This window comes from Chamaea fasciata, unplaced genomic scaffold (genome assembly GCF_029207755.1).
Source record: "Chamaea fasciata isolate MVZ Bird 193981 ecotype frontalis unplaced genomic scaffold, bChaFas1.0.hap1 SCAF_1, whole genome shotgun sequence".
Lineage (NCBI taxonomy): Eukaryota > Metazoa > Chordata > Aves > Passeriformes > Sylviidae > Chamaea > Chamaea fasciata.
In genome coordinates, this window is record NW_027094086.1 from 5,423,921 (window position 1) to 5,712,278 (window position 288,358).

The 288,358-nt window shown below is 41.9% G+C and overlaps 2 protein-coding genes, 1 long non-coding RNA gene and 1 other non-coding gene across 4 annotated transcripts; 2 read left to right on the forward strand and 2 right to left on the reverse strand.

Moving 5' to 3' along the window:
• Positions 1-12,745: 12,745 nt before the first annotated feature.
• TRNAA-AGC (transfer RNA alanine (anticodon AGC)) lies at positions 12,746-12,818 on the reverse strand. Its single transcript has one exon. It is a non-coding gene; the product is annotated as a tRNA-Ala (tRNA).
• A 14,925-nt stretch (positions 12,819-27,743) lies between these two features.
• COL22A1 (collagen type XXII alpha 1 chain) lies at positions 27,744-229,523 on the forward strand. The gene is made up of 65 exons (XM_066203455.1): positions 27,744-27,840; positions 30,090-30,140; positions 32,041-32,607; positions 65,685-65,759; positions 83,419-83,530; positions 90,468-90,591; positions 93,348-93,623; positions 94,657-94,737; positions 95,348-95,461; positions 95,912-95,956; positions 100,108-100,161; positions 100,932-100,967; positions 115,923-115,976; positions 117,537-117,590; positions 118,884-118,937; positions 123,353-123,406; positions 125,536-125,580; positions 130,006-130,059; positions 131,293-131,346; positions 140,856-140,891; positions 142,242-142,271; positions 143,169-143,222; positions 144,129-144,182; positions 151,799-151,852; positions 160,378-160,431; positions 160,793-160,846; positions 161,862-161,915; positions 163,085-163,138; positions 163,534-163,569; positions 165,822-165,884; positions 166,958-167,011; positions 168,239-168,280; positions 170,186-170,218; positions 173,657-173,710; positions 174,190-174,243; positions 175,470-175,523; positions 177,622-177,675; positions 179,191-179,244; positions 180,911-181,015; positions 181,686-181,730; positions 183,968-184,045; positions 186,810-186,845; positions 187,753-187,806; positions 196,584-196,628; positions 197,060-197,107; positions 198,973-199,086; positions 199,280-199,333; positions 201,474-201,527; positions 202,353-202,406; positions 203,924-203,977; positions 205,286-205,339; positions 206,132-206,185; positions 207,229-207,282; positions 207,858-207,902; positions 208,827-208,880; positions 209,906-209,959; positions 211,726-211,779; positions 214,189-214,260; positions 216,290-216,325; positions 217,186-217,230; positions 217,515-217,694; positions 224,687-224,753; positions 226,440-226,622; positions 226,973-227,050; positions 228,012-229,523. The coding sequence occupies exons 1-65, from the start codon at positions 27,744-27,746 to the stop codon at positions 228,197-228,199; spliced, it is 4,902 nt and encodes a 1,633-aa protein (XP_066059552.1). The 3' UTR covers positions 228,200-229,523.
• A 6,020-nt stretch (positions 229,524-235,543) lies between these two features.
• LOC136300816 (uncharacterized) lies at positions 235,544-236,398 on the forward strand. Its single transcript, XM_066203466.1, has one exon. The coding sequence runs from the start codon at positions 235,544-235,546 to the stop codon at positions 236,396-236,398; it is 855 nt and encodes a 284-aa protein (XP_066059563.1).
• Positions 236,399-253,265: 16,867 nt separating this feature from the next.
• LOC136301230 (uncharacterized) lies at positions 253,266-259,091 on the reverse strand. The gene is made up of 2 exons (XR_010723816.1): positions 258,599-259,091; positions 253,266-253,809 (listed from the first exon to the last, which is right to left on the reverse strand). It is a non-coding gene; the product is annotated as an uncharacterized lncRNA (long non-coding RNA).
• Positions 259,092-288,358: the final 29,267 nt, after the last annotated feature.

Genomic DNA, 288,358 nt, shown 5'->3' on the forward strand with positions numbered 1-288,358 from the left:
AAATACTGGGTTGGAAAGTGAAGCAGCCTGAGGAAAATTTATGCAAAAAAGCTAGCATAAAAAACATAGCACTCTATTATGGGAAAAGATTTGCTTTGCTGCTTTAGTCTGGAGCTGAGCAAACCACTGCTCTCCTTTTTCTTTTTATAGAAATATTAAGGTTAAAAAAGACCTCTAAAACTGAGTCAAACCATTAACTCAGCATCACCAGATGCACCACTAAACCATGTCCATAAGCACCATGGGTCCTGTGAACACTCCCAGGAATGGTGATTCCACCATGTCCTTGGCAGCCTGTTCCAATGCCTGCTCACCCTTTTGATGCCATTTATGAGGGCTGGAATGGGATCAGTTGGAGGCAGAGGATTCCTTCTCAGATTTAGAGATGCATATGCAGCATTAAATATGTAATCTGTTTTTCGTAGACCAAAGATTCTAGCCAATTCTGATGGCAGAGATATGAATAAACCATGCATCCACCCCAAAATCTGGGCAAAGGTCAGCAAGGCTGTGAGCCCTCAAGAAACCACTTACCTTCCTGCACTCATGGATATTTTCTTTCATGCCTCTGAACAGATTGTCTAATAACCTGTGCCTAAAATGCAATCCTGTCAAGAATTTTTAAACAGCCACACAATGAACACGAACCTCAAGTCCTGATTCAGTAAATACAGCAAAGTGCTTTGGTGACTCAGGCTCTAACTTGTATTGAGGCAGAGATCCCTGCAGGAAACCTGAAAGGGAAAAGTAAAGGTGATGATCTTTTGACATCCACTTAGAAGTTGAAGAATGTGTTCTGTCCAAGAAATGGAGGAAAAGAGAGATTAACCAGTCTCTTAAGAAATGCAAAGAATGGCCATGACTAGGTGTTAATAACATACAAAAGGTAACAAAATTACACTTTGTCTCACTGGCAGTAGCAGGGATGAAGCTGGGCTGAGTGAAAATAACATGTCACTAGCAAGATGGGTTAGAGAAGACATTGGAGATTTGCGTTTCCAACTACTTGACGGGGGTAGAAATCCGCTCCATATAAGCACATTTCAACTAAATATATGTATAATATTGAATGCATTTCCCAGAAAATTCTGAAGTTTAGCGAACTGAATTTGGTCAACGATTTCTCTTTGTAAAGCAGAAAACTTTGTGGACAGGTATCTGCACTGCTCCTTCAGCTTGAGGGTGAGCTGCCACACAACAGAAAGAACTTTCTGTATCTGTTGCTACCACGTAGTAGACAGACAAAAAACCCCATCAAACCTGCTGTCTGCCACCAAAGCTGGGTGGGTTTTCATGGATCTGAGCAGCCACAAACCTGCTGACACCTAAGGCCTCAGGCCTGCTCTGGGAAATTTCAGCAGACACAGAAACGTCTTTATAACCTGGTCCAGATCCTGACCCACTGATCTGCTCTAGATGCGACTGTGTTTATAATAGAATCAGAACAGTTTGGGTTGGAAGGCACCTTAAAGATCATCCAGTTCCTGCCCCCTGCCATGAGCAAGGACATCTTCCCCTGTCCCATATTGCTCCAAGCCCCATCCACCCTGGCCTTGAACACGTCCAGGGATGGGGCATCCATCATTTTCTGGGCAACCTGAGAAAAGATGTTTACAGTCATGCTAAAAAAACTTCGTGGGCACCGATGACATGCTCTGTGTGTCCCTTGGGCATGATTTGGGAGCTTGGGTTTGGGGCAGACATCATTTCAGCTGTGAAAGGCTTCTGCCAGGGCAGAAGCTGTGGGTGACAGCAGAGGGGACCGGGGATGTGTCTGGAGGAGGGGTGAAGGAAGAGTGGCTCCAGCTCGCAAGTCAGAGGTGAAATTCAAGCAAAAATATCCCAGCTGAGGGCTTTTTATTTAGACACTGAGCTCAGGGAGGAGGCAAAAGCAGAAACCACCTGTTTGCTAAGACAGAACGGGCGTTTCCTCCCCACATGGCGGGGACTCGGCTCCCCCGATTCTCTACCCTTCGGGGCGCACATTTCCCTGCCCCTGGGGCCGGGACCCCCAGTCCCCTTCCCCCGAGCCTCTCCCTCATCGCTCACACCTCCCATCCCAGTGTCCACCAGCCCACACCGCCGGGCCGGTCAGTCCCGGGCACAACCCCGGCTCCCCCCGCCCCGGCCCGCAGCCCTCCCCGCCCACCGCTTCCCCTCCCCTCGCTCCTTAAACCCGAGCCCGCCCTGCCCGGCCCCTCTCCGGCCCCTCTCCGGCATCGCCGCCGGCCCGGCCCGGCCCGGCTCCGAGCCCCCTGCTGCCCTCCGCTCCATCCTCTTCCCCTTCTCTTCTCCTCCTCTTCTACTCCCCGTCCCGCAGGGGTGGATGCAGCGTTTTGCCAATCCCCATCACTGACATGTCCCTGTGAGCGCAGGGGGGCTCGGGGCAGTGTGTCTGTCTGTGCGTGTCCGTGTGTCTGTCTGTGCGCTCCTGCCCTGCCCGCCCTTCAGCACCCCATCCCCGCCAGGCTGACAGCTCCGCAGGGCGCACCCGCGTCAGGAGCCGGACTCCAGGTACCACCTCGGGTGGGCCGTGTCTGTGCAGGTAAGAGGACATGGCTGGGTTTGCAAACCTGGCACCCGGGTCACTGCAACTGAACACGACCTCTGCTATGTCTTTTTGTTTTCATCTTTCCCCCTGGCAGGGAGGACTATCAAATTCTGAGGACTAATTTTTTTTAATTTTTTTTTTTTTTAACTGTGCAAACGTGGAGGAACAGGGTCTGTCTTTTACAAAAGAATTAATAGGAGGAAGTGTGTTCCATTATTCTTAAGCTGAATTTATTTATTTCTCATTTAGTTAACAAAGTTTTCAGACCAGAGTCTGCTAGGTGTGTTGGTCACCTGAATCAGGTCTGGTGAGCCCTCAAATTGGGATTAGCAGATGCAGAAGACTTCACTGCAGGTGGTAGAGCAGTGGCTGAGGGATGTGTAATGCCTTCATTGAGGAAAGCCATTGACAGGAGGTTGACAGATGTCAAGATTACACTATAATCACTGTTTTCAGAGTTGGTTCTCCTAACATAAATACCTTAGGAGTTTGATGACCTTACACATTCTTGTATTCTGTCTTTGTGTTGGTGCAGTTTCTATCAGTGTGTGGGAATACATTGCTGTGTTAACAAGATGTTTTCTCCGCATTTATTATGAATGTGCTGTGTGTCACCTTCTGGCTGTAGCCTCTAAGCCTTCCTCTAAAGTGCCCAATTCATCAATTCTTTCACTTCTGAGTTTTTACATAGCTTGAGTTCTTAAAAAGTGTAGTGACTGTTGACACTTCACAGCATTAGTATGCATGTGGTGCTGTGCCTGTTTGCATGTATTTTGATTAAAACCTTAAAATAACACAGCCCATCTGTGCAGTGTGGACACTAATGGGATCATTCTCAGGAAGATACACCTTCAAAAAGTATCTGTGTTACCATGTGCTCAATTAGCAACCAGAATTACTTTAGGTGCATGCCTGAATCTCCTTTTTCTCTTTGACAAATGACTGTTTAGACATCTGTTTTGGGGGAGTTTGTATAGATACTAATTGATAAAATAATAGGGAGAGGTGTTGCCAAATAGGTCAGGCAGGCAATTGCAAGGTTTATTCCACTTCAAAAGCTATATGACTTTTTTTTTCTTTTTCTTAAAGAGTAAGCATTTAGTAGTTTTAGCTAAATTCTCAATCTTACCAACTATCATACATATTTTCCATTAAGATGCTGCTATTTTGAATATACAAATACTATTGTTGGGACAGCTGGGATAGTGTCCTGAGTAACTTCCAGTTAGACATATCAAATACATGAAGATAGATTTTTTTATCAATGAAGTGTTTATAGAATATTACTGCAAGAGAAACTCCTGAGTAAGTGCTGTAGATTCACTGTGCATCCTCAATAAGTGTGTTGTGTTCTATTGCCTCGAGTAAGAGCAGAGTTGGATGTTTTGGCATCCTTTCTGGTGAAATGGAGAAGAGTCCAATTCTGAGCTTAGGAATGGGCAGCCCACCAACTGATGAATGTCGTCTGGTTTTGTGGAGAATTACTCCGAGTAACTTGCAGAAAGGCAGTCCTCAACACATTGCAGAGCAAAGGGAGGAAACCAGGTCTTTTGACTTTTAAAACCGCAGATGACAGTGCCTCTCTTTCCTAGGGTCAGTCTGGGGCCAAATCTTGTTCGTTTTAATAGAAAATAATATTCTCCCTGTTTTGAGTAATTGTCTCTTGAATTTGAGTGAGACCTGTGCCATGAATGAGTCTTTGGGTTGGAATAGCACATCTGATGGAGGACTCATTGCAGGGGAAGTATCTATCTGACTCATGTTACTCTGACTCATGTTACTATGGTGGAAGGAAACCTTCCCAATGGGGACCTAACAGAGGAAGAATGGGCTGGAAGGATTAGTTCATTTTTTTAGTCTGCAGGAAGCTCATAGACCCAGACAATGTGTGGGTGAGCATGTCTATAGCACCTATACATATACGTAAGTATTTCCTTACTTTTCCTTGCATTTCATACATTTTTAAGGCAAACATCTTTGCTACATGCCAGAGCTAGCTTTTAATTCTGGAGATTATGATACTGAAAATAATAGGACTAAAAGAACGCTTTTGTTTCCCGCATGTGATAACTTTTTTGCTGAAATATATTCCTGAGATTTGTTCCATAATTATCTTGGTTTCAAAGGATATTTCAATTTGTCATACTGTAATGCTTTCTTCTAAAACTTGTTTTGATTAATCATTGCTGGGTGATCACAATTTCTCCTGTTTAAAGACTGTTCTTGAATTCTTCACATTTTCTCACAATGAGGAGCAAAACCTTTAAGAAAAAAACTTACACTATATCAACGTCTTGTCTGTACCACCACACCTGAATGATACAGATGGGACTGGGCTATTTCAGGTCTTCAGGCAATGCCAAATTCCCTAGCCATTCTTACTTTAATTGAACTTTTAATTTGCATGAACTTTAATTATGTATTGTCTCCTATGACACTGAAATATCTCCTTCCAGGCTTCCCAACCCTATTTTCCATTGCAAGGAAATGTGGTGGTGAATTTTTGTCTCTAAAACTGCCTCTTCAGAGAAGACTGATTCCTGCATGTCTTTCCATGGCCAAGTGAGTCTAAAAACAGGAATGTTGAGTCCTTACTGGGTGCTGATCACTTTGTATTAGGCACTACCAACTGTTGCAAAGGTGTTTTGGAGTTTGAGAACTCAAGTTTGGGGAGTCAGGAAAGGGGGAGTCAGCATCTATAGAAACCACTGAACTGTAACTGAGGAATGAGGAACTTCTTTTTTTTTTTACAGCAGGAAAAAAAGCAGGAAAATGAACATATTGGAAATTGGTCCTCATTGGACACAAACTTATTCTGGCAATTTTCTTCATCATGTGCTTCATTTTATTTAGTGTTTTCCTAAAGGCTTCTTCCCGTTGCTGCTGGAAGTTTAGTAATCCCCTTCAGTGGAAATCACATCAGCCTTCTGGAGCTGGCAGGAGCAAAGGCTGGCTGAGATGTCCCAGCTCCGTGGGTGGAGCCAAGCAGAGGAATGTCTTCTGCAGAAAGAAACTTCTGCAGAGATCTCCTGTTGTGCTTTTGGGAGACTTGCAGGTCTAAAGTCTTGAAATGATCTGCTCAGACACTCAAGACTTGCATTCTCCTTTGCAACGAAGTAGGAAAACTTATAAGTCAATAATCATAACTTTTATTTTACAGTTTTTGATTTCAATTTTTGTTTAAAATATACTGCTAGGTTTTGGGGTTTTTTTCAGTGGAGAGGAGATCTTTGTTCTGATGTTCTTCACTTATGAATATCATCAGGGATCAGTAAATTACAGGTGAAGTCAAGGATTTTTGCCTTAAAATTGCAGCCCACAGACGTGTAGTCAGGGACCATGGGTTGAGGATGTTCCACTGGCAGCCTTAGGCAAGTCATGAATCTGTGAACAGTCAGTTCTTCCAGCTTTGAATAAGAGAGAATATTAGAAGTAAGTTTTACATGAATTGTGACCTTAACTTCCTAAAAACAGTCCAAACAAATCAGAAGGTTTATATAATTTCAAAGCATCCTGATTTCTTATTAGTTGAATAATATATTCTCTAACAATTGTCAAGATTTCTTGAATTTGAGTGGTGAAGAAAACCTAGATGGAACTGATTTTTGAGAAGCATAGAATCAGAGAATTATCGAACTGTTTAGTTTGGGAAAGACCCCTAGGACCATCCAGCCATTAACCCAGCACTGTCATGTCTACCACTAAACCCTGTCCCAAAGTGCCATGTGCATTTTAAACACCTGCAGGGATGGTGACTCCACAGCTTCCCTGGGCAGCCTCTTTCAATGCTTGACAACCCTTTCAGTGAAGAAATCCTTCATAATCTCCAATCTAAACCTCCCCTGGTGTGACTTGAGCCCATTTCCTCTTGTCCAATCCCTTTCACCTGGGAGAAGAAACCAGCCTCCCCACAGGTCTTCTATTCAGAGATAATAATGGATCTCCAAGACCCCTATAGCCCTCGTTTTCTGTCTCAGGACTTTTCTTTTATGTGATCTCCTTTGCCCTTGCTGGTGCAGGCAGCCATGGGGGTTGTGATCAGCAATTACAAACCCTGAGCTGGAAATCACAGCAGAGGAGCTGGGGGCAAAGGGTGGGGGGAGAATGCCCTGTTTTCTTCTTCCTGCTCTACTCCTCATGTCCTGCTCCACTAACTGGGCTGAAAAAATTTATCATGTGAATGTGAGCCACAAAAAAGGAGGGATAGCTCTGCTTGTGGAACAAGTTGCTCATTCCTCTCTAGTGTGAATATGTGGGTGGGAATGGGCTGATAATATTTATTTTTCAGCATCACTAAAAGGTCAACTGAATAGCTCCTACTTCACCTAGGAAAGAAAAAGTGTGCACACACTATTAATGCCCTGAGAAAACTGCTTCAGTATTGGCAGTAGGTGGAACTGGTGTTATATGCTTAGAGCTTTAATCAGAAATGGGGAAAAAAAAAAAGAAACCACCCTTCTCTGTAATAACCAATTTTGATGGACAACAGATATGTTGTTTGGTGGACAATTAATTTCACCAATCAGGTGATGCAAGTAGTGAGATATCTTTTGATTCCTTGTGCTGCTAGCTGCAAGCTAAAAAAAAAAGTTTGTTTAGGAGGTCAAAGTGGGCTGAGTTGCTGTTCTTTATTACATTGAGGTTTTCATGGAAAATACCTGCTATTTCTGTGAACACTAACAAGGATGTTAGATTTAGAAGGCTTATTTCTGTAAAGAAGAATGGATTCTCTCTAAAAACTTCCCATTTCTTTCCCAGTAAAGAGTGGGCAGGTACCTGTGAGCTCTGGCTCTCACTTGCAAACTCTTAGTCTACAAAAAAAAGCCAAGCAACCTGTCCTGGGAGCCCACTGAGGAGTCACAAATCCCACTCCAGGGTGTGTGGGGCTGCAGAGCTGGCCAAAAAGTGCCAAACCTGGACCTGATCTGATCACGTATCACAAAGCTTCTCCAAGCTGTGTTAGCCTTGATTATTCATTAGGAATGAATGAAGCTGAGTTATGGGTCATGTTTTGCAAGTGCTGTCAGTCCTGATTATGCAGTGGTGTGGATTTCCTCTGCTCAGGGAGTGCTGTTATCACAGAGCTCATCTACTATGCAGTAGATGTAAGTTATCCTCTCCAGCTCATCAGAATCTATTTACTTTGCATCGATTCAGTTCCTTAGAAATTAATCTTTGATTCTTTGCAGAACAGAAGGATCCCTTGAGTTTGGTTTTAGCAATTTGATTTGATTATTGTTATGTCCTGAATATTGATTTTTAAGTGATTTTTATAAGAGATGTCAAAACTGCCATATTTCACTTTACATTTGAGGGCAAGTTTAAACCACTGACAGAATTAAGTATTTTTGGACTAACAGTCTTTTTTCTAAGTTTAGCCAACATTTGGTTGTGATTTGACTATTTATTGCCCAAATGCAATTTTTTCAGTGCTTAACCATGTTGAAGTATGTGGCCATTGTCAGCACCCAGGTATTTCCTTCCAGAGCAACCCAGTTAACATTGATTACCATGGGAAGAATTATTCTGCATATTGGTTGCAAAGATTTTCTTTGAGCTGTAAAATTTAGAGGTACTGCGGGATTTCTGTTGGCTCCATGTTTAGTGTAAAACTAATTACCTCTTATATGACAGAATTACACTGATTCCAATTTCACCAGCAGATAAAGGCTACAAATAATCTGCATGGACTGTCTTGGTTGCCAATGTAGTTCTCAGTAATGAAACAACAGCTGGTACCTATTTTACAGCACTTGTACTGGGCATTCCTGAAAACCTTTATCCATTTCAGTGGCAGGACTGGTTTTCTTCGCAGTAAGTTAAATACTATAATGAATCTACAAGGAAAGGAACACATGGTTTTCAGTCCATTGTAATGCTTCATAAAAAAATGTTTTTCAGTGCTTATCTTTGCAAAATATACCAGAAAATGGGCAGCAGACCCCACTGAATAGGTCTGGACAGGGTAGTCAGGCACAGGTATTAAATTTTGACTGGGAAATTAATTTAGCACTTGCCAAGAGGCAGCAAGGCACAGCTCTTCTGTAGCACCTGAAATTCTTCTGTTCCTGCGTGAGCACTGACAAAGCTCAGATCTGCCTCATTTCCATGATCTTCAGCAGAACAGCCCAGGGTGCTCAGCCTGAACATGGGACCTGGTGGTGTAGCTCTGCAATGGACAGTGACTTCACATTCCTACAGCAAGAAGAAGGAAAAAAAAACCTTTCATTTTGTAAAAGACAGTCCTCTAACATAGATAATAAATCTGTTCAGCTTCCCTGGGAGGCTGGAGCAGGAGTGAGCTGCTGATTCCCAACAGATGGGTTGACAATCCTTGTTCAAGTGTGTTACTTCATAAACTACCTTGAGTTGTTTCAAGAAAATTTCCCTTGTCCTGCTTTGCTGTTTAGTTATGATACCACCTCTAGAGTGTTTCTGAGAGTGGTTTTTATGTTTTCTGGAGGCTTTTCTTAATTATATGGATAAGTACTTTTATGACTGATTCCTGAAATTAAATCAGTTTACAACTGGGCATATATTATTTTTTTTCTTTGCCATCCCTTGGGTTTATTACTGAGTACATTTTCTGTTCAGTTTGTACTCAGGCTATTTGTATATATTAGACTACTTTTTTCTTCTTTTAAATTCACTGTTCTGCCTTTATTTATTTTTATTGCTGCCTTTGATTTTTTTTCTCGTTTTCAGTAGATATTTCTATTGCCATATTTTCTTCACTTAGCATCCTTTTCACTTCCCTTAGCAGCTGTTCCCAGACTATGGGCCATGACCCCAGGCAGGCTGTGGCTGCTACGAGTGGGCTACAAAATTAAGTTGCTAATTTTGGATGTGGTTACACGGGGAAGTCAAAGAGCTATTGGTTTCCTTCAGCACTTTTCTGAGCTAAGATTGATAACATGTAGGAAAACAGATAAAGCATCAAGTACCCTTTTACCAGATTCCATTGCTATGATAAACAACTTAAACCTATTTACTCTTGCTTCGATTTTTCCTCATTTCCATGTCTATGGTTCTGCTCCCTGTGTCTCTCCCAGAGAGTGTTTTTTGAAGGCAATAACCTCTAAGGCAGGTCCTGCCCAGCCAAAGAAGCCACAGAAGGTGCACTGAGTTTTGGAGAGTTCTGGGAAGTCTGTCCCCCTAGCTGAAAGAGTTGCTGGCAGTTTTGTAGGTCTTCAGGATTCAGAAGGAAAAAAAAAACAAACCCAAACAAACAAAAAACCAAAACCAACAACAGCAAAAACCCCCAAAACCCCATCAAACAGAAAACCCCAAACAAACAAATAAACACAAACTCACAAACCCAAAACAGAACAGATCAAGAAAAATCTCACCAGAAATAAGCAGGAATAATTCCGGTTTGACCAGTGTCAGTTTTTTCCTTAGCTCTATGCCTTTGTACTTCTCCTCATTAATGACTTGCAAATGCATCATACTATGGGCTCAACTCCCTTAAATAATTGCAATGGCCCATGGCATGGATAGGCATAACATGGGACAAAAGACTGTGCCATTGGCTTGTGTGGCATTTAACCTCTCTTGAGTCTGTCTGCGTCAAGTAGAGAGGCTGAGTGTGTGTGGAGATGGGCCTGTCCTGCCGAAGATGTCATGCTGGCTCATCTCACCTAGTTTTAGATGTCTGTTGTTGATCCTCACTTTAGGCCAGACACTCCTTCCTGCCTTAAAAATGGTGGAAAAAAAATGAAGTTTTTCAGGGTAATTCGTCTGACCTGTTTGAAATAAATTACTCCCCAGAAGTGTCTGTTTGTCTTTATGGATTATAGAGGGCTGGCAGGTGGTTTACTCAGATATGGACAACTACACTGTAAATCTCTATATCTGGTCAGATGAAACCTCATAATTTCAATAAGGCACAGCAGAGTTTTGGCAGGACTGGTTCCCCACAGCAGCCTGGAGTGTCCGTGGCTGTTGACCCAGTGGCATCTCTGTCAATAAATTGAAAAGTTTTGTATTGATTAAAAAAGCAGTTTGGGTGAGCAGGAGGGTCTGGAATAGCTGTAGAGGGGTGATATGTATTTCATCCCAGGTGTCAGGTTTAGGATCTTTCAGGATATGTGTGATGTGACAGTGATTTCATATAGCTGATTGTCAAACACATGTAAAGATGATAGAGGGAGCATAAGGCTGTTGGAGGGCACGTTATCTTTAAAAACCTCTCCTCTCTCTCATCCAGGGCCCATGGAAGAGGAGGGATTACACTGGTTTTGGGGAATACCCACAATAGCCTTTGTGTTGATTTAGTGCGACTTTAAGACAATTCTGACACAAAGCCAGTGTCTCTCCTGCATTGACACCCAAATAATTGCTGGAACATGGCAGGCAACAATTTCCTGTGACATGGACACTTGCATAAATGATCATTTCACTTATTCCCGTTACAAATAGGACAAGGTTTATTAATTCTGATTTGTCATTAAGAAGCTCCACAGAGCATGGATTTTTTTCTTTTGTCAGTCCTATGCTGTCTGCAAAAACTTGGCCTTTATCTACTCCAGTGTCTCAATTAAAAATTGGCTTTTATCTATGGAGTCTCTCAATTAAATAGCAGTGTTATGAATACTCTTGATTCATGCCTAGGTGGGGGGATCTGTGCCATTGTGCAAACAGCTTTTCTGCCTCATTACCAGCTCTTCTTGTTTGGCTAACTTGTTTGCCCGATCAGATGATAAGTTCTAATCCCTTCTCTGTTCTGTGACATGATGCTGATTTGGTTGGCTGCAAAGCTCATAGGAGAGTTTTTCTCCTTCAATACCATCAGGAAGAATGGAAGATTTGAGGAGGCTATTAGCCCCTTTGCACCTTTAGTGCTGTAGGCTCATGGGATTAGTGAAATCCTGTCTATTACAAGGTAAATCTTTCCACACGAGGATCAGGTCTGGTTAACAGGGCACCCTTTGCTCCTGTCCCATCTGAGATAATGTGGGACAGGAAGGCCTTGCTTTTGGTGCAAGACTTGGACAGCTGAACTGAGCTTAATTCTGGTTCTCTCACTGTAATTTTATAAAAAATAAGCCATAGAAATCACAGAATGGTTTGGGTGGAGGGAACCTCAAAGATCATCTTGTTCCCACCCCCTGCCATGGTCAAGGACAGCTTCCACTAGTCCAGGTTGCTCCAAATCCCATCCAGCCCATCCTTGTACAATTCCAGGGATGGGGCATCCTCAATTTCTCCATCTGAAATCCACCCAAGTCCCCATTCCTATCTCAAAAACTGGCATTTTAGAGGTGACAGGTGGAGCGTCCAGTTATAACCCTATTTGTCTCATGACCTGCCTGCATTTTTTACTCATTGCCTAACTTTCCTTTCTTAATGAAAAACTCCATCTTGGTAGCCTCTCACATTGCTTGTGAGATGAGACAATGGTAAGAGCAGCACCCAGACTCCTGAGCAACAGACAAGTGACTGAGAGGGTCTTGTAGGTTTTACACCAAGTCCCTGCTGTCCTGCAGGGTCTTAAAGAGGGTCAGTGATCAGCATTTCATGCTTCTGGAATTGCTGCTGTTTCAATTATGTTGCCTGCAGTCAAAAGCAGTCTTCTTCCCAAAAATTTGAATTATTATTGGGTTAATAATCATCTAAACCACCTAATTCACATCTAAACACCATTTTCACAAGTGCTAGGACTTGTGAAATCTTTTCTTTTTTCGGGAGATGGTTCTTTTTAGCTTATGATTTATCAAAAAAGACAAGCTCTTGGCCTTTTTGGAGAAGTCAAACTGAATCACAAAACACTCTGAATTTCATCCCCTGGAACACAAAACCCCAGAAAGTAAAAAGAATGGGAGTTAAAAGCTAAAAATTTCAGAAGGAGCTTGTAAAGTGTTAGATACCAGGGGCAAAATTTCAAAAGTTTGTGATACTATTTTCTAGGAGAAAGGAGAAATACGATACCCATTTCTTATTAAATGAAAAAAAAAATTAGTCTGATACCTGAAGGAGAGTAAAAACTGCCATCTTCTATCAGTGGTCACAGAATATCTGGACTGGAAGGGACCCACAAGGATCATCGAGTCCAGCTCTTGAGTGAATGGCCCATACAGGAATCAAACCCACAACCTTGGTGTTGTCAGCACCAAGCCCTGGCCAGCTGAGCTCATCTCAGAATAATTTCAGATGCTGCCACGTGGTTTATAATGAAATAAATTCTGAAAACACTGGAGAATGCGGGCGTCGATCCCGCTGCCTCTCGCATGCTAAGCGAGCGCTCTACCATTTGAGCTAATTCCCCATCAGTGGTGCCACCCCAGTGAAAATTTTAGGATGAAGCACTGAAAGTACAGCTCCCTTTGGTGACCATGCACAAAACATGGCAGGCATGTCTAGTTCAGTCCCTGCTTCTGTGCTGCAGGGTCCCAAATGTCAAACTTTTAATGAGAAAACTTGTTGATGAAAATAAGTAGTTTTCTCTGTGAGTAGGTGTTCAGGGATTACTCAGGGATTACTTTATATTCAACTCTGTATTTAAGGCTCAAAAATTCTTTTGCTAAGGTCCTTCATTTTACCACTTGAATTTGGGGAAAGGTGTCTGACCTTGCTCACACTGATGCTTTATTAGGTAGTAGAAATCAGGGTTTGTTTTAAACAAGCAGAATGGGAACAAGTGATTAAAAAAAAAAAAAAAAGGTAATATTTCCCATGGGTTTAATGCTTTCTGGGAATAAATCCATAAAGCCTAAGAAAAATTCTGTCACTAGCAATTAATTTCTGTGATTTAAGGTTTCATCAGTGTCTTTGATGTTATACAGACTTAAGTGGAAAATGACTCCAAATTTATTGATGCTCTTATTGTGTTGTCTGTTTTTAGGGACAGGTTCTGTCATTCCAATAAAAAATTATGGAGTACTTTAATCTGCTAAGAGGTGTGCTGAGAGACCAGTGGGATTGCCTGAACATTAATCCTTCTGTGAGCTGTGCTACTAAATCAGCAGAGCCAGCAAAGACTACATCACATATCTCAGGGTGTGATATATAAAAAGTTATTCTCTGTGTTGGATTCCACTGATGTGCTGAATTCAGATGGAATACTTGAACTATTAAAAAGGCATAATTTTAAAAGTCATAACTTTTACAATGCATATCTTTTTAATGCTTTCAATAATTGTCAAAACACGTAGATTTTAAATTATGACTTGTTTTTTAAAAATTGTATATGACTATATTGTGAAAGAATAATGCCCTCAGACTGCTCTCTGTGGCAAACCAGGTGATCTGAAACATTGCTGGCCATATCCTTCCTAGGCAACTTCATCAGGAAATACTTGAAATCACAGACTAGAAGCCACTGACCTGCAAGTGCCAAGCAGCAATCTGAATTAAATGGGTGTCTGCAAAAACCAGTGAATCCCCCAGTCCACGAGTGCTGATACTGGGACCAGGGCAGGCTCTGGTGGATCTGCCAGCAGAGGAAAGGGGTGTTAGCAGTGCCCATGTGTTCCCCCGGGCCAGCCAGGAGCTGAGGGCAGCAATCATGGGAGGAACCATGGCTGGGGTAGCCCTTCCTTACCATCCTTCTCTTCTGCATTTGTGGTGGCTCTGAGGCTACTTTGGTCCCTGGGAGGGGTAGAGAAGTTCCCAAGTTCTGCCCACATCCTGCCAGTCCCTGCCTGTTTACTTGCAGGGCTGGAGCCTGCAGGAAAAGCATTCCTAAAGGCAATCCTCTGCTGCAGGACAGAGCTCAGGAATAAGGTAGGTCTTAACGTGTCTCAGAGACACATGGAGGGAAAAATACTTTTCCTGCCTCTCATTCTTTTCCTAAAATCAAGAACAGGATGATAAAAATCCATTCCTAGATTAAATTTCTGAATTTCCCCTAGAAATACTCCCTTTGCTGTGAGATTCACACTATGCAAAGGCAATGCTTCTATTTATAACCTGTGGCTGAAGAGAAGTCTCTCATTAGAACCATCTTAGAGTAACTGTTGAATGGATTTCAGTGCTTTGGTAGCATTTATTGTAAGAGCTTATCCTCTGCAGAATGGTTGGTCAGCCTCAGCATCAGGGTCTGTGTGGCTTTATTCCTACTTTGCACTTGTGTATGTCCCTTGGAGTTTGGGTTTGTTTTTTTTATTATTATTTTCTGTAGTTGTTGGTCTTGTTTTCATTTTTTCTTTTTGATTTACATTAATAGAGTTGCAGCTGCACATCAGGATGGAGCCAGGCTCTGAGATATGAGAGATTTGCCACGACAAAAAAGTAATTGGTTCCTGCAATTTGGAATCTGATGAAACTGAAGTGTGTTAAGGTTGAATACTTAGCCTGTTCTTGCATGATCTTTCCAATAACTCATGTTCCTTTGAAGTCACTTCATTGTCCTGACTTTCTTGGGTTTGAATTGTTGCCATGAAACTGAGTCCTCCTGGTGTAATTCATAGGCAGGAATCATAAAGCTGACACTCTTGCACGTTGGTATGTGGGGAAAAAAATCTTTTTACCCCTAGGATGTTATTAGGAACAAGATGACAACTTGTGAATATTTTCCAGGTATCATAATGCTTTAATATATTGGAATGTTGAATAACATCAGTGATAACATCACAGCAATGTGTGTCATAGTGTTTCTGTTGCCCTGAATTGCAACTCTGTTCTAGCCTATGGTGAACATCAGAAGTTTTAATGCTGAAACTTTTATTTTAGATTTTAATACTAATTATGTCTTTTAATGTCTTTAAATATTTATGTCTTTTAATACTTTGAACCTTACAAGGACTTTACTTATAAAGTACACAAAAACAGGGAAAACTGTGGTCTTACGGATATCCGGTGGCATACTTAAACTGAATACTTTAGAAAAGTAAGAGACTGGCTTTTATGGAAAGCATCCCAAAGCAAATCCTATGGAAAAAATCTCTGTGAAGGACTTATTTGTGTATTTCATTTTCCTCAGAGGGAAATAAAACTCTGCCTTCTCAAAGAGGAGGCCAAACGTGAGCAGATAGTGCTGTTTTCTCTCAGACTTGAGAGGCAAAGCTATGGTTCATGTGGATGGGAGTACCTGAGAGAAGAGTTAAGCCCACACCAGTCTACTGCTCAGACGGTTGATTACAATACAGGGAACCAGCAGTGCTCTTATTTGTCTCCCCTGGACATTTCAAAGGTATTTCAACAGATAAATGTCAAACCTGGCTGTTGTTCTGTATTGTGCCTGTCGTACAGAGAAGACTGTGCCATGGAAAGGCATCATTTATGTGAGGTGAATTAAGTACAGTGGCTCTTCAAAGCTTTCATACCTCGTGTAATGTTGAAGTTTTGTAACTTTACAGCACTTGCTGGCGAGTAAGTACAGCAAGACCAAAATTCCCATGCAGCAAACCAAAGAATACCAGAGTGGTTTAGGTTGGAAGTGACCTTCAAGATCCTCTGTTTCCAATCCCCTGCCATAGACAGGGACATCTTCCACTAGACCAAGTTGCTCACAGCACCATCCAAGCTGGAACCCTTCCAGTGATGGGGCAGCCACAGCTTCTCTGGGAAAACCTGTGCCAGGGCCTCTTCCTAATATCTGGTCTAAACCTACCCTCCTTCGGCTTAAAGCCATACTCCCTTGTCCTGTCATTGCATGCCTTTGTAAAAATTTATCTCTCCAGGCCTCACAAATTAGGGTTCTTATAGATTATTTTCTTTCCCACCCCCTTTATAGTGTTTTGGGGCATACACCAGTTATTGCGCACAGTGTAATTCTCTTGGATGTCTGATTTGCCTGAGAGATGTAAGTATTTGTGCTGGCATGGCATTTCACTGGAAATGAAAGCCACAGTTCAGCAGTTTAGATTTAAGCCTGCTGAATTTTTGAAAGAAAATTCCTTCCCTGAATTTGGGAGTAACCCCAGCAACCCACATGCCGTGCATGCCAAGTGGAAGTGGGGGTGTGGAGGCTGAATGGGGAGCAGAAGTGCATCAAAAAGCCTGGAAGTTGGATGTGTAGATAATGGCTGAAAAATGCACTTTTTTACATAGCTTCAAAAAGTGTTTCCCAGTAAAAAATACGGTGAATGCAGTTGCTATAGCTACCAGCAAGGTTTTGTGCAGAACTTCTTGAGGTATTTGCTATGTAGTTGTACGAAAGTTTTTCTCAGTTTGAGGATTCAGTATCACCTTGTATTTGGTTTTCTCTCCATTTAACCAGGCACTGTTAAGCACCAGCTGTGTTTTCAGTTTCTGTACAAAGCAGAAGAAGGCAAGTAGCTTGAAATTTTTTTATTTTCTTTTTCTCTTTATTGTGCAAGTGAAACATTGTTGATGTAGCTGAGCTAATGTGTTATTTAATTTCTTACTTATTTCTCTGTTTGGGATTATTTTTAGGCCAAAAAAGAGCTAATAGCATTGTGGGCTTTCACGTTTACCTTAATACAGAAAAAAATAAAATTCTTTCATGATTAACCACCAGTCCTGGAAGTCAGTGAAAAGGTTTCAGATTAAAGCATGACACTGCAAACAGTAGAGGAATGCATTCATTTTAGTGATCAAGTACATCAGGTGATGGTAGCTGAGCACTCAACAGTTTTCTAGCCCTAGCGAGAGAAAGTTTTGTCTCATAAATCAAAACTGATAGTTCCATAGATCAGGAAAAGTGCTACAACTTTGAACAAGGTATAGATGATGTACTGGGATTGTTAAGAATAATTTTGGACTTACGTTGGCTGGGAGGTTAGACTGCACATTATTGTCTCTTTCAGCTGTACTGATCTGTAAATAAGTGTTCTTCTCTGAATACATTGACATGAATATGACAAACTTTCACACATCAAATTAGATCTCATGTATCTATGGAAAACAAGCTATAACACCTGTTTTATCTCTTAAAGAACAGGCTGTCAGAATTGCTAACAAAGACAAAACAGCAAAACAAGCACAATCACATCCTTTTCTTTTTAATTTCTTTTATTTGTCAACAGATAGATTAAAACAGTTACTCTTCAGGCAGCAACTGGGTTGGAAATATTTGCTTATCTGAATATGATGCCAATTCATGTGCATGTCTGCCCATGGCAATATATTAGTACTTTGGTATTTTCTATGGCATCAAAAGGAAAAGAAAGCAAAGTACCTTCTTGCTGCTGAGTGGAGCAAGAAATGTAGTGCCAAAACAGATGTAGAAAGGCCAAAGTGCTCAGGGCCTTTTTGTAACTTTCATTTTTTTGGTGTGGGCTCCTGAGCCTCCCTGCAGGCATTTGGGTCAGTTGAGCCTCAGGGCTGGCTTCATCCAATCCAATTCATGGACAGAGAAAACTCAGAGTGAAGTTTAACCCTTTAGGCAATCCAGGAGTGTCTCATAGTTTTGGTTCCCATATTTGTTGTAGTTCACACAGAAACTAAAGTCTGAACAGAATGTTCTTAAGCTCTCCCTGTGGAAACTAGTGTTAAAGTTCAAAAAGACATTGCTTTTCCTAGCTCTATTTTGGTTCTTCTTCCCAAACTTGATTTTCTTGGACAATTTCATCATTCAGGAAGGGGGATCTGTTTAGAAGTCAGGTGCTTCTTCTGTTCCCCATTATGCAAAGACTTTGCACTCAAATCTATTCATCCTCATCTTCTGAACTTTATCGATAAAGTTTCCTACCATTACCTTTACCATCGTTAGCTGCTGCTGCTTCTGGCTGAATTTCTTATGTCACCTTGACCAGACAGGAGTCTTCTGAAATATTGGTATCTGTTGGGAGACCAATATCTAAATCTTTGCTCTTTGTCTAAGCTTCTTTTATTTTGTCTGGAGAAAATCAGCCCTTCTTGTGAGTTATTAATTTATTTTACTCTTCCTCGTGAGAAAGAGATAAAATCAATCTGGGTATGGATTTTTTCTTTCTTTTTTTCTTTTTTTTTTTTTTTTCTCTCTATGAACTTGAAAGGAGCTTAAGTATAAAACCACATAAAGTGTTAGTTAGACACCTACAGCCTAAACTCAAATGAGATAAATCCCAGCCAGAGCTCTGCTATGTCTTAAGAAAAAGAGTGTAGTGTGAGATTATTTGAAACTAAGCTTTACAGTCCAGGAAAGCACAGATTTAAATTGTTTTAAGTTCTAGCACTGCTGTCTAAGTAGGTATCTCTTTTCCCTTTCTACAGCTTTTCCATATTCTTTCTCCTCCACTAAATTTTCTAATTTTGCATTTGTTATTATTTTCCTGAAAACACTGTATGTCCTTACTCAGTTCAAAATATCCTCTCCCCAGCTATCAAATAAAATCTGAGTAAAACTGCCTGTCCCATGCTGATGGTGGCCACAGTGGTGGGCAGAGATGGCTGAGACATCAAAGTTCTAACTTGTCTTCACTCAAAACTGTGCTGCACTGAGGCCATGCTTCTTATTTCTCTCACTTAATAGGAGTCTGTGTTGATGGTGGAGACATTCCCAATGCAGAACTTTGTGGTCAGAGGAGATGATTCTTCCTGCCTCCTCTTGGCCCAGCTCCTTTCATAAGGAAGAGAAACCTTTCAGGTCAAAGCCAAAAAAGAGACTGGAGGCAGTCACTTCCAAGATTTCCAGTCTTAAATTCTCCATGCAACCTCCTCACTCTGCAGATACCTAAGCTGGGTAATGTGTCTAACCTTAGGGTTCTGCTGTTGGGGCTTCCAAAATATGCCTCTGCCTTAAATGATTTGAGTTACACAATTATGAGAAATTAAGTGGCAATCCTACATCAGTTCCAGTACCAACTTTTGTTTCGCATCAGTTCTCAAAATACTTTGTTGCAATGTCAGCTAACTGTGAATTGCTTTCTACCCTGGAGCCCTGCTGCAACAAGGAGGTAAGACTGGCCTGTTTCTAGAGTGCCTGGTGAGAAGGGGTACCCTGCAAGCTGCCTATATCTGTTCAATTGTCCTTTTTCACTCTGGTGTTCTAAAAGAGAAAGGGCCATGCTTGTTCTCAGTGAAGGAAAGCATGGACATTCTCAGCTTGGGTGGGTTTCAGGCAGTGGATACACAATGGGAGTGCTGGATGGAGAGGGTAAGGTTCAGAACTGAGGATGCAACCCTGCTGTCTGTACCACCACAGGTAATGACAGATACCTCTTATTTTCATGGCCTTTATTCATGGCTCCTTCACTTTTGCTGGTGTGTTGGTATCCACAGTAGAGTTCTGGGTTTCATTACAAAGGTCAAGACCATGCAAATTTAGACCACAGAAAGGCTCTGCAGTACTAAATCTCTTAATCAATCCACTTGTTGTTTCTGAACAAACTTTCATTATGTTAGATATCCATCATCTTTTTGGAACACATGGAGGAGGAACTCACTCACGTGGTTCAAGAAGGAGGCATTCACGTTCCTGTATTTGGGAAATTTTCTGTCATTTGGATAGCTCAGCAGAAATGTTGGGAAGTGGTAGGTGAGTGTGTGGTACATCTCCAATTAGCATGGCCCTGTTAATAACCCTGAGAGTGACAGACAATGGGTATGAGCTCATTTCTGGAGTTTGTAGAGATTTCTGGTTATTCAGGCCATTATCATAAGGCGTAGAGCAAGGAATGCAGAACAATTCTTCCTTGCCCCAGTTAAGGGTTCTGGGAAATGCGTTCACCAGGCTCTTCTTTGTTAGAAAGTATGTTGCCTATTTTCCAAATAGATTTAGGCTGTTACCCCATCCCCATTCCTTGCTCCAGCTCTGCTCACTAACTATTCAAAGCCATGACATATGGGTCTTTTTACTGACATAATCCTCGACTGTTCTAAAAAAGAAAATATTAAATTTCATTCCAAGAGCTGTAAGAACTTCCATGAGGATATAAAAAGCAGGAAATTGGCCCTGTAAGAGTGGAGTACTCTCATATTGAATAGCCTTCAGGGGCTCAGTGTTAAAGGCTTCTTCCTAATAGCTAATGTAGGTTGGAACAGTTCGACCTCTGCTTGAGAGGAAATGGGATTTGTAAGACTTTGCCAGTACAGGTTTACAGGGCTTAGGCTAAAGAACTGGTGTTCTGTGACCCTGTACAAAATCAACATGCTCCATACATACTACACTAAGGAGAGTCTGTACATGCAGTACTGAGGAAAAATCTCAGGATTTTCCACTCCATCAAAAACTGTTCCTACCATAATTTTTCTGGACACCATTTTGATCTTTGTCTTGCTTGTATCACTCTTCTTTAATCTAGACACCCTGTGGACGGATGTGGAGGTTAATTTAAATGTATGAAGTTCTTGGAATAATGTTATTTATTACCCCAAACAGACAGTGTACCTTGTATTATCTTCAGGTGATGGATTTTCCATTTCCAGGATGTCTGCGTGGTGCAAACCCTTCTTCAGCAACAACATGAGAGACCTTTCAGCATTGTGCTAAGTTTAAAAGAAGAAGACAAAAAAGTATAGGCAAAGTTTTCTAACTTGGCTTTGTGCAATACAGTCATTATTACGGTGGGTGACCTGTGCACCTACTACTTGGTTATGTAGTTTGGAGTGTGTTTTCCCCCAAGAGAATTCCTAGACTTTTATGTATCTAATAGTATTATTGTGGTAATATCCACAAGATTCAAATAAATTTGCACCCCAAAAAATGAGCCACTGCTGAGGCAGAATATGAACCAGCGTGTTTTGTAATTGACTTGCAATCTGTGTGAATTAAATACTTGAGAATCTTTTGGGGGTCGAAGTGGATAGTGCAAATGAGATTATGACAAGTCAACTGACCTTTGAGTATCCTGTTCTGTTGCTAGTTCACTGGTCCATGCTAAAGAGGTCCAGGCTAAAACTTTGCAGAGGAAAGTAAGTAACAATTAGGGGAAAAAATTGGTTCAAATATAATGCATTCCTGAGAGGCTGCTTTACTATAAAAATAATAACAAAAAAAAAAAAAGGCATCCAGAAGTATTGAACCAATGCTTCAGTTTCAAGTTCAAGATAATCTTCCTGACTTTGCCAGTGAGTAAATAAACATGGTGAGAGAAGTTGTCAGTGTAAGTGCTACAAGTGCTGATGCCTGGTTCTTGGGCAAACTTTGTTTTCAGGCATTGTTTTCCCAGATCAGATATACAAGCTTCCCCTTATCAGCCTCCCCTTATCAGCTTTTCTAATCCTTTCGACCTCACATATACTCTGAGACACTTCCCATGGGTCTTTGCCTTGATAACTATTTCAGTCAGGCTTACCAAGATGCTTGAGCAACTGTTTTATACAAAACCAACCTTTTAGATGTAGAACTTCTTTTTAACTTCAAACTCCTTGTTAGCTGTAGTGAGAAGGGGTCACCCTTTATGGACTTGTCTGGTCCATAAACACATGCATTCATAGGGTGCAGTGGAGATTTTCCTGACAGTCTGGTCAATGATGCCAAAGCCAAAGATAGAGTCTGTCACACAGATTTTGATTGCAGGTTACCTTGGGGTTTTCTTAAACAATCAGTAGAAAGATTTCTAAGTTTGATATGCAGGAGTACAATTTAAATCTGGAGTTACTTCCTCTGGGCAAAACACTGAAAGGTTATACTTGGGGATATTGCCTCAAGGTTTCAGCCTGCAGACACTGAGTGGCTGCAGCAGGCAAAAATACACTGCAAAGTCCTCTTCTAGCAGTGAGGGTGTTTTAGAATAGCAGCGATTTGGCAGACAACCAGTAAGGGCTTCTTTTAAAGCATCTGTGGTAAATGCATTTATGAGGGGTCAATTTGTGGAATGCATGATCCAAGCATAGGTTAAGGAGTCAAGAGTAGCTGAATTCTAATTTTGCCCTTCTCTCAGGGTTCCTTGTGTGTGCACGTGCAGCACCACAGAGGTTAAAGGAACATTTCTCAGGCTGCAAATTAGGAAATGCTCATGTTGAGTTAATCTTTGGAGTGTGCTTCATGGCCCTCTGGGACTCTTGGTTACTCTCCTTTTTAGGATATTTTTTTTTCCACCCAACTCTTCTTTTGTTCCATCTCCTGGACAGGTACCTGTCACTTAGGGAACAGCTATGTAATATTTTCCCCCTCCTAAATTATCAGTATGTACTTTATTTCTCGCACAATCAAACACTTCCAATTGCAGCAATATTAATCATTCATGGGCCTGGGCAGTACCAGCACCAAGTACTTCAGGGCAGTAATAGAGTTCAGCTAAGGCAAACAAATTGATGGGATGGAATGGTCTGCTGATCTTTCCCACCACCCTATTTCATCTCCCATAAAGCTGACAGATTGCTTTGGCTCACAGTCATGTTAACCATCACTCTGCATCTGACCAGTTTTTTAGGAGTTGGGATAGAAGCTGCTCCTAAAATATGATGTAGCCCAGAGAAGCTGTGAATCCCCCATGCCTGGAAATGTTCAAGGCCAGGCTGGATGGGGATCTGAGCATCCTGGTCTAGTGGAAGATGTCCCTGCCCATGGTAGGGGTTGGAATGAGATCATCTTGAAGATCCCTTCCAACCCAAACAATTCCGTGATTCTGTCATTGCAAATGAAGAGAAGAAATGTCCCACCCCCTGCAGCCTCACCAGCACTTAGAGAAGAAATTGAAGAGATCTCCTTTGCTAGCAGGATGCATGAATGGCTTCATCCAACACACTGTGGGTCTGCTGACAGTCTCCTCCTTGATTTCAGCCAACATTTGCTCAAACGTAGTTGAGCAAAATCCCTCAGGAATAGCTCTGGTGTTAGCAGAGAATTTTCTGCTCTATTATTCACATGGGTTTTTAAACAATGCCCACTGAAATCAATGTCCCTCTTTTCATTAACTACAGTTGGCTTTGGATTAGGCCTGGGAAGATGCACGTCTTCCAGAAATGCCATTGGATGATTTCTTTAAAAATCATTGAACAAAGATATACGACCGCATGGGATGATCAGCAGGGAAGAAAGTCCCATCTCTCTTTTATACAGTTGGCTTCCTGCTCATATCAGCAATAATTTAGATAATTAAATTGCTTAGTTCAGTAGTTGGAAGAGGCACAATCAACAAGCTGACTCTACTAAGATGTCAGATGTATTAGTGTGCTGAGTTTTATACTTGTTTTTCTTTTTTGTGTGTGTGTGAAAAGCTGTATAATTGGACACTGTCTTTTTCACCCCCGGCTAACCTCTGCTTCAGAGGAGCATACCAAAGACATTTAAAATCACATTATGAATGCCAGCATAGTTACAACATTTATATGGCATATGGTGATGTTCAGTGGCAGCAGACGAATGGATGAAATCAAGCACAATAATAGAATCAGCCCCCTTGAATTTAACAGTAAGACAAACAGTTCAGTGGTATAATTTAGTAAAATGCTAGTAAGAGCTTGAATATTTTAATGAGGAATCCAAAGTACATAACTGGGCATACTTTTAACATTCAACTTTGATTCAGTGGTCTTTGTGCTGTCCCTGTAGGGTCTCGGAACTTTTGCTTGCATGAAGTAGAAAAAGTTTTACTAAATTAGACTCCGGAAATGCTCATCTTACTGTGACTCTGGGTTTATTTTGTTTTGTTTTATGAATATTTGTGGCTGATTCACTCCTCTGAAGAATGAAGGAGATCACAGAAAGTGTTCTGTGTTATTCCATCTCTAACTCACGTGGATTTTGCTGTTTGTGGCATCTCTCAAACCAGGACAGATGAGCAGTGTCTGAAGAGGCTGAGATGGGGTATATCTAGAGCCAGTGCAAATTGCTTCTCCTAGAAGTGCTGTGAAGTTTTTTCTCTGCCACGTTCTCTGTGTCTGCCCCCCTCTGTGTCTTTTCCTTTCATTTCTACAAGATGCCACTCCTAAACAAACAATTTTGCTCCTCATTTTCCAGAGAATGTGTTTTTCATCCTTGTTTTCTGAATCACAGTGTTGAGATGAGAACTCTGAGTTCTCCTTTGGCTCTTTTTTTTTTTTCTCATTGATGTTTTTTGCCCTGCATTCCCCAAAGAGTATTTACTTATTATTCAAAACTAGAGAGACCTTACCATGGATTCTAACTGACCCTAAGCTCTACACTAACCCCCTAAAAAAGCCATTCTGAAGCTGAAAGTTATATAGAACTCATGCCTGTCTTTTGTATATTGTTTGTTCAGCTGTGAGATGGTATGAATAGCTTTATGCTGTGCTTGTATTTTGAGTGTAGAGGGCTCACTCTAACATTCACCAACTTCTCATCCAGGATGCCATTCCCACATCATGTTTGCATGTAGCCAGAAGTATTCACCTTTTTTTTTTTTTCCCATTAAACTATTAAAAACGGAGCCTCAGACACAGAGTCCACAGTTCAGTAATAAACTTGGACATGATAGGATTTGTCAGTTCTTTTTGCAATATCCCTTAATGCATCACAAGGGAATCCCAAAGTGATGTTTGTGAAATAAAAAGAAAATGGGAGGTATTTTTAAATGATGTACGTTGACTTAGGCTCCTTTGAGCAAAATTATTCCCACATGATAGGCTGAACTAAAAATAATAGTAATAAAAAAAAAAAAATCCATGTAGGCCATTTGGAAATAGGGTTAAATAAAGAGAATTTCTTAGTCTTAGTCTGAAACCTAAACTGTCCCAATTTTGGCTCTTTTTTGACCATTTCTCCTGGAAAGGGAAATAAATAGTGATCAGCTGCTGGTCTCAGTCTCAAAGTGGCTGACTGAGGTGGGAAAGAAACAAGTGTGGAAAACACATCACTAAAAATATTTATTTCCAACCTTTCTTCTAACACCTCTGAAGACTTTTTTGCCATGACATGAGTCCTGTTGATGTGAATGGGGCAATTTTCTGTCACTGGTATATTTGTACATAAAGTAGTTGCAAGTTAAGAGACTTGGTTCAATTCTTTGTACTATAAAAGTAGATAAAATGATGTATTTTGGCCTGAATGCAAGAATAATATTTAACCATAAATGTATATTAAAGCCACCACAAGTTACGATTATAGATTTTAAGCAGATGTTCTGATTTGATTTGTGGTTTTTTTTTGTTGTTGTTGTTTTTGTTTTGGGTTTTTTTTGGCACTATTTTTAGCCTAAATGGCTGTTCTGAGACACCTTGCAGCATTCAAAATGCAGAAATGAGTTCTTGAAGTGTTTTGGAGAGGAGGGGAGATGAATGAGGCCTTAGAAGCAGAGCTCTCAGTCCCGGCCATGGATGAAGTCCTTCTGCTGGGGTAGAATCCCATGTGTACCGAGTGAACCCCATCCACCAAGCTGCATCAGCTGCTTACAGAACCAGGGTTGTTCTGCTGACTGACACCAGCTGGTGCTCTGCTCCTTTTATCCTGGCCTCATGTAGGTTAGCAGCTGCCCAAGACTGTTTTTAAGAATGTATTTATAAAACTTCACAGCCGTGCAAGCCCAGACACAGAGAAAGGACGTTTTGAGCTCGGCACTGGAAGTACAGGATATTGCTTGGCAGATCTGATTTCCCAGCTCTTGATGATACCATGAACCTGCTGTCCCATCACTTGTACCCAAAAACAGTGTTTCCTAAAAAAATCCAGGGGAGCAGGAACCTTGGGCTGAAGGCTCCTACAGATATTTTAAGTAATGCCTGTCCTGATCCCTCTGCAGGCGGCTGCCTGATTGGTATTTCAATAACACACTTATTTAGAAGGAAATTCTGACTTCTGTAGGGCACAGTGGTATTTTCATGCCTTTTTTACCCTGCAGCCTTTTCTAGCTGGCTCAAATCTGAAGACCTCACTATCTGGTAGGGACATCGTCTGGCTGAGGTGTAAACTACAGCACCTGACTGTGTTCTGTGTATTTAGGGTTGGTACATTAATAAATGTGATTTTTTTATATATTTAATTTAAAATATTTCTTGTATTTATGTTCCACTGCTGGCAGATACTTCCAAATTTTATTTGCAGTGAAGGGTTTATTTTATGTATTGCTTTTCTCCTTGTTTGCATGTGATATGGACTTCTGAAAATAGGCTGGTTTTTATCTTTTGGAAAGAGCCTGTATTTTTTTTGTGGGGATAAGGATTTATAGTGACATCTTGACAGCTTCATAAGGTTTTTCCCCTTTTTAATTTCCTAAACCAGCACAACATGCTGAGATACGTGGTGGAGATAGGCCCAACATCTGACTGATCAAAACAGGTTTTGAACAAATGCTGACGCCACCATTCTTCCTGTCTGTGATTCCCACAGAACCTTATTGCTTTGAAAAGAAATACTCTAGAATAAATAATTGACCCTGCAGCAGTGAGCTACATCAGACAGTGTCCCCTTCGTGACTTCTACAGTGAGAAGCAGACATGCATGTTAAAAACTGAGAACTTTCTCAAGAAAATGGGCAAAGAAATCATTAGAATTCGTAAAGAGGAAAAGAAGGAATCAGGAGATGGGAAAAAGTTTTTGAAAATAATGCCTCAGACAGTGAGAGCTGCAGCGTGGAAGCTGGTTTCTACCTTCTGGGTGTACAAACAGTAGATCAAACTGCAATGATTTTATGATATTAAAAAAAATAATAAAACAATAGCAATAACAGATTTCTTTTTAAAAGTGTTGATCTACTGTTAGAAAACACAGCTTAACTTCTAACAGCCCAGTCACTTTTCCTGGCTTCTTACAATACCTTCTGACTTCAGTGACTTTCAGTTGACTTCAGTGAAGTCAACTCAAACCAAAGGCCTTATATTGAAGATAACCCATAGCTTTTGCACATCTTTAAGTTAAATAGTGGAAAGACAGGCTTTGAAACTGCTGAGTTTACTCCTATAAAAAAAGGACTGGTGGCAACAAATATATACACGAAAACAGTGGTGTATTTTTAGCATTTGTAGTTTTTGGGGCTCCAGAGCTGAAAGCATTGATGGGTGAAGTGGCAATGGGTTGTGTGTGTGATTTGTAGTGGTTTGTATCTGGGCTCTGCGTTGTGTATCTCCTAATGATGAATGCGTGGGAGGGCCAGGTCAGGAATGGTTTCCACTCCAGTGCGCTGATTGTGTAGTTGGCAGTGGGCTCAATTAAAGTATAATAATCTGGTAATCTCTCTCCTGTTTCCATTCAGCTGCTTCACAGTGAATAGAGCCAGTGAACGAGTATAGCTTTTGAAAAGTAGGTGAACTCCTGCCTCTTTGTCTGAGCAGTTTATGTCTAGTCAAGTAAAATGACAGGCAGAAGAGGCGACTCTCCTAAACGTTGCTCTCATGACTTGCATCATTACTGCCATTTGTGTTGCTGTGAGATAACACTTGCTCTTTATTTCCCTTTCTAGGCTGCGGGTTGGATTTCTAGCAAGCTTCACACCACGGAGAAAAGACGAGCTGATGTGAGAAAGGAGATATGGATATGTCCATGATGCGAAGATGCCGTGTGCCCCATCTCTTGGTTCTTCTCACGTTCATGGTCAGCGGGGAGAGAACAGAGGCACAAAGAGCAGGTATGTATTCAGTTTACTGCCTCGTGCCCTGGAGCTGCTGGGGCTCTCCCATGGCTGGGGAGCCATCACTTCTAGGAGGAAATCTATAAATAACCCAAGACATTTACTGCTGGAAATACATAAAACAGACCTTAGGGATGGAGAAAGCTCAGGGGTGAAGGCTGTGATTTACCTGGGGTCTTTTGTCCTGTTGCAGGCTAAGAAAGTTTAGCTCAGCTACCCCTAGCAAGAGGAGCAGCTCACCACAGTTTGCTCTGGATGTGCTCCATTTACCCCACACTGGTATGGAGATCACTGCTTCCATTGCCTCCTGTGGGTGTCAGATGAGACCTGGTGTATCTTCTGCCTGGCTGTGACTTTCCTTTGAGCTAAACAGGGCCAGGGCACTGTTCACACCCTCCCTTGATTCAAGATATTTGAAGGATGTGTTGATGGGGTGCTTAGGGACATGGTTTAGTGATGGACTTAATGTTGGGCTAATGCTTGAACTTCATGATCTTAAAGTTCTTTTCCAACCTAAGTGACTCTAGAGTTCTATGTTTCTCTACTGTCTCTGGCACAGCTTTTGGCCGGGGCTCATGAGCACTCTGCCCCAAATGTCACTGAGTGCAGTAGAGGATGGTGCAGCTGAGGAACTGTTCTTATAGGGATCTTTGACAAGGACACGTTGGTTTTTGTGTGGCAGCAAGAAGAGTCTTCTGACATCATTGTCACACCTCAAATTAAAAATGGTTGTAGACCCACACAGTTTTTTTATAAGAGTCCAATGCCATTTTGAGATGGAGGTTTTCTGTCTCTTTTTCTAGGAAAGCTGCTATTCTGTAAGCTTGGGTAATTTATAAGAAAGAAAAAGCTTTTGGCTTAAGGAATAGCTGCTTTACAGCTTTCTTATGTGATGTCTCTATGTTTTTTTGGGTGAAGTTTACCAGGAATAAATACTTAGTAACCAAACAAAGTGAAATCTCACTTTTTTTTTTTTCTGCTTCTGGACCTGTCTCAGGCAGAATATAGTGAAACCATTTATATGTTCATTCTGTGCTTACTTTAAATAATTTTGGGCTTATGGCTTGCTTGTGAACTATTTTTAAAAGAAATATTGCAAAACAGTTGGTTCAGTGTCTGAGTAGATGAACACAACTCCTTGAATCATGCTCCCAGAGAGAATTTCTGCAATTACAAAACTGAAATTTTGATTACTGTGAGTTATCTTGCATATTCCCTTAACATGAACTGAATTGTTTCTGCCAGTAAAAAGTACTGTTATGGCATTCTTGGAAAACAATAATTTTTGTCCAGCACTGGACATTAGAGTGCTAAAAATGCAGATTAACATTTACTAAAAGCATTTCTGCAGCATTTCATCTCACTGCCACCAGGTCTGTAAGCAAAAAATCACCAATGCCAAAAAAAAAATCATCCTGAAAAATCATGTTTTTCCTCCCTGCAGTACAGCCTTGAATAGGCATCAATTTTTAAACCTTAACTCCCCCTTGTTTTAAGGCTCATTGCCCTTGAACACAGACAAGGTTCATTCTGTCTGTTCTGTTTGTTTTGAAATAGCTGTTGTCTCACCTGCTGAGAGTCATTAAAATAAGTAACTAGAAGATCTGTACTGTGTGGGTTTTGGTCTCTAGTTAGTCTCACCTAATTAACATTCTTTCAGCCAGAATAGATTAATATAATAATGAATTTAGGAAGGAGGTGAGGTGGGGAAGTGTAAGCTTCTTTCTTCCCTTTTACTGTTAATCTTCTGTATTCTCCAAAAATCAAGCAGAACCGCCCTTGAGAGTCCAGCTGATATACACAGATCCAATGTAACTTGCATGCCATAATATAAAATTATACAAACCATCATCTCCACTCTCAGATTGCCTCTGAGAGGGTTTTCCCAGACAGACTTTTCTTGCTCTGGAGTTAAAGAGAAGCACTCCCTGACTCACAAAATGCCATCACAGAACACAGTCCCGCATGCAGGTTTTGGCTGGGATACAGTTAATTTTCCTCACAGTAGCTGCTCTGGGACTGTGCTTTGGATTTGTGCTGGAAGCAGTGTTGATGACACACGGATGTTTTTGTTACTGCTGAGCAGGGCTCACACTGAGCCAAGGCCTTTTTTATTTCTCCTCACACCAGCCAGGAGGCTGGGGTAGCGCAAGAAATTGGGAGGAGACAAAGTCGGGACATCTGCCCCCAAATGACCAAAGGGATATCCCAAACCATGTAGTGTCATGCTCAGAAGTAAAACTGTGGGGGGACACTTGGCTGGAGACTCCTGCTTGGGGACTGTGAGTCAGTCAGTGGTGAGCAATTGTTTTCATTTGCATAACTCCTCTTTCTTGGGTTATATTTATATCTCTTTGTTATTTTGCTTTTCATTACAACTTCTTGTTTATTTTATTTTGCTTTATTTTCTTTTAATTTATTTTATTTTATTATTAAACTTTCTTCTCTCAACCCATGAGTTTTCCCCCTTTCACCTTTCCAGTCCTCTTCCCCCCAGTTCTGCTGAGGGCAGTGAGTGAGGGGCTGTGTGGTGCTTAGTTGCCAGCTGGGATTAAACCACAACAACAGGTTGTTTCCAAAGAGATCCCATATGGATGGGCTGATCCCAATGTGATCCCAGTCCCCAATCCCATGTGCAGAGGTTGTTCCCACAGGCCCTGCAGCACCTGGGATGTACTGCGATGTGCTCTGCTGCAGAAGTCAACACAGCAGCAGCTCATTTCCCATCTCCTGCCATACTCCAGGTGTACATTCAGTCACTCTCATGGTCATCATGCAATGCTTTGAGCACTGACCTACTCTTTTATAATGCTTTCACTCTTTTCTGAAGGTAAATCCTCTCTGTGAAGCTGAGCTACCCACTCCCTCCTTTCCAGTGCCATGGGCTGTTCTGGAATTCTTCCATTCTGGGCAGGGTCACAACCCTGGGATGAGCAAAAGAGCCAGAGCTAATTTGTGTAGAAGTCTGAGTATGGGAGAGGACTTTGTGATCTTCCTGTAGGTTCAAATGTGGGAATTCAGTAGGAAATATGTAAATTTACCCCTGGTTCAAACATGCAGTTGTACTTTTTGAGACAACATGAGACAAGAATTGCTGGAGAAGCAATGGTTGGCAGCTGTGACCAAACTGACTTTGTAGAGCAGCTTTCAGTCTTAAAACTCGTAATTTATTAAGGATTATAGTCTGTAATACTGGTTTAAATAAATATAAGTGTATATACACACACATTTTGTCCAGTTGGGGCATTATGTTGATAAATCTTGGGCATCAGTGGCACTTTTATGGATCTACTAATCTACTGCTTCGTGACTTGCGTGTCCAGAAACAGCTAAAATACATCTGAGAGATCTACTTCTTTTTTTTTTTTTTTTTTTGTTTTTTTTTTTTTGTTTTTTTTTTGTTTTTTTTTTGGCAAGTGTCTGACAAATATACAGCCAGTCTGGATTGATATAAAGCAAGCAAGTTGCAATTAAAATAGCTTTGTGTTTTGGATTATACAGGCCTCACATTGCAAATATCATGGTTGGAGGCAAAGGGATGGTTGTGGGGATGAGTGAACTTTTCCCTTACAAGGTAGCTGTCCTTTGTTGTTGAGGAACACATTCCAAATTCAGTAAGTTATCCTTTAGTCAATAGTCAGTGGCAGAAAGCCCCAAAATTGAAATAATCTTGTTATAGACCTGCTACATCAACATATCATGCTGGGCAAAGGAACTGCTTCTAGCTAAGCATAAATGAATCGTAACATTAATGCAAGAGGGGTCACGAAAGCTTCATTACTCAGGGTGAGGATTGGCACAGGCAAGGTCAGGAAAAGATTTTTTATCTGTCCAGGTCATTTCGGAGCACTTCCTGAGCAAAGGCACTGCAATGAAGTCAGACAAAAATATCTTCATGTAAATGCAGGTAGTGTAGCTGAAGGATTGAGCAGAGGTAGTTAGAAGAAAAGGAAGGGAAAGGGTTTGCATTTCAAAGCAAAGTCTGTGCTGCTCTGTAGATATCCTGAAGCTGATGAGGTGAATCACAGGGAAGAAGAGCTGGGAATCTGCTCTTCCTCTGCAAGCCTATCTTGCTGGTTTGCTGGGTTTGCTGCCTCCTCCAAATTGCTCACTGGGGAGCTCTGTCAGGGAACATTTGGTAATGCCTGGTCCTCTGCATTCATCTCCCCTTAACAGTGTTCTCTGCCCCTCTTGCAGGTTGCAAGAGTGTTCACTACGACCTTGTCTTCCTCTTGGACGCCTCCTCCAGCGTGGGAAAAGAAGATTTTGAGAAAGTTCGTCAGTGGGTGTCTAATTTGGTGGAAACCTTTGAGATTGGCCCGGACAAAACCCGTGTGGGTGTGGTGAGATACAGTGATCGTCCAACCACAGAGTTCAACCTGGGGAAGTACAAAACCCGTGAGGAAATCAAAGAGGCTGCTCGAAAGATTCAGTATTATGGGGGTAACACAAACACTGGAGATGCTCTCAGGTACATCACCACCTACAGTTTTTCCAAAGAAGCTGGTGGGAGACTTAGTGATCGAACTGTTAAAAAAGTGGCCATCCTTTTGACTGATGGAAGGAGCCAGGATTTTGTCTTGGATCCAGCCACTGCAGCCCATCAGGCTGGGATTAGGATTTTTGCTGTGGGTGTTGGAGAAGCCTTAAAAGAGGAACTTGATGAGATTGCTTCAGAGCCCAAGTCTGCTCACGTGTTTCATGTCTCTGATTACAACGCCATCGATAAAATTCGGGGGAAGCTAAGGAGGCGTCTCTGTGAGAGTAAGTAGGCTTCTCTTTCTGCAGAATTAGAATAGGTTCAGTTAGCATATAGATGTGAAAAGCTGTGATTGTTTTCTTTCATGCTTATATTTGTTTATTTTCATATCATCTACTCAGTTCCACTCTGTAAGAGATCACTGCTCAAGGCCAGGTTAGGTGGAACTTTGAGCAACCTGATCAAGTGGAGTATTGCTCATGGCAGGGATTTGGAATTAGGTTGTCTTTAAGGTCCCTTCCAAACCAAACTATTCTCTGATGTTATGACTCTCTGATTTTACTACAGGAGATGTGATGGGTTTTTCTGGCAAGTCAGTATTAACTATAGGTCAGCTTCCAGAGTAAATCATGAATTCCCTTTTGGTTCTGATATGGTTTAATTACTTTATAATAACTTGGACTACTGAATATGAGTAGTGATGTCTTATTTATACCCAGATTTTGGTTTACTTTGTGTAGGATCCTTTCCCCCCTTATTTTCTGGCATTGTACTGTGAAGAGAATGCTCTGGGTGCTGCTGGGAATGATCCTTAAGGAAGCAAAAGGATGTTTGTGCTTTTCTTCCTTTCAGCATCTCAACTTTACTGACAGCTGGTGTTCTCTAGTGCTCTGGCTGCCAACAGAATAAGCATTAGTGATGTTTTGAATGACTTTTAATGGAGAAAAGTGTGCGGGCTTTGCACTGCATAAATGACCCTGATTTTCCAGCTCCTTGGTGAAGAGGATGGGAATGCCATTATGGCTGGTATCTCCCAGCACTTTAACAGGAGCAGCAATCACAACAGCGTGTTCTCCTTCCACCACTGATAAATCACTCTCTTGTTCTTAGTGACTGTGTGAAAGCTGCCTGGTTTTGCTGCTTTTTGCAGTGTGTGTTGTGATTACTGTGAACATGCCTCGAAGCTGATGTTGTGAAAATCTGTTACTGCTTTCTGTGACCTCCCTTTGTAAGAAAACGTCTCTGGGCTATGTAGGGTCTGTAAAGAGTGACAAGTTCAAGCAGGCAGAGTCTAGTTGACATTACCCGGCAATATCAAGATGTTACTGCTTTTTTAGCCTAAACATAAATGGGTAATGGATGGTGTAATCCCCATACAAATGGAAGTCATGGGGAAGAATGACTGTAAGCTATGCAGACTGAAGGAGCTTGGTTTTTTTCTGTGAAAATCTTATGTAATCAGACACACAACTGGGCTCTAGCAGAACATGGTAAACCCTTCTGATTGTCACACTTGACCAACTCAAACAACTTCCTGTTGTAGCTGCTGAACACCAAAAATGTTATTTTCCTTTGCAATTCTGTTATTTTCCTTTTCCAAAGCAGGTGTTTACTCTGCTTTGTACCTGGGTCATCATTTGTTGCCTTCTCAAAATAATCTTTTACCTTCCTCTCAGAGTATAATGCCATCTGTCTGTGGCTTTTTAACCCATCCTGTGTCCACATGGATGAGCAGGACACTTCTCATTTGATTGCAAAGGATCACTGGGAACATCCTTCATCCCGAATTTGATGACAGCCACTCTCCAAGGTGTTTGCTTCTACCTGCACTGGAGAGCTCAGTGAGAAATGGGGGCTGTGGTCAGTTCATCACACATCTCTGCTGCTCCTTCCTCCTAGGGAGGAGGACTCCTCACACACTTTCTCTGCTCTGGCAGGATCTTCTCCCTCCATGTGTCCATGGGTCCTGCCAGGAGTTTTCTCCAGCATGGGCTGGGTCAGGCATCCACCTGCTCTGGTGTGGGGTCCTCCCCAGGCTGCAAGTGGATCTCTGCTCCCCCATGGACCCCCATGGGATACAGGAACACAGCTGCCTCTCCCTGGGCTGTGCAGGGGCTGCAGGGGAACCTCTGGCCCCTGGAGCCTCCTGAGCTTCCTTCGGTACTGGTGTCTGCAGGGCTATTCCTCTCTCATAGTCTCAATTTTCACCTCTCACTGCAATTTCTCCTGCATGGTAACTTTTCGCCCTTAAATACACAATCCCAGAGCCTTCCCTAAATTTTTCCTTCCTACATTTAAAACAAAGAAAGTGCTCTTTGGAAGAATCAGTGTTATCATACTTAATTTATTGCTTAGCATGCAGAAAGCTTTTAAGAGGCATGATGTTTAGATCAGGTCTAAAAAACCATGAAAATCTTGCTGAAACAGAGGATGAGGTAATGAGACCACCTCCAGCAGAAATACTCTGGTAGAGATCAGTTAATTTTTTGGTTACCTGCATGTGTGACGTAGAACTGTTTTGAGGGGTGAGAGAATGGAGATGGAGAACAGGACCAAGTGATTTCTTGTGCATGTACCAATTTTAAATTCCATGTTAATGCAGTAGGAACAGGAAAGGAGTTCACTGTGATGGCAAGGCCTTCTACATGTTTAAAGATCAAACTTTTAACAGCTGTTGCAGTTAACTTTCAGTGGTTTTAATGACAACTCTGCATAAAACACGAACATACACACCATGGGGTGGGTGGAAAATGTGATCAGGGCACATGCCAAGCTGCTGTTTATTTTGTGCACATTCTGAGACAAAACCATATATTGGCACAGCCAGGCTCTGGTTTTCATAGACATAATCCCACGTAAGCTCCAGGGAGACACATGAATCAAAGGGTGGAAATGGGAGGAAGTTTTTTTTGTACTGACCTCTGATGAGTCCTGCTGTCCTGGTGCTGCTACTGAAATGTGAAGGGTCGTGAAGTGTTGCAAATGATGGATTTCATGCCAGCAGCTGTTCACAATCGCTTGTCTCAGGTCTCCCTGGACATCTGGCCTAGACTCTGTCATTCCATCTTGCTATATTTGACTGAATTTATTGCTAAGAAGATGTCATTGAGTGCATTAATAGCATTTTAGCTCTCATTTGATCTTGTGGCAGTGCGCATAGCATAATCAAAAAATAGCATGTCTGCTCAGTATGACATTGTGGCAGGGGGAGATATTTTTGCCACACATCTCCATTACATTCTAGACTATAGTTGGCTGCAAGAATGGGTGATGCTTTCACAGGAAAGCAGGAGAGATACATTCTGCTAAAAGTTCCAGAGATGCTACATGCTTCCTATATACAGTTCCTGCTTATATGTTGTAGGAATAACAACAGGCAGCTATGGAATATTTAAAAATATACTAGACTGAAGGACTGTCATCACTTGAAGCTCAGATACTTTGCAAACAGAAGGAGATGAGGCTGAATTGTTTCAATAATGGGTTCGTACCAATGATTTGTCATTGATTTCAGGTGATTTAGTGAGGTCTGTGATATCAAAATAGGTCACATGTTCAGATGATTCGCAACATTTATATTTCTATTTTTACACATCTTTGTTGACTTTGGGTAGTGTATGAAGTGCATAAAATATAAGGCATATGCTACCACTATTCTGTTACTCATGATGAAGGGCTTCCAGCCTTCAAAGCACATCCATCAAAAGGATAGTCTGAAAGCTTCAGAAATGTCTTTTTTTTGAGGCTGCCTTTGCCCAGGTTCATGATATGTTCACAGAAGAACAGCAAGCTGTTTCTTCTTGGCCTTTAGTGTTAAAAATACCTCATTCACAGAGACCATGACAAAGGGTAGGCACCAGAATTGCCATATCTTGACTGACACTTCCTATAGCAAACTTATCAGTACAGTAAAATCTCACAAAAATACTGAAATATTGGAACATATCAACACCTAAGGGTATATTCCACATTTTGCTGCTTAAGAAGATGTCCAGATTGAGTGCAAGTACTACAAATTTGACCATCACTTGAAAATCTAGTGACTTTCAGATGGCTTTGGAAGTCTGTTAAATGCTCAGCAGACAACTGCTGCTTTTTAAAAAGCTGCAGCTGGGCAGTGACCCAGCTGATGTCACCTCTGATATGTCCTGCTGCTTCTTGATGCTGCACTCCCACAGCTGTCGTGGTGCCTTTCTCAAGCTCTGTAACATCTCCATCTTCCAGCAATCACTCATGTTACAGACGACAGGATCACTCATCCTTTCATCACCACATTTGGTGGCTAATTGCAGTTTCCTGTGAAGGCATGAAAGGTCTGTGACAGAATTTCCAATTGATTTATCCTTTACTTGAAATTAAAGAAAAAAAAAGAATTTTCATGGATGTGAGGAGACAAAATGTTTGTTTAGGGGTGATCTTCTGCAATTTAGTTGAAGGACTGTCTGGTATCTTTTGGCTCTGGGAAGCACAGCGAAGATATTCAGATATTCTTTTTCTCTTACAGAACTTTTTATTTACAAATCAAATGTCTGAAATGTTCAGCTCTAATTTTGCACTTGGTCCAGTCATCACCAGCTTAGAGAGAAATGGTTCCACAGCTGGTGTCTGGCAGGCAGCTTTGAACTCTGAGAATGAGCCGTGGCTGCTGGCTGTCCCTCAGTTTCTCCACAGATCATGCAGAAGTGACTGTTTTCCCAGATCATAACTACAGCTCTGTTCTGGCACTGTGTAATCTCCACATCATTTAAATGTTGCATGTCCAAAGAAGGGCATCAAAGCTGGTGAAGGGTCTTTATCATGACTCCTTTGAGTGGTGGCTGAGGGAGCTGGGAGTGTTTAGCCTGGAGGAAGGCAGGCTGCATTGGAATCTTATCACTCTCTACAACTCCCTGAAAGGATGATGCCTTAAGTTTTTGGCTTTTATATTTTTCAGATCCTGTACTGCATTAATGTGTAACTCTGAACTCCATGTGGAGTGTTAGCAGGCTCTTCTCACATTTTGGTCAGACAAAACAATCCTTCCAGGCCTGAGATCCAAGGATATCCTGGGCCCCAGAAAGGGAATTGGGACAAAGAGCAAATTGGGGAAATACGACTTCATTACCTGAAGCTTTAATTGGACAATCAACCCCTGATATGCAAATAGACCAAACTTTTATTTTTCTGAAAAACTTATGACCACTGTCCATCTTGGGTGTAGCCTCTGCCAGGCTCTTGTACTGCCCAAGATGTTCCTATTGAAGGCCTTTAATAAATTCCTACTTTATTTTCTAACTCTGTCCAGCCTCTGTTCTGGGCAGACATTCCAAGGCATCAGAGCCAGGTGGGGATTTGTCTCATATCTTGGGTAACAAGGAACAGGACAAGAAGAAATGGCCTCAAGTTTCACCCGGGGAGGTTTAGATTGGATATTAAGAAAAATGTCTTCACTGAAAGGATTGTCAAGCAGTGGAAGAGGCTCTCCAGGGAAGTGGTGGAGTCACCATCCCTGGAGGTATTTAAAAGATGTGCAGATGTAACACTTGGGGACGTGGTTTAGTGGTGGGCCTGGCTGTGCTGGGTTAATGGTTGGACTTGAAGTTCTTAAGGGCTTTTTTCCAGCCTAAGCAATTCCATTGTTCCAAATAAATTCTTAGTTTGCTTGGTGCTCTGAAATGAATAGGTTTGTTCTGAGATTTGCAACAGTGCTGTTTTATGACCAGCCCCACTTCTAGAAAAGAAAATCTTATCTTCCTAACTTCCTTCTCCCATCTGCCACCACATGCATTTATGTGGCCCCACCGTGAACTACAGCAGAAAGACAACAAATATTTTTGTTTCCTTTCCCAGATTAGTTTTTACTCAGATTTATTTCACCATGCTGTCCCAGGGGAGTAACTGGCATAAGGTGAGAGCAGCTAACTAGGAGCAGAAGACCTGGATTGTGTCCTTTGGTGCAGTGCTAGCTCAAATCAGCTGAACTTCAGAAAACTGAGGAAAATCCTTCATGTGCTCCTAGTGCAGACCTGAGCCTGTGATCTGGTGTGCTCTGGTTTATGCATAAAGTGGATTGCTAGGTGGGTTTTTCCCGTTCAAACTCCACTTCTCGGATTCAGTACAACTTGCTTGCCTTGAATAAACGGCGTGCTTAACAAAAATATCCTAGTGCAGATGGATCTCTTCAGGATCCTATCCCATTTTCCTTAAACAGGCTTTCCAGTACACATAATTGTTGCTGTTCTACTACTGCCTCAGCTCCTGTTGGTTGAGGGAGGGATGGCAGAGTTCTCCCTCCTCAGACATGCTGTGTCTGGCTGGGAGCATCTTGCTGGGAGTTGTTGGTGGGAGGGATGAGCAAGCTTGCCACCACCTTCACTTAGACACAGACTGTCTGTCAGTGCCTCCAGGCAGCACTTTGATATTTCTGTGCACCCGGGTAGTTTTTCTCCTCCAGAACGGATGTTAGCTCTGTTAGAGTTTCAGAGAGTGATTTATTGATTTATTTTCATTCCCTCGTATGTTGGAAAAAGCAATGTCTTAGACATTGCCTTCAGGTGATGAGGATATTTCAGCACCTGTGGCCTGATTTCTTCTTTTGCTGAGGGAAAAAAGATATGAATCCAAAAGTCATCCAAACTCCAGAGTTTTAGAAATAAGTCTGTGACAGAAAATGGTTTTACTTCTTTGATGCAGTTTGTGAGAAAAAGAGTCTGTTCCAAACCTGCAGCTTCATACAGACCACTGGGAATATTAATATGGGACTCTGAAGATAGGAATATAATAAAATGAGATCAATTAAACCTTTTGCGCTTGCCTTTCTTATCTCTAGCTTCTTTCTTTAGCAGTTACAGACAAATAGTAGCATCACAAACCACAGGCAATCACTTTATGTAAAGCAATGAATCTCTGAACTGCCAAAAACATCTTGTCTGAAGTCACAAAATCTGGCTGGATGATAACATCTCCCCTAGATTTTAATAGGTTTTCTTGCATTTCAGACAAGAAAGCTCTCTGGACAATGTTTGATGTAAAGTAAAAATAATTGTAAAGGCAAAGACTCAGATGAAAGTAACTCCCAGATTTAGAAAGAAATATTGAGACAATCAGGAAAAGCGTGGTTCTCTGAGCCTTATGAAAAAGTAATGTGCTGTTTGGAGAAAAAGAAAAGGGGGGGGAACTGTGGTGACTATGGAAGCCATTTCTAAATAATGTAGAAGTGAAGGAGAAATACAGAAATAGGAGCAGGCAAAAAGCTGGAGCATACTCTTATGCACTGGAAGTAGCTTGTTTTTCAACCCTGTCTGCAGTCCATATTGATTTTGCAGGAGCTGTGGATGCTCAGCACTTTCAATATTCAGCTGTGGAGCCCAATACTTCTCTGGCTGCAATCAGAAGGAGGCTTTCTGTCTGCTCCAGTGGAGTCCAAATCATGGGGTAGAAGAGACAACTCATCCTTGGCACAGCACTGTCTCTCTTGGTGTTTGCTGTCTGATGGACTGCTGAGGAATGCTCAGCAGGAAGAATAAGATTCTTCTCATTCTGAAGATGGCCAGATGCTCAGCAGGAGACTAGGGCAAGGCACTGAAAAACCTCTGGGGCTTTAAGTTTAGTTGCAGGTTTTCTGTCCAAGAAAAACAAAGCAATGAGGAGAAAACGCTTGGCATGTGGCCTTCACGAATCTAAAATACTTTTAATTTCAGCAGATTTGTACAGTCAGGCCTTTCTTCCTCCTTCATTTACAACCCCTGAACTGATCTCAAACTGAAGAACATCAGCTACTTAAAGTCTTAGTGTTCTAGGCCTGCTTTGTGGTTAATTTTTATGCTTCATGTGACTATCCACATCAAAATCTTATGTTAAATCCCAGCACAATCTATAAATGGAATAGACCATTGCCTGCTGTGGTTAGGTGCACCTGCAAATTAAAGATTTCCTCTGCTCTCCCTCTGTTTTGGCATGTAGTTGTTTTAAGGATAAGGAAAGTTTGGGGAGGTGCTATGGATATTTATTCCCAGTTCTCCTAATAGACCTGGTAGAATTTAGAGAAAATGATAGAAAAGGTTGAATCTGTATCAGAGCATGCAAAACCCATGCAATATATTAAAGGTCCCATCATAAGATATTATACTTCTAAAACCCAGTGGGCTTCCTGAAACCCCCAGATTCTTATAAAATGAGTATTTCTGTAAACCCACTATAGCAATGGTAAGCTTGTTCTCTCGGGGCTGGTGATTTTTGTTGCTTGTTTTTGTTTTTGCACATGGCTCCATAAATTCCAGCCTCAAAGCCCTGTGAGGAGTAACTGCAATGAGAGCTGCAGATTCTGTGATTCAGCCTGATGAGGGAGTTTGGAGGTCCTGGATTTCATAGAAGGATGCAGTGGTTGCTGGTCACGGGCTGCCTCTGACACCTGGGAAAAGGTTTGGCACAAACACTCAGCTTTCTCTTCAAATAGATTAACCAGAAAATTTGTGACCTTTCATGGTATTGAATTAAGTGCATCACCTGATAATTGAACTGATTTTGGAAACGATTGCACAGGCAGAATGGAAGTATAAGACCAAACCTGTGTTCAGAGCTAGATAAGCTGTCACATTAACACCTGGAACAAAATGGGCAGCACCACCTATTTTTAAGATCTGGGATGAAACCATTGCTTCCAGTTCTGTGTTCAGCTGAGCTGTCTTTAGAAGCCTGAGTTATTTATTTCTGTGATCAGAGCAAAACTGGGCATTTATGTTTTAATGGCTTATTTTGAAGCTGTAGGTAGAACATAAAATCATAGAATAGCCTGGATTGGAAGGGATCATCTCATTCCAACCCCCTTGTCATGGACAAGGACACCTCCCACCAGACCAAGTTGCTCAGAACCCCATCCAACCTGGTCTTGAACACTTCCAGGGGTGGGGCATCTGGTTGAACAGATCTGTGATATCTGTAAACCTTGCATGGTCTCTCTGCAGCAGAGATATTCATGTTATTACTAGAGTTCAAACTCAAGTGATACAATGATTTCCTTTCTTATCCCTTGGTAATATGAAGTGGTGTGTCCTTTCTCCTATGGAAGTTTGTAAATGCTGCTGAATTTCAAATTTTTTTTTCCTTTAAATAAACTAAGCCAACAAACGGAATTGAATTCTAATGTACCAGTCTGTTAAGAATATTTCTTCCTCAGTGCCACACACATGCAGTGTGGTTTAATTGGTGGGCTATTTTTGGTAGTAAATTGTAGGGTTAGTGATTCAATCCCATCAAGTTCCCTACAAGTTACACCCAAATACCAAATTCCTTTTCAAATCAGTAAGCTTGTTTATGATGCAAAACAAAAGCAGTGGGAATACACTGACACCTTGGAGAACTGCTTTTTGATAAATTACTAATTCTTTAAATTGCAATTAAGAAATTGTTGCAAGCTCTGCTGTATTTATGTACTTAAAAATGGTGGAGAATAGTTCTAAGGTCTTGTAAAATGCTTTTTGGCATGCTGTGTATTTTGGGAACTGTGAGTTCTGCTACTAATCCTGGCCAGATGTAGGGAAAGTATCTTTCAAGTGAGGTAGCTCAATTGGGTAAGATGATTTTTGTCACTTGCTGTCCTTGTCTGTTGAACTGCAGGTCCATGGGACGTCAGGTTCCTAAACTCCACTCATTTTCTTGTGGATTAATAGTCAACATTCAGTGTCAGTTTGGCTATAACTTCATCTGTACTCTAGAAAACGAAGGATTTTTTTATATAAAATGCACATATATGTGTATATATTTGGGTACGGGCATAAGACATATGTTTGTTTCTATATATATAAACTCTGAAAAATAAATCTGTGTCCTTTCAGCCTTAAGTATCAGTCTCTTTTTACAGTGAGGTAGATAAAGCTACAACATTTTAAAACTCTAGAGAGGATGAAATACAGGACATTTTTACTGCAAAGTGATTACACACAATCAACTCAATCCACCACCTCTGAGTGAGACTTCATTTAGCTACACTGCCATAGGAATCACTGTGCTTTGTTCCTCCAGGATTTTACAGCAAGGTGGATAGCACATATTAGTTCTATCTATATATTCATTCTACATCTACTGTAAAAATCTCTCTGATTTGGCACTGAAGAGTCAACACCTCTGTCAGAGGCTGCCGTACTAATGTGACACAGGTGGGATGGTGCAGCAGAATTTTAGTCACCTGTGCTAAATCTTTGTGGAAAATTACTCTAATAGCTTAGACCAAAGAATGTTTCTGAGCTGAAGATTGATGTTGGATCAGAACTGAAAGCCATAAATAGAATTAAACAATTTCGTATTTTTATATTCAGGTACCTTCAGTAGGATTCATATCATTTAACTGCAGTAGCCTGAAAGCTATTTGTCCATGCTCTTTTGAAAGTCAGTGGAAAGGAGTAGACATCTCAAGAGAATGTTTCATCCTTTTTGAGGATGACTGTTTGAGGCAGGTGACGTGATTCAACCTCTGAGTGCCTCTCTCTTTTCATTCACTTTTGAGAGAGGTTATATAACTTTCTCATTGGATTCTTTGCTTTGACAGCCAACAGCAAAAGAGTTGAACTTTTCCCTGCTACATTCTGGGAATACAATAATACTTGTTTCCTTATGCCAGTAAATTCAGTCTGCTGGAATTTATATTACTGATGGATATTCAGGCCAGCGTCGTTGCAGGCTGAAGTGGATGTGCTGCATTTCTCACCCAGCTCCCTGATGCTGCAGGGTTTGTGCAGTTGAAGGAGACAATGTCAGTTTAGAGAGCTGTTATTGCCATATGTTTAGGGTCAAACATTGTACTGCCAAATTTATTTAGTCCCTAAGGAACTGCTGTGAGGAGAATGGTTTCCTCTCCCTTATCATTTGCTTCTGCCTAAATCTTGTGATAAATTGGTCCTTGAAGTTAACTGTTGGGATATTACCTGCTGAAGTCTTTTGACTCATTTATAGCAAGGAGATAATGCTTTAAAAAACAAATAATGGCTGCAATACAATTAAGAGTAACAGAAACAGCTTTTTTAATTACTATTATTGAAAGATAATCTTTGTTGCTAATAGCTTTTTTGTTGTTGCTGTTAATTGAAGCGTGAATCTACTTGTGCTTGATGATCTTTCCAGTTCTCACTGCAACAATGTCAGACCCCAAACCAAACTTTACTGGAACCGAAATGGGAAAGATGCCAGCTCAGACCAGCTTGAATGTAAACCAAACTCATGTTGCTGGTGCATCCTGATTGTCTTCCCATAGAGAGGATCCTCACTTGGAGGATCTGGTGAACAAACCCAGTGGAAGAACTGCTGTGGTAAATTCATCCTGCTAAGAATGGGATTGGAAAGCTGACTTTAAGCCAGTGGAATTCTGAGTATTGGTTAAGGTAATTAAACAATCTTTCGTATCTGATAGAAAAAAAAAACAGAAATGGCTTTAAATTGAAAGAGATTAAATTTAGATTAGATAGTAGGAAGAAAGACCTTGAGGGTGGTCAGGCACTGGAACAGGTTCCAGTGGAAAAGGACTTTGGTGTAGCAGAAGTCCATGGCAGGTTTGGAACTGAATGATCATTTAGGTCCCTTCCAAACCAAAGCATTCTATGACTCTATGATTTATTCAAATATTCATTGAATTCACTCTGGGTGCCTTTTACAGAAGTGTCAATGTGAATGGCACCTCTGCAGTAGAGTGCTGGTTTTGGCTGGGATGGAGTTCATTTTTTTCACAGTGGCTGGTATGGAGATGTATTTTAGATTTCTACTGAACACAGTAGATATGTTTTTGTTATTGTTGAGCAGGGCTTGTCTGATGGAACACAGCATGCCTCGTCTCAAGTATTTTGACTTGTATATAAACATAACACACATAAGAAGGATCATGTTAGAGAAGGGATGTGCTCAGGACTAACAATCCCTCGGGAACTGAAATGATCCAGACCAGCCTTTGAGTCGCAGATGCCTGAAACTCCATCTCAACGCTGTCTGATGCGGCACAGTGCACAGATCAGCCACTTTGGAAAGGTCACTTAAGTGTCTAGACCAGGAAACTGGATATCCATTTTTCTTTCAGTTCCTGACACCATATTTCCCTATATATTTTGGCATTATCCAGCCCCAAAATTTTTGCAAGAGGGCAGATGTTGGCTATAATGTTCCCTCCCTAGTCGAGCTTATTGGCAGCCTGCAATCACCAATCCCACTCCAGAGAAATAACCCCACTTCTACACCTGTGGCTCCATTGGAGCTCATGGCTGTAATGAAAAGGGCAAAAGAGTATAAAAATAGAAGGAAATCATCATTATCCTTGCTTGTAATGAATAAGACATGAGTCTTAGTTGAATTGTGAGTGTATAATATGAAATAAAACAAAATGTACTGGAAAATTTACTGTGTTAGTTTATTCAGAGATGTATCTGCTAACTATTCCTCCAAGCTATCGGAGCTCTGTGCTGGAATAGTGAGTCATGCATGTTGATTTTTAACAAAGTTGTTTAAGGACAAGTGTAACATTTGCAGAACTGCAAATCTTTCAAAAATTCAACATCATTTACATTGGCTGTTCTAATTTCTATTAGCAAGCACAGAAGCAGATGCCTGTCTAATTTACCTGCCTGATAAACTGTTCTTTGTAGTGACCTTGATAATATCCTGAAGAATTAATTTCCTGGGCTAATATTATATTTATAATTTATTTACCACCAGCTGAGTATTTACGTGCTCACAGCTTTACAAGCTGTAAGACGCTGTGACTTCACACAATGTTAGATGGTACACAGGAATCTATTTAATGTATGACTGGCTCAGAATCATTTTTATCACCTATAATTAGGAGTTTATCCCGGTGGGTGGGATTTTTTTTTTCCATAGTAAATCCTTTCTCATACTATTATTTAGTTAAAAATACTATCCTGTGTGCTTGCTGACAGCACAAGAAAACAGAATAGGAACTCTAAATAAATGGAATTAGTGGATGGGTTGCTACACCCTCCCACCACATTCATCTCTCCAAGCTATTTTTGAGTTGATTATAAGTAATTTGGCTTTGGAGGTCGATATTTTTATTTGTTCTAGGGGGCCTGTAATAGAAGTGTCTTTGCTTTTACTTTGATTTCCGTGGGCACATGCCTTGACCATAAAATGTTAGGTGCTATTGAAGTGTTGAAAAATATCTCTTAGTCTCGCAGGGTCAAGAAAATTCTCCCGTGTTCAGATCCTAGAGAAGGTTGTTTCATTTTTTTTTTTTTTTTATTTAGGTTCTTTAGTTTACCTTATAAGTAAAGCATTAGTTTCTATTTTGGAGCATAGAGTGGTTTCACTCCTCTGTGTTTATGCTCAGCAATATCTCACTGCTAATTATTTTCCATGAACTAGTACTGTGCAAGATAATAAATGTTTAATTAACCAAACATCTGAGAAAGTATTAGACTGACTTGTACACAACTTTGTACAGCTATTTGTATACATTCTGAGTTATTTCTAGTGAATCCAGTGGTTTTCTTAAGCTCAAGCACTAGAAGACTTTAGAAATCAACCTTGGCTGAACAGATTTACGCATGGTGCAAATCCCTTCCTTGTGGGGCACTCTGAAGATTTTCCCTGGGAGGTTTGATGCACTCACGTATACTAAAGACGCTCATTGGGGGATAGAGATGCAACCTCTTAGTCCTAAAAGAACTCCTGTCCTACCAGCAAGGAAGGTAGGTGAAACAAATGCAGAAATTCTTAGGAGAATGGTTCCTCACTGCTGGCTGTATGGGGAGGTTTTACCTATGGGGCAGGAGTGGGGTTGGGGTTGTCCCTACACCTTCTCAGTGTGCTCAGCACAGCCCAGCTCTCAGGATGGACCTGGTCTGGCTCTGTGGGTTTCTGGATGGTGTTCCTGCTCCTGTGTGTTCCACTGCTCCCTGACAGGCACCTCCAGTGTGGTGCCAGGCTTAGGCTATGTTGATGCAGTTCAGGAATAGTGCAGGAGCACTTGAGGTTGTAATTGTGCGAGGCTGACCCTTTCATCTTCTGTTCTTTCCTTTTTTCTTCTCAATAATTGTCTCCCCTTCACCACAAAATGCACAGGAGAAGAACAGATTTTCAGGAAAAGTGTTTCCTACCCGTAACTCTGTGGTGGAGTGAGAGGGAGAAATGCCAAGGAGGGCAAGTAAATTGATGTCAGTGAGTTCATAGTCACAGAGGTTGTTTTGGCAGTGTTTTCTCTTCCCCCCCCCCCCCGCCCCATTATAGAATAAGTTTACAAGTAATCTGCTATCACCAGAAAACAGGGGACTGAAGGCACCAAGGGCCCTCTCCTCTCCATCTGCTTTATCCCAGGGGCTTGTGGCTTTTCTCCTATGGTTGGATGTGGGTTCAAAGTGAGCAGGGGATGAAGTATTGATCAAGTCACTAAGAGGAAGGGGCTGCCAGCTCATCTTATTGTGGATTTTTGGTGAAGAATGGTCACTGATGAGGGACTGCATGACTCCCATGGAGTCAAGCATCCCCCACAATCTGTCCTTTAAATAAGCCTCTTTTGGAGTACAGGCATTCTTTATTTTTTTCTCTTCTGGACTCAGTTCTTTTTATAGCATCCACTTTTTTTTAATGTATGTATATGCACACACATCCATGTATATAACTGGAAGTGAATGGAGTGATTTTCTCTCAGTGAACACAAATAAAATCTAAGGAATGGAAACCACAGGGGTGGATAAACATGCTATTTATTCTGGGTGGATCTGTGGTCCCACAGGGGGAGGTGAGTGTCTTAATTTCAGAATAGTACAGACTGAGTTTTCATTAAATCAGTAGATGTTTAATTATATAATTTTGAATGGGAAAGTAGAGAGTGTAGACATATATCTGCAATGAATCTATAATTATATAGTAATTTCTGTAGTTTTGTTAGGTTTTTGGTGGTTTCAGTTTTGGTTTTTTTGACACGTTGGTGATTTTCCTAGGGTTGGTGGGACCCATGCAAAAGCAACTGAAGCCAGTTTCTCTATAGAAAGCATCGCCTGTGTGTTTTCCTGATCTTGGGCTGAGCTTTTCATTTCACTTTTGTGTGGAATTCCAGGCTGGATGCTAAGAGATTCTCCCTGCACTTCTCGGTTTGTAGGTGAGGAGGAGCTGTTGGTAGGGTGATAGCATGAAGAAATAGTTAATGTTGATTTTCACCAAGGAAAACAACACTGTCCTTACTGTGACTCCCCTGTGAGTCTGCCAAGCAGCATTTAACCGTCCCTACTGGATTCACTCATTCTGCTATGGCAGCTCTTTTTAATGAAGGTGGAGCATAAAATGATGAATTCCAGCTATGGGAGGTGGATCCTCTCTTGGTTTAAATGGGACAGCTCAGGGAGTGGTTCTAGTAAGGTACGCCATAATAACATTGTCTCAAAAGCAATTACATTTAGAAGTTTATTACAGAAATTTTGAATGGGTTGGAAGGAACACCAAAGATCATCTATTTCCAGCTTCCTGCCATGAACAAGGATACCTTTCACTGGATCTGGTTGCTTAGAGCTCCATTCAGCCTGGCCTTGAACTATGACAGGGATGGGGCTTCTAAAACCTCTCTGGTCAGCCCATCCCAGTGCTTCACCACCTCTTGAGTAAAAAACACTTTTTCTAATGTTTAACCTAAACCTACTGCCTTTCACTTGGAAGCCATTCCCCCTTGTTCTGTCACTCCAGGTTCTTATAAAAAGTCTCTCTCCATCTCTGAGGTCTTGAAAGGCTGCAATCAGGTCACCCAAAAGCCCTTCTCTTTACCTCCTGAATAATCCAAATTCTGTCCACCTTTCTGCATAGCAGAGATGTTACATCTCTCTAATCAACTTGGCGGCTTTCCTCTGGACTTTCTCCCACAGGCTGATGTCCTACCTACACGTGTAAAGAAGTTAATGCAAATAATAGATTGGATGTACAGGTGCAGCTTTATTTTTGTCTGGGCAGATACTGTGCGATGGAAGCTTGGGCTTGGTCAGTATTTGTGCAAGATGTCAAGAGAACCATGACACTGAATCTTATATTTAAATTACTCTTTTATTTGGACTAGTACATAACCTTGCTCTGACTAAGAAAATTAATGCCATATTAAATTCTGGCAGTTGGTAATGATCAAAACTCCCAAAACACCCGTGGAAGAATATATAAGAAGATAACGACCATCAGTACTCATCTTGCCTTTGGAGAAGTATGGAAACATGGAAATATAGGGCACATCATCAGTGTTAAAATTTGTTGCATTGATTGTCTGAATCCCTTCAGCAAGACAAAAGTGGAAACTAGAAGCTGCTTCTTCAGGGGCATGTAAGATTCATTTTTTTTTTAACTGAGCATAGTTAATGCCTGAAAGAAGATCACCTGTGGGGCTCGTAGAGTGTGCTTGGGCTTCTTTAAAATGCAGGCTGATGCCCATTGAACACATGAGGTCTTGTTCATGTTGGCCTCCAACTGCTGGCTTTAACAGCATTTTCTTCTGAGAAAGGAAAGATTCTTTTTCAAAAGAGCAGATATTGCATTGGAATATGAGATGTCTGATGTCATGTGCAAGAGGCCTTGACGCTGGTCATACTTTTCTGTAGCTGTAAAATTTATGAGTCTGGCAGAGAGGTGGAAAAAAAGCTTTGTTGAGAAATCACCAATATATTTTTCTTGTGATTTCTTCCAGCAGAAAATCCACCAGAACCTCTCTATTAGACTCTGAGCTTTCAGATCTTGGAGGAGGGATATTTTAATCTCTAAGTATCTACATATATAGGAATGTTTGCAGCATCTTGGTCCTGGCATGGGTGGAAGATGGGAAGAAAAATAAAATGGAAAATGTGGCCTTTGATTAGAAGGCAAACTATGCTCTAATGGAGGTGATTAGAGACAAACTGTAGACTTTGTTTGGCCATAAGGCAATAGAGTGATTTTCTTGTGTGATGGCCTGGAAGGCTGCCAAGCTGTTTCTCAGTAACTAATCCTCAGTCAGTTATGGGCACAGAAAACAACACCACATATCCAGCACTTTGCAGGGAAAGGGGTCAGGCACTGATGGTGGTGATCACTGCAGGGAGCAAGTTTTCAATTTCCCAGCAGGAGCACCAGGTCTGTATCACTCTCCCCAACCCATCTGCTTCCCAGAGAGGCAGTGGGGGAACAATTCAAGAGAAGCTGCCTTTGGATCATTATAAAGACAGTCAGTTCTTTGAGAAGCTAATGATGTGATGGCTAGTGAATGACTAGGAAAAAATATCCAAGATGGATCAAGCCTAAATATTAAAGGACTCAGGGTTTTCTTGCCTTACTTCTTATCTCAGAAGAAAATTCCCTCTTTCTGTAACACTGTATAAAAGCATGTCCTGCCCAAAAAATGCACCCATGTGGGCCTTTGTAAGATGGAGTTACTGCCATCTGGAAGGCATTCTGGCCACGACAGCCACCACTATAAGCTTAAGGCAACATCCTGTGAAGCTGAAACTACCAGTTTTAGAGTGACCACTGGTACATTCTCAGCATGAACTTGTGTCCTTTGTGTTCCACTGTTATCATGAAATCACAGAATTATTCAAGTGAGAAAAGACCTCTGAGATCATTGAGTTCAACTCAACCTATCACTGCCATGGCCACCCAAAAACCTTGTCCCTCAGTGCCACATCTACACACCTTTTGTGTGCTTCCAGAGAATGTTTCCACAATTTCCCTGGGCAGCCTGTTCCAATACCTGACCACCCTTTCAGTGAAGAAATTGTTCCTAATATCCAGTCTGTGGTGCAACTTGAGGCCATTTCCTCTTGTCCTTCTTTTCTTGTTACTTGGGAGAAGAGACCTACCCCCACCTGGCTACAACCTCCTTTCAGGAAGTTATAGAGAGTGGTAAGATCCATCTGAGCCTCCTTTTCTCCAGGCTGAACACCCCCAGCTCCTTCAGCTGTTTTTTATAAAATTGTGCTCCAAACCCTTCCCAGCTTTGTTGTCCTTCTCTGGACATGCTCCAGCAACTCTGTAACCAATACTTGAGTAAGTAACCCAGCCAAATATCTGCTGGTTCTGGATATCTCCAGGTGAGCTCTGGGGTGATGGGAATCCCTTTGAATACCCCAGCTATCTCTGTGGATGCTTGTGCTGAGCAGCAGTGATGGAGGGCCTGACTCTTCATGTGCACACACAGTGCAGCCAGGAGAAATGCCACCCAGAGGGATGTCCTGTGACAGCACAGACCCTTGGAAGCCACACCACTGCCAGTAAAAGTCCTGGGCCCTGGCACTGTCCCACCACAGCCTATGGGACACTTGGTGGGATGGGTTCACTCTCTGCTAATGAGCTCTTTCCAAACAATGACCTGACATGGTTCAGGGAATAGCAGACTCTCAGGCCAGGAGCCTTTCCCTAATGGGCAATGGGAATGTGGCATCCCAATTTTGGGTGGATGGGAATAGGGAGAGCAGTTTGGCTCTGCCTTCCTGCCCTCCTGGCCAAAGAATGAGTTTGGTTTGTATAGAAATATGGAAGTTCTGAGCATTGTAAAGCAGACAGGATGTTTGAATGTGGACGCATTGGTCCATACTACACTATTTTTTGGTGGGTGGCAGTTTCCTCAGCTAGTCATAAATGCTGCTGACATTTTTTGCGTAGTGGCACAGCTATCAGGTTTCTAAGTAGCTCTTAGGCAAATCACATTCTTCACGGTGGTTTTTTTTTTTTTTTTCCTATGTGAATTTGAGGTTTGGTACAGTGACCTGTGAAATCTCATCTGAGATGTTGCTGGGATGAGAAGCTCAGTGAAATAAAGAAGGTCTGACCTGATAGTCAAAGCCAAGAATGTGATCACAGAGTCAGAGAATCGCTGAATTGGTTGGGTTGGAGGGGAAATTATAAAATCATCCAGTTCTAACCCCGTGCTGGGGCTAGAGACACCTTTGACTCGATCAGGTTGCTCAAAGCTTCATCCCACCTGGCCTTGAACACTTCTGGGGTGGGCAGCCACAGGTTTTCTGGGAGATGTGTACTAATGCCTCATCACCTTTATAATAAAGAATTTCTTCCTAATCCTCATATCTAATCTAAATCTAGTCTTTTCAGTTTGAAGCCATTTCCCCTTGACCTGTCACTACCTGCTCCTGTAAAGAGTTCTTTTCCAGATTTCTTGTATTATATACGAAGGTTTCTCACTGCTTACCAAGCCAAGGCTGCCCTTGACATCTCCACATGGAGAACTTGATGCAGCTGCCTTTCCTGTTTTCTGCTTTTACTTCTGTGTGATTTATCTAGAATTATTTCTGCTCACCTGAATGGCTTCACATCCCCAGACTGAGTTTTGGGGGCTCGAGCTGTAACAGGACACATTTGTTTGATAGCAGGCCTTGGTCATTAGAGATAGAGCTGACTTTGAAGTGTCCTGTGCTGTGCTTTTAGCTTTGTTTCTTTGTGATCAGCAACAGCAGCAAATGGGTGTACACAAAACAAAACACCCAGCTACATTCCTCACTCATTTGCATTGATCTAAATCCAGATTAATTTCACTTTAATGAATGAGCAACTAAGCAAGAGAGTTTGCCTATAACCATACTTTGTACTAATTAGTATTTTTCTTACCAGTGCCTGCAGAAAAGCCAATCTGTTTTGTATTCTGAGCTGAAAAACACCCTCCATGGTAATTTTCATCACCAGCGTGTATGTCATTCCTCTGGGCATCCACTGCCTCTTAGAAAAACCTGTTGCAGGGCAAAATAATTTCACCAAGCTTCTGGTGCTCAGCAAGCGTGGGGCACGGAGGGCTGGACATGGTCTGTGCCATGAGGACTTTCCTGGAATTCACGCTGTCCCCCATTTGCTCATAGCTGGGTTTGGTGATAGCTGCTTTCCGTGCAGAATAGATCAGCTTTTGTGGCATCCCAGCACAGAGCAGCGTGAGTGGCAGCTGTGCTCGGCGGCCAGGGGAGCTCTGCCTTTGTTGGAGGGGTGGGCACTTGCTCCCAGTTATTCAGAGCCTCAATTAGAGGAGGCAAACTGTGGTTATTAGTTGTGCTCACTGGGGCAGAGCACAATGAGGTCGGCTCAGTGTGCAAGGGAACCCCCTGGATGGCTTGGGCAGCCTAGGCCTCCAAAAGACCCAGGGGGAAATGGGGAGGGGAAAAGGACAAAGCTTTGGGTGCTGGTACCAGGCAGGGACACTTGGGCTAAAAGTGTCAAAGGCAGCCCTGCTCTCTGGAGGGGATGTGGGCGAGGCGTGGGAATGGTGCCGGTGCCAGCAGATCTTGGCAGTGGGGCCTTTGTTCACCGACAGTATTTGCTGAGCTGATGGATCCCATTTCCACTGCCCCGGAGAAGAGAGTGGCAAGGGGCCAACTGGTCCACACTGGGACTTGTGCTGTGTGTTTTAGAGTTATTAAAAGGTTCTTTTAAGAAATGGATTAACTTCCTCTGCTCTGTTTTTCCATCTTCTGCTTTCCCCTCTCATGTGTGTTCTGCTTAATTTTTTGTAATGAACTTGCAGTCTTTTGCCACTTCAGGCTTTTGGCCACTCTAGCTAATGGCAATTATACAGAATATTTATAATCTTATCAGAAAGTGCTAATGAAAAGCTTTAATGTGTCTAGCCATTTTCTTGCAGCAGACTTCACTGTTGCTTCCTTCACACAGAAAGTCCCAGCCCAGCATGTGCCCCGGCACAGTTCTGCAAGCACAAACTCTTTCTCCCATGATCCTCACCTAGAAACAATTTCTTCTTCAGGTCAGCACCTAAAATATCCACTCCCAAAGCCAGTACCTCGGCAAGCCAGGTCAGAGAAACTTGCACAAGCCTTCACCACTTTCACTTAAGGCTCAAGTCTCTCTTTAAGAGGGGAGAAATCCCACCTGCAAAAGGCAGCTGGGAACTTCCTTAGGATTGCCATTCCTATGATAACATTAGCTCCTCTTCCAATTCTCCCTCTGCATGGATAACATATGTCTGCAAGTCAAACGTTGCTGAATAGGTGACTTCCCCAGGAAGTAAAGCTGAAATCTTGTTTTTCCCTCTTCCTTGAGGGACAGAAGCTGTGATCCAGGCAAAATAACAGCTCGGAATGCTCAGTAGTTGCACAGATGTCTAACTCCTCTGTAGCATGCACCCACACCTTCTCCATTGCTTCTGGAGGCAGCTGGGAATGACCCTGCAGGGTTGATTTTCTCTAGTCTTCCCTGATAACACCAAAGCTGGTTGCCCTGTCCTTTACTGGGTGTTTGTGAGTCCACCTGGCTGTTCTCTCTCTGTGTGCAGAGACACATGGAAATCCCAGTCAAGTTCTGTCCCTGCTTTTATTTTGCTTTGTGCCCAATACACTCTCTTATAAAGTCTAGGAAAGAACAGCTAAAGAGCTCCAGGAATTACTTAAGGCATCAACTACACAGGTTATAATCTACCTTTCTGCCCATGCAGAAAAGGGGAGGATTACCTAAGAAAACAGGCCGGTTATTAGGAAAATATTCTTCACTGAAAGACTGTTTAAGCATTGGAACAGACTGCCCAGGGAAGTGGTGGAGTCACCATCCCTGGAAATGTTCAAAAAATGAGTGGACTTTGTGATATGGTTTAATGGACATGGATAAAATGTTGGAGTCAATGATCTTGGAGTTCTTTTCCAATCTTAATGATTCTGTGATTCAGTTCTTCTACAGGACAGGGTAAAAAAACATTAAAGAAGTAGAGTCTGGCTGATTCTCAGTGCCTGTGTGGCTCTTAGGTGCAATGAGAACATCTTCACTGTAGCAGTGTAGAAAGGTGAAATTCCCAAAGTGGCTGTGCTGTTCCTAGTGGATCCCTATGCCAAGTGATGCAGACTGAGGATGCTGAACTGGCTGTGAAATTCCACTTCCCATCTATGTAGCCCCACCCAATGCAGCAATTCCCAGCAAATCCTCTGCAAAAGCATCACTTAGGGAGGGGAAAAAAAGTCCAAGAGGAAAGAAATGAATTGGTATTTGACCTAAATTTGAAAGGCAGGATTCAGAGGTCCTTGGAAAAATTTAGGGATGTGTAAATAAAAAAAATTTAAAAACTCCAAACCTGTTGGATGTGATTTAAAATGTGAAGTCACCCTGCAAAAATACCTTGTGGGGATCAGTTTTACTACAGAAAACTTGCTGAACTGCTGCTGAGGCATTTGATACAATACAGAAAATCTCCTTTCCTGAGGCCACATGAGGTTTTCTGAAACCCCTTTCCATCTCAGCCAGGAGAGGAGCATGCCCAATGAGCACAATGCTGAATGTTGTCCTTCAGGACTCATCAGAAGCTCTCGAGCTAACACACTGTACTTCTGCCTGCAATATTTTATTTTATTTCAGATTTAAATGTCAAGTCCAAATCTCTCATTCCTAACTGACAGCAGGTAAAATTATCCACCTCCCACACCATATACCCCTAGGTGCATGGCCTAGAAGACGTTGTGATTTGTAGGAAAAGAAGCCTCTCAGAATTGATTTGGGACCTCTTAATGAAATGCCTGTCATAGGGAAAATGCTAATTCATCAAGATCAAAACTTCTGGGCAAAAACAATTTATATGAATTTTTGATCATGGAGAAGGATTGCAAAAAAATCTTTGAAGCTATTAAAATTATTTATTTTGAACTTGGGGGTTTTTGTGGAGAAATTTTGGTTTTGGTTCAAAATATCAATTACTTCTTATGTTTTAAAAAAATCAATGCAAATCATGTTACTTTTGGAGAATCGGTGTGCTCAGTTCTCTGGAGAGGGACAATGGGGACAGGTACTGCTGGGCTGACTTTGTAGGTCCTCTGGAAACATAGATTCTCTCATGCTGGGATGTACCTTTTGTGGCTGTACAGCTGAAAGTTTTACAGCATTAACTCATCCTGGCATGTCTGTGGGGAGGTTTGGGTTGTGCTGCTGGCAGACTAGCACAGCAATAGCATAATTTGGTTCCAGGTATGTGAGTAAGAGAGCACAGGTGTATTGCACAGTGTGGCAGCCTTGTATTAATCCAGAGGGCTTAATTATTATTTTTTTTTTTTCCTAGCACAGAGAAGCTTTTAGTTGGGACTGAAGATCTCAGTACTCAGGGGTGGCAGGGCTATAGATGCCAATTGATACCCTTGTGCTTTCCCCCTCTTGACTCCTTTCTTTTTTGTGCTCTGGTTTGATTGTTTCCCTTTTACCTTCTTGCACAGATGTCTTGTCTGCAATATCTTCTTAGACCTCCTTAAAAATGAGTGGTTGACATTTTTGAGCAGGGAAAACTCTGTCGGGGGAAAGAAAGGGGAAATCAGCATTTGAACCATATGCACCAGGCTTGAGTAACAGAGCCCAGGTTGTGCCTGCTTTTATTTATTGCTCACACAGCCTTATTTTCCAGGCTCCACTTGTCACATCCTTTGTTTAGCAGAGTGTGGAGGGGGCAGATGCCATGAAACCCACTTCTGGTTAAGTTGCTTTTCTTTCAGCTGCTTTTAAGCTTCTGAAGAGAGATTGCTGAAGTGCCCATGGAAAGGAAGCACCCAGATCTCTTGTAAAGCTCCTTAGAAAGTTTGGCCTGGTTACATGTTTGGAACTGGCAGGTGAATGAACCTGTTTGGATAAAATTAATATAGGACTGAAGTTATCTTTCAAAATTTAAGTCAGAAGTGAACCCAGTTCTTTCAACCTGGCCATTTTTAGGTGTGTCTGGAAGCTAAAAACCCAGATAATCTCCTAAAGGTCTTTAAATCTCTTAAGACCTTTACAGATACCAATGGTCTGTTTAAACCCTTTGGAGATAAAGAAGTGAGCACTGGGCTTGCTTCTGCCATCCTTCACTCACTTTGAGTAATGTATTTTTCCTGCTGGACTCTGTAGCACCCTGGAAGGCAGAGATAGAGCTCTGAGAGCCAGCAGCTTGTGGTGGCACCCAGTCTTGGACAAACCCTTTTTCCCACAAGATCAGTCATGCTCAATCTGTTTCCATTGGTGTCCCCAAGGTTTAACCCCATGCAGATTATCAGATGGATGTCTTGCTCTCAAATGATGTCTTCTGAAGAGCGATATCACCACAGAAGTGTCCCATTGCTTTCTCCGGCTGGTCTAGGGGCTGGCACATGTCTGCCACTACCTCCTGCCTCTGTGTGGCCAGTTCCATGCCCTACCCAGGAAAGGCCAAATTCAGAAGGATGTGGACAGCAGCCAGGCAAACTTGCTGAGGCATATCCATAAAGTAGCATCCTTCAGTCAGGATGTTTTTTAAGCTGGTTTCTTCTAAGAGGAAACTAAAGTCACTTCTTAAACCCTCTCCATTTTGCAAAGGTGATGTTATAATTCTGTCCAAAACAAAACCGAACTCTTAGCTACAGTCATGTTTTGTATTTATAGAGAAATTTCTTTGCTTTCCTCTTATGATATATTTATACTGCTGCTGGTCAAAGTCCCAAAGCCACAGTTACAGTAGACCTCAAAAATACCCACATGGAAGAAGATACTGTTCAATTTGCAGTTGTATAATTATGCCAGAAGAGTAATGGCAGTCAGAGTCCCTCTTAAACTCATCCTTGAGCTATATTTCTCTCTTGGAAGTTATTTGAGAACACCTAGTGTATATTTATTGATCAGCTGAAAAGCCATGAGCTTTGAAACAAGTTGCTTCTAATTAATTCACTTTTGGAACTACTCTGAGGAAACAGAACGCCTTACCTGCATTTCTCATTATTATTCTGGACAAGTAATTGCTTTTACAGAAATTTAACAAATAAAATAACATTTGTGGTCTGCCCAGGATTCGCTTTTTTAAAAAATCAATTATAAACTATGAGTTGGCATGTCAGCTTTCTGGCAGTGCTCAGATGAGGAGACTCCACGCTCTTGTCTCCGTGCTGTGGCACATGGGAGGATAATGGACAGACTGTCTTGTCCCTGCAGCCAGCAGTGGAAACTGATGGCTTCAGCAGATCTGTAGCTGCCCCGCTCCATTGGGCTCATCTGGGGAATGTGCCTTTGGTGAAGTGAGATTGATGGGGTTCTATAGCAGAAATACTGTATTGTTCCTATTCAGTGAGAACCAACCTACCGGAGCTTCACACTGAGTTTATTTTTAAGCATCCCAGTCGTTTCAATTACAGGACTAACACAGAATTGCTATTTAAAAACCAAATAAAAAACCCCACCTCTCCTGTGTTGATAGCATTTTACAACATTTGAGTCCATCCTAAAATCAGCCATTGCTGTAAGAGATGCTGCATTTTTTTGCTGCTGCTGCTACCAGCTCCCTGTTGTGAAATTTGCTGCTGGCAGAATTTTGCTTCCATATTACTTGTTTAATAGCACAGGAAAAAAAATAAGAGAGATCTGCTAGTGTTAGTGAAATGCTTCTCCTGTTTCTACAACCAACATTTACATGTGTGGTACTAATCTTTATAAGTTTTTAAAGGAGTGTAAAGCACAGATGTTTTAGCTTGGGTCTTCTTACACATCATAGAAATCTTATTGTTCATTACACAAGTGGATATTGGAACTGATCCATGTCCAATGGTGCAAAATCCAAGAATGTAAAAACTTTATTTTCTAAAATTTAATGAATGAGAAGGGGAGAGAGAATGATGGAGTTTTTTATGCTTGGCAGTTCTGTGCCTGTGAGATGGTGAGCAGGTGAGACAACCTACCTGGAATGGTTTCTGTTCCATCCACAGACTACTCATTCCCATCTGCACCCCTAGAGGGGCCCTATTTGCTGATCTCTTCTTTCTGCACTCTTGGGATCCTCACTTTGGCAGGTGGGGTGGCTTTGTCTCCTCACAGCCAGGTGAGCAGTACCTTTGATCTTTGCTCGTTCCTTGACACATTGGAGGATTAGGATCTATCAAGGAGTTAAAAAAATTAGAAACATACAATGCTTTCTGTTAGTATTTATTCATCTGGGACACAAGGTCAAGCAGGAAACTTTTTTAGCCTTGCAGCACCCTGTTCTCTCCAGCCTCTGAGGTACAGGCAGCAAACACCTCAAATTGTGCCAAAGAGCCCAGCAGCTGCATCAGGAGGGAATGCTCCATCTGTGCCAATAGAGCAGACACTGGGGAAGGGCTTGTTGCTGTGGCCGCTGGCTCCTGGAGGATGTGCTCCAGCTCAACTCCGTGCTGTCATCCTGTTAAATATTTTACAGGTCATCAGTGTAAAGACATGCTCATGGCAATTTATCTGCTAAGGCAGTGGTTGGCCACTCAGGAGAAAGCCTGTAGCTCAATCGAATCAAGGACCCTTAGCATGTTAAAGCTTCACCTCTTTTCCAAAATGAGAGGAGGAGGTGGACTTGTGGCCCAGAGCAGCAATGAACTCCTGGCCTGGATGGAGAGCAGCTGCTAATTGCTTTCCTCCAAACCTTGTGCTGTTTGCCGACAAGCTCCTTGGCACAGAGTCTCTGTGTTTGTTTAGGGGCAGACACAAGCAAATTAGCTTGGAAGTGCCAAGGCCTGATGCTATTTTCATAGTTCCCAGAGTGCCACTTATTCCCTGTGGGAGCATGTGCAAATTAATTCTGTATGCTGCTCACTTAAACGGTGCTAATTGCATCAGTCCTCTTGACAATATACTTCTGCTGCCAGTCATACTACGAGTTTCTTGCATTTGTGTGGGTGCACTAGAGAGGGAGAGGTTCTCTGAGCATCCTGCAGTGCAGGTATCCTTTGGAAAGATGAGTCCTCACCACGATGCAGGAACTTCTCTAGAAAATTTTAAAGGGCATCTGAAGCTGAGCTAAGGATTAGATTATGGGATCAGCCTAGAGATGAGGCTGATGGGCTGTAAAGGATTCCCTGTGCTGGTGGAGGTGTGTAGTTGTCACTTTTTGTGTGCTGTTGGGGTGGGAGTACCTGTTGTGGCATTGTCTCTTTTGGACTCAAGATCCAGAGCACAGGACAGAGAGGAATGAAAAATGGAAAAGGCAATTGATAGTAACAAAAGGAGAAGAGAGAGATACTTGGATCCAGGGTGAGAGGATGGTATAAATGCACAGTGCAGCCTGCCACATTGTGGGGAAAACAGTACTTTTCATATCTCTCTGATGTGAAGCTCCAGTGCAAGTGAGGCAGAACGAGAAGAAAAGTGTAGGAGAAGAATTTAACCTTTTTTTTTAAAAAAATTACTTTTTCACCTTCAAAGGACTTCAAATGTTTGCAAATGACAGAAGTCCCTGCATTCCTGCTGTTCCTATTTAAACAGGATACAGTATTTCTTGGCTGTGCATGAGGCCCCTTCCTACTTTCCCATTTGCACTGAATGAATTTAAGGATTGGTAGTCTGTGACCATAAAATCAATTAGCATTGTTGCTCAAGAGGGTCCTTTTGATCTGTATTAGAGAACTCTTAGCAAAGGACGATATTTATGGGATGTATCTAAACTAGTAACTGTAAATGTGGCCAGAAGCATTCCTGGGCAGTGGAATTCACTCATCTGCCCTGGGGTCTGGCACATTTTGCCCCAGGCAAGCTGACACTCCACTGGCACATTTCTGGGGCCCACATGGGTACTTCCAACGTGTTTGTGGTCAGCAGCCCCCTCGTTTTGAGGCTAAGACCATTTGCTAGCATAGATATGGGCTTGAACATGCCTTGGCCTCAGTGCCCAGGAATGCACCCAACCATGCTTGTTTTAATTGGATGGATGTTACTCTGGTGCCTTTGATAGATGTCTAATTTGGAAACTGTGTGTTCCTAGATTTCCCCTAGAAACAATGGGAAGAGGGTAGCTTTTTCAGGGCTACATCAGGGCACCTAAATTTGGTTTCTGCTCTGAATTCCTCTTTGAAGGAGCCCTGTTTCTCCATTCTATAGAAAGAGCCTTTCAAAGAAGTGTCCTCTTGCCTGGAACTTTAAATGTGTGTTGCATGAAAGCTCTCTGGAGTATAATACCCTGCAGTAATTTTGCTTACTCTCTATGTGGAACACACCATCTGCTGAGCAGTGGCAGCACTGAATGGATGGTCACACAGGGATTCACTTTTTCTGGCTACTGTGCTGGAAAAGGGAAGGGAGCCCTGTGGACACAGACACCCAGAGTCCCACTGAAGTCACTTGGGACTTTCTCAGCAGACAGGGGAGTCTGGGGAGCAATTTAGCTGGGAGCTGGTACATTTTCAGAATAATGCTTTAGTGGAAAAATGTGACAGCTTTATGAGGAGTAGGGTGGGCTGTGGCTATGTTTTCTCCACCTGAAAGCTGTGCTGTGGTGAGGGTTTGCTATTCCCTTTTTATTTCATCATAAGCATTTATGATCTCTACAAGAGAGCTGGAGAGGGATTTTTGGCAAAGGTTTGTGGTGATAGAAAAAGGGTAATGGTTCTAAATTGGAAGAGGGCAGATTTATGTTGATATCATGAAGAAATTCTTCACTCTGAGAGTGGTGAGGTACTGGAACGTGTTTGCTAGAGAAGTTGTGGATGCTGAATCCCTGGAAGTGTTAAAGGCCAGGTTGGATGGGGTCCTGAGAAACTTGGTCTAGTGAAAGGTGTCCCTGCCCATGGCAGAGGGACTGGAAAGAGAGGATCTTTAAGGTCCCTTCCAGCCCAAGGCACTCCATGATGCTCTGATTCTATCACTGTAGTGACAGAGAGCAAATGTGGAAACCTCATCCAGCATCAATGTAGGCATTATCTGAAAGAAAAAAGACAGAATTGACCTTGGCTTCAGCAGCCACAAACAGGTGATTTTCCTGGCACTGATGGACTTCAAACTCCATGGTGTGAAGTTTCAGTGTGATTTCAGAAAGGAAAGGAGAGTTGCACAAGGCATTAAACTGCAAAGTGGAATCCTATAATTGCTGTGATGCTCTGTTGTACCTACACCTTGCTACAAATTATAATGTTAGTATAGACACTATTGCAGTATCATTACACTGTCAGAGCCACCTGCCACTGTAGCTGAAAAAAGTGCCACATTTTTTCCTTATAAATTTGTTTCTATGGTGGGTGGCACTTTGTGGAGTGGTTCATTTGCAGGGAAAGAATATCTGACAACAAACATTTGCCAAAAAATATTCAGTTAATACAGGCAGAGAGTGTAGGTATTCTTCCAAAAGAAGCATTTTTAAAAGGGGGGGGGGGGGAAACCCCTTCGATTTGGAGGTTTTAAAATGGTCTATGTGCAATGTTTTATAAAAGAAAAGAAAAGAACAAATAAAGGTAGTACTATATATAGGAGTCATCAACTGACTGCAGGGAATTAAATGTGCTGGAGGAACTGCTGCACAGAGAACCGCCTGCGTAATTAAAGAACAGAGCTAATGGGCTCTGAGAAAGCTCCTCTGAGAAGCCACTTTCATGAAATATTCTTGACTTTAAGAAAAAATTTTCTCAGAGGCCCCTTCCCCTTTAAGTGCAATCTTCAATGGGAAAATGATTTCAATGTAGAAGAAATTTGCAATACTATCTACATAAGAACATGAAACCCACCCACCCCTTAACCCAAATTCGTCTTTCTTACCAGGCTGTCTGGTATAAAGTTTTGGCAGACAACTTTTAGGGAAGCCTGCATTTGCTCTGCATTGCTTCATTCATGGATAGGATTACAAGGGGCTAAACTTCAATGTCAGGGAGTGAGACAACTCAAATATTTGGGTTGGGAGTATCACATCTTTTGAGAGAAACTAGCGAGTTTCCCTTGTGGGAATGGAATAATGATGGAGATTCAGAGTGTCTGAATCTCTGCCAAGGCACTGGGTGCTGCTGAGATTCTGGAATCCTGAAATTCTCAGTCTGGAAAGAAATTAAAAAAAAAAAAAAAAGAAACATGGTAATAAATAATGTTTGCTTTAACCTTCTTGTGTTTCTATTCTCACCTCTCTACTTTATTCTTGTGGAACTTGACAGCTACACATGTTCAGCATTCATTATACACAAGTCCCCAGAGAAGCCCTTGGCAGCTGAGGGCTTGCTTATCCTTGAAAGAATTAAAATAAAAATTAAGAAACTGTTTCAGCAGAGTCCTATGGACACAAGGATGGAAATCGGGCAACGAGGATTTGTGTTTGTCACTTTACAGGGAAAGTTTCCCTATAGAAAGCCCTAAGGGGCAGCAGAATCACACCACTCCTGGCCAGGAATTGTTATATCAGACACAATACTGCCCCTTTCCCTTTCCCTTTCCCTTTCCCTTTCCCTTTCCCTTTCCCTTTCCTTTCCTTTCCCTTTCCTTTCCCTTCCTTCCTTCCTTCCTTCCTTCCTTCCTTCCTTCCTTCCTTCCTTCCTTCCTTCCTTCCTTCCTTCCTTCCTTCCTTCCTTCCTTCCTTCCTTCCTTCCTTCCTTCCTTCCTTCCTTCCTTCCTTCCTTCCTTCCTTCCTTCCTTCCTTCCTTCCTTCCTTCCTTCCTTCCTTCCTTCCCCTCCTCCCCCCACCTGCTTTTCTCTCCACTCTTTTCTCATTCTCTTTTATTTTCCCCTTTGTTTTCTATCCCATTTCCTTGAATTTGTTTTGAAATAGCTTGGAGGCTAAGAGACTCAAACAATGAGATCACTCTCCTTTTCCAAATTTGCAGCCCTATTGTTACATTTTAATGACAATAGGTTATTTAATGTTATTTTAGTGCTAGTGAATGTTCCTGAGCCAACACTTTCTTCTGACATATCTCTTTGCAGAGCATGTACTCTGTAGGACATATTGTTTCTTGCTTTTAAAATTTTTGAGAGCTTTGAGATTTTTTTTCATAGGGAAGGTTCTAAAAAATGATATATAAAAGTGAGGCTTGAGTCCCTCCTCATCAAACAGATCTCAGTGTGATCTGCTTATAGAATAAACCTGCAGTTAAATTACTTTCAGAAATGCTTCCTTCAACAAGAAGCTCCTACAAACCAAGGACACAGGCGGTTCCTGGGCTGCCAGTGCACATCTCCCGTCCAGTCTTTCACCCACTTGCACCCCCAAGTCCTTCTGGGCAGGACTGCTCTCAGTCCCTTCATTCTCCAGCCTGGATGGGTACCAGGGGCTGCCCCAGCCCAAGTGCAGCACCCGCACCTGGCCTTGTTAAACCTGAGGAGATTTCCATGAGCCACCTCTCGAGCTTGTCCAGGTCCCTCTGGATGGCCCCATCCTTCAGGGGTGGCAACAGCATCACTCAGCTTGGTGTCATCTGCTAATTTACATACATAGAGCTTCCTAGTCCCTCTAATTATGGGCCTTTGAAATGATAATGTAAGCCTATTAGAAATTGAAAAATGGTCTATAGAGTTATAGAGCAATTTTCCTGATCTCACTCACAAAAAAGTAATATTTGATGTTGAAGCCAGTGAATAAAGTATTACAGAATACAAATTATTATGTATCCCTATTCAAGAATTTTAATTTTATGAGAAAGAGTTCATCTCTAACAAAACTAATTTTCTTCTATAGAGTTACAGTTTGGTTGATATGGTAACTACCTTGATGAAGTACATTTGTTCTTTAATAAAGTACATTTTTTCTTAGGCATTGTTACTATGTATTGAATTGCATTTGCATTAAAAAGTAGCACTCTGGATTAAAAGCTGACTGATCTCATGTAGCAGGTGTCAGTGGAAAGTCATCATTCCTGGTGCAACTCTAAAGGGATATTTAGCATTCTGGTGCTATTAAAAATTTCCATGAACCACATGGATATAAATGCAAAATCTTTGCTGATAAAAATTTTGGATAAAGCAAGTGATTGACAAAATATTATATAAGGTTGCAGACAAGAAAGAAGTTTTAAACAATACATGTTTAAAGGCAACTGCAAGCAGAGGATGTAACAAGGAACAGAGGCTGAAAGCTCAGGTTAGTCAACTGTACATTCTCTTCTGTAAATCAGTAAAAATTTACAAATTAGCAGAGCCTTAGCTGCAGTGCAGATTTTGTTACTGTCTGCCATTTTCAGTGGGTGCTCATTGCTGCAAATCCTCTGAGCATCACAAGTGTTAGCTCAGAGTTTTGCCTGGCAGTAGCAGAAAAAATGGGCATAAATGCTCTTTGACACCAAAATGTTCACCTGTGTCAGGGCTTTCATGGAAAGGCTCCAACAGAAGGAGGACAGCTTTTGTCTTGCCTTCCCAACTGTGCAGCCCTGAGTGTGGCAATGAGACCTGGTGGCTCCTTGGGACTGATGGATGTGCTGTCAGTCCAGCACTCTGCTCCTTTGGACACACAGAGCTGTGCTAATAACAGGGATGGGAAAGCACCAACCTCATTTGAGCCTCAGTGGATTATTTTGTGGCTGGAAAGGGATCATTGCAATTAACTTCTTTCCCTTGCTAGCTATTTATGCTTATTCCTCGGCTGCAGGCAGTTGGGGAGGAGCCAAGAGGAGCACAGGATATTTGTAAAAGAAAGGCAAAAGTGAGGCCACAGTTCTTGAAGAGGTAATGAAAGACTGTCTCCATCACTATTTGCCCATGTGAAAGGTCCCTTCCACACTTTTTGAAAGCCCCTTTTAATTAGTGGAATGTGCTATAGGGTCTTCCTGGAACTTTCCCTTCTCCAGGCTGAACAACCCCAGCTCTCTCAGCCTGTTTTACAGTAGAGGTGCTCCAGGCCTCAGATCATCTTTATGGCCCTCCTCTGGACATGCTCTAATGATTCTAATATGATACATATAATGATACATATTTATTATTGTTATTATTATTATTATTGTTACTCTTGTTTTTGTTATTGTTATAATTATAACATTGAACATATACAGACCCAATATCTCTACCAGTTCTTCTCATTAAACTGATCCCTTGAGCTACCTGTCCCCATTGTTTACAAGTGTGCAATAACCTATTGATCAGGGAAAAGAAAGCATAAATAAAGTTATTTCAGAGGTTGGGCAGGAAAGGGTTGGATACGTAGACAGTTCTCTGTGGAAAAGCATTTCTCTGCAATTGTGTTGACACTAATTGGGAGGATGAAAAACGGCTGACAAAGGTTGGGTATTTTCATGACTTTTTAAAACCTGTGTGTAAGGGTGAATACTCTTCAAAGTTTGAGTTATTTAACTCCAACTTCTGCCCGAACAAACTCAGGGAGGTTTTCCAGAGTAGGAGCTGTCCTTTCTGAAAAGTTTGGGCAGCACCCCAATGTCAACTGGCCTTTCAGAACTTCCTTTCCAGCCAAGCTGAGAGTGGAAGCACATTCTGTATTTTCTTAACGGGTTTTTTTTTGTGACTTTCATGCACATTTACAGACAGGAGAAAGATACAAACCCAGAGTGTTGTCCCAACTGATGGAAAGGCTCAGTTCATCTATTCTGTCTTCCTGTCTGGTCAGGCAGAAAAAGGTGTCTTAAAACCAGACATAGTGCACTGGGGTCTCTTGTCCATTGTGAAGTTAGGCTACAGGGGAGAGGAAGGGTACTTAGGATGTGCAGAGCCTGGACAAAACCCAGAAGATCAGCTTTTGTTAGTTCTGCAGCTTCCAAAATGATGTGTTTCCTTGGGATAATTGCGTACTGGTTCTTTTGCTTTTCAGATGTCCTGTGCCCAAATGTCCACGTGGAAGGAGACCGGTTCAAACACACCAATGGGGGCACTGATGAGATTCCAGGTAAACAGACACATTTTTCTGCTGTACCTCTGGGAACTGAAATAGTATAACTGTACATTTCTTGTGTGATGCTCTGATTCATTACACCATTCCTAGATGGAATTTTCTTATTCCAACACATGTTCAGTGGTGAAGAAGTGTATTAGAAACTGTCAGGCTCCAAATGAATTTTCTGTTGACAGCCAACACCAAATTAATCACAAACCTTCTTTTGATTTGGCATCAAATTAAAAAGCCAGTGGAGCTTAGTGGAGTAGCTAGAGGAGTGCAATAAGTCTTGGAGATCACTTTTTTCTTACCACTGCACATTTAGTGAGTTTTAATGTCCATTTATTTGATCTGTGATTGTTGTGGAAATCCAAGCACAGTGGTAATTACCACTGGAGAAAGGTTTATGTGTGCATTTGTATAAATAAAAGATTTTCTGAACCACTGGTGAGAGATCAAGGGGAAATTCAGTCTGGTCAGATCTCTGCTTTTCTGTGAGGTCTGATATATCTTTTCAGCCAGCTGAAGGACCTAATGTCAGATATTTGCTTGGACTGTGTCTCTTTTCTAGCCTCCCAAGACTGCTTGAGCAGTTGGCAGAGAAATGATGCCCTTCAACGTTGAGTTGGGAATAACTGTGACTGACCTAAGGACACAACTCACTGCAGTGGGATGCTGAAGGTTCTTCTACAGCTTGATTATGAGTAGAAAGGCTCAGTGTTTGACAGCTTTGCTACTCACTCAGTGTTTTTTCATTGGTGGATTTTTCACTGTCTGCACAAAATATCAGCTCCAACTGTGCTGTCTGTGGGAAGCTTATTTTGGCTGCAGTCTGATTACATCTGAGCCTGTGATAATGTTGGGTGGGAACATCATTTGTGATCATTAGACCAAAGAAGATTATCCCCAAACACCTATTTTGAACTGCTGTCTGTTGCTGGGTCTTGCATTAACCTGTCCTGAAAGTCCTCCTGTCTCTGGGCTGGGCAAACTTGAGAGTACCTCAGCCCTACTGATTCTGAATGAACATATCTGCAGTGGAAGCTGCTGCTCAAAATGAGTAGGACCTGTGCCCCTTCCCAGATGATCACCTTCTATGTGATTCTTTCCAGAAGAATAGAGCTACAACTGGATTCCTATTTCCAGTTCATGTTATCTGAATTTTGCTTCAAGGCTAACTGGTAGACTCTATGCTTTTATTTGACTTCTAAAAAAAGCTTTTGTTGAACAATGTCCAGGACAGGAATCCCAATTCAGATCTGGCAATAAAGTTTTGGGTAGAGTTAGATGTACATGCCTATATGCAGTAATATTTATATATATGTATATATAGAGAGAGACTTCGGCTCTTCTGTAGTATTTTTGAGGTATTTTTCCTTATATCTCCAAGTCCCACTTCCCTCCTAGGAAAGAAGTCAATATTCAGCATGTAAAAATAAAAGATGACTTTTCTCTCTTAGATCTGTATGTTAGTTCAGGTTGGAAGGGTCCTGTGGAAATCATCTAGTCCAACCTCCCACTCAAAATAGGGTCTCCTTCGAAATTGGGCCCATTTTAAAGTTAGATCAGATGTCTCAGGACCTTGTATAATTGAGTTTACAGTTTCTCCAAAGATGGATACTGCACAGATCCTCTGGGCAACTGTTCCAGTTTGGTCAGTATCACAGGGATTTTTTTTTTTTCCACTATGTTAGGGAATTCTGCAGCAGAAAAATAATTTTTTGCAGCATCTGGTCAGACTGATCATTCAGAGCTGTCATTTACTTGACCTAAGGGATATCTGTTCACTGTAAATGTTTACCATTGCATTCAGTGTCTTAACAACAGATTAGTTAAAATATTTAATTAAAAGTGACAACTTCCGTCCCTCACCAACAATACAGAGGATTGTAGAAGGCTCCTGATTGCTCCAATATGGTGGAAAAATTATTTATTTCTCATTTTATGATAAGGTGATGAGGAAAATGTGTGCTTCCTTCCTGGATAAAATGGAACAGATAGTCTGGGTCTGCAAAAGATTGTTGTGGTGCTGGAGATGGATCATATAAAACCAAAGTGCTGTTCCGCTCCTTATGTGCTCCTTACTTACTCCACAGCATTTTCTGAAGGCTCTGGGCCCCTGGGTGTGATTCCAACAGAAAAAAAACATTGCCTTCTTCCAGCTAAACTGGAATATTTCAGTTGGCCCACTGTGCTGTACTTCCCATTCCAAAAGGATGTGTTGTGTTGAAAGGCTTTTGTGTTCCACCCCAAAGGGGTCTGCACTTCAGCTTTGAGGCACAGCCTGTGTCCTGCTCCCTCTCAGTTATGAGGGATGTTCAGCTCTGGAATGTCTGTGGGTAACAGCTCTGAGGTGTTGCAGCAGCTCTCTTGTTAGAGGATAGAAATGGGCTGAGACAGAGACTTCCTGTTTATCACAGCATGAAAAGTGTCCCAATTTATTCCTCTTTACAGCTCGGTCATCCTGACTCCAACTATTCAAGGACCCCGGCTGCAACAAGCTTCTACTGTAGGTTTCCTTTGCAGCCTGTGACTGGGGGTTATTTACTAAACTATAACTGCAGGTATTAGTTTTCAGACTCTGACTGCAGGCTTTTACCTGGCTAGACTGCGACTGCATGTTCCAACAACAGACTGTAACTGCAGACCCAGACTGACCTCACAGCAGTAATTCTCTCTTCCCAGGATCCTTCTTCTTTTTGAGCCTCTTGTTCCCTCTTCCTCAAGGTTCCTCCTCCTTTGTGATTAACCTTACCACCTAATCCACTCCCTTTTATCACACTTGTCTTTATTGGATATATCTGTGACTCATCAGGGCAAGGCTGTATTGGGTAATTAACACAGCTGTTACTTATCAGGGTGAGGTCACCTGTGTTCCCTTCTCCTGCACTGATGGAGAGTCTGTTCCTCTGCCACCCAGCTCCTCATGTGTACAAGGATTTCAACACCTGTGCCTTGTGCTCCACTAGGAACTGGAGTTGATCCTTGCCCAACAGGCTCTTAACACTGAATCTTGGAGCTATATCTTGCATGAACTCATTTGTAGATGGACACAAAGCACAGTCTCATGGAGGAGAAGTTGGAGAAAATTTCATTTTGAGGAGAGCAAAAACAGTATTTGAAATCTTAGATTTAACACCTTTTCCTCTCTCAGAGAGGGACAAGACCTCAGAACTGAGGGTCAGGGTGGCAATAATTTGTCTGAGGATTTTTTAATTTTCTTTTCTTATATTTTTATTGGGTGAAATGCAGCAACAGAAGGCACAGACAATTGTTTCACACAAGCCATCACCAATTCCAGCCCTTTCTTGCCTACCCTACCTGCACACAAGTTATATCATGACCTGCTACATTTAGCTCTGTGTTTAAATTTAAGTGGATGAACTGAATCACTCTGTATCAGCAGAAGTAAAAATAGAAGATAAAACATAAAATGAGCTATAAAAGGAGGAACTCTTTGTGATAAAGGGAAACAGTGGTGTGGCTGAGGTGGAAGATTCATGGGATTTTGTTTAGTCAGAGGCTGTGAACAGGCGTGAGGGTAGTGAAAGTGGCTCCATGCAGAATCAAATAACTTCATCAAAAAAACCCATTGTGATCTGGAGGAGAGCCAATGCTCTAAACTGGTATTTTCCTTTTAAAAGACAGATAATTTCTTTTCTTTAGACAAACAGGATTAAGTAAATCTCATCTATCTGCTTTTGTTGAGTGCTGCTTTGAAAGTCATTGCTAAAGTGAGAAAGGGTAGAGATTAATAAATGTAAAGTGAGCCAGAAACTGCCTGGCAGGGAGACAATAATGGAGTTTCTAGGAAAAGGAGAAAGAAGGTAGAGTATATGCCATGATGAAGTCCCTCAGGGTCTAGTTTTAGGTGTAATCTCCCCTGTGAGTTTCCACTCTATGGATTGGAATCAATGGCTCCAAAATGCAGAGATTTTTTTCCAACTAACTGGGTCAGTTTAAAAGGCCTGTTTTGGTACGTAAGGATCAATATCAGGACTAAAATCTATAAATTCCTCCTGTAGGAACTGATGGGGTCTTAGCACAGGTTTGTACATCACAGTCCTGTAGAGCTGGGGAAAAATCAAAGGTTATTACTGGACTAGGTAGAGAAGGAGAGAATTCCTGAGGCTGGGCAGGGCTTTTGGTTACTGCTCATCTAGAAAAGTTTGCTCAGACCTCCTTAGCTCAGGAAATATGGATTCAGCCTTGAGGAGCTCTCTCTGTGTTCAGGAGCCAGATAGAAGCAATTAAAATCCTGGGTTTGGTTAATCTTGCAATGTGCAGGTGGAAAGGGGAGATAATACTGCTCTCTGTTAATAGATCAGGAGAACAGCAGGAGGGAGATAGGGGAACCACTCAAGCTCAAGGAGAAAGGCAGCAATAGGAAATGACTATCAGCTGTTTGAGACATACATTCAAGACATCAGAAGAAGACTTGAAGCTGTCAGAGATATGAAGCACTGGGACAAGAGGTGAAGTAGCACTAATGGAGACAAACAAACAGTGATGGATAGTCCTGAGTCCTCTCAGAGCAGAGGTTTGTACTCTATGACCCTCCGGTCTCAAAGCATTTAAATAAGAAATCTCCAGGTGTAGCATTCAGGAACGGCTGCTAAAGTGAAATAGGGTTCATCAGCAAAAATATATAGGCAGCTTTACTACTGATAAACTTTTGTCAGTGAAATAAAGCAGCATCTGCCTAACATGTGAATTCAGAAGGTAACACTGAATATGCTGCTGAATGCATTAGAAATCAACAGGGAATTTTGAAAGAAAGCAAGGAATCTACTTAGAATATCACTTTATCTTCCAGGAAGTCTGATATTTTAAACTAACTCTTAATAATGGTTTAAACAAAGTCCTAAGAGCATTATTGTAAGTACTGTGTTTCGGTTGGGTTTTTAAAAGAGAAATAAAGACAAAAGAGGATTTAACTCAACTGCCCTAAAATACTCAGTAACCCCTCAATATATATATAATACTCAAACACCCCTCTCCCCCCTTATTGTATTTAATACCGCTTATTATGCTGAATTGTCTTTTTCATTCCATTAGCATTTAAGAAAGGGACATGACCAAGCAGGAAAACACAATGATAATATTTTTGCATCCTGCAGATGTGACCTTTGTCTATTTTTAGGAGCCATAATATTGCATCAAAGCTACATATGAGTGTTATTTAAAACGAATTATACTTCTTGAGGTTTTAAGACTTCACATTTGAATTGTTTGTATTTTAGACTAGACCTGCTGGACATGGGATTTGGTTGCAGAAATCTGGATGATCCCTAGAATTAAGAATGAGCTGAGCTCTAGTCTTGGACATTACCAGAGGAGATAATACTCCTCAAGAGATACTGGCTGCTGCTTTCAGGGGACTCTGCCATGGAAGTAAAGAAAGGCCTGAAATGATTTCCACATGGTGCTAAGAAAAATAAACCCTGGGGAAGGACAATTCCAACCAGCACATGGCATCAAACATCCCACAGTGGATGGTGTTAATGGAGCAAGGGAGGAACATGAAAGCCCTGACTTGAACTCCTAAGGTTGTGTGTGTGAACAACAGCAGAAATTGCATTATGGGTTGTACCACAGACTGACCTCAGCCTCCAACTCTCTTCCCTGTCTCCAAAACGTCCATGTGAAAATGACCAAAATTCTAAAACATTTATGACCTGTAGGTTTTTCTGTAACTCTATAAAGGGTGTTTGGGCATTTTACAATGAAGGCACTGGTTGTAAAACTAGTCCCCTACAATTACAGACTGCAGTGGCTGTGTTTAGCTGTCAGTGTGTCTCCAGTTCCTGTGGTTTGCAGCACAGGGTTCACATTCCAGAGATGCCAGTGACTCTCTAGCTAATTACGATATCCCTGGGATTATTTATATTTGCCCACTAAAGCAGGTGGTAGCATGAGAAAACTGGAGTGCCCAGGCTGCTGGACCTGTAGAACAAGAGCATTCAACCAATGTCCTCCCGGGGAAAAAAGTGTATTTGTGGTACCTGTGTGACAGGCATTGTGCCCTCCCTTTGCACTTGGCAGTCTCCTTGGGATGCCCACGAGAGGCCAGTGAGTAGTCCATGAACAGCTGCAGAGATTTGTGAGGGATTTGCCTTGGGTCAGTAGATGCCCATGCCCAGCAGAGACTGGCTGTGTGCAGTGCTGGTGGATCTGGCTGTTCGTGCAGACACCACCACTCTCCTCTCCATCCTCGGGGTTATGCACACACAGGCAGGACTGGAAGCAGCTGTGGCATTTGTGAGAGATGGGGCAGAAGGATTAAGCTTTGCTGTGCCATGGCACAGTCACTTTGCTCTCGTGTTTTTCAGTGGCCCATCACTAGGCAGTGATAATGGGATAGGGCTCAGGGCTTCTTATTTCCTCCTCCCCCCCATTTTCTCTAGGAAGTCCCCCAGAAAATATGAAACTGGTCTGAGCTGAATTTGAAACTGAGTTCCTGACATACAGACATCTGGCAATAGCAGCTGTAACTCCTGAGAAGCGAACAGGGAAAGGAACAGTTGACTGGTAACTGTAGTCACAGGAGTTCTGTGAGTCTCCTGTGAGCTGGAGAAAATGGCTGGACTTGTGCTGTGAGGTGGATTTGTCCTCTGGGCTGGTAGATGAGATACCTGCAGTGCACATGACCTTATTGAGGTCCTGTTGCCTCATTTTTTTGGAGTCTATGTATAAGTCTTATGAAGAGAAGCTGAGGGGCCTGAGAGTGTTTAACCTGGAGAAAAGGAGGCTCAGGAGGGACGTTATTACTCTTCACATCTCCCAAAGAGGAAGGTGTGGTAAGCTGGGGCTCAGTCTCTCATGCCAGGTAACCAGTGACCAGAGGAAATGGCCTCAAGTTGTGCCAAGGGAAGATTTGTTTGAATATTAGGGAAAATATCTTCACTGATAGGATGATCAAGCATTGGAGCAGGCTATCCAGGGAACTGGTAGAATCACCATCCCTGGAAGGATTCTGAAGACATGTAGATGTGGCATTTGGGGACAGGGCTTGGTGATGAACCTGGCAGGGTTAGGTTAATGGTTGGACTCAATCTTAGAGATCTTTTCAACCTTAATAATTCTATGATTCTACCATTCTACTGTGCAATAGTTAATCTCAACACTATAGCCTAGATCCCTGCATTTAAAAGGTCTTTGAAGTTTTTCAGAGGTTGACAAATGGTTCACTTGTGTTCAAAGGCATTTTAATATCCAGTAACTCTAAAAAAACACAACAGGCCAAGCAGGCCAATAATTATCAATAAATCATCTATGACTTCTAAGCATAGCCACTGCAGTCCTGTGGGCTGGCCCAGTGTCCAGACCCACCACTCATCCAACATGAAGACATTGATTTCTTTAGGGCTTGTGTGCCAAGGAATTTCCCTTCTACAGAGAACTAAAGAATGGGCGAGTGAAAATGTACAGACACCCCAGCAGGGAGTAGGGAGTCACCAAAATGTGCATTGGGATTAGGAGCCTGGAAATACTAGAGCATCCTCTAAAGTGTGCACAACCAGGCTGACAACAACAGAGCTGGGGTGAGTTCTCAGAATTAGAAAAAAAACATGTTTTAAATTAATCTCTTTTTTTAATATGGTCAGAGACATAGCTGTTACACAAAGCCATGGATCTCAATGGATTCCTGACTCAGTGAATGACCTGACAACATCAGGTCTGTGCTGGAGCAGTTAGCCTGGCTGAGCTTCTCAAAAATGTCAGGAAATATGGAAAAGGAAAGCTGAATTTACCTTAAAATGTGCTTCTGCAGGGAGTAAACTGGTAACAGCAGAGCAGTCCCTGTGGAAGCCTTTCTCTGGTCTGAGTCCCAGCAGTGACAAATTCTGACATCTGGATTCACAAAGAAGGTTTAAAAAGCCTTAATCATACACATGAAAGTGATTCTTTGACTGGTACTATTTGCTTTCTCTCAGAAGTTAAACAATCCAGGTAGTTTTCTTATTCCAGTGCATTTGAGATTGATGAGAAGGAAACAAATTCAGTTTTGACAGTTCATAGCCCAAGAAGCAACCAATCCTTTGGCTATAAAAAGACTAATAGGTTGTCTAACTGTGATATACTTTCAGATATTTCTCAGTCCAAATATTTTAGATTAATTCTCCTTCAGAAACCATCCCATGGATTTTTCATCAGTGCAAGCTTTCTGGTTGTTGTGGACTCATGAGGGGAAGAAGGCATACGTATAATCTTAACAAAATACTCCTAATTCTTGGAGTTAAATTAGTCTGTTTGATGAGAATTCTCTCTGATGACCGCTGTGGCCAGGTTTTGGGATACTGGTAGGTCTAATCTGTTTTGTACTGGTCACCTGGCATAAGCAACCATGACAGTCTCCTAAAGAATAATCCCTACCTGCTTTAATGTTAGGCCTTAATGTTAGGCCTTATTCATCACATTTAAAATTAATGGGAATATTTTTATTTTCATGAACAGCCTATTGGTCGAGTTTTCTTATAACACAGACAACATTACAAGGAAAATCTAGCAGGTCTTCATAGAATGTTTTTCCTTAAATGTATTTTCTTACCTTAAAGGTATACTACTTGCTTGTACCAAGGTCCCCCCTTCCCCACTGCTATCCCAAGGGATGACTTTCCAGATGTGCCATTTTATGGTTTTCAGGAGGAACAGAGAGCACCTTGAAACCTGAGGGACTCAAAAGAGGCCTTCAAAAAAGAGGAGCTAATTAAAACCAGAACCTAATACAACTAGTCTCAGTTAAATTCAGCTGGTGCAAGCCTATCTGGCACACAAAGGACATCAAAGGAGCAATGAACTCCTGTTTAATCTTGTAAATCACTGGAGCAGGAAGGAGCTGAAAGAGGACCTGTGGCACCAAGCCGAGTGTCCATTACTGAGAAAATGTAGACGACTTCAACACAAGAAAAGTCTTCAGTAATGAAGCAGAGTTCAGTGTCAAAAACAGCTTTCAGTGTTGTTCAGTATGCCACTTGCAACTGTTTGAAAACTCAAGAAGCAAAATAGTAAGAGAGAAGCAGGGGACAGATGTAGATAAACAGAACAATGCATCACATAAAGTGGTGTGTTATTAACATGGGATCAGGTGTTGAAAGGTGCTGCCTTAGAGGCAGCTGCTGTATACATGAATTTATTTCCTGTTTTTATAGCAGGTCGGGGGTAGATTACAACAGCCTTTACACAAGGTGGGGTGGCTAGAATTGTGTATTCACTTACTTGCTTCTGTTTTTCAATTCTCTCTCATACTGTATCTTTGGCATAATTTTCTTACTGGTTTATATTCGTTTTATCTTTCCTGAAGTGTTATCTTTTCTTACCTGTGTAAAGATACCAAGTGCTGTATTTTTCCCCTCTGTTTTGGCTGAAACTTTAGACTGATGTTTCTGAAAGAGTGGCCCCACATTTCAGTCCAGTGACTGCCTGCTCACCTGCCTCACTGCCTCTGGAAGATTGCTCCTTTTTGAGGTATAACTCCACTGTATACCTCAAGTAAGGTTTCTGCTCCTCAAAATCCCAAATGTTGATTGGTGCTCGAGCTGAGATGAAACTCCTTTTTATGGTCTGCATGGAACTCTTGTGGCTTATTCCTTTTCTGGGGCCAAAAAAAAAGTAGAAATTGTGTCTTCCAGTGCTGTGATGGAGAGTAAACAAACCAGGATCAGTTAACCAACAGCCTGAGTGGTGGCATCATGTACCAGGGGTAAATCTGATATATAAATTTTATAAAATTGAGACCATCTAAAATGTGCTCTAAGCCACCTTATTGAGTATGACCTAGAAGGTAAAAGGCTTGCTGGAAGATGCCTCTTTCATGCTGGTGTAAGACCTGTTTCATCTGCTTTAGCAAAACCTCATCATTAGCTTAAGCTCTTAGCTGCTTTCCCTACTGGAATCTGGGGATCTGGTGAGAGGAAAGTTGGGTCAGCATGAAGTGCTGCTTGAATCCCAGCTGGAACATCAGTGGAAAAAAAGGTTAATAGCAAGAACCTCTTTAAAGCACTCTTGAGGCCCTTAATCTGTAGACTCTGGACAGTTTTATAGTTCCAAAATTCCCTTGCAAGCTTCTTGTAAAATTTAGCTTACTAATTTTTTAAATGACCTCTTCAACCCATTTAGTCATCATTGCAGTGCTTCATGCAGAGCTTGTGGGCTGTCAATAAATCTCTGGTTTGTTCCTCCAGAGGTGCAGTCCTTAATGTTTTGGGGGTAAGTCAGGGAACCGCTGCTGACTGATGATGCTGAATCAAGCTTCTGGGAGAGCTGAATGTAGTGTGAATTACTCATGCAATTACAAGCTGCTCCCTTTTCCATCTTTTCTGGAAAGGTAGAATACAGTGAAAAAATCAGGGCAAGAAGACAGAACTCTTATCCTTCATAAGTTTTTGGAAATAATTTCTTCTGACAGCCAGAGATAGTTGGAAAAAAATTTTTTTACAAACATTTGCAATGGCACAGGTCTAAACAGTGTGATCTGGAAGACTCTTGCACTGCTCTTGTGCAATGCATTTGACACTGCTGCATGACATGCTTGTCTCTAAATTGGAGACATGGATTGGAAAGATGGATTGGGAATCGGTATAAGGAATTGGATGGGTTAGCATTTAAACTGTCGTGGTCAATGGCTCGATGTCCAAGTGGAAACCAGTGGCGAGTGATGTTTTTGGGGTTGGTATTGGGGCTGATGCTGTTTGACATTTGTTTTAGTGACATGGACAGTGGGATTGAGGCACCCTCAGCTTTGTTGGCTGAGCACACCAAGCTGTGAGTGCAGTCACATACTGGAAGAAGGGATGGCATCCAGAGGAATCTGGAGAGGCTGGAGAGGTGGGGCTGAACCTCATGAAGTTCAGCAAGGACAAGTACAAGGCCCTACACGTGAATCAGAGCAATCTCAAGACCAAACCCAGGCAGTGAATGTATTGATTGCAGCCCTTGAGGAGAAGGACTTGGGGGTGATGATAGATGAGAAACTCAGCATGTCTCGGCCATGAGCACTTGCAGCCCAAAAAGTTACTGGTGTCCTAGGCTGCATCCAAAGCCCTGTGGGCAGCAGGTTGAGGGAGGGGATTCTGCTCCTCCATTCTCTCCTCGTGAGACCCCCTCTGCAGTGCTGCATCCAGCTCTGGGGTACCCAGCATAAGAAGAAAGTGGAACCGTTGGAGAAAGTCCAGAGGAGGCCACAAAGATGCTCAGAGGGCTGAAACACCTCTGCTGTGAAGACAGGCTGAGAGATTTGAGATGCTCAGCCAGGAGAAGGGAGGGGGCCAGGGATACCTTCTTGCAACTTTCAGTACTTCAGGGGGTGGAGAAGAAAGCTGGAGAGAGACATTTTAAAAATGCATGTGGCAAACAGACGGGGAAATGGCTTCACACAGGAAGAAAGTAGGCTTAGATTAGATGTGAAGATCCTTTGAGATGGACACTTCAGTGAGATCTTAAAAATATGCCTAAAATCTGATACTTGCTCAGCTCTTGACAGGGTTTCTTTTCCTGTGGAGGAAGAAATGCCAGGAATAGCAGAAATACTGTAGCAGATTATGGCTACTATAACAATAACAGCAACACATTCTGAATAAAGTAAGCAGTTCCTCCATTGGGATTTGGACACTTCTGCTCCAGCCCTGAATTGAGACACATCTTGGCTGTCCAGAAATGGCTGCTTTTAGCACAGAGCACTGTGGAAGACAAGGATGCCAAATGTTTAGATACCGGAGAAAAAAAATAACCTCGTCTACACTCTGCCTTGACATAACTTATTGCTAGACCTACCTCATTAAATACAATGTGTATCCTTATTTTATGGCATGACAGCATATTTTTTCTCGTATTTTAGAATATATATTAGCACAGAAATGAACTAATGTAACAAAAACTAGGGCTCCTTACAGTGGCAGTAGCCTTACAGACCATCCTGGAGGAGTTAAAAGGGACACTGAGGGCATATAGGCTCTTCCTTGTGGGCACAGGAAATCTGTGAAAACTTAACTTTCAAGAGTGCAGAGACATTAGACAAGTTCATGTATTTGCTGAAAGACTCCCAGGTGTTATTGTTTTTCATAGGAATTCATACACTGTTCTGGTGTACAATAAAGTTCAGTGCCACTGATGACCCCCAGTAAAAGCAGCATGAGCTATTTTATCACAGGCTGCACAGATTGCTGTTTTCAGAGGTGTCAGTGAACCAGCAGGCGGTGACAACTTCCCTGATTTTAGCTATTGGTGACACTTCACCAGTGCATTGACAAGGTTGATAATTCACCTGGGAGTTTGAGCAAGACCAGAGGAAGGAGCATTTCTTGCACAAGCTGCTTTGTTTGATTTTAGTGCTCATGGCTGGCAATCCACTGTAGTAAATCTATTCCAGACACCACACTTGAGGCTGTGATGTCCACTGCCTTTCCTGATCCCTTTCTCAACCACTTCCCACATTCCTCTCCAGGTTGTGGTCTCACCAAAAACTCTTACAATTAGAAGAAGCCCAGCTGTTCCCCCTGTGAGTATTACCTTGGGATCCTTGGGAGCACAAAGCAAGAGGCTTTTTTCAGTGAACTGCTTTGAGCAAAATAAGAAGTCAATGATTCTGTCGTGCTTTGAGAAACCTTTCCAAAATTGCTCACTTCTGTGTTTTCTGGCTAATAAAATTTACATGTTTTGCTCTGTTTTTCTGGTTTTTGTGGTTTTTTTTTCACCCTGAAGACAGGAGAGTTAGGGAAATATCAACCTGCTCAATAACTTCCACCATGTAGCCCATATCAGATCCTTAATGGAGCCAGGCAGAAATACAGCCCATATTCAGGGCAACCAACCAAGGCCCTTTTAGTCAGGTCTTCAGATAATAATCTTGAAACAAACCTTGTAGGATCATGGGATGAGTACAGAGCTGTTGGATCACCCTTTGGCGTTGGGTGCACTGTAGACTTTGGTCCTGTGAAAGAAAATCTGGCTGGGTGTAAAAGTTAGATGATGTATAAATTGTCCAGTGCCAAGTTCTGCCATCTTCTCCCTGCAACAGAAAGATCTGGGTGTGTTTTCTGATTCTGGAAAACAGGCTGCTTCCTGTAAGGGGGTTATAACTCTCAGGCAGTGAGACATTCGGCTTATTTGATCAGCAGAGCAGTGCATAAGAAATTACTTTTCAAGCCAAGTATGCTGTCACAAATATAAGCTTCTCTTTCAGCTCACTGTTTTAATTTTAATATGGACTAGGGTCTGCTGGCTTTCAGAAGATGTAATCATGTTAGAGGGTTTCAGTGGCCCCATATTGTTTTAGAAGCTCTAATGAAGTAAGAGGCTTAAGATCAAAGAGCATTTTATTAAATGCCATATTTATGGCATTACTGATTAAGCGGTTTATGAGCCAATTGGGAAACCACACCTGCCCTACTACACAAAAAGCCACCTTTTAAATTAAAGCTGCTAAGAACAGGAACATCCTACCCTTTCCCCCTATGCTTGGGCATGGTGCAAGAGGTAACAGCATCTTTGCCCTGGCTAATTTAGGCAGGTCTGCTCTTTCCCATTCACTTGTAGGGAGGACTGGGAAGTTACATGTAGCATCTCATTTTCCATATGCCACTGACAATATGGTGCCTCCTTGGTGGTGGGAAAACCAAAGAACAGACTGCTTTTGCTGTAACTCCAGTACAGAAATGCTGTATGACACATTTAACTCCTTGGGGAAAGATCTCATTGAGCAGTTTTTACTGCATTGTTAGTGAAAAAACACTGTGAGGTAAAATGTCCTGGTCAGATATTGCAGAAATGATCACAGCATTGCTTATTTTTTTGCATTAATATTTTAATTCAGACTAAAAAAATCAAAATTAAAAATTTCATGCTGTCTCCCTCAATATTCCAGTTCCATTCCTAAAGTCAAGGGAACATAATCAATGCAAAGGGCTTCCAGGCACACAAAGTAAACAAAATTATAGTAATAATAGCATAATATTAGTACTAACAGTAGTAATACTACTAGTAGTTGAAAGAGTGATTATAATAATATATTTGCTTGTCCTTCATCTGAAACAATCTTAGAGGTTCCTTTAATTCACAAATTCATTTGGAGGTTTGCCTTTCTTTGTGTGTTCCACTTGAGGAATTTGCCTTGATTACTTTCTCAGCTCAAATAACAATATTTTGGGTTTGTTTGTTTGTTTGTTTGTTTGTTCTTCAGAGGAGATTTTGAGAATGATAGCTGGTTAATCAAGCTGAATTTAAAAATCTGCAACCTTTATGCAATTCTGATGGCAAATAAGGCAATGTAAATATAAGTTACATGGGATTTGTCAACAGTTCTGTCCTCTTTACCTCTGCTTTACTCCCTGCACAAAGTGGATAGCATTCCCTGTAAGCAGAATACATATCAGACAACTTCAGTACTCTGAAAATTCCCATCTGTATGAACTCCCTTTCTGCTGAAAGGAAGGAGGCACTCCTGGTTGGGGTTCAGCCTGTCTTTAAGATGAGTTGACGCCTAAATTTCTCTGCTGACTCACAAGGAAACTGAGGAAACCTGCATCCATCATATGTCTCCTTTTCAGACAGCTGAAATTAGGTGAGATCCATCTCATTGTTGGCAGAGTTCTTAATTTTTTAGTGTATGGCCTGATGACAAATCTTCTGTAATTCTGTTGAAATCTTTCCACAAACAAAGTGTCCCTTACCATTAATGGCTTTGGTTGTAAATGGAATATCCAAGGGTGGAGGTTATCTCACCAGCTGGGCAATATTTAAATTTGACACAGAATAAATAATTAGTGTGATTAAAATAAAAAACCCTTTGCTTTTGAGTGTGGACTCTGACACACCTAAGGACTTAAATTTTCCCTAGATCTACATTGCATCTTTCAAAGAGCCATCCTCATTCATCAATTTATTAAAAATAGAGAAAGCAACTTTTAATTTGCTAATCCATAGTCTGAATAAAAGAAAAAAAAATCCTATTTTTATTTACATTTGTGTTTTATCCAATCCTAAATGTAAATGGGATTATGTTGTAAGAGCATGATTTATTTTATTACACCAAATTATGTTTGTAAAATAGTTTTGATAGCCGTATTTATGTTTCATGGTGTTATTTACACATTTAAACGTGCATTTTGATAGGAAATTCAGGAAAAAAAGAAGAGATTGAATCTGACTCTTGTTTCCACTGGAAAAGCATACCAGTGTACACAGCTTCAGAGTTGTTCATGATGTGAACGTTCATTGAGTTGTCAGAGATAACGAGAGCAGCTTTGGATCTGAGCTAATGATGGGAAAACTTGGCAGGAACTTCTTGTCACTGTATCTTGCACTTGTGCATTTTTAGCAAGGGAGCTTTACAAGACCTGTGAAGTGAGCAGGATTTCACAGCTTGAGGCCTGTGGTGACTGGACATAAGGATGTCACCTGGGCAGCATTTCAGCCTCCACCATCCACAGCTCCTCTCCTGTGAATGGTGAACAATTTCCTTTCCCAGTCAGAGTGGTCTCCTAATGCCAGCAACACTCAATTACTTCCCTCAGTTCCTGTGGTTGGTGTGGATGAGGGATATGTACTGCAGGGTGGAATGAGCTGTATGGACAAGTCATGGTGTTGTTTGTGACAGCCTGGAGGGAGCTCTCATGGTCTGGTGGGGTCTGTTTACCCTGATTTATAGGTGCAGTCGTGGCTGATTGCAGTGTGTCAGAGGGATGTATCACTGGAGTTGCTGCAGAGGTGATTACGAGGTGCAGCCATGAGGCCCTGGAGCACTTTAACTGCTTTATTTGCCCTCCCGAATGCCCAGTAACAGATGAAAATAGAGCGGACAAAAAGGAAAAGCTGTTGGCAGCCAGGAAAGTTACTGTAATACTAAAGGCCTCAACTTGGCACCAGACAGCCATTTCTGTCTTTGCAAACAATTAAGATTATATTTCCTCAGAAGAAGCAATTTCTTCAGAAAAAGGTCCAGAAAATGATGGAAGCTTTACATTTTATTTTCTGTTTGCTATTTTGATTTGCCTAGGTACTGGCCCACACAGGTTTCTGCACTTATTTCTTTGTATAAAAGTGTATAATAATATCATCAGGCTGGTGACTTTTCCTGTTGAAGCTGTTTTCAAGCTCTGCAGTGCCTTTCAGCCTGAAATGTTCAGGAGGACAACTAAGAAACCCAAGAATCTTCAGGCTTAATTTCATCACATAAAATGTTTATTTATCCTAGAAAAGTGCTAAGAGCTTACAAACTGAACAAAGTTGAAAGAAGTGCCATAGTTTAAAAGTAATTTCTTCAAATAAGCTACACTTAATGTCACCGGGTTTGTATGCTGGAATTACAAAACCAGGAGTTAATATGTGTAATTGTGCATGTGTGAGGGGGAGAAGATGTTGGAACAGTCTGAATAAAATTAAAACACTTATTCTCTGCTCACAATCTGCCTTTTACAGTGCCTTTGCCTCTAACTCCATAGTGTGTTTGGTTTTGGGAGTGGCTGACAGTTTGGATTTGCACCCCATGGAGCCAGTTCAGTGCTAAAAGCAGGATGTGTGCATCCACACAGTTCTGCACCTCCAGGATGCATTTGTGGCACCATTGTACCCCACTATCCCTCAAAAGGTTTAGCAGCTGGGACTTTGTGTCACAAAACTGTGTGTTCCCTGTGGCTGGGACCATGTTGATGCTGGAACTGCGTAGACTCCCTTGTGGGTTAAGCTTTAAACTTAAGATTGAGCTAAATCTTTAGGTTAAGATTGAGCTAAAAATACCTTGTTAGAACAAAGTCAGAAGCTTTAGACAACTGCCTTCCACCAGGATTAACAGCTCATGATAATGATAAATTGATTGGATTAACCTGTTTTAAAATGATGTGAAAAGTGTATGTGGTTGGGTTTTTTGGACAAGTAGTTTTCAGTCAAGATCTGAACCATTGGAGTGGATACACAGTGGGGGTCCATGAATAGGGTGAGAGGGCTGGAACACCTCTGCTGTGAAGAAATTTTGAGAAAATTGGGGATGTTTAGCCTGGAGAAGTGAAGGCTCCAAGGGGACTTTCAATGGCCTTTCAATACATGAAAGGGTCTTGCAAAAAAGAAAGAGACCTTTTATCAAGGTCCATAGTGACCGGACAAGGGGCAACAGTTTTAAACTGAAAGAGTATAGAATTAGATTGGAGATAAAGAATTAATTTTTTATAATGAGGGTGGGGAGACACTAGGCCAGGCTGCCTAGAGAAGCTGTGGATGCCCCATTCCTGGAAATGTTCAAGACCAGGCTGGGGGGACTTAAGAAATCTGTTCTAGGGAATGGTGTCCCTGCCCATGGCAGAAGGGTTGGAATTAGATGATCTTTGAAGGTCCCTTCCTACCCAAAACATTTTCTTATTCTATGAATAAATGTTTCAGTCTGCACCTCTGCATTTTTTTCTGCATGGGAGTTAATGAATTATACAGCATTTTCAGGATGTTGTGGCAGTGCAAAAATTAGCTACTGATTTGTGGAAAATTGTGTTCAAGCCTGTGTCAGTTTGAATTTAAGCTTGGTTTTGAGTTTTTGGGCTGAGAGGATTAGATCGTATCAGAATTTTGTTCTGGCTTTTCCCAACAGGAGCAAGTGCTGTTTGTAGGCTAAGAAATCTATGTAAGTACAGTTGGAGGCATGTCCCACTTCCTGATTAATGTCTTTTATTTATATTTCTGTAACGGATAGGATTTGATTTGATGGATTCATTCAGCGTGAAGCAGATTTTTGGAATGAAAGAAGATGGGATTCAGAGTGCTTATGTACGGCTTGGAAGCTTTCCTGTTGTTCAGAAAACTGAGTGAGTACTCTGGATTTTCACTTTATTTTCATCTGAACCTCTGCCTTACATTGTTTGGTTCTTCTAGGTTAAATTTGCAGTAGTTGTCTGGTACCTACAGGTATATTTCTGCTTTGAGCAGCTGTTTCAGTTCAACTGGCACAGAGGATACACAACGTGGTCAGGAGTCTCAGCAGTAACTACTCTGCTCCATCCTGGCAGAATATGAATTGTGTTTGGTGTATCTCAGTTGTTCTGAGGAGCTGTATCAAGACATTCACAAAAGAACTCAGGGCTACATAAATAGCTCCTAAAGGGAATATTTGGTAGCACTCCCATTGAGATAGAAATTTTGCCAAACACAAGAGACCACTTGCTGGTAGATTCTGTGAGCAGTTAGCAAATATGGATTCTGGCCTTGTAGAAGAATGAGAAGTTTTTAATCCTGTGTCAATAATGATTCAGTACTCTGAGTCTTTCATGACTTTAGGCTGCCAGTTGTGTTGCAGTCTATCACAAGTGTTTCTTTGGGTTGTCACTTGAGCCCTGCTAGCATTAGCCTTGAAAAGAGTGAGTGCATAATTTCACTGAGTAACTATGAGCCATAGATTGAATTGTCATCATTAACATTTTTGCAGTAAATTTCGCAGTGCTGGTTTGAACGTCAGCTTAAAAAAATCACTAATACTTCTTTTCCTTCTAATGGATGAGGGCTGTTATTTTTTATTCTGGTTTTAGCTCTTTTTCTTAGTTCACTGCATTTTTGAGATTGTCTTATGAATTACATTTACTTGACTTCACAATTTTTTTTTCATCCTGGAACCAACAGAACTGATGTGCTCTTTTTCCTTTCCCCTTTTTCTCCATGTTAATACAATTAAAAAAAAAAAAAAACCCAAAAAACCACCCCAAAAAAAGATATACTGAGAGGAAAGCTGTTTTCTCTAGAGTCCATAAATTATATCAAGTCTAAGGGTAAATAGAGTCATGATCAGAGATCTGATTCAACACAATCAGCTGAAGACACCTTAGGTTTGGTATATATGTAACTGGTCTGAATGTGAATGGGAAAAAACAGTAAACCTGTTTCACTTGGCTAGGAATAAACCTGTTTCTTTTGCATCACTCTGATCTCTGGGTTCTGGGTGATACTATGACAAATAGAGCAATTCTTGGAATATAAGCAGAAACTGTTAAGTATGAGCTGATGATCTTCATATCACACAGCTCAGTCACCAACTGCTGCCGTGTCCAGCCTTATTTTCCATAATTTAGTAGGTAGAAATGGAGTGAATGAAAGTTTGAAGATCTGTGAAGCAAGTGTGATGGTGAGAAACCCAAGAACTGCAATGTAGACAGGTAAAATTAGGAAGCAGCCAACAACTGAAGGGATCATTCTCTCTAAGAACCTCTGGGAAATCAAAGCATGATAAAGGGTCTCTGAATAAGGCTCATGGTAGACTGAAACTCAGTGGCTACTTGACATCAAAAACCAGCAGGGAAGAAAGGCATGCTTTAAAGGATGAACCTAATTAATCATTGGAGAAAGTTAGCACAAGTTACAGAGAGTTGTTCATTTGAATCCCTTTTTCAAAGTAAGGTTTGAATAACATTGTTGTTTCTGTTGTTTTCTCAGAAAGAATGAGGGAGTGAAGCCAGACCAAATAGCTATGACAACTTTACATCTTCGCAGATTCACCCACTTATTTGTTGTTGCTGTTGCCCTTAAAATAAGTAGAATATTTTATCATCTAGACAATTAGAAGTAGAACATCCTTAATTAGTAGATTGAAATGAATAAAATTCCTTTTGAATTATTCTCAAACATGGAATTCAAGGAGAACTTTCACATTTTCAGCCTTTTGTATTGTAATTTCCACACTACTGTGGTTTGGGAATGAACCCAAATGGATATAACACCATGGAAGGTGTTTGCATATTTGTTTCATTTTAGCATTTCTATGCCAGGACTCTGAGATGCTGCATATGGGGTCATTGCTCACAGAAAATGAAATCTTGTAAAGCTGCACAAAACCGATAACTGGAATAATAAACCAAACAGAAACATCTGTTGTGGCTCACAGATAACCTCCAGCAATGTTTAGCAACTGATAGCAACATCTCATAATTAGATACAAAATCATTAACTGAGTAATATATGTAATTCACTTTATTATCTGCTTAAAGGATTTGTAGTCTTTTATACAAGCAATAGTACTTTTACAAAGTGCCAGATTAGCTGTCTGGGAAATGTGCCTACCAATCTTCTGATCTGTAACCTACAACTATGAACTTTCTTCCTATCTGTGGTGACTCATCATCTGTGAGGAAACAAACCCAGAAGCCACAGCTTGGCTTCAGTCAAGGACCTGATCACTGAGGGACTCACAGGTCTCTGCAGCTGTCTGAGGACTGGCCCCAAAATCTGGCTGGTGGTTTTCCCCACCCACCATGTATCTGGGGCTGTCCTACTGCTTGTTCATGGCTCCTCAGTGGATCTTCTGCCCAAAACTGTGTTGCAGCCTTCTGTTTTTGGATGCCCAGACTTGTTTTTCATTACTGTTGTCTTGCCTAATGCCAAGATTTTGTCTCACTCTTTTGTTCTGTTGTCTATCTGTACCTCCTAGTCATGACTCCAAGGTCTTCCTACTAGCCATGTCCATCCTCAGTTTTCTCTTGCCTGGTCTGGTTCCAGCCTGACTTGAATCAAGATCTTGGCTCTCATAGGTTAGACTGCAGGTCAATTCTGGTTGACCTTTGTGGTTACCTGCTGCTTACCAGAAGTTTGGCCAAGCATCAGGTAAGTCTGGCCAATCAGACTTACCTGATGCTTGGCCAAACTTCTGGTCAAGATCTATTTGCTCTTTATATTGGCACAGTGTTGTACCAATACAGAGTCTTGAGTTGTTTAGGGCATGATACCTGGGTATGTTTTTTGTCTCTTGATGTCAGCTTTGACTTCAGTCACCTGCCTTACGTTTCTTCATGAGCTCCTGCCCTGGTCTCATTGTTTGTGCCCATCCAAGAGAAGAAACTGTACAAAAAGCCACTGAAAACTCTCACACTGAACATGGAACCTGTTGAAAGCCTCATTTTTTCTTACTTTTCCCAAACAAATATTTCACACTAAAAAGAGCAGAGACAAAAAAAGCTTGTTCAGCTTAGAGACAGGAAGACTTAGTGAGGGATACCCATGTGTATAAATATCTGATGGGGTGGAAGCAAAGAAGACAGAACCAGAATCTTAGTCATATTCACTGACAGGACAAGAAGGAGTGGGAACAATTTAAATCAATGAAATCTAAACACAAGAAAAATCTTCTTTAGATGAGGTGGTCTCAAGAGGTCCCTCACTGTCTCCTATTTCTAACAATGTAAAGGAGATAATGCATGATGGAGGTGGAATGACTGAAGACTTTTTGGTTTTGTAGAGAGAAAAGCACTGTAGGGAGAGCTGAGAAACACAGAAAAGATTGCAGCAAGCAGAGGAAAACAAGTTCTTCACATAGCTTCTTATGAAAAAAAAAAGTTGTTTCAGAAAAATTAAATAACAGCAAGTGAGACTTAGGACAGATTTTTTTTTTTTTTTTTTTTTTTTTTTTTTTTTTTTTACAGCATGTAGGACAGAGAAAGACAGAAAGAAATTACCTAGAGATGATGTATCTATTCCATCACTGAGGTTTCTGAAGTAGAAGTCGAAATGATGTGTGCCAAGGATGTATGAGACACATCCTTCTGTAGCCTTTTCCTTTTTCCTGTTTTTTTTTCTTTCCTTTTTTTTTTTTTTTTTTTTTTTTTTTTTTTTTTTTGGTAGTATTTTCCTCCAGTCATTCTAAGAGTCTCTGGTGATGTGAAGCATATTTACATGAACTGACTTTCTCCAACTTGGTTTGGCAGATCTTATGGGTTACATTTCATATGTAACAACAGTGGGCTTAGCTGCTGTAAAATTGGTCCAATTGCTCAAGTTCATTAACTACACTCATCCTCATCAAATGTAAAAACCCTATTAAATGTTGTTGCATTCAGTGTCTGAAATGAGAACTGATAATATAAGTTTTCCATAATTTTATTATATATGTAGGATCTCATGCTTATTGTCACAGATGAAAGCTCTTATTGCAAGTTACAGCATGTGAGAAGATCACCATATATTGAAACCCAGCAATAGTTAAAAGAGTTTTCTGCCTTCTTACTAATATTTTTCCTTGTATAAGTTGTGATTCGCCTGACCTTGTAGTTGAGTTAATTGACTCTTAGACTTACCTGCAGCACTGAGGGATTCTTTTGTCTTGGAGTTTTATAACGGCCTTTTCTGCAATCTATCCTGTTGTCAGAATTATAGACCAAGGAGCTGGCAGAATGCTCCCTGTAGGTACCAGGCATCCAGCAAAGTTCCACAATATCGATCCTCAGTTCAATTCACCCTTGTGTGAAAGAAAAATATAAAACATTTCTGGGGACAGCTACTCCTGCTCTAGGATCCCCAAGTGAAGCTGAACTTCAAGATGGAGATCATTTTTAAGTGAGGAAATAAGTTAAAACTGCTCAATAAAGTTTTTGTTATTTATGTAGCAATGCAGCTCTGTAAAAGATACAGGGACCAATGACTTTGGAAAAAGCTTTTATCACATCTTCAAAGCAATGAGAATGTCTTCAAATTTGCTTTTGATATGAAACCTTTCTCTGTTGGGAACTTGCAGCTGGTTCCTCAGCAGCTTTAAAAATTAGTTGAGGATGACAGGTAATGGGTCTTTATGGCTTTCTGTCAGTCTAAATCTACCTGATGGGCTGTTTGTCAGCCTTGTGTGATGAGGTGTGGCCAGACTCACCGGGATGTTTAGGTACCTAATTCCCAGTTATTTCTGTGGGTATTAAACATCTGAAAACCCTTTTTGAAATTAAGCTTGCATAATGATATTCCTGTTCCCAGCTCAGAGCTGTCCAGAACCATAAAATCATTAAGTCTGGAAAAACCCTATAGGATCACTGAGTCCAACTGTTACGCTACACTTCCATGTTCACCACTAAACCAAATCCCCAAGTGCCACATCCACACCTTTTAATGAACATTTCCAGAGATGGTGAATCCACTGCTTCCCTGGGTTGGTTGTTCCAGTCCTTGACCACCTTTACAGTAAAGAATTTTTTTTCAAATATCTAGTTTAAGGCAACCTTCCTTCCAGATCCTGCTTCTGTTTACTTCCAGGTGCTCCTTCTGGCCCTTCTTGTAGATTTGCTAACTTCCAGGCAACTGGGGCCTCCCTGGTTAAAATAACTAGTACCTAGAGGTGAGACAGCCTTGTCTGCTCTTCTAAAGGAAGGATTCCTTAAGGGAGATAGTGGGAGCCTGGTTCAGTTTTCTTTTGTGTCGGAAGAATTCAGAGTCTCTTGTGTCTCCAGAGGGAAAACCAACTTATAATGGTGCATACCCTGCAGGGGCACTTTGTACAGCAAAAGCCATATTAATGGATGAAACCAGAGTGTTCTGAATTTATAACTTGGCTGAAAAGATAGGAGATTCAAAGCACAGATTAAAATTTGATTGAATATTTTGGCATTAGGAAAGACTGGATTTCAACCTTTGCTGCAACTGCAAAACAGTATTCTGGAAATTTTGAGGACTTTTTGCTTTTAATACAATTAAAGACTTCTAGTTTTATGTGCCTTGGACTGTGCCAGTTTCTGCATAGTGATGGATTATGTTAACTATTCATTAGGACAATGTTTCACAGTTTGTTCTTCATTAATTGATGCCATTATGTTTTGTTTTGTATCAAGTGCTTATGCCTGACTGCTCAGATGTCCTGAAGCAAAGACATGATATTTATGAAGGGTTTATTTGGGAATGATCATAGGAGCAGGTCGGCTCGGGCATGAAAAACAATGTTAACTGTGACTCTTCAGGTGGGAAAAGAGATGGCTTAGAGGCATTACAAGTAAAGGCTGAAAAATCATGGATGGCATAAAAGATAGAAAAAGAATAGGTTAATTGTGTTTTCCCTGATAAGAACTGAGTTAGGTCCTAAACAAAGAGGAGGCTCATTATGCAATGGGCAGCAGTGAGTGATTCCTTGTCAAGGGATGCTGTGAATGTCATGAGTTTATCTGAGTTCAAGGGAAGGATGCAGAAGTCTATATGAGATAAATCCATAAAAAGCTATTGTTATAGAAATTGCATTTATCTCTGATTTAAACTCCTGGATCCCAAAGATCTGGAGGTACAAGAGAGATGTTTTTTCTGTTCATTCTCTTTCATAGGCATCTAGTTACGGCTAGTAACAAAAAAAAAAAAAAAATAGTGACACTGGATTAGTTATCCCTTCTGTCCCACCCTGCATCCCCATGTTATGACAGGATTTTATGATGGAGTAGAGAAAAACAGTGTTGGATTTGGTTACTTCATGTGCTTGGTTGCATGCCGGGGTCGTGGTGTCATGCTAAACCTGATATGTTTGCAGTGTTTGATTTGAGATATTTCTGTTAACCAAGGTTGCCAGCTGAGGAACATCTTCCAGGAAAGGCCTGTTTTGGGGCAGATATTATAATATTTCTTGCTACAATTTGGTACATTTAGAGGGGTTTGGGTGTTCCTGGCAATTCTCAGAACTCACAGGTCTGCATCTGGGGCAGAACAGAATTATTTACAGGTTTTATGAACAGAAGCATGAAGTAAAAAACAGCCTTTTTAACATGATGCAAACTCAACTGCAGATTTCCATTATATTTTACCCAATTTGAGAGCTTCACTATTAGAATGATGAAAGGGCTCCATAAAGAAGAACCTGGAGGGCAAAATCTCATGTTCATCTCTCTTCAGGCTTCCAAATAAAGCAGATTTTTTAGGAACTATAATGATACATTTAAAAAGCATTGCTGGAACATGGGGAGAGTTTTAGAAGTTCTGCTCTTTCCTGCTACGCCTGATACATTGCTCTCTTTCCCTTCCCCATGCCAGGGATGTATTTCCACAAGGCCTGCCTGATGAATATGCCTTTGTAACTACCTTCAAATTCCGGAAGGCTTCCAGGAAGGAAGACTGGTATATCTGGCAGATTATTGACAAGTACGGCATACCACAGGTAAGAGGCTCTTTTGCAGCCAGCAGGAACAGACTGTTTTTTTTTGTTTTTTTTTTTTTTTTTTTTTTTTTTTTTCCATGACCCAGTTTTCTTGCTTTAAACTCCCACTCCTTTTTCTTGTGAACTGGTAAAAATCCCATCCCTTTTTCAGTGGATTCTGCTGCAAATATTTTACCTTTAATTCAAACCCTGAACAAATGTTTGTATATACCTTCGTTGTTACTAGGATGCAGATAAATGTGTTAGTTGAAAAGGAGGACAAAAAATACCATCCTTGCTCTTGAAACTACTGTTGAGTTTTCAGTTGTTTTGTTTAGATAGTTCTGCTTAGGAAAAATATTTTGCCTTTTTGGAAAAAGGTTTTCATATGGATGTTCTACAGAGCAGTGAGTTATGTCAGGTTTTGCACAGCCTTCTAGGTAACTTGTAAATGTATTATGGGTTCCTGCTCTGGATGTGTGTGCTGAGTCCTGACTGTTGCACAATTTGATCCAATAACTTTTTTTCAAGTACTGTCAGGTTCTCAGAAAAAAAAAAAATACTATAAGTATGTACTAAAGGGCTGAATGTCCCTACACAACATGTTCTTAGCAGCTTGGTAGAGTTTAGGTTTTCGAGGGTGCTTGAGGAGGGAGTGGTTTGGATGGGCTGTACATTTTTGTGCGCAGCACCAAATATAGTGGAGATGGCATTACCCAGGACTCTGAAGTGGGCTGTCAGCATGGGCTCACAGAGCTGTGTAATTCAGTATTGCTGCTTTGGGACTGGTAATTAAAAGGACTTTGGGAACTCCAGTGAAGAATAGGTGCAGCTTGAAGAATTAGATAAGTGGGTTTGAGACAGTGGTAAAAGGTTTATATGAAAGTTATTATCGGCTGCAACTTTGTTAAATGAAAATGTGATTTACTGTGCCACATGCATTCCTACTTGCTGCAGAGTGAGAATGTGTCTATCACTCAGGATTTCTTGCAGGAAGGTGAAAACTTGAACTGCTTAGGTGTCAAGAGAGAAAAACACTCAATATTTTCAGTAATAATTTCAAAAATGCCTTAAATTATGATGCTAGAAATGCCTTTGAGCCCCATGAGCCTCATTTCATGTGAAGTTGGTCATGGTTTGGCCATGTCCTTGCAGACCTGCACAGCTCACAGATGCAGACAGTCCTGAGCCAACACTGCTCCAAGCTGGCATTCCCAGCCAGAACAGTGCTCAGCTGCATGGAGATGTTGGGTCAGATGTGGAGTCAGCCTGCCCTGGGCTCCTCACATCCCTCACAGCTTGGTGCCAGGGTGGCCCAAACTCCTCCCTGCTCCACAGCTTGTGGACACACCATTCCTGGTTCTTCCTGTTCCATTCCCTGCTGCCTGAAGGTACTGCCTGACTTTGGTAAAAGAAGATACCAATTTTTAAATTAGCTCAAAGTTGCATGTCTTCAAAAACCTATTTTTGCCTGCTCTGTAGCTTGGAGGACAGAGGATGGGGTGTAGCTTTCTGCTCAAAGCAGCTGAAATAAAGTGTGGGCAGTGCTACAGCTGACTGGTTTCCTATGAGGCAGTGAGGTATTTTTCCAAGTCCCGTGGGACAACTGAGGACATGTGATGGGAGTAAAGAGCCTGCTGGGAAGCAGTGGAGGAGTACACGGGGTAGAGGGATCCAAACCAGGTTCAGCTTTGGGGAAGTGCCTTTATGGAGGTGCCCATGACCTGTGCTATGACCCAGCCATGGCAGCAAGGTGGCCTGAGCTGAAACCATGAAAGAGTTGTACTCACAGGAGGAGGCTTTAGCTGATTATGGGTCTGCACTGAAGCCTGTGGAGCCCCATCTTATTCACCAGCACAAGTGTAGGCTCCCTTTCCATATCTCCCACAAAATTCCCTCCTGTGCTCTTTGCTTGTGTTTCTCACCACAGCCTGTGCCATCCCTGGCTTTGGGGTGATGGTGGAATGCAGTCAGAAGGAAGGAGAATGTAGGAACTCACAGTGGTCAGAACATGGATTCTTAGGCTCTAGGGAGTACCTTGAGGCCTGTGAGAAACCCAAGGACAAAACTGTCTGGGGAAATCGTGAGGAGAAACCCTAAACAATCCCTATAAACAACTCCTGTAAATAGCCTCCTCCTGACACCTGGTGTTTTTCCAACTTGTTTACTGGTAGAAATGTTTACAAAAAGGTGGTGCCCTAAAGGACCAATTCTATTCATTGTACCGAAACGCTGTATAAAAAGAATCTGTCTTTCAATAAACTTCGCTATGAGTCCTCTGAAGAAATCGGAGTTCTACGTGTCATTACATGAGCTATCCTGAATCGTAACGATAGGAGAAAGCTTTGCTCCTCAGCAAAACCCCTTCTGTGTGTAGCAATGTATCTGTATAACGGGCCATTCTGATGCACCAGCCAAATTGGTTGTGAGTAATATTATGAAACTACTTGCAGTTTTGTTGTTAGAGCTCTCAGGGATTCATCAAGGTTATTGAGAAAACTACAGGATCAAAAATAAGAAAAGAGCCTGAGATAATGTCTGCAAAAAATGTAAACCCTAGACAGGGGAAGCACAATGTGAGGATGGATTGGATGTCCTGAAGGATGTGTGCCTGCCTCATGAAGAAGCAGCTTAGCCAACCCAGAGATGCATGCCCACGTGCACAGTAGACCTAGAATCTATATCTGCCATGTAATGTAAACAATAAATGGCTTCTGTTGGAATCCTATTGGTTCTGTTATTCAGTGGCCCATTTCCCCGTGTCTGTGTCCTGGCAGGTGTCGATCCGGCTGGATGGGGAGAACAGAGCCGTGGAGTACAACGCGGTGGGGCTGGCCCGGGACGCCGTCAGGGCCGTGTTCCGCAACGTGCGCGTCAGCGACCTGTTCGACCGCAGCTGGCACAAGATTGCCCTCAGCATCCAGGCCAAGACTGTCTCCCTCTACATAGACTGCAAGCTGGTGCAGGTGCTGCCCATTGAAGACAGGGAAAACATTGACATCCAGGGAAAGACTGTGATTGGCAAACGCTTATATGACAGCGTCCCCATCGATGTAAGTACTGTGCTTGCTCATTAAAGGTGGGTGAAGGCTCAGCTTTGGGTTTGTAGCCTGTGAATGAGTGGGGGTTTTGGGGGTTGTATTGTAATTGACTCTTTTCCTAAAGCAGCATCGCTGAAATGTTACCAGTGTTGCATAGCTAAGACAGATTGGCACCTTATGATGTACAGGACTTCCTATATTTTTATGTGAGACTGTATCTCCATAACAGGGATTAAAAATTGGAAATTTTTTTCATCATTCTGTCTACTCATGGAATGTACTACAGTTAAAAGCAAAGACAAAATCATACACAAATCATACAAAAATATAATCAAACTAGGTACTGAACTACACAGAAAGGTCTTTCTCCATCTAATCTTGGCATTATGAATGTTTCCACATGTGATAGAAAGAGATGGGGGGGAAAAGGAATCCTGTTAACTCAAGAGAGTTGTGATATATTTTCCATTCTTCAGATATTAAATGACCCTTAGTACAAATGAACCAAAGTCAGGACACAAAGGCTGATTGTCCAGCAGAAGTGATACCTTAATATAATTTATGTGTGATAGTTTGATATTTCAGACTTGTATAATCTTTCTAGCTGTGCAAAATGGACAGGACGTGCATATCAAATGTGTTCATAACATTTCTCACGCAAGAATGAATGGTCAGAAGATGCAAGGCACAACAGGAGGAAAACAGACCTTGTGTCTGGATGAAATTCTAGGAAGGATAGACGTGGCCAGGATATGTCTTCTCAGACAGAAATTTGGCCAGAACATGGGGATTAGCATGAAAACCTGCACCAGAATTTGAATAGGCATAGGGTCTTATTATCTCAGCTCTTGTAGCATGCTGAGATATTGGTCTGTTATTGATACGGAGAGCTGGAGATTGACTACAGGATCCATAGAACCGCTCTGAAAGTAGCACCATCTGTTTTTGGTTTGTACTTGCCTGCTCTGTTTGTGTCCAAGCAAAAGGACACAGGGTCTTTAATAATTCACTGTCTCTGAGGCTGTTGCCTCCCTTTGTCTCCCAGTTTGATCTTCAGCGGATGGTGATTTACTGCGATTCCCGGCACGCCGAGCTGGAGACCTGCTGCGACATTCCCTCCGGACCAGTAAGCTCCTTTTTGTCATTTATTCATTTCCACATGAACACTCTTCACTGAAATCTATTACATAAATCAGGGAATATGTGGCAGTGTGGGATTATAATTTTGTTTAATAAAGGTGATTGAAACCTAACTGTGTAATTGGCAGTGTAGCAGCCCTGGAGGAGGACCACTGCAGAGGGATGAGTATGAGAAACTTGAAGTTTCCAAGTTCCTCTTTCCTTGTCAAACTGTCAAGAGAAACAAAACCCCGAAGTGATGATAGAACAACAGAAATGCAGCATGAAATATTCAACATGTTTCCCACTGGTTTTATTTGAAAACAGCTAAAAACAGTGCCAGTTGCAGCTTATTTTCCTCTGCCCAACTCTCACTAGAAACTTCCACCCTCCTTTCACTCTTCTCCCCTCAGTCTTGGTTATAGAGGTTCATTGTTCATTTGGCCACATTTTCCCCTATTGCTTGGATGAATGGCTTTTGTGGGATTTCATTCCTCATGAGGATGCATTTGGCTGTGTGTTACGTAGTAGTGCCTGTAGGATTTGTCTAAAGTGGATGGAAGGGGAAATGTTCCAGCATCAAAGGCTTTGTCCTGACTTTGGGTGTTTGGGTGCAGTGCCAGGTCACGGTCCTGACGGAAGCACCTCCCCTGGAAGTGAGGCCCACTGTTGGCAGTGAGCAAGTTGGACATCTCAAGATTTTCAACTGCTCCTGTCCTCCTGGACAAAAGGTGAGTGTTGAGATGAGTGTGTTTCATTTGGTATGTCTATAGAGGTAAAGGAAGTTTCCCCAGGTGTTTTCTCTTTACTTAATTCAGTGATTCTGGTCATGCTGGTAGTCCTGGTAAATACATTGAAAAGTAAGTGATTACTCTGATCCAGCTCAGTTATGTATATCCTTCTTCAAATAAAATATAACATATTCTGAAGGTAAATGTGGCCACATTGAAAAAAAAAATTCATGGCTTTTAAAAGTAATGTGCTTGCTTTTTCTGTCTCTGACTGGGACCTCTGAGAAACCAGTTTCGTTGTCATTGTGCCTGAGGGAATGTCAGCTTTATTATCTTCTCTGCTTAAGCCTGAAAACATTTTTGTTGTCCTTAGTAGTTGTAGGATCGGGCCCCTTGCTTGAATATAAAATGAGAAGATAAGTTTGATTAATCATGTCTTTTTTGTCTTAGGGGGAGAGGGGTCCACTTGGCTTTGAAGGTCCCAAAGGTCAAAAGGTCAGTAATATGTGCTAGTTCATTTGTTTAATAGAAACAGCAACAGCAAAATAATTTCAGAGTAAATTGAGGATTTGAAGATTTTGAGAAATGAGAGACAATTTAATATATTATTAAGTTCAGACAGTTTTGGATGAGTCTGGGGCTGCAGAAGTTTTGTTGTGGTCTTTTATTTTACGCTTTCATTTAGGCCTCTCTCTTGCTGCTTTATGTCATTCTTAGAGTAAATGTTTTGCCAAATCCTTTCCTGCTGCTTCTAAACTGGCATTTTTGCAAATTACTGTTATTCACTAGGTCATGCACAGCTTCCATGGTAGGTCACCTGGAAAACGAGGTGCTGCTGCCATGCTGTGCCTTGCTCAGCAGTAATATATGTGCATAGTTTAGGTAGCAGCCTTCCAGTCATACTCCAGAAAGTTTCTTGAGACTAGGGGTAAAGGATCAGTCACAATCTGTTATCCTTAGCAAGATTGTCTGAGTCATGATGTTAAATATAGGCCACTTCCCACAGTACTCTTCCTCCTAGATAAAAGAGTAGGAGAGTGGTTGTGATATCTGCTTCAAGTTTCACAGTGTAGCCTTTATATTACCCTGCCTGTTCTGCAAGCCTCTTTGATATACACGTGTGTGCATTCAGCATAAACACATTTTCGTTCTGTACCTGGTTACAGAGAGAGCCATGAGGCAATAGACTCAAAGGGAGCACTTGTACAGGAAGAAAACAGGGAGTCACAATATTGCTGGAGAGGTGAAAGTTGGTGGTGTTGGTAGTTCCCAGGTTTACCATCTGTGAAAAGGTATTTGGGAAAAAAGTTACATTCAAAGCTATTTCCATCTGAATCACTTCTGCAAACTGAGTCACTGAATTTGTACCTGTTTGATGAATAACTGAGCTACATCCCACCAAAAGTCACTCAGTTATTATGACAGACTGTGGGAGGGGAAAGGACAAATCTATGGGTCTTGGAAGGTCAAACATCTTCAGAAATATGTTGTCTTCTGGCAAAGCTTGGTCTGCTGTCTGCAGGGAATTTTGGAGATAAGAATATGCCTTTTGGAGGCTGGGATGAAAGAACATAGGCTCATTTACTGCTGAAATGTGCCTGTGCAGAAAAAGCGTTCCTTATGCTTCCAAGTATATATAAATAGGAGCTTTCTATTTTAATCCATGACAGCTTAAATAGCAATGGGCTATTTTAAGGAATGGCAAAGCCATGGCTGTTGTGAGGAGGTTGCAGGAAAGACAGTGGTGATAATGATAGAAGGGCCCTTCAGCCAGATCCCATTGTCTTCCCCTTCTTTGCCAAGCTCTGTGTGCTGGTGAGGGTGTCTCAGTGTGTCACATGGGCCAGCAATGGGGTGCAGGACACTGGTAGAATTCAGAGGAGTGTGTCAACAAGCACAACATCAGAAGGTTTTCTGGAGCAGACCCCAAAGAGACTGCCCCACTCCTGCAGATGTGAGTGACTTTTCCTTGTCTGTAGTGGTTTGAGACTTGTACGCAGACAGGACTGTGTCACAGTCTCAAGGATCTGGTGGGGATGATGCCGTTTAAACATGGACTCTGAAAACAATTTAGTATAAATGTGATGATTTGAGACAAATGATTTAGCTTCTCTATCTGCTAAATAATGTAAGTGGTAGAATTTTCTCCCAACTTGCAAAGATGTTGTGATTCAATAACATATACCACTCCAGATAGCAGTTCTTACATTACTGTTGCCAAGGACCTGCTTGTCACAGTCCTTGCTCTACGTTCAAGAATGAATTTTAGCTCACCTCTCTTCCTGCATTACTGAGCTACCCAAGCTAAAATCCTGGCCTTGGAAAGGAATTCAATGTTTAATTTCAGCTTCCCCACATTACCACATTGTATTTATTAAAGAAAGATGAAGATAGTGGGATTCTGGTCTTCCCTATGCTTTCAAAAGCAGGGAGAAACAGGAGAGCTTGCCTCTTTATCAAAAAGTGGAAAAAAATTCTGGGAGATAAACACCTCTGCCTCAATCACCCAGGCTGCCAGAGTGAGGGTAATGCATGGAGACACAGTTGATGTGTTTTGGAATGAGATATAGTAAAGGATCGTATTGGGAGACAGCTAGGCAGGAAATAGCTGTGGCAGAACTGGCTAATATGTCTGAAGCTGGGTCCTATTGACAAATTTTAGATGCTAATGACAACCCGGTCTGATTTATTTTCCTTCCACTGTCCCTCTGCAGCCTGTGTTATTTGCAGGCAGCCAGGATGGCTGGTTGGGGCACTGGGCTGATGATCAACAGGGTTCTTCTCTCTTCCAGCACTGCTATTGATCCAAGTATAGAGAAAATTCTTTCTCTGTGAGATATGTTTTTGTCCACAAAGAAATTACAATTTTTACCTGTCATTGTGGAGTTTGTGAAGTCCAGTGTATTAGGCAGGCTCTAGCAGGATATATCTTTTCCAGATTAGAAAGGCTTTGTACTTTCAGTGACTTAAAAGAGATGGTCGCATAATTTTTTTTATGAATTTTACCACAGCCTTCTTAATTGACCACACCATAATTTTTGCATATATGCTAATTGCTCTGGGCGTTTTCTTTCTTTTGGCAAAAAAAATCCAAAACAAAACAAAAAACAAAACAAAACCAAAACAAAACAAACCAACCAACCAAACAAAAAAACCCAGAAAAACAAAAAAGAAGCAGAAAGGTTAAGGAAAGAAACTTTCATATTTCTTGTGTTTTTGGAAGCGTTTCATCACCTGGGGAAAAGAAAGCACGATCCTGGCAAATGTTTTCAGTTCCTGATGCTGCTAAACACTTTTTTTTTGAGGGGGCAGGGATCGGGATAAATTGGATAGAGACACAAAACTAAACCCTGCTGTGGTCCATATGGGGAGGTCTGGGGAGAGCAGGGGTCATCAGACTTACTGCTGTTGTGGTACTGGAGGGTCCTGCTCCAGGTCTGAGATGTTTTCAGCTTGATTTAAAGTCTGTACTGAAGTCCACAGCCTGATTTACCACTAGCAAAAGACGATGAGAGGCACAAATAGGTGAGCACATTTTATTTGTACGTGAGAGAGGGAGTGATCAGCACAGCACATTTCTGGTTTGTACATTTTGGGTGAGAATCAGGAAGGAGCTAGGCAGAGGTGTGTGGGCAGAGCCCTCTGCTCCTCAGCAGCTCCCAGTGCTAGAGGAATTGCAGGAACTGGTGGCAACACACCACATAGCCTCAAACTAGTCCAGGTAGTGGATATATCCTCAGCTGGTCCTTCCTCCTCTAGTTTTGAGACTGCAGAGCAGTGTGTGAAAATGATTTACAGGTATTTTTTCTGCACTTGGTAGGTTTGGCACTACTTTTAATTCTGTATCTGATAAATACTTATGAAATCTTGGATCTTCTTTTGATTCTTTATCCCTTCTACCCCTGTCCTTTTTAGGAGAAAAATGAAGAAAAAGTTTTGCTTGGTTTTTGATGAACCATTTTTCTCTTTTCTTCCCTATGTATTTCCTTCTCCAGTCATAACTTTTCCAACCATCATAAATTGTATCTTTCCAATTTTCTATGTTACTTTCCCTCTCTCCCATTGGAACAAGCAGGAAGAATGATTGTGTGCTGCACACTTGTGGGAGGGAAGAGGAAGGTTAGCTGATACTGAAAATTCTGAAAATGTAATCTGACTTAAAACAAGGGGTTTGGAATCCAAAGGAAAAAAGAAAAAAGGAAAAACCTAAAAAACAACAACAAAAAAAAACCCCACCTCTAAAAATTTAACAATATTTTCAGATTATTTTTTTGCTCATTTTAGGCATGTACCCTCTAAGTCTTCTGCAAAGCACCTTTCCAAGTATTTCCTCTCTTAATAAAAAATAAGGGCTTTTCAAGTACTTCACAAGAGAAACCTCTCTGCCTTGCCAGTACACTCCAAAAGCTTCTACCTGTTTTTTCATATGAAAAATAGAATGGAAAATCAATCTGAAAACTTGGATGTTCAAGACATGCAATTAGGTACACCCAGTCCTTACGGCAGGAGCTGAAATCTTGGCTGTAGAGACTGGTAGAATGAAAAGTGTCCATAATTTCAGACAAACCCTTGTTGCAACACTTTCCTTCTATGTCTAAGAAGGGAATGAATTAACTATGTGATATTAACACATTTTCTATTTCAAGGGAGAAAGAGGCATCCCAGGGCTTCCTGGACTCCGAGGAGAGAAAGGAGAGTCAGTAAGTAAGAAATACCCAACGATTTTGCTAAAGGAGATGAAAATGTAAGCAGTTGTTTTCTCCTTTATGGTGAGAACCTGCTCACAGCATTGTGTGCCCTGGTCAAAGCTGTTCCCTCTGCTGGACCTCAGTCCCAGGAGGAACCTGATTTTCCTGGCACTCATTGGCCTCTCTTGGAGAGGGGCAAATGGAGGTTTCATCCCTGGCTACAGCTGATAACTGACTTAATATTGACCTAACTAAATATGTTACTTGGATGCACTTGATCACCACAACTGCAGGTCTTCTGGGGGACAATGTGAGGCAACTGAACACCAAGAAGATGCAAATCTCTCTTGAATTTTACATTCAGATGACCAAGACACAGCCTTCCCCAGCTGTAATTAATGCAAATGCCAGGCTGAGTTTTTAGGCAATAAAATCTTTAACCCTATGTAAAATTCATTTCAGTAAGTGTTGTTGGCAACTTTGCTTTTGGAAATGTAACACCATGCTCTTCCATGAATAAAAAAACAAAATGTTTTTCCAGCTGCAGTAGGAGAATTTGGGATAAGTTTTTAGTTTCAATTTGTCCCTTAATTATTATCAAGGAATTATGCCCAAAGAAAATTGCTTTCCCCATAGTAGTTGTGAAGGGACTTGTATATCGATATATAAAGAGGGATATATTTTGAATGCATAACAAGGAAAACATGAAATATGTATTTGTAGTGTTGTTTGATATCTTTGTTTTCAAGTGTACATTTTCCCCTCTTTTTTTTCATTTCTAGGGCAAAGCTTATGGCATAGGAGAAAAAGGAGAAAAGGTAAGATCTAATCCTTCACTGGTCCAACAAATGAGTCGCTTGCTGTTGCCTTTTGTAGTTCAGAGGTTGCTTCTGGAGTGCATAGGATAGAAAAGATGTGACACAGTTGGATCTTTGTGGGGAACCTTTATGCCTCCTTCTGGAGACAAGCTTTTGAGTTTTCATTGCTTTTTCCCCTTCGTATGCTGTGAATTCCTTTGTGCATTGGCCATGGAAAATCTTATCAAATTGAAATCATAATCTTTGCTTTGTGTAAGCAGCAGTGAATTCGTGGGGGATAATGCACTAAAGAAATTGACTGGAAGGATAAAAAACAGAAGAAAAGCATAATTTTGAGTTTATTGAGTTTTTCATCAGGATTAAATTTGGCTTATGAGAAGTCTGTCATAGTCTTTCTTCCAATTGGATCTTTTCATTAATAAACTGAATGAAAAAAGATGGAATTTTTTTTACTTCAAATATTAGGCAGGGCAGAATAATAAAAGGTTAAAACTGAGGATATAGAATAACCACTGAAAATCTCTGTGTTTTACCTACCTTGGAAAGCTCTTTCATTGGTGATCAACAGTGGGAAACAAGTAGCAGGACTGGATTAATTTGCATTTAAAAAAGATGGTGATTTGGAGGCAATTCTGGCTACAAACTTTCCATTCAGCACAAAAAAAATGAGTCTTGATACCTAGACTTCAGAAGAGAATTAGCTCTTTCTGTCTGTAGCTCCTTATCACACCTAGTTGAAGGTGTTTTCCTTATGATCAAAATGAAATTTCAAGTTGCAAAGAACAATGGAAAAAGGTTGACAGGATAGGAGAAGAACGTATTAAGGAAGAAGCCACGGTTCATATTGAAAATGAGATTAAGAATCAGTTGCGATGTTTTTCAGGGAATCTGTGGCTACTCAATTGCTCAGAGAATTTCAAACTATATTGGATTGTGATTGGAAAGGAAGAATGCTACACTAGAGAGAACATGGCATTTATGCCCGTTGCAGCTTCTCATTTGCTCTTTCTGTGGTTATGATATATTGATTGTATATAATGGTAATTCATCATGTGAAATTACAATGGAAATGCCAGTTGCTCATGGCAGGAAATATTATTGAGCCAGGCTAGAGACATGGGGGCCATAAAGAACACATTTCTGCATTCATTTTCCTACAGTCCTCCCACTGACAAACACTATTTAGCCTTTGAGACTCAGGATTCAGCCTTTGGAAACCAGCTCGTGTTTGGCAGGTGGTGAGAGCCAGCAGCATGGTGGGAAACAAGATGTTTACAGTATTGGTTGTGCTTTAGTTGAAGCAAGTTCTTGTTTTTTTATGTCTTGAACTCTGCAGAAAAATGTCAGAAAATGTAATTCCATCTGTATTACTTTCATGCATAGACAAATAGGTTTGCAGGTCTGGAGGGGGAAGAGTACAGAGATGTCACAGGACTTGCAGAACTTCTTCAGCTGGAGTAGCCAAACAGCATTGACTGCCCGAACAAACGTGTAGGCTTAGAGGATGCTGAATTATGGTCAGCTCATGGTGTTTATTTGCTACCTCCGCCACCTAAGGCAGCTTCTTCTTATCTGTGGAGGGAGGGTTTATGGGACCCAGGGTGTTTGTGCCTGTGTGTACCCAATGGCTCAGTGTCACTGCTGTTGCTGATGCAAAGATTTATCAGTAGTATGTTGCTGGCCTGATTAAAAAGAGAGCCTCGAGATCTAGAATCATAAAATCATAGACTATCTCTAGTTGGAAGGAATTAATATGGATCATCTAATTCAACTCCCTGCTCCTTCCAGGACTACTTAAACTAAACTATGTAACTAAGAGCACAATACAAATGCTTCTTGAGTTCTGACAGGCTTTGTGCCATGACCATGTCCCTGTAGAGTCTGTTCCCATGCCCAAGAAGTAGCCAGAACCACAGGGAGAAAAGCTGCAAGTGCCTGCAATGTCAGTTACCATCAAAGTAGAATAACCTATGAAATTAAAACCTTCCCAGAACACCTGGAAGGAGAGGATTCGTGTGGCTCCTTTGTTTGCCTGCTGTGCTGCAATGGCTGCATGAGCAGGAATTCTTGTTTCTGACTTTGGCTGTGACAGCTTTGTTTCTTTGATTTTTATGGGTATGAACCAGTGCTGGAAAGCTGGATCAGAGATGCTGGACTTTACTAACAGATGCAGTCTGTGTGGTTGTTGTCATGCATGTGCTGGGGGATCCCTTAAAAGGATTAGGCTCACATCCTAAATGTTGAGAGAACAAAGTGGTCTCACCTTTGGAAAGACTGAGATGAAAAGATTAAAATCCCCCCCTTATTATAGTCTTGCTCTCCATCTGTGCCAGTGCCAAACACCTGTCAGACCACGCTGTTGCCAAGCACTGTTTTTAGGGCATTTATGTGAGGTCCGAAGCATTTGTCAGAGGGAAAATCCTGTGCTTTTCCAGAAGGACAGGAGAGGTTCTGGCCTTGCTTCTCCAGGTCATCACCTTGGCTATATCAACAAGTTAAAACCAAAAGGATGCTTGTATTAGCATATATAACATCCCAAGCACATCGTTAGTGGTAAACCCCAAGATAATAACAGCTGTGGATAAAAATCTAATTCATGTTGACATGAGGACTTGTGTGACTGTTAAACCCAGGAAACTCACTGCTCAAGCAGCAGCCTGGCATATTCTGCCAGGCCTAAATAGCTCAGAGTGATGGAGGATGCTTTTTATGTACAGAAACATGCAAATCCAACCAAGTTATTGTGCACAGATATAAAAAAAGGAAAAATACCACAATGTGTCTACAGGTGCCCTTGTAAACCACTGTCAAGTGGATTTCCTGGAGAGGTGGGATTCACCAATGCTGATCTGTATTGGGTCTTAAATGTCCATTGTTGACTGTCATCTTTCAGCCCTTGGAGTTGTTAATCCCTTTCACATTAGATGTAGTCTGTCATATTTCTTCTTATGAATCTGTGTCCCTTTACTATGTGTTCAGTCACTTTTGCAAATGGTTGTTGTTGAACTGATTATTATATATGGGTAAATACCCAATTCTGTAACATCATCACCATGAAAGGGAATCCTTTATCTTTATTCTGGAGGGTATTCAAGTGGCTATCTGCTAAACCAAATTTCCTGATCCTGGAAGGGTTATAACTTACATCTTCAAATCTCTATTGATGCAAGAAGAGCAGGGGCAGGAAAGGAGTGAGGCCAGCAGGAGCAGCTGGAGAGCATTTTTGAGGATGATTCAAGCAAAACGAGGTTTCAGTAACTCGATCAAAGCCAGAGAATTCATGTCTGACAAGGGAGGTTCTGCAGAGCATGAGGTCTGCATTCCTGGGGAACAGCCATCCACATCACAAACCAGCCTCTCTAATGCCTCCCTGCAAAATTTAACTGGGAGGCTTTCAAAAACTTACGCCTTTGTCTTGCGAAGTGTTGAGCATTATGCAATGGTGCTGAGACACCCTTCCAGCATCCCAAAGACCAGGAGCAGGGAGAAAGCTCTGTAGGCAGGAAGGTGCTTGGAAATGTGATGACTTTAGAGGGAATAAGATGCAGAGCTGTCAAACTTTGAGTGACATGGAGATATTAGTGGGAAATTTTTTTTTTTTCACTCTTTCTTTTGTTGTAAAAATGAAGGGGAAGCAACCCAAGCTACCTGATAGAAAATTTAAAATGAACAAAATGAAGTTGCTTTTCATCCAGCAGGTATTGAAACACCTCTTTGCAGACTTTCTGGAGGTTAAAATTTTGTGTGTTTGAAAGAGTGCATATGAGTTAATTAGAGAGAGACATCTATAAACCTCTAGTGAGCACAAAGACATTCTCTGCTTCAGGATGTCAGTGGAGCTCTGCAAACTGTGATTGCTGACAGAAGGACAGAAGGTTTGACAAGTCTCCCATGAGGAAAACTGAGGCAGATAGGCCAGGAGCTCATTGTACCTTTGTCTTGACTGCTGGTAGCTGTTCTTAGACTTTTGTACAACTCTTGAATATTCCTAACACCTTCGTTGCCCAGAAGGGGACAGAAATTTCAATAGTTTGTTCAGAGTTAAGGCCAGCACAATTCACACCTGTTGAGGAAGAGTAGGAAGCATGAAAAATTGTCATAAAACAAGTAGATCAAGTGATCACTACCATGCTTTTTCCACAGGAAACCAATTAGTCAGAGGAAAAAACTCTGACCATTAGCACCCATCTTTTGCAGAGGTGGTGAATGAAGTTTTCAGTATGTTTTGCACTGGGACTTCCCTCACTAATGAGTTTCCAAGAGTATCCAATCTTTCCTTTTGTGCTTTATCTGTTTCCCTTCATGCTAATAATCACACAGGCAACAATGAATATGAGAAACAACTTTAGTAGATTAAGTCTATATTCTCCTAGCAAATTTTTTTCATGGTAATGACTCTGATGAAAATGCAGAAGGATTATTATAGTATTTCTAAGGAGATTAAAATCTCTGAAGTGGCTTGGCTTATTAGAGATGCAATGACTACAAGGCCAAGCATAGAAAAGAAAAGCAGGCAGATAGTTCAGGCTGTGGGCTAGACTGTAGGATGTCCAGACTTGGAACTCGGCTCTAATGACCTTAAGCAAAGCAGCTAGTCTTTGTTCCCCTAAAATTAAGCTGAAGAGCCTCTTTTTCTCCAGGTGTGTACATCTTGCCTGCTAGATCCTTCAAACAAAGGCTTTGCTTCCTCTTCCCTTCTCTTCCAATTTGTGGTTATTGCCATGTTTAGGACTTCTGGAAAAGCTGTGGGAATCTGCTGTGTTAGATACAGTGTCTCCACACAGAGCCCTGTTCTCTGTCTGCCCCAAGGCAGCTGAATAAACCAAAGGCCTGACCTGAAAGCCCTGTTGCTTTTTTACCCCTGTGCTGTGCTGACAGCAGGACTTACCAAATTAGCACGAGCACTGTGCCTTTAGATCAGGGCTGGCCAGCATCCAGCAACTTGGGACACAAGAAAATGAGTGGAGTTCTGCCTACAAAAAGTGCTGCAGGCATATCAGGAGTCTGGTGCTGCAGGCTGGTTCGATGGAGAAAGAGAGTTTTCATCTGTGTATTTTTAAGGGATGCATTCTGGGACCAGGAGGATGGTGTGTGTGATTTGCTGGCAGGTAAGGCTCAGGCTGGCAATGATATTTTAGACCCAAGGGCCAGAGGTGAATGCTTGAAAACAGTTTCAGTAGAAAGGAGAGGGAGCAACCAGCTTGAACTTCTAATAGCAGGATCTGTCCTCTGAGCTCTTCAGTGATGTAGGGCCTAAGCTTATGTGAACCAAGAAATAGTCCTTATTCCCGCAACTTCCAATTAAAACTAATTATCACTTCAAGAAATATGTGTGTCCTCTTCATTCCTGAAATGGTGAACCCAGTGCAGGGAGGATGCTTCAGTGAGGTTACACACCTTGCCTGGGCTGCTGTGGTGTTCAGGTAGTGTCACCAAGTCCCCAAACTTACAAATGCCACCCAGTTTCCCCAGGACTGGTGAGCTGAAGGTTTTCCCCAGAGTGGCTAAGGCAAAAGCAGGAGCCTTGGTGCATCAGCATCCCTGCTGGCTCCTTCAGTGAACACATCTTCACAGTAACAAAATGAGAAAACATCTCCAAGTTTAGAGACAATATTGAGTTGAAATTTGAAGACAAAACAAAACCCCAATGCCCTGTCACTGATGTTCCTTGGAGACAGTGGCTATGGAAACCTTGCCTCCCCAGGGTTGTGTTCTCATGTTCTTAGTGCTCAGGCCTTCTTATTTTATTGCAGAATAAAAGGTAATGTGAGTAAAACCGACATGGTAATGCGAAGTGAAAGTACAATCTGCAGGGCTTTTTTATATGTATGTTTTGGGTTTGTTTTTTATTTGGAACTATTCTTTGGCTCAGGAACTATTCTTTGGCTCAGGAACTATTCTGAGCTACTGAATGCTGGTTAAGAGCACTTAACCTCTCAGTCCAGCACTGAAAACATCTGTATGATAATACTTCATCCACCTCAAAAAGCTGTTGTGCAGCTCACTGGAATTGTTGATATCTGTGATTTCTTCTCAGAACACTCATATTAAAAGGTGAGTTCTAGTAATGTCACTATTTGCCTTGCTCAGTATGTTCTGAATCCTCTTGTGTGTGTGACCAATTTTGGTCTGCTTGCTGACTATTTTTTTTGTCCCCTTAAATGTAGTTAAAGCATATTCTGCAGAGCTAAATAACCATGGTTTGATGGAGTTCTTTTTCTTAACCATAATTAGAGGGTTTTAGATAAATTCTGTGGGTTTCTGTGACCCAGAATAACAGCTGCAGATTGCAATAAACAACTTGAAGTCAGCTCACATATTTGTTGTGATTGTGACAGCTCAATTCTCAGCAGTGTAAGAGTGCTAGTAACTTGGTTCCTTTTTTTATTTTACTTTTTTTTCCTTACATAAACTTAGAAAACATGTATTTCTTTTCAGCGTTGTCCCCTGGCTGGCAGGTACATTGCTGGTATGCAATGACACCTACTGGCAGCAAGAAGTTTGCAAAGTCTCCAGCACTTGTTTCTTTAGAGGATTTCTCTGCCAAGACCCACTGGCAGTGAGGAAAGGAAGCATGTGAGAGAGATTTGCCAGCTCCATGTTTCTTCTGAAAATAAATTGGGAGGGGGCAGGAAAAAAAAAAAAAAAACAGATTGTCTTGAGTGTGTAATTGATAAATCTTGTTGGAATGCAGAATGCTCCTGAGAGTGATATTGTAGTGGATAGGTATGGATTATCTGCCTGTTAGGTGGGAAATAAAACAGCTTTCCCAGCAGTCTGGAGCACAGCCTCTGAAGCGCATCTCATAGCCTAAGGAATCACAGGGAGCTGAAGCATTACACAAAGTTGCTATCACTGGTCCATCAAAGGTATCTTAAGCATTTCCTGACCTTCTCCCTGCTGGGCAATCTCTCTAGTTAAGCAGATGGGTTTTCCCCTTGCCACTGATCAAAGCTGGGCTGTTCTTGGCTTTGTGATGGCTGAGAAGGTGCAGGTGCCTTGTTCATGGCTTCCCTGAAGGGGCAGGTAAGGGCAGCTGAGACAGGGCAGCACTGGATTTTCTGCTGTTCTTATCTTGCCCAAGTGCAACACCTTTAATTTCCTGTTCTGGGTCTCTCGCTCTTTTTCTTAAGCACTGCCTTGAGATTTTGTGTCTCCCAAAGCCCACAAGGCCTTCTGTCTCTGGCATTGGCAGGAAGATTGTGTTTTGGGTCTCAGACCCTGCTGAGTAATAAATGTACACATAGTACTAAGTGCCAGATGAGGAAAATTTGAGGTTTTTTCACGACAAAAGTTTGTTTTCCTGCTGAGGCAGTGTGTGGACCCTTAGTGATTGTTATGTCAAGGGTATCTGATACATTTGGTATTGGGAGTAGGTTTGGATCTCTGGAGACTTTTTACTTGTCACTGGCTCCAAAGAAGATCTTGACCAGAGCTTTTCCCCTTCCCCTACCTCAGTGTCCAAATAAAATGGGAAGAAGGATCATGTCCTTTTTCATAAACTCTGAGATGAAAAAGACCTGGGGAGCAGCACCACTTCATAAAGAAATAGCATAAAAACATAGAATACTTTGGGTTGGAATGGACTTTAAAGATCATCTGGTTCCAACCTCTGTGTCTGGCTGGATCAAAGAGATTTATAGCTTTGGCAAAGACTTGACTGAGCAGCCTCAGGTGTGTTTGGCAATGAACAGCACTGCATCACTGCAAGTTATAAGTAGGTGGTGATAAGACTTCAGGCAGACGTTCTCTTCAGTTTGGGTGTGACATTTAAAGAGAGGTATGGAGAGATGTTGCTCTTGCAAAGAGCAATGGGAAGAATGATCCATGATTTGGCAAATTAACCCAGTAGGGAGAGATTTAATGGAAGGGACTCTTCAAGGAGGAATCAGGGACAGGATGATGCAGTTAATCCTGAGGAAAAGCTTTGTACACATTTCAGAGAGGCACCAGAAGATAGACTAAGAGGTGAATGTGGAATATCAGCAGCAGAAGATGGTTAAGAGCAGATCAACACCAGAGTTTGGAGTGCTCTGACACATTACTCCTCTGCCCTAACAAGCTCTTCTTGGAGCTACTGAAATTTTTGAGGGATATTTGGAGATCTGAAGCATCAGAAACTTCCCAGAAGCAGAGCAAATTGAATTGATAGATTATTTTTGCAAGAAAAAGTATCAACCAGTATGTATCAAATCATCCACAAGATCAGAACCATTTTCTTTTTATAGATGGAAGGACTTTAATTCATCAGTGCCATGATACATGACTGGAATATTTTTCTGTTTCAATGAACACTTCCCTCTGGTACTTGGCAAGCTGTTTGTCTGGTCCTGAGTAATGTTAGGTGCTGGCAAGGAGCTTCAACTTGTGCTTCAAGGCAAAGAAATTTCTGGAGCAGAGTTATGTTTTTCATATTTCAGGGTCTCTAAGAAATGTCTTTAATTGAAGACCCTCTTGCCCCAACCATGTAAACAAGAATCTATTAATCCTACTTCTGCAAACCCAACTCATTGCAGTCCAGTATATTTGTCAGGTTATTCCTCTGTGAAGTGGGATTATAGTACTGATTGTTTCCAATTATATTTTACCTCCTATTCATTATGTTCAATCATAAATAGCTCTGCAAACTCTTGACCGTTTCTTAATTTGAACGTTTCAGCAATCAGTTGAGCAACTCTAGCTGTTGAACAGGAGTATTTCAAACAGCAGAGCTCCCTCTTGTACTCCCCTGTATTCTCTACTGCAGAGGTGATTTCTTTAGTTACATTCTCTGAGCTAACATTAGTTACACTTGACTCAGCCTGGGCTGGAGATGAAGCAGAAGTTCAGGAGTTGTCAGGGGTTGTCTGACCACCCCAGTCTCCCAGCAATCACCTACTTAGGGAGTGAAGGAGTGTTGTGGTGGGGAAGCAGATAATATGAAGCTGATGGATAGGATTCCTGGCACCAGTGACAACTTTGAAGTCTTTAGGTTGTTTTTATGTTATTCTGAACTCTACACTGCCCTTGATTACTGTAGAGCTGTGCCACATGAGTGAGCTCTGATGCATCTTTTCTCCTGCAGTACCAAGCATATAGGTGACCCATGTGTCAAATTAGTTAAAATCCAGCTGTTGCTTTACCTATTTTTATGAAAATTTGGAGTATCAGGTTTCTTGAGAGAAAGATATCTGTTGGAATCTCTGAAAAATGGGGATGTGCTCTCTCCAGAAGAACCATGATCATAAAATGAAGGGTCAGAAGGACCCTTCTTGGTCTTGTGGAGGGGTCCATGACATTCATTATAAGATTCAAGGGTTTAGAGAGCTTTTGAAAATTAGTATCTCCTGGGAAAGTACCTTTTGGGGACAATTGAATTCTGTGTAATGGATTAAATAAAATCTTTCACACATTTGAAATTTAAACAGTTGTTTGCACTGGGCTGGATTTCCTTGATAATCCTGAAGAGCTTATGACTTCTATTGACCCCTGTATATCATGTCCACATTACCATTCTGTTTATTAAATCAGAATATAATACAGAGACCCAGAAGAGAAGATTTTCATTATTTCTTTCTTCTTTACTGCAGCAAGGTCCAAGTTGAGACAAATGTCTTATTTTATGTTGAAGCAGAAGATTAGACCAGCTTTGGTGTCAAATTTTCCTAGATATTAATAGGGCTTTAGCATCATTCAGCTAATAGAATCCTGCATCTGGGCACTGGAGAATGGCAGTCATTTGTGCTGCCTGTCTGGTTAGCAGCTTTTGAAAATGGAGCTAGTTGACATGCATCCATTGCAGCTCTGCCTCTCAGTTGATCTGCAAATCATGTCTGCCTTTTAATGAAACCCTGGTGTTTGCCCTGCCTCTCTAAGAAAAAACACACCAGAAAAACCACACCCCAAAATTTACAGTATATTTGAATAAAATATTTATTATGTCATTGGTTGGTTGCCTTGAAAGGAGTAACCGTGAAAAGAAGGATACTGCATTCTTCCAGACCATGAGGTCTCTTGGAAGTGTTCTAAGACATTTGAACCTGAAGACCCCACTCAACCTCTTCTGTCCTCCCACTTCATGTGACTCATCGAACACTGGTAACAACTCAGTGTGTAACCACGGATCAGCAGTAGGACAGCTCCCCATTATCTTTTCTTCTTCATGAACATCAAGCTGCCCAGTTAGATGCAGGCCAAAGAGACAGGGGAAATGATACATTTATGGTTAAGGCACTGACCTGGGTCACAGGAAATATTGAGTGAGGTTCTGTCTTTGCCCCAGACTCTGGGATTTTTTGTCTGTCCTCTGCTTTGTTGTACCTCTGACTGATCACCCTCATGAGGTGACAGCAATATTACAGTTGCTTAACCCCCTTCTCATTTCACAGGCATGCTGTGAAGTTAATTAACAAAGGAGAGAAGGGGGTGTTAATGGTGAAGTGCCACCACTCCACAGTTCTGAATTTTACTTCTGTTTCTGTTTCATCTTGCCCAATTGTTCTGTTTCTTTTCAAATCTTGCCATTACGCATCCTACTTTGGCTCTAGACCCCCCAGTTTGTGCAGCTGCCAACAAGCTGAGTGTGTGATTCATGGGGTTCTGCTTGGCACATTTTTTGCAGGTCTCCCAATGACACGTCCATTGACATTTTGTGACAGGGTTAGAAATTTTAATTTCATACCAAGATTAGAAAAGTGGCACTTTAGTGTGAGATGCAGACCAGTTTGAAAGATAAAATAAATAATATGTATGGAATTGACCTTAGAATGATCTGTCTTCTGCTCTGTATACTAAAGGAAGAGACCAGTGATTTATTTGAATTTGACAGGCAAATGAGAATCTAACTGTGTGTTTTGGACTGACTTTTCCCCCCTCCCCCTGCTCTTTTTTTTTTTTTTTTTTTTGTTTAGTTTGCTCTATTTTCATTAACATAGGCCGCAACCCAGAGTTTCAAATAAAATATGTGATTATAGGCCACAGCTGTTCTCAAGTTAGAAGAAATATTTGTAAACTTGGCAGCTGCTTGAGGAGTTGCAAATGGAGGAAAGAAAAACATTTAAATTTGAGTGGATTGCTTTAAAACATCACCGAGGAATTTTTCCTTTATGTGCTTCTGATGTCTCTCTAGGATCAGATCATACTGAATACTTCTATCTCTACATCTCTCCTTATACCTGCAGATTCCTTCCTTCTCTATTTTAGGTCTCTTCAGAAAAAATTGTTATGAGCTTGGATATGGCAAAATCTGTGCACTAGTTTTTCCCACTCTGATGAAATATATAATCTAGCAATTAAGGGGTTTTTTTTCTGTAACTTCATCATTACCTCTACTCAGACATAGCAGGATCTACATGGGATGTTGTATTGGTTTTGACTGGGGTGGAGTTACGTTTCTTCCCAGTGGTTGGTATAGGGCTGTGTTTTGCATTTTTGTTGATAATACAGGGATGTTTTTGTTATTGCTGAGCTTGCTGAGCAGAGCCCACACAGAGCCAAGGCCTTTTCTGCTTTGTGTACGGCCACACTGAGGAGGAAGTTGGGGGTGCAGGGGTGGTTGGGAAGAGACACAGCCAGGACAGGTGACCCAAACTGACCAGAGGGATATTCCAGACCATGGGACATCATGCTCAGTATATAAAGTGAGGGGAGGAAGGGAGGGACATTTGCAGTGCGGGTGTTTTTCTTTCCAAGTAACCATTACCTGTGATGGAGCCCTGCTCTCCTGGAGATGGCTGAACACCTGTCTGCCCATGGGATGCAGGGAATTAATTCCTTGCTTTGATTTGCTTGTGTTCTTGGCTTTTGCTTTCCCTATAAACTGTCTTTATCTCAACCCATGAGTTTTCCAGCTTTTACTCTTCTGATTCTCTCCCCATCCCACTGGTGGGCGAGTGAGTGGCTGCATGGGCCTTGGCTGCTGGCTGGGGTTACACCATGACAAATGTGGATATAATTTAGTCACAGACCATAAACATATGGTATTCCATAAACTGTGGGGTAGTGGGGCTCATTGTAACCCACGTGGGGTGAATTTTTGCACAACCTACAACAAGTTAAGGTACATGTGCATATGGTGAGTATGGAGGGATCACTAACCTGGGGCTGGAATGGTCTGGTAAATCCACGGGATGCTGGTGTACCCAGAAAACATCCTTTTTCAAATACAGAAATGGAATCATTCTGCTGATATACACAGACCAACAAAGGAACCTCTCTGGGTGTTTCTGTCCTTACCCAGATCACCTATGGGGCTTTTTTGGCTGAAGCTGAGAGGAGTATTTTAATTCTTCATCACCCCAATATTCTGTCTGCAGCAGCTGAAATTTGCCTGTGCTTTGAGGTTCCTCATGATGTGGCATTTCCTTTGGTCCATTGAGTCTGGACAACCCATGTGCTCACGTGAGCCGTGCTCTGAGAGCCCCTGGAAGAACAGAAGTAGTGGTTATGCCTTGCTTTGTATCCATTGTGTGGCTCTGAATGCTTCCATTTAGAAGAAATACAAAATTCTATCCTTTTTACTGAATTCTGGTTAAACTTTTTGTTTTCAGCATGGCTCAGAAAACCTTCCTAATTTTCTTGCAGAATCGTTATCAATTCTTTGAGGAATGAAGAATGGAGTTTTCAGAGTGACTTTTCTAGTGCTGTATCTTCAGAGCTTGCAGTATTTCATTTTTTAAGAGCTTCCTAAGCCCAGTTTATTTGTTACTGCATATGCCATATTTGTTACTGCAAAATACCTCACGGGTACCTGCACATTCAAATTTTTCTCCACAAAACTATTGACCAAAAAAGCAAAAGTTCACCCTATCTAAAGTGTAAAACTACTCCAGAAAATATAGGCTAAGCCTAAGGGAAGATGCCTTAGAAGCTATAGACGGTTCATTTCTTTATCAATAGCCTCTTCTTTTGCTGATGCTTCTCATTTCCCAAGTCCATGTTACCTTCCTGTTCTGGTCCTGATGCTTCTCCAGAAAAGGACAGCCTTTGAATTTCAGATATTCATAGAACAGATGGGTGATAATAGGATTGCATGGCATAAACAGCTATGTGTGGTTTACATGTCACCACCTGATTCCCATTGTGTTGAAGCTGGAAGTGCAGCTAATCTGTGGGAATACAAGTTTATTTTAATCCCTCTAAGTGGCACAACCAGGTTTGGCCTTTGTGGAAGAATGTGTTGGACTTTGTTCCCCAGGGCTCCATGCCAGCTCCCAGTGTGTTTCACCCCAGATCATTTGCAGTGTCTGCCTGGAAGTTATTCCATTGCCCTGTGCTCTCTGCCTCTGCTATTTCTTTTTCATATTTACACAATGCTTGCAATTTTAAATGGTCAAGCAAATGGAACAGACTGCCCAGGGAAGTTAAGGAATCACCATCCCTGGAAGTATTGGAAAAACATGCAGATGTGGCATGTGGTTTAGTGATGGACTTGGCCATGCTGGGTAAATGGTTGTACTTGACCTGGGAGATCTTTTCTGCCCTTAGTGATTCTACTGGGAGTCAGAAAAAGTGCAGAAGTAGGAGCTTTTCCTACTCCGTAGCCTTTCCAGTGGTGGTTCACCAGGGAATGTTAAACCTGTCTCTAGAGTCTAGGTTCTGTGCAATTTTCTCCTTGGAGAAAAACTGGAAAAGCTGGTGGATACTCTCCTGTCCTGCATGAATATTTCTACAAGCACTGTGCCTCAAACTTATTGACTGCTCCTAGGACTAATTTGTTCAGCTTTGCCAAGCAGTTGCTACTTCATGGTAGGAAAAAAAAAAAAAAAACAAAAAAACAAACCACAAGGCAGAGAAGAAGCTAATTAACTGGACCTTATGCAAACTCCTTTTGCTTTGCATAGGAAAGACACAAATTGTTCTCCTACCTGTGTGACACACTTTGCTGTGGAACAGCAGTTCCTTCAAGTTATATTGACCTCTTAGAGCAAATGATTTCCTCAAAAATCATGTTTGCTTTTTGATGGGTTTTCTATGTTATTAAAGAGCCATTTGAATATAGCAGAGCTGATTTTTACCACCAGCTGCATTGCAAATTCTGGAGTGCCTTGTGAAGGTTCAGTTAGCAAGAAATGTGATTATAAAAGTAAAGACTTTAATTTGCATATGCAGAACAGAGACTTTTCAGATACTATCTTTTGTTTACCTTTAAGTGCCAAATACACTGATAAATAAATAAGGCTGGATTTTGACACTGACTATTGTCAAAATAGGGAACCTTGCCCTAGGAATACAGCCATCTAAGTCTGCTGACTAGACTTACAGAAAAAATGTCACAAATAAGATTGCATATGGTAGAATTTGTCATGAATTTACCTACATATTTAGGTAGTCCTTATGTACATACAAACAATTTGGAAATATATGCATCAACTTCTTAGCCAATTTAATGCTCTTGGCAAAAGGATTTTTCTGTGCTAGTGAGTTTTAACAAAAGCAGATGGGGAAAAAACTCCCAGTCTTTTGTCCGAATGAGAGTAGCTAGAGCGAAAAAGAATCCCTCTAAAATTTAAATTTTTCCAAAATTTTCCATGTCAATTTCCATGTCTTTTATTTAAATTTAAAAAAAAAATCATGCCATTGGGAACTTGGCATTGTAGTAAGTTTGCCATGCCAAACTTCAAGTTCTTATGCCTTGAAATATAGCACCAGGAGGGTTTCTCAGGGTAGAGTTGCTGTGCTTCAATTTTTAGGTTTTTTTTTAACAAGGGTAGATCTCTAATCTTTTTCTTAGAGAACTGCTGGTTCTAGACGGTAATTACAAAAAGGAAGGGAAGGAGAGCACTGGAATGGAAAACTGAAAGTGAACCTGTTCAAATATGGGCAAGTTATAGGTGACTGAACACAGCATTGTCACAGTGAGGGTGAAAAGCTGGACTCAGTTTTTAAGAGATGACAACTGCACTGTCTAAAGTACACAGATATACCACAGAATGATATGGCATTTGATAGGAGGTATTTTTTCCATTGATGTTGTAGGGTGAAGAAGGCTTTCCTGGCTTTCCTGGACTGAAAGGGGACAAAGGAGAAAAAGTAAGTCCAAGTCTTTATTAGTTATACTCTGAAAAGTTTAAGAGTTATTAAGCTGTTGTGGAAGTCTAATGAAAACCCTCTTCAAAGTCTTTTGTTTTACCTCTGTCTTATATTTTGTTTCATTTTGTGTTAGCAAAGTGCCCAGAAAAGGAGATTGTGATGTACTGTTTTTCATCCAAGTGTAGCCTAAAGTTTTTAAACCTATTGATGATGCTCAGCCACATTTGACAAATGTGTGGAGAGCTCAAAGGCATGAGCTTTGACTAAACTTTGTAAAAACTCCAAAATACATAAATGTAATAGAATAGGAACTCAGTGCTAATACACACAGAAACATCAGAGTCTCTTCAATATGAGACACAGAAGGCTAAAGATTACTGTGCCTTTACTTGCACTGAACATAAATAACTTTCGGACTGTGGTGGCTTTTAGCTGCTTACTGTGTCATCATCTAAAAAAAAAACCAACCCAAAATTAAATCCAGTACTGAGCTATTTCTGTTGACTAGTATTTACTTTGGACACATCTGTTGGAAATCCCTTAATCAAATCCTCATTTGCAGGAGGAATTTTAGGAGTTTAAACTTTTCCCACCTCTTACAAAATAGCTAATGTTCCAGATCACAAGGCAAGATGCCCCTCCAAGTAACACACAACAAACCAGCCTTGTACAATCACAGCCTACAGTGGCAGCTTGCAGTTCCCATGTCTGTTTCTCACTTGAGCCTTTTTTTTATAACACACCTAAGACAAATCTCCTGCAGTGCCCAGAAGTGAAAACACTAAGCCAGTTCCTCACAGTGTGTTGACTTGCCTGTTGTTTGTTCCACTCTCCATTTGTTCTTTAAATTGCCAGCTGCAGGCAGCAAACTTGTTTTTTCTCCACATTTGCTGCTGTTCCTGTTAGTTGGGGAGCTATCAATCTCAGCATATTTAGTTCCATTCATCCTGGTGCATAGGAAGATTTTAAATGGCAAAATTTTAAATTTAAGTGGTGTTTGGCTTTCTGTTTCTTTGTTTTCTACACCTTTGCATATTCACAGCTCTGGGACTCACTTCTCAGTGGCCAGGGTCATTCCTGAGGACCTGAGTATATCAAGGCCTCTTTTCTATTTCCTTTTTAGGCTTACTACTTATATATACATTATAGCTTTGCCTAGAGTCTTCTGGGCTTTGGGATGAATGCTGTATAATCCAGGAGGAAAAAAAAATTAAAATGCAATTTTTGAGACAATGGGATTGTGAAGACAGAAGCTAAGAGAAGATGATAAGATAATATTAAGATGACTCAGTTGTTATGTGTCTAATTAGCTTCAGAGCTTTTATATTAATTTATTCTTAAATGAGTGAAGTGGACGAGAGTGTCGAGTTCCTCATTAGCAGCTCATCAATCGTCCCTAGTGTGTTAATGTCAGCAGCAGCTCCTCCAGAAACTGTAAATAATAAATGTTTGTGTTGAAATGTTTCTCCTCATTTCTTATTCTCTAGATGCGCTGCTCGTGTCTCTGCACTCGCAATGGGTGTTAATGCTGTGCTGATGATAACTCTGTTGTTGTTACAGGGTTCCCTGGGCTCACCTGGCCCCCCTGGGAGAGATGGAGCAAAAGGAGAAGCCGTAAGCCTTTTTGCTCCTCCCATGTAATCCTGCTTTTCAGTGCGAGGCAGGCAGTGGGAATCAATCTGCCTTGAGTGAAACACGGGACTTGTGTGGCCGTTTTCGGAGCAGCAGAAACAAATAGCAAGAGGTTGATAGCCCCGAAACTCTCCCTCACATGTCTGCAGCCAAGACAGGTGTTCCATGGATTAACCATCGCTGGAGGCTCCAGGCAACTCTGTTATCATTCATTATGGAGGGAAGGGGAGCAGCCTGTGGTTTGGGACCTGCTAATAAATAGCTGCAGCTGCAGAGCCTGGCCACTTTTTTTTATAGCAATGGCTAGCACAGAGTCCTTGGCTAGTGGAGATTGCAAAGGTGCAAGGGACCATCTTACATTTCCACAGCAGACATGGGCTGGAGAAATTGGGAGTCTTGGTCACAGAAGAAAAGACCTCAACTCCTCTTGTGCACTGATAAAAACTAAGAGAAGAGGAGGAGGGCATGGTTATTTCAAGGAAGGATGCAGGGTACCAAATACTGCCTGTAAGAGAACTACACTTGAAACACAAAACCACAAATATGTTTTCCAGTACCTCATCGAAGTGTTTTTTAGAGCCTTACATCCTTTCCCTGATCACAATCCCTTAGAAATATCTTTAACCTGATGTAGAACCTTCACCATGTCATTCACTGTCCCTTTGTGGCAATCAGTTGGTGGCAACTGAAGGAGCTTGGGGAAGGATTCTCTGGAAGGCAGGTACACACAAAAGGAGTGACACACAGAAAAAAGCTCTTTTCTTTACATCCCATTTCTTCTTTGCTCCACTATTGTCCTACTTTGAAAAAACTGTGACAATTTTTCAATATTGCTTCCAGAACTGATGCAACTTCATCACATCCCACGTGGCATGGGACTAGAAAGTGTCATATTTGTACTTGCAGAATTCCCTATAAGACATTTTTATACACTGCAAGGTGACAATTCAATAACAAGTGCATCATGCTGGCTCCATGAAGGAGGAATCCATCTTTGCACACTGTAGTCAGTGCAAGCTGTTCACAACTTAGGGAACTCATTTTTTTACTACTTGGTTGTGTTTTGTGAGTAGATGAAGAGCTGCTTCTGTTTTTATTTTCTTTCTTCCTGCTTTCATTTTTTGTGAGGAAGACACATTGTAAACTTTTAAATCTCTTTAAAATGGTACTCAGGACTGTCAGTATTTCTAACTGCATGTACTGACTAGTTTGAGCTAGCCTAGCCTTTATACAGAAAAAAGTTGTGTTTAGCAGTGATATTTCTGTTACTTGCAGGGTGAACCAGGACGGCCAGGAGCATTTGGACTGCCTGGGCCAGCAGGTCCAAAGGTAAGCTTTCCATTTCTTCTTTACATGGGCAGGCATACTTTTTTTCACTGGCTTTTTACGTTTACATGACTTGAATTACTCCTTGTTGATGACTTTTGATATTCTCACTGGTGAATGAAGAAACTCAAAATGCTCATTTTCATCAGGGGTCTGCTAAGGTATCAGCAATTATGCAAAGTTTATAAAGAGAAGAAATAACTGCTCAGTCAACAGCATAGCTGAAGAAGGTGAAGAAAACACGTTTTGGGTCCCATAAGCCTTGTGTCACATTTTCAGTAGCTTTTCCAAGTCTCACTAAGATGCAGGTGAGAATTATTATCCCTACTCTATGGCCTGGAAAAAAGATCATGAGGAGATCCTATCCTAAATGTTTCTGCCTACTTTGGGAGCTTCAGTTTTGCACCAGTGAACAGTACCTGAGTGATATAGAACTTGAGCCAGTGCTTATATCACTGGGTTTGCTTTAAACAAGGTATTTCTGAATGCAGATCTGGTGAGACTTAGCTGAGCATCAGAAATGCAAATTCTTTAACCTCTTTTCAACGTCTCAGCTCTCCTTGCCTTGTTCTCTGGTTATTGAGGGGATAAATACCCCTCAGGTGGTTTCAGCCTTGTTGTTATAACACAAGAAATAGATGGTGCATTGTGACAAGTGTGTTTTTAGGGGTATCATGCACAGCAAGTTCAGCTCATCTTGTGAAAGGTGCTGCAAGGACAACAAATTGATTGCCTGAATTAACTTCACTCAGTTCTGTTCCTGAAGAAGCCAAGGCCTTTGAATATCTCATCTTTCTGGAAGAGCCATTTCTAGCCACCTAAATCTCACACTGAGTTCACTGATGCAATTATCCTCAAACTGGAGTTAAGTACTTCAGCACCTTTCTGGGTGTAGAATTGACTGTCCCTTGGCTCTGTCTGAGAGGACGTGATGAAGCTCTGTGTTCCTCAGCTATGCAGAGCCCTGTCTCCAAAATGTCCCTGTGTCTTTGCATAGAGGGAAATTCACCCTTTCCCAAAGGTATCAGGAGGGTATCAGAACTCACGAGGAGTTTGTAGATTAGCAGAGATACTTGGCAGCCATCCCAGGGTTCTCTGTGGAAACCATATTGGCTTCAGCAGGGGATAAATGACACGTGCAAAGCAGGGCTGGGCTGAGCTAAGCTGAGTGGAGGCACACTGAATATTTTGCCCTTCAGTGAGATTTGGATCTGGGATGAAATGAACTGAATTCATCGCTCACAAATGCTTTTTAGCTGCATCTCTCCTATCAAGTAAATAAATACATATTTTCTCTCTGTCCTGCATGTCTCGTGGTGGAATTATAAACCAGCAGGCTATATGAGGCTCTTTGTGGTATGAACTTCCTCACACTTGCTTTGCAAAGCTCTAACGAACCAAGTTAAACTGAGGCACCTACATCTTCCTCAAGGTGAGCTTGATCTTGCTCCAGATTTCCCACCAGGTTGTTCAGGAACATGGAGTCCCGCCAATTAATGGGGCAATGCTAAATAGAAGGAGTTCAGATCTATGGGTTGAGCAGGACAGATGCTGATGGGGCTGAACCTAAAGACATCTGACTGGACAGTGCCAGGTGCTCCCAGGGAAGAATGAGCTTGGCCAACCCTAGCCTCTCGCAGGTGCCTAAATATAAAATTATTGTGTGTTTTCACAGTGATTTTCATTTACCTCAGTGGATGCATTGGCTGTGTGCAGTGTCCTTGAGCTGGATTCTGGCCTGAGCTATTTTAAGAAACAACCCTGACTTGCTGACAGGGCTTTAAAATCTAAAATGGGAATCCACACTCCTTTATTCCTTGGTGTGAAGCCTGAGCACCTCATCAGCGTGGAGCAAGGTGTATAAGGATGGGTGGAGTTGGCAATTAGAGAGGTCACATCTCCAGTTACTGGTGTAATGATTATTTAGGGTTTTTTTGCCAGATCACTTATTTTTGTCATCAGCAGCAGCTCTGGGCTCTACCCCAGGCTCCATGGAGAGCAACCTAGCAGTTTCTCTGGTTGGTTGGGTTGTGATCCTTCCTGTCTCAAACCATCTTCATTAGCACTGAGCCAGGCAAACCCAGTGCGTGCTCAGCAATGAAACCAGTGCCCCAGGAAATTCAGCCCCTTGTTTATCTACTTAGCTGAGGAGCCTTTTGCTTCAGTGGGAATTGCCAGCACTTCCTTTTACAAAGTTGTCTTGTACTTTTTACAGACCTCATTAATTGTGTGAACCTTCCAGTAGCACAGATAAGAGTCCTCCAGACTTCTGGTAATGGAATTTCAGTCCAAGGAGTTACAGAAATGGCTGCCGAGCCCTTTAGGGTTCATGTACAGGTTATAGGAATGAAATAGACGTGGTATGTCATCCCTGGTTTTACTTCTCAGTGATGTCTCCAGGGGACATTGTTCCTAGCTCAGTATCTTCAGCATAAAACTGTAGGGTTTGGAATGGGATTTTTCTTTTTCATCAAACCTGGAGGGTAAACTTCTTTGTTCCCCAAGAAGGATGTGTGATCTTGCTGGCTTATAAGTTGGACACAAAGAAGAATTATCAAAGTCAGCCTTCTGCTGAGGTGTTGGAGCTTCTGGTTAGAGATGTCATGGTAGTCTGAGATGGCAAGAAATATTCACTGGGCAGCGTGGAAAACTCCCAAATAACTGTGTGGGACCTGGCAGGTTAATTTAAATGGAAGAAGTGGGTCGAGAGAAAAAGGGCCATATCTTAGATTGTTCATTGTACAGTGTTACAGCAGAGAAATAAAGTTTGGATTTTTGAGATCAGACCCTTTAGCCTGCAATATCCTGCAGCAAATATTCAACCTTTTCCTTCGGTCCTCCCCCCCCCCCCCCCCCCATCTCCAATAAAAGGATAAAGAGGTTTTATGTGGTTGTCATTGCTGTGGCGCAGACATAGCTATAGCATTCCCATCTGAACTGACAGTTATCTGCACTTAATAGAAAAACCAGAGGGAGAGGGGAAAGAAAAATCAATCCTTTGAAATAAAAAGTATTAGGTAAGAGTTTCATTTTGACAAATTTCCTTCTTGCTTGCTTGAGCTGTCGAAGGTCTCACGCTTCTCTGGTTTACCAGACATGATCTCAGCACAGGCCTTGAGTGGGTTCAGCACATCTCATCCAGACAACCCCAGTTTATCTGTAGCTTCTGCTGAGTGCTGAGTACAACCACGTTTTATGTAACAGGACTGAGATGGACTTCTGTAATTTGGACAACTTGGAGCAAGACTCTTTCTTTTGAGGTTTTGCCTAGACTTTGGTAGCCGTATTTTTCTACAGGGTGAAGGAGAGATTTAGGTGCATGCCTGCTGCTCTTCCTCCACTATTAGAGGACTTGCAATGCTTCTTGACCTTGCAGAGGTTTTCACATGTCTAATCCCAGAGCCACCTTTGCTTGTGCTTGAACCCTACTCTTGTTAACCTGCACTGGGGAAAAAAAAAATCCTCAGTTCTGCTACTAATTAATGGAAAACACATCTTACATTTTAATTTCATTATCTTTTTAATATGAAACTTCTATTAATACAAAATGTAAGAATTATTTTAAAATTATTTAACAATAATATCTGTATCTGTTTTGAAGCCTTATCCGTTACAGACACCCAATTAGTGTTAGGCAGGAGTTAGATGAGAGTGATGGGAAAGGGGAAGTGATATAAATAAGAACATGATCAGTTGAATTGGTGTTACAAGATGCCAAACCAGTTCTCTAGGTCAACTTGCCAAGCCCAGGCTGTCTCCATTGGACAGCTCTGATGGCTGAGCCTGTTCATCTGAGGATTCAGATAATTTTCGGGCATTGTAAAACACATAAAGGCACACTGTGAGTACTCTACATTACAGTGTACCTTCTCCAGGGTGAGTCAGTGCACAAACAGCTGAAAGACTGATGAAATTTACCTGATCCTCTTGCATTTTTTCCTATCAGTAAAAATAAACATTGGAAAATTTATTCTGGTCTGTTTCTTTTCATTTCCTCTTCAAAACATGTAAGATTTTGAAGACTGTGATCATTTTGCAGCAATGTACAGCTTTGCTTTTTTCCATTAACACTGTGTTCCGGAGCCCCAACAGGTGTTATGTGAAACAACTGACATTGCCAAACCTTCAGATATGACCTGTAGGGAAACCTGTATGGGAAAGTTTGCCTTTGTAGGTTAAGTCTGAAAGCAGAAGGATAAAATTTGCTAATGTGTGAGGGGACAGAGGAAAATATCGGAGTGTCAGCTGGGGTAAGTAGTTGGAAAGTAAGACACTGCTCCTGTATTAGCACTGAGAGAGTCAAGAAGTCTCAGTGTGAGCCTGGAAAAGCAACTTGCATTTCTGACTAACTAATTTTATTCTTGGTCTTTTATGTGAAAGAGTTTCTGGTGGTTTACTGTATCTCAATTTCTTGCCAGGGATCTGAGGGAAAACAGGGTCCTCCAGGCATTAAAGGCTACGTAGGTGCACCGGTAAGTCATGGCTCTTGTTCAATTTCTAATGCTCTAGAAACTTCCTTACTTTTTCAGTGTGTTCTGCCCAGATATTTTTTAAATTATTATTATTATTATTATTATTATTATTATTATTATTATTATTATTATTATTATTAAGCAGTCTATATCTGTCTGACCACTTATCTGCACTATGTTCAAGTGGTGAAATTTTCTTGATTTCACTGGGTTTCTTTTGTCTTCTTTAAATAAGAACAGACATGATGGCCAGTAGAGAGGAGTCAACAGAAATGACTAGTTTACTGAGATAACAGCTGGTGATTTTGTGAGGTTCCCACTGTAATGCAATTGCTTTGGTCTGTGATGATGTACCATTTATATGGTGCTTGAAAAACTTCATCAAAACACCAAGAAAAAATACAACCTCTCAGCAAGTTTCCAGTCATATTTTCAAAGCTCTCAGGGAATAGCCTTTGGTCTCAGGGGACAAACCTGAAATGAATAAACAGACAGCAAGACCAAAATAAATTAGATTCTATCCAGTTAGCACCTCTGTCTTGTGGTCCCAGCTTGGTAAGCAGCCTTTAAGCTGGTGCTGGAAAGGCTGACTGGATTTTCTGGGATTTGATGACCAAAAAGCGGTCACCTCCTACAGGCTGAGGGATGAAAGGATTGTGAGCTGCTCTGCCAAGAAGTACTTGGGATGCTGGTGGATGAAAAGTTGGACATGAGCTGATAGCAGCCACTCACATGCTGCCCAAAAGCACCATGGGGAGTAGGTGAGGGAAATTATTCTGCTCCTCTGCTCTGCTCTGGTGAGACCCCACCTGCAATGCTGCATCCATCACTGTGGTCCCAGCACAGGAAAGATTCAGGGACCTCTGAGAGCAGGTCCAGAACAGGGCCATGGATGTGGTAGGAAGGCTGTAGCACCTCTCCCGTAAGATAAGGCTGAAAACTGAGGTTGCTCAGTCTGGAGAAGGCTCTGAGGAGATCTTAATGTGGCCTTTCAATATTTAAAAGATGCCAAACCTTTTAATAAGACCTGTTGTGATAGGACAAGGGATAATGGTTTTAAAGTAAAAGGGGGTAGGTTTAGATTGGATATAAGGCAGCAACGTTTTACCATGAGAATGGTGAGAATCTGGAACAGGTGAGGTTGGATGCCCCATTCTTGGAAACATTCAAGGCCAGCTTGGACTGGGCTCTGAGCAACTTGCCCTAGTATAAAATAGCCCTGCCTATTAAGATGATTATGTAAATCATGCTGAGGGCCAAATATACCCAGACACGGAGCTCTCATTAGCTCTGACCTAAGGCTCCACTATAGTGAAAAGTAAACTGAAATTTAAATTATTACAGCAAGAAGCACTATAAGCTTTGGCAGTTTCAGAATGGTCACTGCTGACTGAGCATATTTGTCTCTCTATAGCTATTAGTTGATTGTTCAGTTTCTACAATACAGATAAAATACAAGGTGTCTGCTGAGCGAAGGGAAGGTGAAATCCCTTTTTGCCCATTGAGTCCATTGTCTGTGCTAGTGCCACATCAAACCAAGCTCCAGCAATGTTTCTGGTGTAGCTGGGAGGAGATGAATTATGCAGTCCTGAGGAACAATGGCATTGTATTCACAGCACAAAAATGTGCAGGCCCCCAGGACAGAGCGCATCTAACCTTTGCCAGTTCTCAAAGCTACCTGCTGTCTGTCTGGCTGCCACATCCAAACCCACCAGGAACGGGAATTCTTGCTTGTTTATGCGATAGGTTTTCTCATCAGTATTGTCCTTTACCAAAGTTCTCATTGTTTACAAGAAACTTGAAAAATGCAGAGGATTGGTTGTTTTCCAGACCATCTGCAGCTGTGGTGTGTTCCCTGTTCCTCCACTCTGCTGTTGGCAGGAGGGTCGTGTGTCTGCAGGCAATATGATATTACAGATGTTCTTGGGCTCACAAGCTGTCCCTGCTCTGTGAGTCTGCTTAAATCATGCCTGCGGCCAACTCTGAGGACTGGCAACACAGAAAATGTCCTTGAGGTTCAGTTGAATAGATTGTGCAGATGTGCACACTGATTTGGTGACTAATTAGAGGAGGTAACTATGCCTCTACTCGGATTTACCTTTATAATCTTTGTTTCTTTTTATTTTTAGGGTCTACAAGGAGAAAGAGGAGAAAAGGGAACACGAGGAGACAAGGTATTCCTGCTGCATGCTAGGAAAGGCCAAGCTTGTCCTTTGTCCACTAGGTGAGGTGGACTACCAGGCCAGCAGCTCTGGAGAGGGATGGAGTTTCCTCACTGTCCTGCACTTCCAAGTGCTCTCCACCTCCCATGGGTGTGCAGGAAGGCTTTTGGGATCTATGCTGTCTACTATGCTCACATTTAGGGACTTCTTGTGTGTGTGAGTGTGTAGCCAGGGATGGAGGAGATAGAGGAGGAGAGGAGTGGATGTTGCCAGTGTGAAGATCTGAAGGGGTGTCCACATTGTGTGCACAACCTGAGAGTTGAGAATGGTCACTGACTGCCACTGCCCAGGTCTGCATTCAGCATTTTCCCATCTCATTCCGGTTTTTCATGTCATCCAACTTCATACGTTTGTTTCTTCTCCCATCCCCATAAACCCATAAAGTACCAAGTAATTAATAAAGTACCAAGTACTATGTCAAAGGCTTCAATCAAATGGAGTTACTTCCCAGTTCCATCTTCTCTCCTGATTGTGAAGAGCTGTTTCACAAAGTACAGGTCACTCTGGGATTTGAACCATGTTTGTGGCTCAAGGATTACTTATTATACCTGGAATGGACATTTAAAAGGAGAGCTGGGCAGGCACAAAGCCTTAGTTATTTCAGCTTGCTCATTGTGTTCAGAGAGACCTCAGATGTGCACCCACTTCTGCTGTAGACTTCCTTGGCAATGCTCAGGGCCCCCCAAAAATGTTCTGTCTTGCTTATGACTCAAGCCAGTCCTGACACAGGTTGATCTCAGAAAGGGTCTGGCAACTTTGCCTGTGTTGGTGTAAAGGAGGGAGTCATCCTCTTGCTGGCATAGCTCTGTTCCCATTTCTCAGTCTCCATCTTCTTCTGGAGAGAAAAGCCCACGATTAACACCAAACTTTTGCCAACTGGGAAAAATTATCAATAGACCCTTAGTGTGAGATATTGTGTTTCTCTTTACCAACATCCTTTCTGCTGTTTATTATAAAGTAGCCATGATCGTATTTTGAATTACCTATCCTTATTATCGCAGCTAGAGGAAATGGCTGGATTTTACTTTATCTTTGTCATGGTTTTCCTTCAGCCCTTTGCAGAACTGGAAAGGTGTCCTGTGTCTAGCCACTGCCTCTGCTGCTTTTCCAGAGCCAACATTGTCTAATCTGCTGGAATATTTGGCTCCTGGAAGAAAATCCATCTTTCTGACATCACTGTGATGGGAGAGGAAGCTGGAGCTGTGTGTGGGCAGGCAACTGACTAAGTAGAGGAAGATTAAAGTGGGGAAGAAATGAATTAGGTTTTGTTTCATTAGAAGGATCTGCACAATTAGAGATGCCCCCCCATCCTTTTTTTTTTTTTTCCCCTGAAGCAGCCAAATCTCTGCTACAACAATTGTGCTTCGATTTTTTCCCAGGTTTTAATAATGGTCTCAGTGCACCCACTCCCAGTGCTATAACTTTTACCAGTCAGTACTACTGTGAAAACAGTGGGCGTAAATTTGGTGGGCCAAATATTTTCTTGTCTGCTCTTCAGTCCATAACCTGAATACTGACACCTACGCAACCTCTGTTTCTTTGTGCCTGAAGAGAAAACGGGTTGTAGTATCAGATGGGAGCCCTAGTTCATGCTCTGAGTATTGTTTTATCAAGTTTTCCCCCTTACTACCAAAAAACCCCTGAGTATCCCATCCAACTTGCTGAATTTTTCACATATCCTGGGACCTCAGATGTAAATGTTGAGGTTTTATAGTGAGGTTCCCAAATCCAGTAGTACGGGTTACACCTGCACTTAAGAAAAGCACTGCACCATATGAGGGATATTCTATGCCCTTTTGTATCCAATGAGCTCATTGTAGACCCCAGGACACACTCCAGAGATAATGATGATGCACTGCCCTGCTAACAGGAGCCATATCTGTATGTGATACTTGGCATTCTAATTTAGGCATGTCCAGCAGTTCAGTGTGACAAAGGGCATTGCTTTTGCTGCATAATCCTGTGTCCATCCTGTAAAACCTTGTCTGTTTAACTGAGAAGGAATTGTGCAAGAAGGCAGCAGGACTGGTCTGCTGCTGCCACATCCCTCTGCAGTGTTTTTTTCTCTCCTCCAGCCTTTCCAGGGCCCTATAGACTCCTGGGTAATCATTTTTCCAACTAACCATTAAATTTTCTAAATGGTAGAGGTCAGAGAGCAGCACTGAAATTTTGGCAGAATTTTCATTTCCCCTAGTTGCTTGTGAATCTTCACCATTTTGTTCCACTGGTAAAAAGAACAAAAAGCAGTAGAACACAGGAGAAAGAAATGGAATCTTAAAGTGAAAATTTGAGAATGAAACTTTAATGTGTTTGTTCTCTCTGTTGGGAGAATAGTGCCTTTCACTGAATAGCCTTATTTAAAGAATGGAAAAATAATAAAAAATATTTATAATGACAGATTTTTCTGAAGGAGCAGCAGAAAACACAATCGTTTGGAGTGTTTTCAAACAGCTTTTTTTGTATTTGCTTGTATGAATAATACATTTGCCTTTCCCAGCCCCCATTGGTAGCAGTAAGAACATCGACACTTTTCTGTTTTGGCAGCTAAATCAGCGTGTGTGAAGTATTCATTGCTGTAGTGTATTGATGTTAAAAATTCTCCTGGGAACACACTGCACATTTTGTCAGCATTATACCAGGCTGTTGCTTGTTGAAAGTCTTAAATTCAGGATATTTGTAGTTCAGGCAGTGCAGAGGAAAGCATTAATGTGGAAACTATCACCTCCAAAGCAAGTGGATCTGGGTGTCTGAAACTGGTTTTCAGCTGTTTTCTGGAGGATATAAGTCTCTCTAATTTCATTCCTTGAATACATAATTTGAAATAACATTTATGTTAGAAGACCGATTTACTTTCTAAGCAGGAAAAATAAATATCGATTAGCAAATCTATTTCTGACTTGGCAAATCAATGTAGTTTACAAAAGAAGCTAATTTATTCCAATGCTGTAAGTGTAGGCTTGCAGGTAATAACAGTGGTCTAACAGAGTTTAAGATACATAAAAACACTAACAAAACACCATAAAACTCTTCGTTTTCTGTCACTACTTGTACTTGTAGAATTTGTTTTTACATGCACATTCATGTTAACATTGGCACTGTATGTGTGTTAGATAGTTTATATTCAGCTGTGTGTGAAGGATTCAAACAAAATCTGTGTTTCATTCTTCAGAGGTTTAAGGACTTCAGAGAATGCAGGAAAGTCCCTGTTTCTAGGAGTTTTTAAACTAAAGAGATAGAATGGTCAAAGGCCACAACAAAAGTGAAGTTCAGCAGAAGTATGTAATTGATCCAGTTATCTCTATCAAGAACCTCCATTATAAAATATGAAATATGTTGAGCCTGAATATGGAGGAACAGTAGAGATCAGGGTCAGAATTCAAAATTATCCTGTAAACACAATCCCCCAAATTGAGAAGGGGGAGCTGCATCATGTTTCATACACAGAGGACAACAAATTGCAGTTATGGATTGGAAACAACTGATCAAAGAGCTGTCTTGTGGGAAGGGAGGTTGATGTAAAGCAAACATTATCCTAGTATTTAAACAGGAGAATAGTCTAAAGAACCTGAAAACATATTCCTGCTCAAAGTTAGCCTCAGGTGTATTGAGTTTCATGCACCTAGCTACAATGAAGATGTGGAAAAATTGGGACACTGCACACAGGGGAGCAATAAAAATGATCAGAGGACTGACAAACATACCCATAAAGAAAAGTTGAAAGTATTATGGTTGTTTAGTCTAGAGAAGTTTGAAAGGGGAGTTTTGTAAATCTTCAAATACATAACAGGTCATTGTAAAGATGAAGGAAACATTTCTCTCTGTGGGAGGTTAGGGAAAGACTTCATAGTCTGGAACTGCAGAAAAAAAAAATCAGGTTTAGGTACAGGGGAAAAATCCTTATCTTCAAGTAATAAAAATAAAGTAGCGAAATCCATTGCATACGGACTTTGTGGACTGTCCAGCTCTGGAGACATACAGAAACAAATTAATTGCTCCCCCAGGCTACAGAAAGGAAAGGGGAAAAATTAGATTTTTCTTTGCTGGGTAAAACCAACCTATTGCTGGATTGCTTTATTATTTTTGTGAGAGCTGTTCTGGGCTGACGTTCTCCTGGAGCACATTGTCCAGTTTACACCAACCAACCTCAGCAGGCAGAGGAGGAATGCCAATGTGGAAAGGTAGCACACACCAGCTTCTGGTTGCAGCAACTTTTCATGGTACAGATGTAGAAACTTCAGCTGTTTTCTCTATGGGACTGGCTGGAATTTCTCTCCTTATCCATTACTCTTGGAGCAGATAATATGGACATCACCTTCAGGGCAGTGACTTAAACAGCACAGATTTAAAATATAGTGGTTCTTTCTCTTCTTTTTCCAGGGAGACAGAGGCCTGGATGGATTCCCTGGAAAGCCAGGTGTGGAGGGGAAACAGGTATGTGGCAAATGCTCAATAATTGGAAGTGTTTCTTTGGAAAGAGGGGAAGTTGACCCTAAAAGTGAGACTTATCCTGGGTGATTACTCAGTCATAACAGTACCTAATCATGTCCTTTTTCTGAGGATCTTAGTTGGCACAGGTTTTTTTGTTTGTTTGTTTTTAGAATTTAACTAGAATGCAATTTGGAGTCACAGGAAATGCCAGTCCTTTAAATGTGACAGCTCAAATGTTTGTCTTAATTTTCATTAAATGCATAAGAAAGGACTCAGAAAAAATTCAGTTGTTTAAGCTCACAACAGGAAAGGAAGAGAACTGGATTTAATATATAGGGTTTGTTTTCAATAAAAAAACGCTTGGAGCTATTTACATTTTTAAAACAAAAAGAAAACAGAAAGTGGCCTGGAAGGTCAGTATATTTCTGCTGATCAGACACACAGTGCTTTGTCTAAAGCTGCTATCTGTAGATTCCACAAGACTGTTTTCATTACCCTGCAAATGATACCTAATGAGAAGCATCCTTTTCCTCCAAGGACCTTCTGGGCTAAATAACAAAGGACAGAATAAGAGGCAGAGGCCAGAAGTGATCTGCAAAAAGCCATGCAGCTAATGTACCCTTGAGCCTGATGCCTCCAGGGTACAAGATCTTGCTCTGTTCCTCAGCCACAGTTTACCTTGTACCAAGAAGTGTGTGTGTCTAGTTAGTGTTTATCACTATCCTTGCAAGATGGAAATGTTTTCCGGTGCTACAGATGGATAAAGAACTGATTTATATTTACAGCAAATGTAGATGAAGTAGGAAATCGCAGAGGGATGTGGAGATGAATCCTGTTTGTTTACTACTTCAAAGAAACAATTTCTCCAAGTAAAACCCTGTTACAGAAGTTGGGGTTTCTGAACGTTTTCTTCCTTTTTCATGTCTAGACACTTAGAAGGGAGTAAATCTTCATGCGTGAATTTTATACTAGATTTTGTGTTTGACACTGATATACTCACTGAACTACAATTCTTCTGAATTAGCTAAAATTGGATTGGTGGTATTGTGGTTGCTGTGGCATCTCCATAGTTATTCTCTTTCCTCTCTGTGCAGCAGAGTCAAAGCAGCCTCATGTTCTATTAGTTCCTCCCCAGTGCAATAGGACATCACTGTTTATGCTGCCAATACCTGCAGCCTTATGTTTCTCTCACACTTAAGACACAAAGAGTTTTCTCTCAATTTTGCCTCTTTATAGGGCCCTCCTGGCAGCCCTGGCTCTCCCGGTGTTAGTGGGACCAAAGGAGAAAAGGTAAGTTGGGATGGGATGCACAGAGTGGATTTGGAAACACATTTGTTAATTCTTGCTTGGGCCCTCAGTGCCGGAAATATCAGGGCTGTTGAACTAATATTTATCTCATTTGTATATAACAAAAGTTTATATATATTTAAATATTTCACTTTTCTGACATGGCTTCAGTCTGAAATGGGTATGAGTGAGTGTTAAAATGTGTCTAGTCACAGCTCCTCTGCTCTTAGTTTAATGCTTATAGTGAAACTAGAAGGAAATCGAGTGCAGTTTGGGTCAGGAAATCTTCCTCATCTAAGAAATGTGGGTAGGAATTTCAATATGTTTGTGTAGAAGCTGTTTTTCTGACCCAGGAGATGTAGAATTGACTCGGAAAGTGACAACAAAATGCCTCTGAGCCTCCTACCTGCAAAATAATTATTCACTGCTCTCAGAAGCAATTCTGACCTTGTTATTTTTCAGAGTTGTTAGAGTATCCAGGGCAGCCATATGTTTCCCTCTGTTAGAGATGATGCTGTGGTTTTGGTATTTCCGACCACCTCTTCGGCAGGAGTGGAAAGGCATGGCCAATTCTGGATTTCTTTCTCTTTTTCTCCTCTGGATTAAGTCAGTGACTCTTATTCAAGAATGCAGAGATTGGAAGCATTTCCCACTATTCTCTTCCTGCAGTAGTGATCAGTCTTGAGTTCATAACACTGAACCAGCTGCAGCTGGTGCTTCCAGAAGATGTTTGTCTCCTTGGTCTGGTATTTTCAGAGTGGCTGCTGTGTGTCTCTTCATTACTTCTCTCATAATATGGGCTCTTTTTAAAATAGGCCTGTTTGGATGGGGCCCTGGGCAACCTGATCTAGTGGGTGGTCTGTCTGCTCAAGGCACAGGGTTTAAACCAGATATTTTGGACAGACTGGATTGATGGGCCAAGGCCAATGGTATCAGGTTCATCAAGGCAAAGTTCTGGGTTGTAAACTTTGTCCAGAACAATTCCCTGCAGTGCTCCAGGCTGGAGCAGAGTGGCAAGAAAGCTGCCCAGTGGGAAAGGCCCTGGAGGTGCCGGCTGACAGTGGCAGAGGGAGAGTTGGCCTGTGCCCAAATGGGCAAGGAGGCTGGTGGCCTCCTGGCCTTCTGTGTCAGCAATGGTGTGGCCAGCAGGACCAGGGCTGTGATTGCCTCTCTGTGCCGGGCCCTGGGGAGGCCTCGCCTGGAGTTCTGTGTGCAGATGTGTGCCTCAGTAAAGCTGCAATTAGGGAAAGATACCTCTGCGCAAATTAAAATGCCAACAAGACCATCTACCAAAGTCACAACAGGGATTTTTACCTATAAATGGGAGGTAGAGAGATAGAAAGGAAGAAAAAAGAGGAGGGTGAGAAGGGAAGGGGGACAGAGGAGTTGGGAGAGATATGAAGTGGAAGACAGAACAAGACGCTTTGTGCCAGTGGTGTTCCGTCAGTCCTTCCTCATGATGCGCTTAATTGTGCTGGGGGTCTCTGTGGTTCTTGCGTAGGTGAAGACTCCAGGTCTTTCTTTCTGGGGTTAACACCTTTCTCCAGTCCACGTTGCAGGTGGTTTTCCTAGTTTACATGTGAAAGGAAGATGGACCTGCCTTCTTTTGCCTGCATTGCTGAGGGCCCAAGGAGAATTTCTCAGATGCTAATGCAGCCTCAGGGCCAGAGTGGGGATGCACCTCCCCAATGCAGACCAGGCCTAAAGTCAACTCATATTGGGTTCTACAGGGCAATGCTGTAATCCCTCCTCAGCCGGTTCTCCCTGACCAGGCTGCCTTGCTGTTTTCTTGGGAGCGCCAGGCTGGGGCCGGCAGCAGGACCTACCTTTGGCAAGTGGTTCCCTCAGGGGGAACAGTCATATATGGGGATGGTCCTGGTGCTGTCACTGGGATCACTCCTCTCGCTGCCCCCTGAGGCAGCTGAAGGAGAAGAGCCGGCACAGAGCCCGCTGGGCTGTCTTCACCATGGAGCGCCATGGCCGTGGGGCCAGGGGCTGCGGGACAGCTGCGCTGCCAGTGGGGCAAGCAGAAACACTGCATGCCAGGGGCTGGGCAGGCTCCAGGCAAGCCCCTGCCGGCGGCTCAACGTCGCAGTGGTTTTCCTGGGGAATGACGGCCTGGACACGGCCAGCCCCCATGCCTGCTGTGTCGGCCTCGTCCGCAGGATTGGCAGGCAAGGCACAAACCGCAGAAGTCTTTGTGTCTTCCGGCAGTGCCGTGGGGAGGGGCTCGCTGTGCCACTCATCCCGGGGATCACTGTCCAGGGAAGAAACTGCTGGCTCTGCTCCCTCGTCTTGCAGCGGGAGGGACAACGTGCTGTTTGGCTCGCTGTCCTCCTCTCCTGCAGTGTTTGTCAGGGAGCTCTTCCTCCTCCCACTTTGCCAGTAGCTGATCTATCTGAGTGTCCCTGGACGGCGCATCCTTGTTATTAAAGAGAGACCACAGCTCTTCAAACAGGTCAGGAGCCACGAGCTGTGAGTCATTTTTGGTCTCTCCTGCGCAGCCTTTGCTCCAGCTGCAAAGGGTGTGTGGCACCCAGCGGCTTTCTTGATCCAGGGAAGAGAGGATGTCTTCCTCCAACTTCTCCAGCTGCTCTGCCTGGATGTGCAGAAGATGCTTTGAAGCATCCTCAGGCTCAGTGCACTGCAGTTTGCCATGTGCGGTTTGCTCTGGCAGCTGATATGTTCCCCTCTCCTCACAGGGGCTTTGAGATTAGGGAGAACCTGAGAAGTCTGAGTATTCCTCAGGCTCTGACATGTTGTCTTGGTTTAGATAGACAGGTATCTGCCAGGGAGGGCTCGAGTCTCCCTTAAAATGTAAGCCCCTCCCCCCTTTTCCAAATTATTATAAATTTGCAATTAAAAGACTGTCAGGCAAAGATTTTGGGAATAGGTATAGCAGTTCTTTACTAGGGATATAAAAATACAGATGTTGTAGTACAGAAGAATAAGCAAGCAAACAAACAAACAAGAAATCCTAGAAAACCCTGAGAGAGTCAGAAATACAACCGGACACCCTGTTGGTCAGGGTGTTGGAAGCAGTCCAAAGTAAGCCCTCCTGGAGTGGCAGATGTGGTTCTGTTGGAGTAGAGATGGTCCCGTTGAAGAAAAAGGGTCCAGTAATGGTGAGACAGGTCTGGTCTTCCTCCAGGGAACCCATGGAAAACTGGATACCTAGTGGCACTGTGGCTCCTTTTTATCTAGGTTAAGATGGTTTGGCTCCTCCTCCCTGTGTGGAGCATCTTACAACAGTACAATGTAATGTGTCATGTCATTGGTGAGCTCTTAATGGTCCATTAGCAGAAGATATCCCCATGGGGGTAGTGAAACAATGAAGAGAGATTAAGTAGCACTCCACCATCTGATAAGTGACACTGACCCATTTGGGCAAAGATAAGCAACTCTGCTCCACCCAGATGGAATAGAATAACATGTTTGTTACAAAACCCACGACACATGGGGAAAAGCTTGTTGTGGCCCTCATCCCGGAGATCTCTGTCCAGGGCAGAGTCTCCTGCCTCTCTCTCTTTCAATGGAGCAAGCAATGTGCTCTGAGAGTTGTCCCTACCTCCTGCAGCCTCTTTATCTAGGAGTTCTTCCTCCTCCCACTTTTCCTTTAGCTTCTTTTGAAAACTGTCCCAGCACTGTGAGTTGTCAGACTGCTGCTCTGTAAACTGGGCATGAGACAGGAGCTCAGAGGAGTTTCCAGTGTCTGCTGTGGAGTCTTCGTTCAAGCCCGGAGCTCTGTGCATCACCTGGGGCTCTGCATCTGCCTCTTGGCAGACACTTGACAGCTCCTGGGTGCCAGTGGACTTGGTGGACCTTTCTTCACACAGGCATGGGGCAAGGCCTCTAAAAAGGTCTCTGGATGATTTGCCACCATGCTCTTCTTGCACCTCAGTGAGCTCCTGCATCTCAGTGTGCCCCAGGTGGTTCCAGGCTGGCTGGGGCCCTGTGCGGAGCGGCATGCCACCTGCACGTGGCAGGGGTGGCAAACGATGGCCCTGCCTTGCCGCTGAGCCTTGCCAGAGCCCCTCAGCTGAGCTGTCTGTGGAAGGCGTCACCCGGGCCCTGTCAGCAGCCATAGTGCCCCATGGAGAAGGTGGCAGCAGGTCTCAGTGGCCACTGGCCACGGGGCCTGCGGACCATGCTCTGCCTCTGGGAGAAGACCCAGAGGCTGCTGGGGCTGGGGGCAGAGGGGGCAACTTGAGCCTTGCTGAGGCTGCTCTTGGCAATTCAGGGCTGAGCCAGCACAGAGGTGTCACTGTCAATGGAGGGCCGTGGAGAGGCGGCAAGTCTGACACGGACAATCTTTGTGGCTGTGTGACTGTGCCGCTGTGGGGCAGTGAGTGCCCACCCTCCAGGCTGTCCTTCTGCATTCTCAGTTCTCTGAGAATCCATGAGATGTCTTCTTCGTGGACAAGCTGGTCCCCGTTGAGGGGCATGATGGTCACCCATGTGACCTCCGCTGCTGCCTGTGGCAGCTCCTGGGAAGCAGAAGGAGGTGTGGGATGGAGGCAGCTGTGTGGACATGCTGTCCCCCCTCATGGTGGCAAGCCCAGCTCTGGCCCCAAGGCAGGTGCTGACCACGTCAGCCAGGCTGGGCTGGGTTCCCGGCTGCGCTCGCTGTCTCTGGGCCATCCCTTCACCCAGCCATCCTGGTACCAGCTCCACCCTGGGGCAAAGCCTGGTGCCAGGCCTGACCCAAGGTCTCTGCCCCCAGCCCTCCCTCCCCCAGCAGCTCCCACTGCAGTCTCTCCCTCCATCCCCGTCCCTCACCTGTTGCCACCTGGACAGCAGCGGCTGCCCCTCACGGGACTGGCAGCGGGCATTTGCCTCCTGCCTCTTTGGCATCTTGGCAGTGCTCTGAGGAACACTGGCCAAGGGCACCTGGGAGAACTGCTTCCTCCTGAGGAGCTGCTGCCTCGCGAGAGAGCTGCTGCCTCCTCAGAGCGCTGCTCTCCTGGGAGTGGCAACGCCAGGGGTTTGGCCCTGCAAGAGCCCTCTGTGTCACCGCAATGGCCTCTGGGCACAATGCAACCATGGGTCACAAAGGCCTGGTGGGCACAGTTGGCCCTTGTCTCAGAGGGACATGGAGACCCCCTTGGTGACAAAGGCCTTTTTTAGGACTTTGCCACCAACTTTGCCTATGCCTGTTCCTTTCCCAATGACCTACAGCTATCCCTTGTCCCACTTCGTGTTCCTTCTCTAAACCTCCCTAAAGAGGCCCTGTGTCCTGCCAAATTTCTTTTCCCAGCCAGCCCTTCATGTGTCCCACCTCATGTAAAAAGTGAATCAGGAAGGCAAAAGCTCTTTTAGCACTTCATCTGGTCACTACTGTAAAAGATGATAAAAAGAGTTTGTTTACAAAGATTATCAACAAAGGAGTGACAAGGAAAATCTCTGTTCTTTATTGAATTCGTGGTGCAAATATCGTCACAAAGGATGGAGGAAAAGCCTGAGCTAAATAATGCCTTCTTTGCCTCAACCTTGGACAGTCAGACTGGTTGTGCAGAGGTCGAGCAGCCCCATGAGCTGCCAGACAGGGACAGGGAGGAGACTGGAATTCCTGCAATCAAGGAGGAAATCATTAGTGACCTGCACAGCCACTGAAACACTGCCAAGTCCACGGGGCTGGCCAGGAGTCCCCCAAGAGTGCTCAGGGAGCAGACAGGAGGGCTGGATAAGCCTCTGTTTGTCCTTTACTGTCAGTTCTGGCCAGTTGGGAAGATCCCAGATGAGTGGAGGTGCCAATGTGACACCCACAGCCAAGAAGGGTTGCAGGGGGGATGCAGGGAACTGCAGGCCTGTCAGCCTGATCTCCGGCCCCCGGCAAGGTTCTGGAGCAGATCACTGTGAGGGCGGTCACAGGGCCCAGAGAGGACAACCAAGGGATCAGGACCAGCCATTGTGGGTTTAGGAAAGGCAGGTCTTGCCTGATCAACCTGCTGCCTTTTGACGAGTGGGTGCCCCACCCCAGGGCTGAGGGAAAGTGGATGGAGTCTCCCTGGACTCAAGCAAAGCATTGACTCCATCTCCCACAGCAGAGTCCTGGAAAAGCCATCAGCCCAGGGCTTGGGCAGGGGCACTCTTTGCTGAGTTAGGAACTGTTAGGAATTGTGGTGGTGTCATGTTTGCCGAATTTTGTTTGCCAACTGGGAGATAGAATTTTGGGAGAAAAAGGCAAAAAAGGCCCAAATTTAAGGTAAACAGGTAGATTTTATTAACACACACTAAGAGAAGCAAAGGAAAAGAAAAAAAATACACAAATGAATTTCTAAACGAACCCTTTCTCCCCTCACAAACTGTTCATTTTCTAGAAACAATGTAAAGAGGCAAAACTCAGAACTCCAGGTCATTACCACTTATAAAGTAGTCATTCATTCAGTCTTTGAGAAAGAGAAGTCTATCCTGTTGTTTTGATAACTTTCCACAAGAGAAACAGTTTGCTTGTGGCTTTTAACTCACGCAAAAGCAGCCTACCCAGGAAATTCTGCAATTGTGGAACCTCCCATATTCACATAGCCTTTCCCATGAACACACATATGGGTCATAGTTTGGGGTGGCACTTTTAAAGATAAACAGCTTTGAAGGCAAAGAATTCTTCATCCCAGAGAACAGAGATGTCTTCTCACTTCTTCACTGGAAGAGGGCTTCTTCTCATCTCTCTCTGTTCAAACCTCTCACGGCATCACCCAAATCACAACTTCTAATTCAACATTCACTCAGGAAATCAGAGATACCTTTGCTCAAAGAATCCACAAATCATCTCCCCAATTCATATTGTCCACAATTTAAAGGATTATTTTAGCATATTCATATTACAGTCTTGCCATAACTCATAGGAGATTTTCAGCCTAGAACCAAGGCAACTTGGCATCTCTTCCATCTAAGAGGTTGCTCTTCCTTTACTGACTTTGAGATCTCCATATTGTCCCTTTACATGTCTCCAGTTTGGCCTTTTCTCTCATCTCTGAGAAGGGTTAGAGTTTAAGAAAGTCTCAATTTGTGTCAGGAATGAATTAAAGCTTGCTCAGACCTGTGGTGGTCACGTGATCTCTGGTGGCAGCCCAAAGATTTCAAAGCCATGCCGGTGGCGGGGAGGCTGATGGATGCTATCTCTTCCACCCCTTGATCTGATGGCGTGAGCAACTCAAAGCTGCTCTTCGGGGCCCGGTGTAGGGTGGGGGGGATCCCATCTTCGCCCTGGGCCAGGGGTGCCAGCAGCCAGGGCCAGGGAACGTCCCTGCCACAGCCTGGGCCCGATCCCTGCCATGGCCCCAGACCCATGGCCAGCACTGCCAGACTGCAGTACTGCTGCCAGCAGCCAGGGGAAAGGGCTCAGCCAGCCCTGCCTCCTCTGTGGGCAGCGGCTCCCGGAGCCTGGCCAGGCTCGGCCACCCTGGGGCAGCAGGGCCTAAGCTGGGCCCTCCTCGGCTGCCCATGATGTTACCTGGTCGCCAGGCAGGAGGAATAGGAGAGCTCGAACCCAGTCTCAGCTTTATACAGGTATTACCAAGAGTTGCATTCCGTTTTCTGAGTGGTCGGAACTACATGTCAATCCAAAAACTGGTCCCTGATAGGTCCCTGTCCTTTCCAAAGAATTCTAAGGTCCTAGCAGAGCTATATTTTATTAACCGAAAACCAAAACTGTATTAACCTATGACAGATGGCTGAGTCCAGGGAGTGTCTGTGAATGGTGCAGCATCTAGGTGGTTTTTGGTCACTAGCGGTGTCCCCTGTGACCAGTCCTGTTCAGTGTCTGTCCTGCTGATGTGGCCAAGGGCATTGATGGTACCTTTAGCAGTAAATTTGTGGCGACACCAAGTTGGGCGGGAGTGTTGATGTGCTGGTGGGTAGGAAGGCTCTGTGGGGGATGTGGATAAGCTGCATAGATCGTGTGAGGCCAGCAGAATGAGTTTCCAGGAGTGCCAGGCCTGGGTCCTGCCCTCGTGTCCCAAGAAGCTCCTGCAGTGCCCAAGGCTGGGGGCAGAGTGGCAGGAAAGCTGCCCAGCAGGAAAGGCCCTGGGGCTGCTGGCTGACAGTGGCCAAACATGAGCCGGTGTGTGCCCAGGTGGACAAGGAGGCCAGTGACCTCCTGGCCTTCTGTGTCAGCAACAGTGTGGCCAGCAGGATGAGGGCAGAGATTGTCCCTCTGTGCTGGGCAATTGGCACAAGTCTTGCATTCAGTTCTGGGCCCCTTTTTCTCATGAAAAAAAGGGATTGAGTTGCCAGAGTGTTGCCAGATAAGGGCAGTGCAACTGATGAATGGTTTAAAGAGTAAGTCCTAAGAAGAGTTGCTGTAGGAGCTGGATGTTTTCTGGGGAAAAGGAAGCTCCGGGTGGTCCTCACAGCTCTTTACAACTCCCTGGCAAGTGGTTGTAGCCAGGTTGGGATTGATCTCTGTTCCCAGAAAACCAGCCACAGGACAAGAGAAAATGGCATCAAACTATGCCAGGGAACATTCAGGTTGGAGAGCAGGAAGAATTTGTTCAGTGAAACGTTTGTCAGGCATTGGAAGGTTCTGACCAGGGAGGTGGTGGAGTCATCATCTCTGGAGGTGTTCAGAGAACAACTGAACGTGGCACTGGTCTTGTTGTCGTGGTGGTGTTCAGTCAAAGGTTAGACTCAATGGCCTTGGAACTATTTTCAACCTTAATGTTTCAGTGATTCTATCTTTAAGATCCCTTCTAACCCAAACCATTCTATGATGCTCTGAATAAATAACAAAGAGTAATAGAACTTAAGAGAAAAAATTATGAAAGATATGCTGGGTTATTCAGAGACCTATATGAGTAATGAATAAGAAATAGAGTGCGGAAGGAAGCTATCTGATAAATCTAACAACAGTCTGTGCCTAAAGTAAAAGATAAACCTTCCATATGTACAGTCTTAAAGTGTAATAAATGGTCGACATTGCTGGAGGAAAATGAACTGGAACAAATTGATAGCCTCGATGGCAACAAATCATGGAAAGAGGGTGTAGCATCCCAGGGTCCTGTGACCACCATGGCATGATTTGCTCTATAAAATTACTTGGGGAAATTGGTAATTTCTTACTTTTTTTGCAGCTATTTTGGTTACTAGCAAACAAAAGCATTTTGACCTCCTAAATATCTGTCCCCTTGGGAGTCTGTTAGGCATCTAAGCATCAAACAGTTTGTTTGTGTGGTAAGTGTGCAGATTCAAGATTTTTTGAAGCACAAATCTAATGCTATTGCACATCCAATGCAGTATTCATTTTATGTCACTGAATGGCATTAAAATGTATGTAAAACATGACAGTAACACAGACCACAAACAGTTTCTGCACGTATTCATCTGCAAAGCAGAGAAAACAAAATTGAGCTTGTGTGTCCAGATCTATTAATTATGAGATGGTATTGAAAATAAAAATGTATAACAATAGTTGGAAACCATGCTCAGGATGTTACTTTTATTTTCCACTGTTCTGTATTGTGCCATGTTGTGTTCTATGCATGTTTTTTCATTTCTTTTGTGTTTCCCTGCAGGGTGAACCAGGACTTCCAGGATTGCCTGGCACTTCAGTAAGAATTTTTTTTTTAGTTTTCCCAAACTTTGTAGCATTATTGCGTGAGAGGAGAAAGTGGAAATGCAGGGTGGGAGGATCTCACTGAGAGATGTTCTTAAATACTTTTGAGCTGGGGCGTTGGTTGTTTTTTTTCGTTTGTTTGTTTGTTTTTGTTTTGCTTTTTGGGGTTTTTAAGTTTTAAAAAGTGAAGACTTTTGAAGAAGGCATGTGACAGGTTCCAATGAGGAGATACTCTGCCACAATTTTGGGAGACTGTGAGTGTGAAGACCAGGACTTAAGGCAATGAAAGCATTGCCTCAAGTGCATCAGACAGAGCAACACTGTGACAGCACCATGTGGTTTCTGGCAGTTGTTGATTCCAAGTGCCCTTTGGTACATAGAGCCTGTGAAAGTTATAAAAGCAAATGAAATTTCAGTATTGAGTAGCTGAGTGTCTTTGACATGGACTAGATTAATGTCCTTTGTGCATCCCTCTGCCTTCAGAAGTGTCTTAACTGATGCCAGAGACATCTCTGGCAGGCATGTAAGGATGTCCAGAGACTAGTATTGTCTGTATGAAGAGGTAATCTCTGAGTGAATGGAGAAAGAAACTAAGTATGCAGAGGAGAGGTCTAGAACTGAGTACAGTATGGGCTGGTAACAAGGCAGTTAGGGAGTATCCCTTTAACTGTCAAAAAAAAAAAAAAAAAAAAAAAAAAAAAAAAAAAAAAAGAGAGTTAAATTAGGAAATAGCACTCTTCAACTGAAGACAAGAATGGGAGGCTCCCTGGTAATCATGGCAAAGTTAGCAGGCAATTCCCTGACTCAGGATGTGGTGGAAAGTAAAGGAATTAGAAAAAGAAAACTTTTAAAAAACCCAGCCTATTTGGGTAAGAACATTTTGCTGTCCTTCTCAAATGTAATATTAATGATGGGACAGCAATTACCAAGAAATTTTGAAAGATGTGTATAACACCTGAAAATGAGTTTAACTGATGGGGCATATCCCAAGACAGTCTGCTTGTTTTGTGATTTCGTCTGCATTCAATAGACCTTTGTGATTTAGAATAAAACAAGATCTGGGGAATTTACTGACTTGTTTATATAATGAGATAATTGTTCTTACTGTTTATACAGCCACCCAAATCACTTCACAGGTGAGAGAAAACCTTGTGTCAGTCTGAGCTCTTTAAATAGAAAGCATCTCCCAGCCTGCAACAGGATTAGAAGAGCTGTAGGAGTTATCATGCAACTTGAAGGAGCAGCAAGGGGAGAAAAATACCCTGTGGGGGCCCTTCACACCTCTGGCACCTTCTGTCTTGTATTCACTCTTTCCGTCCTTTACAACTCTGCATTTCTATTGCAGGTGCATACAGAAGGCCTAAAAGGAGAAGAAGTAAGAGAGACTCAGTATCTGTTCTTTTACTGCAAGGATATTTTAATCTAATTCTGTTCCCTGTTAGGGTAGATTTTGCTTTAAAATAGTACCTTAAAGGGAAGGTGGATGGAAGCATTATCAGGTCATTGAGAAATAGATTTTCCTATTTACAGTGGAGAAAATAACCAAGAAAAGAAAAAGAGCAATGTCATTTTCAGATGTAGTGTATCTTACATCAATGAGAAGTATGAATTGTAGAGTCAGCTGTTCAATTATTTAAGGACAGGCATGTGTTGACACTAATGTTAAACTGTATTTGAGTTATATGCCTAGTTTTTCTCTGAACCTGGGCACTCAAATAGGGGGGACATATCCTTGTGTCAGTCTGTTAGACCCATGTATAATATACATACATATATATATGTATATATTTAGATTTTGAATTTTTGTTGGTATATCTGTAATTTGCATTTAGCTGTTACTTAATACAATTGTATGCATCATGTAAATGATACTTTAAAGCCCTTCAGAGCTGTGTAGGTTTGGAGGAAATGCTGGTGGAAGCTGCTTATGCAAAAACTGTTCTTCTCCACCACCAAAACCCACCCGAGAGTGTTTTAGTGGAATATCCAGGATATCCCAGCATCTACTGCCTTTGAAAAACAGAGAACCAGATATGGATAAGTGCCTGTTGAGTGTGGGTGGATGAATTTGTCAGCAGTCTAGTGAGTGCTGATAATTTAAGTAGCCAGAGATTAAGGAGAAAACCAGCTGGTCTCTGCACTGGTTCTTCAGGAGTTGTGGGGAAAGTGGTAGTATAGGTCCTATAAAGACAAACACGTCTAATGTGCCCATGGACATTTTCATTAAGATATTTTAACACTTTTTTTTAAAAAAACCCAAACATTCCTGTAGGGAAAACCTGGGCCACGAGGACCACAAGGCCAACCTGGACTTCCTGGACCTCCAGTAAGTTGTTTCTCTCACTGCCTGCAATTTCAAAAGATGAAACTCAGGCTGGAGTGAGGCATATGAAAATCTTATACATTATTCAGGCTCTAAAATATTTAAATAGTGCCCACAGCCTCCAGTTTTCTTCATTGCTGAGAGGAGGTGTCGTGCTGTGCATGGCCTGTCTGAACACAGGGAAGTGATGACCAGGACATGGGCAGACTTTGCCTTAAGGCTGTTGTCATGCAGAACCTGATAGTTTTTCTATTTCTAATGTCCTGAAGAGCTGTATGGGCATTCAGCACATCTCAGAGAGGCACTGACTGATGACTTGTGAGCTGTCATGTCATGAAGGTCAGGGAATAGTTGCTGTCAGAGGGGTTGGCATTATGCCACAAGGTCATGGCTGAAATATTTTCTGAAGGAAAACTAAGAATTGAGTATGTGTGTTTATATTTTAACACAATTTTTGCAACAGCTTGTACATGCCACCCTTCCTACTTCTGACTTAAACTGTTGCCTATTCTAGTTATATTTTATGACCCAGCTCTGCAGGATGTCTCAGTTCAGACTGTCACTGCTGCCTCATTTGCAAACACTCTGTTTCCTCTCTTTTGAATTGCTTGTTGTGTTTCACTGTTGATTGGCTTTTGTAAAATTGATGGCATTGTGAAGATGTGTTACTTAGGTAAATCTGGTTTGAATTATGTAATTTAAATATAGTTGTGTGCTCTGTATTTAATCAGGGCATTGTCATTTTGTCTTGTTTACTCATTCCCTTCTGCTCACAGGACAACATAATTATCAGGTAAGAGTTGTCTAGGTAGCCATGCTGTAATGGTAGCACAAAACAGCTAGGAAATGATATACAGTTCACTAGTTTTTCTCATTCTGTTAACTTTCTAAATCTTTTGACTTTTAAAGGGAGAGCCTGGTCTGGAAGGCAAGCCTGGAGTCCCTGGTTTACCAGGTCAAAGGGTGAGTTGCTTTTTAAATTTAAACTGAAGTCTCAGGAGGCTTGGGACAGCTTTGTTCAATAAAGTTTGCTACTTTCACCCACCTTACATATACTTGTCTACTTATATAAGAATCCTGAGGCTCAGATCCTTTCCTGTATTCCTTACTTATGGTCCAGGAACTCTCAGTACCTCTTGGAGTTGACAGGTTGAATGCAGTGAAGATTCTTTCTTGCCATGTGCTCTCTGGTATTTAGATCTGCTCCTTACTGTTAAGGGGTTGCTTGATATGACTCTGAGTGTGCAGAACCACTACTAATGTAGTGAATCAGTCTGAAATTTTGTTGTCCTGCAAGTCAAATGATGTAAAGATTCTTGCAATACTGTAGAATTGTGCAGGATGGAGAAATGCTGCTACCTCCTCCAAGCGTCTCCTCTTGGAGCAGGCCACAGGAACAGCCATTTCAGGTCCATGCACACATCCATGCCTCAGCAGAGGAAGACAGGAAGGGCCTCCTGTATGATATTTTCCAGCAAGGTTTATCTCAGCATGACAAAGGAATCATGGGCAGAAGACCCAGACCATGTGCTACTCAGGGGTCAAGTATGGGATCAGTGGCCAATGATCTGAGGGCCCAGGGGTGGTACAAATGGCAAGGCAACCTATAGAGGGGTGTGAAGGATGAACAACTGGGGAGGGCAGGGTTAAGTGACCAATGAGGGAAGCAATCCAAGATAGATTTGCAATAGTTTTGCAAGGCACCATGAAGAAAGTCTTCTTTTTCAGCCTAGACAGGGAACCTCTATGGTGAGTCTTCCCAGGGCAAAGCCTGGAAGTTTCCCTGAGGGGATTTTTGGGGTTTCCACACAATACTTATTATTTTCTGTTCTGTTTGGTGTATACTCAAAAAGAGGGTACCCAAAAATGGTAGCTGCTGTACCATTCTCTGCCAGGAGCTTAGTTTTCCTATGTATGAAAAAATCTTGGATTTTTTTTTCTGACATGGAATTATGTCTTCACCTATTTAAGTACTGCTAAAAGGTAAATTTCATAGTTGGCCTCATATTATTACACTCATATTCTGAATCTGCTTTTCCTTCCTTGAGCCTGTTCATATGAAGAACATCTCACCAAACAACACAGAATCAGAATATCCTGGGTTGGAAGGCAGCAATCAGGATCATCAAGTCCAAGTCCTGGCCCTGCACAAAGCAGCCCCAAGAATCCCACCATGTTCCTGAGAGTATTGTTCAAATGCTTCTTGAGCTCGGGCAGGCTTGGTTCTTCCATTGCTGCCCTGGGCAGCCTGTTCCAGTGCTCAGCCACATGCTGCATGAAAAACCTTCTCCTGATTTCCTGCCTAAACCTCCCCCAGTTCAGCTACATGCTGTTTCCTCAAGTCCTGTCACTGGTCACCAGAGAGAAGAGATCTGGACCTGCCCCTCCTCTTCCCCTCACAAGGAAGCTGTAACTGCAATGAGGTCTCTCCTCAGTCTTCCCCAGGCTGAACAGACAGAATGTCCTCAGCCACTGCTCATAAGGCCATTCTTGCTGCACTCCTCTGGACACTCCAATACCTAGATATGTTTCTTATATTGTGGCACCCCAAACAGCCCCCAGGACTCCAGATGAGCCCTCCCCAGTGCAGAGCAGAGCAGGACAATCCTCTCCCTTGCCCAGGTGGTGATGCTGTCCTTAATGCCCCCAGGACAGGGCTGGCCCTTCTGGCTGCCAGGGCACTGCTGACTCATGTTCAGCTTTCAACTGACCAGGATCCCCAGGACCCATCCCACAGCTGCTTTCCAGCCTCTCATTCCCCAGTCTGTCTGTACATCCAGGGCTGCCCATCCCAGGTGCAGGATTCAGCGCTATGGATTCACACCAATCACCATACAATTGGTGATTGCCCAGTGCATTTGTCAAGGTCTCTCTTCAGGGCCTCTTTGCCCTCAAGGGAGTTGACAAATAAGAGTGGAAGTGAGATATGTGCTTGGTGTTTTTGGAAGCAGTCACTTGGGTCTCAGTACTGCTGTTTAATGGGTCACTTTTTTAAGTTGTCACAGAGACTTGATGATAGCTCACTCCTTGAAGGAGATCATGGGGTTTGCCTGCAGTGCTTTGAGTCAGCACCAGCACTGTTAACAGCCTGTATGAGAACCTGTGAGCATAGGAGGGTGATGAGCAAACAACACTACAGGGAAAAGATCTATACCTTGCTAAGAGGTTTTCTACAGACTGTCCATTGGTTGTGTGCTGTTAAAGTTAGCTGTAAGTGTGAATTTTAGGAATCTTCTCCTTGGGAAGATACTGCATGCCGCCTTTAGTCAATGCCTGAGCAGAAAAAGGCATTTACTTGCTTTCCTTAATTTCCCAAATGTTAGAAAATATCACTTGAGCAAATAGCTTTGCAATGCTTTGCTCATGAGTTGGTAAGATAGGAATTATCCTGGTTTTAAATCCTGCTGTGAAACATTGTTTCTTGAATAAGATTAATAGAGCATTTTAGCTGGGTAAAGGACAGTGATCCATCAAGATTTGCAACAGGACAGAAAATGCTCCTGTTAATGATCATTTGATTATAGATGTCATTTGATCTGCTCTGTCTTTGAATTTTTCCCTAGAGTCTGTTGTGTCTAGCTAGTTAGACTTCTCCTAAGGGTCTTTATTAGTCACCAAGCATCTTAGATGAATAGATGTATTTTTTTTTAATTAAAGGCCATTATTCAGTGACTGAATTCATGAGATGAATCAAAGTACTGGGCTTGGTGGATCTGCACAGATCCCATCTGGGGGCAGGAGGTAACAATTCCAACCTGAACCAAGCAACTGGATTGTGCTAATTTTATTAGTCAAAAGTGCCTGGCACCTGATGTCTGCATTTTGACAATGATACCCTCACATCAGGAGCACACTGTGAGAAGAAAAATGCTTTGCTGTTCTCATGTGACTTGTAAGACCTCTGAGTGACAGACAACACTGTCCTGATTTTATTAAAACTGCCTGAAAAAGAAGGAGAACTCTGAGAGTCTGCTTTCACTTTTAGGGTGGTTTTGTGGTTTTCTTCCCTCTTCCTGTCCTTCTTTTTCTTCTGAAATATTGAAGATAATTGAAGTGCTTTGGTTCTGCTCTTAAGTCTTTGATACCTGATCTACTGAAATTTTTGTTAGAAATAAAACCAAATTTTTTCTTGATAAACACAAAAGGTGCAGACATATGACATGCTCCTGGAAAACACGTGGCTCTGTGGCCAGTACAGACTAAAAATAGGGTTCTTCTGAAGTGTACTCAATGACTTGGATTTCAAGTTAAATGTTACAAGTTCATCCAAGTGATTGAAATTTCAGAAAGAAACCAAGAGAAAACATTATCCTGAAGTAGTCATGAGGTAGGAGCTATCTAGACCATTTCATCTGCTGTCTTGCAGCTTAGTTTTATAAAATCATATTGATAAAATCTGTCCAAGTTCAAGGTACAGTCAGTACTAAACAAAAAATAATGCAGGAGTCTCATGGAATAGTAAGAATAATCTTATGAAAAGAAAATTAATGGAAAATATATTTATAATATAGTAACATTTAATGAATGTCCTTCTCAATGTTTAAGACTCAATGTGTGTAAGTCAGGCAGATAAATATAATAAGTAATAATAATAATAATGTTAAAACTGGGAACTCCTGGGTTCAGGGTACATCCTCCACCCAGAGGATATCACTTAGTGCAGGAAAGGTTTTTCCCTCTCAGCTGTCCTGGGAGAGATGAAATTAACAGATCTCTGGGGGCCTGCTGAGCTCTTCCTGTGTTTGATGGTGGAAGAGGTACAGGTATTTGACTTTCCATTCTTGACCCATGTCTCACCTGAGTGGATTGTTGCATATGATTTTTCTGTTCATATCAGTCACAACTTGAATTTGAAAGTCAACACTAGTTTAGCTCTTCTCTGTATATGAACTGTCCTGGACTTGAACCACCTTAGGCTCCCGGGATCCAAGGGAAAGAGAGAGCTGACTGGTAACTCCAGGGTGAATGGCTAAATAATCCAGGAGAGAGAGGAGAATAAGTTTGCCTAGATAATTAAGTAGGCTTTTTTGGGTGGAGCCAATTTCAAGGTGCGGTCTCTCTCAGTGTCCAGAAGTCCCTGTAAGCCTTTACTTTGCCACAAATGCCCCAATAATCACCCATGATCAGGCTAGCCCTGGTGGTATTTTCATCCTCAAGCTACAGAGATGCTCTCACTTCAAAATTTACTGTTGTTATCTAATGCATATGGAGACTGCAAAAGGCTGGTGCCTTCAGAGAGCCCAAACATTGATTAACACTGTTGCATTTCTTCTGGTTTCTCTAGTAATGCAGAGGTAAAAAAGACTGGATGAAATGGGTAATCATAGTATCCCATCAATGTTACAGGGGAAACAGTTGGCATTTATGTTAGCAGTTACATTCATTCACAATTAAAGATGTTTTCAGTGTACTTTGTACCAAATCCACCTCTGTTCCTGTGCCAAACCTCAGAGAAAAACATGCTAAGAGAATATATGGATATTCTGGCAATTGGACAGCAAGAGGGGAAATAATCTTGGGCTATGGTACCTTTCAGAATTTCCCCTCCAGCAGAGTGGAAACAACATTTTTCCTTTGTTTCCTGTCTTCTGTATAGTAGATATCTTTCTGATGGATGGTTGTGTTCACATTTATTTGTGGGTGTTTAAATGTTCAGGTGACTTTGCCTGTCCTGGGAAAGTTCAGCCATGCAGAAATCAAACTGTAAGCAAGTTTACAAAAGAAAGGAAAAGGGATTGATGCCATAGAATAAATCCAGAGTGAAACTGTAATGATCAGTGAGGTAAATATATGAATTGCCAATAAAACACACATTTTTTAACTGTGCTTTTGTTTAAATTGCTGATAAAGGCAAATAGGATATATTTCATATTGTCAAAGGATATGCAATCTTATAGACTTACCTGATTCTTAATGTAGGTAGCAAAGCATAATTTTTGGGTTCCTCTGTCATATTATTAGGCAGTGTGACATTTCACTGAATTTTGCTCTCATAGGTATAATTTCTCCCAGCAAGTATTTATGTCCTTTACAGACTACAAGGCTTTGGAGTGAATCCGTTGTTGTTGGATTTCAGCTAACCTCCAAGTGGCCCACAAGTCCCCTTGACAATGGGAAACCTTTCTCAGTTTCTCTGTCTGTATAATTATATGTTGCTTTGAGGGATTTCTTAATGTTTTGAAAAGCACGGAAGTTTCTCAGCATAATACCCAAGGAAAGAATAAACAGCTCCTCTGGCATCTCTCATTGCTGCCACAGATCAGTGTTCCTGGGCATCAGTCTGGAGACAGAGCAGTTGGCTGGTGGGACATAAAGGAATCAATAACGCTGTGTTGTTTTGATGGACACAATTAAGGATGTTTCCTATGTGCCTGGTGCCAAATCCACCTGTGTCTGGGACCAGGCCTCAGAGAAGAACACAGCAACATCTCTCTTCTGAGGAAAACTGAGGGAAGCTTGGCCGGTTCAGCCTGCAGGAGTGATGACTGAGGGGGGCCTTGTCAATGTCTGTCAGTGTCTACAGGAAGGGCTCAGAGCGTGGACTAGGCTCTGCTCGGTGTGCCCAGCAAGGGGACAAGAGGAACGGGCAGAAACCAATGCACAGGAAGTTCCATCTGACTATGAGGAAGAATTTTTTTATTGTGAAGTGACTGAGTACTGGAATGTCCCTCATTGGAGATATTCTAGAATTGCCTGGACACAATCCTGTGCCTGTGCTCTGGGATGGTCCTGCCTGAGCGGGGAGGTTGGACCAGATGACCCCACTGTAGTACCTGCCAGCCTGACCCATTCTGTGGTTCTGTGATTTTGTGGTTCTGTGACTCTCTGTTCTGGCCTCAGTGTTGTAACTCTGGAAGTCGCCGCCTTGGTGTGTAGCTCCCACATGGATAGGAAGCTGGAGGCGGCTCATCTCCCGTGTCTGGCCCCACATACCACATCCCGTATGTTTTATTCATAAGCTTACTTATTTAAATGAGTGTTTTAGCAGTGTCCTTTGCATAGTCAACTTGACAGTGGGCAAAATTATCATCTTTAACTAGAAAACATATGTTCAATCACGTGGTGACAAGGTCTTCAAATTAAAAAATGAGCTCTTGTTGGCTTTGACAAGAAAAGAAATGATGGACGTTGGAAAAGTAGAAGGAACATTTATTAATAGTAAGTGTGCTGGAGTATATTATTCAAATTTTTATTAATATCCAGTCCTGGAAATTATTACAAATTCATTCTGATACCTGAGGACCCTACAACAACTCCTTTAATATTCTTCTTAAATTCTTCTGTATATGGCTGCTGATTTTCATTGTTTTCAGGTGGAGGGTTGTTGGGGATTTTTTTATGAGAAAAATAATTTAAATAACTGATTCTGACACACCAGTAAATAGATCTCAGTCGCAACTGAGGAAAATATGATGAAAACTTCTTTTGTTTTCTATGGTTTAGATTTTTCATTCATTTAAGTCAGCAGAAAGGTATTGTTCATAGATCCTGTTTCTGCACATCTTTCAATGAAGAAAAATAGAGGGAAAATTTTATATATGACCCTTCACATTATCAGGGACATGAAACTTCATAAATTATATTTTCATTCTAAAAAGAAAATCAGAAGTCAGGATCAGAAATAGAAATGAGGGAGGAAAAAGTCTGTCTCTCAGATATTTACAATACTCCTCTTGTACCCTCCTACTATGTTACTAACAGCCTCAGAAATATTAATGATTCAGTGTCTGTTACATATGAGGGAAGAAGAGATCCTTTTTATAAAACATGTGACTTACCTAAACTAACACAGCATGTCACCTGTTGGGTTACGAAACAAATCCGACCTTTGCCTTAATTCTGCTTACTCCATTCTTTCTTCCTCATTTTTCTCATGTAGGATTTTTTTCTTTTGAATTATTTGAGGTCAAACCCATGGGGACACAGAGCTCCAGCATCCATACAGGTGACCTTGATTCAAGGTCGTACTCCTGCTCTTGGCTTGTCCTTGCCTTGCCCCAGTGGGAGTTCTCTGGTTCCTTTGAAGGGATATTTTTTACTTGCAGAGGAGTCAGTGAGTTCTGCCCCTTGGTGCTAATACTACCTTTACTTAGAAAAGGCCTCATGGTTTCCTGTTTCCCAGCTTAGAGATTGTGGGTCTTTTCCATTCAACCATGCACCAGACTTCTTAATTATTTTATTTCTTAATGCACAAAGCAGTGCAAGGGACCAGAGGGACACTGTTTTACCTCTCAGCCCGTGTTTACACGTGGTACCTCCCTTGGCTGCATCTCAGCACCGTGACTTCCTTGCCTCTCTGTAGGGGGAAGCCAGGTGGGATTTCAGAATGTAGGAGATGCCACGATGTGCATGAGAACAGCTCTCACCTTTACGACTGTTGCCACAATTTGGGAGATACAGGATTGTCAAAGACAACTGAGGTTTCATTTCCAAATGGTGTCTGTTGTCTTTATTTCTAGATTTTGTGTTTTGTATACCCATGTTACATTGATTTACCAGTGTGGGAGTGAAAGATTTTGGAAAATCAATAGCAGTCTTTGGTTTGCTCTCTAATATGTGCTCCTCTGTTGAACACGCAGGGTAAAAAGGGAGAACCAGGATTCCCAGGAATCAATGGTCTCATTGGCCCTCAGGTAAGTGATGATTTCTTCGTTCTCCTATAATATGTGTAAAACCAGATTTTGTAGCAGCAGGGGACATGGAACCACATAATGCAGCATGTGTGATCTTCTTTGTACTGTATTTGAATTTCATGTTTCTCCTTTTAAGACCCAAATAATTTATCTTGTTGAGATCAAGAGATGTCTGTTTGACAGCAATTACTTTTACCTTCCGGAGTTTTTCAACATCTTTGAACCAGGACAGATGTGTTGCATGAGATTTCCCCATTGCTTGTGCTTAGAGCAGTATCATTCCAGAGGGAAATCACTGATTTTTGTTTTGTGAGGAAGGGGGGATGTCTTAAGTCAATGACCCTTTAACTTCTTCTTTTTATAGCTTTTGGCAAATTAGAGCCCCAAATTTAACATAACATCATAAGGGCAAAACAGTGTGGTTTATGTAAGGAATTGTCAGAGAGGATTTAGCTCCACCCTGGATCAGCCCCTTTGGCCCTGTGTTATAATAACCCTGACAGCTCTGACTTAGTTTCCTGCTAACTTTGCAGACAAATTCAGCAGACCTGAATCACTTAGAAGGGTCACCCCTGTAATAAGAAAAATGTCCATGGGAATGTCCTAAAGCAGGAAAGATGCAACCTCACATTGAGTTGACCACTCAGAATAGAACTGAGAATTTCATTTGTTCCCCTTTCAATAGTAAATTAGCAAACTGGACTTTGGCTTTAGGATTGTGTTTCAATAATTTCTAAAGTTTGGGGAAGAATGATGAGCTTCCATTGCTACAGCTGTTGGTGATGTATTGCAACAAGCAGCACACTGCTAGACAGCAGATACTGATTGCTCATTTATTTGCTCTGGCAATTTATGACCTTGTAACCAGGAGAAATTATCTAGAAGTGGTTTGTGTGACAAGAGTTTTGTAAAGAGTTGTTCACATGTCTGTGGAGAATGTCAGAGAGGTAATCCAAGGGCTTGAGGCTCCATGCAAGTGAAGTCACTTGTGTCCAGCAGGGAACATTGCCCTGCAAAACACCACTTAATAATGGTTTATATATTTTAAGATTTTTTTCCTTCAGTACAATATCTAATTTGCAAGTATTTCAGCAGTAGCATGCAAGAGAGTGTTTCTAAAGGATTTAAAAGATTTTAGAACCATAGAATATTCTGAGTTTGAAGGATCTCATAAGGATCATCAAGTCCAACTCCTGGCCCTGCACAGGACACCCCAAGAATCCCTTCCTATGCCTAAAAGCATACAAGAAGGCTTCTTGAATTCTTGGATCATTGAGTCCAACACTCTGCTTTTGTTGTGTTATTTTTCTTAAGTTGGTTGGTTGTTGTGTTTTGTTTTTTTTTTCTTTTCCTTCATTTTGGAGGAAGATTTTTATCCGTCTGTTATTTTTAAGATACCTTACAGTATCCATCCAAACAATGTCCCACTTACTTAGCTCAAGTTCCCTGCAAATTAAACATACATATGCATGTGTTAGCAATTTTATAAATGTATCTGTGAAAATTGCTGACACAGGATTAAGTAATTTTCCTTTTTGCACAAGCTAAATAATGTTAGCAAATTCTATGTTCATTAAAACTGCATAAAATGCTTGCCCCATCAAGGGATACTTAAATTGACTCTTCCTCCAAGCTAACTGCATAAAAGGTAAAATATTGTTCCTATTCCTGCAGTGGCACTCTGTTCTGGACATATTACTGCAGATTTCCATATTTCTCTTTAAAGAAAATGCTTACATTCACTTTGTGACAAAACTACTTTTCAGGTTAACAGCACTTTTTGTGGCATTAGATTTTTAAAGCATTTTATCAGCATTTTCTTTTCTTTTTATTATTTTTTCTTAATTAGACTATGCCCCAAAAATGCCCAGGAAGAAAAGTGGCTTTCTTATACTGTAGTTACGTGGATATTAATTCGAGTTATGTATGGAAGCCTGTGTCAGCTTGTTCCTGTGCTGTCCCCATGGTGTTGTGGGACAACTGATTTGAGTTGGGTGCACATAAACTAGATTGGGACATGAAAATAGTCTCCCTTTCCTCTGCAATTTTAAATTTATGTCTACTTTTGTTTTCTGGCCTGATTCCCCACATTGATACCTGTATGGACAAGAGGAAGGGGTTGATATAGGAGCTTTAGAGGGTTCATTGTTGCTGAAGGACACAGGAAAGATCTTCTGAAGTTATTATTGGGCTACTCTTGTGGGTCCCTTCTAGCTCAGGATTTTCTGTGATTCTGTGGTCCAGTGATGAACTGCAGCAGAGATAAGTCAGTCCAAGTCTCAAGGACCATTCAAGAGAGAATTTAAGTGTCAGACCCTGAAGCAGCATCTAGGAGACAACTTTCCTGCTAGACTGGAAATAGGTTAGCTTTGTGTCTCTTTGCACACACCAACTCAAACCAAATTATAATATAAAAATATTCTTAAATATTTATTTTCTTTCCAAATCAGCTGTGGTGGTGAACCTGTCCATCTGCTTATTTGCTTCATGTTGCCTGATCAGCACTTTTAAAAAAGAACATTTATTTTCCAGTCATCATTAAGCCATGGAATAGAAACTCTGGATATTTTTTCACCTCTTGACTTGAACAATTTTCTGGCAGCCAAGGACACAGACACCTGAACTTATAATGTGTTTATGTTATTATTTATTTTTACTATTTTAGTGTCCAGGAGCCTTAATCATAGGCCCAACTTTTATTGAAGTAGGATGTTCCAATGCAGACTGAAAAATGGGCATTTCTGTTAGGAACTTTCAGCTGAAATAGTTGGCTCAGGCACTCTGAGGTGTATCACTGAATTGCCAGGGCTGAGGTTTGGCTCCAAATGCAAGCACTTTTTGGGTTAAGAATGGGGATGCAGGTGCCTGCTCCTGTTGATGAAGATCCAGTTAATATCATCAGTGGATCCTGAAGCTCTCTTACAACAGGCACCTACAAATGGGCCACTGAGCCACTATTGAGGTTCCTCGAGCTGAGTGGATACGTCCTGGCCACCTGTGAGACAGCAAAACACATCAAAAGTCTTTGAGATTTAACGAAAAATGCCATATCTCTGCCTTGCAATACTTCTGGGCTGTTACTGAGGCTTGCCTTGTGCTAGATAACCTGGTGGTGTAAGTAAGACCTGAGAGGAAGATCAGTACAAGCTGTGCCTGTTATGGTCCTGGCTGGCAGTGATTTAATTAGTGTAGACTTGTCTGTAGGGTGTGAGCTAAAGCCCAGCTTTTCTTAAGTAATTCAGGAAATAAACGATCTCCTCTGAAACACACAGTGTCCTTAATGTCCTTTTTATAATGCAAGTTAATACTGCAAAATGTGAGAAAAGGATGTGGGCCCCAGCTGCAAAGCTCAGATTGAATTCAAACTTTGCCAGTGCTGCTTGGAATTGGAAGATACTGCTCAGAGCAATCTTTAATAAGATCTATACCTTTAAAAAAATAAATTAAAAAAGCCTTTACCTGTGAAGATTACTAATAGTGCTGAAACAAAAGACATTAAAGGAGGGTTTTTTTAGTTGTTTTTTCTCTTTTGCTGCGCTGACTCAGTAAACCAACTCCAAGCAAACACATGGAGAAATAAATCTTCCTCTGTAGACAAAAGAGATCATGTCCATAGCTTACACTAAGTGATTAAATTAAACAAACAGTGCCTTTCACTGGAAGCAGGAGACTCTCCTAGAGAGGCTTCTTTGTACAAAGTCAACTTTATTCCGTACTTTTAAAGAGCTGTAAAGACAGTTCAGAGAATTTTTTGTTGATGGAACTTTTATTTTACATTTAATGTTGGTACTCCAGTTCCAATGCAGCCTGATGAAGTGACTGGAGACTGGGTCCATGTATGAGTTATGGCACTGTCACTGATGCTGACTATAGGACATGTATTGTAGACAAGTGCTCAGACCTCTTGGCTCTTCAGGCTTTTGAATTTTAGTATTATAAGAAACAGCTTTTTTTATATGTTCTCTTACCTTTGTATTGATTTGTAAGGCAGGATGTAAGCAGAGAGAGAAACGTGCTCTAATGCAGCATTACAGAAAGTATCTCAGTAATAATTTGCATTTTAGATTGGATAGAAGGAAATATTTCTTCACTGAAAGGGTGGTCAAGCACTGGTTAAGGCTTCCCAGGGAAGTGGTAGAATCACTGTCCCTGAAGCTATTTAGAAGAGGTGGCACTTAGGGATGTGGTTTGGCAGTGGCTGTGGCAGCCCTGGGTTAATGGTTGGACTCGAGGATCTTAGAGGTCTTTTCCAACCATAATGATTTTCTGATTGTATAATTCCAATTCACAGCAGAAGTGGCTGGGACAAGAAATGAAAAGCAGATTTGAGGAGCTGATCCTGCAATCCACTCAGATGCCATGCAGGAGAAGCGGAGTGCTGGAGTAGCAAAGGACATAGTGAGACATGTAGGCTGCTCCACAAAACTGGCTGCAACAGCTCCATTTCTAATGGGAAAGGAATGTAAATAAAAAAAAAAAGACACCACAAAGCCAACAGAAGGGGTCTGTGGGGACTTTCTAAGGAGTGAAATTGTGGGGAATGTCTTTGAAGTGGAGACAAGGAGAGTGGAAGGGAAAAGACTGTCAATCCCTCAGTTATTCATTTTGCTCTCATTTTGGCAGCAGACAAAATGCTCCTGCATGTCCCTTCTTGTTTTTAAATGCAGCATACTCCATTAACAGCCCAGCCCAGAATCTGTTTTTTTATGAGTTAAGGGCTTATCTAAACCTATGTCATAGTGGAAGAGAATCCAGACAACAGCATGGAATCATACACAGAAAATATGTCCATGTAGGCTTTGCCTTCAGGTGTTTCGGAAAGCCATCAGACTTCAGTTTTCATTGTGGAATGTCATTTGTTCACCTTCCTTTAAGACTTAGTCATCCCTTCTTTCATGGAAAAGAGATTTAGGCCAAGCAGCCTACTGGTGGAGTCACAGACAAAGGTTTCTGTTCCTTCTCAAAGCCTCCTTAGGGACTACACAACCTAAATCTTAATATCTTTGCCTTTCCCAGCCCATCTTCCAGCAAGGTACACTCTGGAAGAGGAGAGCACTGGAGAGTGGATTCTGGAGGACAGACACAGCTGTGTCTCCTGTGTGAATAGTGTCAAATTTCTTTCCTGAGCACTGTCACTGCATTACATTGTCCAAGGAATGGGGCTGGATAAAACACAAGCCTGAAAAAATCCACCCTCCACAATGTTTTTAAAGATATCACATCCCAAAACACACATTCCTCTACAGAATATTTAGATTTAGGTTTTAATGAATATTTGAAATACTTTTGTTTCAGAACAACAGTTGGAAAATATTCTGGTCTAAACATTTTAATAAAAAAGTTCTGTGTTTTGCATTTGTTTTCCAAAGTGAGTTTGTGTAGATCTGTTTTAAAATCAAGTTTTCATGTATAAGTTTTTGCTTCAACACATACAAAGCACATGTCAGAGTGTTTACCTGCTGGAAGAAAAATACACTCTGTGATTATTTGCTTCTGGTCCAGGGTTTTAACAGGACAACACTGTGGTTTGGATTTGGGATAGGGACTCTCATCTCTAGAATTCATCAAATAATCTTTGAAAAAGGTGGTTGTGTAAATCAGGTGCTTTAATCTGGATTAATTTAAAATGGAAGTGAAGAAAACAGATGGTGTGAGATTTTTGGGGGTAAACATTACACATAGTCCTGCTGCTATAGTTTTATGGTGTGTTTTTTAAAACATAAATAGATTCTATCAGTTTGGTGAATTCTAATATTTAAAAAGAAATATTACTTGCTCTGAATTATACTCAGAAGTCAGGAGAAGGGCTACAGTACAAGATGTTGCTATACAAATGAAACAGAAATTCTCTGCCCAGTGGCAAAAGGGAGTGCTCTATGAAGGATATTTATGATGCATTTCTGTCATTTTCACTTTGCCCCATCACTTGGTGTAGCCCAGGCTGTAGAAACCAGAAAACGCAGTAGGACAGTTGATGTACTGCTGTGTGCAATCAGCTGGAGCAGGCTGCCAGCACCCTGTGCATCTCCAAGGGATACTGCTGGCCATTCCATAAAACTGTTCTTTCTGTGTCCACCTCAGAGAAGATTTTATCAGAAGATCTTCCCATTATTGGATGTAGCATTTGTTGGTACAACACATGATGAGGCTATCTGTAAACCAATTTGGGCATGATATCTTGGGTAATTACCTCTTGGAGGACAATGAAATTGAATTATTGGTGGCAATTTAGGAAAAGGATGAGTGGGATTCAATTTCAGGACTTAGGGTTGCATAAGGCTATTGTGGTCTAGCATATGGAAAATTTAAGAGAGTAATTAGAATTTGTCTTGGATAGTGAGAATACCAAGGGTTACTGGGAGAAAGAGTTGGGAGGAGGAGGATGTCGCACTTCACATTTTAGGGATTACACTGGCTGCTGGCAGATGCTGGAGTAAGGCTTTGCTTTTAGATCTGATTGACCTCTGCCAATTCACTATGTGGGGTAACACACCATGCCTGGGATTGCTTGGGCTGAAGCTGGGTCCTGACTGGGGTTTTTCACCTCCTGATAGGAGTTCCCTGTTTTATGGCTAGGAAGGATGTGTGTTTCCTGGTAGAAGACAGTTCACTTACTGACAGAGAGAGAACAAAATTAAATTATTAGGAAGGAACTGATGGAATTATCAAGGAAAGCCTGAAAAGGTAAATTTACACACAGTCCAATGTGAATCACTTTGTAATTTTTCTAGTTTTACCTTCTTTCCCAGTACTCCCCCCATTCTTCATGGAAGTCCTTTCTTGGAGCCCACACCTTCTGTAGGACCTCTCAGCAATGCCTTGTAGAGGTAGAGTAGGGCCAAACAGAATTTCCATGTCCTTGGCATCTGTTTGCTCCATCCAGCTGTGTCTGCACACAGTTGTGTCCGTGTGTAATATTTTCTCTTGTGCTGAACTTATTTGGACTGTTGAGTCTTTTCATGTGAAGCCTTTTTCAGTGAAGGATGGTCTTGACCAAGTGTCTCCTAATGGGTGTAGAATCTTTAACTGTGGGATCCAGCTGCAGGACTCCCCAGGAATTAAGTCATCATCATCAGTACATCTGAAGGCACATCTTTTTGGGGATGTTTTCCTGCGTTCACATTTGAGGCACTTTACAAGCGAGAGTGTTGTTAACAGGATAACTGCATGTCTGGTCTGAGTTGCAATGAGAAAAGTGCAGCTACAGGATCCTTTTCTGGTCTCTTTGCCCCATCTATTGGTGAGAGACTGTCTTACCTCCCGGCTGAAGTTTGCAGATGTATTTTATAAGATCACTTATCTGCCGTCTCTGCCAAACCATGCCTCAAATAGATCTTTCTTGTAACTTTTTTACACCGTTTTCTTCTCATCATCTATATTTTTCATTAAAAATAAATGCTAATATTAATCTATGATTTGTAATACTTTAATATTTAATGATTACAGGGAAAATGCTGTCTGACCATTTTCTGTCTTGTATCAGTTGCTCAGTTTAAAACCTTTACAGAGGTTTTGGGTGGGGTGGTTTTTTGTTTTGTTAAGTAAAATCACACTAGAACTCCCCTGATGCTGAAAACTGAAAATTAATGACATTGTCATGTTAGAAGGACAGAAAGGGGCAGCCAGGGTAAAATTTCAGCTCAGTCATATATCCATTTCTCACACTGTTTTCTTAGCTCCTGATCAAAAAAATACATGAACACATTTCATTCTGAGCATAGAAGAAATCCTGTCTTGTCTACAGGGGAAGCTGGCAATAACAAACACCTTTGTATCTCAAGCAACATACTAAGATTTGTCAAGGCTGGAAACAAGTCTCTCATAGGAAGCCAAATTTAACAATTTGCTTGATGCATAAAAATAAATCCCTCTTTAAATCAAGTGGCTGTTGAGAGAATGTTTCTCCTAAGAGTAACAGCTGTTGCAGGAATGTGTTCATCAAACTATGAGTTTGTGAGGATTTTTTACTACCTACCAGGTGGATGTCAAGCAACAAAATGGTGGCACATTTTGTTTTAAAACACTTGAACCATTGCAGCATTTCTCTGTACCCTTGGGTTCATATTTTTAACCCCACCCTCCCGAAAAAGCAAGCTCAAACCGCAAGCCTGTTCCATTCATTAGTTGCTTTCAGCAAATTTTTTTTGCAGAAGTAAACTATTCACTATGAAACAACATGAATCAAAGTTAACTTTGACTGGATGCTCCAAGGAATCCCACTGATCAAGCTTTGTGTTGTAGGTTACCACTGATGGCCTTCAACTCCTCCTTCTCTTGTACTGGAGTGGAGGGTGGAGCTCTCCTTGTAGCAATGGTAGCAGTGGCATAAGCAGAAGTAATTAATGTTCTACCTGTATTCACGGCCCCTTGGTTTGGCATCTTGCACTTTTTGGGTAGAAGTTGAGCAAATAAAGCTCAGTGCTTTTCCCTGTTTCCTACAGGGCCCCTATTACACAGGGGAGAACCTGAGGCTTTCAGCTGCTGCCAGAGAATTTGATAAATTTGCTTTGTTTCCTCTCTTGCAGGGACCTCCAGGGCCCCCAGGCATTGCTGGACCCCCAGGACCACCTGGGCCACCGGTAAGAAAGCTTTAGGGGGTTTTATTTGATATCAAGGACAAGAAATAAACAGCTGGAGAAAATTTTAGGTCATGGCTTTCAGAGGGAACAGAGTTAAGACCTCTGGCAATATGTGTTTTCTCTTATACTTTCTCTACTGCAAAGCTACAGCTGGTCCTGGAGCACAGCTTCTCCCTGCTGAACCTTGGAACCACATTGATGCTTCCTGGGGATAATTTAATGTCTCCAGGGCTCCCCATGGCAGTGACCTGACTGCAGTGGAAGAGAAAACTGCACTTCAATTGAAAGCAGCAATCTCCAGTGAGATTCCTGCAAAGAACAGAAATATTGATTTATTTTTTCTCCTGATTTCATTTCCCAGGGACTTCCAGGAGAGATTGGAGTTTCTGGTAAAACTGGACCACCTGGACCAGCTGTAAGTGTTGAGGAAGTGTTTCACTCACCTCAAAGCTCTCCACTACTTCAGACAGTTTAATTCTTAAGTTTGCTTTGTTTCCCACGTCTTATCTGCAAACAAGGTTTTGACATGGGTTCCAATACTGTCACTTTGAATCCAGAAATTAATCTCAGATACCTTCTGTAAATAAGAATTTTACCAGGTACAGCCCCACTATTCCTATGAAATTGGATCATGGTATTTTCTTTATCTGATACCTTTCAAAATTACTTTTGCATTTGACACAATATTGTTTTTCTAAACCTGGAATTTTGTGAATTAGGCCAAATAATTCATGATTAAAATCTCAAATTTAGCAGAGTTTAGCAATTTCTCTGGTTCTCAAGTCATAAAAGCTGAATTAATAAATACTATATTAGTATATAAAATAATATTAGTACAGAATTGCCACCTACAGCCTATAGTGTGTGTGGATTGACTGACACTTGGAAAAGGGAAGAAAACCTTTTCTCACCATTTTAAATGCATTACAGGAAGTAATTTTAATTCTTATCTTGCTGAACCACTCTGTCATTATGTGCTATATAATTTAATTTTAGGTGTCTATCTAATGTATAAGAAATTAATAAGATTAAAAAGGAGAAATAAATGTAAAAAAAGTATTTATATATACAGATAATAGGGACTTATAGAGAATAAATTAAAATGTAAATAAGATACATAAAAAGATTTAAAGATCCTCAGTACATAAAAGCTCTATACTGGAGTTTCTCTGTAACAATGCTGACATCCAGTGGTTATTCACTAAAACTGGGATACTGGAAGAAAGGGCAGAGCAAATATGTACAGTGTGAGAATTTTTGTGTTTTTTGAGACACAGTAGGAAAAAATCAAACCAAAGTGGATGAGGGGGCTCTTCTTTTCTTAAATATAGGTGGGTGGCAGAAGGGATGAACTGAGCATGCTTATTCTGAGTTTTCTGTTAACAATTTAAAGAACTGGCACTTAGAGCTTATGTTTTCCTCTTCTTTAGGGGCTGCCTGGCAAAGATGGACTCAATGGGCTTCCAGGGCTTCCAGGTCAAAAGGCAAGTGACACCACAGACACTGAGATTAAGCTGTTTACCTGGGCAGAATCATTGGGGCGTGCAAGCAAGGGAAGCAGAAAAAACACAACTGAGCATTGCAAACAGTCAGGAAATCCAGTGACTCTGGCAAGTCAAGGCATATATCCAAGGCACAAAGAAGAACAAAGAAGTGTAGCAGGCTCCAAAGATGTTCCTTTCTTTCCTCCCTGAAGGGCTGGAAAGAAGAGATGCCATCCCCCTGAGCCTTCTCTAGGTCTGTGTGGAAGAAAGTTGGTTCTTTTTTATTTCCTCCTTCTTATGCCCCATTTGAAAGCTTCTCCATATTATGGCTTGGGGAGTTGTCCCCTCCATTGTCTCTACATTAGGAGAAGGGGGATAGTAAATTAGAGACAGGAGACACTTGACTTCTCATCCCCCTACAAATGAGGGTCAAAGAAATGTACCATGTTATGACTACAAAGGCCAAACTAGGTTTTGATGATTGTATTAAAGATGATTGTATTAAAGAAAAGAGCTCTTAACCATCCATTGCCTTGGATGGCATTGGCAGAAGTTTCCGTACTTCTGATACTTGTTCCCAGGTATAGCAGAGTCCCCAGCTCCCATTTATTGATTAATAAAGGTGAGGAATTTGCAGCCCATAACATACCTCTGATGTTAAATAAACTTTGGATTTTATGTACACATCTGTGTAGTACTTACTGCACTTCCTAGCTTTGTAGCCACATTCAACCACTGCAGCCTCTGCTGTCTATGCTGACACCACCCACACTGGAAGATCAGTTTTAAAGTATTTAAATAATGGATCCAGTGACCAAGGCCCCAGTCCCAAGATTTTATGTTTTTTTAAAACACTTTCTAACTTTCTAAACACATACAGTTTGAATAAACTGAATGGAGGGGTTTTTTTCCCAGATAATTCACTATGGACATACTTAATGTAACAGTGATTGTGTTTTTCCAGAAATTCTCCAGTAGGGTGCTGCAGATGTGATTGCAAGTGGCACTAGGATGGAAAAACATTCCAGGAAGCGTATTCTCATAAGGCTCCATTTACACCCTCAAGCTGATCCTGAGGAGCCGAATTAAAATATTCCTCACCATTGACTGCAAATGTGCTGCACAAACACCAAGAGAGTTTGTTTATTGACCTCTTGTGTTTCCTGCAGGGAGAACGGGGGGAAAAGGGTGAGGAAGGTTTTCCTGGAAAAGCTGGCCCTAAGGTAAGAGACTGTATTTCATAGTCTGCTGTGTCCACTGAGTCAACCAAGGTGTGATTTTGGAAGGTCTGATACTGAAGTCAGGAGAATAAGATTCCTCTGAAGTTGGAGACATAAGGTGATGAGTGGATGGGGTTCACTGACTTTCGTAGTGTTCCAAAATACTAACCCTTGTTTGATGCTCCTCTCTCAAGCCTGTGTGAGAGAGATCTCACCTGGACCTTGTGTTGGTTCCCTGCAGTCTGCATTCCCAAGCCATCAAAAAAGCAATTTCAGAGCCTTGTGGGACGTAGGTAGAACAGCATGGACCAGAAGGGTCCACATTTTGCTAATGAGAAAGTGTTCTTACCAAAGGGTCAAGTCATTACAATGTTATAGATTTGCTTTTGTTTTTCCAGGGTGAACCAGGGAGCCGTGGCCAACCTGGTGAGCAGGTGAGCAGGAAAAACAGCCTTAACAGCAAATTCTACCTGTCAAAATAATAGCAAGTGACCACATGAGATAACAAAGCCATTTGCCAATGACAAGATCTGTGCCTGTCCTTTGCATCTGTGACTGAAGGTGCAACAGTTGTATGGATGAGACTTGTGGTTGATCTTAGAGGTCTTTTCCAACCTTAATGATTCTCTGGTTGACAGAATAAAGCTACAAGTCTGAGGCACAAATTGAGGTTTATTGAGATAAGGCACTCATTAAGTTAATAACAATTACCCCACCCTGTGAGTCTAGACTGTACTGCTGCTATTCCAAAAGTCCTTATAATATGCCTGATAGATATCACTCAGTTTCCAGGGAAGTTTCCTTACCTGGTGTCCCAGGAAAAGGGGAAATCACCACAGCATGGGCAAATGATTCCTCAGGAGTGTTTTCATCAGGCTCCAAGAGAGGAGTGGTTTCTGTATCCTTCTTTGAGGTCACTTCACTGTAGCTGGGCAAGCAAACTGCCAGGCTTGAAGTTTCCGGACAGGCTTGGTCCAAGTGGAGCAAAGGGCCAGGCCCCAACCAGAACACTGTCCCTTGATCTGAATCATCTCCTCACACAGGGCTGGTTTGAATTTTAACACCACCTTCCAAGACACTTGCTCCTCTCTCCACAATGTGAAGTTCTCCCCATGTTTCATAAATGTTCTCTTTCCTGTCATAAGTTGAATAGTGCTGTCCCTGAGAGGATTTAATATATCCTCTGGATTTTGACAGTAAGTTGCTAATAGCAGGTATATGAATGCTGTTTCTTCATTCAGTTATACACCATCCTCCAGAGACCATTCTATACTACATTTCCTGTGGTTATAGAGAACATCATGTTGGCCTATGTCAGATATTTTACTAGAATCAAGATACATCAGAAAAATGCTTTCTTTTTGTCTGCTTAATTTTTATGTCTAGGGAGGGAACTGAATGGGTTTGATATGACTAGTTTTTAACAAATCCACTTTGGCTGTTTTGTATTATCTTTCTGTCCTTGAACTCATACAAACTCACTGGTATTTTGCTTCAGGACCTTTTCAGAGTCCAAATTTACACCATGCTTTTATTTTCCCTCTAAATTCTCCTCTGTCTCCTTCAATGTTAGATGCTCCGATTGTTCTCTGAATCTCTGGGATCACTGAGATCTCACTGTTATTTTCATTCCTGGAAGTGCCCAAGGCCAGATTGGTGTATCATTGAGCAACCTGGTTGAGGGGAAGGTGTCCCTGTCCATGGTAGGGGGCAGGAACTAAAAGATCTTTGGGGTCCCTTCCAACCCAAACTGTTCTATGATTCCATGATACCCAGGATCTCACAGTGGCTCTGAGAAAGCACCACTCCATCTGTCACCAAATGCCGCTTTCTTTAAAATTCTCCCAACATCACCTGAATGTTCTTAGTCATCCTCAGTTATCACAGCATCTTGTTCCTCACCTGATTTTGTCTACAGGCCTTTTGCACCTCTACCATGGTAATCTTTTGTTCTCCCTATACTTAAGATAATCTCTTTAGAGCAGGGATTACCTTTTCTTAGTTCACTATTTGCACAAGACTTAGTGAATTTGGGTCCTGTCCATGACTGATCTCTTTTGTGATACTGCACTATAAATTCAGATAGAAAAGAATTATAAATAGGAAACCACATGGTTATTTTCAGATTACAAACTGGGTCAACTGGGAGCTAAATTTGAGAATACTTGATACATTTAGGAGAAACCACATGACACAGAGATCATAGTTACTCCAATAAGAAGTACTATAAAGCAGAAACTCAAAGATAATGTTCAAATAGAAACAAATCCAAATGTGCAGTGGGGCACTCAGATAATTCTAGATCTGTTCATCAGGTGACATCTGTACCATTCAGATTAATACATTGCAGTTTTTGCACTTTCAGACTACACCAGATCAATAAAGGTGAAAATAAAAGTCAGATTTTTTTTCTTTTTCTGCTTTCATTTGCTTTCTTGGTCCTGCCTACAGAGCAGCATGAGGGAAATTCATCCTAAATTCTGTGGTATCAGTCAACAGCCAAAAAACACAGAAGTCTTAATTGTTGTTTCAAGTAATGGTTTAAAAAACCCTAAGCAATTATTTGATAATCAAACTAATCTCATTCTCTCTCAATAAACTACATCTACATTCAATCTCATGAGAAAACTCAGGCAGGGTCTATCTTACAGCATTCAAATTTCACACACTTTTATCTTATTTTCAGGGCGAAGCAGGTTTTCCTGGTCCTAGGGGCTTACCTGGACTGAGGGGAGAAAAAGGAGACCGGGTGAGTGACTTTGAGCCACAAATTTATCTTCTTTTGGCCATTTAGCATCAGGACTTACCTTAAGTGTCCTTAGATGATGTTGTCCCTTAGTGTGATGGCTGTGGTGAGCAGCTGATTGGCAACCAGCAAGGTTACCAAGTACCCGAAGAGGTATTCCCTGCCTAGTGACTGTTCCCAATTGACACAGAGGTGCTAATGAACAGTGTCTATCCTAAATGTGAAGAGTGATGCCATACTGCTTGTGAGGCAGAAGAAAAGGTTAGGGCTCTAGAGGTTAGACTGCACTTTAGAACTCCCTTTCAGAATTACTTGCCTGATTTAAGGACATTTAAAATTCTTGAGAGGAACAAAAAATTTTTTAATCTGCCTTGTCTCTGAGCCCTGGAAAAGGCTGCACATGGCTGAATTATTTTCTGATGGCTTAACTTCTACACAAGTCCTGGTGTCTACTGCTTCCTCTGGGGAGATGCAGAACTCTGGAGACATCTTCATACCAGGAAATATTTGGGCCAGGGGCCTGACAGTAAATTTAGCCACATAAGTGAGGTCTGTAATCCTGATAACAGGTGACAGGCATGAACGTAATCAAGAAGGATCTAAAATCAACTGAGGATTTTCCATGCAGTTTGCTATATTATTTGGCTTGTAGAGCACAGGATACAGAATATATTCATGCAGGGGTTTGAAACTAAATGGTCTTTAAGGTACTTTCCAACCCAAACCAAAAATAGTAATATGAATATTCAGTCTGGGTCTTAACGGCTGTTTTGCTGCCTCTCTTTTCCAATTGGAAAAAAACCTTCTGCTTTTTTATAAGTGCATCAGGCAGTAGGATCTTCTGCAAGCAAGTTATTTTAGGATTGGTGCTTTCCTTTCTGTGAAGTCAATTGATATTCATTGGGTTTGAAAATATAGCGGATTTTTGAAGCCATCTTCAAAATGTTACATTGTTAATTGCTTGCACTACATCTTGGAAGACAGGTAAGATAACTGAGAGTGTAAAATATTTTAGTGAGTCTGATGCATTCAAATCAAAATGTGCATATTTCTTGCTTTCCTTTCCCTGCTTTTAGGGAGAAAAAGGAAGAGACGGTCTCCCAGCAATGAAAGGTGAAAGAGGAGAAAAGGTAAGTCATGAAATCACCATGATCTTTCTTAGACATAAGAGGAAAACAGTCAAAGGGACAGAGAGAAGTGATAGAGGAGGCTATCTGAGGAAGACTAGAAAATTTGGAACACTTCTAGTTGAACTTTTCATAGAAGCAGCAGAAATTGCTGTGTGTGGGATGGAGACAATAATTTATTGAGCAATGAAATCTGATGAAATTAAGGACAATTTCATTAATTCAAGGAAAGTTTCCTTCGTTTCTTCTTTTTTTTAAAAAATTATTTTATTTTGTTGAAATTTTATCATTTTTTCAGTTTTATAATTGGCTGATATAAATGAGCTTGGAACTAAAATCTAAAACACTTTCTGTGCTTGTCTGTGGGGAATAGAACAATAACTTAAGGAACAGTCTAGACTTCTGCCATCACATCGCCATTAATTTTAGTGAAAGTGAGAGGAGACAAAGGTAATGTCCACCAAAATTTGCATTCAACCCTTGTGAACATGAAGGTGAAGAAGAAGCACTGACCTTGCTGATTCTAGTGGGTGTGTAGTGGAAAAAACTGTCCTCGTTACAGAGGCAGTACCATTCAGGATGTGGGTTCTTCCATCAGTCCTCAGTGACTTTCACCACCTATAGAGGTGGGAATTCTTTCATGGGTGGTTCCACTGACATCAGTGAGGCACCTGAACCTCTTGTACCTGGGAGGTTAACAAGTGTTATTGGTAGTTCTTGGCTTCCAAGTGTCAGGGGACAGATGTTTTTGGAACACAGCTCACAGGAAGATCAATGCCAGTGCTCAGGAGATCCTCCAGCAACAGTGAAGTTTTAACTCAAAATTAGGGGAGAACTGGATTTAGCAACTGAAATATTTGATGAAAACAGATATATTTTTTTAATTAGTGAAAGAAGTTCAGCTAAAACATGTTTTGCAATCAAGACTTTTGGTCAACTTTAATTTAAAAAGCAAATTAAACTCCATATGCTAAACTGGATGGGGCAACTTTAGAAATTCACCAACCTGTGAAGTCAGGTCAGTGGTAAAATCATAGGGGGATGAAGACAAGAGAATGAGAATCCTGCATGCAACAAAGCAAGGACAGCAAAAATTCTGTCCAGAAGTGTCACTGAGGTGGGGGATTGAGTCACATCTCAGCTGGTAGTGCTGCATCTTCTAAATTATAATGTTGAGTTTTATTTGGGAATATTTTTATGTACTTGGTTATGTTTTTTTCCTCTCTCCAGGGTGACACAGGTTCCCCTGGACCCCCAGGCTTACCTGGAACAGTAAGTAAGATTGTATTTGGTGCTGTAACAATATTCAAAGCATCACTACACTTCCTCCACATAAATTCCTCAGAAACAATTTTCAACTTTCTTACTTCTCTGCAGAAACTTTGGGACCTATTTACTCTAATATTATCTCCTTTTGTTTCAGAGAAGTAATATCAAGGTTTATTTGGTTGTGGTTGGTTGTTTTTTTTTTTTGTGTTTTTTTTTTTTTTTTTTTTTGGTGAGGTTGTACCTTCCTCTGCCTCTTTGCAAAAGCAGACCAAAAATACATAAGTTTATTGCTTTCAAAATGAAGATGCAAAGTTACTTTGGGAAGCCTGAGTATAATTACCATGAAGTTCACTGGTGATTAAATCAGCACCCACTGAATGTAAATATACAAACCTCTAAGAAAACCTGAGCAAGGAGCTTGGAATAAGCACCATCATTGCAACTGGAGGACTTGCACCAGTCACAGATCCTCCAAGACATCCAAGGCACACATCCTCTCATCAGTTTTGCTCACCACAGCTGGAAACAGCTGCCTCATTCACAGATTATGGAGAAAATTTGAGTTAAGGTTTGTTGATGAAAATCGAGTGCCTAAAGACCTTGATGCAGCAATGAAGAAGGTGTTGTAGTTTATTCCCTGCCATTAATTGGGCCTCAGTCTATGCCAGAGCCCTTCATGGTGCTTTGTGCAGAAAGACTCCGCATGTATCAGACAAGAATGACCCAGTCACAACACCAAAGATGAATCTGTGTTAGTAAAGGCAGAGAAGGCAGCTACAAACAAAATACAACATGGCTGCACATGGAGAAGATGTGCGCCACTGCTCAAGCCTCCTGTGTTTGCGGGGACAAATATTTTCTATTTGTCATGGTTTAGGAATGGTATTCTCCAATTTAGCATCCCTGACTCCCCGCAAGACGCCAAAACCATCTTCTAGTCACGCACTTCCCCTCCTCCTTTCTTCCACCCATGTGTGGCCAGAGAGGAGACCTGGAGGCACAAAGGGCAAAGACTGTGGGCTGGGATAAGAACAAATTATGGAAACATCAATAAAATAAGAAAGCAAATAATAACAGCAACAATATTAATAACAAAAGAGGGACTGACGAGCTTGACCTGACTGCAACCGTGCCACCCAGAACACTCTCTCCAGTCAGGACCAGTGTTATCCCACTGCTACATCTGCCTCACTCTCTCCAGCAGAAAGGAACATCCATCCCTTCTCCAAAGTGAGAGGAAGAACCTCTTTTTTCCACCCCTGGAAATGGCATGAGATGGCATTGAATAACACAATGTCTTGGCAATGTCCCCTCCCACTGATCTAGACTGGAACCAGGGCACTGTTTCAGCTGTAAGAAGTAGATAATGCTTTTGACATGTCTTCATGTCATCAAAGTCTATTTTTGCCTTCAAAATTTTATCAGCTTTGAGAAAAGATGTCTCTTTCTACAAAACTTTATAATTTCCTTTTGTGGCTACTCCTTCAGGATTACTACATATTCCCATTGAGATGTCATGTACATGGTACAGAACAGAGGGAGAACCAACCAAGCTCAATCATGGTATCAGGAAATTTAATAATACAGGAGATGGCTCCAAATGGAAAAGTGAGATGGAGATTGCTAGCAGTAAAATAGCTATAAAGTTTAAAGATTGATTGTTTTTTTATCATGGTAGGATACACAGGACAGTCATGAGTGTATGTTCATATTTCAAATATTCTGGGAGATGTAAGATATTTGTGGACTTCTTTCCAAACACCCAGATGTTACAATGGGTTGCTCTTTTATAAACCTACTTATGGATGTGTGGAATGTGCAATCTGTAATGACAGAAATATATATAAACTATTGCATTTTAAGGGAAATAGGCTATCCTGTTTTTTAACACTCTGGTTTCTGTTTCAGACAGGCTTCTTCACCCCACACCCCAGGATTCCTGTAAGTAAAATCTCTAATAAATATGGACTCTGGCTTATCCCTTCTTGTATCTGATAGACACACAGCCCTTAGTGTTTTCTGTGTTATTTAAATGCTTTCAGTAAAGAACCTAGATTGAGTCTGGTTCTGGGCATCCTCATCACTGTAACCAGCTATGGTGAGAAGTCCAAAGCTATGCTGGTAAGATCAGCAGTCAAGCCAGCTGTGGCTGGGACAGAGCTGCATGACATCCCAGCCTCTTAAACCAAGTTTAAAATGAAGATTTAGTTTCCATTTGCAGCACCTAGTGGAAAATAAATGACATAACATGGTCTGTGGATAAGTTTGTTACGGATCAGGAGGTTTCAAGGATGGCAGAGGTAAGCTGTAGGAGTGCCATTAGAAAAAAACCATATATGCCAAGTTCTTCAGAGGCTGAGGAAGGAAATAAGGATATGAAGTAGTACTGGAAAAAGAGACAAGATTTCTTTGGCTTGCTTTTCCCCTTTGCTCAAAGGTTATGCTTATATATATATACACTAAGGAAACATGCAGAACAATGACATCTTATGTGGTCTTTGTAGGGTTATGGTTACAGAAGGAGTTTTTTCTTTTGCTTTGAGTACATTGCTCTTGTAAATGAGCTGCAAGACAGTAAGAAATAAAAGGCCTGAAGTGTGTCAGCTGTTCCATTTGCTGGGATTGCCCCATGTACAAGATGACTGTGGTGACACCTGCCACAGCACAGCTCTGCACATAGCACTGTGAGGGAGGAGAAGGGAAGGTAAGAATAGTTACCTTGGATGTTAAGGTGTACAAAATAAAGTGTCAGAAGGGGGTGATGAGCCTTAGGAGAGTGTCACAGGTAATGCTACAGAGGTGGCAGGACCAGCAGGGTGCTGACAATTGTCATGGGCTCTCCAAAAACCAATCCTTGCCATTGATTCCCATTGAGTGTGTGTTGTATTGTACCAGGGAGTTATTTCATGTATATTTAGGCTAGTCAGTTAGGATCATGAAATATTCTTGGAGATGGGGGGAGGGAATCACACTGGTGGTTGGGTATGATGGATGGAAAGAAGCAAAAGCAGTAAAAAAAGAGGTGACTCCTTACTTTGTCTTCTGTCTTCCACTGTGGCCGGGCACAGCTGAACCCCCAGCTGTTCTTGCTTTCCTTTAAGTAGCACAGGAATTAATGAGGCATAGTGGAGACTATGGGAGGACACTGCTGAGAGCAGGTCATGAAAGCTGTAAGTCCTCTTCTGGGCCAGGCTGGTGGCAGCTGTTGGCTGTCACTGTGTCTTTTCTGTGCACTGAGGGGTAGGTACAAAGTGGGTGGCAATGGATTAAGAGCAGCTGCCAGTGGGCAGCACTAGCAGGCGTTGTTAACAGCCTTGGAGAGAGTCATGGATTTGGCAAACTTGAAAGGACTTGCAGGCAGATTTGCTGCTGGGTTGTGTTAGCAAAAGCCAGCTTTGTCCAGCAGCAATGGCCAGCAGGTTGAGGGAGGTGATTCTATCCCTCTGCTCTGGTGAGACCCCTCCTGGAGTGCTGCATCCAGCTCTGGAGCCCCTGAAACAAAGACACTGTGGATGTCTTGGAGCAAATCCAGAGGAGGCCACAAAGACGATCAGAGCCTTTAAACTGTCAGAGGGCAGGTTTAGATTAGGTATTTGGAAATAGTTCTTTACTGTGAGAGTGCTGAGACACTAGCACAGGTTGTCCAGAGAAGCTGTGGGTGCCCCATGCCTGGAAATGTTCCAGGCCAGATTACATGGGGCTTTCAGAAACCTGGGCTAGTGGGTGGCGTCCTTTCCAATGGCAGAGGGGTTGGAATTAGATGATTTTAAGATCCCATCCTCCCCAGACCATTGTGTGAATCTACAAAAAAATCCTTCCTTTGCCCATGTCTGTGGCTGTTAGATATTGCACTACTGTGCAAGTCAAGTATCAAGGAAAAAGTGGAAGAAAGGTAAACCTTAAAAACTTTCCCCCTTTACCTGTTGCATTACTTCTTCCCTTTGCAGTTTTGTTTTCCCTGGTAATGTTCATCCTTCCACTCAGTGGCACCATCCCTGCCTACAGATGAACTGACCTATGTCTGTGCTTTGTTGTTCTGCTCTCTCAAAAGAGTTTCAGAATTTGAAATGCCATTACACGAAACAATTTCCAGGTGCAAGCATACAGGTTTGCAGCTTTAGACCCTTTGCTTGAGCTGCTTTAAGTGATCCTGATGTCTTTCTGAAGGACACTAGATGGCATCAGGGACTGCCTGGTTAAAAGTTGATCTAACCGGATGCTACTTGTAGAGTAAAATTCCTCCCATTATTTATCACAGATGATAATATTTATTCATAATGCATAATAAATGCAAGCATAAGTAATATTTATGCAGCTACACTTATTTTTTTCTGTTAGAGAATCATTTGAAAATGGACTCTGAATTCCCAAGTGTTGCAGAAACGATTGGCAAATAGCAGATGTAAATAAAATTCAAGCTGATTTGTCTGGCTCTGCGTTTTGGCTGATCACTATTCCTTGCTTGTGTGTGTAGCTTAAATCACTGATGTTCTTACTCTTCCTTGATTGTATAATTGAAACACTTGGTATGTTAAATAATGAATAAGTAATGGTTGCTGTTGCCTGAATGCATTTGTTCATAACAATGTAGAAATGTGAGTATTCGTGTAGTGCCTGGTTTATTCCAGCTAGTTTCATAATGGTGTGCTTTCCGTTTCAATTTATAAAAAGCAGAAATACGGATTTATTGATTATTGCTCTAGACCACAGGTCAAAGATGATGAACTTCTGTCTGAATGCATATTCAATTTACTGTTAGGAGGAAGAACAGGAATAAATTAATCTTATTAGGCAGTGATGGTGGTGCATGAAAAAATGTACTGACATTGCAGGAGGGAGAGGAAGCTTCCTGAATGTATGGAGATGTTAATAGAACTAGAGATCAGGAATAGCTGTGCAGTGCACACCTCTGGAAATGCTCCAGATGATCACTGAATGCTTCTATTTTGTAGATGGAATAGGGAACTTTCTTTATCTGGGACCATTGTAGGATGACATTAGGGCTGTGGTCTTACAAAGAGGTAGTGCAGTGGCACTGGTGCTTTTACTATTGGTCACATCATGTGGCCTCTTAAAATGTTAGAGATTGATTTTTTGATTTTGGTTATATTCCTAGCTACTCTTCTGCATGAGGGCAAAATATTGTCTTTTTAAGCTGAATGTTTTTTCAGTTAGTATCAGAACAGACCAAGAAGTCTAGACAGCGTTCTCCATGTCTTAGTGTGGCATTCAGTTTTGACGCATTGACCTCAAAGTCCTTTGAAGAAGCTGTCAGAAATGGATTACTAATTGAAAGAGCCCACTTAGTAAACAGGACTAGTGTGAGTTCCAGCCCTGGAATTAGCTTTTATTTCTCTCTTTGTCTTTGTTTTATATCAGGGTGAACCTGGACCAAAAGGGGACAAAGGAGATCGAGGAATGAGTGGAGAACCTGTAAGTACAGCCAAGTGTTTCTTCAAGGCTTTGAACTTTAGCAAGAAGAGGACATGAGAGTGGTCAGTTTTGGAGGGAGAGGGTGGGACATGCTCCTTCTGTAGTTGGGATGCTTCTCTCATTTGAAATAGCCACAGTGGTGCTTATCTTTGTACTGCCTGTAGAGGAAGCTAGATGACTACTGGAGTTTAAGCACCTAATCTGTAGTTCTGGGCCTTAGTAGTTGAAAAGAGGACTATAGGATTTGCTAGACAGAGCTTGGCTGGCAGTAATTTATGTGCAGGATTTATTAAGAGATTTTGAAGTGATGTAGTGCAGCTAAATTGTGCATTTGGGTACTGCATTTGTAATTCTGGACTCTCTTGTTCTGAATGGAGCTCCCAGAAGAGACGGAGCCCTGTGCAGTGACAGCCTCTGTAAAAATCACACTTTCTTCTCTCAGTGGAAGGAGCTCCTTTACCTCTCCCTCTGTTTTGCAGGGATTACCTGGGGTCCCAGGTGACCAAGGTGTGCCAGGACCTGCAGGAGTACAGGTAAGAGGGACTTTGAAGAAAATCTTTGACATGACTAGAGTGGAGTGCCCTCAAGGTCTGTATCACTGTAAATAATTCTTCCCATATGCACCAGCAGCCCATTTCTTTTTTCTCACTGTTATAAGTTCAGGGAGTTCTGTAGAGGTATTTACTTCTGTTGGACTGCAGGACAACAGGAGGAAAGTCAGGTCAGAAATAGTGTCTTGGTAGCATGGTCAGTATTGTCTGAGAGACTTCTTCCAGCTTCATGGCCCTTCAAGAGGGCACCTTGTACTGCTGCTACCAAACCACAGGTCTTGCAGATAAGTCACTGCAGTACATTTTCAAAACATTTCAGAGCTGTCAGATTCAACCCCAGCTCATCTGATCTGGAGTGAGTGAAATGGTTCTATGGTCTCAACAATCTTCAGAAAATTTATTGGGTCACACAAAACTATTTGCAATCAACAGTGAGGTATTTCCATTCAACATAGATAGGTGTTCACTCTGTCATCATATGTGCTGTGCCAAACCTATATAATCAGCAATACTTGGGCATCTATACCTTTAGCAGATTAACAGCAGACTGAGCATTCAAAAAAAACCCCAAACCAAAAAAACCCAAAACAAAAACCAAAAAAAGCAAACCAAAGAAAACCAAACCCCCCAAAACCAAAGAAAAAAAGCACAGTAATGCCATGCAACTTTTAACTAACCTCTGCTAAATGGAGGACAGTTCAGTGAGTAAATTTTGTCCTGCAAAAATCCTTCAGAAAGGGCTCTGTGATATGTATGATTAGAACAAACCCTCTGCATGGGGATCTATTTTTATCATTTCTTGATGACTGATGTTTATATTTTGGAACTTCAAGGCAAGTCTTCTGTGAAGGGAGACCATCAAATTTCAGCTGGAAATTAAGTAGTTGGTAGGCCTGAGGATAGGAGGGTGTTTCACTCAGATGAATACCTGCAGGTTTCAGCATCCTGTGCTGAGAAACAGTAGCTGAGCTGATCAGTCATTACTAACTCTTCTTAAGTCTCAGAGTTTTATTTTTATAGTTCTTTTCTTTTTATAGTTTTCTCTCTGCATAGAGAACTGGGAGCTGTTTCCTCAGCCATTAACTCCTCTGTGAATTGGTTAACAAAAAACATTGCCTAGTACACATTCAGGTATCTTGAAGCCTTTTTTGTCTGGCAAGAGGTCTCCTTCCATGTCTAATCAGCTGGTATCTCTCCTTTCTGCACAGGGTGCAAAGGGGGAGAAAGGAGCCCGAGGAGAGGTTGGAGCCCCTGGAGAGACTGTGAGTAACTGCTTCCCTTGTAGTATTTCCCCTGACAGTAATACACCTGAAGGACACTGACATCAACATCTTGTGGATTTGTAGTCCCAGGCTGCTTGGGCACAGGGCACATTCTAATCCACAGCTGGAAGAGGCTGTTTGTGGGCAAACAGGACAATCTGCACCAAACAGATCAATGCCCCTTTCAGCCCAGCTCAAGACTGTGCATCTTTTCCTGAGCAAATCTCTCCCTGCCTAACAAAACACCCTTTTCTGAGTGAGTGTGACTGCACTGCAAAGTCAGCCCAGCTCAGGCAGGCAGCTGGAGCAGGGAGCTCACTGCTCAGCACCAGCAGGAATTGGGTTTTGATCGTGGTTGTTTTTAGGCTTCACTGTCAATTCTGCTGTTTTTTTTTAATACTGGGTCATCCAGAAGACTCATCCCACACCCCTTTTTGAGGCATTTTTTTGTAGGGAGTCATGCTCTTGTCTGTCTGTGTGCTTAGGAACAGCAAAGGATTCCTGTCCAGTTTTATTATTGTGAGAGCATATAAGATCTTCGCAGCTGAATAAAGAGGCACAGACTTCCTTTGCAAGCGAAGAAGGAAGAAACACTGAAAAGCTGTTTGAAATAATGATTGAGAGAGGGGATGACTGCAATTAGGAGAAGGAAGGAATGAGAAATCCAAATGAGTCATCCTAGGGCACTGAAATTTCTTCTTCCACCTTTGTGTTCATGATTTTCCTTCTTGGGCTTGTGCTTAGACATTGTCCTTAAGGAGTGTTTTGAACCTAAACCCTGAACTGCCTATTTTCAGGTGTCTTTCAGTCTTGGTTGAAGGACCCCTTAGTATTTTGGAGGGAAAAAAAAAAAAACAACAAAACAACCTCCCCCCCCCCCAACCCCCCCCCCAAAAAAAACCAAACCAAAACAAAAACAAAAACAAAAAACCCCAAAAAACCCATCCTGCTTCCATGAAAACCCATTCCTTGCTTTTATTTCTCTGTATAACCTGGTGGCTCAGAGGATGTTAATGATATGGAAATGCAGGTATTTGCAGGCACCTTTTCTTTTCTTGCCATCCTTTCACAGGCTGCTGCTGCTCTGAGTGTTTCTATTGGCTCATAGACCAGTCACTGTAAATAACACAGAAATAGGAAACCTTTAAACCTCTGCTATGAGCGAAGGCTGAGAGGATTGGGATTGTTCAGCCTGGAGAAGAGAAGGTTCCAGGGAGATCTTAGAGTCCCTTTCAGTGCCTAAAGAGGAAATACAACAGAGCTGAGGAGGGACTTTCTACAAGGGCATGGAGTGAAATGACCGGGGGAATGGCTTCAAACTGAGAGTTGGTTTAGATTAGTATTAGGAGGAAATTATTTCCTGTGAAGGGGGTGAAGCACTGGCACAGGTTGCCCAGAACAAGGTGGTCTGGTGGAAGGTGTCCCTGTTTATGACAGAGGGTTGGTTTGGAACCAGATGATGTTTAAGGTCCCTTCCCACCCAAATCTATGATTCTATGAAACCTTTAAATGTAGCCTGATAACCCCAAACACACATCTCTGTGGGGACATAAATCCCCAAATATATGTCCTCTGATGTCTCGTACGAAATTTTGGGCTTTTTCATGCTACAAAGCTTTGACTTGCAAATGGATAAAGACTTGCAATTCAAAACTATACACTCTGGATGGTTTAGGCTATTTCACCTGTTTAGTGCAAAAGAATGTTTTCAGGTTTTGTTCTCCACAGCAGAGAAAGGTGGAATTGTCAACAAAGCATATTTTGTTGACCTAAATTTATTTTATGATAAATCATCATTCTTTTCTCTGTTCTTCTGATGTTTCTGGCCCAGACTTTTCTTCCTCTGTCTGAGCTAGATTTAGGATCTCTTTTGAGAGAAGGTAGCTTTAAGGTCCCATAAAAACCCTCCATCCTTTTGTATTGTTTCATTATTCTTTACACTTAAAAATTTCAAACAAACATGCTGTTTTTTGCCTTCTTGATGTACAACACCTTGTCCGACATGAAATCCAATCTCACTTGGAACATCTTGTTCCTATGGTGACAGAAGTTGTGATTTATATATGCACACACACACACTTTATTTTTCTTCAAACAGGGTTTGAGTGGACCAGCAGGGCCCCCAGGTCCAAGAGGCTTGCCAGGAAATGTGGTAAGTATGCACCAGTGTATTTGTTTTCCCATCTGTGCCCTGATTTGTTTATTTAATGTGTTTAGTTTTCCCTTCTACGGGGATTACTATGAAGTTCAAAAGGCTGTGTTTCATTAAACTTGTTTCTTATGGCTAAATTGAAAGATCTGGAGGCACCTGGGAATGGTGTATCCATTAACTATCTTCTCATATTCATTTTATCAAGAGGTGGAACAGAGCTCCTTCATTCCTCACCAAATTGTCAAAAGCAATTTTTGCTGCCAACTCTTCAAGAGAAAAAATTCAGTGTTTGTTGTGTCTTTGGTTTTGTTTTTCTTTGCCTTTTTTCCATTTATCCTCTCCTTTTGTAAACAAGACTTCATGATATAAAAATAGCATGGCAAACTCCAGCATTTATTATAAAAGCATGTAGGCATTTAAGCCTGGAGACCCTTAAAATCAATGCAGTGTCTCCCTTACCTGGGGGTTCATCACCACTATTAATTTGTGCATGATAAAACTTTTCATATTTGCTAAAAAAATCTTTGGATTAACTCTACTCCCAGATCCTGAGGACAGGGTAATTTTCTTTCTAGTTGCTGGGGTTTCACTGGATTTAGACTGGAGAAGGTAAAAACCAGCATTTAGATCTCAGGATATGATGTATTCATGCACAGGGGTTTAGAACACAACTCTGTTAGAACCAGAACCAAAGTTTATTACCTGGGCAATCCAAGAAAAGCTAAATTGCCTCTCTACTAATTGTTAAGATACATTCGATTTAATTGTATTAATGTAGTGATTTAATTTCAAACTGAAAGGTGATATTGAAAATGAAGAACTTTGCAATTTCATATTCCATTAAGCAAACTTCTATACCAGTAATACCAATATATTACCTATAAAAGCCAATATAGTTAGAAATAATTTTTACTGGTGCAGAAAGGAAAATAATTATCACATCCATTCTGAGGTCAATCCAATCTTAATGGTGCCAAGACATGATTTCACATCTTAAAATGGAGTACCATTCTAAAATATGTTTTGGTGGGTTAGGAAGTACAGTATTTCATGTAGAGCTCTAAATCATCTCTATTTTGACACAGAATCCTTTGAGACCTGCCAAGATGTTAAAAGGATTGAAAACTGAAATAGAAGAAGAAATGAACGCAGCTCCATTTCCCAGTGTTAGGAGGCTTTTGGCTTCTCTGATAGAGACGTGGTGACTGGGGGGTTGTTGGTAGCATATTAGGAACTGCTGAGAATTTCACAAAATGAAAGAAATAGTTACTGGTCGAATGCACAAATCTGGTACTAGCTTAGTTACTGCTTTTTCTGTTCAGGGATTTTTTATATTAAGAAAGGAATTCCTACTTTAAGGACCTGTTACACAGCTTTTCTGTGGTGTTCTCTGGATTACAGGTTTTCTGTAGTGGGAAATGTAGAGCTGATACTGATCCTTGAGATAAACTGGTCTGTCCCTTTGTTTAAAATCCAATACTGCCTACAAAAAAGCTTCTTACTCTTTCTCTCCAGGGTGTGCCTGGAGGCCCTGGACTCCCAGGAAAGGCAGGAGAAAAGGGGGAAAAGGTGAGCTGGTTCTTTGATGGATTTGTTTCTTATTTTCTTGAGCATTTTAAGTAATAGGGACAGATGCAGTCTGAACTGGAAATTATTTCATAGGTTCGTGGATGGTTAAGACACATGGGTTTGTGAATTCATCTTGTCTGAACTCTCTATTACACGTGCTGTAAGGTTTTCACCCAGTTGCAACTTCCTAATTTACCTAATAAACCACTGAGATATGACTGGATATAATGAAGTCACTACTACACAATTATGGTCTTCTGCTGTCCTCATAACCTCACAAGAGTGAGCATTTGGTGTTCTAAGAAATGTCGATTCATCACATTAAATCCAAAGTTGGAAGAAAAACTGGCTTTCTGTCCCATTTTGTGAGCTTTCTGAAGTCAGGGGCTTGTGTTTGGTCATGCACCCCAGAGTGCCCAGCATACTGGAGTCTTGATCTTTGTTTTCTGGGATTGGAATGATTAATTGGAAACATGAACCCCTATATCCATCTGTTTGGGGCTTAATAGGGGATGAATCCCAGTACCTTCAGTAAAATCTTCTTCAAAATTACTGAGCTCTCCCTCAGTGTCATGTGAGGACCAAGGGCTCTTTCTTACTGAGTGTTGCAGAAAGAGTGATGCACTTCACTCACATGAAAGAAGAAACAGTATATTTTATTGATACAGGACACAAAGTTAACAAAGTTCAATGGTAAATGCCACAGTGGTTTAAAAAGATTTGATGCAAGGTACACTTGATTTTTTACTGCATTGCGGACAGGGACAGACAAAACTGTCAGGGAGACCCTTCCATTGAGTCATGAGGCTCAGAAAGAATCCCTTTGAGTTCTAAACTCTTTCTCAGAGAGGAATTCAGATGTGGCTGTATCCAGAGTTAGTCCTAAGCTTGATCAATGTTTTGTCTAAAGCATTATATGTGTGCAACTAGTCCTTTATATCACTTAGCTAGGGTTTCAAATGCACTTATTCCCATTTTGTTTGCTGAGTATCTGATGTGATAAGGTGATAATTTGAGGGATAACCTGGAGGGGCATCCATGCTCAAGGGGAGATCTGGGCATGCAGGCCCTGGGCTGTCCACTGCTCTTGGGGTAAGATGGTTTGCTCATATTTTCATGCTGGTTACAAATGTTAGTTTCTCCCAAATTCGTGAAGGTGTTGACTAGCACTGTGGTTAGTTAGCACATTGCCCTCGCCTGTAGGGTTGCTATCTGCTCCCCTAAACCTGCTGTGAGTCAGATGCAGCCATCACAACCACATACATCCACTACTCTGCTGCTGCTGGGTGTCACTTGGGCAGGGTTCTGGAAAGCAAAGATCAGATTGGGACTGGGGCACATTCCAACATTTCTCAGTGTCACAGCAGGGAAAACCAATTTTGATGAGTTCAGGTTGGGGTGTGCTCCATGAAGAGAGCACACTGCCACATACAGATGGTTCCCAAAACATTTTGAAGTCTTTATTTACTTCTCTTAATGGAAATTACAAGTGCCTTGAGATTACTGAAGGAAAAGAATTTCCATTAAAGAGTGTTTTCTATGATACCAAAAGAAATCTAGATGAGACAGAAGGGAAAAAAATCCATGTTTTTGAGTTCCAGTGAAAGACCTGAGATGGTAATTGTCTATAGTTTTCTAAAGAGTTCTGATGTCTTCTCTTCTACAGGGTGATCCTGGAAAAGAAGGAAAAGTGGGTTTACCTGGCCCACCTGGTGAGCCAGGGCGTGCTGGAGAGCCAGGCTTGCCTGGGAAGGGTAAAGATGGAGAAAGGGTAAGTACTGCTGGCAAGCTTTGTGCTTGTCTAGTTCAATATGAGGCAGGCAAGCATGACTTCTGCAGGAGAGCATGGATTTACCTGAATCCATGGAAGGCCTGCCTGTGGAAAAATGCTCCAGATCCCATCTGTGCATAAAAAAAATCAGAAAGAACTGAAGATGTATTTCTGAAATTTACATTGAAAAAGAGATCTCCACAAGGAGTAGCCATTGTTCTTTTGACTAGTACAAAAACGATTATTGGAAACATGAACCCCTATATCCATCTGTTTGGGGCTTAATAGGGGATGAATCCCAGTACCTTCAGTAAAATCTTCTTCAAAATTACTGAGCTCTCCCTCAGGGTCATGTGAGGACCAAGGGCTCTCTCTTACTGAGTGTTGCAGAAAGAGTGATGCACTTCACTCACATGAAAGAAGAAACAGTATATTTTATTGATACAGGACACAAAGTTAACAAAGTTCAATGGAAGTTCCCTAAAAGCTTTTAATTCTTGCCCAATTAGCAGATTGTTTGATTTGGTTACATGTTGTCAGTAAAATATTGCCAGGACTGCGTGAGCTCAGGAGAGCAGTGGTGGGAGAATTGCTGCTTGACTATAGCAAAGTCCAGGCTCTTGTTTGGCTGGATGGTGACTGTTTTCTTGGTTTGCTTTTGTCACTTTAGGGGGAAAGAGGACCACCAGGCTTGCCAGGACCCTTTGGACATAAGGTGAGCATGGACTTCATTGTGTATTGCTCATCTTAATCACTTGAACTGGAGAAAAGAACATGGTGCACACATGGTCTGTTTTCCACTGGAAAATAGAGTTTGTGAAGCTCTGACTCAAAAATGCAGTTCCAGCCTTCTACGAGGTTCCTTTCTTTATAATTCCAGCATCTCTGTGAATATAAATACTTGGGTATTAATTAGCTGTGTTCACTTTCCACATTTAAAATACCTTCCTTCCAGCAGTATAAGAATTCAGCACAGATGGAGTTCTCAGGGCACGCTTTTTCAGAGAAACTGTGACTGGGACCCTTTAATCCACACAACCAGAGAGACACTGCATGGCTCAGGAGTGATCTTCTCTCTGGATCACCTGTCAGCCCTCAAAGAACTTTTCCCTACCAGTCAGTCCCTTCACCTCTCTGCAAGGAGGGTGTGAATTATTTTCCAGTAGAACCAGGTAGTCCTGGTTTCTCCTCCTGTACTGAGGCAAAGTCTAGCTAGTTGAAGAGGTTGATGACACTAACTTCTGCTGAAAGTATTGTTTATTCCTTTATAAGCACACGGAAAAGAGAGAAAGGAATAAAACAGCAAAAATCTTTGATTCTGGGATTGTGCTTGAACATTTAATTAGACAGTTCAGAAACTGTCCTCTTTAAAATGACCATGTTCTGATCTGGACTGGAAGAAGAATCAGATGTTGAAACAGATTCTGTAAATGATAAAAGTAGGATTATAGCAATATGAGACCAAATCCATCTACATAACATATTTTTGAAATAACTGAACTGCTATGATTTTCTTTTTGTTTGGATGCGTTTTGTACAAATGCATTGTAGTCTTTTCTATATATCTTTGACAGTTCAGAACACAGACCTACACCCACACAGACACACACTAATAGACTGAGAATTAATATAAAAGTCAGAAAAAAACAGTAGAAGAAATCTCATTAAGTATTCTATTCAATAGCAACAGAAGATGATAAAAGTCTTAATTGTGTGTGGGAAAATACTATTGAAATTTTTGTATTAAAATTATCTTTTTGAATAAAATAACTGATAAGGGATGTGTGAAGTGTTTGAACTAATCAGAATGCATTTTTTCTCACTGGCCTTGCAGTATTATTCCTTTGTAGTAAAAGATTAGCTTAAGAAGAAAGCAAGAAATGGGAAAAATAGGAGATATTGCAGATTTAAATTTGAGTAGGCAGAATTCACAGGTTACAATTTTTCTATCATGCTTCTATATAGCTAGAAATAATGTCATAATAAATAGCATAAATAAGATTCATTGTTATAAATCTACTGCCAACATGAGACCAAATCTCACAGCTGCAATGCAATCCATAAAAATCTTATTGATTTCTCCCTATAACTATAAAGCAGATGTTAAATTAAAGTCTTAAAGCTGAATTCTTTCTTAGCCCTCTGTCTGCAGTGTACATTGAACAATGTCAAGCTGTTTTCTGTGCTGTTCAGATTTTACTTTGAAAATCCTGTTTTTTAGAAGGGAAGGCTCTCTTTTTCTAGCACAGTGCTCGAGAGGGAGTGGTAGAAGTGTTGACTTATATTTTACCAAAATAATTTCATACACCTCTGTGAGTAGGCCTGTGTTGGTAAAGGAAAGGAGAATACTAAGATGCAATAAAACTTCCCTAATCCTGTCTTCCCTGGATAAATTATCTATGTTCAGCAGTTTTTGTGCCTTAGCCTTCTAGCATAGAAATACAGAGAGAGAAAACTGATTGATAGTGCTTAGTGCTTCCCCGAGCCAAGGAAAGTGCCTGCTACTGTTTCTGGAAGTGTTCTGGATGTGTCTCTTGGGGATATGGTTTGGGGTGATTAAGGTGGTGCTGGGCTGGTGGTTGGACTAGCTGATTTTGAAGGTCTCTGACAACCTTGGTGATTCTGTGAAATGCTGGAAATTTGATGCAGTTCACTAAAGTAAATGAAGAGACTTGCAAAGATTGTGTTTCCACTCAGTTATGTGATGTGACATGGCAATCACTGAGCCCACAGAGTTGGGCTGGGGCACCTGTGGTGGAAAAAGGACACTTTATTGGCATGCTGAGACAGTAACTGTGCCATATCCCCAGGCTGCCACAAGCTGAATCTGTCCCTCTGTGGGCAGGATCAGGACCAGATGCACTCATGTGACTTTCTGGTGTACAATCTGGATGGATTTCAGCACATTTTCTCATCACTGCACAAAGCTTCTGACTCTTTCCTTTTTTCCAGGGTGAGAGGGGAGCTCCTGGCCTCCCTGGACAGCCAGGAGACAGAGGAGTGCCAGGAATTGGCCTGGCTGGACCCCCTGTGAGTATCAGGTCCTGCTGCAACCTGTGACAAGGTGAAAAATCAGGCATTGCCACCTGGGGAATGCATTGCCTGTGCTCAGCTGTGCTGAGAGCCTGTGGGACATTTTGCCTTCTGAAGGTGCAGGTTCCAGATGGCTGGAATCCAGAGGCTGCCATTTGTAGCTGACATGTCACATGTCTGTTATGTGGGCTAAAAGTGCTGTCAGATTGATTGGTGTCACTGACTGCCACTCCTGAATTTTGTGCATCATCCTGGCACACTGGCTGTGGATGTGACTGGAGCTCTGATCTCCTGGACAGATATAACCTAGCTGTTGTATAACCCCTGTTGGTAGGGATGACTGTGGCACACATCAATGACATGGTGACACCCCAATAGCAAAATACAAAATCAAATTGCTTAAACTGCTGTGTTCCAAGAAGGCCATCCTCCCCATAATTCCACACAAATATTTGGGAGGTTTGACCATCCATCTCTGCCCTCCTGAATGTCACTTGGTCACGTGGTGTATACAGAAGTTTGCTCAGAAAATTTGCATTTTCATGTGGCTGGGCTTTGATCACTCTAGTACTTGTCATCTACAACTCCTCTAGAAATGAGGGAGATTTGGCAGAGCTCTGGCAGTAATCCTGCTCAGAGACCTACAGCAATGCACTGAATTTGCTAGTGAAACATGTTTAGGAGGAAGCAAATGCTATTTCTGGCTGTAATTGATAGAGGACATCTGAGCCCTTGCATTCTTTTGCAGCACCTCATACATGCCATGATCAGTCAATGTGTGGTTATCAGTGCTCTGTTTGTCTAGATATAAATGTCCCAATTAGTGAAGGAAGTTGCCTTGAAATTATAAGTCATATTGCTGGGTAATGAATTGAAAAATCTGGCTTTCTGAGGTGTATGTCCACTTAATATTTGCTTTTACCATGCTGAATGCTATCTGAGTTAAAGCAGGCAGGATTGGTCCTATTTCACACTGTGACTGTATCATGGCTTTTGTGGTCCTCACAGGATTACCAATGACTGCAGGTTTCCTGGGTCTCCTTTGTTATGATTTATCTAAGGAACAGTGGTGTTCTTGCACTTCTCAGTGTTCAGGCATTCATTAAATTAAAATTAAATTAACAAATTCGTATCTGGCTTGTGTGAAAATCACTAGCTTGTGGATAGTCTTTAATTACAGATTTTTTAGATTCAGTCCAGGGCTAGATGAGTTCATGTCTGCATGCTGATGTACACAGGATGACAAAGTTGTTCTTCACTGGGAATTTAGCATCCTTATCTCCATAAACACAAATGACTAAGGACTTGAATCCAAATGCAGACATCTCTTGTCTCACACCAGAGGATTGGTTTTTTTGGTGTCTTCGTTATTTGCCCACTGTCAGGATGTGTAGCCACCTACACACCACACTGTTCTCAAAAGATATGTTTTATTTATTTAATTTGCTTTACTAAATGCTTCTTTTAAAAATAAAATTAAAAAGCACAACAAAACAACAATCAAACCACTATTATGATGGTTTTTTTCCACTGTAGATTCATTATAACGTCAGCTCTAGTACAAACATGGGAATTGGAGAAAAAACCCTCTGTATAACCTTGAATCTAGCAGACTGTCACAAAGACTGAATCTCACAGTAAAAAACAAAACAAAACAAAAAAAAACACCAAAAAAACCCAAAAACCAGAATAAAATCAGTGGAGTTGCTTCAGTGCATATTACACACTGAATTAAAGACATCAGCCTCTACTCTTAGCGATGTGACAAAACTGTGTTTATAATACTTCAGCCTCAGAGCTGAGAGCCAACAACTCTTTTTAATTGGAATCCTCACCCTGTTTCTTCTTGTGCCCTTAACCTCTCTCAGGCTTTGCTCCCTGCACAAAAAGAATATATAGATGAGGATTTTTTTTTACCTTATCTGTTGAATATTGAGTTACAATTTACATAACACTGAGCAATAAACTTGAGCATTAGCAGAGTGTTATTTCCAAAGGAGTAGGGGACAGCTTGGACGACTGAGGTGAATCCATATGTTTGTACTGAAGTTGCCTAATGGATGGATGCACAGTATAAGAAAAGTTTCAATCTTGCCCTGCCTTTCCCTGTTGGTGTTAATTAAATTAGGCATTTAGCCATTTCTTTAACATGCACTGAGGTGTTTTCTTTCTTGGAGACATTGTGAGGATTAGTGAGTTACTGTGCCAGAAATAGAAAGCGAAAGGAGAGGTGCTACAGTGGTAGCCAATTTATTCAAGCCTTGTTTTGGGTGTTTTTGGAATATCAGATTGATTCACCCATGCTGAGTATGGTACTGCATCACCTCTGTGGTGTTCCTATAGAAGTGGGTACCTGCCAGTGGCTTACTCTACTCAGCTGCACATTTTAAGTTGCATCCCCAAACAAACAGCCTGCACAAGCCCACTGGCCCCCCTGCTTTGACCTAAATTAACGAGCACAGAAGTCCTGTGGGATGTTTTTCCTTGCAATAACAGGTAGCTGAATGTAGTAGTCTTCAGACCCTGGGGGACTTGTCCTGTCCTAGGCCAAGAAATGTGAGGGTGCTGTGGTTCTGTGTTCCCAGACCCAGCCAGGAGCTTGGATTGTCCATGGGCACAGGTAGTGCACACATATCCCCAGTCATGAGTGCAGCACACAGTCCAGTGCAGAGAATGATGCCTTAATGCAGGAGCCGCCCTGCTCAGCCAGAGGGGGATGGAATTTTAAGTGGTTTGATTGCTGTGTCGTTTCTCTTTGTAGGGCCCTGCAGGACCCCCAGGAGACAAAGGGTCACTGGTACAGTATGTCTTTCTAGCCATACCCAAACTCTCGGGGGGGGGATGGGGGGGTTGGGGACCACACTAATTATGTTTCTACCAGTCATTTAATGAGGGCACATGTAATTGCTTTGGTTTTGCTTGAGGAATGGTCACAGGGTAGCTGACCCTCCAAAGGGAACTTCTGTGCATTACCAGGTACCTGTATGCTATACTGAGTTTTGAGAAAGAGTTGATCAAGAGCCTTGGCTGGGTGGAAATTTTTCCTTTTGTGTCAATAGTCCTACAAGAGGCATAATGAGTGACTTGTTTTACCCTTCGGTCAAAAAATTATTTTAAGGCTCACAATTCTTATTGCCAAGGCCTCAAATTTTTAAAAGAAACCATTTAAAACATTTGTCTTAGTTAAATCTTGCTGATTTCAGTATTCACCAAACACACTTCAGTCCCTCAACATTCAGTTTTTCAAGGATGCTTTCAGTTTTTCATTGGGGTGGCACAAACAATTGTGTATCATAGTCTCAGTAGACACTGGCCTAAATTTGCAGCTCAACAGCCAGTGCTAGCAGTGTGATATCCTGGAACTGAGATGAACCTTCTTCTCTACTGTCCTCTGCTCAGTCGTATTTTCTCTCTGTTCAAAAACTTGCCTCCTGTAAAAGAGGCATTATTACCTCTCCAATCAATATATGGGAAGTTTGACTTCAGTGATGCACATGAAGTCCCTTGAGGCACAGAAATGGCTGATACCAGGATAGTGCAATGTGAGTGTAATTATATTTTTTCTTAAACTCTCTCATAGTTGTTTAGGTGCTGTTTAATTTTTCCACCAATAGCTATTAGGTTAAGGATTTCTTTTCTTCAGTTAAGAAGCACCTCATAAATACTACTCACGTTACTGGGTTTGTCTGTTCTCCCCCTACCAGGGTCCCCGTGGTGTACCTGGTATCCCTGGACCACAGGGACCTCCTGGCCAGGATGTAAGTAAAATAAAAGTGTAAGTGTTTAAGAAATTTGTCAGTGCTTGTGTCTAATTTCCTTAAAAATTTGTGCTGATAATCAACTGCAGGATTACTAGGATTGTCCAAGGGACATAATTTGCAGAAGTGAAGCTCTTACAACTTAGGATGCCAAAGGGGAAAATAGTTGGAATAAGGAGGATTGCTTCAATGAAAGTGGGAAACTTCACCACTGAACCATTTTAAAATGAGAAGGGACTTGACAGCATACACTAGCAAAAGATCCTACGCTGGAAAAGGATGGTGGTTACACTGTCTAGGAACTTCTTAGAATCCACTGAGATGAGTACCCTTTCTGCTAAAACAGGGCCACAGCTGTTAAGAAGTTCTCTGTGTGTTCATTTTGCTGCTGCTATTGTGCATGTTTGAGGACATTTTAACCTCTTGGTGCATTGTCCTCCTACTGTCTCAGTGGTGAGTCATGGAACTGAGGAATAGAGAAGAATGTGGCACACTCACAGCTGGAAAGCTGGCCCCTCTCTCTGCCTGGTTTTGCTTCAGTGCTGCATCAGAAATAGGAAAATTTTTTCCTCTATGATGTGGAAACCAGTTCTCTGAAGGAGGCTCTGAAGATTTTGAAGGGCTTGATCTTTGGATTTAAGGGAACACTGTGGGGAGGGGGAAGTGACCTCCCATAACTCTCCTTCTCAGTGCAGCTTCATGATGCTGTCCTGTCTGAAATGGGGACCAGCTCTCACCAACTCCACAGCAAGCACTTGTCACCCCTAGTGTGGCTTTACTGACATCCATCAGGTGGCCTGAAGGGGGTACTTTCCTGTGGAAAGAAGGTCTTGTTTTCTTCTCACCTACTTATTGCCCAGAGAAGCTGTGCATGCCCCATCCCTGGAAGGGGGCCAGGCTGGATGGGGCTCTGAGCAGCCTGAGATAGTGGAAGGTGTCCCTGCCCATGGCACATGTTTGGAACTGTATGATTTTTATGGTCCCAACCGAAACCATTCCAAGATTCTATGACTTTGTACTTTGTCACAAGACAAATTATTAAGCCAGCGTTTTCTTCCACAGCCCATGATAGTTGAAATGGTCCCTTGTGTCCCTGAGCAGCCAGAGATTTGGGATTGATTGTGTCCTGCTTCCTGTCTCTAGATCTCATCACCTTGCCTCAGATGTTTGAAGTTTTTAATTGAGATGTTTTGAACAGGAGACAGGATAGATGGGTTTATTAGAGCTGTACTGTGTGAAGAGTGCCTGAGGCAGATTTTTGGAGTCTCTTTCTGACTCTGCTCAGATCAGCATTGGCTGATCAACTCTTGGAGGTGCAGCACTAAGGTTTTTACATTTCTCTTTTCCCTGCCGAAAATTAACCAAACACAATCATTCCTCAGGCTACTTATAAAACACATTTTCTATTACACTCACTGCTTTAATTGCAGTCAATATGTCTTTCAGAACCTTTCTGAATTGTCTGATCACTTGTTAAACCATTCTATCTGTGTTTCAGAGGTATAATTGGAGATACAGGGCACATTCCATTTTTTTGGTGTGTCAGCAGGGATAACCTATTTTGACAAGATCATGCATTTATAGTTTCCTGATCTCTATCTTTATTTAACTAGAATAGGGAACTCTTTGTTCTGCTTCTGCACTCTTGTATGCCAATGCAGTGTTCCTGTATCTTCTGAAGCATGTCCATTTTTGTTCTCTGCTGTGTTCAAGCATGATATCATTGGATAGGAAAGCTCCAGTTTGAATTGCTAATATGAATTTTCTGTGCAACTCCCAAGCCATGCAGTGTCAGCTGCCTGAATGACTTGCCTCAGTGTCTTGTACTTTGCTGTGGCTTTTGCAAATGTATTCCACATTTTTGTTTTTTTTTTTTTTTTCTGAGACTGAAAAATTCTCCTAAATCACTTTTACATACATCAAGTTACTCTCTGAATTATTTTTCCAGTTGCAAACTCATCAGATGCTTGTGGAAGTGTCTGCTAGCAGTTGCATTCTCTGATATAGCAAATGAGATTTCCAACTGCATTTAGGGAGGTTGAAAGAGTCAATACTCCTTTTGCGATAGCTTTGGCCAGAATTCACTCCCGCTGGTGAATGAATTGGGTTTTTTACATGACTACATTCCATTTTTTTCTGGTCCCCAAAAAGCATGTGCCGTATTTTTGGGGATAGCCCAAAGTCGCCTTTTGAGGTACCTGTTGGCTACTCAATGTAATTTCAAGAGTTCTCAAGACAGTGTCTTGTTTTATTAAAATTTAGGTTTTGAAAATACTTGCCCAGGTTTACAGTACAATTGTCCTGCTTTGGCCTTGTTCTGTTCCTCTTAGCACAAGCCTTGCTATTTGTTTCTCTTCTAGAGTTCATTTTGTCCATAAATCCCTATAAATTACCTGTTTTTGTGACAAAGCTGGGACATGTCGTCTTCTTCCATATATATAATTTTCTTGTCTTTAAATTTGCATTTTTTCTGATTAACTAAAGCTCCAATTCTTACAGCCTGCAATATGTGCTTTTTTAGGTCTTTTTCCCCCCCAATAATATGACTTATTTTTTTCCATAACAGACCTACTACACATTGTGCCTACTTTAAGCACCTCAGTCACATTAAAAAATTACTTTCCCTTGCTTTTGGGGGAAAAAAAATCCAAATCACATTTTAATCTGGCAGTATTCCTATATCAAGCATTAAAATAGTGTAGCCTGAAGTACCTTCTGTTAAAGAAGTTGGCCAATCTAATAAAAAAGTATTTCTACATGTTCAATGATGTTATATGCAGTGCTGTCTCCTTCAGCTGCTGCAGACCAGGTCCCTCCTGCCAGGTTAGATTAGATATTAAATTCTTGACTGTGCACGTAGTGAAGCTCTGGGGCAGAATATCCAGAGAAGCTGTGGTTGCCCCATCCCTGGAAGTGCTCAAGGCCACGTTGGATGGGGCTTGGAGCAACCTGGTCCAGTGGAAAGTGTCCTGGCCCATGGCAGAGGATTGGAATGAGATGGGCTTTAAGGTCCCTTCCAACCCAAACCATTCCATGATTTTATGAAAAGGTTTATTAGAAGATACAAAATGACAAGACAGGGTGGGCAGGTGCAGGGCTCAGCCAAACAAATGCTCCAGCCAGCACTGGTTTACACATGACCAGCCCCTTTTACACCCTTTTCTGTCTGCCCCCCTGTTTGTTTGTTACTCTCTCTTCCCCTGCACAGCCCCTCAAGCGTCTCCCCAGCTCTATCAGTCCCTCAGTCTCCCCAGTTCATGGTCTGCCAGTTTACAATCTTCACTTGTCCAGATTGATCTCCCAGGAAGTGCAGTCTGTGGTTTTTGATAGCCCATCAGTTACTGCAGGTGACAAGATCTGCTTCTTCTTAGGTCTGTGTCTTGGAAAATTTGGTTTCTGATTTTCTCCTTTTCCTTTAATTTCCCAGTTGGCAAGGTCCTGGCTGAGGTAACCTTGATGCAGTAAGCCTTCTCATATTTCCACGTGCCTTGATCAATAAGTGTGAATGTCCAGGTTTGCTTCCCATCACTGCCATCCTTTTTTGTTCATCAGATTTGTGTCCTTGATGTTCTAATTTATGACTTTTTCCTTCTCTTCCTTTGTTGAATTCAAAAAGGTCCTTGACCGGATGCCCCTAAAGGAGCAGACACTCTCTGGCCCGCCACCCTGACACTTCACATTTTGGGAATCATCTGTTCTCCCTTGACTGTCTGCTGGGAGATAAAATGTTTCTGTTCAACACACCTATTTAGTGTCCTTTGATCAGGAAACGATCTGAATGAGACATTCTCTTATCCTCCTATTAGCACTGAGGGCACCTATTTAATAGGATCTTTCTGTATTTTAATTATGATAATTTTAATTAACATAAACATTGAATTAATCACTTTTTAATTAAGTTAATTATTTATGGTAGCTAAGTTCCAGAATTACTGAGAAGGTAATCTTCCCCCTGCGTTTGCTTTCATAATTGCAAAACCTTTGTGGATGCATAAATCACTGCCAATGGATTTGAAAAGCAGAGTTTGCTATTCTGAGGTTGATTTTCCCATCCAGTTAGAAGGACACTTCTGAGGAGACTTTGTGGGTTTTTTTAGGGTATTTACACCCCAAACCAGGGTACACTTATTAACCCCCCTTTTGTCTCTTTGTTGCTGTGACTTATGACAGATTTAAGATATTGCATTTCAAGTTTGATTTTCTGTCTTGTAGTAGAGCTATCCCACCATATGCCTGTGTGATTTATACACTTCCCTTATACACTTATGTTTCCTTACAGACTTTCTTTATCTTTGAGTATTTCACATGCACCACTCACCTGAGCATCACTTTCTCCAGCACAGGATTTCTCCCTGTAAACTGCACCAGCATTTAATTTCTTCTTAGTTACAGAATCACAGAATATTTTGAGTTGGAAGGGACCCACAAAGGCTCATGGAGTCCAAGTCTGAAGTGAATGGGCCATGGGGGATCCAACCCACAACCTTGGCATAATTAGCATTTCCCAAACAACTATGCTAAATATTGTTTTGTAGGATTATCAGCAGCACAATTTCCATCAGTTCCCATTTAAAGACTGTTCCTGTGTGTCAGATTTTGCAGACTGATGCATCACACCTCCCCATGGCTGACATCTTTTTCCTTGTACTGGTGTGCTGTACCATTCATTGCATATTCTGCTTTGTGCCAGCCACTCTTGGCTGTCAGCTCCTGCAAGTGTTCAAATTTTATGAGCTTTCCAACACTGGTTGTTATTTGGGTCCATGCATTTTCCCACATTGTGTTAGCAGCATTTCTTTTCAGTGCCATGCAATTTTTTGGTCAGATTAATTTGGTTTTTTCTGAATTTTCTGGCTCTCTGTTTTCCAATTCCCTCCCCTGTTAGCTTGTCAGATGCAGTTTTAACTTCCATGTCTTCATTCTAGCATTTTCATTCTGCACTGAGCAATGTGAAGCTGCATCAGGGGAGGTTTAGGTTGGATATTAGGAAATTGTTCTTCATCCAGATAGTGGCCAGACACTGAAACAGGATCCCCAGGCAAGTGGTCACAGGACCAAGACTGACAGAGTTCAAGGAGTGTTTGGACAATGATCTCAGGCACATTATGTGATTCTTGGGATTGTACTGTGCAAGACCAGGAGCTGGACTTGATTTTTTGTGGGTCCCTTACAACCTAGGATATTCTGTGATTCTGTATTTGCAGCTTGTCCATTTTTGTCAGCCTTTTCTAACCCCAGGCCTCTACAGACCAGCAATATTTCCTCTACTTGTGCCTCTACTTCATTGGCCTGTTCTCTGATAATGCACCATCCTGAAGTGTCATCATCTACATCTGGTTTGTTCAGTTTGGCTCACAAAAGCATTTCTCAATGGACATTCTCTGTTTGCAGTCTTGTACCTTTCAATTGTTTGACTTTTCCTCGGGATTCAGTGGTTTTTTCAGGCTTTTCAGCCGTGGAACAGAGCTTAACCTCTTTTCCTCTCTCATTTCCACCCTTTTTAGAGACATCACCAGCTCCATATCATACAGCATGCAAGAAAATGGGTTCATCCCTTTTTGTCTCAAGGCAATCTGACACCATGTGGACATGATAACTGTGCTTAATCCTTTCCTAGGATTTCCACTTTATTCCCTCTCTTCTTATGTGTCTTTTCACATAACTAAGAAATCTTTTTCCTATATTCTTTTTTTAAAAGATCTTTAAATGCTCAAATTACAGCCCTAGTGCCATGTACATATTTCAGATCCCAAAGCAGAAGGCTGTCAGCAAGCCCCATGGCATATATTTATAGCTGTGCTACTAGTCAGCATGAAAGACATTTCTGAACTGTCTTCTCTGTGTTGCTTTCTGATCCAGGATTATTCTCATGGCTCAAGTTTTTGCTTTGCATCACACTTTTTAAAGCAAGTTCTATGTAAGTCTTCCTGAACAAAGTAGGACTGGGAATATAAGATCCGTGTAATTGTTATTTAGCCATCCCTCTTCCCATTTGCAGAAGTGGCTGAGAACGACAGTGGAGAAGATGCCAAAAGCATGACCTGACAGTTAGCATCTGTGAAAGGGAAGGGACTTTGGGAACAATGCACAGTCCTCTGGATTCACCTTGAAGTTCTGTGGAAAAAGAAAAGCTATAAATGAGTAAACTGTTTACTTGTATTTACTGAATTCTCCAGAAGGACATCTGGGGAGAATTGGAGCTAAACATATTCTTCAGACATTATCTTCTCTTTGTTCTCACCTACAGAAGGTTTAGTTCCTCAGGAAACAAGAGTTCATCCTTGAACTTCAGCACTACTTCAGCTCCACTTTAGGTTCACTTCAGTTTGTGTTTAATTTTTGTCTCTTAGAAAGTCAAGATAATTGAAGGGTTGTTGCTCACCCAAAACCATTTAATATGGTAATAAAAAAGATAATCAATATATTTTCCCTTTTTTTCTCTCCTCTAGCAAGACAGATACTAGTACTTACAGGGTGTAAGTACTGAGTGAGACTTAAGGATGAAGTTTATTTGCCCTATATCTACAACTGTGGTTTATCATGACACGCAGTGTTCTTCAGCCATTAATCCCCATGTCTCCATATGTTTGTTTTTGTAAATAATTTCATGAACTGATTGGCAGAATGGGCTAACCTGAGACAAGGTGGCAGAAAGAACACCCAGTACCCTTCCTGGATAAGCATTTGACCAAATTTTAAAGGAACTTTCCACATGGAAATATTAGATAGTCTCAAAGAGTAGCTCCTGCTGATCCTAGACTTATTGAAAGCCACTGCTTGTACCTTGACTAGCATCCAGCTGCTGTTTATGCAGCCCAAAAAGCCAATCAAGTCCTGATCTGTATCAAAATCAGCGTGGCCAGGAGGTCAAGACAGGGGATTCGGCCCCTCTATCCTGCCCTGGTGAGACCCCACCTGCAGAGCTGTGTCTATGTTTGGGGTCCCACAGCACAGGAAGGACATAGAACTGTTGGAGCAAATCCAGAGGAGGCCACCAAGGCAACTGAAGGGATAGAGCAACTTTCCTACAAGGAGAGGTGGAGAGAATTGGGATTGTTCAGCCTGGAAAAGTGAAGGCTTCAGGGTGAGCTATTTGTGGTCTTCCAGTACCTGTAGAAAGATGGAGAGGGACTTCTGACGAGATGTGAGAACTGAATATACATAGATAACCAAGACAGCCAAAATCCAGAGCAGAAGTGTAAAGAGTAGATTTATTCCATTACCATGCTGGCAGAATGGGGACACATGCACTGCTAAGCTTGTTCCATCTTAGCTGGGGCAAAAAGTGCTCAGGATAACATCCAAGCCTCTTATCTTTCCTTCTCCCAGCAGGGAGGCCCCAGCCTGTGAGGAATACATTTTAAGTTTTTTACAGCATTCTGTTATCTTCAACAAAACCTCCATTTCTCAAGACAGACAGAAAACAACCCAAAGAAAACACAACACATTAAATTTTCCACACTGAATATTCTTAGCATCCTCCAGCAGCAAGGTCATCTTGAGTGAACACAACTCTATTTTTCCCTCCTCATCAAATCTTCTACTTTCTACTTTCTCACTACACAAGAGAAGTGACAGTAAAAGGGATAATGGCTTCAAACTGGAAAAGAGTACGTTTAAATTAGATATATGGAAGAATTTCTTTACTGTGAGGTTGGTGAAACACTGGCACAGGTTGCCCAGAGAGTCTGTGGATGCCCCATCCCTGGAAGTGTTCAAGGCCAGGTTGGATGGAGCTCTGAGGTCAGGTCTAGGGGAAGGTGTCCCTGCCCATGGCAGGGGGCTGAATTTAGATGGTCTTGAAGGTCCCTTCCAACCAAACCATTCTATGATTCTATGAACATCCTGGGTGGCAAATCTGGAACTATCCCAGAGAAAACCCTGTGTGGGTCGTCTCCAGAATCAACAAAAATTTTTGTTTCTAAACAATTTTTAGAAACAAAAATGATCAGGTAGGACAGCTTTTGTATGTGGTAAAGTTTTTATGCTCTTTAAGGTTCTCAGTATGAATAGAACATGCACTTGGCTTGAGTGGAGACACAGGGTGATGGACCAAGTGGATACAGAATTCAGCAGAAAATGGTTTGGGGAAAAGTCACTGAGTATCTTAAAATACCTCTGCAAGGATCCTCACAATGCAGATTTTTGTTGCCATCTGAGCAGTGGCCAATTGTTTGTTCAAAAGATTTGGTTTCCCGAATGGGCATTACTTTATGCAAAGATTTTACAAAAATTTTTAAACGTGATTTTTGTTTTGTTTTTAGCAGAATTAATTCCTTGTTAATGACATGTAAGAGATGGACAGTGAGGGGTGGAGATTGTCCTTTTTCCTAACTCTGCCTATCTGGACATAGAATTCTGAGAGTGCTGGTAACTTCTATGCCTTCTTCTCATGAAAACTGATACCACTACACCTCAACAAACAAAAACCAACCAAACAAATAAACAAACTGATTTTGCTTTTTTACACCTGCCTTCAGAGATTTAAAGCTTCATCCTTCACACTAGTAAAGTTCATAGTGTTTCCTATGACCAGAAGACAAGCTAAAGCAATTCCAGTCTCTGTGTGACTCAAATAAATTTAGAAAGGGTTTGAGAGGATGTTCAAGTTGTAGATATTTGAAGGAGTTTGCTATTTGTCTCATGCAAGGAGCAGTGCTGCTCAGCAGCAGAAAGTAAAATGTGTGCTGGTCCAGATCAGTCAGCAGAGTGCAAGAGCAGCCAGAGGATTACTGTTTAATAATTTCACCTTTTTTTTCTTTTTTTATGATCTATAGGGTGTACCTGGAAATCCAGGGGAAAGAGGACCTCCTGGAAAACCTGTATGTAACTTCATTTCTGTATTACATCTTCCTTTTAACCCAGTTTCCAACTGTACATTTCACCTCAGAAGTACACTTGGGTGCTTTTCCATTGTTTTTTCCAACAGAGCAGTAGGAAAAAGACTAAAACCCACTAAAGGTTTAGTGAAGAAATTGGAATGTTATGAAAATAACTGGATATTCTGCATGCAAATAAAACCCAAAATTTTAAAGGCACTTCCTTAGCACCACTGTGCAGTACCCTCAGCAGGAACTAGTCTCAGGTGTGATGAAGAGCCTTGGTAAGGTAGGGTGGGAAGCCCAAGTTTGGCCCGATGAGTCCTATACAGGACAAGGGAAACCAGTGAGAATCCATAAGCATGTTCAGGAAAAATTCTCATGTCTTGATACCTCTAAAAATTGCCTGAAATAATGGATTTCTCATTCCACAGGGTTCCCCACCCCTGCTCACTCCAGAGGACATAAATCTCCTAGTAAAGGTAATCAGCCTTTAATGAGAGTGGGAGTTATCTCTGTTTGATTCAGACGTGACTAATGTTCTGTGATGGGAAAATCTGGACTACAATTGCAAAAAATGTCTTTAAACAGTCTTTCAAAGCTCAAGATTTGCAAGTCTCTTACTTGCAGTGGTATTGGGACACAAGCTCATGCTGGAGATGAAAATCCCTTCCCCAGCAGTGAAATAACCTACAAAGTTTTCTATAACATCTCTGAGACTTTCTCAGCTCTTTCTGAGGCTTTCATTCCTAAGGAGAAATAAGCATTAACAAGTTGCATTATCTAAACCAGAAAATGGAAGCTATTTTAATAAAATGCTGCATTTTTTCGTATATACCTTCAACAGTGACTGAAGTAATTTTGGGTAACTGTGGGTGAAAATTTAGTTTGCATTGTGAATCTAAAAGGAGGCAGGTAATTAACCCCAGAAGTACCTGTGCTTCAAAAGTGATAATTTGTCTGCCTTTACTCAGCATGTAGAGAATTGTCTGAGAAATTGGTCAGTCTTTGATACACTCTAACTGAAAAATCTTTACAGGTTTGCATGGGCTATGTTGTGAGTTTTTTAAGCTGCCTTGAGACCTGGCAGGAAATCTTTTCTTATTGATTAAAAGAAACTAAAAAAAATTGCCTTCTTTCACCAACCACATTAACCAAAGGACCCTTTTAAGATTGCTGCTGTGAAATTACTCTTCACTGAAGAGCTGTCTTAGTTTTGTGGAACCCAGTATTGTTCTGGAGGCTTCACTGTAAGATATTGTTTGGGATTTTTGATCTGGATAATAGCAAGAGACTCATTCTTGGGTATAGGATGTCACTTTAATGTTTCATTATTTTCTTTAGCTTTATTATGGTTAAACACTTCTGTGCATTTTTTCTGCTTGGTATTTTTTCACTCCACTCTTGGTACAGAAAGCAGCACCTTAAAATTCCAGATGAAATTAGGGCTTTGCTGTTACGGTTGTTTCTCAAGCACTTACAGTGTAAATAGGTAAGTATGGATGTAGGCATTGAGATTCAGAAAGACAATTTATCCCACAGTTTTGCAACACATCATTGACAGAGTTGGGTGTTGTAGCTCCTGACTCTCAACCTGATGATCTGTTTTGTATTATGTTTTTATGGGCAGGATTTCCTCTCCTTTTACTGAAGGGAGTCTGCCTTTGAAATGAAAATATCATACATGGATTCAATTTCCTGAGGATAGTTAAAATGTAAAGACTGCTGAGAGGATGCTTCAAAGAGGTTTGGAAGGAGGGAGGTAGTGATTCTCCCTGAAAAAATTTGGCCAGGGCACTGTGACATTCACTTGATCTTCACAAACTCCACAAAATCAGATGAGTTGTCCTTAGCCAAGCTGGCTGCTGAATAATTTCCCCTGCAGAAATCCTTTCTGACTTTATGTTGCACCTGATTTTTCTCTAGAAACCTGCCCTCTAAGCAGTAAGACAGATCTTTCAGACTGGAGCAGACACAGGCTTCTAGTGGTCTTGTGGTTTCAAACCAATGTTTTTCTTGATAGTCTTGATAATCTCCCTAGTCTCATTGACCTCCCCATCAGGAAGAGCTTTTCCTTGGTTTCCTGATCCTGGATGACCAATTAGGACCGAGAACTGATAGGAAACACCCCATGGGAGCACGTGTGAGCTCAGCTGCTGACCCTCACTCTGATTCACACTGCCCTCATTGTGTTTCTTTAAGGCAAATTCACCCCAATCCTGAGGTAAAACAGCAAAGGTTTAGGAACTATACCACCACCACAGTGCTGCATTCATAGTGTGTGTCCATAGGGTCTGCTAAGAGTCTGCAGCCTATTGCTGATGTGCTTTTCCATGTTTTCTCCCAGGATGTGTGCAGTGAGTGCCCTCCTGGCCCACCAGGACTGCCAGGCATCCCAGGTTTCAAAGGGGATCGAGGTCTCCGAGGACCACCAGGCAGAGATGGCCAGGATGGGAAAACAGTAAGAGAGCTGAGGGAGTGACTGTGCCTTGGATCTGCTCTGACCCTGTTTTTCTATTAGTATGGTTGATGGCTTCTTATAAGATGGTTAACTTTTTTTTTTTTTTTCATCAACAACCTGCTGAATCTTTTTTAGAGGCACATGGAGTCAATGAATTAAACTTGTGTTTACCTCTTCCTCTTGTGCATTGCAGGGCATTGCTGGTCCCAGAGGTCCTCCAGGCCCACCTGGGCTCGATGGACCAAAGGTTGGTTGGTTTTCTTCAGCTGTCTAATGAAAACTTAATTGTGACTAATTAGTCACCCTAATTATTTTGGGAACAGGTTATCCAAAGAAGTTGCGAGTGCCCTGTCTCTGGAAATGTTAAAGGCTAAGTTGGATGGGGTTTTGAACAACTTGGTTTAGTAGAAGGTGTCCCTGCCCATGGCATGAGGGATTGTTTCATATTGTTTCAATAGTTTCTTCTACCATCCCTTTGTTCACACACAGACAGGCAGACACATCTAAAGAGCCTGATTCTTGATGTTGAATTCCATTACATTGATGGATGGACTTGAGAGTAAGTTTCAACTCAAATTAGGTGAGACAGAAATTAAAACCTCAGCAGTAGCCACTGTGCCTGTTCCTCTCCTTTTTGAATTTTCTGTGCTGGAACCACTTAAATTAAGACTGCAATGGGCTGCTGGGCTCCAAACACACCATCTGCCCCGGTGGTCCTACCCAAAAACTCCAAATATTTCCTGAAACATTTTACAGGGAAAACTTTTAGCTATATTCTCCTGCTTCATGGTCTAGGACACACAACACATACAAACTTCCCTTGTTTGAAGTATTCCAGTAATGTCACATTTCAAGCATTTCCCATAAAGAGGGCTGTCACCAGTCTGTTCATGATGCCAGTGCCTGGCCACAATTAAAACCTTTACAACTGCCTAATGTGAAATGAATCAAAACAAATCAATGGAGGACGAGATAAGGTGATTTAATGATCGGCCACAGTTTCCTCCAGACATCCTTTCACTACTGACTTACTGTCTAAAATAGCTCCTGCTATTTTAACATCTTTGTATTTACACTTGTTAGAGTGCAGGAAAAGCTAATAAAGTTTCATGAATTAATTTCATACCTTGCAATTAAAAGTGTGATGGGGAGTGCAGCACAATCTCAAAAGTAAACATAGTGTTGATCAAAATATATTCCAGTTGTTCAAAGTTTGTTCCAGGATAGAATTAACGAGAGAATTGGTAACCCATAAAGCCAGTAACTGGCAGAAATGCCAAGCAATCTGAGACATACCACATCTGCTGCTTTCTTATATGTCATGAGAAAGCAGAGATTTAGGCAGCAAGAATGGACAGTTAGATGAAATAACAGGATGAATTTCAAACTGTACATGTGCATAAAGTCAAATCAAGTAACTGGTAAGTAGTCTTAACTTGAATTCAATAAAAAGAGTTCTCATATGCAAAAAAAAAAAAAAGGTAAGACCCCTGTGAAGGGGCAAACACAAAGACAGTCTTTATAACTCTTTTCTACATATCTTAGGAGGATCCTTGCAGTGGGAGACCCAAATTGTTCTGCACTTTTGACTCTGTGGTGTATTGTCCTTACCAACACCCGTTAGTTCCTGCCCTGACAGAAGAGCAGTAGAACTGCAGATCTTTGCTCATGAGCAGCTTCATTCCTTCTGGTCATACCAATTAGAGCTCTTTTATTAATAAATAGCAACCCTCTTTCTCCCCCTTGTCTCCTAACTCTCATTATAGTAAACCAGTGTATTATTTCCATTCATTATTGCTCTGTGTATTTGTTCACACCTTGTTCACTATTACCTCAGTAATTTTCACTGTCTTGTCTCACTGTAAACACTGATAATATAGACAAGTGCTGCACTAATAATGCAGACATGCACATTTGAGTTAGCTGTCTCTGTCCTGTGTGTCTAGAATAGAAAGAGAAAGAGGGGAGTGCTTTCTGGGTATGAATTTTCTGGCTGCACCTTAGAAATGCTGGTTTTATTGCTGTTGTCCCTGAAGGGTATGGGCACCTTTGTGGGGCCAGGTGATTCTTTATAAAGATGTGATTTAGTGAAGTGCCTAACAACCTGCCTGTTCTTTAAGGATGTATAATTCCTCTTTATGCCCATGATAATGAAACATTAAAAACCAGCTATGCTGAGTCCACTCAAAGGCCATTTTCCACATATATTCCTGGCTCCAGCACTGGTAGTAAAAGTCTAGAGAAGAATTTAAGAGGAGGGCAAGGACGGCTCTGTCCTGATTCTTGAGTTTTATTCGTGAATGTCCAAGTGCTTTATGAGAGAGGTCAAAAAGCTGTCACAACACTGAATCTCATTGACTTTCAATGGCTCTTTTTTTTATTACCAGGGTGCTAAAGGAGACCGTGGTATGACTGGGGAAGTAGGAGAAAAAGGTGAACAGGTAAAACCCGTGTGCTTTCCAGCAGTGCTGTCACTGTGGTTGTTCCTTCATCAGTAACTCCTGTGATGCCTGTACAGGAGCACCCTTCTCAGAGGCAGAACAGGAAGATGGGAGCTCTTCATCACTGGCAAACCACAAATGGGTTCTGCCAAAGAGTGGAATCATAGCAATTCTCCACAGACTTCCACCCTCATCTCCAATAAAACTTCCCAGTACCACCTGTTTCCTCACCTCTGGGCTCAGTGCATTAAATTCTCTACATTACCTAACCCTTGCTCATTTCCTTGGATAATCCCTAGATGATTTCCAGGAGTTCAGGGCTGAAAAAGCCAGTGTGTCCATTTGTCTTAGATGATGAATGTAAGGAGGAGCTCTTTTACGAAGGACTGAGATACCACAGGAAAGATGAGAATAGTTTAAATTAGAGTAAATTCTCATAGTTAATTTTGCCAAGGGCTGAGTCACTGGTTTAACGTGCAAATCAGCACCTCTTCAATGATATTTTTAGGATATTTTAAACAAACTTGGTTTCCCAACTGACCTCCTGTCATGTGCAATTCCACAGTATCTGCTGTCATCTTCCATTAGCATAGACTAAAATACGCATGGGAAGAAATTTACCTGGAATTCAACTATGTTATTTCTGAAATGCACACTTTGGAAACCAAAGTTTCACTTTAAAAAGCTATGGATCTTTATTTCCTTACAACCAGCTCTCTGTGAATTGACTCATTTTGGTGTTACCTTGCAATAATCACCAGTTAACTTTTATACAAGTAGATATGTGACTAATGCACAAAGAAAGTCTCTGTTTTCATTCTGCAGGGCCACCCTGGAATGCCTGGCTTCTCAGGGGCTCCTGGAAACCCTGGTCCACCTGTAAGTTCCTCTGTTGCAAAGATGGTCCTGTAGTTTCTTGCTAATAAAGAGTGTTGCAAGTTCCATGTGGTGGAAAAGACCAGTCCCATCTGTGCATTAAATTTGCATTTTCCAGTGAGTTCCTAATGATTCCATGAGTGTGATAGAGTTCCCCTGTCATGGTAATTGCTATTTAATACATTGGCCACTTTCCACTGATTGCTTCAACTGATTCTGTAAATAGTTGCTAAGCTTCAGTTGCTCTCTTTATACAATACAAAGATGATGATGAAAACTCTTCCATAGGGACTATTTAGTACATGTATAGGTGCTTTCCTGTATGTGGAATAGGTTGTTAGTCTAGAACTAGCAGATCTAGGAGCATTTTAGTTCTCAATTTTACTCAGTGATATGAGACTGGATTTTCTCCAATTTTGTATGTTGTGTGAGTTACTTTTGAATTAAAAGGCTTTTTACATGTCCCTCTCCATCACAGTTCTTCTCATTCTTAGTTCTGCCCTCTCCATGAATAAAATTATGCTTCTTTGTATTTAAAAAGGGGTGATAATGCAGAATCAGAGCTGAAATCACTTGGTTCTCCTGCTGGTGGTATCTCTGCTTTGCTCCCTTCAAGTTCGGGGATTTTTTTCTGAGTCAAGGACTTTTCTCTCCAAACTACCTTTCATTGCCCAGAGTCATCACTGCTCATATTGCTGCTTACAATGCAGTTTAGTTCTGCTGTGCTGTGTGTGTGCCACCTTCATCTGTTCTGGGGATCAGCACAGCCTGAATTCACATTGCACTGACTAAATGACTGGACAAAGCAGAAAAGGGGGATTAAAATAAAATTCCATATTCAGATGGTAGCAGTGCCTAAAGGATGCTGGATGCTTTGCTGCTGGGATGACACATGGACTTGCCTTGTGGGTCATTTCAGCTCCCATGAACATTATTTTAGGAGAAGTTAGTAACAGACACATTTGAAGTGTCTCTATTAACGTAATACTGCTAGAACTACAGCGCTGTACCAGTGGGATTAAAACACTTAAAATAGTCATATGAGACCTCCTGAACAGCCACAGCAAAAGTGCAAAGTAAAACTGAGCCTGTCAAAACAGAGCAAAATGTGATGTCCCCAAGACAATTTTGTTCTTCAGCTTTTGCTAACTTTTCCCTCTGTCTGCATTGACTTGTGGCTCCAGGAGTTTCCCTGCTACAGAGTGTGCTTCATAATTTCTATTCTCCCATAATTTCTGTTCTTGAGTGCTATTTTCATCATGATTGGCTTTTTCCTATTTGTCCCCTGATTTCAGAAGGAAGAGCCAAGACCAAACTCAAATATCTGACTATTTCTGGCTTTGGAGGCTGATTGAGTGCAGAGGTTGGAACTGCTTTTCAGTGATGAATGAAGAAATGGAATGAATGTTGAGCTGTGTGATTAAAGAAAGCTCCAGAGTTGCCAGCTGTGGTAGAGAATGTGTTGACAAACATATAAAGTGCATTAATCATTCAGGTTGTTTCTGCTTTATTTTGTTTAGGGATCAGATGGGGCACCAGGACCAATAGGACCAGCAGGAAACCCAGGAGACATGGTGAGCTCTAAGCTCCGCGCTTGACTGCTGACTTCACCTAGGTTTAGGTCTCTGAAGTAAAGCTGAACTGGCATCCATGTAATGTCCTTTGAAAGCTCCCCAAAATATTCAACCTGCAAGTAGAACCTCCACAAATAACCACAGATTTCTGTTCTGACACTTTTTTACTCACTGAATGAAATTCCAAGTTAGCCAGAGGATAGTCCAGCCCATGGGACCTCTCTGGAGATTTTTGTGCCCCTTGTCTGTCGTTCCTTGCTATTAACACCTCTTAGCCTCCAGAACAGGATTCCTAAATCTGTTAGGATGCTTCATGACCTCAGGCTAATACCTGAACCCTGTGTGGGGATCATCAAAATATAACCAGCAACAGAAGGATGAAGGATGTCACAGCACAGACTGCTGAGATGCTGGAGCCTGGCACTATTTCCTGGCACCATCAAAAATATCAGTGCAGGTATAAGCTTTGGGAAGCCCATGAAGAATTTTGGCACTGATGTTTCATTTGAAGGGTTTTCAGATGCTACTTTATGGTAATGCGTCAAAAAACCCTGGGAGAGACAGGTGATCTGATTGATGATAACTTCAGTTTGAAAAGGTAAAAATGAACCTTCCCTGAAGAATACCCCCTATTGAGTTGGAAGATTTTAAGACTGTGTAATTCCATGATGAATTTCTAGAGTGAGGTTTACTAAGGGACAAGGTGCCTTCTGAAAAGTCATTTCACAACCTGAACTTCATGATAAGTAAAAAGTGATGATTCTTCTGATGGCTGATTATGAAATCAGTGAGCATTCTCAGAGAGGCTAGAGACTAGATGGACAGGCTGGCTGAAATTCCATTTCAAATGGATCATAAGGTTGTGGAACTGTGAAAGACCTGGGATGATATTGTCCAGTCCTGTGGAGTAAGGGGATTTCTTGTGTTGGTCAGCAAGGCACTTCTTGTAACTACTCATTTAAAAGGTATACAATATACATCTGCTTCCTGGCAGGACACCTCATCCAGAAAGTTAAGGATGAAATTTTAAATATCATTAAACTTCACGAAAAAAATTACCAGTGATTTCAGTGTTTTTCTTTATTTGTAAGAACTCATAGATAATATTGATTTTTTTTTTTTAATGTGAAAAGAGAGCCATCCATTCCAAACTAGGAGTTCAAGGAAACCTCATAGACTGTGTGGCATGGGCTACAAGACCACCTTCTCACAGTTGTCCCGTGGCAGACTCTACATGTGATAAATCTTCATCTGACAGAAGCCTCTGAGGAACTTGCCTGACCCTCAGTATTTGTTCTTTCTATCCAGGGCAAAGATGGTCCCCCAGGTCCACAGGGCCCACCAGGACTACCTGGACTTCCAGTGAGTGTGATTAAGCTACTTCTAATTCAGTACATTAAATTGTTCATGCACACATAGGTATGTAAAACAAAGAGGTGACATTTCTGAGGTGCACTGAGAGCCATGCGTGGTCTGTAGCAGTGTCATGCTGATGCAGTGTCCTTGTTCCAGGACAGTGTGGGTGCTGTGTTTGATCACTTTAAAGCAAAGTGTTAATAACAATGTGAATCAGGACTGTTTCTTATGTGTCTTCCCATTGAAAGAAATACGCTTATACAGAGCACAGAAATCAACTTATGACTCCAGTGTAAGGGCACAAGGATTCAGAGGCTGAGACATTGACTTTATCTGAATTCACAGTCAAAATGATCGCTTTGCACTGACTCAAGTTCAAGTGCACCTTGGGCATAGACTCTTCTCTTCTGGAAAATGTAACAGTACAACCTTTTGAGAGTTTTTTCATCTGTCATAAGGATAGAGCCAGAAATAATTCTACTGTAAAGTAGCCTACCTGAATGAAGATAATGGCATTATAATGATTTATAACAGTTGGGTTTAGAATCCTGATTTAAGATTGTTGGAGTGCTCGTCTTGCTGGAAAGGGAAATATTCCCATATTGGAAAGGGAAAGAGGTTATGCTGTTAGAGGGGTGTGACAGGGAGATGTTTATGACTGAGGTATAGAAGTAGGGAGGGTCTTGGAGATTTAGGCGACATAAGCATGTCAGGATGAGCAGAGTTTTCACACTGACAAAACGCCCACCAATCTTCCTTGTTGATTCCTTTTACCCTGTTTTGCATTTCATTTAACAGGGCATTGCTGGCAATGATGGCAAAGATGGCAAACCAGGATCTCTGGGGGAGCCGGTAATGTAATCTAAAACTGTTTTGCTCTGGTGATCAGAAGCTGCATCCAGTTGTTGTTTTTGGAGCTGCCTATCTAGGGACTCCTTAGGGGGAACAAGGAGCCTGTTTGCACATCTGTTTTTAACACCAGAAGGATTGTATTGTCTTGAGCGATTTATAGGCATGACACATGAGCAATCTCGAGAAGAAACTGGGTTCTTTTACTTTTACAACTACCATAAATACACTAAAACTTAGTGACTCCACTTTTACAGCTGTCTTAAACACTGCAGAGATAGAAGGTTGTCTTGTAACATTAAACCTAGTGATCCATCCTTTTGATAGAAGTTTATGGGGCATAAAAAGTTGAGAGGAGGAGTCTTTAAAGAAGCTTTTTTTTCTGGATTGCTCTGAGACAGTTCTGTTACCCAGAATTAGAGGGTTTATATTTGATTTTCTCTACTTAGCCTGTACTTGTATTTGCTGAGGAAAAAAAAGCTGAGCTACCAAGTTGTCAGCTAAAAGGCAATGTTAGTAAATTTGGCAGTGAATGTTATTTCTTGCAACTGTGTGTGTTACATGAAGAATGTGCTTCAAGTATCAGGCATTGCCAGCCTCTTTCAGTGACTTGTCAAATGGGACTCAGTGGTTCTGGGCACAGCCAAGAATTAGTTGTCCCAGGCATTGGGACAACTGCTAGGTAGAGGAGTGCTTGTCACAGCAGCTGCAGATAGTTTGTGTTTGCACCAAACCACCCCATTTCTATGTGCAGATGCTGATTTTGCATGTGCTGATCAGGTATTGGTGCAGCTCTGACACTGCCAACATGCACCAGTCCAGAGCTGTAAAATGCCTCAGCACCTCAGAGTGCAGGTGACAGTGCAGGTATGTTTGGGAATGTCTGTCACTGCTGCTCTCCTTGCAAACTCAGACTCTGCTGGACTAACCCTGGGTACTCACAGTTCTCAGTGATGTTATGTCTGAGGGAGAGGAGTGGGAAGTTTTCAACAGCAGCGAAAGGGACCTGGGGCTCTCTCTAACATGAGCATTATTGTTTCCCACAGGGAAAGCCTGGAGAACAAGGGCTCCCAGGCCGGGAGGGTGCCCGAGGATTGCCGGTGGGTGCTGCTCTGAAGGGTCCCACCCACTCAACCTCCTGTGCTGTAGTCAGGGAGCATGTCTTGGGCAAATGAGGTTCTTTACTGATGAAAAAATATAACCAGTCGTGGCATTGTGACTAAATAATATACATTAATAAGCAACAAAAATAGAACACAGACATTTCTGAATCCGTCAAATGTGGAGAAGAGTAAAAATCTTATCTAGAAATTAAAGCATGTAACCTCATGACACCCCTCCACCAGAAGTCACAGCTGTAACCCTTGTGTTCTGTTACACATCCTCTGAAAGAGTGGGGACAGTAAACTTCAGGGTTAAATAATATATTGGCTGGGCACACCAGGGATACACAGACCACAGCCTTGGTTTTACAGCTTAAGGAGCTATGGAAAGCTTTTCCTGTGATGTGGCCCTGCCTAATTACTCCCTGGAAGACAGCTGCTCCATGCTGACCAGTCCCTAGTAACTTTAGGCAAAACTGGAAAGGTTATTAAATAAACATTCAAGATAGAGTTTTCTTAGTTTTTCCTGCATCAGGGTGATGGATAATTATTGATTTCATTCCCTTGTGTAGGGTTTCAAAGGACAGAGAGGAGATACAGGTCCCCCAGGTCCCCGGGTAAGTAACAGGTATCTCATGCATGATGCTTTGGAGGAAGAGTGGGAATTGAAGTTGCTCTTTCTGAGGCAGAAGGTAAAAATGATGACAATGTTTCATGTGGGTTTTCAACTGTGATTCCATGGGCCACATCTATGGCACAAAAATGACAGCAGCTGTCCTCATTCCCTCTGCTGAATTTCTGATTCTGGGGAAGGTGAGGCAGCTGGTAGAACTTAATCCTTTGATGCTCCCTTTGAGATAGTCCTTTGTGAAGAAATCTCAAGGATGCCTGCATACCACATCCTTCTGGTAAACAGGCTGGCAAAGTGAGGAACCCTACTGCACTTGTCGGACAAGTACTTGCTCTCTTCCACAAATGCTGAAGAAGTGCAAAATAAATTCAAGTACAAAACTTAAAGAAAAGTGAACAGAAATGTCCCTTTGACTTAGTTGCCTGTGGTTTATAAAACCCAAACCTCAAGTCTTGCATGAAAAGTTGTTCTCCACTCTGTTTGGACCTCCTTGGTATAAAAGGGGGAATAAAACCTGAATGTTCTTCCACCTAATTCTGCCTTTTTTTACAGGGAAATAAAATTCTCTGCTTGCAGAAGCTTATGTGAAAAATCCAGTGCTGGAGATCCTCATCTCTACCTCATTATGATAGCTTCTGTATCATGAATGTGTTGGTGCTTTTCAATGCCTGCAGTAGCAAATAATTTGCTGGAAAGCAGAGCACTGCCTTGTGCATCACTTACAGGAGATGTTTCTGAGTTATTTTTATAAGCTGCATGTCATGTAAGATGAACGAGGCTCTTGCTGGCTTTAAAAAAGTGTTCACTGAGCTCAGTCACACATTGCAGAAACCCCACACCACTTACAGTGGTGATACTGGTCTGAATTTGACCTTGAGTTGATCTCTCTTCCCTTTTTGCTGAATTGCAGGGGGAGCCAGGTGTGATGGGTCCTGCTGGTCATGAGGGGCCACCAGGGAAAGATGTAAGTGCACCATTTCGAGCAGAAATGAATCTCCTTCTCTCTGACAAATGAAAATTTTAATTCACAGTGACCCTGACCTGAAACAGCTGCAAGAACTTCAATAAAGGTTGAATTACTGCAGGGAATGATTTGTGCAAAGATCATTAGGGGGGAAAAAAAGAATTAGAGGGCCTTTGTCACTGTTCAGCTGCTGGCAATAAAATGTCAGATATATCTTTGGATAAGCTGGGACAGCAGCATTGTGTGAAGCCCAGGCTGTGCTTGGTAACCATGGACCTGTCTTCTGGCACCCATCTCTGAGCAGTGCTTTGCTCTGGGGGTCCCACCAGGCCAGACTCTGTCACGGCTGTACCTGACTGAGTGTGTCGCTCCACTGAAGTTTGTGAAATACCTATGGAATAAGTTGCTGCTGCTCAGAGGAAAGAAAGATGGTACAAACAGTTCCCCTGGCATGATTAGTGTCAAGTGCAGTGATACAACAAAGTCCTGGGAGAGCGCAGCTGACGTGGGATCCTGCAGCAGCTGCCAAGCACTGTTCCGAGCAGCTGATGTGCCACTGCCATGGGACCTGGAGAAGTGGCTTCTCATTTGCACCCCCCCGTGTCACTGGAAACTGGTATGCTGTAAATGGTACCCTTCAGAGCAAAATGTAAGGCAGACAAAAAGGAACCCCCTGGAGAAGATGGAAGCAGCTGTGGAGTCTCCCTGAAGAGAGAACATACTTGTCAATTCTTGAGAAATATCAGAGAATCTCTGTCCCTAAGAAATACCGCTTTCAGATAATCTGATAATAACCTGGTAGAAATGGTTTCTGCCTGTAATCAGGCTGCATTTAGTGGTAGGTGTTTAAAATTCAAAGATTTGGTCTTCCTCATAAATAACTGAAAGGGAGCAGTGAGACTCCTTTAATCTTGTTTCCCCTAATATGTGAACAGTGTAATTTAGCAGGAATATTTTAAAATGTTTGTTCACTTGCCTCCATGTCAGATCTTTCTCACTCACCAGGATACTTTTCTTCCTCTCAGGGTGATCCTGGTCCTATAGGACCACAGGGTCCTCGAGGACTCCGAGGGCAGCCGGTGAGTTTTCTCCCCTGACAAGCCATTTCTAGAGGTACATAATAGTTCATAGAATGGTTTGGATTGGAAGGAACATTAAAGATAATGTAGTTCTAATCCTTTGCCATAGAAAGGGATGCTACTAGGCCAGCTTGCTCAGACCCCCATCCAGCCCAGCCTTGAAAATTTCCAGGGATGGGACATTGTGTGTGGTGGGAATGTTCTGCAGTACAGAACTTGAAAGAAGAAAGTTAGGAAGATTCAGACAATGTTTGATTAAAACACTTTGCCTTTCAGAAAGACAAATAAGAATGGTATTGCTAGAAACTGATGAAAACTTATAATTGTGCAAGGGACTGATGGTTGCTGACACAGTAGGAAGAACAGTTCAATGGATTCTGTCAGGACTGCAGAGTCAGAAATACTCATATTTCAGTCCTGCCTCTGGGATCCTACTCACTTCTCACATGGTCTCACTTTTCAAAGGCAGACACTAACTGTGGGTGCCCAGGCTGAGTTTTGTGGAGTCCAGATGTGACACTATTCTTATGTACTGTTTAATTACAGCTTCAGTGGAGAAATAGAAATCTAGTTGACATTTCAAAAAGTCTTATTCGTAATGGCTAAGAAATTACTTTTATTAATTTCAAAGGGTTTAAAATTCTGTCTTTGAAATTAATCCTTGTGAAATCTGAATTGAGATCTCTGTTGCTGAACCAAGGCACATCTTTAGTGTGTTGCAATGAGTGAGTTCCTTTCCTTCTTGGTACCTGGTAGTGAAACAGATTCTACAGCACCATCAGGGAAGTAAGAAATGCTGACTCAGCAATGCCAGGAGCTGGAGCAGCAGGTCCCTCCAAGCTGGGGGTGGGCTTGGGGTTTAGATTAGACTGCAGGAACATAAGGAGGCCTCCTGTGTCCACCTCATAATTTACCTCATTACTCTTGTACTGCTGGCATCACTCACTAATGTGTCATGCCCCTGCACAACACTAGGAGTGAGTAAAAATATTTGAAGAGATAGAAACTATCATAACTCCAGGCCATATTCTTCTTTGCAGAACAGATACTTGGGATTTTGTATGTTGGAGGGCCAAGTATTAGTTCCTCTTGTTCTTCCTCTTCTTTGTTTTTTATCTAAAAATGAGTGTGAGGCATAATTTTGAATTTTGACAGGCTGGTCTTTATGATCAACCCCAGTGCAGGGAAAAACAGCTCTGCATGGTGAGTTGAGAGAAGAAGAGTGTAAACTTTCATCTCACCAAACTTTGTAGATGATCATCTCAGCTGCTTTCTTAAGGAACAGTGAGAAACAGGTCCTTTTAAAGGATGTTTTGGCTCATTCTGAGTTGTCTGGTGTCGGGTAAATATCAAATGCTTCAAAACTTTAGAACAAGTGTTTCTCTCCATTCCTCAAAAAAGGAGATGATTAAAAAGAGTCTTGTCTGAACAGTGGTGACTTGGACCAGCCAGAGGAGGTGTCTCCATCCATCCAGAAGGATGCTGGGTATGAAAAGGACAAGGGTAAAGGAAAGGAGAAAGAGAAGAAATGCTGATTTGGTCCTCCTCAGGCCTGTGGATTTGGGTCCACATCTCAATTTTTTCCTGAGATCAGTCATGCCATCAGGGATGCAGAAGCTGTGAGGTCATTTGGAAATAAGATACTTCACAGTCTGTCAGGAGAGGAGACTGAACAATGCTAAAGAAATCCCTGCTGGTGTAGGCGCAGCTGAATATTTCTAGTTTTAGCATGAATTACATGACTAACCTATTTTCTTTTGACACAGGGCAAGAATGGAGTGCCTGGAGCTGCAGGAGAACCTGGCCCAGCAGGTATCCCAGTAAGTACCACAAAGGGAAACTCGTGCAGCCAGGAGAGGTGACTGCTGAAGTGTAGGTGGAGTGGATTATATGTAGCTGGTTACCATCCCTATGGTTTCCATGTCTAAAAATCGGAAAATCACTGACTGGCCACAACTTTGAAGGGGGTTTGGCTACGTTCCTGGAATTGAAATGCTAGCTGGGTCATCACTTTTCCCAGAGAAAGTTAAGTGTTCACAGCAAATGGAAATGATTGATTGCCTAGCATGGAGAAAAGATTGGCATCCCTCATCTTCACCAGTAGATTTAATTTTGCCAAGCAGAGAGCGTGCAGCCAGCAGAGAGTTGTCAAAAGGAAGGAGAGGGCCTCGGGGAGTTGGCAGGCTGCCATCGAGGAATAGTGGCAGCAGAAAAATCCTTGCAGGCACTTGAGGGAAGAGCAGATAGTGGGCAGTAAACCAGGATCAGGAAGCATAATGAAACTCCCCTGAGGCCATCCTGTGGGGAAGAACAGCTTGGAAATGAAGAGCTGTAAGAAGGACAGTGAGGAGCTGGTGGTTTGGTCGGGTTTTTTGTGTGGTTTTTCCTCTGTTCTGTTGCTGAAAATCATCCAGAATTCAGCAAATCTGTGCAAATATTCCCTTGTACCCAGTAGCATCTATCACAATGCAGGGTTCTTCCCTCTCTTTGCCCATGGAGACAGTACAGCTTGCTGGACTGTTGAATTAATAGGGAAACAAAGGCAGAGCAGGAGGAATGTGAAAAGCTGCTGCAGGACATTCTTCTTTGTGACCCTTGCAAAGTGATAAAGCCACCCCAGCCTCACCACAGACATGTGCCCTGATCAAGCATCTGCAGGGATATCTCAGAGAAGCAAATACCACCCTTCTGTGTGGGGGGGTGGGACAGGGGGTGCAGTCTGAGAGCCTTTCTGCATGAAAAAATAAGTGCCACAGGCTTTTTGTCCTTGACATAAGCTCTTCTTACCTTCATGGGACTGCTGCCATTGCTTCTTGCCCCATGGATCCTTGCTCTTACCTTTGCACACTTCTTCTTTTTGTTACAACCACCCCTGTTCCCAATTCCTATCACTGCTTTTTTTTACCTTCTGGGTCTTTATCAGGTCTCTGTGGCTTTGGGATGCCTTGTGAATGCCAAGTGGGGATTATTATTTTAATCATCATAGTGTTATCACTGTACCTATCTGATGTGACCCAGGGACTTACCAGGCAGCTTCCTGCACAAACAGCACCACAGTTGCCTTTGCTCCAGAGGATTTAGAGTCCAAAAATAACATAGGAGATTGAAAAAGGATAAAGTCAGATGGATGAGGAAGGGGAAACAATGAGACAGTGTTGGTCAGCAGAACAGACAGTCATCTCATCATTATCCTTCTCTGTCATTAAAATGAATCCTCTCCTTTTCATAAAGGTTATTATGAGAAGTGTCTCCTTGTGCTGTACATAAATCCATTTATTTTGAAGTGCATTAATTTCCTTCACAGTGTGGCATGACAAGCCAATATTTTATATTTCTGTTTTGAAAAAAAAGGAAGGTGAGGAAGGTTATGGTGATAAGGATGATTTTTTTTCCACCTTCACCATTGCTGACTTGTAATCACAAGGTAAAACCTGCCAGGAGCCTTCTCCTTTTGCAATTGCTGTTTGACAGTGCCCATCACAGTTCACACTTGCTCATGCTTAAGCCCACACACAGCAACACAGTCCAGCCCCTGAAGTCTCCAGGGCAAGTTGCACACCCCAAATCCATGTGCTTTGTGCCTGTCAGGCTCATTGGTGCTCACTTTGCATGAGTTTTACTCTAAGAAGTAAAAGGGCTCTGTTCTGAACTGAAAAAGCAGGGGACAAAGTTCTGAAAATAAAGGTTGAACTAAGAATTAAAACCACATTAGAAGTGTGCATGAAGCAGTTCTGTATCATGAACTGTCACTTCATCTGCCCTGATCTGCAAGGAAAAAGGGACAGTTTGACAGAATATCACAAGAGATAAGCGAAAGACAGACATTTTATAAATTTAATCTGGAAATAAAGGCAAAGAAGAAGCCCTGTAGCTGTCTCTTGGTTGTATTCTTGGGTTTGAGCAGTATGACCACCTGCACTGTTTTCCTGTCATCACCCATCACAGCATTTCCACTCTCAACATCCCCTTATAAACCATGTGACACCACATGGAACACACCTCCTGCCCCTGCCATAATTTTCCCTTCCTTTTCATCTTCTCCCAGGCACCCTGCATAGCTTATTAATAAGGCAACCTGCTTTTCTAAAATACTCTGTTTTTCCTTGTCAGTTTTGGGAGTCCTGCTGCTAAAGTGAAATTTCCCAGTTCCAGTATATCTGTAGATGAATGCTCTGGGAAAGAGGTGTTGGGGAAAGGGCTGCTAGTGTCTGTCTCATTTCTGTCCTAAGGGTCCCAAAGGAAATAAAGGAGAAACGGGAAGCCCAGGTCTCCCTGGCTTTATAGGACCCCGAGGACCACCTGTAAGTATGTCTGGGGATGGATTAGATCTTCTCTTTACGTGATTTTAAATGTTAGACAGGAAGATGAAACATGGTCATCTTTAGTTAGGTTAAAAAATACCAACCAAACAAAAAAACTCCACAAAAAAAACCAAACAAAAAAACCCCAACCAAACAAAACAAAACAAAACTAATCCAAAAAAAACAAAAAAACACACAGAAGCAGGAGATCTGACAAATCCAGAAGCCATATCATTTTACTTCCAAAGGAAACTGGACTGCAAAAATACCATTTTTCATATGAATGAGCAACCATAATCTCATGTATGAAGCTGGTATCTGCCAGTCAGCCCTTATAACATGTGCATTAATCAGACTGCTTCAGTAGTCTTCTTAATAGACGTATGGAGTATTTAAGTTCTCAGACTACACCTCTGCATGAATCTTAGACGGACTAAATAGGGAGATTGTGAGTGCTGATAGTAATGTAGGTATTTCTGATATTTGCTATTCTGAGGGAAATTCCTTTGTTGCCAGCAACAGAGGTACATTGCAATTAAAGCATTCATATATATCCCAAAGTGATCTGAAATAATAAATAACATATATTATTACACTATATCCATGACAACATCATAGTACCAGAATCCAATATCTTTAGACCTTTCAAGGTGAGTAAAAATGTTAAATTCCGCTGGAAGGATGGGAAAAGTGAATGCTAGGTGTGGGGTTTTTTGTTTGTTTTTGTTTATTTGGGTTTTTTTTTTGTTTTGTTTGGGTTTTTTTTTTGTTTGTTTTTTTTTTTTTTTTTGTTATGGTTTTGTGGTTTTTTTCTAGATTTGTTGTGACAAGAAATGGGATTTAAAAGATTTTTGTGTGTCTCTAGCTGAGCTGAATCTTCCACCGGATGGTTCTTTTTCCCTTTCTGTATTTTTTAATATTTTATTTTATAATTTGAAAGGGAGCTCGTGGATGAAAAGAAGAGAAAGAAATATTTCTCTGGACAATTAATTTTAAGCAGCAAACATGGTGGCCATTTAAAACGGAAGTGGCCCTTAGAAAAACTTGAGTGAGTTTAATGCAGCCTAATTTAGATCACACATCTCTGATTAGTTCCATTTCTCATGGTTATGTGTGTGGACGCTAACACAACTGAAGATGTTACGTTTCCAGGGGAAAATGCCACCTGCGTGCATGTTATAGATATGATCATGTATGTTTGCTGCAAATAGAAAGATTATTTTTCTTATATATGATATGGGAAAGTGGCCAGAATTTCAGCAACAACTAGTTTAATGTTCATTTTTCTTTATCTGCAGTTCAGGACTGCAGTGATATTTTTTTCATTGAAATACTAAAATGGAAGCTGTATTGTCTAATTATCATGCTATAAACACAGAGAAAATTTTTAAAAAAATTATACACACACACACACACATATATATATATATATATATATATATATATATATATATATATATATCAAATTCTATGAGGGTGGTTATTCAAATTAAGATTATTTAATTGAGTTCTGAAAGAACAAGTGAGTACTTAGGCTTAAAGCTCCTTTATCAGCTGTCTCTGTATGTGTTTTTCCAGCTGGTGTAATGCAAGATGGTACTTCTACCTACAAAATTCTTTTCATTTACATCTTCAGACTCTTATGGGTATAATGCTGGTGCTCCTAAAGTTAAACAAGACCATATAAAGTTTATGAAGCTTTGGGATCTGTTGGTAAGAAAAAGGAACAAAATATATTGAAGGCAGGAACACACTTTCAGTAAAACATCTTCTCTGGTTTGTTAGTAATTACTTTATGTTTTTTATGTTTACATGGGATGCAAATTCACTAAAAAATGCTTTCTAAATAGTAGGATGTGTCTATCCAGGAATGACCAGTAGCAGTAGGATAAGGATAAATCATGCAAACCTGCTACTGTGCGGAAGAAAACTTGTGTTGTTAACACAAAGCAAGACTTGTGGTTATTAGGTGAAGTCTTTCTTCCAACACCTCCAGTGCAATGCTAAATCCACTTTCTGTGTGTCTTAGGGAGAACCAGGAGAGAAAGGTCCTCCTGGGAAAGAGGTAAGTAAAATTCCCAGTTGTTTCAATATAGTGCTGGTGTCACAGGGAGTAAGTCACCAAGGGTGTTACCAGGGTTCCAAAAAACTGGGGATTTTTTTAATAGAATGGTTTGGGTTGGAAGAGATCTTAAATATCATCTATTTCCACCCACCCTGCCGGGGCAGAGACACCTTCCACTTAACCAGGTTGCTCAGAACCCCATTCAACCTGACCTTGAACTGTTCCAGAGATGGGACATTCACAACTTCTCTGGACAACCTGCTCCAGTACCTCACCACTCTCACAGTGAAAAATTTCTACCAAATATCACCTTCTCTGATTGTGAAGCCATTTACCTCTTGTCCTATCAGTACAGTCCCTGACAAAAAGAAAAAATTCATCCCCATTTTTCTTGTAACTGCCCTTTTATTACTAGAAGGGACTCTAAGGTTCCCCCAGAACCTTCTCTCCTTCAGACTGAACAACCCCAGCTCTCTCAGCCTGAATCCACAGCAGAGGTGCTCCAGCCCTCTGAGCATCTTCGTGGCCTCATCTGAACTTGCTCTAACAGGTTCATGTCCTTGCTTATATTCTAGCACCAGAACTGGACACAGAACTCCAGGTGGGGTCTCACCAAAGGGGAGTGGAAGGATCACCCCCCTCAACCTGTTTGTCATGTTTTATTTTTTTTCTCACTTTTTTTTTTATCCTCTTTAATTGTTGATAATTGAGAGCAAAAGAGAAAGCTCTCAGGAAACAACTGTGAGGCTGTCATGGAAATAATTTTTTCTCGGGTCACAGGAATCATTACAAAGGCATATGTTTCATTATTTACTGTTATTATGCATGGTTCTTTTATGTTTACCTTCATTTTGTTGCAGGGCACACCAGGGAAACAGGGTGCCATTGGCTCCAAAGGAGAGAGGGTAAGTTGGAGAACTTTACTAGTTATTTCATTATGTTGAAATAAAGACAGCTATTTTGGGTTAGGGGCTGGAGGCAGAGGTCATTTAAAACTGAAGACAGTGCTTCCCAGTCTCCCAGCTCTCTCTTTAATCATTCTCCGTCACTAATAATTTGTGGATCATTTGTAGTGCAGCAGATGTTGTATTCAGCAACTGTGCCATCTCAGCTGTGAGCGTTTCTCTGTGTTTGGAAATCAGAAGTTTGCCTCTTACTGTGTGGTGGTAATGTCCTTCTTTTCACTTAGGGTGAGCCTGGCATCAAAGGTGAAAAAGGCCCTCAAGGAGAAAAGGGTCCTCCAGGTGATCCCGGGATACCTGGTCATAAGGGCCATCCAGGACTGATGGGTCCCCACGGACCTCCAGGAGACACTGGGCAAGTTGGACCTCCTGGTCCTCCAGGACAGCCAGGATTTCCAGGACCAAGGGTAAGGTTGCCAGAGAAAGGTTTTGTACAGGAATTTTCCTCCCTCAGGAATCAGAAAAGTGCCTCAGAGCACATTGGCTGACAGAAACTGTAGCAGGAGTGTGTTATAACAGGGAGGCAGTGTTTTTAGCTCTTGATACCCATAAAAAGGGAACTGTAGCCCATCTCAGGGAATCATTGCACCATAGAGTGGTTTGGGTTAGAACGTTAAAGACCATTTAGTTCCACCTCCCTTCCATGGACAGGGACACCTTTTACTAGGTGAGGCTGCTCCAAACTCTCTCCAACCTGGTCTTGGACACTTCCATGGATAGAAGTTGGGGTTGGCTTGTGTGGGTGTTGACTTGCACTTCAGGGGAGCTGAATAATCCAGACCCATAGTCAGCATGGCCAGTTGCTGACACCTTTTACTCCTAAATACCTCAATCAGATCCTGTGATGGTGGCCATGGCAGAAGTATGAATGCCATGTGCTCCATGTACTCCATGACAAGAGTCTAAAAATGATTCTTTCTATAAGGGCAATAAATGTATCACTTCATGCAGAGGACTAACACCTTCCTCTGCTGCTGGTTGTTACGAGAGACAAAATGCTGAGCCCTGGAAAGGTCACCACTCTATTCCTGGAAATCCTGGAGTCAGCTCATCAGAATTCATGAAATACTATTTTTTTTTAATGTTCTCCCTCTTTTTTTTCTTTTTCCTCCCCCCTGTTGGGAAACAGTCTCACTACTGAGAATGCCTGAGGGTGGTTTATGTTACAGAATGAGAAAAACTACCAACAGCAGTGAAACCACTGTGCCCATCCTAGGGATGAATTGGAGATCATCTCAGAGGGAATAAATAGAGAATAATCTCTGATGTAAAAGCTGACTAAATTCTAGACAAAGCATTTTTCTGTGTGTGAAATCAAGTGATGATTATGGAAACTTAATTTAACTAATAGGGTTAAAACTTGAAAAGATAATTTTTAAGCTTTTAAAATAAGCTCCACAATTATGTTTACTTAGTGGGATATACACTAAGAGCCATCAAAAATTCTTAGTACTTAATGACAAAATTGTTTCTTTTGTCACCAGCAATACATCTTTTTCTCATGCAAAATTTGTGACAGGAAGGAGGCAGCAATTAGATTAACTCTGTATTTATCAGCAATGCTATTGATTAAAACTGAAATGTCACTTAGCTATTTAATAAAATACCATTTTTTAATTGAAGAATAACTTCTGACTCAGAAGAGCTCACTAGGTTTTCTTAAACATAGAGGACACAAACTGCATCCTTATATGTTAAAAAGGTAAGTGTGAGGGAAAAGCTACACTTTTGCAAGCAGCTGACACACAAAAGAATGCAGTCTTTAAGTAGACCAGAAGTATTTTCATAACTGGCAGAAAGGCAAAGAATAATTTTAGCCAGAAAAAATTAAAAATGTATTTCAAGTGGAACATCTCACTTTCGATTTATAAAAGAAACAAATTGATCTTGGTGCTCAAAAATGGTTTATTGTTTAAATGTAGCTACAATTTTCTTTTGAGTTTTTGCAAAGGCAAGAGCCTGGCTACCCTAAAACATTTTATTATTATTATTATTATTTACTTGAAAAGCCACAATCCAAAAAATTCTTCCACCAATAAAAAATCCTTTCATAATTATTTTAGTTGCATCATCCAGAGTTGTTGTTCGCATCAATCTGAGTTTTTACAGCTATTACAGCTGTACAACAGCAACACCACAAAAGTACTAAGAGAAAGGATGAAAGATACTGTGACTTGAGGGCTGGGTAGGGGGCCAAGGCCAGGCAACCACATCCCCTGTCTCCCTTCAACAGCCTGAAATCAGGCAAAACCTTGTACTGGTTTGGAAGAATAGGTATAGTATGCATAAACTGGCTTCTCTTTCCTGGGATAAGGCCTGTTGGCAGGGGATGCATCCAGTATGAGTGTTTTGGGGCACATGTACATCTCCCTGCAAAGAAACGTGCCATGATGAAAAAGAACGTGGGATCTGCAATGTGATCCCACAGATCACAGATCAGGGAAGACATGTCTCCTGATATAATTTCTTGAACTTGTTCTGTGAGTGCATTGGAAAGAGATTTTCTTAAGGATAGAGATGGGAAGAATGCAGCAACTACTGCCCTCAGACAAGGCTCCCTGCTTAAACGACTGAGCACATGCTTTGACAGCAGGCTGAGAGTGCCTTTGACTCTGTCTTCACAGCACAGTCCTGGAAAAGTCATCAGCCCAGGGCTTCAGCAAGTGCACTCATGCTCAGTTAAGAACTGTCAGGATGGCGGTGTCCAGAGAGTGGTGGGGAATGGTGCTGCATCTACCTGGTGTCTGGTCACCAGCAGTGTCGCCTGTGCCCAATCCTGTTCAGTGTCTGTCCTGCTGATGTAGCCAAGGGCATTGAGTGTGTACCTTCACCAGTAAATTTGTGATGACACCGAGTTGGGTGTGAGTGTCAACCTGCTGGAAGGCCGAAAGCCTCTGCAGGGGCATGTGGCAAGGCTGCATTGATGGTGTGAGGCCAGCAGAGTGAGGTTCAAGAAGGCAACAAACTGAGTCCTGCCCTTGTGTCCCAGGAAGACCCTACAGTGCTCCAGTCTGGGAACAGAGTAGCAGGAAAGCTGCCAAAAGGCCCTGGAGGTGCTGGCCAACAATGGCCAAAAATGAGCCAGTGTGTGCCCAGGTAGGCAAGGAGCCCGGTGGCCTCCTGGCCATCTGCGCCTGCAATAGTGTTGGTAGCCGGACCAGGGCAGTGATTGTCCCTTTGTGCTGGGCACTGGGGAGGCCACACCAGGAGTGCTGTGTGCAGATGTGTGCCCCTGTTGAGGTGGGATTTGTGAGAGATGCCTGTGCATGAATGAAGTGCCGATGAGAGCATCCACCAAAGTCAACAAGAGGGATTTTATTTCACAGTAAATGTGGGGTCGAGGAAAGGGGAAAGTGAGATGGAAAGCAGAGGAAAAGAGGGGGTGAGGGAGAGATCAAGCTGAAGACAATCCAAGTCTCTTGGCTCCAGTGGAGTCCTGTCCATCCTTCCTCAGCCTGCATTTCTCTGTGCTGGGGGTCCCAGTGGTTTTTTGGAGGTGTTGGTGCTCCGGGGTTAACGCCTTTCTCCAGTCCCAGTCCGGGGTATCCAGGGAGGTGTTTCCTATTTTTCATGACAAGGAAGGATGGACGTGCCTTCCTTTTTCTGCAGTGCTGAGGCTCAAGGAGCATTTCTCAGCTCCTAATGCAGCTTAGGGGATGCAGCGCACAATGCAGACCCGGCCTAAAGTCAGCTTCTGTCAGGTTCTACAGTGCAGTGCTGTTATCCTCCCTCAGCTGGCTGTACTCAACCAGGCTGCCCTGCAATTGGCTTGGGTGTGAGGGGCTGGGGCTGGCAGCAGGACCTACCTTTGACAAGTGGTTGTCCTAGGGTGAACAGTCATGTAGGAGGATTGTCCAGGTGCTGTCACTGGGCTCACTCCTCCGGCTGCTGCCTGAGGCAGCTGAAGCAGAAAAGCTGCCTCAGAGCCCGCCGGGCCGTCTTGACCACAGAGCACCACCGCCATGGGGCCGGGGGACAGTGGCCGTGCCCGCAGTGGAAGCAGGGACCCCGTATACTAGGGGCTGGGCAGGCTGCAGGCAAGCCCCTGCCAGTACCTCAGCCCCGCAGGGCTTTTCCTGCGTGGGCTGAGCACAGCCAGCATTCGCACATGCTGTGTCAGCATTGCCCTTGGGATTGGCAGGCAAGGCACAAAGCGCTGACATCTTTGAGTCTTCTGGCAGTGCCTTGGGGGGAGTCTCACTGTGCCCCTCATTGCAGGGATGGCTGTCCAGGGGACAAGCTGCTGGCTCTGCTTCCTTGTCTTGCAGCGGGAGGGAAAATGTGCTCTCTGGCCTGCTCCTGTGAGGGAGCTCTTCTTCCTCCTACTTTGCCAGTAGCTGGTCTATCCGAGTATCCCTGGATGGCGCGTCCTTGTTGTTAAAGAGAGACCACAGTGTAGTGGTTTGAAAGCAAAATAAATGAGAGGCTCCAAGTCAGAGATACAATTTAATAGGAAGAAAGGAAAGAAAGTAAAATAAAATAGATGCAATAATACAAAAGACCACTGACAGAGAATACAACCTGAGCAGGGTGATGGAAGCAGTCCAGATGAGGTGGTCTACCTGAAGCAGTGATTCTGTAGAAAGGTCTGGTAGCTCTGGTTCTCTGGGAATCCAGTGGGTAAGGGCCCCCCGTACTGTCCCAAACCTCAAACCCAGGTGAGAATGCTTGGTTCCTCCCCCTGGGCGGAGCATCTCACAGTGGGAGGATGGGTCATGCAGGGGGTCCTTGATGGCCCATTAAACAGACATAACTCCCGGAGGGAGTTATCTATGAGTCATGGGCAAGGCATTTGATGGGCCATTAACAGAAGATAACGGCCCAGAGGGAGGGGGTCTGGGAAAACACTGCCTAGCCTGGATTCAACAGTTCATGAAGATGGTGATAGAATACTTTGTGCACATCCTATACTACAACCCAGGACACACAGCTCTTCAAACAGGTCAGGAGCTACGAGCTGTGAGTAGTTTTCAGTCTCTCCTGCACAGTCTTTGCTCCAGCTGCAAAGGATGTGCAGCACCCAGGGGCTTTCTTGATCCAGGGAGGAGAGGATGTCTTCCTCCAACTTCTCCAGCTCCTCTGCCTGGATATGCAGAAGATGCTTTGAAGCATCCTCAGGCCCCGTGCACAGCAGCTTGCCATGTGCGGTTTGCTTGGGGAGCTGACGACTTCCCCTCTCCTCACAGGGGCTTTGAGATGAGGGAGAAGCTGAGAAGTCTGAGTATCCCTCAGGCTCCGACACGGGGAAAAGCTTGTTGTGCCCCTTGTCCCAGGAATCTTTGTCCAGGGCACAAGTTGCTGCCTCTGCCTCTTCCTCTTCGAGAGGGGTAAGCGATGCACTCTGTGTGTCGCTGTTCCCCTGTCCTGCAGACTCTGTTTCTGGGAGCTCTTCCTCCTCCCACTTCTCCTCTGGCTCTTCCGGCAAAGTCTCCAAGCACTGTGAGTTGCCAGAGATAGACTGCTGCTCTGGCAACTGGGCACGAGACAGGAGCTCAGAGGAGTTTCCAGTGTCTGCTGTGCCATCTTTGTTCAAGCCCGGAGCTCTGTGCGTCACCTGGGGTTCTGCATCTGCCTCTTGGCAGATGCTTGAGCACTCGTGGTTGCCACTGGACTTGGTGGGGCTTTCCTCACGGAGGAACGGGGGAAGGCCTCTAAATGGATCTTCATGGGCATTGCCACCGTGCTCTTCCTGCACCTCAGTGAGCTCCTGCGTCTCGGTGTGCTCCAGGTGGTTCCAGGCTGGCTGGGGCCCTGTGTGGAGCGGCATGCCACCTGCACGTGGCAGGGGTGGCAAACGATGGCCCTGCCTTGCCGCTGAGCCTCGCCAGAGCCCCTCAGCTGAGCTGTCTGTGGAAGGCGTCACCCAGGCCCTGTCAGCAGCCATAGTGCCCCATGGAGAAGGTGGCAGCAGGTCTCAGTGGCCACTGGCCACGGGGCCTGCGGACCATGCTCTGCCTTTGGGAGAAGACCCAGAGGCTGCTGGGGTTGGGGGCAGAGGGGGCAACTTGAGCCTTGCTGAGGCTGCTCTTGGTAATTCAGGGCTGAGCCAGCACAGAGGTGTCACTGTCAATGGAGGGCCATGGAGAGGCGGCAAGTCTGACATGGACAATCTCTGTGTCACCGCAATGGCCTCTGGGCACAATGCAACCATGGATTGCAAAGGCCTGGTGGGCACGCCATCCACTGTCAGGGAGAGACATGGAAACCCTCTTGGTGACAAAGGCCTTCTTTAGGCCTTTGCCCCTTGACTTTGCCTTCACTTGTTCCTCTGCCAATGATCTGCTTTTTCCCACCTTGTGTGTTCCTCCCCTAAACATGCCCAAAGAAGCCGAGTGCCCTGCCGAACTGCTTTTCCCACCATGTCTCCCACCCTTTGGACCCCACCTCATGTAGAAAGATAATCAGGAAGGCAAAAGCTCTCTTAGGATGTCATCTGGCCACTACTGTAAAAGACAATAAAAAGTGTTTGTTTACAAAGATTAAGAACAACTGGTGGACCCACTCATTATATTTTGTGTCCAGTTCTGGGCCCCTCAGTTCAGGAAGGACACTGATGTTCCAGAGAACTGAACAGAGATGTTGAAAGGTCTGGAGCCCTCCTCCTGTTAAGACTGAGTATGCTGGTGTGGTTCAAAGTGGAGAATGGGAAGTTCTGTGAAGATTTTATTATCTTTAACTGTGTAAGTCAAGGATCTGTCCACATGGGTTTCAGCCTCTTCTCTCAGACAGCTAGATGCAGGACAAGAAGACATAGTCTCAAACTGTTCCTGGGAGGTTTCTGTTTGGCATTAGAAAGAATTTCTTCACAGAAGGGATAATTATATTATTGAATAGGCTGACCAGAGTAGTGGTGGAGTTACTGTCCCTGTAGATGTTTAAGGAAAGACTGGATGTTCACTCAGTGCCATGGTTTACTCGACATGGTGGTGTTCAAAGGCAGGACTTTATGATCTCAGAGGTCTTTTCTAACCTAATTGATTCTATGATTGTTTTGAGTTCCTTTACATTCATCTTTTAGGCAGACCCTTCAGCCCTGTGTGGACTGTGGGTAATGACATGGAACTTGCTGAGCCCTTTGTGGAGGGCTTAATTTGCATATCATAGAACCACAGAGTGTTTTGGGTTGAAGGCATCCCCCATAGGCAGGGATGTCACCCACTAGATGAGGTTGCTCCAAAGCCCACCCAACTTGCCTTGAACACCTCCAGGTGTGGGGCATCTGCAGTTTCTCAGGGTAGCCCATTTCAGGGCCTTGCCACCCTCACAGTAAAAAATTTCTTCCTAATATCTAATCTAAATCTTTCCTCTTTTAGTTTAAAACTGTTCCCCCTTGTCCTATAACTATTTGATCCCTTGACTGTGTTTATCTAGCCTCATCACTGTGATTCTGACTCTATAGGGAGAACCCCCATCTCTAGAGACTTTGAGGAGACTCATTCAAGAGGAGTTATCCAAGCAGCTAGATGGTAAGTAATCAGTACCAGGAAGACAGAAGATGGATCTGAGAGTATGAAAGATGCTTTCCATAGCTGTTCTGGCACCTGAACCTCTCCTGCTTAAGGAAGGTAGTACTGCAGCAAGCTTGCTTGGAAGATGTGTGAAATGAAATGTGCTTTACAGTTCCCCAGGCTTCGATGTTCCCAGCAGTAGCACAGAAAGTAATCAAAGTAGATCATAAACTTTCTTTTGAGGTCCCAGCTGGGGAAGAAATGTTTCTGATTTTTGCCTGTGGCTTTTGATACTCATCAATATAAGAAAAGGGCCTGGAGGGGATATGGGCTGCTGTTTCTCTCAAAGTATGTGAATTGCTGACCACCACTGATCCCATTGACAATGAGAAGCAGAGCTGTAGTCCTTCTCACACAGCTCTTGACGCAGCTGACACACAGCTGCAGGCATTTTGTTCCATGCTAAAGATCACAGGTAAATGGGGTGATTATTACACAGATTTTATTTACACACTCTCAGGCTTCAATATCCACACCAGTCTGCAAGCATTTAAGATCAGTGAAGAGAAGACAGAACACTCTTCTCCCTCTGTTCTGTAGGATGTTTATGTGATACTGAGTGTTTTATGAGCTCTCAAGGTTGTCATGGTGTAACCCCAGCCAGCAGCCAAGGCCCACACAGCCACTCACTCACTCCCCCACCAGTGGGATCAGGGAGAGAATCAGAAGAGTAAAAGCTGGAAAACGCATGGGTTGAGATAAAGACAGTTTATAGGGAAAGCAAAAGCCAAGCACACAAGCAAATCAAAGCAAGGAATTAATTCCCTGCATCCCATGGGCAGACAGGTGTTCAGCCATCTCCAGGAGAGCAGGGCTCCATCACAGGCAATGGTTACTTGGGAAGAAAAAAACACCCGCACTGCAAATGTCCCTCCCTTCCTCCCCTCACTTTATATACTGAGCATGATGTCCCATGGTCTGGAATATCCCTCTGGTCAGTTTGGGTCGCCTGTCCTGGCTGTGTCTCTTCCCAACCACCCCTGCACCCCCAACTTCCTCCTCAGTGTGGCCGTACACAAAGCAGAAAAGGCCTTGGCTCTGTGTGGGCTCTGCTCAGCAAGCTCAGCAATTGCAAAAACATCTCTGTATTATCAACACAAATGCAAAACACAGCCCCATACCAGCCACTGGGAAGAAAATTAACTCCACCCCAGCCAAAATTAGCATGGTTGTTCAGGGTCTTAGCACTCAAATGGCAGGCAGTGTGTGCCTGCCTGGAACAGCCTGGAACAAGAAAAGCTTTCTCCCTACAGACCAACCATGTGGCATCTCTGCATAACAGAAGCAGTAGGAAAAGGCTCTCCTTTTCAGAGCAGCAATGGTCCCAATTTGACAGGGATCCACCATCTGCACAACTAAAGGAACATTTCAGATCCTTGGAGGACAAGGAGCAGAGGATGAGAGAAAAGTTTATGATAAAGTATCAAATGTAGGAGAAATTTAAAGCTACCAAGAAATGAGATTTAAATAATTTAGAGAGGATCAGGGAGTCACAGTCATGGATTATGGGGGGACAAAAGATGGGTGGCCCCGGAAAATTCATCTGTGACAGTACTTGGACTTTACTGGGCCTCTGGTTCTGGTTCTCCATCTCTTGGAGCACAGTCCTTCTAGTCTAACAAACCCATTTCCCTGTCTTCACAGCAAGGTTACCCTATATCCTGGCTCAGATACAGCCTGCACAGGTAAAAGCATCCCATGGCAGACCAGGACCTCCTGGTCCCCCTGGGAAGGAAGGACTCCCAGGAAGAACTGGCCCTCCAGGAGAGCCTGGCCGGCCTGGACAGACTGGATCTGAAGGGCCACCAGGACCAATTGGTCCCAAAGGTAAGTGAAACTTGGTGTATTGGGGCAGTCCAATATAGGGATGTGTCCACTCCACTTTGGCATCCACCTTTCCTTTTAGGAGTGTATAAATTGTCCTCAAAATGCAGGTGTTGGAAGTGATCTCAGTGTGTTGAATATGACCAGCAATTGCTGGTATGTTCCGGCTCTGCCCAGAACTACAATGGGGCGAGTCTTCATTCCCACTTAATGTCCCCTCTCAGAGGATTGGCCACAATGAGGAGCTGTTCTTAACAAATACATTGGCTTCAGTGTGGATGGAAGACCTATAACAGTGTTTAGTTCTGTAGACCATGCTCATCAGTTCATATTTTTTCTTTCTCTCTCTACAGGAGAAAGAGGAGCAAAGGGTGAGAAAGGAGACACTGGCATTGGCCAGCGAGGGGAAGTGGGTCCTCCAGGAATTCCAGGTGTGTTATTCAGAACACCTCACAAAACACATCACTTAGAACCACTACCAGGACCCAGGTCTCTGTTTTACTAGAGAGATGATCAGGATGACATAAAAGCAACATACACGATTCCGGTAGGATGTGGCCCAAAGGGAAGAACTATATCACTAACATCATTTCTGGCCACCTTTATTTCCTCAGCCTGATGAACGAGTACAATGAATCATCTCAGTAACAGCTAAGTTAACTGACCTTTGGGTCAAATCCAATTTGAAGCTTTAATTATTAGATGTACTGTGAAGTGTTTTCTCTGTCCTTGGCAGAGTCTTCCCGTGACCAAGCTGAACCCAGAGGTTCAGGCAGCTTCAGATGTTATAAAAGGTCATATTGAACACCTGTGCCTTGGGGATACAGCTTCTGCTTTACTATTACTGACCAAGCAGCAGCAAATACGGTTTGTCAGCAGTCTGAAATTAGGAATCATTAATCAGTTTTGGTTTCACTGCTTTCTTGGGGAAGGAACTATAGGAAACCCTCATAACACCATGGTCTGCATTTGGCAGACTGACCTTGCATTGCTTTCAAATAACAGTGTGATCACTATGCTCTGCACCAGTGAGTTATCTCCCCAAGCTGGCTCTTGCCTCCACTTTCCCATTCTCACCTCCTCTCTGTGAGGGCTGTGTGTCATTAGTTGTCTCACGCAGCTCCACAACTTCAGCATGGAGATAAAGGACAAGCAGCCATATCAGAGCTGAGCATCCCAAGATTGCCATAGGAAGTGGAAATCTTTATTTCTGAGGAGACACTCTGGTTATATCCTTGAGATACATCCTAGCCAAATCCAAGCCTGTGGAAGCTGCTGCCCGCATCCCAGTTTGGCAGCAGACTGTCTCCTGTGATGTTACACTGCTGAGTACTGCACGCTGGGGGTGTCACTCTGGTGCCACTCACCAAGGGCATTTTGTTTCTATTTCAGGCCTCCCAGGGGAGCCTGGTTATGCCAAAGATGGGATGCCAGGACCTCCTGGCCCTCAAGGTGAAGCCGGTGTGCCGGGTCTGTCAGGGCCCCAGGGACCCCCAGGAGCCAATGGACAGTGTGACCCCTCTCAGTGCGCTTACTATGCAAGCCTGGCTGCCCGGCCCTCCAACGTCAAAGGGCCATAGTGTGCAGGGGGCACCCCCAGACTTGTCTTGAAAACTTGAATTCCTCACACCTGCCAAGAGCTCTCCAGTGTCTTCAGCTGTGTTTCTTTCGCGGGAGGCCTTCTAAAGCCAACAAATGCTGCCGGTCGGTCAGATTATTTTTATGAATTATAATTATTATTATTATTATCTTTGATGTGATATGTGAACTTTTGTTTGTTTGTTTTCTCTAACATCAGGGCTTATTAAAATGTTAAAAATAAGTGGGTTTTTTCCTCTTTTGAAGAGCATATAATAGCAATACATTGTGTGTGACTGTTTATGCAAAACCATTCCAGTGCCAAATTTTTTATCTGTTACCTGATTAGTTCTTTCCAAAGCTTTATTCCTCACCTTTCAACTGAAATAAAATGCTGCAGCCTGGGCCATTAACTGTGACACACAGGCACAGGATTGTTGGTGCTATTTGCCATCCACATGGAGGGGAGCAAGATAAAGTCATACCAAAGCTGGAAAAGGTCTCTAGGACATCCAACTCCCAATGGACAATATTGAACACCTAGTGTATGCTTTCCAGAAAATCCCTGTTAAATTTGATATTCTTCTGCTCATAAATGAATCAATATTCTATAGGAGCTACTTTTCATGGAGTCATGTGGGATTTCATAGTAAAGGCCTGAAGGGACGACTCAGAAGATCTAAACTTCTCTGTACTCAAGAGTTTTGTTCCAAGAAATGGAGCTTACTTACCTCTGTCAGGGAGATTACTTTTCAAGGCTATCCTCTGTCAGGTCAAGGATGCCAAATCCCCTGTGCACTGCCAGCACATGCACAGCTCTCTACCACTGCTTCACCCAAAAATCAGCCAGAGAAGCGTAGAAAGTCCCCTGCTATTAAAAACTCAGGAAGCCAACTGTGACCAAATTCACTGTTTTGGTTGATCCCTTATGACCATAACTTGGCAAGCTGTGTTAGTTTGAGAGCTGGTGCATAGTGCAGGCTGGTCTAGGAGGATGTTGATCTTTGATGAAAGGATCAGAGCAAAGAGATATTCAAAAACATGGGAGAAATTGTGTTTGAGGGTGAAAGCTTCAAGCCAGACAGTTGCCATTTCTCCCTATCAGCTAATTGTCAAAACCAGCCTGAGAATGCAAAGACAAAGTAAAAAAGGGGATGGAGTCTGAAAAGACCTTCACAATAGGTCATTTGTGAGCTTAATCCTCTGACCAAGCCATGCTCACCCACTAAGTGCAGATCTGAGAAGTGATCAGGCCTCAGATATGTGCCAGCCAGCAAAGCAGCTGCATTTTCTGCACAAAGCAGTTTGTAGTGAGAGATGTGAGTAATGGAGCTGACACAGGCACTAAATGCTGAATGTGTTTGGGAATCTCATCTGCTGTTTTGGAGGCAGAAAAGAGGAACCCTGCCCTGCTAACACATTCACCACATGGCATGGTGCTTCCAAACTGGCCAGACCAAGCAGAAGACACAGCTGTCAATAACCAGCCCACAGTCAGACCCTGAGGCTAAAGCTCAGAGATAAGCATTTGCCAGCCTTGGAGTTTTTTCTCAGTAGAGATAAAATTTGCCTCTGCTTTACTGAAAAATGAATTTAAATAACAAGTACAAATGCCAGGGTTAAACAAAGTCTTTACTGTGTAGCTCTCAATGGTGCTATTTTTGCTATTTCCTATGCAAATAAACTCTTTGATTTGATTTTACTGTGTTTCTTGCTATGGAAAGACCAATCAAAGTGAAAATACCATGACGTGAAAAGCTTACCACTTCTAAGTAATTCTCAATGGCATATCTGTTACTGTACTACATCTTAGGTTAGCTTGCTGGATTTTAGTATTAAGCAAACATGTTGATCACATATTTAACAGAAACACTTTTTTTTTTTAAGTCCAGGCTGAGATTTCATCCTCCCAGTGGTGAGGTAGAAGAGGGTCCCTATTTGAGACCACCTCCTAACATGGGATGAGACATTGTTTTCAGTAAATGTAGTGGTAATGAACAGGTGTTATGGAGGTCAAACATGTTAACTGGGACATGCAAATTTGACATTTAATTCCTGTCATGATGGTGACCCCTTCATCTCTACAGGCCCTCTCTCATCATGTGTGTCTGATGTGCCATGCATGTCAAAGAAAACGGGATATACATAATGATGTTCCGTTAAACAAATTTCAAGGTCTTTAACTCCTGTGAGGTCATAGAAACATAAAATAATTTGGGTTGGAAGGGAACTCTAAGGGTTATTTAGTGCAATCCACAGTAGGAGAGATGGTGCAGTGACATCCAGTTGAAGGAGAAGAAAGGGGTTTTTTTTGATAACCCTTTTCATTTTAATGTCTGTGGGAGCCATTTCCAAGAGTTTGTGTTAGGAACACAAGGGACACACTTGCATCTTTAATAGCAATTGAAAAACCTGCATGAGTTAGACACAGACTACATCTCTGAGCATTTTCCACCCGTAAAAGGGGACACAGCCTAATTCCCTTTGCTCCAGCATATTCCCTGGCATATAGCTAACTGTTCAGTCTGTTCCCAGAGACACCCCAGACTGTCTCTGTGCCCTGAATTCAGTGGGTGCCATTTCCCTGCTTTTTCATAAACCTTGTTTTCTCTGCAGCCAGTTAAATGACATTTACCAGGCAGAATCTGTCATTAGAGAGCAGAGTACAAGATGTGAGCTGCAGACACAGATCAAGACCCGTGTTTTTACTCACCCAGATTTTAGTTATCAAAGGGAGGTTTCTATAGCTGCCACCTCTTACAGAAGCAAGCCCTACAGGAATGTGCCTAAAAGGACACCTGCAATAACAGGTAAGAAAGGAGGGTGTATTTGGAGGATTTCAAAATCTCCACAGGTTTTTCTTCAGTCTGTTTGTGTGTATTTGCAGTCTTTGGAAAGGCGGCCTGAGATTACTTTCCAAAGTAGGTCTGCCATCTGGGAAGCCAGTAAACCTACAAGTACAGCCCTGGGCATGGTCAGAAGCTGCCTTCCAGAAAATGCAGGTGCTTCTGTGGCTGAGCAGATGACTGTGTGTGTATTGTCTGTCCAGCACTGTGCAAGGTGAACACATAGGCAGGAGGTGACAGGTAGGGCAGGAACAGTTCTGGTGGCTCTTTCCTAACCACCCTTGAGTAAGGGAAAGTTGTGGCTTTGGCATCTCAGTGTTCCTGTCTCTGCGACCAAGTGTGGTAAATCACCATGTTCACTGAGTCTGAGCTTTAAACGTGGGAATAGGCTGATTTTTTTGGTGGATTTTGTTTCGGCCCTGTGGCAATGTACTGCTAAAATTGCATTAGAGAGCCAGACAATATATTATTCAGACTTTTAAAAGGTGCACATGGGATTTATGGCACCACTGTCAGTTGCTCTTTTTTTCCTTTTTTTTAAATCATGTGTAAATTACTGTAATTATAGCAAACAGACCATTATTTCATTCAATTTTTTGCCTGTCAAATAAACAAATTACAAAGACAGAACAAAGCAATGGGATCATTTAGGTAATTTTTTTTTTTTTTGGTGTTAAATTATTTAACAATTTCTATTTGTTTTCTAAACGGTTTTGAATTAGCTGCTTCTTGGAAGCTATATCAAATGCCTGTGGGGTTTTTCTTTTCTTTCCAGAGAGACAATAAAAATACTGTGGCAGCTAAGCCCAAACTCTGTGCTTTGACCACAGAACTGGATAGGAGATGAACACAGATTTTACATTCTGGGCAATTAACAAAAACCAAAAAAAATTAGAAAAATTATTTTTTAAAAAAGCCCTGTCTTCTCTCAGTTCAGTCTTTTAATGTGGAAACTGGCCAAGCTCTGCCCTGTTAAAGATTGCATTTGACATCTTCTGGAGCAGGACTTGGTGCCTAGGAATGGCTGGTGTCACCATCCACAATATATGAGGCCAGAGACACTGATAGGGCCTGGCAGGTATGATGCAGGGTCTAGGGGAGCCTTTCCAGAGCTTCAGTGGGTGACCCCAGGGGAGAGCACGTCAAGTAATGTAAAATGTCTGTGTCTGGGTATGTCAATCCCATGCTCAGTCTCTCACAGGGAGATTTCAGTCACAGAACATAGAACCATAGAATATTCATAGATGGAAGGGACCCACATGGATCATCAAAGTCCAACTCCTTGACTTTAAGGAGTCAAGCTTTAAGGAGCTGTCAAGTGGCAGCTGCACTCAGGTGGCTCCAGTGAGAGCTGTAGAGCCTGGAGATCCATTCAGTTTGTCCTAAAGTATTCATCTGCAGCACTCTGAGACGTGTTGCCTACATTAGCTACATCTCCATGGAAAAGAGATCTTCTGGTAGTTGTCTTTATCTGCCACCATCAGTAACTCACATCCCCCTGAGCCGGTGTGGGGATGTTCATATTTCAGGTGATGATGGTGGGTCAGAAGCTCTGTGACCAGCCAGGCTGCTCAGGGGAGAGGGGCAAGATTATGGCAGGAACTTGTACTGTCCTTGGGCAATGAAAACTTTCTTAAAATTACTGCACTAACTCAGCAGTTACAACATAGACTGAAAAAACATCTACTTTCAGCCTCTGTGAGCTGGAGCCCAGTGCTGAGGAGGGTTTAAGGTGGCTTCTCCATGGCACAGTAGGAAGAGCAGGATAGGGATGAAACCAGTTTGGAGTTGAAGGCAGGCTCCTGCCCCAGTCTACAGCTCTGTGCAGGACTGAGCATCCACCAGAGACCACCAAGAGTCCTCCTTGCTGCTGCTTTTGCAGAGCTGCTGGCAGAAGAGTCTATCAGCCACCCAGTTGCCTTCTACATACTAAATTTGGTACCTGAGGCCTTTAGGGCAATATGGGCCCATTGGAGTTTGGATTTTTCTTTCAAAACCTTTGTAAACAGTGAAGTTGAATCAAGAAAAAGCCTGCTTAATTTTCTTGATTTGGTTTAAACCTGGAAGTCACATACATGGTAGATACTTGTCTTCTGACTTGTGAAATGGGAACAACTGCTTAGAAAAGCATGAAGACATGATGAAGAGGAGACTGCTTTTGGTAGTTGCTTTACAAAGCAGATTTTTGTTCTAAGGGTTAACATCTGAATACCCTGCAGGGCTTGGCTCCACAATATTAATGCTGGCAATGTTGTTGAAGTTTGTCTGAAGTGAGAATGAGACCATCCCACTAGGTCTCTAGGGGATTATGTGTTGAAAATTTAGGCTCTTGCTTGGTACGTTACATTTTGTTACATGAACTTTATGTAGGAAGTACAATAGGGACAATTGGGAACATTAATCATACTCCCAACAGTCCTGTCAGCGTCAGGAAGAAGGATGTCCTGCAAGATGGAGCAGAGAAGAACCTGACACCTTTGTAAAGGAAAACACAGAGTCAAACTCCAGGTTTGAATAAGTGCAGCAAGAGAACAGTGCCAAAAACCAAAGAAACTTCTTTCTGGCCACAGCTTTGTCTCTGCATGACATGCTGTCTGAAAGACTCGTGTTTGGAGTTGAAGAGAAAAGCATGTTCAAACAGAAGGGAGCACATACAGCAATTTGGTTTATTTCACAGGACAGATGTATTTGACAATGTGTTCTTAGAGACACATTTTTCCCCTTAGCAATGTGGGGGATGGCTTTCACCCAAGTCTGAAATTATTATCAGTGCAATAACTTATTTAGCACCTTCTTGATGGGAGTAGAGTCTTATTTTTACAGTTATTTGTGAGGTCTGTTGGAAAGCAACCTTTCTCTGCAAGTGAAAATCTCACTTTTCCTTGGCTGCTGCATTTGTGTCTGATGTACAGATATTTCTAAGTCATTGTACCCTTTCATGCCTATGAAAAATTATTAAACTCTCTCAAGTTGTGCTGAATCTTTTCCATGTAAAATACATCCCTGGAAAGATATAAGGCCAGGTTGGATGGGGACCTGAGCAACCTGGTCTAGTGGATGGCATCCCTACCCATGGCAAAGGGATTGGAACAAGATGATATTTAAGGTCCCTTCCAACCCCAAGAATTCTGTGATTCTGTCCCGGGAGTCTAAAATGCCTAAGCAGCCTCACAGGCAAGTAATATGGTTTTCTCTTACAGAGGCTGAAAATTTATCTGGAAGAAATCCAGGGCTTGATTTCAATATAATTATGGTATTTGCACTCTGAATCAAAGTCAAGGGTTACAGCTGGTATATGCCAAGCCTAAAAATGTATATTTCTGGGTGAAAACCAATTAGAAAGCACTAGAATCAAGGAAGTAACAGAATTGAACAAGAATCCCCAAACACTTATGCCAACATTGTCTGAATAGACAGCTACTACCACTCACCCCCCACCTGTGCAGCCACACATTCCCCTGGGGCTGGAACACAGGTTCCAGAAAGTTCAGGACCATCCTGGCCTGAGACAATCAGTACTGAGGAGGCTGTGAAAGCAAAGCTGACATGCAAGACCTGACCTTCACAAGACCTGACCTGGTAGATCCGCTTAGACTACACCTCTATCACATTGTCTTCTGCCTCTAATGACCTGTGGGGTGCTTTGGAGACCTCTCTCCTTGTGAAGCATTTGAAATGGCTGTCCTAAGCAGCTTTTTAGCTGAAAGTCTTAAGGATCAGAGGATGAAGGAAAAGAGGTTGACTTTTTCAGCCTGAGGCTTCAAACCCACAATTTTCTCCTTCCAGAAAAATGCCTTGCTCTCTACATCACATGCTGTGCTGAGTGGCTTGGGATAAACCTGGCATTTTAAACATCTACAAAACCTTTGACAGCAAGGAATAAATATGCCAGAGCAAGTGCAACACAAGAAAAATGGTATCTCTATATTGTAGGGGTTCACATACTTAGCAGAAGGGAGGAGGAACTTCAGATTTCAAAACTGATCCTTTATTGTGTTTGCTGAATGTTAAAGGCACAAACTGACCTGAGGACAAGGTATATTCATGGTTCCCAGTTCCCAGACCACCAGCTATTACTCTGTCTTCTTCTTGTCCTGTTTACTATGTGCCTTTTCTACTCTGCCTTGCTGCTTCCACTGCAATCCCAGTCAATGTGAATTCTTCAGGCAAAGGCACCCTTGATGCTTCCAGAAGGAGACAGCTACACACAAGCAGAGATTTGAACACATCTGAGGAGAAGCAGAGGCAGTTTTCCCTGTCTGACCACTGCTCACTGGTTGCAGCCATGAGAGGCCATGCCACTGTCCAGGAGCTGGGTCTGTGTGCTCTGCAGAGCAGGAGGGGAAACACTTGATCATGTGAGAATACCAAATGTTTACTCAGTGGGATGTATCTGAGCAACTCAAACACTCTGTATGTGTGTTGGTAACGTGCCCAGCAGAGCAGAAAGCTGACAGAGAACCTTGATCCACCAAAAACCTCAGAGCATGCCTGTGGAGCATGCAGGTAATTGTGACTGAGTCTCTGTTCAACCAGCCACTGTTCTGGTGGGATATGGGTACAGTCACCTCTCCCAGATGTGCCTGTCCAGGTCCTGATCCACTCTGGAGGTACCTTACAGAGCATGATCCGAAATATAAAGGGAAGAAGAAACTCAAGATCTCTGGCAGAGAGCTGCTGTCAGTTCCCATACAGGTCTTTGGCTTGGACCAACTGCAGGTGCTGGAGATGAGCCCAGAACGCGAGAGCTGTCTGAGGTACCGGATGGAGCAGCTTCCCCAGGAGATCGGCCGTCTGAGGAACCTCACCTGCCTCTACGTGGACTCCAACAACCTGAAGAAAATCCCTGCTGAAATTGGCACTTTGAGCCGCTTGGAGAGGCTCACTCTGAGCAACAACAGACTGAGCTCACTGCCTGCAGAAATGGGGGCACTCCAAAGGCTGCGCAGCCTCCACCTTGCCAACAACAGCCTCACTGAGTTGCCTGCACCCCTCTGCCAGCTGAGGAGCCTCACCTTTCTGGATGTGAGTGACAACAGAATAGTTACCATCCCCTCCAGCATTAGGCATCTGGAGAAACTGGAAACGTTGCTATTGCTCTTTAACTCACTGGAGAGCCTTCCTGAGGATGTCTGCCTTCTAAGGAATCTGCACACACTTTGGCTGGGAAACAACCATCTACGGTCCCTTCCAGCAGCCTTTGGGGAGCTGGTGAACCTGGACTGGGGATACAACTACTGCTCATGCAATTTTGAGGGGAATCCACTGGAGAGTCCTCCCCCTGAAGTCTGCAGCAGAGGCCCTGAAGGGATCAGAGACTATTTCTCATCACTTCGTAGGATTTGGAGAGACTAGACCACTGGTGTCAGTCCTCTTGAAGTGACTGTAATGGATTTATCCTGTGCAAATCATCTGCACAAGCAAAATGTGTTTTAAGACAGAAAGGTCTGGTGAAATCACTCTATGGAGCTCAAAAGCTTTCTCTCTACTGTAAGGTGATTTCTATGACAGTCTTATGTTTGTTTGTTTGTTTGTTTGCTTGTTTGTTTGTTTGTTTGTTTTAAACTAGCATTGAACAGTGGTGTGCACCTTTCAAAAAGTCATCCGGGACAACTGTAATCTTTTTTTCATATTTATAGTTGCATAGACTTATCTCAGGAAATGTTGCAGACAAACATCCAGTCTGAGAAATTGAGCAAATCTGAAAGCATAGAGTCAGGTAAACAACTGGTATGTAAATAGCAATAATCTGTACTCTTTGTTTGCACACTGGGTTGGGGCTTGAGTCTGGACTAGATGTAAGTACAAGCTGAGATTTCTGGAAGCTTTTAAGGTCATACTAACTTGTAAATTTGGCTTTGCTTCAGGTAGCCCAGAATCTCATAATTTTCCCTGGTATTTTGCATGAAACACACAGGTTGAATCAGATAAATTTTGTCTGGCTCTGGATAAAAAACAACCTGTATCCATGTCCCACAAGATATTGTGCAATGTCGTCATTCCTTTGGCAGGACATAGTGCATTTCTCCTGAAGAGCAGCATCAGCTGGCTCTGCAGAGTTCACAGTCAGGGCTGTCACACTCTCTGGAGGTAGCACGGACCTGGACTTGATGTGTCAGCCCATCCAGAGCAGACCTCAGCAATACAGCTCCTTGGAGCTTGGTGATGCACAGCGGTATCCCAGATTTAAAGCAGGCAGCACTAGCAGAAAAAGTTTCCACTTTCACTGAGTCTGGGAAAGTGTTCAGAGCTGTTAAAATATGAGTATGCAAACTTCCTGCAAGGGAACATTCTGAGAATCCCTGTCATAATCATAAAAAGCTTCATCAGTGTTACATTATGGAAATTTGCTGAGACTCCTTTCTGTTTCATTTTGCTCTCTCTTCCCCCTATCATTATTTCCCTCCCACCTCTCTTTAACTTTGCTCTTCGTGGGTGTTTTCTCTGTGGCTACTCCCTCTGACATTTGTGTTTCATTATTTTCTCATCATCAAAAGCTTCTCATTCCCTTATAAATCTTTTTCTTTGCCCTCTGTCTCCTTTGTTTCCTAGTTCTTCTTTGGCCAACACACAGAAAGATGCAGTTGTGTGTCTTTCCTGGAAGGAAGGGCTGAGTCAGGCCTGGTGGGAGCTGAGCGTGTTCTTACAGCACTCAGAGAAAAAGGGAGAAAGGCAGAGACACTGATACACAGGCCATTAATTCTCTTGTTCAGTGTCCTGTCATTTTTTTTCTCCTTATAGCAAAGATCAGCACAAGGAGATATGAATCAATGCTGAAATTTTTCTGGGTGACAGAAGCACAACTCCAGATATGCTTAACACAAGCTCATTTTTACATTGCTCTGCCCCTGACCTCTGTGAATTTTTCAGACCAGCTGTGACTTTTTGGTGTCATGCTAACCAGATTCATTATATCACACAGAGATAAATGAGTGCATGGCAGTAAGGGGCACACAATTACATCAGACAGGTTCATTCTGTTTTCCTGCAGCTGATTATTTCTAAGACATGTGACATAGGATAGAAAGGAGTAGAGGGACTGTGGTGCTGTGCTCAGTTGGCTCTTTCTGTGGCAGCATGGAGAACTGGAGATGAAAGAGCAGGACAGTGAACTCCAAATCTTTTGCAATTCAGGTTTTTTTTTTTTCAGAGAAGATTTGGGACAGTATGTGAAGTAGCTCCTGAAGCTGGTGGCAGCATTGAAGATGTTGAATGACTGTGGTCTTGTTCCTGTCATTGATGCATTCTCCAGACTCATACAGGTCCTATTTCCCCGCTATTTCTGCTATTTCCCCATTTCTGTCACCCCATTCAACATGTGCGGGCATTGGGCCTTCCTGAAGCTTGCCTGGTATAGGACATGAGGTTAAAGGCATTATGAGCAGTGGGGCCCAAGTAAATCACCCTGGTTTTGGACATGTGTGAGAACTGAATTTTAGTAACTGTGGTCTTATTAGAGGCTTGAGTCTAACACATAAAATCTTTCCAGAGCATCATCTTACACAGGTGCTAAGAGGGACAAATTTCTCATGTCCCATGTAAAACCCTTCAGATTCAATGTTGCTGTTTTTCTTCTATGTTGCACAGGGTTTGGGCTTGAGGTTCCATTTCCAATTTTGACTATCTTTCCCTTCCTTCTGCATCTTGATTGGTGATTCCTGAAAGGCAAGCTGACATCAGCTTCTTTGGGAACTACATGGCAACTCAAAGCTTTCACTTTTGGTTTTAGCCAGTCAGGATTCACACTCTTTGTTTAACTAATCCTCTCTCCAAAACCCAAAAACATAATTTGTGAAGCCTGATTGTGTCTGTCATAGCTGGGAGTGAATGGAGCTAAAAGGGGAGTTAAAGAATGCAAAAAAAAAGAGGAATCTTTAAAAGACCGTGGCAATATTGCCATTATAATTCTCTAGTCTGTTGGGAGCAAGAGAAATTCTGTGAAACTAATGCAAGTGAGGGCACTTTGACCATGCCATCAAGCTGCTTGAGCAGATTGAATATGTTACTGAGATATGTCCTGACACCTTGCTGTCTGTTTCTTCTTCCTTTCCCTTTGTTCTGATTGCTTCCAATATCCCACTTCCCAAAGTAGAAAACCAAATAGTTCATATTCTTTGTAGTATTCTGGTATCTGTGTTAATGACATAGTTATGCAGAGCAATAAATAGATCCTGGTGTTGTCATTAAGATGGCATTAAAATCTAATCTCAAACTGCTTATCCTGTATTTGTTGTACTTTTTGTATTGTTGCTAAGCATCCTCCTTTGCCTGTGCTCATTAAAACTTCAAGTGTTAGTATCAGAGAATGGTAAACTGCTAGAATATAGGCCCCTGGTGAAGAGACATGGATATAATCCATACTCGAGGTGGAGGGGAGGAGAGAGAGGGGTAATTGTTAAACCTGTCATTCAGTGTTGACGGAAGTTGTACTTGCATTTCCCTTTACCCTGCCTTGCACTGCAAACAGCCTAGGAGAGCATTGTCCCCTGGAACACAGGACTTCCATTTGAAAACTTTGAACTCTTGCAGCAGAGCAGTAATGAAATGTAAAAGCAGCAAATGGAAATAGCTCCGAATAGAAATTCAGGGAAATATGATCTATAAGGGCAGAGGGCTTTTTAATTTAACATACAAGTACATAACACTTCACAGGCTGGTAGCTCGAGCTGGACAAGTTTTGACTACAGATAAGCTGCATATTTTTAATGCTGGAGAGTTCACCTCAGGATATGGCAGATTCTCTACCCCCTGAAATCTGAAAACCCCAGTCTCACTCACCTGAAGGTATGACTGTATAACACTTGCCTTGTTTAATGCAAAGTCAAATTTACAAAGCTCCTTCTGTCTTTAAAATACATGTTTACAATCAATGGCTACCATAAATCTAAAAGATCAGATCCCAGCATTTACTTATTTCTCCCTCAATTTGCCTTTACATGAAATTCGGCTTTTTAGTTTTTAATGGCTACAATGAGTACTTAAAAAGTGTAGGGTTCCTAAGTTTCATGATCAGGGCTCTTGTGGCCAGTGATGGAGTCTCTGACTTGGCAAAACAAAAATGAAAAAGGAGTTGCTGTTCTCCTCATGCTTGTTGGAGTCAGCAGCAGATTTCCAGGCTCACAAATGAAAGGCTGATCCTAAGTTCACCTTGAGTGGACTTTAACACAAACCATTTTTACAGTTCTTTGAAAGGCCTTGAGGTTGATCAATCAGACATACTCAATATCAGCAGACTTCAAAGGAAACGTGACCTTGCAGAATGACAGAAAAAAAAAGACACCGCATGTACTGTCCTACATGAATGACAAACATATTTAGCATCAGAGAGTGGCAGCTTGTGAAGGTGCTGTTGTTGGGGCAAAGGCCATCCCCATCAAGAGAGGCCACTGTCCCTGCTGGCTGCATGGACCCCAACACCACCTGCCTTTCTGTCTTCCTCTGCGCTTCCTCTGGGCTCTGCAGCCTCATCTCAGAACTTGAGAGCCCAACTTCAGCAATGGCCATTTTCAGGTGATGCAACACTGAGTCAGTGCAGGAGGCTGAGGTTGGACATGAATCCAGAGGATCGGCAGGTTTAGTAATCATTGAATGCAAATGATTCCTCACTGCCAGAGGAACCACTTTCAGTGGAACATGTTTCCCTACACTTGGGCAATGGTACCATAGGAGAAACAAAGCAATCCATCATGGGCAACTGCCATATCATCCAGCTCATTAAATTGCAGTGAAAGCCTAAGTAGCATATCTAATGAAGATCACTCTGAGCCATATAAAAAGTGGGGTTTGACTCCCCAGAGTGTTCTGCCCACGAACCAAGAGACAATGGTACTTAAATAAATGTGACATCCAAGCCATGGATTTCTTATGTTTAATAAAGATCTCAGCAGTCATCAATAGGTTTTTATTTTTCTGCCACCCTATTGAAATTATAAAATGTGTTGCCATTCTCACTTCCATGTAAACAATTTCTTTGAACAGTTCAGGCAGCAAGAGGGAGAGAGACTGATGCCACAAGCAAAACCCAGATGGAATAACCCACACTGAGCTTTTGTACTGAAACTCACCAGGTTTTGCCAGACTTGAGACAGAGCCAGTCTGGAGCTCACTGCTGCTGAGATTCCCAACAAGATCCCAGTTCCAGTCACTTGGTGCATGAAATTTTTGAGGAGTTGCTTTCAGCAGGACACACTGACTCCTGCATCAAAGGTATTGATCCAGCTGAGGTCAGGCCATTAGCACAAAGCTGTGTCTAAAAAGAAATCTTCCAAGTGCTTTGCTAGTCTCACTGTTGAAAAATTCAGACTGAAACTTCTAATTGTAAAGAAAGCTGTTTTCTGTTTGTTTTGTTTCCTATTCCCTGGAGACTTAGAAAACAGATTATTGTACTCTTGTTTGCAACAAGCCCTTTAAATACATGAAGCTTGTTGAAGAGCTTCTTGTGAGACTTACTTAAGTTAAATAAACACTGAACGTGCAAGTCTTTCTGCTCTGGCCATGTTTTTTCCATCTCAGGTAGTCCTCTTCTCCTCTGGACTGTTGCTGCACACCTTTTTACTGAGGTGACACATTCAAAACGGAATATGACATGGTATCTGAACTCTTTCTAGTGACAAAGGAAGGACTGTTGCACATCTTTAATGTTATAACCCCGTTTTTTCATTCCTGTGTGGTGGCAGTTTCTTTTTTTTTAACAAGGAATTCACCTTGTCATCTACTGCAATTCCACATGTTGCTACAGAGCTGCTATTGGCAAATTTTGGTATTTGTGTAAAGTGTAAGCTGAAGTCTGTGGCCTTGCGCTTGTCCCTGTTGAATTTCAGCTTCCCCTTTCCTGCCCCAGACATGTTATACAATTCTTCCAAATCATTCTGAATTCAAACCCTGTCCTCCTGTGCTCATGATGTCTCTGAGCATTATGCCATCTGAAAATTTAATAACCATACTTTCTTTTCTATCATCTAATTCATTAATGGAAGCATATGCCAGCACTGTATCCAGAGGAGACCTGGCTGAACTCCATTTCTGCATCCTTCCACTCTGACAAAGCACCATTGATAACCTTTCTGATACGTTATCAAACCAGCTTTGCACCCAATCGATCACAGTCTCATCTAGACCAAGCTGCCGGGGCTCACTTATGAAAATGCCACATGCAGCCCTTTTGAAAACCTTAGTAAAGGGGTAAGATTTGTGACAGCTACTTCTCCTTTATTCTTAAGGCCTGTTACATTGCTAAAAGTGGAGATTAGATCAGTTCAACACAATTTATTCTTGACAAATCCACACGGGCTACTTGTCCTTGCTGCTACATGAAGCAGCTGTTTCACATTTCAAGCTGTGACTTGTTATCTTCCAAGGGCTTATGAAATGTGCATTTGTTCCAGAATCTGTGCAAGTCTCAAAGGCAGGTGAGGATCATTTCCCATCCCTATCTCCCAACAAGAAATTATCTTTAATGGAACAGCCACTTGCTGTTTCAACCTCAGGAGAAAAATTCAGGGCTTGTGGGGGACCAGGACTGCAGCAGAGCTCAGTAGAACACAAGCACATCCAGGCTGGAAGGATTTGGTAGGGTCTGTTCCATGTCATGGCCAGTCCTGATATAATCTGGGTGGCCCCACAGTGAGAGTGGAGGGCTACTCTTGCAGTTTGGGGAATGCAACTCAGAAACATGTGGGATGACACTAATTTCCATTTGCCTACTTGGCTGCTGTGCAGAGGATTTCAGCCTGGTCTTGACTTGGAGAAAAGGCAGTCACTGGGAGGAGGAAAAGACACAAGTCTCGAGGTACCTAACCCATTTTGATCTTGTCCTGTCAGCTGGGAGACCTCCTTGATTTTTTTTCCTGTGTCCTATTTTCAAATGAATGTCCTTAATCCTGTTTCTCAGACTCAGAACAGGCCTGAGCAGCATGAAATTTCTCAGAAGGCAGTTGGAAACTGAGAGTTTTGACCCTGAAGTAACTAGCTTCAGTAGCTCCCAGCATGTGTCTGTGTGTGTTCCCTGGGCAGCTATGTCAACTGGACGATATCTGCACCCTTCCACTTGTAAAAAGGCTCAGATCAGCTCAGACATCTTCTTTTGATGTAGATGAAAGGAGGATTCCTTCTTGTTCTCAACACAAGCACTGCCTGTTAGGAGGATGTCTCTTTGCATTGGGTCTGTATCTTCACAGAAAGAATAAGGGGAAACCAAAAAGTTATCTCACATGGTCTAAATATCTAAAATATCTGCCAGACTGACTGCTCCTGCATCATTTTCACACATAAAATACTGTTGCACTTCAGCTATTTCTAAACATCCACACAGCGATAACAGCAGGGTACTGTGTCTAGTTGCTATTGGCAAAGTTTCCTTTTCAGGTCTAAAGTAGGCCTTACCCAGACTGAATAACTGATTTGTTCTTAGAGCACTAAGGAACCTAAATTATCCCTTATTCCATATATATCTATATATCTATATCTATATCTATATATCTATATATAGATATAGATATATAGATTTTTTTTTTCTTTTCAACAACGAGGTTCAAACACTTTGGCCATGCCCTTGATTCACTCTTCTGTTTGGTGGTGTCTGGGTTTGCATAAATGTGAGGGGAATATGGGACTTAGAGGCGGAGCTTCTCTGTAGACTCTTTTTGAGCTGATAACTCTCAAAAAGCTGCCTGCTCTTCCAAGGACTTTGACTTGATGACCCTGCTTGTTCTTTGCAGTTCTGTGTTCCCAGTTATATCTTTGTTTATTAGATGATATTGCTTGTTGGGAACATGCTAAACTGATGCTCTGTATAAGACTTTTTCTATTTGAATTGTTATTTTTCTGTAGCTTTTTGTTCTGTTCTTTTATATCCCACGCAAGCTGACCAGTTCTGCACAGTTCTGCCATATTCTGCACAGTCATATATACTGGAATTTTTTTTGGTGTTTTTTCTAAAAAAAATTTTGATGATCTGACTGAAAGAAGCTACAAAATAAAATAAGTGCTCCAATTCCATGTGTATATGTATGTATATGTGTATATAAGGATTCTGCATCCTCATTCAGCAATGCCATTTGGCAGATGTCCTGTACAGATCCCAGTTCTTTGCCCTGTTTTAATATTCAAAGCACTTTATAGACTGTTCTTGATGTCATTGTGTTCATGTCAGACCTTCAGAGAGAAAGGATAATAATGGTCTGACATTACACAGGAAAAATAACATTTGCTTTATTTGAATTAGGTAGATTGTCACTAGAAATGTCTTGCATTTCAGACTGGTAGAAAGAGCATAAGCCAAAATGATTTTTCTGTCTAGAGAACACCACATAGGGTATTTTGTGATTAATTTTCAAAATCAAATGTGCTTTTCAGTTTAAAAATCTTCCCTTGCCCCCTCCCACATAAATTTAAATAAGAACAGTGCTTCATTTAAGAACTATCAAACGTTTGTCAGTAACCCAAACCATTCTGTGATTTTTCAATTTTACATGGGCACCTTCTGCCCAGGCTGAAGCTCCCTCCTGGCCAAGCTTCTTCTCTGCCCATTCCACATCATCTTGAAAACTTTTCTCTTCCAGGTATGTTTAGTTATTCTAAGGAAGGTACAAGCTTCTCCCTTCTTGATGCTTTTACCTGGCCAGGTTGTTGCATTTACTGCGAAGGAAATCAGCAGGGCTGCCTTTTTACTTCTCACCTTTGAAAGGAAAACACATGAACAACATGTGAGTTTTTCTTTCAGTGAGAAATTCTGAATCCCTTCACTTTTTTACAGCCCCCTCCACTCCAGCAGTTTTTGCTCTAAAAATAGTGTTTGTTTCTCAATTAAAATCAACTAATTTTTGAGCTAATATGTGAATTAAAACAAAACATGTTTGGGACTGAATTACAAATCTCTGTGGGATAAAGGACACCCCAGTAATAAAAGGGAAAGATGCAAAGTCACTGAGTATGAAAGTGCAACTTTGATCTCTAGTGAAGTCTACTTTTGTTCCACTTGCTTCTGTACAACTGCAGCAATTTAGTGCACTTGACCTTTACTGTGAGATTTAGAAAGGAAATGTTTGATATTCTACTCTATTTTCAAGAAACCTAGGAGGCAGATAAGTAATACTGCTGCCTTTTCCAGATTGTTCCCTGAATAATTTCTTTGATACACAATCAGAATTCAGAGCCCTTGATTTTTTGCTCAACAAACTCTTAGGAAGTAAGAAACTGGCACTGAACACAGTGAATTTTGACATCACTTGTCCCTTCACTCCAGTTTTCAATAGGTGCAAATCTGCTTGCCCTGAGTGTTAGCATTCTGACTTTGTTTCCTCTGTAGTTTGTATGACTCAGGAATCAGTTATAATTTTCACATGAAATTACCTCTACAGGAATCCCATCAAAAACCCACACAGAATCTGCAGCACAGAAATGAATCTTTTCTGCCCTGTTCACTGGTGAGGTGTACTGGCTATTATATGAAGTGGATGAATCATGGATGAGAGGGACATTGATTTAAATTCTTTCCATGTTCATTTTACTCTTGAATTTCAATATACAGCTCTAAATACCTGCACAGAGCATTCCAGCATTATTTTTGCCTTTTTAAAAGACAGAGTTGGAATGTTTTTTCCAATTTCCATTAAAGCTTCGCATGCTGAGCTTTGCAGGACCATCACTAAATTAGAACAGTATAAAATATCAACACAATATCTATCCATAAACAATTGAATGAAGCTCCTGTACTGGGAACTGCACTAAGAGAGAGCTGCAAAGCTGCACATACAATGTTTTAGACCATGATTCAGAACTAAGGTATGATGGTGAACACTGAGGGGAAAGGAGTGGTTTTTAGGAAGGAGCCTTTTGAGGGTAGCATCCAGGTCTCTTAAGTTCCATCCATGTAGTGAAGTTGGTAATTCCAGAATCCAGTCTGTGGCACTGGCCACTTTGTATGGTAAAGACTGAACTTTCTCACAGAATAACATCTGTCATTATTAATGAAGTACATAGGCTTTCTCTTTAACCCTCCCACTCACTTCCTTTTCAGTGATATTTACTGAGTAAATCCCAGGTGCATTTTTTTAAATTATTATTTTGTGTCCTCTTTCCTTCCTTGCAACCAAGAGCAACCCAGACAGTGGAGTTTCAGACAGGATTCTGTTGCACCTATCGAAGGATGCTTAACTTCTGTACACAAGTAGCTTTTCCAAAATGGTCTCCAAAATGAAAATGAGATTTCACAACAGCAGGTGTTCTGGTGCCTCTGTATTACTGTTTTTTTTGGGTTTTTTTTTCCTGATACAAGAGAATTTTATGCAGTGTTCAGTAGGTATTGTATTGTGGATTCATAAACTCCCCACAGATAACAATGCTAGAGGTAGCAGCAGGGATCAAGAGCTACAGCATATTTGTGTGGAGAAATTCTATAAATGAAAAAGTGCCATGAAAATGCAAGGCATGAATACATTGCAGCCTCCTCAGCTTTCAGACCTGTCAAAGGTCTCAGTAAATGTAATTATAGCAGTCACATGCTTGCTTCATGCCATGTTAACAGAACAGAAGGAAGACATAGAGTGGCTGATAAACTCCTTGATCCAGATTTAATTCAGTCATTCACATGTGGAAAATAAATTGCATACAGAAGTATTTTTCGCTGCATTTAAATGGTGAATTATCACAACAGTAAGTGTTCTGGGCCATTTTGTATCTGCTTCAATAACTGAACAGAAAACCACACCCTTGCCTCCAGAAATTAAAATCAACTTATTACAAGACTACGGTCAATAAGCATTCATGTTCACACTTGTCTGTCTGGACTAATGCCAAGGGATTTGAGAAAACAGCAAGTGGAGAGAAGATATCAGATTACAAGGACTGCTGTTAAGTCTCTGTTTACTGGACCAAGGCTTGAAAAGTCATCAGGAAACATGGTGAACAACAAGCCAGCATAGCGAGGGTCACAGGATGCTTGTCTTTACTAAGGGAGAGCAGTGATGTGCTGAATTGGGTACAAGAGGAAGACAAGGCAATGACATTACACAGGCTGCTTGATTTAGCTGCTGTTTACTCGCCCATCAAAGGAGTCTCAGGGTAGACTAAATTCTGTATGCTGGCCCACAGCAGCATCTCATTTTATATAGATTTTTCTGGCCGCTGACTGTTTTTATCAACATCTCTAGAACAACAACAAAAAAGAGCCAAGTCAGTAAGACCTGTGCAAGTTATTGAAGAAGCTTAAATCCTTTGGGTTAGAAGCAGTAGTTTCTATCCATTTTTTATATAATGACTGTGGAAGTTGTCTGTGAGCACCAGAAAGTGTTTTCAGAAAAGATTGCTTTTATCTGGTTGACAGTCTTCTATTTATAGTTGGCAAATATTTCATGGTTCAGGTTTATGAGCACACTGTAGACTTTGGTATAATGATTTTAGCTTAAGCCACTTACAGCCAATGCAGCAGGTTGCACATGAGGCTTTTTGCTGGGGGGAGCAATAGAGGATGCAGCACTTACCATCATTTCAAAAACTCAGAGCTGCTAGCCACAAAGCCCAATGATGAAGAAAAAAAAGTGCAATGCCTCAGAAAGTTAAGCTTAATACTTTGCTTTGTCAGTGAATAACAAAAAAATTTAGAAGTAAGGTACCCAAAAGCTGTGAGTCCCTTTGCTTTAATACATTCAAGTATGACTCCGAGGAAAAAGAATTCCAAGCAGAAAGTCTGCATCTCATGGGGGTCCTGGCTGACTCTAATCATTGATAAAGATGCAGCTATCTTTGTGCTCTATCCCGTGGGATTCCTTACCCAGAATTCCAAAATACTGTTGGACAGATATGGAGAACAATGACATTACAATGCTGTGTTCTTCCCTGGATGCAAAGCAATACTGCTTTGTGTGCCAGTCAGACTGATAGGGAGAAAGAATAAAAAAAAAGGTGCCCTGAAACTTAAGCATTGAGGAAGGGATCTTTTTCAAAGCTGAAACAAGAATAAGGATGTGAGTTTTTAATGTTTCCCACTCAGAATTGCAGGGGCTTGCATGCTATCCCTAGTAGTGCAGGGAATACTTTTTCCCAAAGAGATTAAGCTGTGCCAGCATCTGTCATTCAGATCAGTCCATTATTTACGACATGGGAGCTGTCAGGTTAGATCCTAGACATGTTCCCTGCAGGCTTAAGCCTTGTACCCCAGGCAAGCACACACAGAGAGTGTCACTGACATCCCACGGGAGCCTGGATCTGCTTGAGATGGATTACAAGATCCTTGTAGAGTAGACAGTGAGGAATAATAATGTGAATCATCATGACAATGTTCAAAATGTGTATCTTACACATGCCTTGTACTCTATCTAATATGTCCACTTCTTTGGAAAACTTTCTTTGGGCTATTAATTTGTGTTGAAATAACCCCAAATATAGAGCCATACTAACATTTTTAGAGGTGGATATATAAAGCTTGTGAGGGTTTGCCGAGATGAAGGGTACCATAACCTGTAGTGTGTCTTGTTGCTGGAGTCTATTTAATAACTATAGAGACAGGATTTTCTACCTTACTTCATTATCTCAGACTCACAAATGCACTTTGCCACACAGTGTTTGCATTCATCAGGATTCATCTTCCCTGCAGGGAGGTTGCTGTTGGCCTGGGATATTTGGGAAGGAAGTCATGTCAGTCTGCATTGAGCTAGTGCTCACACATACAACCCTTAGTGGTGAGGTCCCTGAGTGTCCCCCTGGACTTGGCTTCATGCATCTGTCCCACCTCCAAGGCCTCCCTCCACTCTCAGAGTCTTTTCTCCAGTCAGGATCTTCACCTTCTGCTTTCCAGGTCCCCAACTTCTTCTCAAAAACACTTATTCTTTTCAGCTATAGGTCTCCTTTCCAGACTGGGAGCCCTCAGTTTTCCCAGTCTGAATGGTCTAGGTACAGAACTACAGTGACCAGCCTCCTCTCTGGGGGTCCTTTTTCACATCCCTTTACTGATAGGAGGATTCAGGATGTGCCATTTCTGTTTAGACCAGAGTTCATAAAAATTTACAGCCAGCCTCTATGTTGCAGCAAACAGGTTTTCTGCTTGAGAGTTCAGTTTGATCTCAAACGTTTCCCAAAAACAAAGAATCATGGAATGGTTTGGATTGGAAGTGACTAGAATCATTGGTCACTTAGGATATTCAAGCAGTCTTAAAATGTTCTCTCTAGAAAGTATCACTGCTGCTCCAGAAAGAGTACCATTTTTGAAATTTCTGTGTATGACTTAAGAGTAAAGTGCATCCACTCCTCTCATCTCAATAGCTGTTTAAATATGCTACTTCCATAAATCCATGAGAAATCAATCAAAACCAAGCAGTCCTTACTCTTCTTTACCTCAGCACATCTTTCTCCCTTTTTCTCCCTTTTTGTTGGAGACACAAATTATGATAGTCACTGTGTTGCCCCATGCTCTGTTTTTCCAGCTACTGAACTGAGGTCTCTGACCATAATTCACTCACTTGTTCCTAGAAGGTTGAGTCTGGAGCAGGTCCTGTTCCACACACACTTGGAGAACAGAAAACTGAGGCAAAAGCAGAAATCTTTGCTGCTTTTGATTTTGATTATAAGCTCCTATAGGCAGAGCTGAGTAGCATCTCTTCTGTTTATTTCCATGTATAGGAGCTTTGAAGATGGTTGGTTAATAATGGTTTTCCATGTATTGTGTAAAAACTATAGAATTGTTTAACTGTTGGATTGTTGTGATGTTCGGGGATGAGATTTCTGGCATGGAGTGGTTGGTCTCTCTGCCTTGTCCTCACTCTTCGTTAGTCACAGAGGCCAAATTGTTCAGTGTCAAAGTAAACATTTCAAAGTTCACAGCTCAGCAGCTGGTGAGTCACTCCTGAGTCAAGGGGAATGTCAATGAGAAGAGATGCTCTGTGAGTGGTGATTAGTTTCTGTAGAGAGATTCAGTGATTCATTATCAGATCTGGCTGCGTTTTAATTGCAAAGGTTAGAAAACTGTGTTTTGACCTAGGGATTAATGGGGAGAATAACACATTTTTTGATGGCTGGAATGTCTTAGCTGAAACTTCTGCTGAGATCTGCTTGTAGCCATTAGTTGTACTTGTCTTTCTTGTCTTTAATTTGTATCTGTGCACTGGCATTTACAAGATGAGTCTTGTGCAGGGGTTGCCTTGGAAAGCTGTGGGGACAGAATAGAACAGTGGTCTCTGACCTAAAAAGATATTATCAATGTAGAGCATGAAAAAAAATCTAGGTAACTAGGTATGTGTGGGGAAGTATAAGCAGAAAAGAAAGCAATACAGATCTCGTGGAAATCTCTGAAAGAGGCAAGGATTTGAGAAGCAGTCATGTGGGTCACACAAGGGTAATCTAATAGGAAATCAGACGGAATGGGTGTGATTACGCTGGCACAACAGGGAGAAGTCAGACTTTTCATTTATTTATGCAAGAAAAGCCATTTTTTTGCTTTTAACAACAAGTGAAAAGGATTCTCTCTTCTGGAGAAGTCAGTGAACATAGAGGAGGAGAAAGAACTGTGTGTGGTTGATTGAAAGAAAGATTTTATCATCATAACTGAGCTAGTCAGCCAGATAGGGTTAAGATTATGCAAGACTTGTCCTCATTTCTGTTACTTGTAATGTTGCCAAATTTTAATTATCCTGGCTGAATTTTTTTATGCTGGGTGTGTGCCTAAAACTGAAGGGTGTGTATGTGTCTCTGTGTGTTTTACTATTTCAGTCATTCTGAAACCTGAGAAACGAAGAAAGATTTTTTTTTTTTTCCATGTGAAACAAAGACACCAACCTATTTTATTTCCTCAGGAGGCTCTAATGCACAGAGTACCTGAAAATCCAGTTGTTAATATTAATGCCACAGATGTGTCTTTTGGCTGGCTGGAAACAGATATCCAAGTTTGTAAATTTTGGAAAACATGGTAGAAGGCAAAAAGCTCCTGAGACATGGGAGCTCTCCCAGCACCACCATAAACAGGGGTAGCACCTGCAGCTCCCACAGGCTGAGCAGGACCTTCTCTTCATTGTCCTATCACAGGATTATCACAGGACCCACGGTCTTCCTGAGGATCAGCATCCACATCAGTTTCCTGAAGGTTCATCAGGTAAGGGTTAACATGCACAGATAGAGGAAAAGAGAGGAGAGATGAACTGTTCTCTAGGCTTGATTGACTGATTGGCCAAATCTCTGTTGACTTCAGGGAAAGTTGGACACCTACATGTTGACATCTATATGTAAGTACTTGAATGTGGAATTCAATCCCAACCCTCCTATCTCTGGAAAACTGGAGATAAAGGCTGTTGACAGCAGAAGGTGTTGACAGAGAATGAGTGATGACAACAGAAAGCCTGTGGCTTGTGTTCAGGGCTGCTTTTTGTGCAGGGACCACGATGAGGGAAAGGAGATTCTGGATAAAGCCAACAGTGGAAGGTTGCATTCCAACAGATCTGAGGGCAAAGTCCAAGGACCCCAGATACCAAGAGACACCAGACTGGAAGGAAAGACAGTTGGAGTGGGCAGGCAACAAGAAGATTAAAACAGAGCAAGTAGTAGAGGACTATTTTTATTGAAGGAAACTACTTTCTGAAAGAAGGATAGGAACAACAGTTTTTATTCCCCCCACAAGAAAAGCAAAATAAGGCTCAAAGGATGCCCTTGTATAATATGCAACAGAAACAAATTCCTAAACTTGAGAATATCTATGTCATAACCTAATTTCTTCATAAAATAAGGGACAGATGGAGAAGAAAGAATTGTGTCTTTCATTAAAAGCAAAACAGAAAAAAGATCATCAGCAACAAAACATTAAAAAGTCTTGAAAAAACCTCTTGCACACTCTCCATAGCCACACAAAACATGGTGCTCTCAGCTGGCAATGATCCTATGCAGGGTCTTGTATAGACAAAGTTCAGATCAGAGGCTGGGAAACAGCACAGCCCTGAGCAACTCATCCACTTCTCTCTCCATCATGTTTACACCCAGAGTGAATCTTTGGCCAATCTATATTTCTTCCTTAGTCTTTTGAGAATAATACCATTAATTTTGTTAACTAGTTTTTGCAACACAGCAAAGTATAAGCAATTATCTTGCTGAATTACAGCAAATCTTACCTAGTATTTCTGCAAGCCCTCTAGCACTTACCCAAAACTTGACTTCAGATACCTTTGCAGGACCTTCACAATTTTCTGTTTCAGACTATCAGTGGTTCATTCCAAATGTGAGAAAGTTACTGTGAAAGGCTTCAGTTTGTGTTTTTAGACTTCTGTTGTCACATAGATGGATTTTATAATTAGTATTTTGCAATGCCCAGGAGCCCTGGTCATGCATCAGGAACCCTCTTGCCTTAACAACTGTACAAATACAGGAACAATGAGCTCTCCTTCCTTGTGAATAGCATCTCTTCCCCTTTAATAAGATGTAGTTTTGTTGAAGTCAGGTCAAACTCTGTTGTCAGCTACCCTGGAGTATATCTAAAGCCACTTTGTTGTTATTTCAACAAAAACACAGAGTACACAGCAAAGTTTTTGCTTCAAAGTAAATGCCCTTCTCAGTGTGAAATTGCCTCCTTCAGCAGAAACCTCTGTCTCTGAGCTCTGCTGCTTAATCCGCCAGGCGCTGACAGTGAATGCACTGAGGGCCAGCAGTGCCAACTGGCAGCTCAGTTCTTGGGTAGATTAAACCAATTATTGCTGCTCTTTGTCTCCCTGCTTCATGCTCTCCCCTGACTTCCCAGGTCTTTCTGTTAACACATGATTTTATATGAATGCTACAGAGTTTTGCCATCTCTGTGTAAGGATGTTCTTGTGGCTCAGTGCTCCTGAATACACTGCTGGTGTTGCGCAGACAGACCAGCCAGAGGTTCTGGTGCACTGGAAGATGCCCTGTGTGTGGTTTTCTGCTTCCTTTCCTCTTTAAAAACCTGTTGTTAGGTTGTTTTTCTGGTTATGAAGGCTGAACCACCCAGTGATTACCCTCATTTGGATTTTCCTGCCTCCCCAGAATCAGATTCATGGTGGTGCTGCTGAATGGGTGAGTGGAGGTATAAAGAGAGGTTGATTTCTCTGAGGGTTTTAGGTCTTCTTTTCACTTCTGGTGTAGAAAAAGGGATGTTTCCTACTGTGGGATTGGGGAGGGTGGTAGAGCCTCCAATGGTGCGTGCACAGCACAGTGCAGCGTTACCATCTCTTCCTTCTCATCCATTCACTGTAGACCTTCAGGGGGCAGAAAAATCTACCCAGTGACACTTAGAGATGGTTTGAATATTTTAATATCTGAAAAAAACCCTAGGCTGACAGGAGTATTCTGAAGACTGAAAAACTATCTATTTTATATGGTAATTTCCATTGAATGGTACTGGGGCTGTTCTCACAAATGAAAGAACAATAATGAGGCCAGGACTGTGCTCTACTTTTAATGAATATTTTTGCACTGGACTGTGCACAACTAGTGTATATATATATATATATAAAACCATATCCAGTATTTCATTGTATGTTCATTTCCTATCTCCAAGGCTTTTATTCTGTAAGCATTTACAGTTACACACCCTGTGGCTGAACTAGAGAGTACTTTCAGTGCTACACCAATCTGATGTTTCTAGGCCTTCAGCAAACAGATTTAATCATTTTGTAGGTACATTTAGCTGCAACGACCAAGGAAGCTTCTCCTCCAGTTCTCCAGCATGACGGTCTTCCAGAGCTCCTTGCCAAATGGAATGTTTTGACATTGATGGATCCTTGTAATTTAACATGAGCCATACCAGGTCTTCCAGAAGCAGTAGCAAAAACATGTTCCTGAAAAACCAGAACATCCATGAATATTCCACCCACACGTCATGTGTCTCTTTGCCATGCAAATAGAAAACTGAGGGCTCATACCAGACACAAATCCCACAGCAACATGAGAACTAATATTTGACACTTCTGAAAAGTGATTATTAATTATTTCACAGCCAAATGATTTTATCAAATATTCTCCAGTGGATAAATCAAGGATTGGAGGGTTGGTTTAGAACTGCTTCTGTAGCATCAGTGCTACAGTATGACTTCAGGATGTCTTCATCCTAGCCCCTCCTTTTCCTAGATCGGAGTTGTTTCACATATACTGCACTGAGTCAATAAGCCCTGATGTGATTTCATATCTTTCATACATGTTACAGCAAAATAGGTGAAAAACTTCCCGATTCAGGATTTTTCATCAAATATTAAGGCTTCTCAAGAAAATGTCCTACCTACAACTGATACGTCTCACACATATGTAGTATCTTGTAGTCTTGCTAATGGGAGTAAAAATTGAGCAACAAAGCTCCCATGGCAGAGAGACAGGGGACTCAGGATTCATGATGGACACTTTAACTTTACAGTTTCTACTTGTCTGGTCTCCATCTTAATCCAAATGACCACCTCTGTGGCAAAGGTGGTCCCAACTGACCAGGTGATGTCCCAGCTGAACCCACAAATTCCGCTGTCATCCATTTAAGCTCATGCTCAGTGTATCACCACAGAATCACAGAGGGGCTTGGGTTGGAAGGGACCATAAAGATCACTTCGTTCCAACCCTCTGCCATGGGCAGGGACAACTTCCACCAGATGAGGCTGGTAAAACCTCATCCAAACTGAGCACTTCCAGGGATGGGGCATCCACAGCTTTCCAGGCAGCCTGCGCCAGGGCCTCACCAGCCTCACCCTATTTGAAAACCCCTGTATGAAGCACCTTAGTCTGCCACAACCTCTCGTCTCAGAGGGAGATGCTGATCCAATTCTGTGTCTGGATTGCACACGAACTGCAGAACAAAGAAAAGTCAATGAAGGAAACCAAGGAGCTGTTGAAGTGATTGCACTGAGCTGGCTGGTGACATTTTCATCAGTAGCCTAATGACTGACAACAATTTTCAGCTGTTTGTCGACACTTACGGGTGAGATCTCAGTGCAAAACATCTGAAGGATTTCCTCCAGGTACAGTAATTGGAGCATAATTAAAATCATTTTCAGAGGGAGCATATACTGTTCCCTCCCTGGGAACATGGAGATCTTTCCTCCCTGTGCTACAGCTCAGCTGCATCCATCAATGCAAGAGCCAGGCTTCACACTACATTTCTTACCTATTTCTGACTAATTTTTAAGGCCTCTGCTGCACAGAGAAAACAGAAACAAAAAAATCAAGCAATACAAGATTGGCATCTCTCAGCCACTCCCTTTGCCAGCTGCTGAGCCTTTCCCTTTGATCTGTCTCAGCAGGGAAGAGGCAGCAAGTTTTCCACCTGTTCCAGCTTATGACCTTGCTAAATCATTTAAGTTCACTGTTTCCTGTAAATACATATATATAGTAAGAGTTTCCAAAGGAAATCCCATTAACAGTGTTAGCAGCTGAAATTAAAGGACCTCTTCCATCTCACCAAGCACAGCCTCCTAGAACTTCATTTTCCCCCTCTGAAGGTGGATTTTTCACCCTGATCTCCTTATGTGGGTCATAATGTCTGAAGAAGACATCCTCTACATTTTATGAATTGCTTTGGTCTTCATATTGGCAGAGATTTTTTTTTACTAGTCCAAAACCTTTGTCTTCAATCTGATAAAGTTTCCATACTTCCAGTTGTGGAAGACCAGAGATATTCCTGGTATTGGCTAAGAGTTGGATGTGTTTTCATTCTCACCAGACGCACTCGCTTGCGGGTATTGATCCTACACAATTCTGCTGATGATATTTGCTAAATCCCTTTGAGGGCTGAGCAATAAGAGCAGCTCACTCAGCACCAACAGTAGCCTGAGAGTTTTGTTGGGTGCCTTTTGATGATTAAATGGCTTTCAGTGGAAAATTATCCCTTTTATCAAAGTTTTTCCTCACCTCAACTATAAAGCAAAAACTTTCTGAAATATATTTCAGGGCAGCCTGGAACAGATTGCTCTTGCCCTTATCTAATTTTCTCTTGAAAAATCATCTCAGATTTTCATCTTCCCTCAACCTCACCTTCCCTTTATTTAAACTGTGTGAGCCAAATCTCCTTACATTTCTTCCCCATTTCATCTCTTGCAGGAGTTTTGCCACCTGGGCTATGGATGCTGCTTTGTTTCAAGCTATTTTGAAACTTCACTACTTCAATTTCTTCGAGTCTGGGCAAAACACTAGCATGGCAGACATCATTAGCAAGATTAGGTCAAACCTATCCTTTCATAGGTGGATGCTGCAGACAGAAATATTCATCTCCCTACATTCTTCAAAACAGGTACTTGAACATCAGAAGAAGTTATATAAGGTGTTTTCCTTCTCCAACATGTTGCTTTTTCAAATACATAGCCCTGCCAGGCATGCTAAACAACATGCACAGCACAGTATTGATTAGCATGTCATTAGTTTCACAAGCAGAGCCTGGGACTGTGGGTATGCTGTGAGGGAGCCTGGAGATGCTAATGAAAAGCTGTGAGCAGAATGAAGATGGACCCTGCTCAAACATCAGCTCTGAGGAGCTGCATTGGAACAGCTCAGGCGTACAGCTGGCTGTAAATGGGAGCCTGTACTCAACAGGACAAAGTGTGGCAGCCTGATTAAAATCTGTGCTGATCTGGAGCAGCCCCACTGAATTTAACGTATATTAAATCACAGAATAATTTAGATTGTAAAGGACCTTTAAGATCATTGAGTCCAACTATTGACCCAGCACTGCCAATTTAAACACTAAACCACATCCTCAAGAACCACATCTACACATCTTTTAAGTATCTCGAGGGCTGGTGATTCCACTGCTCCCATGGGCAGCTTGTTCCAGTGCTTGACAACTTTTTGGTGAAGAAATTTTCCCTAACATCCAATCCAAACCTCCCCTGGTGCAACTTGAGGCTGTTTCCTCTTGTCCTGTAGATTTTTACTTGGGATAAGAAGCCAAACCCCACCTGGCTACAACTTCCTTCCAGATAGTTTGAGAGAGCAAGAAAGCCCCTCCTGAGCCTATTTTTCTCCAGAATAAACTACCCAAGCTCCCTCAGCTGCCCCTCATCAGTCTTGTGCTCCAGACCCTTCCCCAGCTCTGCTGCCCTTCTTTGGTGTCAGCTGAGACTGTTTAGTTGAAGGAGCTCTTTCCAAATCCCTCTGTCTTCTCTCTCTTCATCCTCCCCCTGTGCTTGGCTCGTGTAGGGCAGGCCTTCTCCCAAACACATTGCATGGACTAACTTCACTTCTGCTTTGAAACCCTCTGTGACAGGGAAGACCAAAATGCTGGAGTAAGTAGGACTCAGCAGGGAACATTTATTAGGCCAGGGAATAAGGCTGTATCAAAGAAGGAGAATGTACCTGAGAAAACACACGTTCATTTGTTCTCCCTCAGCCCAAATCCTCCTCTCAAAAGCAGCACACTGATCAAGGAGATTAACACAGAGAAAAAAAGCAGAAAATAGAAAGCAAAACTCCAAGGAAGTAATGATTTTTGCTTTTTCCATGGTGGCAACTCAAGACTAAAATATTTCAGGAATATCTACAATGAAAATAATGATGTTATCTCAGATTCAGGCAAAGATGGACACTTTTTTTGGTGGTCTTTTGCACTGATTCTGTGGCAATTCATGTTCCTGGGAGGCAATGACAAGCCCTGCTCTGCTATGGGGTGGTTACAGCACATCAGCTGTCATGACAGGGGAAATGTATGCTGTGAAGCAGCAGTCCTTCTTCCTACCTATCGTTTAAGAGAAAAAAAAATAAAATAAAAACAACAACAACAACAAACAACAACAACAACAAAACAAAAAACAAACAAACAAACAAACAAAACCCAAAACCCAAAAAACCCAAAAGGTGATAATTAGTTCTCTTTAGGAGGTCTGAGTGAACATCAGGTATCTTTTACACAGGCTGCTGGGCAGTTTTTATTAGGAACAGATTTAGTTCATGACTAATCTGAACCATATTTAAATCATGACCTCACTTATTCATTAATTTCTATCTCAATAGGATGCACTGGAATGAGGAAAATCATCTGTGTGCTATTTCTTCACATCACTTGTTTATATCTGCAATCATCTTTTTCACTAGAATGTATCAACCTAAAAAAAAAAAAAAAAAAAAATTGCTAGAGCTGGGAAGAAACCCCAGCTGTAAATCTGAGTATTTTGGGACCATAGCACATTGCTTCCCCTGGAAGCATTTCTTTCCTTTTTAGGTGTAATCATGCAGGAAGTTTAACATGGAAACCAACAAAGGAAATTCTTACTGATTTATTCAACACTATAAAGGTGTAGCAGGAACGCAAGAAGATATCTCTGAAGTGCCTTTTAAAAATGTGAACTACGTAGTGAATGGATTTTAAAGTGAAAGTCTGGAAAAAATAATTAATTCAAAGTTTGTTCATGATGCTCAAAGCAAAAATACATAAAAGGAGAGAAAGTGGGGGGAAAAAAGTTTATGCAGGCATTCCAGTGTAAAAGCTTCCTGCTGAGGAGAAAAGGAAGAAATCAGAAATGGTTATATCCACAATCCAAAATAGAATTTTCTTATGGGTTATGAATTAACAGAAGTTTATATCCTTGAATCTAAACTGTAAAAATTAATGACTCACTTAAAAGTCCAGAGTCATACTGCTAGATTTCAGATACTTACCTTAAACCACTGCACGTGTCTATTTGGCAAACGTTTCTTCTATAGAGAGACAGAATCTTCTTTAGAGTAATTTGTCCCATCCTGAGGTCTGGAGGACCCTGGCTCTCCCCAGTGGCTGCACAGGCTCCTTAGAGAATAGATCAATGTTTTTCTACTTGCTGGATAGAGTCTGGACCTCAGTATTACTCTGGGTAATATTTTTTTAGAGTTCACATATTAATCCCAGATACGAAGACATAGGCTGTAAACTGGAAGTATTCATTAGATAAAGAAGGCAAAGTTTGTTCATTTCAAACCTTGATATAAAAGTTACTCAAACAGCTCACAGACATCCAGTGAGATTCTTACAATCACATATTTTCTAATGCAAATGGAGTCTCTGGAGCTATTTATGAAGGCAAAAAAAACCAACCAAACAAAAAAAACCCCATACTGAAACTGGCAACCTTTCAAACAAAACATTTAGCTTTATCTACTTGGCTTGGTAAGAACAGGTGAGTAAGATAAGTAGTGATTATCTGCCCCTATGTGATTACAACTCTACCAGTGTTTGAATGGGATGTGATGGCACCTGGGCATGGCAGCACTAAGGAGCAGCAAAGCTGGATCCGTGCTCTGGCAGCATCCTGCTCATCGTATCAGAGCACGAGGTGGATGTTATCACTGGCAGGAAAGCTGGGAGCAAAGCTGGGCTTCAGTCAATGCCTTCCTGTTAGGTCTGGGGGAAGGACAGTAGGAATTGTTTTGGGTTTGAGATGTTAATGAGACAGTTAAATGGGATGGGGCATAAATTATCGGTCTGCTTAAAAGATCTTGTTTCTGGTGTGTAGAGGAAGATTAAATGATCAAAGGGAGCTCAGTGAGAGCAATGTGCCCAGATTAGCTGCAGCTGGGTGAATATGCAAAAGGAAACGTGTGGTAGCCAAAGAACAGAAATTGGATGAAGAGAGGGAGGTTTTTTTACTTGTGTGCACGGCCAAGGTAGTGGAAATACCATTTGACAGAGTTTTGTTAGAGAAAGAACATGTAGAAAAAGAAGGATTTCCCTCCTGGCTAAAATTAAAAGGTAACAACCAGCTGAGTGCAGTTCTGCATCAGGGGCAGGATGGAAAGAAGAATCTGATCAACGTTAGATTATAAGTTTAGCTGGGATCATTATGAAAAATGAATGATAATCAGCCTTGCAGGATAAAACCTCAGTAAAGCATAGTTCTTAACACCACATCCTGCTTTTCTGGTGCACAGCTGAGAAGCTCCTTTCATTCCCACTTTCCCTGGACAGTCACATGGAATAACTAGCCAGTAAATGCCACATCAAATGGGCAGTAGCATAAGTTGCTCTTCATGGTAGAACAGTATTTTCACTCTTTTCAGATATAAGGCAACTAGTGCAGAGACCTATTTCTGTTAACAGCATATGGCTACTTGAAATAAACCACTAAGACAGAGAGATCAGCTCTGGAAAACTAATGATGAACAGAGACAAGGGATCAGAAGGACTTTGGTAAGTAAACCTTGCTACCTGCTTGCTTTTGTGTGTCTGCTCAGTAAATCTCTGCTCAGCTGCCTTACTCTGGAAGCACCAAGGTTGCAGACACTGAGTTTCAGGAGGTAAATTCCTAAGGCACTCACTACTCTTCTCTTGAATGTGTTTAGAAGTGTTACAGTTTTGTAAATCCTAATTTACTTAATTGTTTAACCAAATCATCAATCTCTCATGGTGATCATTCCCTGTGTCTCTCAGTCTGGTAGCAAGGCTTGGAGTATCCCTTAAAAATCTGTCCTGGAGCAGGACACATAAAAATGTTATAATGTCCTTTCATCCAACACGTCAGTAGTTAGAGCACTCACAGAGGTTTGAGAGATTTAACTCCTTCTTCTGCCTAAAGGGAACATAGAATCAAAACTCCAAACTTGAGGCAAAGAGCTTAAGCACCTGCTATTGCTCACAAAAGCACTGTGGAGTAGCTCCCCTTCTGTAGTTTATTGAAGAAGCGTCACTTTTATTTAAGTAAATTCTTTAGGTTAAAAGACAGTGAGTGTGATCATTTTCCTTAATGGTAAATCTCCCCTTGGGACAAAAAAGGGAAAACCTTTCCATCCTTTGTTTCACTGAGAACCTAAGGGAGAAAATATAAATTAATGAAGTGTTGGGGGCAGGAGGAGTACTCTGTAGTCACTGGGTTCACATAATGTTTTTGGACTCTATCTCTGAAAGTCCAACTTCAACATGAGGGATACACCACTTCCAAAGCTGCTCTCAGTATTTCATGGAAGAAAAACCCTTTGGGCAGATTGAGGTGAGGAGATGTGGATTAAGATCAACTAGAAGCAGGGCAAGGGAACCAATCTTCAGAGTCTGCCATGCGACTGTGAATAGTTTATTAGTTGAATTTTTGAATGAAAGACATCACTGTCACTGCTCCAGCTGTTCTTTGTAAGGAGCTTGGATAAAAAAAAAATACAGTTTGAAGTCATTATGTTTCCCTTGTGTTTTCTCTATGAAGACCTCTTTGGTAACACTGGAAGAGGAATTGCTAACTTTTGTGTCCTCCCTGGGTTAGATGTAATTTAGACCTTCGAGCTACTGACCTCTTAAGGCAAAAAATTGTACACGAGATACAGAGGATGGAATGACTTAAATGCCTGGAGCCACTCCTGTTATTTCTGGGGCATATGGATAAAATAGGAGCAAAAGAAGGAATTTGCAGCTCTTGATTTTGAGGACTCCCATCCTGAAATCCTGTTGAGTCACAGTACAGCATATCCAAGCACAGAGCATGTTGCTGGGAATTATACTGGAGTGTGTAGGTAGCTGGAAGGAAACACCTGGTCTGTTCAGCCCAAGCCAGCACTGAACACTAGGAAAAGGTTAATCAGTGCTGCTTTTAGATGAGTCTGCAGAAGGTTTCTGCCATGGATGCAGTTGCTCTGATACACGTGTGTGTGAATACACATGGCTGCAGCCGCAGTATAGAAGTAACAGTATTTGTAGTCTTCATGTACAAAAGAAAGGGATCAGAGATGGTTTTATTATCTTGAGCTCCTGCAGGAGGAAGGAATCAGCTATTGGAAAGTACAGCTGGGTGAGGCTAGCAACAGCTTCTAGTTAATCGTGTGTTAGGCACACCTTAGCCATTAAAATGGATCCCATGTAACTAATGGTGGCTGAATCAACTGCAGGTGCCAATTTTAAAGACAAAAAACTGAAAAGGTAAACAAGAGGAAGCCACGTGTGGTCCAAGAGTCATTCTGGAGTAATTTCTACTGCTGCAGTATAACCTGCTGCATTCCCCCACACCGCAGTGTCAGTGATAAATACGCTTTTAGCTGACTCTTGCTTCTGATGTAGGCTCAAATCCACAAGATATGCAGGAGAAAATGACAAAACTAATTAAACAGAGCTACTAAAGAAATGTTCTACTTGAAAATAAAGCTTGATCATTCTAATGTTTAATCTAATAGCAGCTAGAAAACAAATCTACTTAAAGTACAAGAACTGAGGTCCGCTGTGTTAGAGTTTGTGCATTTCGCTGAGGTTTCTAACTTTTTCAGTAAAAAAGTTGCATGAATTTTTTTCCATCCTAGCAGGAAATGAGTTCAGCTCCACCCTTGAGCATACAATTGATTTCTCACCATACTGGTGTGCCTATCACCCTGTGCTAATTGGCACCCTAAGGAGTCAAATTAAAGAGGGCGGAGGTTTATTCTGTCATGCCTGGCAGCAGTTTCCCCAGGATCAGACCAGACTGTGCTGGAGCAGCACCATCAAGGCAGGCTGTGTACAATGCCTGTGCTGTAACCTGTTCTGAAGAGCTACAAGGTGGGTCCTCAGGGATTCAGAACATTAATTTGCCCTGCCCTAAATTGACTCTAATCTGTTTCAAGGTGTTATTGATCTGCATGTTAAAGTCATTAGCCTCAGCATTTAGCTGAGGATATGAAGACTACACTGAAGTTAACATCACCTGGTCAAAGATACATGTGAGATAGAAACCACTTCTGGAGTTCCCATGAATTGATCCAAAAAAAAGATGATCTCTCTGCATTGAGTCCTTGGTTCCCAGACGTCACACTTGTTCTATATACAGTCACGTCTCCATGGTAAGCTGCTTTGAATTTTTTTTTTTTTTCCCAAGTCAGTAGCAAGCTAATGGGAACCCAGGAAGGTGAGAAGTTTTGAAGAGAAGCTATTTTAAAGAGAAGCTGGAAGTTCTTATGTCTGAGGCCAGCAGGAAATAATTGGATATGGTTTATCTTCTACTCTTGGCTTTGGACTGACAAATAGGCATATACAATTGCTCATGGAAATGTATTTTGAAGTAATGCGTAGACACGTGTCCTGAGCACCTGCAGTTCTCAGATACTCTGGGAACAAGGACAGTGGTTTGGGGCTCAGAAATTCCAGTTAGCCCAAGAGAAGCTGAGGCCCAGCCCCATTCATTTGAAACCATGGGGTAGGATGGAAATGTTAGAATTACCAATTGAAAGATGTGAATAATTGGCTCTGTGAGCTGGGACTTGTCCGGAGCCCATAATATTTTGAAATTCTCTTAAGTCCTACAGCATGAGATTTAGCATTCTTTTTTAATATTTTGACTGGGTGGATTATTTTAATTAAAAATTTTAATCATCAATAAAAATAACTGTGGATGCTTCTGATACCTATGTGGATGTTCTGTCCCATTTAAAATTCTGCCATTTTTGGCCTCATCCCCGTCCTACAGCAATTAATTACAGTTTAATCACATGAGTGAATTAAAAATTACATTTCTTTGATCTGCCTTTCATTCTTCACCTCTTAATTTCTTTGAACAACTATCTGGACACATGGGAAAGAAGGAATCTTCTCCAGAGCATTCATTATCCTATATTATTTTACCACATCCCGTCCTAGCCATCTGCTTTCTTAAATACAAAATTGCAGCCTTTCAGGGGTTAGAATTTAGAGTAGTCTGCAATGTCCTTTGGAAAAAAAATGGAACACTTGGATCTCACGTGGAAAATCTTTTTTCCCATGAACAGCAACTGCTGTTACATTCAGCCATGAGCTACTGCATACATTTGCATGCTACTTTACTTTAATCTTCATGATTCTTGTCTGGGTCATTTGGTTGGAAGGGATGTAAGTGCTGACTGACAGCAGCTGAGGCTGAGCTTGTCTTTGATTTAGATGTTGGCTCTCGTTGCCTCATCTGCTCATTGCAGTTTGCTGTACCTCAGGCTTCTCCAGGACCACAAATGTGAGTGTCCTGGTTATTTGTTTTTGTGTGTAGGGATCTTCTCTGACACAGACCTCCACTCCATAGCAGTGCCCACACCAACATCAACCAAAAATCTTAAGCAGAGGAGAGAATTTAACTGTTTCTCTTCTTCCTGGCTCTTCTCTCACATGACTGATAAAATTGCAAGTAAACCCCTTGACACAGGAATGACTTTTAAAGCAAATGTTTCATCCATCACTTCATTCACACACACTCACCTGGAAGTTCTTAAGGCCAGGCTGGATGGAGCTCTGAGCTCTGGTCTATGAAAGGTGTCCCTGCCCATGTCAGGGGATCTGAACGAGGTGATTTTCAGGTCCCTTCAAACCCAAACCATTCTGTGATTCTGAGTCTATGATTCAAGTTCTGTTACATTGGTGAAGGTTTGAAACTCTTTAGGTGCATTCCCAATAAAAAGATGCTGTTCTGGGTTGGAGTATGAGCTGTCACCAGCTGATTTGGGACTGTGAGTGGAATTATTGTGGCCTTGCAGCTGTGGGATGCAGAGCACCAGAGATGTGCTTTCCTTTGAAAGCAGACATTGTGGGTCTGAGCTCTGCCTGCTGAAGGATCAAGAACATGAGAAGGAGACTGGCTGCTTTCCTAAAAAGGGAGAGTTCTTGCACACTCTTCCCAGGTGTCATGTTAGATGGAGAGCCATGCCTCATCCCTCAATTATGGAGCTATGAAGAATAGGATGTGCAAATACACTAAGACAATTGGGAGTCTGAGACCATGCTTAATGAAATTAGGGTAGAGATAACTGCCTATAAATATACTTGGAAGCAAAGAAAGGTAGCAGCACAGAGGGAACAGAGGTAGTTAAGCCAAGTAATAATGCACATTAGTAAATAAATGTTGGAGGTTAGAAGGATTCCTTTTTTTTAACAAGTGAAAGTACACACAGGTAACCCTCTCTAAAATGATCCAGAAGAGCATAGTAAGGAAGAAATTAAATCCTGCAGGGGAACAAAACCTGTCAAATTTATCTTCTCTGTCCGTTTGTTCAAAACAAAACACCCCCCCCAAAAAAAAAAAAAAAACAAAAACAAAAACAAGTTGATCTGCTTCTATGTGACTGAAACTTGAAAAGATAGGACAGGGATAATGAGGGGACAGCAACGCTTGAAAATTGTTTCAGGAGTAAAAATAAAAAGCTAAAGGTAAAAAACAAAAACCCCACAAAAACCAACCCCCCCCACACACACACACAAAAAAACCCCAAAAACAAATAAAACAAGTTTGAAATGGATTTCTTTGGAAATACGACCTGCCCTCACAGCAGGGAGCAGAAAGGAAAAGCTCAGCACCTGAGATTGGAAAATACAGGAGAAACACAACAAATGGCAAGTCCTAACACGAGGCGCTTGCGTGGTTCTGTGCAGAGAGGGCAAGAGGAAAAGTCACATTGCCCGGGAGCAGAGCTGCTGATACCATCGGTGTTTCCACATCACCTCATTAACACCAGCAGGTTCTTGCCAGGTGCTGTCTTGTTTGAGGACTGGAGAGAAGGGCTGGGCACAGCCCTGTCACCACGGTGCTATTTTTATCCATAAACAGAAGATTTCTGAATTAGAAAGAACTTCAGCTGGCAAAAGACATCACATCCCTTTGATTTCAGGAAACACTCACAGCATTTCTCCTGATTCAGGTACAACAAGCAGCCCCAATGCTCCTTTTATTCCCCAAAACTGCTGCATGTTGCTGAAAAAAAAAAAAAAAATTACAAAAGGCACCAAAAGCCCACTGTATAGTTTCATTGTTGGTTTTTGGGATTTGTTTGGGGTTTTTTTTATTTTCCAGAGGAATTAATCACTTAAAGCTCCAACTTCAGATCTTAGACTTGAGAGTTTCTCAAATATCAGGTCTGACACATAAACAGAAAGCAGAATAGTTCAGTTCCACATAAGAGAAAGAAGGAAAAAAAAACCACAACAAAAACACCTGAATGCCATTTTTCCAGATCCAACTCAGGCTGACAGTCACTGTGGCCATTGATATGTTTTACCAGAATCTCATTATTGCAAAATGTAGTTATCTCAAAACAAAATTTTATTCAGCTGCTATCCCCATCGTTCTGATTCTTCTGAAGAAGAAACAAAACAAATCCAAACTTCAAAATGATGAACAAAACCAAAATGCTTTGACGTGAGCCAGCACCTGCAGCAGGACGAGCTCACCTAAAGCTGCCAGTGATGCTGTGGGTGTAGATGAATATGTATGCACATGTTTGGGATCTTAGTCCTTCCCACCACTTAACATAATCTAGATTGTGGTGGAGCTTCTCCTATAAACACTCTGCCTCCTAAGGCACGTATTTTTATTTTTAAGAGACGCCACCCAGAAGAGCAAGCTTGCTGAAACTGGTAAGTTATTTGAACTAGGAAAGGATGAAGATAGAGAAAAACAGATTTAGAAAGGAAAAAGAAAAAGTTATTTTGCATATGAATAGTATAAAGGGACAAATTAAGGCTTGGAAATAGATGTTGCAGATCAATATTGTTCTCTGTGTAAGGAGACATCTCTAATTTCCAAGCTGTCTGTCAGTCTTGACATTAGCTCATTATTGTGCAAAATTTTGGTTATTGTCTTCCTGTAAATTGAAATGCGTTGAAGACTCCTCTTTGAGTGAGGTGTCAAGATCAGCTGTCAAAAGCTGACAAAAAGGAGGTGAAATACTACATAATCTGTAACTTCATTAATGTGTTGTCTTCCCCACGATGATGGCATTTTATTCTCACCATCCTATTGTTTTAGTTCTCTAGCTGAGACAAAGGTAACAGTGTAAGATACTTACTCATAAATAAGAGTTGTATGAATCTTCCAAAATATTATTTCTTTTGTACTGCATGTGGAAATTGGAATGTTAGTCTATGAGCTTTCCTTGAGGACCTTGGTATATTAGTACCCATAATGAGGCGTGATGTAATAAAGCCTTGTTGAAACAAATTATTCAAACAAAATGAAAAGAGTAATCTGTTTGTTTATTTGCTGATTCCCTGCTTGACTTTCCAGCTCAGTGGCTTGTATAAAGTTGCCCTGTAAGTTATGGGTTTGTACACAGTTGTATTATGCTAATCATAGAAATGGAATTGGACTTTCTAATGTGAGACTATTCAAATTTGTTTGGTTTTTTTTTTTTTTTTTTTTTTTTTCTTTTTTTTTCTTTTTTTCCCCACTCTTCCTGGGAAAATTTTCTGCTGCTTCTGGAGTAAGAGGAGTTATTCCAGAGAGTAGCTGGAAAAGGAGGATGGCTGTAGTGGTAGATTGTTGTCGTGAAGAGCTAAGGGAGGAATAATGATACAGTCTGTGGAAGTGTAGGTTGTTTGTCTTGGTTGTTGAGATGTTTTAGGGTGTTTCTGTATGGCTCATTTGAATTTCCTGGAGTGATACTCGGACAGCCACGGCAGAATCATTTCCAAAAGGAACAGAGTTGTGGGCAGGTATTCAGATGGTTGTACAGGCTGGCTGTGTCAGCAGGTGCTCACAGAGGAACAGGATGTGGGCAGAGGGATGGGTGGCATCCAAAACAGACCATTAAAATGCATTTTTTTTATTGTGGAGGGGTGTCCCACAAGAGAAAGATGACCAGCTCTGCTCCCAGGGAAAGCATCTGCTCACCTGCCCCCACAGCAGAATGACTTAACTTCACACCCTGTTTGACTCACCTGAAGTCTTGGCTTCTGTGGAGCTTTTGCATAACTTTTATCTGGCTAGGCTGGAGTTTGGAGGTTTGGTTATTCTGGGTGAGCTCCTTGCTGCTGTGAGCTCAGGTCACTTTTTCCACAGACCCTTCAATGTGCATAGCTGTTGTTTGTTGGACTCGGCACACCCTTCTAATCAAAGGCAGTGTCAGGGAGAGCTTGCTGGAGTGTCTGTGGTGGTTTAAACATAGTGAAATGTGTGTGAAAGGAAACACTTCAAAGCGTGTTTGAACTGATGAATGTTTTGAATGCTTACTGATATTACGCTCCATAGAAACTGCCAGAGATTAAGGGGCATGGTAAGAGCTCCTGAAGGGAAGGTAGAACGTTGTGGGTGCCCTCCTGGGTGTTTGGGATGTCCATTAGTGAGCTGGGATGCTCCAGCAGTTCTTATCTTGCCTTTCTCCTTTTAACTCTCCTCTGGAGATCAGACCTTCCCTGATAAGGTATTCTTTAGCCCTGCCATCTCTCCTGCTGATATTTATTTACAGATTCATTAAGTACTATTTTCCATAGTTAGTTTGATTGGGGACTGCTCAGCTCTGGTAGAAGATTGTATTAAAGCTCATATAATCCCTGCCTGGCTTATTTGTTTGCAGGATAATTCTCCACTCATGTTAACTTAATAAGACATCTTTTAATATTCTGCTCCTCCTGTGTTTCTGTGATCCTGGTGGAAGGCTCTGCTGGGAAGCTCAGCCAGTCTATAGGAAAAGAGACTGCTTCAAACCCCAAATCCTTGCACTTCTTTCAGACCCTCTGCCTTTTCCCTGTAACAATGAAATCAGTGGAATGGACCCTGGCAATGGAAAGGTCCAGGCACTTCCTGGGGATGGGATCTAAACTAAGCCCTTGGTTAATGTTTTTATTGCCTTTTTTTAATTCAGGATATGCACTAGATAAGCTTTGTGGGGTGAAATCCTGGAATCTGAAGACTATTTGTTGACTCTGGTAGTGGCAGATATCACTGTTTCTCAGGCCCCTCACTTGGGTGTTGGTTGTTCTGCTGTCTGAGTTATTCATGCAGAGCTGGATGTGACACAAGACTTGTAGGAGCCCTGGGCTCCTCTGGAGTAACAGCTGGAGGCCAGCAGGGAAGCCTGGTCATCTTCAGTGGCATCAGGCATCTTCATGTAGGCAGCTGTATCTTGCCGTGGGTCAGAACCCCTCTGATGTAAAAGCACTCCCTCTTTTGCCATAGAGGAATCTCATATTAAACCAAATTCTATCTAAATTTCATAGCTCCTATTTTAGATTGCATACAGTGTGAAGAACAGTGCTTCTGATGTCCAGTGCTGTGGGGACTACCAACCAACACAGCTCTTCTGGAAAAAACAAAAATGTATTAATATGTGAGGTTTTAATATTCTGACTGGAGTAAAAGGTGTTGTGTTTCAGTACTGAAAGGAGCTTAAAAAAAAAAAGAGGGACAAGGAGTTTTTACACAGGCAGATAGTGACAGGACAAGGGAGGCTGGTTTTAAACTAGAAGAGGAGAGATTTAGGTTGGGTGTTAGGAGAAAGTTCTTTACTGTGAGGATGACAAGGCACTGGCACAGGTTTCCCAGAAAAGCGGTGGATGCCCCATCCCTGGAAATGTTCAAGGCCAGGTTGGATGGGACCCTGAGCAACCTGATCTGGTGAGTGTCATCCCTGTCCCTGGCAGGGGTTTGGAACTAGATGATCCTTAAGGTTCCTTCCGACCCAAACCATTTTCTGATGATTCTATGTTATTCCACATTTCTCTGCATGCCTTCTCAATTTAAAATATCAAGTAATCATATAATCAGAATACTGTAAAATTCTTTTCTTATCTGAAGTTTCAGAAAAGGGGGAAAAAACCCAAACCAAACACATGGAAAATATTATGAATAAGGTTAGGGAAGCAGCTGAAACCCTGTGGGGTGCGTTTGTTGGAAGGCTTTCCTAGGCACTATACTTGTAGATGCTTTCTTGCATAAGCATCTTGCAATGCAAGGTTGGGCTGTGTTGTCATGGAGACTTTCAGGTTACCTCATCATTTTGCTAAAAAAGACAAATTTCAGAGTGGCTGTCATTTCACTAATTTAGTCACGAGACCTGACTTCTCACTGGTTTTATGCCTTCAGTCCTCATCCTTGTTTACAGTAAATCTTGTTTATGCCATCACAGGCATAAGAATGGTTGCATGTTCTTTTATGAAGCTGTCTTCATGTGAATTCACAGTGCACAGCACAGTAAATTAGTGTGAAGAGGGATTTATGGCCAGGTTGAGAGAAGTCTGCAGACAGACTTCAGTCTGAGGAAGGGAAAAATTTGCACTGCCATTGTCAGAAACCTGGTGGACTGTTTGCTCTGTCAGGTGGCACTGATTGCCCAGAGTCTGGGGAAACAATCATCCAAACAGTGTATATGTGATGTCTAAGCTAACACCTGGACAGCTTAGACTTAATCATTATTTCTCTCTGGTGATTCCAAGTTCAGTACTGTGACCAAAGGATCTCCAGTTGACCCTGGAAATGATGAATTTTAATGAATTCTGTTGCAAAGTGGTTTGTGTGTATTGGGCTTTTTCTGCCCTCTGCCTACCTCTTTCTTCAGATGGGATTTGCCCTGCAGTTAAGTGCCAAAATGGATTTTACTCCTGGTGTGTGCAGGGTTGGTCTCAGGCAGCTGTCCACCTAAAAGGGTTTAAGAGAAAATCAACTTCTAACTGCCACAAGAGCTTTTAGGCATGATTTTTGCTCTGACTTGCCTCTCCATTTTCAACTCCCCTCACCTCAAGGTTGCTGTAACCTCCACCCCAGTGCTCATTTTTAGGAATTCATCAATCCTTCCTCACTTCATACCTGGCTTTCCCTGCTCCAGCTTCATACCCCCTCAAACCTTCAAGATCCTTTTCTTCTCTCTCTCTCTCTCTCTGTGTTTTGCCTGTCATCTCCCTTCTGCAGGGAACTATGGAGGTTATCAGATGCTGCTGGTATTAGACAGTTGGGAAGAATTCTCAGGGATGCCAGTCTCTATCTGTGCCCTTCCCCGGGAAGTATGTGTAGGTGGAGGTGACAAATGACATGAAGCCTCACAAAACTATTTCAGACAGACAATGTGGGCAGAAAATGGACCTCTGGTTGTCTGGGTTACTGTGTCCTGTCTGCTGTCCCTTGGATTTATTTCACCTTTGTAGGATATAATGATTACGTGAAACCTATTTCAGGCTGATGTCCTGAAAGGACTGTTTGTGCCTATGACTGCTTTTTTTTTTTTTTTTTTTTTTTTTTTTTTTTTTTTTTTTTTGGGTTTTTGTTTGTTTGTCTGTTTTGTTTTGTTGCTTTTTGTTGTTGTTTCTTTGTTTCTATTTTTCCTGTCCTCAGCTAGAGGCAAAATCAAAGGATGTTTCTGGAATGTTGTAAATGGTCAAATGGTCAGTGCATATCTTCATCTCATTTTTCCAAGTCAGTTGATCTCAGGACTGATATAAGACACCCCTTCCCTCCTGTTTCATGGAGCAAAGGAGCTACACATTTTTATCTAAAAGAATTAAAAAGATAAAACCCCTTTGCTTTCCCCTTCTGAATGATGCCTTTTTCCATGTTAAAAGATTGAGGTGGAACCAAAAAACCCCAGCTGACAGTAGAGAGATAAAAGATTCTCCAATGGTAAAGACTCTTCCCTTCCTTTTTTGCCTTCTAGTCTTCTCTTTCAAGCATTTCCCCAGATTTTTAATCCTCCCTTGGATTTTTCCAGCACCCCAAATACACCCTGATGTAAGAAGGGAGGCTCGGTTCTTTGTGGGTTGGTTGTGATTGCTGAGGTTGGAATAACACCCAAATCTTCACTGTCCAGGGCTAAGGAAATAAAGGCAAATTTTGCCTGCTAAAGAGATTGTACATTTTTTGAGTCTCTCTGGGGTTCCTTCTCTAGCTTCATCTCATGGTGCTGGATGCACTGGCAAGGCGAGGGAAACATCCTTAACATAAGGATCTAGGGAGACCCTGCCATTCTTGAATCTCAACTTGAGAATCTCCCGGGGACTGACAAACTGCTATAAACTTTCCTGGGTTCTGCTGCTGGTATTCCCACACACTGTTTTCCACAAGTTTGAAATGGCACCAAATTCCTAGAGGAAGTCACCTCCATGGGAAGGAGAGTCAGATCTAAACTGCCACTGATTGCTTCTGTAGATCACCTTGGCTTCTCCCAGCTTAAGTCAGCAGATACCTGTCAATTTACATTCCCTGGGAATAGAACCCAGAGAATGCCATGTTCTGCTGAACAGCCTCATCCCCTTCATCTTTACATCAGTGTTCAGCTTCAAGAAATACAGTGAGGTAGGGAGGGAAGTATTTGATACCTGTCCTGATTTGCAAGTGTGTTGTGCTCTGAGGTAGTGAGTACTCCTACAGAGGATGGATCCCTGCATTTCTTCTCAAGAATAACCAAAGAGCAACTCAAGTACTATGTGTTCTCTCAGTAGTAGGATGCAAAAGCTTTGATGCCTTTGTTTTTCCCTTTTTTTTTTTGGTGCTATATGCAGGGATTTTCCCGCAGAAAGTGTTTCAGTTGCTGCTTTGCTGTCACATGTCTAAACTGGTCCCAAAGCCAAAAAAACAGGTATACAGCAACAAGAGAAACCATAAGGACTGGTATTGGTGTCACTGCAAGATCATAGGCAGATTATTGAAGCACTTTTGACGTGATACCATTGAAAAAAGTATTCTGATTTTAAATGCTTTGAATTTCAAATGTGTTTCTAGTCCTTTGTCCCTCTAAAATGCTTCTAGGTCTCAGGAAAGCTAAGCTGGACTAAGTGCTTGATGGTTATTTTAAGCAATCTTCTGCATTTAGCAACCTGCCATAAATCTTAAAAATGTCTGCATGCACATTTCTAAAATATGGACATGATGAAGCAGACTGCAGCTTTTAGTGACAGTACAGCTACCTCATGTGGCTCTTTGCCTGACCCTTGTTGGTCTTCTTCAAATGCAGCACATTAACCAAATTATTCTACTAATGCAAGATGTACTTATGGCAGAGGCAGAGATATTTCAGAACCCCAAACACTATTCCTCTGCAAGCAGAGATACCCCCCCCCCCTTTAAATGTATAAAATCCTGCAGTAATTTGTTTATTTAAGAGACCTTTAAATCTCTTGTATGTAGTTATTGACTAGAATGTCCCAATTGCTTTTGCCTGCAAAGAGCTTGGAAATAATGGATTAAATGATTTTGTTAGTTTCCCACCCTGCTTGGCTCAGATGGTTGCATATGTACCAGTTATATTTATTTGGCAGATGTTCCTTTTCTCTCTCTCCTTTGGACTTGTTGTTCCCTGTTCCATTACTCAATCAAGGCTTATAGAAAGTAAAAGGAATAAATAAAAGAAATGAGTATGATGCTTGAGCAGTCTCTACCAGCACAGCAGTGTGGAAGGTACACAAGGAGCCCTGCACATCTGACCTCTCCTTCAGATGCTGCTGTACTCCTTGCTAGATAGGAAAGCTGAGGTGGAGAAATTAGGGCCACAATGATTAAAGGATTATTTCACACTCGGAGATTTTTAAATGCACAATTTAGGTAACATTTAGATCATCAGTACCTATGCAAAACTTGTTAATCTGATGTATGCTGTACTTCTGAGCATGTCTACACAGAAGAGAAGTTCTGTTGCCACATTTTTAAAGACTGGGTGTCACAGTATGTGACAGAGAAGTGGCTCAGCTCATATGAGCAAAGAAGTCTGGCCTGGGCTGGGATTCAGAGCTGTCTCTTGAGCAGTGAACAGGAAACTGCTACCAAGCAGCTTGCCAGCTCTGACTTCATGTCATGGAATATGGCAGTCAAAGCTAAAGATACCATCCAGAGATGCTTAGAAACCCAGTATGAGCAGACACAAATCTTGTGACTCTCTTAAGCCAACTCTGCAAACCAGTGAGTTACCAGAAATCTTGAGCAGAAAAAAAAAAAAAAGAAAAGAAAAAAAAGAAAAAAAAAAAGAAAAAAAAAAGAGAAAAAAAAAAGAAAAAAAAAAAGAAAAAAAGACAGGTTCAGGCAGGATTTGAGGACTTAACTTCAGACACAAAGATTATGATGACTGGGATGTGTGGATGAATCCCCAGATGAGTTCAGATTTTATTAGCCAGTGGCCTGAGACTTCACTATAGAGCACTAAGATCAGTGTTGACTTCTGTCCTTTCCTTTTTTGTGTATTCCAGGGATGAACATATATCTGTAATTTACTGAGACAGGTGCTGTGCTGCCATGGATTATGGCAGACCAAGGAAAGTCTTAGAATTGCATGTAAAATACCAGCTTACAGCTCCACAGCCAGCTCTGCCAGCCCATGTGGGCGAGGGTTTGACCTTCTGTTTTGAGATGTCTTTCTGGATACCAGAACAGAACACTTGGGCACTGTGATCATCCACAGCCTCTTCTGAGATGGAGAATAATCTTATACCCTTCTGTCCTTCAGTGAATGAAGCCAAAGGCCAGACATTCTGGCTTCTGTCACCTGAAATCCTGGGAAGATTGCCATAACACACTCTGTTTTCATCTTCCTTTCTAGCAGTCAGCTTTACTGCTGCCTGACATAGCACACAAGACACTTCAAAGTCAGACAGCTCTCAGGCAGTCACACTGGAGAAGTGGCAATGACATTTCTGTGGTCCCACTGATGCCCCTAACCTAATGATCAGGTTTTTTGTGTGTCTGTGTAAGTCATTTTAAATACCTGATGCTATTATGAAACACCTACCTGCCAACCTCAATGGGACATCATAAGGCTTAATTAAATGCTTGCAGTGTATTCTGCCATGCTGAGAAGCAAAGTTCTGCAGAAGGCAAAATATTATTACAAATAAAAAAGTCTATCACAATCTGGAAAATGGGTAAAAAAATAATAAAAACAGAGTCTAGTATAATCACTTTCTGTTGCACTCTGCAAGGATAGCGTATCTCATGAACTCAAAGAGATTCTCCCCAAAGGCAGGTCCTTCATTGACACAAGAAGCTGTCTCACACAAAGCAAGTAAATTGTGAGTGTTAGGTAGATACTGAGCCAGAAATTGGAAATAATTCTGCTTTTTTGTTGTTGTTGTTGGTTTGTTTTTTGGTGTTTTGTTTTGTTTTTCTTTAAATGCTTACTTTACTGTGCTCAAGATCTGAGTGATCCACTTAACCTCTCCCTCTAGCCAGGGAAAATAAATAAGTTCTTTTGCCACAATATCTCTGGCTGGTTTGGGCTCTTTTTTTAGACTAATATGAGTTTTCATATAGGTTGTAACTAGAAAAGTTTAGGCGTTCAGTTGTATTTGTCTATCTACACTGTACATATCTAAATAGCCTGTGTCTGGAAACATGGATTCAGTCAGTCAACATGATGTAGAAGGATTTTGGATAACATATCTGAAGTGCCCTGGTATGTCAAAATATCTTCAAAAAAGGTGAAATTTGGCTCATGCTGAGACCCTGATTTTATCCTTATTTCAGCCACTGAGTCTGAAAATGGCTTGCATAGAACTTGTCTCCTAGGACATGAGGTGGACATCACTGTGCTGCTCAGATAGTGCATAGTGGGGTTTTTTTTTGCTGATGGAGATCTTCAGTTGTTGTAGATCATATCAACAAAATGCTCAGCTTGCTAAGGATGAGACCCATGGATTCTGCTTGTTCATTCACTCTCCATGTTGTGACTTGTTTTGCATTTGACATCCTTTTCTAGGTAAAGCAACTGGCATTTATGTGTCACTAAGTGGTAGCCATAAAGAAAATCAGCTACGCTTGTCTCTGCTGTCACCAGAGGGGAGCAATCCTAAAGGCAAAAGAAGATAGTGTGAATCATAAGAGAAAAATAAAATTCCTATCTCCTTCTGCACAGTCTCCAGGCATCATTTGTACTTGAGCACAATCACAGCCGGTGGGAAAACTCTAGATATTATTACCACTCCTGTTTTTATTAGCAACAATCTGGAATTAGAGCTGTAGGTAGTGTTATCTGTTACAGTGCTATCTGAGAACAGATTACAGACATCATGATGGGACACTGGGGCAGATAAAGTGAGGATCATTTGAGGCATATCTCATGTTCTCTTGCTGGGACAGGAAAGCTTGTTTTGATCTTTAATATCTTTCAAGTTAAGAAGCCAACAGGTTCATGTTGCTCAGAAGGCATTAAATGAAACTTTTTCCTGTCCAAGGGGGAGCTATGTAGCATGTAATTTTTTTGGAAAGTTACTGCAGAGCTTGCAGATGGAAGTGGAGAAGCTGAAAGACAGGAGTTGTTACAAGCAGCAGTGGGAAGAGATAATGGCTAAAATGGTGGGGTCAGTTGGGGGAAATAGACTTGGAGTAGTTGGTAGAGTCAGAAAAACATTAAGATATGATGGGTCATCAGGGACGTTGAGCTCCTGTTTGTCCAGCACAACCTTCCTGAAGGAGACTTGATTTTAATGGGGATGCTTCCTGATGTTTACTGAAAAATGAGCTTATTAAATTAGTTCTGATTGGATTTTATTAGAACTTCAAAGCAAAACATCTGCCACTGTTGGCTCTACCAGTACTGAAGAGTTTTATAGGACAATAAAGCTGCAAAAGCAATTAATATATGCACTAATGCAGAAGCTGTAAATATTTTCAGTCTAGTCAAAGTATCTTAAATAGCACTTACAGCATTGCTCTTGGTGTTACTCCAAGAAGACAATCATAATTCATGTGAATAGGTGTTAAAAGCATCCGTGCTTCTAGAAGCTTTGGAATTATCGTGATTTGTTCTACCCTGGCCTTAATTTTCTGCTTTTTTCACTCATATGTGTAGTCTAATCCAGAGTACCTAACCAATAAATTAAGAAAACTTTCAGGTAAAAGGTAGGCTGGGTGTCTCAATAGCTCAGCTTGCTCCTTCCTGCTTCTTCTTCCCATTTTCATTTCTCCAGGGAGGAGGTGGGACTGGGGCTGGGAATGATGTGCTGTGGAAGCTGACCCATGTCCTCATGCAGCTTCCAGCTCTGCTTAGCCAAACACGCAGCCCAGAGGTAGAGCCAGCCCAAACCAGGTGAGCTGGGGGTGCCTGCACTTCTGTGCTCTCCCTTCATCTGCTCTCATCTCCACTGACTTCCAGGAGCACCTGCTGCCTTTGGAGGTGAGAGGAAAACAAAGTGTGGAGAAAGTTGGTGTTCTGGGGAGAGGATGTGGATCAGGAGATGAACCTGCTGAGACAGAGATGGTGGGAGGAATTGGAATGGATGGACCTCAGAGTGATGGGAATAATGGACTGTCAGGGAGGTTTGCTCCAAAAAAACTGGGAACCACTTGACTAAGAGTTTCTTTTCCACACCTGGGATGGAGAAATATTCCTGTGGTGTGCACCATGAGTTTTTACCAAGCACAGATAGATCTTTTTGTGAGAAATGTGTAAATAGACTTATTTTTCTTCTGGTCTGAGTGTTTTTAGAAAGCAATCTTTTTTTGACAGATGTGGTAAACCAAATTTTTAAGCTCTTTGAGTCCTTCACTTCAAACATTTATTTCTAAATCTCTTTTCTCTTTATCTTTGTGTTCAATTCAGCCTGCTCACACACTAACTGAAGTATATTTTGTAAAGTGATGGATCTTATAAAAATGTGTTCTACGGTGTGTTGTGCATCCTGAATTTAGGACTGAGCTGAAATTTAAACCATTTCAAGAAAAACTGGAGAGTTGTTCTTGAGAGTTCATTAGTAACAAAAATCAACTAGCAGAGGTGAAGACAGACACATTGAAAAGGGACAGAAATCAATGAATGCAGAGATACCTGTGTTTGTCTGGGGGAGATTTCTTTAAGAAGCAGCTATAATCAACTGCCTTTATTTCAGAGTTGTCAATCTAAAGTGTTAAAAACTATCAGAGCCAAATTATCTTGGGTTCTTTTTCTATCTGTTTTTTTTCTATCTGTTTTTTTTTGTTGGTTTTTTTTTTTTTTTAGGGAATACATTTGAAAGATTTTTAACAGTATGTATTAAATATGGTGTATGTGAACAGAATTTTCACTTCAAATCTCTCTTTCTGCAGCAGGGGATTTAAAGAAAAATGGAAAATATTGTCAGATTCCACAGGAATGTAGCTAATGTGTGATAGTATTACTGCAGTTTGTTTGAATTTCAAGAAAATAATTGCTAACCAAAGCTAAACTATATGTTTCATCGATGACAGCTGTTAATGATGCAGAGGAATAGCTCTCAATGAGAGTATATGCATGTACAGCACGTGCCCTGGGGAGCAGCTGTGTCACAGTAATGACCAACACACGTGCTGTGCCTGTGGTGAACTCAACCTGCATTCAAATGGCAATAATTGCTACAGATTTATTGTGATAGAAAAGCAAGCCAAAAGCTGAAAGGTGGGTTGCACATATGACTGTGTGAATGAGGAAGACAGTCTTCTACACAAAGTTTGTCATTGTGATAAAGGCACCAGTTCAAAACTTAAAAAAAAAAATCCATGTAAACAACAGTGCTTTTTTGGTAGCTACACCTTCATATGAGTTTGATATGATAATCTGTTTTAAATCTAATCTGTTTTAAATCCTTTTATATTAAATGTCTCAGTAATGGAAGGTGATTTCCACATTTCCATTACTGCTATGAAGATCTAGTACATAATCAATATGAAGTGAAAGCAAACCAATTATTAATGACCATGTTAATGAAAAAAAGATAGCTAGAAAGATGGAGATCGCAGTTTTCCATTTATTTTGTGTGCTTGAATTCCAATGTACTGTGTGGAGCATTCTTCAGACTTCTCTAAAAAAAAAAAAAAGAAGGAAAAAAAAATTACCTGAGAGACTTTTATATGACTTGGGAGACTTACTCCTAGTCGTTCTTAACCCAAACCCCATCTCATTTTTGGAGGGAGGAAGAGGTTTTATTGTCTTATATCTGTGAGGAAGAGGAGTGTGGACATATCAGAAAGAACCCCAAGAACTTGGTCCCCTTGTCTTTGTTAAAAAGTTTTTTGGGAAGAAGTCATTATTAGAACCAGAGTATTCCCCTAAACAATATTATTTTGCAAAGCTCAAAGACTAGGGAAAATGCTGACTAAATAGCTTTCTCAGAGCTAATCTGCCTCAGGAAGTTGTCTGGAACGTCTTTTCCCCATGGAGTTTCTTCAGAACAGCTTTTTGTGTTAGTTAGCATATGTCTGCTTAAGACTGAACTTGGAGAAGCATCAAAAGGTCACTTGGAGCAGGAAGAGCATCAGTGGAGGAGGTTGGGAGAGATGTACTGGCTGTCCATGCTGGCTTTCACCTTGAGATAACTTTTCTGTACAGCCCAAGATGTGACCATGGACAAAAGTAGGTTGTCTGGGAGAAATTTGCTTTTACCATTGCAGGCAGAAGGAGGACACAGTTTTCCATGTCTTTTCATGGTATCATAGAATGGCTTGGGTTGAAAGGGACCTTAAAGATCCCCTGCCATGGACAGGGGCACCTTCCACCCGACCAGGTTGCTCAAAGCCCTGTCCAACCTGGCCTTGAACATTTCTAGGGAGTGTTCACGACTTCTCTGGACAACAACCTGCAATCTTCTGATTCATTGCATTGTGTGCTAAAGGAAGAACAGCATTAGTTTCTATATTTATCAGAACTAAAAATGGGTTTTCTGCATTTTTGGGGCCTATTTGAAGTCATTCAGCTGTAGGTGTACCCTTAGTAAAATAACAGGGGGCTTAACCTCACCCTCAGACTAATAGCTTGCATGTGATATACTCTTCCAACTCTGAAGAGGCATCTTTGCAGGGGGAAAATTTTTGAAAGAACTCATATTTCTTGCACAATTTCTTCGTTGTGTTGTTCTGGCAGGGGTTCTTTTACTACTGTATCTCAAAGATCTTGAGAAAGTCAGTTCTGGCTCTATCATGCTCAGTGCCTTGCCACAGGCGATAATCCTGTGATAGCCTGAAATTCATAAATCTGTCATGCACCAGCCTAACAAATCCAAGTATCATGGGAGTTCCATGCCTATGTGTGGGATAAAGAGCAGATCCAGCATGGGATTGTATCATTATACGTTTGTGTTGCAAGAACTCACACATATAATCTACTGGTATCTTAGCACAAGACTGTGTGAAAAGCAGAAACAGTTCTTGAAACTTTATTAAGAAAAAAGGAAAAGAAAAAAATCCCCTCTTTTCACAAACTTACAGAACATATTAGTTACCTTATGCTAGAGCCTATTAATCTTTTATATTGTGATTGCAAAATCAGCTCCCTCCTTGAACCAAAGGTAAAATCCTTCTCACAGGTAAAAAAGCATAAGCTTTAACAATATGAGAAAAATTCATTTTGTATTGCCATCTGCTTCTGGGATGTGAAGAGGAAGGGGGTTGATGCTGTACAGACTCTGCCTTTGTGGTTTAGTTAATCCTGCTGTGATAAAGTCCCACATCTGAAGTAGTGACTGTCTGCAGTTCCTCTGCAATAACGCACATTGAAAAGCAGGTGAACAAAAGAAATACAGTGCCAGAAGGAAAATGAAAATGCAGAATTTTCAGTTGTAATATTGCATGTCAGGTTCATGAGAAAATTAAACCTTCTCTGTTCTCATGCCCATGAGATTTTCTACCTGCTGGAGACTTTAATAGAGACTGCTGATTTTCTACCTTCTGGAGACTTTAATAGGAAACACAGTCCAGTACTGTGTGGGAAAATGGGAGTTTGACTCACTTCTGTGTCATGGGCTTGTGTCATGACCCCTGGCTTGTCACTCAGGCCCTCTTGCTGAGGAAAATGGTTAATTACCTTTAACCAGAATGAGATTTCAGCAGCAGATTTGTGTCACAGGCTTCTTTATCCAGCAAATAACAAGCCTGTATATCCATACTTAACTAGGATGCCATGAGATGCAACTGCCCAGCTGCTGCCAGGGCACAGACAGCACAAGTTCCTGTTGTGTGCACTTAAACACATCTCTGTACATTATATATCTGGATCTCTCTCTCTCTCACACACACATATATATATAGATATATATACCCATTAAAAAGTGTATTTTCTTTTTCCATGAAATCTGAACTGATTTCTGAGACTGTAATCCTTTGTTCTGACTGTTACGAGAGAAGCTTGGCACTGATATTTGAAAAGTCAGAAGCTTCATTTTTCTCAAGGAAGGCAGATGGCATTTTGGTCAAAGACAGGGCAAGATCTTGTAACAAAAAATCTGTATTTTTATGCCATTACTTGAAGGTGCTGATCTTTAGTCTTCCTGAAAACTGCCACACAAACTGAGAAGAAAAGATCATGAACATTTATTTTAGAAAGCTCTTTGTATGAAACACCAGACTCAGCTGGCCCAGATGCAATCTTAAATAGGGTCAGTACCATATCTCTTAGAAAATATTTCTATAGTTCAATGACAGTTTAAAGAATTCAGAGGTAGGAGCTTCATGAAAGAAAAAGGGTTTTCCCTGCTGCACTGAGTGAAAGGGTCTAACGTCATGGAGTAGCTAAGAATAGATGATTGCATTGTTCCTTCTAGTCTTATCTTGGAAACCACATATGCCTGCAGTGGGAGATCTGTGACCTTTGTGAAACTTTGTCATTCTCTCTTAAATGTATCTTGAGACTAGCTACTACTCTGTCATATTTGTTAATATTGCACTCTGTTACCATCAAAAAACTAAGTCTGTGTCAATGAAAAATATATTTTTAACAGATGACAGGATCTTTGGGTTAACTTTTGTAAAGGTTAAAAATGCAGCCTTTGATAATCCAAGGACACTGAACTTTAAAAGTAAATATGAATGTCTGGATGAGTGTTGGCTTTGGACTGTCTGCCAGGTTTGTGTGCCCAGCACTGAAGATGTGTTTGCCAGCAAGTCTAGGCTGGGAAATGGCACCTGCAGCAGGAGATACTTTTGCCTAAACTGGAAAACATCTGAGCTTTTTGGGACTGCTGTGCCTCCTCTGGGAAGAGAGGGAGCTGGGAGGTATCTCCAGGTTCTGCTTGTCCTCATGGGTTTGAGCCTCATGGCAGAAAACCTTCAAGGCGTTATGGTTTCTGGTGGTCATGGTGACTGTGGGATAAAGTCTGAAGTGTCTCTAACTGGAGATCTGGCACAGCTGGGCACTCTGCCTGGAAAAGGAGATTCTATATGACTGACCCTTTTAAATTATATAGTGTGGTTCCTGGATAACATGAAACCTGAAATGAAATAAAAATGAAATAGAAATACATATTGTTAAATTGACACTAGAGTTGACTCAGGGTAGAATTCACAACTGAGGTCTGTGATTTAAACATCTTTGTGCTGTGTTCTCTCTGTTCAAGAGACTGTTTCTACCTTAACCAGAAGGAAACAAAACAAAACAAAAACAAACAAACAAACAAAAAAACCACAAAAAAAACCAAAAAAACCCCCCCACAAACCCCAACCCCCCCCAAAAAACCCCCAACCAACCAACCAACCAACCCAAACCAAACCAAAACAAAACAAAAAAAAACAAAAAACAAACAAACAAACAAACCCACAAAAAAACCCAAAAACCCCCACCAAAACGCTGGATAGTATTATTTGTTTCTTTCACTGAAAGCACCTTTCTTAATTTATTTTAACCAGGTGGTCCCAGTTATTGTCCCTCTATAAGGATTGTGAAAGGCAATAAATAGCTGCCATGCAGACAGACAACTCAACCACGGCTGCTGATTTATTTTAAACAAATGCTTTGATTTTTTTCCTTCAAGATCTACTCTGTAGTAGGAGGTGACACTGTTGTCTTGTGCCATTAATGTTCTTTTCTTCCAGTGACACAGCCTGTTAATTAGAGAAAGGAGATAAATTCAGATCCAGGTGGAAATCAATAGATGTTGATTTTAAAAGATTATTTTCTTTGTTTCAGGTGAAAAAGCCACCTTTTTTCAGTACAAAAATAAAATGAAGTGTGTTTTTTAAAAAATTTTGATAGCTAAGTTTCAATAGTACTAATGTTACAGTAGTGTTTAAACCATCTGACCTCTCAATGCCTCTTGGTCATGTTATTTTTTAGATTTTTTTTTCTGACTTAGAGATTTCTGCATGTTGCTTTATGTTCTTTCAGTTTCCATCACAGTGATTATTTTTCTAAAGCTGCCTGATTTTTTTTTCCTCTTTCCTCAGATTTTTGAGAAGCGCAGCAACAAATAATTTGATTTGACTCCAGTAGAAAACATGAAATTCTCCTGCAAGGTGCTTGAGGGTGTCTAGCTGTGTCAGAACCGAGGAATGTTATTTACTGCTCAGTGATCCTTCAGGCCAAGGGAAGATCTATCCCTTTAAAGCTCTACCTGAGCAGTGGTGTGGGAGCTCTGATGAGAGGAGGAAATACAGCAGCAGTGATCCAGAAATCACTGCTGCCCTGACTCATTCCTCCTTTTGGTTTGCCTCAGAGCCAGAATTAGCTGACCTCTTGGTCAGAGCACAGAAAAGGGTGATTGCAAGTGGGAGAAGGCACAGAGAGAAGGATTCTTGACCTACTGTGAGGACTTGGATGATTTTCTTGGTGGACTCTGGCACATTTGACTCTGACACGTTTAGTGTGCACACAGAGACTCTCCAGGCAGGCTGTGGGCGACTGAAGGAGGGCACAGCAATTCTTTGCTGGCTAGAGTACACGGCAGACACCTGTTTAATGAGCTGGCAGGATAAGCATTAATATGCTCACCAAGTTCTCCTGTTGGCCAGGCGCTCATCAATCAGGCGGGGACGGCTCATCTCCATTGCTCCCTGGGACAGCCTGGCCCCTGCTGCTGCCTTCTTCTGATTGCCTGATTTTTTTAATTAGGGTCTCATACCTTTTTGGTGTCAATACTTCTTCCCTCTTGAATGCTAGCACTGCTAGATAATTAGCTACTATTTTTCTGTCTTTGTTTTCTTCACCTTTCTGGTTGTGCATGGTTTTGATTCTTGGGTGTTCTCCCCATGAGGGTGGACATACTACCACCTCCCAACAATTTTTTTAGGAACACAGAACCAGGGTTATGCAGCTGTTCTGCACCAAGCTAGGTCTTGGTTCACAAATAGCTGAGCCTTTCAGCTAAGGGCAATCAGAGCCATCAGGGAAAAAAGGGAAAACTTATAAATTAGAATAGGTAAGTTTCTAAAGAATCTTCTACTAGCCCTCCAAGCTGCTGTAGATTTTGGATAACTGAGAGAGAGCAGGTTTAGGCTAGGTATTACTCCAAGGGTGGAGAGGCACTCAAACAGGTTGCCCAGAAAAGCTGCAGATTCCCCATCCCTGGAAGTGTTCAAGGCCAGACTGGATGGGGTTCTGAGCAACCTGGCCTAGTAGAAAGTGTCCCTACTCATGGCAGGGGTTTGGAACTGGATGTTATTTAAAGTCCCTTTTAACCCAAGCCATTCTAAGATTCTATGATTCTATAATTCTGTGATTTTCTATTACAGTATTTAAGAATAGGTTATGGACAGGTTTATAACCTGCTACTACTGGAGGTGGAGAAGACAATATCTGGTCAATAAACTTTATTTATTTTAACCTTTTGTGTGTGTACACTGCTTTATGGTCCATTCTTGCCACGATCAATTTTCTGATTTGCTAATAGACTGGCTTTTAGGGTTGTATTTGTATACCCTGTGATCCATCTGAGCTGTTTCTGTTCATTCAGAACTCTTTGAAATTGGACCTTACAGAACTGAAGACTGGTTTCCAGTTGAAAAGGTAATGTTCAACTTACTCCTTTCTCCTATACCATCTGTCTTCTTGACAGCAATCTAAAATGCTCTTTGTGTTACACTTGGAGTAAATACTATGGATCTGATAGCTGTGTGCATAAATCCCTGTTGCTTTGCTGACTTGGATTTATGCTTCGAGTTACTGTATTGATTGCCTAAGATGTCATCTGATTTCTTCTTTGAGATTATACTGTAAAAAACAAACAGAACTTGTCCCTAGCTGAAGGGTGATCTCTGAATCTGTGCCTCCCTCCTCTTCCTCTCTATGTTTTCGTTTCAACCTGTATTAGGTGGGAACGGGTTCATACTGTAATGTGTTAAGCAACCATGCAGATGTGATGCCTGGCAAAACAACAGGCAAAACAGTCCAACTGCACCCTTATCTTTTTTTTTTACCTTCATTGTGATCCCTGGACCCTGATGTGAACAGCAACGTAGTGCCTGATTCTTGGCTGTTCCTATGGCTATTTTAGTCTAGAAAGCTACACCCAGTGTAGCATGCATTAAAAAGGAACAGGGTCCATGCTATCAAATAATGGTTGGATTGGAAGGGACTTCAAAAATCATGTAATTCCAACCCATGGGCAGGGACAACTTCCATACCCAGGGTATGGAGATTTGAATTAGGGCTGCTACAGCATTGTCAGAGTGGGACTCTTGGCTTCCAGAGAGCAGCCTGTATCGGCTCCAAAGCAGGAGCTCCAATGCCAAGGAACACCATTTTCACAGTGGGAAACAGATGTTTCAATACCTGTAATTGTATTTCTGCCTGTCAGAACTGGAAACCAAATTTTGTGGCTTTAAATGAGTCTGGTGAGTTGGCAAAAGGTTTAGAGCTACCACGCTGTGCTGAAATTCAACCTTTCATTGGTGCCCTGAGTCAACAAGTCTTAACAGGAATGGAGGAGCCAGAGCTGTAAAATGGGAAGTGGTGTTTCTACATTACAGACTACAGATCTGATGATTTAAAATACATTGAGACTGCACTGTTTTTCCAAAGGAGTGAGGAGGATGCACTTAAACGTTGAAGTTCTTGATGACTTTCCTGTTTATGCCCTGGTCTGACACCTCACATGTCTGAGGCTGTGTCAGGAGCTCCCTGCAGGAAAGCAAGAGCCTCTCTGCAGACAGAAACCTTCTGTGAAACTAATCAAGGTGAGATAATGCACCTTTTGGGTAATTCAGGGACTGTCCCACAGGTTCTGCTTGGGTGCAAACAGGCAGCTGGACTTAAGATGTGCCAAGGTAATCTGACCTTCCATTAATGAAATCCCTACATAATCCTGGAGGCAGAATGTAGGCATGAACCAGGGCGTGGTGGAGCTGCCCTAAGACTTGAACAGAGTTTATGATCTCTGTGTTAGACTTTGTGAAATTGAGATTTTTTTGTTTGTTGAGAATAGGACCCAGGACAGTCGAAGACTGGACAAATGCAGATTAAACTAGACTTTTCTAACAGGAAAGATACATTCTGAAAGGGGTGAAAAAGGCCATTGCTATGTGGTGCACCCTGCAAAAGCATTCACAGATGGGATATTTTGATGAAGCAGCTGTCCTGTCCAAATGTAACTGAAGCAGTTGGTTAGTTCCCACTGAGACCAGAGGCACACTTGGCAGGATTCTAACAAAATGTTAATGTATTGTGAATGTATCTTCCAGCCAGCCATTTGAACTGTCACCATTCTTTGCTACAGGCTGCAGCACAGCAAGGGCAGGGCCACGGGCACTGAATTTCAAGGCATTTGTCAGAGCTGTCGTCTTGGTGCTGTCTCAAAGCAGAATGCAGCCAGCAGCCAAGTTTTGTTCAAAGGGAACATCCAACTACATTAGTGTCAGCCTCTTTGCAGCATTGCAGGCTGGCTGTGCCTGTCCCTGGGTCATTTGTTGTCTGAGGACAAGGCTTGCTCACAGGGGAGCAGGGAAACCTGATTATTCCTATTTATTTATCTGGGGTTTTTTTTTTTTTAAGTTTTAAGCAACTTGTAAATCAGGGAGTTGTACTTTCTGAGCAGCAGTGATTCGAGAAGAGAAGCAGCACAGTGTTAGACAGACTTCACTGGCTTGTGCTGTATAGCTATTAAAAGACTGGATCACAGCAGGAACTTGGGCATGGGGAACGGATGCATCTTGGAGGGGTGGAGGGGACTGTGCCTCCCTTAAAATAGGCACAGCATTTGATGCAGCTCTTCATGACATCCAAATTAGAACAGTGGTGGGTGTGTGCCTGACAGGTTGTCCCTGCTGAAGATGTTACTGTACCACTGTCATCCACAAAGATTGAAAATAGGTAGAAAACCTGGAGGATGATTGTATTTTTAAGAGATGGCTGGAATGGCTCAAAGTCTTGAAGACCACTCAGGTCAGGTGGTGCCTCAGGCATCCAGATTTGCTGGCACTTCCAAAAAGTGGTTCCTCTGTTAAATTTTACGGATGTCCATGTAGACGTGTCTCCAGTTGAAGTCCATCATGTGCCCTAATCCATGCTCTATCCTGCAGTGTTCTACAAGGAATTTCAACATTTAGTTTAGGTATGAACAGCTCCCACTGTTCCCAGAAATAAAGCTAACCTTGATGCATAAATCTATGCTCATTTTACCTGAGCTCTCTCAAGCAGCACTGCTGCATGGCACCAAAGCACTTTTTAGGTACTTACCAAGAATGATTGTAATAATGATGCTGACTGCTGCTCCAACAGGTAAAGAAAGCATGTTTTGTTGCTGTTATTGTGGATATTGCTCCAAAGGTGGGATGTCTAGGGCGAAATAAATGTGGGCAGAAAAGCAGAGGCTTTGCAAAGATTGAGCAGTTGAATTTTGATAGAATAATTGCTTACCTTTTCTAAAAATGAGACTTATACATATGTATTAGGATTGAAGAATCCATTTGTTGGAAGTATAATCAGGAAACTGAAATTACTGCAATACTAAGGCTAACATATCTTCAGCAGTTACTAGTATCAATATAACTAACCTTTTCTTTAATTAATGTTTGGATATAATTAAACAACAGCACAGTGTAAACTTACTGGCGAATTTATCGCTCATTTTCATTTTCAAGGAAACTTTCATGTCCTTGAAAGACAAGAGTAGAGATAGGAAGAATAAAAAATATGTAAATCCTCTGAGATTATGTGAGTTAATAATCTGTATACTGCCTACCATACCTCCTTTTCTGAAACAACAGCACCAGAATGTTGTTTTCATTTCTGTCCCTAAACACAGTGAGCATCATTAAATAGTTCAATGCAATTAATAAAGAAGGTAGCATTATCTTAATCATTCTATATCTTCACAAAAAAATCCTTGCAGTGTCATATGAATTGCAAGTACAATATGGAATGAAAACCAATAGGCACAAAACATGCAAAGTTAGGTCATGCAGCTTCTGAGATAGAAGAAGTGGTATAGCAAAAGTAAAAGCCTGTGTTTTCAATTGGAAAAGAGCTTAGCAAATTCTCTTTTGTGAGTTTGTTGCTAATGCAGAGGAGACACCACTCTGAAGGTCAAAATACTGTGAGTTTCAGGGTGTGTATTTAAAAACATAAACATATATTTATTTAAAAATAAAACATGGATCTTCTTTGACACAAAGTTGTCAAGTGTGCTGTGTTTGGATTTGATTTTCAATCGAATCAAGTTCAGTTTACAATATAACAATGTTTACCAAGTGTGTATTTCCATGAAACGTCTTGTGTTTTTAATGAAGAAGATAGATAGGTATACACTCCCAGAAAGCTCCCTGTGGTGAAACAGAATGGGATGTCATGAGAAAGATCCAGAATGGAACAGAAAAGAAACAATAGCAGGCTCAGATCTGTGGGAGCAGAAGTTTGGGGAATGTTAAAATAATCCTCGTTTTTCACAGGAAGAAGATAAAGAGGTGATGAACGCAACAGGAAGACCATAAAAGTCATGAAAGAGTTTGGATGACAAATATTAAGCTTTGGGCAGGAGAGATGAATGACTATTCCAAAGCTAATAAGCTGAGAGTTAAAACCCCAGAAAGAAGCAAAGCCTGGAGTAGGTGCAGTGGTGGAGAACACCTGGAAAAATGCTTAAGATGGAAGATCCAGGTTGCCAGGTACTGCAAAATAATCAGGGAATTTCTGATTGCCTCAGAC

Bases quoted from the DNA above. Each gene is read 5' to 3' on its own strand.
- COL22A1 (XM_066203455.1), top strand. From the start codon at position 27,744: ATGGATATGTCCATGATGCGAAGATGCCGTGTGCCCCATCTCTTGGTT. The intron at 160,432-160,792 runs GTAAGAAAGCTT...TTCATTTCCCAG, and splicing joins CAGGACCACCTGGGCCACCG to GGACTTCCAGGAGAGATTGG. The intron at 181,731-183,967 runs GTGAGCATGGAC...CCTTTTTTCCAG, and splicing joins CAGGACCCTTTGGACATAAG to GGTGAGAGGGGAGCTCCTGG.
- LOC136300816 (XM_066203466.1), top strand. From the start codon at position 235,544: ATGCAGGTAATTGTGACTGAGTCTCTGTTCAACCAGCCACTGTTCTGG.